Source organism: Mesoplodon bidens (genome assembly GCF_964165515.1).
Source record: "Mesoplodon bidens genome assembly, chromosome: 9".
Taxonomy (NCBI): Eukaryota; Metazoa; Chordata; class Mammalia; order Artiodactyla; family Ziphiidae; genus Mesoplodon; species Mesoplodon bidens.
The window spans coordinates 88,797,581-89,039,235 of NC_138166.1; the positions used below are offsets into that span (position 1 = coordinate 88,797,581).

General features: G+C 40.5%; 1 protein-coding gene and 2 long non-coding RNA genes across 13 annotated transcripts; 2 read left to right on the plus strand and 1 right to left on the minus strand.

Annotated features, from left to right (window-relative positions):
* Positions 1 to 1,412: 1,412 nt before the first annotated feature.
* LOC308622611 lies at positions 1,413 to 30,738 on the plus strand. Its single transcript, XR_014016658.1, has 3 exons — positions 1,413 to 1,629; positions 23,504 to 23,624; positions 30,566 to 30,738. It is a non-coding gene; the product is annotated as an uncharacterized lncRNA (long non-coding RNA).
* A 13,778-nt stretch (positions 30,739 to 44,516) lies between these two features.
* On the minus strand, positions 44,517 to 47,753 carry LOC308622612. The gene is made up of 2 exons (XR_014016659.1): positions 47,649 to 47,753; positions 44,517 to 46,513 (listed from the first exon to the last, which is right to left on the minus strand). It is a non-coding gene; the product is annotated as an uncharacterized lncRNA (long non-coding RNA).
* An 8,778-nt stretch (positions 47,754 to 56,531) lies between these two features.
* CALD1 (caldesmon 1) lies at positions 56,532 to 239,363 on the plus strand. Of its 11 annotated transcripts, none has more exons than XM_081243805.1 (15): positions 56,532 to 56,671; positions 123,156 to 123,247; positions 145,213 to 145,324; positions 203,015 to 203,161; positions 206,638 to 207,598; positions 208,900 to 208,977; positions 214,146 to 214,288; positions 218,565 to 218,823; positions 221,395 to 221,535; positions 226,162 to 226,205; positions 226,304 to 226,385; positions 228,211 to 228,348; positions 228,815 to 228,910; positions 234,309 to 234,389; positions 236,811 to 239,363. In XM_081243805.1, the coding sequence occupies exons 3-15, from the start codon at positions 145,254 to 145,256 to the stop codon at positions 236,817 to 236,819; spliced, it is 2,250 nt and encodes a 749-aa protein (XP_081099931.1). In that variant the 5' UTR covers positions 56,532 to 56,671; positions 123,156 to 123,247; positions 145,213 to 145,253; the 3' UTR covers positions 236,820 to 239,363. The 11 variants fall into 11 exon arrangements, with proteins under 11 accessions (XP_081099931.1, XP_081099932.1, XP_081099927.1 ...); XM_081243806.1 differs by having other exon boundaries at positions 236,814 to 239,363; XM_081243801.1 differs by lacking the exon at positions 236,811 to 239,363 and adding an exon at positions 236,555 to 236,683 and having other exon boundaries at positions 234,309 to 234,443.
* The last annotated feature ends 2,292 nt before the right edge of the window (positions 239,364 to 241,655 follow it).

Here is a 241,655-nt window from a genome sequence, read left to right on the forward strand (position 1 = left end):
TCCATGGGTCTCTTGCATTTCTGGATGTTCTATAAGAAGAGGCACTGACTTTCTTCTAGATGGTCTTTTCAATGATATTTGTGTAGTAAACAGCTTTGGAAGGTAGAGACGGCGTCACCTCCAGGAGCAAAGAGCAGGCATGATTTATGGACCTCTGTTATGGGTTCAGGTTCCCTTAGCTCAGGGTTCCTCTCCCGGAAAGCAACCCATTTTGTGTGCAGGTGTCACCTGGCCTTCTTCATGTTGCCCAATGGAGATCGTGTTTCAGGAATCTGGCACAAGAAAAATGCCAAAACACAACTACTGTTACTGTTGTGAATAACAAAGTCCTTTGTCTCTGAGCCAGTAGTCTTGTGTCTTCTGCCAGAACTTAAACAACTGCACCAGGTTAACTTGCTAGCTTATAAGAAGGGTAAAACCTCAGACTCTTCATAGTTCTTGACAACTGTATCTGGATTTTTTTTTTTTTTTTTTTTTTTTTTTTTGTGGTACGCGGGCCTCTCACTGTTGTGGCCTCTCCCGTTGCGGAGCACAGGCTCTGGACGCGCAGGCTCAGCGGCCATGGCTCATGGGCCCAGCCGCTCCGCGGCATGTGGGATCTTCCCGGACCGGGGCACGAACCCGTGTCCCCTGCATCGGCAGGTGGACTCTCAACCACCGCGCCACCAGGGAAGCCCTGGATTTTTTTACTTTCTGAAAATATCATCACCATTACCTAGATGTCATACCTAGATGAATAATACTTGCCAAATGAATCTTTGAGTTCAGTTGAATGAACGAATCACCTTTTAGTGAGACTCTACCAGGGGTTTTCTTCCATGCTAGCTTCACAGTTCTGTTTAGTGTAGACTATTATTCTCATTTTTCAAATGAGGAAACCTAGGTTTAGGAACATTAAGTACGTTCCCAATATCCTACATCTAGTAAATGTGAGCACTAAAGCCTTAAACTAGTCCAATGTTCTTTCTGTCACTATTGCCTCTTTTAATGTTTTAGCTATAGATGTGTTCATTTTCATACCAAATTACAAAAGCTACTGGGAAAGGAAAAATGATTGTTTAAAGAGAATATGTGAGCTTCAAACAAGAAGGAAAGGGAGAGGTGGAGAAAGAGTGAGGGTGAAAGAAAAAAAGAAAGAGGAGAGATGGAAAGGATGAAAAAATATGTCCAAATATTTTTAGAGGGTAAGTGTTGAACTGGGGTCCCTAAAACAAAGGTTGGAAGCAGGAGGAGGTTATGGGGCGGATTAAGGGGACTTGGTGCAGATCAGTGGAAAATCCCAAGCACAGTGCCCAGGTAAAGCCTGCAGGGAGCCAAAAAGTCAAGTAGCAAGAGTCCAAGAAAATGGGGCAGTCATCAGAGTCCCATAGAAAAAGTGAGAGAAGGGGATCAAGGGAGAGGTCTTGGTAGTTGGAGAGGGCAACGAGGAGTGATTGCTTGACGCCCTGGAATATTATAAAGTGGGGACAGTCTTTTGCCATTATTGTGTTTATCTCCTTTGTTTTCTTTAGACATCAGTGGTCTTTCCTGTGTGCAGAAGGGAACTGTTAAGGACCCCATCTGGTTTGGACAGAGAGACGATAACCACCATTTACCTCGGGTGGCCCTTAGGAGAATGAACACTATAAGGTACTTGTTTAAAAGCTAAAATGTTTGGGCTCAGTCTCCAAAGATCTCACCTGCAGTGAGTTTTTGTGTCCTTATTTTTATCTTTAGTTCAATTCAGTTGTACTCTGAGCTCTGCAGAGCCTTGAAAATAATAAAGGTTGCTGTTACTACCCCCACTCTGGGTAGTAACTAAACAGTGTGGCTTTAACATGTAGCCTTGTAAGCATTGCCCACCATAGTTTATTTTGTTCAGACTCACACTTTGTTCACTGATAGTCTGCAAACATTCATCAGTGATGATGGCAGCATCCTGGTGAGCCCCCCGGTTCTTTGTTTCCTGGTAGAGCATGGTTGAAATAAATTGGGACAGTTTCTCTTCTTGGGGGGCTGGGAAAGAATGATGAATGGGTCCCTTGTTCTGATGCATCATACTGTTTCCTACAAGGGAGAAAACAGACAGCTGCTCACCTCTGTATTGTCAAGAACCACACCTTGCGCTCTAATAAGATCACTCACTGTTGTGCGGTGGAGGTGAAGGAGAGTTTCGGATTATTCATTACGCCTGAGTCCTCATTAGTAACTTCTTTACAAAATAAACACTTGGCTCTGCAGAAACAGGGAACAAGAGCCCACTTCATCCAAAGTACAGTGATAAATGTCTCCTGTGGCCCTAGATTCCAACTCTGAACATCTGTGATCTCCCCATCTCCATGGCAACATAAAGTAAATAATAAAAATAGTCCAAATCCAGGAAAAGCACAGCAGGGAATGTCTGTCCTGAAAGAAAACAAGCGCTTCACATGCATTCACATACCAGCAAGAGGACCCAGGCGAAACTTAAGAGTTGATCGATAGGAAAACAACAGTGAGTGGATAATGCAGAGTGTGAAAGCAAAGAGGCAAAAAATGTCAGATTGTTTGAAGAAGTATTGTCGGCTTTCAATAGGAGGCCCAAAGGGAACATTGCTTCTTGTATTCATGGGCTTGTAGAGTACGTCTTTTACATTTTGTACAAATGTGTTTTGAATTATAAGCCTGTTATGTTACACGATATTTAAAGGGAACCATAGATTATAAAAGTAATAGTATCAAGCAGGGAGCTGGGAACTGCTGATTTTGTTTTTGCCGCAGAGCTGTGGTCTGCCAAGAGACCTCAGGGCTCCTCCCACCCTGCACAGCAGCAACCCCAGGGGCTGCTCCTACTGTAGCCCCACCCACCCTGCAGAGACACAAGATGGTGCATTTGGGAGGCTCCAGAGCGCCCACAGTTGGTGTGAGAGCAGCAAAGCAGCCCTCTGGGAGAGAAGAAATGTGCCCTCAGGGGCACAAGAAAACTCTCAGGAATAGGATATTTTTAAAGAATGGGGAATTCAACTTAATTTTCTAGTTAGCTGTAGTGCCTTTGGACCTTTCAATTCACTGAGCCTGGTATGGCTCATCTGCAAAAAACGAGAGGGGGACTTCATGACCTGGTGTCCCTGCCAGCCCTGGAATTCTACAATTCTATGAATTGAGCACAAAGCATGATTTTGTTTCAGCCTTTGTGGATAAAAATTTCTGAGTTTACTGGTCTACTCTAGCAAAAACTGTGCATTGACTGTAACCAGATGGCAGTGTTGCGGGGAGGGGAAGTTGGAAGGGGGAGGGATAGACCCAGCTTAGGAGGAAGACTGAGGGGTCTAGAGCCAACCCCAGTGACTAGCTGTGTGACCTTGGGCAAGTTACTCAACCTTTCTTGGCCACTATGTCTTTGTCCCTGTCAATGGGGATGATGGTCCTCACCTTACAGCATTGCTGTAGGAATAACTGTAAGTGATCAATAAATGGTAACTATTATATATTTATGGATTTTGAGTCAGTGGTTTGAAGATTATTTTGATCATGTAAGTAGGATTTTATAGTAGTGGGGCCACTTGTCTGGTGTGGTTTATGGAAAGCAACCTCAATACTTTGTGATGGGGATTCCTTTTGCACTACTTACGGGTGAATCTATACTGAAGATCCACCATGGCGTTTTTCTTTGAATCCCTAACAGTAGCTTTTTACTCTGTGTGCATCTTTCTCCTAAAATTAGAGTATAGCTAAACCCTTCTGGCTAATTTAATAATCTAGAAAGGTCGGGTTCTAATAAGTGGAAGTTTTTACTATATGAGTTGTGCACAGACATCTTGCCATTTATTCACAGGTAAATGCTCAAATTAAAAGCTAACCATTTTCATGGCAGCATTATTCATAATAGCCTAGATATGGAAACAACCTAAGTGTTCATCGATGGATGAGTGCACAAAGATGTGGTGGATATATACAATGGAATACTACACTGCCTGAAAAAGGATGAGATCTCGCCATTTGCAACAACATGGATAGACCTTGAGGGTATTACATAAGTGAAATAAGTCAGACTGAGAAAGACAAATGCAGTATGATCTCATTTTTATGTGGAATCTAAAAGAAGAAAACAAACCAAAACAAACAATCAAAACAGAAACTCACAGATACGGAAAGACAGATTGGTGGTTACCAGAGGGGAAGAGGGTCGGGGGTGGGGAGGTGAAATGCGTGAAGGGGGTCCATTGTATGGTGATGGCTGGTTACTAGATTCTTGCTGGTAATCACTTTATAATGTATACAGGTGTCGAATTATAATGGTGTACACCTGAAATTTATATAATGTTATATACCAATTTTATCTCAATTAAAAAATAATCACATGAAACTAACACAATATTGTAAATCAACTACACTTCAGTTGAAGGGAAAAAAAAAAAAAAAGCTAACCAGAAATCAACAGTCAAGAAGATGGCTTTGGGCTTCCCTGGTGGCACAGTGGTTGAGAGTCTGCCTGTCAATGCAGGGGACACGGGTTCGTGCCCCGGTCTGGGATGATCCCACATGCCACGGAGCAGCTGGGCCCATGAACCATGGCCGCTGAGCCTGTGCATCCGGAGCCTGTGCTCCACAACGGGAGAGACCACAATAGTGAGAGGCCTGCGTACCGCGAAAAAAAAAAAAAAAAAAAAAAAAAGAAGATGGCTTTGGGGCAGATTCTCTTTATAATATTCCTTTCTTCTGGCTCAGTTTCTCTCATCTCTTTCTTTCCCATCTTTTGACCACTCTCCCTCTCTTTGCTTTCCTTCTCCTAATCTTCTGATTTTAGTGTTCCCCTCTGTCCAGTTTTGTGTTGTGTAGTCTTCAGTATTTTGCGCTCCTTACTGCATTACCACTTCTTATTCCATCCCTGCCTTCCTTTCCTTTTTATTGTCTAAAGTTTTACTTCCATTGATCCACAGTACCTTCTGGAGGGGCGGGGCTTTTTCAATAAGATAAGTACGAGAAGGGCAGATGGACTTCTCTGTGAATGTAGGAAATGGGACTTGCAGTTAACTCCTAGGACTGAATTTCCAGAGGATGGCTCATGTCAGAGAACCTAGCTGCTCTGGATGTAGAGACATCAGGCCGAGAACTAGCAACTGTCTGGGGTCGTAGTGACTCCAGGGGCACTAGATGCTAACCAATCAAGGGAAGAGGGAGTCAGAGTGACTGCGGTTAGAAGAGTAAGGCGTTGTGTTTGATCCAAAAGACAAATCCAGCATCTGGGCTGCCTGACCCGAAAGGATGGGAAAAATCACTAAATTAGAAAAGCCAAATTGACCTCTGTCCCAATATTACAATAAGAGTAACCCAAACAATATGGTTAAAAGAATTGATGTGTTCAAATCCTTGGCCAAACATGAGCACTCGTTGATCTCTAATATTAACTATCATCCCGTCCAGCTCTGAGTATTAAGCCCCTCCCTGCCAGTTGTCAGCTGACTGACCTTGGATAAATTACTTAACCTTTTCGAGTTTTGGTTCCCTCTAAAAGAGATATGACACCTATATCTTTTTTTTTTTTTTTGGTTTTGTTTTTTTTTTGCGTTACACGGGCCTCTCACTGTTGTGGCCTCTCCCGTTGCGGAGCACAGGCTCCGGACTCACAGGCTCAGCGGCCATGGCTCATGGGCCCAGCCGCTCTGTGGCATGTGGGATCTTCCCGGACCGGGGCACGAACCCACGTCCCCTGCATCGGCAGGTGGACTCTCAACCACTGCGCCACCAGGGAAGCCCGACACCTATATCTTTTATTACTAACAGGGATTAAATGAGATCTCAGGTGAAGTGCATTCAGGGTACATTGAAGTTCCTATGCAGTTTCTGTATCTTGGCCTGGGATTTTAATAGTTCAGAAAAGCTTTGTTCATCTAATGTGTAGTTAAGGGTCCGTTTGGTTCAGTGCCCTACCCTGGTCCTCTTGTCCTGACATTAAGTGAGTTAGAAATAAGATGGTGAACATCTCTGTAGTATGCTATGTGCCACTGTTCTCAACACCCTTAAATTCATTCATACTTGGCATCCCCCCCAAATTCCCATTTGGCTCACTAATGACTTGAGGTGTCCAGTGCGGAAGGAAGGGTTAAAAACCAGAGTCTTAAGACCCATTTTAAATGTCATACCAGGTCTGTTAGAGCAGTGGTTCCCGGGGGGGGGTGATTTTAACTCTCCGGGGACATTTGACAATGTCTGGAGACATGTTTGATTGTCACAACTTGGGAGGACAGGATGGGGCCGTGTTACTGGCAGGTAATAGGTAGAGGCCAGGGATGCTGCTGAACGTTCCACAGTGCCAAGAAAAAGCCTTATCCAAAATTTCAATAGTGCTGAGGTTGAAAGACCCTAGTTTAGAAGTAGCCAGTTGGACAAATCATTTTTGTAAATAGGGGGACCCTTTTTAGCTTTAGCCTCTTACTATTTATTAAGTTTGAGAAATGTCTGGATAGAGGAGGCATTCGAAGGGATTAGAAGACCTTTAAGACTGAGCTACTGTTATGAATTCAGAGAAACATGTTTGCCTTTTGGACAAAAAGATCTGTAGCCTTGTGCGTGCCAAAACAATTTGCTCAGGGTTTGCTATGCAGCAGCAGGAGAATCTGTCCATAAAAGGGATGGACTTTGCTGCTCAGAGGGATTCCCTTCAAGGGTTTCCCTTGCGAGCTCAAAACAATCACTGGGAAAGGCAAGGCTGGCCAGCCTTCTGAGTTCCAGCCCCTCACCAAGGAGTGTTTATATTTCCCTGGAAGTGAGAGTGAAGAGGTTGTGGGGAAGAACAGCACTCTAGCCCTAAAAAGGGGTTGTTTGGGAACCATCTTATTTCTTAGATGTGAAGATGAACCAGCTTAACTGGGAAAGGCCTTTTAAAGGGGAACCTGGGTTTTACTCTTGCAGGAAGCTGAGAGGAAATCGTCACCGAGGGCAGGATGCCTGGGGTTCCAGATCCGGAAGACCAGGGTATCGACCCCAGCTCCTGTAGCTGCTTACTGGCCCTGTGACCTTGGACGAAGAAAAGAATTACTAAAATTACCGCACACTACCACATGCCAGACTTAATGCTAGTCTTGCACATGCAATATGATTTCACTTTATTTTTACATAAACACTTCAAAGTAGCTTGGTTACATAATATAGTCAATAGCTGGCTAACTCACCTAGGTTTGTTTGACTCCAAAGCCTATGATTTTTCCACTATGCCCCATTGTCTCCCCAAATTCTTAGCCTTTTTAATCTCAGTTTCCTTGCTTAAATGGACACAGTTAGACCACCTCAAAGGAGTGTTGTTAAGGTCAGCTCCAAACAACCCTGGATGCCTCTGGTCTGCAGTTGGCTGTGGCCTCCAGGGGGCGCTCAACACTCCTCCTGTCTACCCCGCCTTCTCCTCCCCCGCACCCCTCCGCCCCCAGCCGTGGTTGGTCAGCTTTAAGGACATTTATCAACCTTTGTGCCTGTGGGGGACATCAGTGAGCTGAGATAAAGGCCCCGTGCCTGTCCAGGAATCTGGCTCCGCCGCCTCTTTCTCTCTTCTGAAGCTGCAGTTAGCTCCTTTTGACTAAGGAGTCTCAGAGGTGGAGGCAGTCAACTCCCTCTGCCATCTGAGGATGATGAGGTTAGGTGGTCCACATCTTGCTCCTCAGAACTGGGAAGACCTGTCATCTCTTCCTCACTCCTCAGACACCCTCCTCCAAGGCCACTGGCCTGACCCGGTCACCTGTGTGGAGACCCCAAGCCAGCTCCTCTCTAAGCCTCAAAGCAAATCTTGCTTCTGCTGGGTGGAGCCTTCCCTCAATCCAGTATTTTTGACCCTTGATGCAGAGATTGACAGATACACCTCCTCAGGCCTCTCTTCCATGGAACAAAAGAAGGATTCCCTGGGTTCAGCCTGGCTCCCTGGATCCTACATTGCATATGGGATCCAAACTCTGCTGAGAACATATTGCTTTATCTGGTTTCGTAATCAGTACTCCTATCTCTCTCAGGGAGGTCTTCAAAAGTGGGAGATTTAGGATAATATTCCACTATTCCTCCGTTTCCTGACCACAGGATATTAACGTCACCCTTTGAGTTGGCCGTGTTCCTATAACTAACAGTTAGTGCTTGACAAATGTTACTTCTCCCTTAGACATGAACAGAGCCTGAGAGATCATACAGTTTAGGGGTTTTTAACTTAGAATCCTACTAGAATCAGTAATAAAGTGAGCATTCCCTCTCTCATTAGTCAACAGTTCTCTGAAACATTTGACCCGTGGAATAAAGCATGAGACAGAAGAAAGATCCTTCTCTATGTCAAAGAGAGAGGCACATATATCATTACAGTATGGTTGCATTGTTGGTCAATTTGAATTCTGAAGATTTGAAATAATCCAATACACAATTTATAAACAAAATTAAAAAAAAATATGAATCTCCTTTTTCTTTCTGGAGGTAGGCGTGAGAGGACACCTCAAGAATAGTCTAATTCCAACTCTGGTGGGCTGAGTGAGTAGAAAACCTTGGTTAGGCTGTGCACTCTGCTCCATGGTGACTTGAAATGCCTGGGGAACAGCAGTGCCCAACAGCGATTGACGGTGATGTGTGGACGCACTATTGTTTACATGCCCCAGAACTGTGAGTGAACCTGTGCCTATTATTTGCTGTTGCTCTACATGACGATCCTCTTTATATCACATACCAATGCCATCCGAATGCCTATTAAGCGGTAGAGCTAAAGCTTAAAAAAGTGTTCTTTGGACTAAAATAGGGGTCAGGATACTTTCTCGGCAAGGGCCATATAGTATATACCTTAGCCTTTGCTGGCCACACAGTCTTGGTCACCACTACTCAACTCTGCCACTGAAGCATAAAAGCCACTGTAGACAAGTATAAATGAATGAGCGTGCCTGTGTTCTAACACAACTTTATATATGGACACTGAAATGTGAACTTCATAGAATTTTCACATGTCAAAAAAATCTTTTGATTTTTTCTACTATTTAAAAAAATGTAAAAAACATTCTTAGCTTGTGGGTTGTACAAAACCAACTGAAGGGCCAGATTTAGGCCACAGGTCATAGTTTCATGGCACCTAGACTAGAAGTTAGATGTCATAATGCTATTAAGTGTTATTTATTGTGCTCAGAAACTTTGTTAAAAGAAAAATAAGTTACAGTGTCTGTTGATCTATGCAACACACACATGCACACACACAAAGGTACACACACATGCATATGCACTAATTCCCATTAGAAATTATTTTTGAATTGTTGAGGAGGGTTTATCTGTAGATTGCTGTTGTGGCCCAGAGGATCATTTTTCAAGTCTCTCAGCCAGAAAGGACAAAAAGAGATGATACTACGATGTTTTGTAAATAATTCTATTAATTGGGTACCAGTTAAGCCAGAGAAACAGAGAGATCTAAAAGCACAATGGTTTGAACAAGATAAAAATGTATCTCTCTGTATGTAAGAGTCTGGGCAGGCAGTGCAGGGCTGTACCTCATAGTCCAAGATGGCTGCTCCACCTCCCACCATCATACCCATATTCCAGTGAGCAAGAAAGCAGAAAGGGGAAGGGGAGGGCACACTTGGTCATGAATATTATTTTTAAAAAACAGTGCTTTCTCCTTCCAGCCAAGATGGGGTAACAGGGACTGGTTTTATCCTCTTAACTCCAAACAACAACAAGACAAAACACGAGACAATGGTTTTCAAGATGTAGGACATCAGGCAACAAAGGACAACAATCCTTGAGAGAAAGTAAACAAATGAGGTGAGCCCTGAAGGTGTCCCAGAGTGTGGTGCAAGATGGGGAAATCCAGAGCTGAGGGAGTGGGGCTGGGAGTCCCAGGAATCCCAGGTAGTTAGGGTTTGCAGGGTAGAGTACCAGGAAAGAGAATGCTTCACAGAGAGAACTCTGGAGATATGCAGAGTCCTCCTAACCCTACCCTCGGGTGTCATCTGGGCATTGTTCACTGCATGTGTGTGAAGAAACTAGCCAAGGCCTGGGAAAGCATCACCTGAGAGTACTAGAAAGAAAATTCTCTAGCGCTCACACAGAGGCAAGAAGAGCTCCTCTTCCACTAGCCAGAGTAGAAAACCTCCTAATTCATGGGATGTCAAGTAGAATTCTCAGAGGGTTCTGCCTCAGTAGTGGGGCAAAATGAATTCTAGCTTAAACACTACTCTGGTCCCACCTAACAGAGCTTAAAACAAGACATAAGGTCTTCCCTGGTGGCGCAGTGGTTGAGAGTCCGCCTGCCGATGCAGGGGACACGGGTTCGTGCCCCGGTCCGAGAAGATCCCACATGCCACGGAGTGGCTGGGCCCGTGAGCCATGGCCGCTGAGCCTGTGCGTCCAGAGCCTGTGCTCCGCAACAGGAGAGGCCACAACAGTGAGAGGCCTGCGTACTGCACAAAAAAAAAAAAAAGAAAAAAAAAAGACATAAGAAGATTAAATTGTTTCCAAGTGTGATGGGATGAACTGTGGCCCAAAGATAAAAGTCGTAATCCCTGGAACTTATAAATGTTACCTGATTTGAAAAAAAGGATTTTTACAGATGTGACTATGTTAGGGATCTTGAGATGAAGAGGTCATCCTGGATTATCCAGGTGGGCCCCAAATGCCATCACAAGTGTCCTTGTAAGAAGGAGGCAGAGGCAAAGCAGACCCACAGAGAGGAGAAGGCACTGGGAAAATAACTGGCAGAGATTGGAGTGATGTAGTCAAGGGATGCTGGGTGCCACCAGAAGCTGGAAGAGGCAAGAAATGGATTTTTCCCTGGAGCCTCTGGAGATACCCTGCTGACATCTTCTGGCCTAAAGAATAAATTTCTATTGTTTCGAGGCACTACATTTGAGGTAATTTGTTACAGCAGCCTCGGGAGACTAATACACCAAGTAGCTTAATCGCATTCCATAACAAAACTCAAGTATGTTTACAGGAATAAAAAATTATTCAGCACCTAACAAGGTAAAATTCATAGTGTTTAACATCCAACAAAAAAATTACCAGGCATGCAAAAAAGCTGGAAAATACAACACATAATGAGGGGGAAAAATCAATCAATTGAACTGACCCAGAAAAGACACAGATGATAGAATTAGCATACACCCTTTCTTTTTAAGATCAGGACCCGATGCTGCTGTGGATGAAGCTAAAATCTGGAGTTCTACTACCAAAAGATGAAAGGGAGAAAATTGTCAGATGGCTGGCAGTCCCAGCCATCATAGTAAAAACTTGTCTCACCAACTGTATTAGCCAGGGTTTTATAGTTGCAAACAACTGAAAGAGATGTGGTTGATTTAAGTGAGAAAAAAATTTAATAAAAGGATATTGTGTCTTTCACAGACTTCAGAACCAGGCTTAGAAACTGAGCAGGAACAAATGAGGCATGGCAGCAGCCAGGACCACAGCCAAAATCTTGCTCCAGAGCTCATCTAGTGAGGGTAACATTTGCTGGATGGACATCACAACTTGCCCTCTGAAGTCACCTGGCACATGTGCAGCTGGGGCTCCCCCAGCCACTGCTGCTGCTAGAAAGTCCCCATTGTTGACACTGCTGTAGCCAACTGCCAACAGGTCTCCTCCTTGCCTTTGCTTCCTTGTACCACTAGCTAAAGGCTACAATGGGTGCATCGGACAGCAGAGCCTCAGTCATAGTCTGAGTCCCAGCGGCTAGGAAGACTGGGAGAGGGAGTTTTCAGCTTCTGCCCCGGAAAACATCAAGAGGAAAAGAAATCTTCAAAACTGGAAAAGCGTGCAGAAACTGAACAGCCAAATAATCATGATAGTAGTAATAATAATAGTAATCACTGACAAAGTCCATTTTATGAGTTCAGATTCTACTGATGTTGGTGAGCCATGAGTGCAGGGCAAAGGGGAGAGCTTAACATTAGTGACTCAGCTTCTACTCCTCAGAACCCAGCTTTCACCCATCTAAGCCTGCCTTCGCTTTTTATTCCTAATGAATAAATGTTAGTCATATTTAGACATAGTTGAGATGTGTGAGGGATCACTCGGAAGTAAATCATCTAAGTCAGTGTGATTAACGTCCCATTTTTTGTGATTTTCTTTACTAACATTTGTTACTTTATGGACATCCTATTGGCTACCAACCTTTGCATCGAGGATGGGAAAAATAAAATCTACAAATAGAATGGCAGGTAGTTAAATGCACTGTTCTTTCCTTTGTACTCTGGTATTTACTGTAGAGAATGACTGTGACCCTGGTTTAGCTCTGACCAACTTGCTTCCTGGATTAATTAAGTCTTTAATCTGTGATGATCCTTAAGCAGCCCTACCCCCCAACCCGCCAGCCTCCATTCTCCTTGCTTAAAAGGAAGTATCAATAGTAGGGAATATGGGACCGGAAGGACCAATGCTTTGGACAGCTGCATTAGTATGATTTAAGAGTGATGGGAGGATCTCTACCTTGTCCCTAGTGTTCTGTCCTTTAAAGTTAATTCCTTGGACCCTTTCCATAAGGCTCTCATTAAAATACAAAAACAAACAAACAAAAAACAAACAAAAACACAGACGGGGGCTTCCCTGGTGGCGCAGTGGTTGGGAATCCACCTGCCAGTGCAGGCGGCGCAGGTTCGGGCCCTGGTCTGGGAGGATCCCACATGCCGCGGAGCAGCTGGGCCCGTGAGCCACAACTACTGAGCCCATGAGCCGCAACTACTGAGCCTGCACTCTGGAGCCCGTGCTCCGCAACGGGAGAGGCCACCGCACTGAGAGGCCCACGCACTGCAATGAAGAGTGGCCCCCGCTCTCAGCAACTAGAGAAAGACCGCGTACAGCAACGAAGACCCAATGCAGCCAAAAATAAATTAATTAATTTTAAAAAAATAGAAGGGACAACACGTAAAAAAATGACCACTTTTAACACCTTGAAGGTGTAAGTTTTTCAGGCACTAACACACATTTGGCACTACAGAGTGCTTCATGTGCAATTTAAGTCACTATTCTTCATAAAACCCTATTCATAGGGGTAATATTACTGCTTTTCCACAGATGAAGAAAGGGGCAGAGAAGTCACATAACTTGCCCAAGGTCACTCAGCCAGTGAATGGCAGAGCTGTGATTCAAATCCCCAGAGTTGCTCTGTAACTGCCACCTGTCTAGCCTCTGTCCTTGGGTGCTTCTCACCTAAGAGAGTGGTGACAGGAGCAGGACACGGGGCAGGTAAATGCTGCTAAAGGGAGAAGGGAGCCCAGGTCCAGGGCACAGCACATGGCCCATGCAGGGCAGTCCTGAGTCCAGGTGGGGACTCTGAAGGGCACACGTGAGAAAGATCTGGAGGGCTGGCACAGCACAAATCACCCCTTGGCCAAGGGTCTGCCTTCTTTTTGGCTGGGCACCCTTAGTGCTCTTGTGCAAATGGCTCTGACTTCAAGGCTCTGCCTTCTGAAGAACTCCCCAGTTACTTTCATACCTGATAAAACTGGCAGACTCTGTCTGCCACCTCGAGGTCCAAGGACAAAGTTGGGGAGGGGGGATATTAAGCGGAGCTATGAGTGATGCTTAAGGAGATACGGAAAATGATTTGCTGCCTACTGGAAGCAAAGTCAGCAACATGCATAACAGTAAGGCGAGTTGCTGACGAGAGAAATGAAAGCTGCTGGGGCCATAATTAAATCGAGACATCTGAATGGAGAGTCCGACAGGAGACTTATGACCAGGATGGCAGGCTCTGTGGACTCTCCAGCATTTTCACTGGACAGATTCACAAAGCACCACATAAGCAGAAATATTCACAGACGTGAAGCCATGAAGTCGCTGTTGTTGTTTCTGCTGGGGACTTTACTACCCTTAAAGTAAAGAGTGAGTTTTAGTTCTGGGGGACTGTCCCTTTCACAGAAAAGCCCAGAATCCAAACCCCATTCAAATCCCATCATGATTCTCTCTTAGTCTCTTGGTCTCTTTCTCCCTCTGCATCCACCCCAGCATCCAAAGTGTCTGATTCTAAATATAAATCACACAACCAGACACATCAGAAGATAAGTAAAGAGAACTAAAGCAAAAGAGCATCAAGCAATCCTTCATTTTTCCCAACCAGGCCAGGCAATGGTGGAAAAAAACAGAAAAGCTTCTGCCAAAACCATCCTGCAATAACTCCAACTTCCCAGTTCTTTCCTCATCAGCAGGAAAGTCAGGTACTGTCAGCAGAAATAGGCTTTACAAGTAGCAGCGCGAGCACCGCACCATGATTTAAGCTTCTCAAAAGACCCAGACTTTGGGCACTTAGACTGATAACAGATTATATCTCAAAAACGTCTTCTATCTGGCAAACTTTCTTTTGAGGAAGCACAGAAACTAGCAATGCAGATTAGTCTATTTATATATATTTTGGACTTATCCATCTTTTAGAATTTAAAAAATGTTACAACATTGACTGGTTAATACCATAATTAAGAACAACACAAGTTACAAAGTAGCAATGTAGAAGGTAATTTTAGGATTAAGTTAGACATTTGGCTTTCATGATTCATAGGATTTTTTTTTTTTTTTTTTTTTTTTTTGCGGTACGCGGGCCTCTCACTGTTGTGGCCTCTCCCGTTGCGGAGCACAGGGTCCGGACGTGCAGGCTCAGCGGCCATGGCTCATGGGCCCAGCTGCTCCGCGGCATGTGGGATCTTCCCAGACCGGGGCACGAACCCACGTCCCCTGCATCGGCAGGCGGACTCCCAACCACTGCGCCACCAGGGAAACCCTCGATTCATAGGATTTTATATGTCAGACAGGCTGGCATTTATGTGGGGGAGGGACTGAGGGGGGTAGAGTGGGGAGATTTCCAGATGTAGATAGACCCAAAGGAAACCTGCTCTTACCCACTCCCCGCCCGCCTATCCTACCCCCTCGGTCCCACTGCACTGTCGATCCACTGTCACCTCCAGCATCTGGTCTAGTTCCCTGGTCTCCCCATCGTTCCATCTGTCCACCCTAGACTTCCCTGGTTCTGATGCTACCTCTCCAGCTCCTACCTGCCCCTTTGGCAGCCTCCTTCTAGGCTGACCTGCCATCGTAGTTTCTTGACTGGAGCTCCTCCACCTGCCCTAAAGCTTTGCCCTGTTTCCCATGCTGTCTCTCTTACTTTCCTCTCTTTGGCTCTGCCACTGGATCTTGCTCCCTGACTGTAATCACATTCAAGTTTCTCCTGTCCAAAATCAGCCAACCAACCAAAAAACACATAAACAAATAAATAAAAAGAAAAAAGAAAAAACCAACCCCACAAACATAAAACCACTGGCCCTCCAGTCTGCTGCCCACCCCTCTGGGGCAAGTGCCTTCACTCTCTCTGCAACATAAAACTTCTTTAAAAAGTCATCTTTGGGGCTTCCCTGGTGGCGCAGTGGTTGGGAGTCCGCCTGCCGATGCAGGGGACAAGGGTTCGTGCCCCGGTCTGGGAGGATCCCACGTGCCGCGGAGCGGCTGGGTCCGTGAGCCATGGCCGCTGAGCCTGCGCGTCCGGAGCCTGTGCTCCGCAACGGGAGAGGCCACAGCAGTGAGAGGCCCGCGTAAGGCAAAAAATAAATAAATAAATAAAAGTCATCTTTGTCGACTGCTTCATTCTGATACCACCAGCTCCCTTGTAAATCCTTGCAATTAGGCTTCAGCTCTTATCCCTCCATAATAATTTGTTAAAGGTCAATAGTCAGCCGGTTACCAAATGCAGTGTTTTTTATTTTCATTTTGCTTAGTCACTTTATATGATTGGCCCTGTTCCCCCACCCCCAAATGTGTTCCCATGCCTGGGCAATTCTTACCTTTATACTTTTCTTATCCCCCTTTTATCCCTGTGTCTCCTCCACTTCCTCTTCTTTTCCAGCTCCAAAGATAAGTTTTCCCTAAAAATCTGCCCTTGATCCTCTCCTGCATCCTCTCTTCTATATGTCCTCTTGGAAAACTCATTCAGTCTCATGGCTTTAACTCTACTGTCCTTATGACTCATTTCTGAAGCCTCCTCTCTCACCCTGACAACTCTCAGGTTCCCATCTGGATTCACCAACTCCTGGCTGGAAGTTTCCACCCGTATGTTCTCCCAGTGTGTTGATCTTAATAGGTTCAAATATGAATTTTTTCTTTTCCCTCCTGAACATTTACTTCTCCCTATTTCTGTTAATCAAGTGTTTTCTAATCGCACCAGCTCAAAATGTTGGTAGAATCTTTAATTCTTCCCTCTTTTTTGTCCCACATTTGATTAGCAGTCAGATTGTCAATTTTGTTGAAAACATGTATCTTTTGTGTTTCTTCTTTCCTTTTTATACACACTGATACCCTCTAGTTCAAGATCTGACTTCCTCCCTCATTATTTAATGCCATAATCTCCTAATAGTTTTCCCTACTTCCAATCTCACCTCACTGAATAGCACCTGATATTCTGACACAGCACTACCGCATTAATCTTCCTGAAGCACACATCAAAGCTGGTTATTTTCCTGTTCAGGCACTTTTAATGACTGCCCAATGCCTAAAGCATAAATACCCAAACACACACAATACATTTAGGATCCTTTGCCTCTATCCCCAAACTATATCTCTAGTTTTATTTCCCATCAGTTTTTTTTTTTTCTCCACCAGCTCTTTACTCTGGTGACCACCACACAATCATAGGCTAAATTTTTACAGCCAGTGGCAAGAAACAAAAAACTCTAACTCAATTTATTTATGTATAGATTTAGTTATTGATAATGAAATTTATTGATTAAATTATGTGCTATATATATAAAATTACAACAAGAAGTTCTGAAGCAGGAGGCCCCTGGCATGGATGTTCCCGCTCTGAATCTGATTCTTTGCAATCCTCTTGACAGAAGTGACTGTTCTTTTGCTAAGGACCTCCTCCAAGTTGGAACTCACACTGCACTGATCACAGTGTGCTTTGTATTATAATTACCTGTTGCCAGTCTTACCCTTGTTGAGATTGAAGGCGGCCCCAAGAAATTACACCCTTCTCCTCTCCACCTGAGTTCTGAACCGAAGGAGAGAGAGGAGAGAGTGGCAGATAAGATCAAAACAACATTTTATTACTAATAAAACTGGTTCTGAAGAAAGGTGCTTTGCTGTGCTGCAACAACAGTCTTCCTAATACATGAAACCCCAGAATGTGACAGACTCCTCTCCAGTCCCAGGCAGGGTTAGAAGACACAGGGCTTCTGAGTGGGCAAGAAGTAAGCGGCCCGTCCCAGCCAGGGCTCTGTAAATTACATCGGGTAACTCACTCCTCTACAGGGAGGAATAAGGGATAGGACAAGAACCAAGTGGTGTTTAGGGGAAAACATCTCTCTCAGAAACCATAGAAGAACTCAAAATACTCTCTCTGATAAAACTGTAGACTTCTTGAAGTCAAGGACTAGATTTTGTACATCTTTTAAGGAGATACATATACTGGGTGCTTAATAATGTCTGCTACATAATATTAAATTATATGACATAATTATTACATGTAAGTGACAGTAATTATATAATACTTTACATTACATAATTTATATATTATAAATTTGGTAGATTATAATATTATAAAATATCATATATAGAACATATTATATAAAATTATTTATTTTAAATTGTTAAAATTTAAAGGGCTACTAATACGCAACGGTGACATTACCAGAGACTTACAGAAGCAAAGCTGGTTATTACACAGGGAAACAAATTATTCTTTTTTTTTTTTAAATTAATTAATTAATTAATTAATTTATTTATTTATTTTTGCTGTGTTGGGTCTTCGTTTCTGTGCTAGGGCTTTCTCTAGTTGTGGCAAGCGGGGGCCACTCTTCATCGCAGTGCGCGGGCCTCTTACTGTCGCGGCCTCTCTTGTTGCGGAGCACAGGCTCCAGACGCGCAGGCTCAGTCGTTGTGGCTCACGGGCCTAGTTGCTCCGCGGCATGTGGGATCCTCCCAGCCCAGGGCTCGAACCCGTGTCCCCTGCATTAGCAGGCAGATTCTCAACCACTGCGCCACCAGGGAAGCCCCACAAATTATTCTTGAGCCTGCATAGCATGAGGGGAGGCTCACAGAGAAAATGGACACACATACTTTCTGTGTTCAAAGGTAATCATCAGATAAAATAATGTCTCCTTTCATAGGAGTTATTTCTTAAAATCCTATCAAAGTGGCCAGATTTTTATTTCTTTCCAAAATTCATGAGGAAACTTACTCGTTTTATTTTTTAAGAGTGAATCATTTTGTACCACCCAGACACTTCATATAATGCCAACCATCTGGATATGAAGAAAATTAGTGTTTGAGATTCACTGTTTTCAATTTTCATTAAGATATTTGGTGTCAAATAGATGCAGCACAAATGCGTCTCTTTGAAGTGCCTTAATATTGATATGTCACCTCGTCACAGCACATAATTCAAAATTTAGACACATTAGTCTATTTGGAGAGTCTTGATGGAAAAACTCATTGCACATTAACAAACACCATTCAGTATATTTGAATAACTGAGTTCAGAGGGGTGAAATATTGAAGTAAACCTTAGAACTTAAACTTGGGTGGTAATACCATATATGCATATAATCTGGTGAGTGTGTGCATATCATGTAGCTCGCTTATTTAAATAACAGTCAAACAGTCTAAAGGAATGGCTTCTCTCTCTCTTTCTCCTCTCTCTCTCTCTCTCTCTCTCTGTATGTGTGTGTGTGTGTGTGTGTGTGTGGTGTGTCTAGGCGGAACTTGATTCTCTTAGCAGAAACAAGTTTATATACTTATTCCAAGTACTAGGGGGTCCCTAGGATTGCTCCTGGGACTTCATTTACACAACATCCTATTGCCATAAGGGGCTTTAAAGTTGAATTTAAAACTTTTTGTAAAATTTCACGGCTGCTTGAGGTTGAGCACTGCTGGCAGGTAGGGATATATAACAAGCCCCTCAGAGGAACCCACTGAATAATAGGGAAATGTCACTTGAGATAAGACAGTGTTCTTGGGCATTGTGCTGCTTCCCTGGTCGGGGGAGTGTGGTACCCAGGGGAGAGTGAGCTTCTAGGTTGGGGGAGTGCTGCGTGTAAACCTGGAAGCTCTGTACAGTTCTCTGCAACCTGGCTCCTGAGAGCACAGCTGGGGTCCAGGTTATGAGGGGTCTGATGGAGTCCTTGAGCAGTAGCCTATGGAGAAATATTTTGGGGACACTGATGAGTGCCATCTGGGAAACTCATGACAGTACCACTAAAAGGAGGGAAAAAAAAATCCAGCAGAACACTGATCAGGAATCTACAAGAGCTACTCATCCTCAAAACCCCAGAATGGAGAGGAATGACCAGATGTGGTGTCATACTGTTACCGACACTTTCAGGTTGAGCCCCAACAAGGGTCCTCCTGTCCTGTGTCCTTGGAGCCAACAGAACGAGGCAGAGTTCGGTTCAGAAGCAAAGGAAAGCTTTATTCTTTGATCAAAGAACGGAGAGGTGCGAGCTCACGCTCTAGAGCACACCCTCTCGGGACAGGCTGTGGGCGGGGCCGCTTTACAGGGATCTCGCCCGCCGGGGGAGGGGTGGAGCTCTCGGGGCTGGCACAGCTGCACTGCTCACCTCCAGATTGCAGCGTCTGTGCCGCGTCTCTGCGCACAGCCCGCCGCCGCCGCCATCTTGAATTGCAGTGTGGAGCAGCAGAGCTTCGGTTCGCGGCCCGTGAGCTGAGGTGTCCGAGCGGTCATTTTGCACTGGGAGTTCTGGTCTGAAGTGCCGGGTGTGAGGTCTCTGTACGAGGCACCCTATGAGCAAGTGAAGCTAGACAAAGCACAAAGGAAAAGAAAGGAAAAAAAACGGTCAGACTCAATTACAAAGATTCTATTTTTACTTCCCGGGGAATTGTTAATGGCGTGTGTCGGTGATAGTACTTTTTAAAAAGTCCCTTTTCAGGGGGTTTTGGCCCTTGATTCTTCCTGCATATGGTGGCGCCTGCCATGGGAAATGGTAACGTAAAGCCTTCTCCTTGACGTGCCTATTAAAGGAAAAGGAGTGAAGGCAGAGGTCACTTTCTGCTTTATAAACCATCACCACCAACATAAAAACCCAAACCAGGGCTTCCCTGGTGGCGCAGTGGTTGAGAGACCGCCTGCCGATGCAGGGGACACGGGTTCGTGGCCCGGTCCGGGAAGATCCCACATGCCGCGGAGCGGCTGGGCCCGTGAGCCATGGCCGCTGAGCCTGCGTGTCCGGAGCCTGTGCTCCACAACGGAAGAGACCACAGCAGTGAGAGGCCCGCGTACCGCAAAAAAAAACAAAAACAAACAAAAAAAAAACCCAAACCAAACGTCTCCCTTAAATGCAGAGAATAATAACTGAATTATATCTGAACAGATAGGATGAAGTCCAAAAATCTCTTAATGGAGGTTTAAGATCAGTGAAAGCCTGTGAAAAGAATCTCAAATTCCAGTTTAGGATGTGATCCAGCAAAGAGGACAGCACATTTATGTATTTAAAACTCATTGTGGGATGAATTGGGAGATTGGGATTGACATATATACACTAATATGTATAAAATAGATAACTAATAAGAACCTGCTGTATAAAAAATAAATAAAATAAAATTCAAAAAAACCCCACCTCACTGTATATATATGTACGTGAGAGTGTAGAGCTACAGAAAATTGCACACGCGTAGAGGTGCACCCCGCCCCTGTCTACTCCCCTCGGGCTGCTCCTCGTGCTACACGCTCCCAGACTGATCCTGGAAAGTGGAGGTTCTGAGCAGCAGGACCCCTCCCTTTCCTTTTATGTCTCAGACACTTCAAAGAGAAATCATGTGTTTCGTACAGGGAGGCAAAATGAGTGCCATTATCCATTCCTCAAAGAACAAAGCTAAACAATACGTCCTCTGGCCAAGGCCATCTGATTTGGCTACTGACAGCTCTGTCCAGATGGCCTTAAGTCCCCAGAGAACACTCACTGATGGTGCTTGATGGTAGGTAGGGTACATCACAAAGATGATGTCCTTGGCAAATTGTTATATGTGCTGCTTCACTTTGAGGATTCATGTTTTTTATCAAATAAGAAAATTCTCACTATTACCTTTTCCAGTGTTACCTTGGCTCCATTCTCTCTTCTTTTCTAGAAATCCTTTTAGACTTAATTGAACTTTCTCATGTTTGCTACCTTTTCTATCTTAATTTCCCTTCCAAATTTTCTATCTCATTGTTTCCCTGGGCTGCATTCTGGTATGTTGCTTTAGCGTGGTCTTCTTGTTAGTAATTCTTCTTAAGGTATGTCTAATCTACTGTCCATCCATTGAGTTTTTAATTTCAATAACTATGTATTTTGTTTCTAGACTTTCTACTTGATTCTTTAAATCTGTCTTTTTTTCCTTCCCTCCTCCCTCCCTCCCTTCCTTCCTTCCTGCCTTCCTGCCTTTCTTTCCTTCTTTCTTTCTTTCTTCCATAGATTTCTTTCCTTTTGTAATGTCCATAATCATTCTAAACAGGCTTATTTTATATTCTCTTTCAGATTGTTGTTTTAGTAGCTCAGTTCCTTGGGAAGTGGGAGGTGATGGAGGTGAATTCTGTTGTCTGTAATTTCTGTTGACTCTTGCCCATGACGGATTTGTCCCTCCAGTGTCTTGTAATTTCTTTTATTGTGAGCTCATCTCGTGTGGGGATTGCTTATTTTTGTTAAACTACCTGTATTCTGGATTGTGGAATGTTTCTCTAGAGTGTTTTTGTAATTGCTTTTGCCAGACACTCCCAAAATATTACTAGTCAGGGACCAGTTTTTACATTAATTTCTTGGCTTGGAAGTTTCTGGGCCATTCCAGTAGGGCAATTTAAAAAAACAAATTCATGTGTAGACCAGGTCCAGGGTTTCAAATTCTCAGGAAGGACTTTTTTCCACAAAGAGAGACAAATGAATTTTCATGTAATCTTGCTGTCCTGGTTAGGAATTTTTTTTCTGGTCAATATTCTCCCGGATGGTTCAGGTCTACAAGGGTCTTGGCTTCCTGTGGGAGTCTCATTTCCACCCCGTCTTGTGCAGGTTTATCTCCTGTGGTCTTTAAGACCCAAGTTCCAAGGGTTATGAAGATTTGTGACTCCAGTTCTGAGGGCAAATAGAGCATCAGTTCATATGCTAACTTATTTGGTTTTATTCTTCCTCCTCTGTGATTTCCCCTTCTTTCCTATGATCTTAAGTTTGCTTTTAAAATTGTTTTTGTTATATTTTATCCTGAAATCCTATGTATACCTGAAGGAAGAGTTTTCAAGTTATGTTAGCCTGCCATATTATCATAATCAGAAGTCCTTTCATCTATGCTTCATTATTTCTTTTCCATACTCTTAAGTCCTCATGCTAAGATTGATGCAGTAGCCCTCTAATGCATTTCCCTCCAAGTGGTGTAAGAAACCATCTCTCAGATGCAACTTTCTAAAACACCACTTTGACCATGTGATTTCCTGGCTTAACAACAGTCAATGGCCTTTATGAGACCTGTTGCATAAAGTTTAATTCCCTTGTCCTTGCATATAAGATCATCTGTAATCTGGCCTCCAATTAAATATAATTTCTACTGATTTCAGTGAAGTTTTTCATTTTTCTCTGTTGAACATTCTTATTAATTAGGCAAGTACTCTCTGGTATATACAACTGTCAGATGGATCCCCAACTATAGGACTGGTGTTTTTATCTATTTTAGTATGGGTTGTATTAGTCCTTGTGTTATCCCAAATCTTAGCACATGTCCTTGACCAACAGGAATTCAATGCCTCCTTCTTAACTTTAATTAGAGAAGGGACATGGATGATTGGACTTCAAGTCATAGGAGTGACTGGAGAAATGTAAGTGGGCAGAGCTTTAGCTTAAATGGTTTTTTGAGCTTGTCTACTTTCTACCATGTACAATAAGAGAAAACAATGCAGAGAAGGTCAGTCCATGGAATATGGCACAAATGGCAGTCTTAATATGAGTAATAGTTATACTCTATATTTTTACAGTGTCTTGGTTTTTAAAGCATTTTTACAGCTACGGTACATTTGTTCTTTATGAAAACCGATAAGGTAGGTAGAGCAAATTTAGAAATAAGGAAAAGAGTCCAGAAAGGTTACTCATTAATTTACTCAACAATTGAACAAATCTTTATTGCACCAACTACATGCTACGCACTGGGCTAGGGGTGGCGGTACAGCAATGGATAAAATGAGCTAAGACTGTGCTCTCATGGACCCAGAAATCTTACAGTTCTGTGTCTTGTCCAAGTCTATATTTGCCCAATAAATGGTAGACTTGGTGTTAGAACCCAGTTCTTATAACTCTTGATTCATCAAACTCCTCTACTGGCAGGTTTAGCCCCATACTTGATCTGGAATAATATGTGGGTCCCACCTAAATTATGTTTGCTGTCTGTTTTAGAGTTGGATTTACTGTTCATCTCACTCATTTCCTCTTTTTGGTGGGCACATAGTTAGACTGCATTTCCCAACTTCCCATGCAGGTAGAGGTGGTCATGTGACTGAATTCTAACCAGTGATATACGCAGAGGTTATGTGCACTACTTCCCAGCCTGGACCACAGAAACACGGCACCTGTCATAATCTCTCCTTTTTCTCCATTAGCTGCTGAATGCAGAGGACTCCAAAGACCAAGAAAAGGGTGAAGCCATAAGATGGAAGAAACATTTCCTGAATGACACATGGAAAGCAGCCTGTCAACCAGGAACACGTAGTATGACTTCTTGTGAGTGAGAGATAAATTTCTATTGTCTTAAGTCACTGGGATTTGGGAGACATTTTTGTTTTGTTTTGTTTACAGTAGATAGCATACCCTAACAAATGCACCCTTCAAATTAAAGCCTAAAATGGGACTACAAGAGTGATAATTAAATGGCATAAATTTATTCTTAATCTGTTGAACTATATCCCATGTTCTTTTTTGATAATCTGGATATAGACATGATTATTCTCATCAAATTCAAAGGAGATAGCGGCACTTCAGGGAAGTTTAAAATGATATTCAACAATAGTGTAGACCCAGTGTGTCTTGATATCAACAAGGCATTTTGAATAAAATGGTGAAATAGGGATACCACTCAATGAGTTCAAAGCTGCTTAATCAATCATACCCCAAGTGATTAGTGGACACATTTAAGTATGCAGGGGGTTCTGCAATTGAAATATTGGACTATTCTCTTAGCCTTGTTTTGGTCAGCATTTTTATCAGTGTCTTGCATGAGGATGTAGTAGGTATGCTGGTCAAATGTGCTAGTGACACAAGTCTGGAGGGGATAGAAATAAGACATAAGATAGTTGACAGAATCAAGATTCATTATCTTGATGTGCTGCAGTGCTGGGCCAAAACCAGCAACATGAAATGTAATAAGGATAAATGCAAGGTCTTGTTTTTAGGTCCAAAAATGAATTATAAGAATACAGGATGGAGAACATGTAACTTGGCAGCAGTTGATGTAAAAAGGCTCTGGGGGTCTTATTTAACCAAAAGCTCAATTTGAGCCAACAGTGTGATATGGCTTCACAAACTGAGCTGCTTTAATGGAAGAATTGTGTGACCATCATGAGACACATTAGGCTCTGTGCTCCTCAGATGAAATCTGGGTTATTATTTTTAATAATAACTTTAAAATTCTGTGTATGTTGGAACAGTGACAAACTAGAGATTCCATGGAGGAGGTGATGAGGATGGTGAATAAAGATGTCTCCTGCCTCTGCACCCATAGCATACCACTGGTGACCTATTTAGTGCTTGTGTCATTTCTCCAGCTTTGCACTATAGTCTGTCTCATGCACTAGACAAGCTCCATTAACAAAGGGATCTTAATAATTATAGCACCAACAATGGTTACAGGTAACATTGATTGAGTTTTTCCCATGTGCAGGGCATTTCTCTAAATGTTTTACATATATTATCTTATGCAACCTTCATGGCAGCCCTATGAAATGGATCCTACTAGTGACTCCCCTTTATGGATGAACTAAGACATAGTAGGGTTAAGTTCCTTAGTAAATGATGCAATCAGGGCACAATTTCAGGCAATTTGACTCCAGGACTGCTACTCTTCACCCATATGCTATCTATCTGATCAGGCTCTGAAACTCTCCAACCTTAAGCACTCATGATCAATAATTTTAATGAGAGAGAGGAGAGTGGTACATAGAAACCAAGTTGTAGAAAGAACCAAGAGGGGCAGAGCTTTTCTCTGATAACTGCTGGGAATTTGTCTAGTGCCCACTGCATATAAGAAGAGAAATACACTCATGAGGTTGGGTTTTTTTTTTAATCAATTAATTATTTATTTATTTTTGGCTGCGTTGGGTCTTCATTGCTGTGCATGGACTTTCTCTAGTTGCGGCAAGCGGGGGCTACTCTTCGTTGTGGTGCGTGGGCTTCTCATTGCAGTGGCTTCTCTTGTGGCGGAGCACAGGCTCTAGGGACACGGGCTTCAGTAGTTGTGGCTCGTGAGCTCTAGAGCACAGGCTCAGAAGTTGTGGCATACAGGCTTAGTTGCTCCATGGCATGTGGAATCTTCCTGGACCAGGGCTCAAACCCATGTCCCCTGCATTTGCAGGCAGATTCTTAACCACTGTGCCACCAGGGAAGTCCATTCATGAGGTTTTGATATACCTGGAAACCTATTCTAGTAGCCTCATGAATAATCTATATATTTTTAGTTTTCAAAAACATTTTAATTTTTTATTGAGGTATAATTGACATACAACATTACATTAGTTTCAGGTGTCAAAAGCATTTTGAGAACACTTGATGTTATTTAATCCTACAAATTGCTTTGTAAATTAACCATGGCAAGTTTAAGGAAACAAGCCCAGAAAGACTACATTTGTTCATCCATCCATGTATTTATCAACAAACACTTATTATCTATTACATGCCAGGCAATAACCACAAAATCATAAGAGCTTTGTAAAGCAGGTGTTATCTCCATTTCATAGATAAGGAAATGGAAGTCCTGAAGACTGCATCAACACTAGCACTATGAGATACACACACACACACACACACACACACACACACGATAATACGTGTGAAATATGTCTGGGCCCCACATTACATGTTCTTCTTTCAGAGGTTGGAATTGGAGGGGTCATTCTTCCTCATTGTTAAATTTCACAGCCCTGTGTGTTGGAAAGGGGTTTCCGTATCTAATTAGTAGTTGAGCTCTTGGTTTCCAATATGATGTTCTTACCGTGAGATAGGTTACGTGAAAAAATCAAAGTGACATTCGTGCAAAAGAGAGCAGAGTCCTCGCCATCATAGGGATGAACATTTTGAAATAAACACCTGTTAGAACATGAGATCACCCTTGGAAGGTGCTTTGGGATCTTTGGGCAAGTGTGGTTGGCGTGGGGACGCATGCTGGGACACCTCCCGCCTGTGGGTTCCAGACCTCCCAGGCTCCCAGCCTCCCAGCTGTGGAATGTCCTGGAATGTGCTCCAGTCGGCGTGGGCCTGGAGCCTGGGAGCTGTAGGGCTGTGCTAGCAGGGGCTGGTCTGGACCCACCTGGGATCTCTGGTGTGGTTCAGCAGCCCCCAGGGCTGGGAGGTGAAGAAACTAATAGGAAATGCAGAACTTGTCACTGCAGGCCTCCCTGCAAGCAGAGGTCAGCTGGAGCTGAAGGAAGATAGGGGTTCCTCTATCGCTTCTTACCAATATCCACCATGTCAGCGTGATTTCCAACAGAGTTTATCCAAATGCCTCTCTCGCCCCTGTGTCCACGGAGAGTTAGAAATTCTGTATCACCTACTCTTCTTCCTTGTAAATGAGCAGTCTTCTTTAAGGTTAGGACTGAAGAGAAACTGTGGACCCAGGTAGCGAAGGGTAAGTAGTATTGGTAGTGAAAAGAGAGGCAAAGTATTTGGTCCTTCAGCCCTGGAAGTTCCTGGGAACTCTCCTGCCTCACCTCTGCCTGTTGGTGCAGACACAAAGGGCAGACCCTCTGCAGCAGCCTTTTAAAGTCCTGTCAATAAAAGATCTTTCAAGGAGAGTTGGAATGCTCACCAGGGGAAAGGTTTCTTTTTCTCTCCTAGAAGGCCTTAGAGACTTCTACATTTTCCATGACTTCCAAGAAGAGAGTCAGGGGGAAGGAAAATTACTGCTTAGACTGCAGTTGGCAGTGGCTTGGGGATCAGCCCCCTAGGCCCTGGCTTTGTGCCTCTATGGAGAAGCATCTTTAACTTTCATTGCCCAAGGGTGTTTTTCTTCTAGTGAGTGGAGGAGGAGATAGGAGAGGAAATAAAAGCACAAAAATGAAAAACAAAGAATTCCTGAAGGTCTGATAAGCTGTTCAACTATGCACCAAAACATAAATATTTGGCCAAATTAGCTACTCCAAATGCTTCATATTTCTAAAATTGAGCCACAGTTTGTTATACTTTGAAGTTCCTCAGCTCTTGACAATCCTGTGCAAATCTAAGGGGAGTGAGGATTGGAGTTCATTTCCCTCCCTGAGATCTCAGCAAATACTTAACTTCTTTTCTTTGATGCCTGGTAAAATGATTTTGTTGTTTTGTTGTTCATCTCTTTCCAAAGGGACATGTTCTGTGCTTGTGCAATCATTCAAGTCAGCATTTTATCAATGAACAAGCAACAAACATGTGCTGGAAAATATTAACTTGGAACTGATCAGAAAGCTCTAATGGTTATTAAAATATCTACATCCTAATATAATCTGCAACAGTGCTGTAGCCTAATTTCTGCTTACCTTTTGTTGAATTCACCTTTTGAGATTTGCATGACTTTAGTCATACAGCATCTCACAAATATAGGATTCAAATCTAATTTACTTATGCTATGGCATGGCAGAAATCACTGTTCCCTTGGGCAGAAGAATGAACACCCATAAACTGAGTGTTTATATGATCCTCAAGCAGTTGGTTAGTTTCCTCAGTGCAGTCCTGTTACCTGAAAACTGGGCTCAACCTCTTGGTGGGTGTCGAGCCAAAAGATACAACCAAGCCAAAAATCGGGAGAAGAAAGGATTTCTTATTACCTGCAGCAAGTAAGAAGAACACCAGGGATCTTTCCTAAAGCTGTGTTTCCCCAAATAGCAAAACCGGGGAAGTTTAAGCTAAGGGTACACGCATATTCATGAAAGGGCTTGGGTGGTAGGCAGAGTCCAAGCTTTAGTTGATTGAAGTCAGGAGGGTCCGAAAAGGTCAACACCATCATCCCTTAGGTTGCAGTTGATCTGGTGGCTGAGCGCTTCAGGCTAGTCTTTACCACTGAAACAGAACTGGGAGTCTTTACACGTGATATATTATCTTTTCTAGTGTTACCTCTCTTGCCTTAACAGTCTTTGTTTCTGCATTCTTTTGTTCCCTTGAGATCATTAATTACTGAGACTTGGGCATGGCCAGGCTTAGATCACAAAATGGCTTAGGCCAAAAATGGCTTCACTTATGTCAAGAAAGCTATGCCTGGCTTTCTTTCTCTGGGGACCCCTTCCTTATCTGCTTACAGTCCTCTAATAAATTTAATGAAAAATAGGCAATCAGATCAGTTGTTTGCTATCATTTTAAAAAGCAGTAGGATGTTCTAAGGTCTAGAAAACAATGGGCCCCTCTTTTCCTGCAGCACCCATGTTTGAGGGAGTTAATTAAACAAGAAGTCTGTTAGACTGAGGTGGCTTTAATGCCTTAGTAGCCTAACCTAACACAAACCTAAGCAAACCCAAACCTAAACCTGTAGACACCTCAAGGTTAAGAAATCAAATGTAAGGAGAAACCATCACAAATAACCAAGTAAACTTTCCCAAATAAGGCAACTACTATAGCCAGTCAGATAATTTCCTTGCTTTGCTTCTGCCTTTTCTCTATCAAGTCTCTACCCAAGCTTCTATAAGTGGTGAAGCACTCCTAACCACATCTGGTTTGGTGCTGCCCAATTCAAATCGATTTTGCTCAAATAAACTCTTAAAAATGTGATATGCCTCAGTTTATCTTTTAACAAGGAGAAGATCAAGACAGAAAGATGAAAGAACAAAGCCCCATGGTTAAGCCCTTGGCCAATGGGAAACTTTTTCTCTAGCAGCAGTTCATTATACTTCATAGTAATGAGAAGTATTTTTATTAAAGCAGACAAGGGTGGTGTTACCCAGAACTGCCACTTTTAGGCGAAGGAAAGTGCTGAAGAAGTATCAAGCCTGCTCTCAGGCCCAAAATCTTTTGACCTCATTCCCAGGAAGCAAGACCAGGGACCTCCAGATGTTTCTGATGAGAATGAGTGTGTAGCTCAGAGTTCAGGTCAGTTATTTAATGGAGAAAATTAGAGGCCTTGCCTCTTTAGAGTTGGCTTTAAGTATTCTATTCTCTTCTAACAGGACATAGTTGTATTTGGGGATGGGGAGGTATGAGAGGGCGAGAGCAAGACTGACTGCATACTTTTTTATAAGAAATTCTGGAGATATTGAAAGCACAGGAAGTTCACCTATACCTGCAGACACTGACTGAATTACTCTGAAATAAGGCAAAATCAAAGTAAGCCAATCCCAGTAAGCTTTGCCAGAGCAAGACTCTTCCGAAGACATTATCTCTGCATCTTCCTGGTCACTGTCACTTCATTTCCCCAGAGAAGCCCCTCCCTTCCCCTGACAAGCCCCTCAGTTCCCGCCCTTCCTAACCCTTGGAGGGCCCTTCTCTCTTTGCTCTTGAAAGGGCAGTTGAAACGCCTCTTCCTCCAGGAAGACTGTCTTGGAGAAAAGAAGTGACTCGCCCTTCTCTGGACTCTCGCAGAACTTTAATTGCACCTCTTCATGGCACTTATTGTCATTGTGCCACATCATAGCAATGTATGTTCACATCTTATCCCTTCTTACCTCACCTGATTTGTAAGCTCCTGGATGGCAAGATCTCTGATATATAGACAGTCCCCGACTTATGATGGTTCAACTTGCGATTTTTCGACTTTACGATGGTATGGAAGCAACACGCATTCAGTAGAAACCATACGTCGAATTTTGAATTTTGAACTTTTCCTAAGCTAGTGATATACGGTCTAGTACTCTTTCCTGATGCTGGGCAGTGGCAGCGAGCACAGCTCCCAGTCAGCCATGCGATCATGAGGGTAAACAATGGATACATTCTCAACCATTCTGTACCCACACAACCATTCTGTTTTTCACTCTCAGTACAGTATTCAATAAATTACATGAGATATTCAACACCTTATTATAAAAGAGGCTTTATGTTAGATGATTTTGCCCAACTGTAAGTTAATGTAAGTGTTCTGAGCGCATTTAACATAGGCTGTTTGGTAGGTTAGGTGTATTAAACGCATTTTCAGCTTACGATATCTGGACGTAACCCCGTGGTAAGTCAAGGAAGATCTGCATCATACTTTGTGTCTTCACACTATTTAGCACAGTACCTCATACTTAAAAGGCACACAGTAAGTGTGTGTTTAGCAATAAGATAAATGCATCCAAAGCCAGCTCTACTGCACAGCAGTAACACAGCTGCAACCTAAATATTCTTACAAGTGAGGATAAAGAAAGTCAAATCTCCACTTTCTAAGTTTCAAATAAATGCTTCCCTTATTTTCTCTAACTCAGTATCAAGCTTCTTAAATTTGGTCAGAATCAGTTGAGCAGTTTAGAGTGTAATAGTTTAAGTAAACATTTTTCTTTTTCTTTCTTCCTTGGGAACAGATGACACTTTGCTGGACAAAAAGGAAAAATATCTGGGTGGGAGAGACTGTGGGGGGCCCGTTAAGCCCGCATTCTGCTACTGGATTTAGTCGAAAATACCAAGCTGTTTTCAAGAAGTCTGGATTAAACTGACTCCCTCACACTGTACTCAGGGATGCCTTACTTGAAGAATTGAAAGCAGAAAGATTTGGGAGTTCAGAGTTAAGCTGAACAAAAGGTAATTATTTTAAATCAAAACATATGCATGAAGCGTGAACTTAAGCTAAATTCCAAGGGGCAATTGCCACTTAGCTTTCACTCCTCAGACCTATCTTCTCTGATAAATTTTCCCTGGTTATATATTTTTTTTAAAGGGGGGTAGGGTGGGGTGTTGCTTTGCCATTCCTTAAAATAGCACTTTTTAAATTTTTTTAATTAATTAATTTTTATTTCTGGCTGCGTTGGGTCTTTGTTGCTGCGCGCCAGCTTTCTCTAGTTGCGGCGAGCGGGGGCTACTCTTCGTTGCGGTGTGCGGGCTTCTGATTGGGTGGCTTCTCTTGTTGCGGAGCACGGGCTCTAGGCACTCGGGCTTTAGTAGTTGTGGGTCACGGGCTCAGTAGTTGTGGGTCGCGGGCTCTAGAGCGCAGGCTCAGTAGTTGTGGCGCACAGGCTTAGTTGCTCCGTGGCATGTGGGATCTTCCCGGACCAGGGCTCGAACCTGTGTCCCCTGCATTGGCAGGCGGATTCCTAACCACTGTGCCACCAGGGAAGCCCAGCACTTTTAAATATACTGTCTCCTATTAGTTTCCTAGTGCCTTTCATCTCCTAATTGTTCTATGTAATACCTGGTGTGATGTGTTCTTAATATGTAAGTAATGAGAAGATGAGGAGCAAGTGGTAGAATTATATGAAGAAAAAAAGAAAGTAGGTAAGATAATTCCTGTCCTTTTTCTCAGTGTCCAAGAGTTTTGGGAGACTTGGGAAGCCTTTTGGTGTGGTGATGGTGGAATTTGTTTTTCAGTTTGTAACGTAGTGTTATCTGTCATGGTTGTGTGGATTTGATGAAGTAACTGCTCTTAGTTTGGGAGGACTGGAGAGATTCTGTGGGCAGTCCATGCAAAGAGCCTAACTGGGCTGGAATCTCTAGCAATGGAACTTTTGGGGCTCAGAGCTTAGGTTCTGTATATTTGGACTTTGGGGAAGGAAGAAGCTGTTGATGAATAATATCTGAGGAATCGGAGATTAGTCTAATGAGGCCAGAGAAATGAAAAAATAGGCTTGTTTATTTTTCTTCACAAATGCAGAGAAATGCCTGTCAGCCCTGGCACCAACCATGGAAGTGACACAAGAGTGCAGAGCAAGGAGTGGGACTTTCAAGGACAAGGACAAAAGAGTGAGATAACGGGTAGATGTGGGGTGGATCTAGCCTCGGGGGGCTTCTGGATGCAGAAGGGCATGATGCACCCACAGCCAGGGACCTAGGTGGTCATTCCAGCTTTATGAAGGGCTTCTGTTTAGCCAACCCCAGAGGGGGTGCTTTTCAAAGTTCCAGAAGACAGCAGAAGTTTGAGTAGTGCCGAGGAAATACACAGATTTCTGAGGTGCCAGAGGTGCAAGAGTGGGTAACATTTCTGGAGTTTAATTTAGAGAACACATAGATTTCTAGAGCTCAGGGTTAGACCAAAGAAGTTCTTGATCTCACAGAAAGAGCAGATTCTCGGACCTCTTTAGGGAACGCAATTCATAGTAAAGAATAGCACTCTAGAAGGGAACCAGTGGGTCCAGGTCTCCCAGAACTAGAAAAGTAAGAGGAAGAAATAGAGAATGATCCCTTCAGAAACCCTGAGGCACTGTTCTGATCATGTGAGAACACTGGGAGCTCTGGGTCGGGATGGGTACTGCCTCTCAGAATCCTGAGACCCAACAGTCCTCTGAGTGGACACTTCTCCGATTGATGACTTCCTCTGGCACATTCCTGCCCATTGATGATCCACAGCCTAAGTTCTAAATCCTCCAATAAAATGACACCAACCACTTTACCATCCTCTCCAAACATCTGGCCTTCCTTTGATCTTCCTCTTGATCAGGAAATTCCTTTTAAAAACCCCATTGGTTGCCGTGAATATTTTTTTGCTATTTTCTGCTCACTTAGGGCTTTGATATTCCCAATGCTTTCTCTACCAGCTAGGGTCCATGCAGGGGACAAAACCGCTACTAGTTAGTTGAACAAAGAGAATTTAATATATTTTTTTAAGCCTGTTAATGAGATATAGCGTTGTTAGCAAGGTGACTCAAAGGGTAAATAAGGTATCAGGGAAGAAGCAACAGCAGGAAGCACTCCTAAAATAGAAAGAACAGAGAGAGGAGGTTGGGTTCTTAAAATTTGGAAACTAAAGGGAGGGCTTCCACAGAGATGAAATTCAGATTTCTGAGGAGAAGAGGCTGCTTGGCTGGTGTTGGTATCTCTGAACTTGGAGGAGAGGAGGCTTCAGGAAATCTAGATTTCTGAGGAGGAAGTACGGATCAGATGTCTTGGGGGGACTGGGTGGAGGGTTGACATGGCCAGTGTTTGGAGAAACTGCAAATCAGATTCAACTGCCGCTTCAGGGAGAAACTGCTATTGCTGGGGTGACCTAAAGACCTGCTAGCATACAGGAACAGGCAACGCCCTCCCTTCCTCCGTTCAGCCCTGTAGCCTCCCTGTGGCGCCCCCTATGGGCAGAGCCCAACAGGGCGCCTGCTGTCAAAGCAGCAATGTGCAGAGTCCCAGCGTCACAAAGCAGAATGGAGGAGGGCGGATCTGGAGGTGAGAGGTAGCACCTTAATAACTGGCAACACTCTCCTCATAGATCCTCGGGAAAACACCTGCTTCTTTCCTATGATAATCATGTATTATTAATTACTCTGGACTCATATTTGAGGCCTTTCCAAGTACCTTTTCTTGGAAGGGAGAACCACGCCTTTCTTCCCTAGACTTAAAAAAATTCTGTCTTCCTAAAGTCTAAGGCATATGCTTGATTATGCTTATTCTTTTACTCCTAGCAATTAAAAGTAAAAAAAAAACCAAAAAAAATTACTTCCACTTTCTTCTGAAAGGTGAAGACAAGTCAAGAATGGGTCTACCACCATATACATAATATATATTCAGTGATCAATTCTAGATCTCACTCCTATACTACTAGTTCTTTTTTTTTTTTTTTTTTTCTTTTTGCCACATGGCGTGCTTGGGGGATCTTAGTTCCTCAAGTTCCCCAACCAGGGATCGAAACTGGGCCCTCGGCTGTGAAAGCGCACAGTCCTAACCACGGAACCACCAGGGAATCCCCACTCCTATACTAGTTTTATCTGTCAGAAATGTGTAATTAATTTTCTCCTCCTGACCAGGTGGCCCATAACATAGTTCCAGAACAAGCCATATCTTTCCTTCTCTAACTCATCCTCGCTCTACAGTGTTTCCATTCATAGGTTATTCGTGTGAATAGCTCCTTGACATATAGTACCATTCAGTCTCCCCTTATTAGAGGCCTATCGTTCAGGAATAGGACTTGCTCTTCCATCAGTGCATTTCAATATGGAATCTCTTTCCACCATGTCTCAAAAATCACAGTATGGTATAATCTCAAGCTCAGTTTGCTTGCACTATACACTTGGAAGGTTAGGGAGACAGTATGATGTAGTGTGGGCTCTCGACCAGATTGCCCATGTCTAAATCCTCCTTTTCCCACAAGAACCAGCTGTGCATGTCCCTGTGAACATGGCTTCTTAAGCGTCTATAAGTTTAGCTCCTATAAGCTTTATTTTCTCCATCTGTAGAATGGAAGTAATAATGGTAACTTACTTTATAGGATCGTTCCTAAGTTTAATAGTGATATGAAGATAGTAAATAATCAGTGACAGATATTATCAGTATAAAGATGTTGAGGCTATAGTTATTATTTCCTTCTTCCATTTCCTCTCTAATATTTTGGGGGTACAAAACACCAAGTCCCATACTCTTATTCATCTTCTCATCTTATCCTTGTTGTCCTCAATAGGTACCACTTTCATAGGCTTATCAAAGCGACTGTCTCCCTCTCCTTCTTTATTTAATTTAGTTTTTCAATCAGGTCAGACTCCAGTTATATATACTTCCCTGGCCAATTCATCCCAATACCTAAGGCCATAGTTTTGTCTTTTACATCTCATTTCTCATTATCTTCTCTTTATTGGGACATTCAACTTCCACATCTTCCTTTCTATTCCAAGCCTTTACTGTTGGTAGAGAAAATTATAAGCCCATCATCTAAGCCAGCGGTCCCCTACCTTTTTGGCACCAGGGACCAGTTTTGTGGAAGACAATTTTTCCATGGTGGTGGGGGGATGGTTCAGGCAGTGATTCGAGAAATGTGGATCAATGGGGAGCGATAGTGAGCGGCAGATGAAGCTTCGCTTCTTTGCCTCCTGCTCACCTGCTGCCGTGCAGCCTGGTTCCTAACAGGCCGCAGACCAGTAATGGCCCACGGCCCAGGGGTTGGGGCCTCCTGATCTATGCTGTAGAGTCCTTTGATTCCTTGTCCAAGGCCTCGTAGTTTCTTTTCAGTTAATGTCATGTATGCAGCATTTTAAACTTAAGATGTGCCGGGAGGAGATTTCCAGGAGCAAGTTAATAGGAATCTTCAAGTGGCAGAGGAATCATGAGAGCAGACCTAAGAGCTTAAGGAAGTAGATTTCAAGAACTTGGTGATCCATCTTAGGTATTCAACTTGGACAGAATGCTTATTTCATACAGGTTAAGTAGGGCATCTTGAGACTGTCAGAAAATGAGTCTATCTGCATAATGCCAAAGAAATCTGTTATCTAGTCAAAACAACCAAATAATTTCCATGTTAATTTATTTTTCATTTTGTGTTTGTATTTGTACATCCAGCCCAAAACTCTCAAAGGAATAAATTATTACTTCAGCATATAAAGGTTTAGTTACTTCTCTTGGCTACCACAAACCATCCAAATTATAAAAGTAAAACTATGTATTGTACAGTGATACCTTCATAAATCTACTTCCAAGAGCCAGAGAGGAGGCATCAGGAGTGGAGAATTTCATATGTGTCTGTGCATGTACAGAGTTCAGGCTCTAGAAATAAATGTGTCAAGTATGTGTAACTGCTGCCGAGTAATTATGCAACTTACATTTCTGCCAATAAATTTTGAGCCTGACATGCAAGACTGGACTATAAATCCAACCTTTGCACCAATTATCAAAAATACACTTTGCAATCTTGAATATATTATTTTCAGAGAGAAAATAAAGAATGGAACGTTATGTTGAGTCCATGATGCAAACTCTGCTGGAGGTTGGGGTTGGGTGTGGAGTGTGTCCAGAGGAGCCTCAGCTCTGAAAAGAGAACTTTTAGTCTTAGGATCTCAAAATTATGATGACGTTATGAACCTTGGGCCTGAACTCTCATGTGAGAAAATAATGAGAGAAGGCATCTTAATGCTTCCACCAAAAAATGGGTGTATCATCTCATTTACTAAAGTAATGAAATAATTGTTCTGTAGGGAATGGATTCCCAGGAATCTCCACCCTCACCTGTGCCAGATGCCACCAATTACCCACTCCAAGTTTGTAGGGCCTGGACATTGCATCTCAGTCCTGCAGAATCACCTGGAGAGATTTGAAAACTGCTGATGTCTGACTCTACCCAAGAAATGTTAATGCAGCCCAGGCATTGCTAGTTTTTGTTGTTGTTGTTGTTGTTTAAAGCAAACCAGGTGAGAAGCATTGGCTCAGGTCAACTGCCCAGAGTGCCTCCTACCTCATGAGAACTACGGCATAGTCCGCTGGCAACGATGTGAACTAGGGCCATCGTGGGAGGCTCTTCTCCATTGTTGCTGCCTTGTTTCCTCTCACACTCTTTATTCTCTTGCCTTGTAGCATTAGCCCCTGACTATAAATTGTCTTGAATCTATTGCCTCTAATTTCATGCTTCTAATTGCCAAGTGCCTGCTAGTCTCTCCCCAGCCTATTTTGACTCTAGAAATTTGTATTTTCCTTCTGAGTGCTTATCCCCTCTATTGCAAACTCTAGCCTCCTGACTTCCCAGCTGCCCTTGCAAGCTCCTCTAGCTGCACTGACTTGAGGCAGGCGTCTGACTTAGCTTTCTCAGTTGGGACAGGAGGCTGGGACCTCTCCACAGGTATTAAGTCCTGAATAAATTTGTTCAGCCTGTGACTTCTGTGGGATGGGATGAGATGAGGTCAAGCCTATCCATGTAGATAGTAGTCTTCTTGTTGTAGGTGACATCAGTGGTGCAATTGTGAATCAGACCAGCTTGGATTTGAATCCTGGCCAGGAAAGTCACAACAAAGGGAGCGGGAACCCCAGGTGGCCAGGAGCCAGGTTCCTGAGTGAGGGCCTGAGATGTGGTAAGGAGGAACATTGTAAAGGGAAGAGGGGAAGGAAAATGAATGACAGGTAATACAGTCTTCTTTAGGTAAATCTGGGAGTGCACAGGAAATGTTAGTGTTGGTTACTCTAGCTTGTATAACTGCCATTGTCATTTTTTAAGTACTGCCACGCGTCTTGTTTCATGACTTCTTAATAGTACCATTGTCTCAAGATACAAGCACAGAATGGAAGTGTAAATTTTTTATTTTAATTTTTTGTTCTTGTTTTGCATTCTTTACTAGTATACTTTTTACATTTATAAACATTAGTATCAGTCACAGATGTTGCTGGGTAGGATATTATGATAACCTTTGCTAAAATGTCACCAATAAAGGCATCACTGTTAATTCCTCCTGACTTCTCTCCATCTATTCAGGTTACCCCACTAAAGTACATTTGTTATCTTCTATTTTTGATATATATCCTTACTCAGTGTTGGTCTCACAACTTGTTGGAGAACATGAGGCAATTACTCAAACTTTGTTGGAAGTGTAAATTTTTTAAAATGTCAATAAAATAACACATATATCCTCCTTTTCAACAATTCAAACATTAAAAGTAAACTAAAACCCACTATTGACTTCCATGCCTAATCCCAGTTGGCTCCCAGAAGTACCTCTGTTAACTGAGGTATAGTCCTTCTAGTGCATTCACATACAAAAACATCTGTATATATTATATAATACATATAATTATACAATACACATAATTATACAATATAATATTATAAGGTTGATTAATGTGTGTAGGTAAGAGTGAGTTTTATATATCTGGTATCATACCATATGTATCACTATGAAAATTACTTCTTTTCACCCAACAGTGTATAATGGAGATCTTTGATTTCACTGCATATAGATCTATCTCATTCTACTCAACTGTTAAACTCTATCTGCATACAAATGAGATGTTTCTAATTTATGTGATTACAAAAAATTCTGCAGTGAATAGCTTGTGTGTGTGAGTGAAGCTTTCTTTAGATCAGAAGTAAAATTGTTAGGTCATAGAGTATATGCATTTTTAATTTAAATGGGTATCGTCACATTCATACTTCACATTCATACTAGGAATGCAAGAGAATACCGTTTCACTATGTCCTAGCCAACAATGATATTTTAAATCTTGTCAATCTGAAATGGTATTTCTTTATTGGTGTGAAATGTTTTTTCATTATTGATACGGTGAAAATATGCTTCATTATTGTTCCAATTTACGTTTCTTTGACTGCAAGGGAGATTTAACATCTTTGTATATGTTTACTATTACTTGTATTTCTTCTACTATGAATTCACTTTTCATATCCTTTGCCCACGTTTCCATTGGTTGACTTATTGATCTTTTCTTCTTATTGATAAAGAGTGCTTTAAATATTATGGATTTTGATCAAGGCAACTTCAGGGACACCACTCACATTGTAGTCTACATGAATGGCTTCCCCTGGTGGTGTGCAGTGTACAGCTTACACAGTCATACTTGGCAGTTCTTAGTCTTTTGTTTGTGATGAATTATGTAAACATTTTATCCTTAATCTGTCTCCTGTCTTTTAAAATTGTTTGTGTTATTTTTCATAGTAGCAAATTTATTTTTTTAGTCATATCTATCAGTCTTTTCCTTTGTGTTGTTTGTCTTCTCAGTTTTGTTTAAAATGCTCTTTCCTACCAAAGGTTATAAAACATTTTCCTGTATTTCCTCTGATTGTTTTCATAGCTTTTTATGCTTGTATCTTTAATGTATCTGAAAATTATTAGTAAGTGGCATGAAATAGGGACCTAAACGTTATTTCTTCCTAATGGATAACCATAACCAATAGTCCCAACAAATTATTGATAGTTATCCTTTCCCCTTATCTAAACTACTACCTTTATTATATACTAGTTTTTTCCTATACTCCTGAGTCCACCTCGGGGCTCTGCATTCTGTTCTTATGATTAAAATAATATTTGGAGAAAGTATTCATTTAGCTACACTAGGGTTATCACTATCTATTCATAACTGAAAAGTTGAGATTAAAATAAAAATCCACTCAGTACTGGCTTGAATTCATAGTATACAACTTGATGTTATAGTAAACTATGTATTATAAATTATATGGATTTCTCACTTCTGAAAAGAGGGTCAATCAATCTCAATAATTTGTTTGTCATCTTTATAAAGCCCCTACATTGAAGACCCCTGTCTAGATACGCTTATAAATATAGAGTTAGAACTGGTGGATCTTACATGATGCTTATACACAAGATCCTGGTGCCCAGCTAAGCAGCCAAGCTCTTTTTTTCTTCCTGAATACTGTGCTTGACTGGAAAACTCTTAACTTGATTTAACCACATACATAGTAAATTAATAAAAATGAATAAATATATCTTTTAACTTTAAATGAATTGATCACTTGGGACACAAGTGCAAAGATAAAAACATTTGAGTTTTCCATGGGGCTGTGAGAACCTTAAATGCAGGATGCATCTGATAGCACAGTCTGACAAATAGTACATTTGCAGGATGAATGAAGCTAATACCAGGCTTAACTTGAAAAAGCATTATTATGATTACTTTTTTCCAGGCACTTTACTGATTTGCTTCATTCAGAGTTGCCGTTTTGCTCTCATTACTTTACAATGTATGCTATTAGAACTTGGCTTGAATCTGGCTTTCTTAGCCAGAAAACTTTGAATCAATTCAATTCTTTTCTTTGGGATTTATTTAAATCCAAGACTTAGTTATTTGGTTATTTGTTAAAAGAATAAACAACCTGAAGTATAAATCTTATTGTCCATATTTGCTTTCCATATGGACCAATGGAATGAAAGCTGTACTTAGTCTCCCTTCTCTCCAGATAGCACTATCTACATGAAATAGAGTGGGGATGACTCCCTCTCTAGTTGTGCAGTACACAGTACTGTCCTCCTTCCACCCCAACCCCCATGCTCTTATAGTTTTCTAATTAGAAAGAGCTGCTTGGCTCTGACTACCTTGCTATCTGCTATATACTGACTAGTAGATGCCTAGACTCTGCAGCTCTGTGGCCCTTGAAGACCTGTTCCCACATACTGCAAACGTTATTCATTAAATTAGTCTAGAGACTTCTAGCAGTTTCCAGATCTGAGTTCTTACCAGGACTTTTCTTAAAAGGGTTCAAATAGTCTCCTTTGTAACTATTTTTAAAATATGGAGTAGAGTTAAAACTGTTTTAGAAAGGCCATATACGATGAGAGCCTGCTCACTCACACAAGGCTTAGGACTGTTGGCAATGTATGATCATCTTCTACTTGATGACAATGGAAAGTTCGCTTCTGGAGTCAAACTTGTGGCACAGAGATTCTGTTCAGTGTGCAAGCATAGCCTACATTTACCCAACCAGAAACTGCCCTACGGGCTATTGCATATGCTGTTGTGTTGGAGTGATACTGACTTATTCAGACTTGTCATGTGCAACTCTGTTCTTCTTTCTTAAAGCATGTGTAAGATAATGCAAGGTCAAGGTCAAAAATCCTAGATTCATAGATTCTTAGAACTGAAAATGCCTTGAGATCTTCTAGTCTAACCATCTCATTTTAGAACTGGGGTGACTGCCGTATTGACGTGGCTTGATTTTATATATATATATATACAAATGAATATATATAAATGAAAATTAACATAAATTTAAACTTTAAATGAACTGATCATTTGGGATAAGAGTCCAAATATATTTATAAACACATGAAGTTAGCTCTCCTTTCTTTGAAATATCCATAGCACCTATTGAGTGTGTGTGCGTGTGTGTATGTGTATGTGCAGCTGTAAGAATGTGAGGGTGGAAAGGTTACTGATTGCCACCCATTAGACTGACAGGAATGGTTAAAATGTGGAACAATTTCCAGCTACGTGTGGAATTCTGGCTGGCTGCTTTTTTACTTCAAAGTCTGTTTTATTTTGTGAAACAGTTTCTTATCACATTTATTTATTATTTCTCAAAGGGATGCTGGGAAGGATTCTGCCTTTATTGCTATTCTCGTGTTGACATGTGAGAAAATCGAGTTCACATAGAGCTTGGCATTCTCTTCCTGGAAATATATACTTAAAATAACCCACAAGACAGTCAGCTATCTGTCACTCAGCTCAGCACCCTCTTCTAGTCCCTTCTCTTCCAGCCTGAGGGCCTTTCACACAGATGAAACTGATGTTAATGGAAATTCCCCAAATCAAGGGTTGCTTAAAAATCCCCATGGGACACTGGATTAGGCATATCCCCATGTGGCTGGAAATACGTGCACACAAAATGATACTTATAAACTTTGGAAGAAGGCATGTAATACAAAAAATGCACAATTAACAGAAGAGGATGGTTGCCTTCAGTGGGGAGAAGTGAAATGATAGGATGTTGTGAGAACAACACCAACTTTTATTTTTGCTTCTCCTCACCCCCACCCCTCTCCCCAACCCAGTTTTCCAAAAGATATCTTATTCCGACATTTAAGAAAACCTTTAGTGTTTTTCTCTCTGCACACAGTGGAATTTCACCAATTTCTTTGGAATGACAAGTATCAGAAAAAGTTCTGCGGCTGCTAAAATCACTGTTCCATAGTCTATCACGAGTCAAGATCTCATAGGAAGAAAATTTGCAGTAGATTAACTCAAAGTTCAAAAAAAATAAAACTGACAACCAGGAGGCCACTTGGGTTTTAATCTCAGTTTTGTGCTGATAATGATAATCACTCATAGCTAAGTACTTCTTTAACAGTTTATAAAGCATGTTCACATTTATTAATCTATTTGATCTTCATATTAACTCTTCAAGACAACTATTTTACAAATGAGAAAACTAAAACTCAGCTTAAATGCCTTATTAAGATTGCTTAACTTGTGATTTGTACTCTTTCTGTATTCAGAGGGCAGGTTCTTAACCTGTCTTTGCTTCCCATAAGTAAATATAACATTTGCCAATTAGCTTTGTGGGGATGTATAAAAGTGATGATAACATGGGTGGAATGGTTATTTGGAATAAAAGTGCTAAATAAATTAATACGGAATAATAAATAATTTGTTTTATAAATTAATATATTTAATGTATTAAAATGTCTTTAATTATAATATTCAAGCATTAAATATATTAACACATAATAGATGTGTTAAATTGAGTAATATAATATTGTATTAAATTAGTACATACATTATATGTAAATAAATTAATACATTATTTATGTGTAAATAAATTAATACATAATATATGTTTATATATAGATAGATACAGATAGTTACCATTGTTTGTATCTTTGGTTTATTATTACTTTTGAAATATTTGCAACTAGGTCTTTGCAGCTTATACACTATCTTAAAGGGATGGTATTTAGCAGGTGCCTGGGAACACCGAAACTGGACCCCCACCATCAGGCAGCCATCTCTTTGAGTTTCTCAAAGGAAATGATGTACAGAATCCAGGGCCGGGTGAAGTATCATTTCACCTATTAGCTGGAGACCTGGCCCCAAATTCAGGATAACTGCCAAGTGAGATTGGCTGGATTACAATTGAATCTTGTATTTTATCACTCCATTGAGAAAAAAAGGCTAGCCCGAAGCCCACCAACCAGAAAAATGGAGAGGAAGGTATGTAAAGAGGGAGTAGAGGTGGTGAATGGCTGGGTGTTCTCCTGAGGACAGCCTCAGCTCTCCTTAATATTCCGGTCTGGAAAAGCCGGAGCATCTGACCCCAAATAGATACACTCTAAGGCTTTAGCTCCTGGTGCCTAGAAGATTAGCCCAGTCAGTCTCCTTGAACTTGACCAATCCCTAACGTGGCTTTTCTTCAAGGGAAGGGAAGAGTGTTAGAGTGCTGGCTTGGGAGAGTTGCTGAAATCTCTCCTAGCTAACAGTTTCCAAAGTAAGAAGCATCCCCAAAATTGGGAATGATAATAGGAAGTTGAATTCTCTAAAATTTATTCATTCATTCCATAACATTTTGTGTTAGGTATTATACTATGTACTGGGATACAGAGATGAGCACTTGCTTGTGTATGTGTATATAAATATATATGTATATAGAGAGAGAGAGACAGAGACAGATAAAGAGAAAGAGAAGGAGACAGACTGTGAATAATCAATTTAAATGAAAACTTTCCAGAAATTATCCATTCAACAGAGTGATTAACAGATATAGAGGTGGTCCTTTTCTGGAGATAATTTCTAAGAACATAGATTCCTATAGAATATGAGGAGATAGTCAATTAAAAATAATACATAAACTTGAGATCTATAAGTTGAAAGAATGCAATGTAGATGGTAGGACAGGCAAAGAGAAGCCTGGTGTTTTAGAGCTTTGGAAAGAAGAATATGCCAGTATTCCTCCAGTACTGTTTTAGAAGAAGTTCTCCCAGCAATGGGGTCTTATCCTGCAGACAGAAATACTCCTCTTTAGGAATATTTATCAGCCACCAGAGATGAAGTGAGATCATCCCTCCAAATTGGCCAGCCTCTGGGCTTTGGGTCAAAACTTTCCCTAATACCTCCCTTCTGTGTCCTGAGGTGAGCTGCCCATTGGAAAGGAGCCTTGGTTCAAGTGGCCACCTCAGTTTTCTGCCTCAGGATATATTTTAACTTGAAGATAGTAAGTTGGTACTCTAGTTTCTAAATCAACTCTAGTCATATGCATTTGTCTGTAATTTTTATTATGACTATTACTTCCCTGCCTTCCAGAAGAACCATGAGAACCAAGTGTCCCCAAAGTTCTGTACATGGATAGTTCTGTTTGAGGTGTGCCTGGTACTCATGTACCTGTGGGAGTTCCCCTCCCCCAGCCACCTGCTCCTCTTAATCAGGATTGCCCCAACAAGACTCCAGGGTTCCTGGCCTGGACCCAGCCACACTCACCGCGCCCCAAGCACTGACTTGAATTCTCAGTTTTGATCCTGAGTTTGTATACAGTTGAACATAAATAGTTTTTGTCAAAATATCTTACTATTTGGTTTGCTTTTACTTCCAAATTCTGGCCCCCAAAGTCAGCATGGGGGGGGGGGATAAAAATGAGCATAATATATGGCCCATACTTTTACATATGGCCCCTGTTTTTAAAGGTTCTGTGCCTTGTTTACCACTACATCACTAGGACCTAATAGAGTTGACAAGGCATAGCAGGCACTCGAGAAATATTTGTTCATTATTAATTAATTATTAATTAAATAACTAATTGATTAATCAGTCATTAACTAGTTAATATAGGATGTAAAAATCCAAATCAAATCAAATCAGTCAGTAGTGGATAAACAGAAAATGAGTGGGTCTGACGGCAGGTTCTGTAGTTCATTTAAGGAGGGCTATTGAATGAGGGCTGAGATTTTAGGGATGGCTTTCTGGTGGGTCTGGGGCTCAGGTAAGTGTGAAGGAGGAGAAGCAAGGTGACTGAAGTCCTTGAGACAGGAGGTGCAGGTCAGACTGGGCGGGGGAGTGGTTTGTGAGGCAAGAAGAGGGTGATTATGGATCACTGTAAAATGCCAAGCCAAGTTTTGACTTTATCCTTTTAGTGGTGAGATGATATTGAAGATTTCTGAGCAAGGAAATTCATGATGAAAGCAAAAGTTCAGGGCTAAATATGTATTTTTATTTTTCACATCAGAAGAGGTAATTGTTGAAAACATGAGAACAAGTGAGATTAAAAAAAAATAAAAAACCACTAAGATGAAAATGACCTCTCCCTCTCTGGTAGCTCAGTGTGACCCTCACTGTACAGAATTTTTTTGACAATACCTGCCCACTTTACTTTGTTTCTTTGAGAACCTGTGTCTGCCAGCAAAAGGCAAACCCCTTTATGGGAAGAGGCTCTACAGTGCCTTATACAGGACTGAGAAAAGTTTCAGTATGGGGAAGGTACTTCATGAATAGATAAATGAGCATTTAGTTCACAAAGCAACTTCATAGACATTTAATCTCATTTAATTCTTACATCTGCCCTGTGAAGTAGATATTATTATTCTCTAAGAGAGAGATCAGGCCTGGGTATGTCCACACTGTAGGAAAAGAAAGACCAAGTGGGAAAATCAGAGAGGCCGGAGACACCAGTCAGGACACCAGTGGCAGGGGCTATCAAAGACAGAGCCAAGAGGGCTCGGGGGCTGAGGGGCGGACTGTGCAGGATTCAGCTCCTCAGGGATCACAGACAGGACTGCTCAGAAGAGGGGGGCCTGAAGTCAAAATGTCCAGGGGCCAAGAAGAAGGGAAGTCATGGAAGAAGAGTCGGGGTGGAGGGCGACTGCATCATAAATTGATTATTTGGAGAAATTTGACATCGAAAGAAAAGAGAGGAGTGAAGCTGAAAGAAACAAGACCCAAAGGTGATTTTCCCCCAAGGCTTGGACATGTTTTTAGACCGAGGGCACTGACCAGTGGAGAAAGGGGAGAGCACGAGAGAGCATGAGGTGAGGTGCGGCTGGACAGCCTGTGTGAAGGAGACGTGGGAGGCTGCAAAGACATCTCAGGTCTCACACATGCTCTCTCGGTGGTACAGTGAGATCAAACCGCAGCAGAGCTTGATCAGTGATTAGATGCATCTAAGTTACGTAGCTAGTTTGCTTGTTCCAAACAGCCATCTTTCCCCATGTAGTACCAGACTCAACTATCTCTTTGAAAATATGTTTTCTCTTTTTTTTGAACCTTAAAAATAGTCTGCCCCCCAAGAGAAATCACTGCCTCTCAGATGACATTCTGTCAGGCCAAAGCTACAAAACCTCACCCAAAATAGATCAAATATTTTAAATATTTTCTTATTTGCACCCCTCACAAGTATGTCTGCAATGCAAAGCCAGTTATGAGATTGGCTTTTATTTTTTTCCTGAAATGAGAGAAGACATGTTTTCTGGTTAAAAGGGGACACCAGGTCTCACCACACAGTGTCGGTTGGATTTCAGACAGTCTTCGGTAAGCCTGGGACAGGAAGAGGAAACACATACAGCTGAATAAACACATGCGGAGCAAGGGGGTCTCTCTTAGAACTTGCCATCTGGGAGTCCATCTCGTGTACTTGTCTGAGCTTCCCCATCAGAACGGTGGTTCTTCAGAGGCCGTTGCAGGGTTTTTACAAGACTATAGAAGGCACAGAACATAACACTAAGCCTTGCAGGTAATAGGTGTGCAGGAGTTGGTTGAATGAATGAATGAAGCACTATCTGAGAAGAATCCAGTTACAGCTCTGAGTGACAGGAGGAATCTCTCTTGAATGTAACCTTTTTGCTTTCTTTGAGGGTAGAGCAAATCCAATAGAAATGACTGAGGGAAGAGTGGAAACCATAGAGCCATCGGTTATCCTCCCTAGCTCAAGAAATAGGGAGACAGAGGTTTCTTGCGGGCGACTGAGGGAATTGTCCAGTCCTGTTGGGTAGAGGTAGGGAAAGATAACATTTGTCTCAGATGGTCCTTCTTCCATCCACACTGGATCTTCTCTGATCACACGCTTTCCATTTTGTCAGGTCCTCACCCTTATCCCAGACAACCATGCCCCTCTTCTTCCACCTGGTGCCCCGAGAGACCAGCGCGTCTTTCTTCTTTGCCCCAGCACTGCAGGCTCTCACTTCAGCCACACCCTATTCATAAAAAAATCGGCATTAAGGCACTAAGGCAGGCTATGGCTTAAGGTGTTAGCCTTTAAGGGTAACTATTGCTTCTATAGTGTCAAAGCCTTAATACAAATGTGTGACTAAGTTGAGGACTTCACATTCAGGGCAGGTCCCCTCTCCCTGCTAATCAGGCTGACCCTGGTAAAGGGCACCACTGGTCTGAGGACAAAGAGGGGCAGTAACCTTTCCCAGTGTCCCATAGGTGACCAGACACTAGTGCCCTAGGGAGAGAGTTCTCATCTGTACAGCAGTTTCTTAAAAAAAAAAAAAAAAGTTTAAGGATAGTACAAAAGCTGTGTACATGCTTTGCAGAATTAACAAATGTAATAATTTTGTCATAATTGCTTCAGATCTTCTTTTATATGTTGTCAATAAATTTCAAGTTCTTTATTTTGTGGCTAGTACCATTTTCTCTCCCTTCTTATGGGCAACCACTATGTTGAATTTGGTGTGGTTCTAGTCCACCATTACATGTATTCATAAATAATTCATATGAATAGAATCATTCCAACTGCAACTTGCTTTTTTTTCATACAATTTGTTTTTGAGATCAAATACACCTAGTTCATTCATGTTAGCTGCTCTGTAGTATTCCACTCTACACTATAGTTTATGTAGCCTCTCCCCCACTAATTGCTGCTGGGATTTTTGCCAATGATATTACTATTACAGACAATACTGTATAAAGAGCTGCCTTTTATGTGTCTCCTTGCTAGATAATATGAAAGCTTCCCAAGAGGATATACCTAAAAATGGAATTGCTAGGCAGGGAATGCATATGCTAAACATCACTAGATATTGCCAAATCACTCTGTAAAGTGAATGTACCAATTTACTTTCTTATCCAAATGTATACACATTATCAACATTTAGTTTTTCAAAATTAAATGTCTTTTTCTTTACCAATTTGCTGGCTGTAAACTGGTGTCAAAGTTTTAATTTTCCTGGTTTCTAATGAGTTTGAGCATTGTTTCACGGTTTTTGGCCTTTGCATTTTTTCTTCTGTGGATTGTTATATCCTATTCCCATTTTTCACTGGGTTTCTGTGTGTGTGTGTGTGTGTCTGTGTGTGTTGCTTTCTCTCTCTCCCTTCCACACCCACCTCCATTGATTTTCAGGCATTCTTTGATATTCTAGATTCTAATCCTTTGTTTTACACATTGCACATCTTCTCTTGGCTTGTCTTTGTACTTTGTATATGGTGGCTTTTTTTTTTTTTCTTTTTTTTTTTTTTTTTTTTTTTTTTTTTGCGGTATGCGGGCCTCTCACTGTTGTGGCCTCTCCCGTTGCGGAGCACAGGCTCCGGATGCGCAGGTCCAGTGGCCATGGCTCACGGGCCCAGCCGCTCCGCGGCATATGGGATCCTCCCAGACCGGGGCACGAACCCGTATCCCCTGCATCGGCAGGCGGACTCTCAACCACTGCGCCACCAGGGAGGCCCGTATATGGTGGTTTTTGTTGAACAGAAATTTTTACATCTTGAAGTGACCAAATATTCTTTAGCTTAAATTTCTTTAGTTTAATTCTTACTCTATAGAAATATTACTTAGCTTTTTCTTGGTAAAAAAAAAAAAATGCTCCAAAATCTCAGTGGCTTATAACAAATGTTTATTTTTTACTCCTTGGTCAGTAGCAACTCTGCTGGTCCTGGCTGGGCTCACTGGCCCAACATAGCTCTTTGTGTCTCCTCTTCTGGGACTCAAGCTAAAGAGCAGCCACGATCTGGGCTGTATTGGATTCCTACGCTGCTGTAACAAATTACCACAAACTGGGTGGCTTAAAACAACAGAAATTTATTCTTTCACAGTTCTGGAGGCCAGGAGTCCAAAATCAAGGTGTTGACAGGGTTGTTGGCTTTTTCTGGAGGTGCTGAGGGAGAATCTGTTCCATGCCTCTCTCCTAGCTCCTGGTGGTCACTGGCAATCCTTAGCATTCCTTGGCTTGTACATGTATCACTCCAGTCTCTGCCTCTGCTTTCACAGCCCCTTTTCTTTTGTCACTTGTACATCTCAAATCTTCCTCTGCCTTTTTCTTATAAGGCACTTGCCATTGGATCTAGGACCCACCTAGATAATCCAGTATGATTTCATCAAGAGATTCTTAACTTAATTGCATCTGCAAAGATCCCATTTCCAAATAAGGTGACATTTCCAGGTTCTGGATGAACATATCTTTGGGAGGAGGGTGGACACCATTCAACCCATTCCATGGGACCTATTGTTATCATGGCAGAGGGCAGACACTCAAGGGTAAAAGCAGAATGTGATGCCTCTTAAAGCCTCCACTTGGGATGGACCCATCATCACTTTCAGCCACATCCCATGGTTCACAGCAAATCCCAGGTCAAGTCCTCCTACTGAGAGCACTGCAACAACACAAGGCAAAGGACATGAGTATTTAATCCCAGTCAAAGAGGAAGTGAATACTTGGCTACAACAATCCAATCTATTACAAACTACATTATTTTTGAACTCAAATAATACATGTGACTTTTAACAAAAAGCAGTCATCATCCACCTCATGCACTCCTGCAACTGATCCTCCCACTAAGCAATGAGTCTCGATGACTCCTTCTCAGTCTCCTTTTCTGGGCTTTAAATGGGGTGTCAGTTTCCACACCTCTTCTCTTCACTGTTTGCATCATTTTTTCAGGTTAACTTATTCCTGGTTTAAAAATACTATTTATAAACGGATGACTCTCAGGGGTATATCTCAAGCCTCATCCTCTCCCCTAAACACCAGATTTGTACATCCCACGACCTATCTGTACTTCCACTTGGAAGCCTCTGTTCATCTTAATATGCCTAACATATGTCTAGTATGATTCCCACCCCTCCTTGAAATTTATAACTCCCTCTCAGTGGTCCCCATTTCATTAAACAACACTACCACTCAGTTATTCAGACCATGAAAGGAGATATCCTTGATTTCTCTCTTTTTCTCACATCCCTCATCCAAACCATCCGTGAGTCCTGATGTGTCCAAAATTCAGTGCGTTCTCAGTCCCCCGACCACAGCTCCCCTAGTCCAAGGAAACACCTCTTGCCTATGAGGAGGCAACAACTCCCTCTTGCTTCTGCCCTTGCAGTCTCTCTGCCTAGTCTGCACAGGGCAGCCAGAGTGACTTTTTTCTGTCTGCTCAACATCTTCCAATAGCTTTCCATCTGACTTAGAGCAAAACCCAAAGTCCTTACCGTGGCTATAAGGCTCTGGGTGATCTGATCTGCTATTGGTGGTCACTTCTCCCCAGTTACTCTGAAATCTTTCTTATTTCTTTAGTATGCACCTGCTATGCTTGCAGTTGGGCATGCCCTTCCTTCATATATTCTCACTGCTTGCTCCTTCATTTTATTCACCTCTCTATTGAAAAACTTCTTCAAAGAGGACCTCCTGATTTCCTCTCTTCCTCTACACTTTCTTATTTTTCCTGTACAGCACTTTGCACCTCCTGATATTTATGTATTAGCTAGTGCATTTATCTGTCTCCCTTTATCAAAATGTATTTTGTTCACAATGAATGCCTAGAACATGCCCTGGCATGTGGGTGACACTCAATAACTATTTGTTCAGTGAATGAATGAACTATTGTGGGGGGAGTTGGTATTTACTTTCATATTCCTAACAATATACTAATTCTACTATTTATTAAAATTTCAATAGTAGACATTTATTATTGATTTCCTGCTAAACAAAATGAAGATTTAGCTCTCTTGTCTACCATCATCCATCCTACGAACATGTTCTTGCTCATTCTCCTCTGAAACTAATTACATCATCGTTGTTTTGGTGAAATCAATATGCAGTGTTTACATAATTATGACTATGTAAATTTTTTCTCACAGTTGAACTATATAGTATACAATAACCACTTTTCCTTTCTCATACAAATATTTTATTTTTCCTGAAATTATAATGACCTCAATCTTATATTTACTTATTTCCTATGTACCTATTATAAATGCTTTCCCCAAGAATATATCAGGTAATCTATCTACTTGTCTTTTTCTTAAAATATCCTTCCTGGAGTCCACTGTTCCAACCTCTACTGATTGTTTTCTTGACCAGCTATTGTCCTGGAATTTTCTTTCACCATCCTCATGGGACCACTTTCCCCTGTGTCATGGGTTTGCATCCTCTATTTTCTGATCCTTGTCTTCGAAGCTTCTTGGTTTCTAGTTTCAACCCCAACTTTTTTCCCCCTTTGCAGCATATAATCTCAAGAACTTAATAACTTCAGAATGAAATATGTTTTCATTCATTGTACTGGATGCCCAGTGGGCCCTTTGAATCTGGAAACTTTTGCCCTTCAGTTTGAGGAAATTTTAACATATTATTTCTTTTGTAGTGTCATTCCTACAATTTTCTGCAACACTCAGATGTTGGATATTTGATTGATTCTCTAATGTTCTTATCTTTTCTCTCCTTTTTTCCATCTTGTCTTTTTCTTCTACTTTTCTGCAAGATTATTCTAAACTTTATCCTCCATTTCTGGAATTGAATTTTTATAAATTTCTGTCATAGTATTTTTCATTTACAACAGTTCTTTCCTGTTCCCTGCAAATACCTTTTTACAGCACATTTCTCTTGTTTCGTTTCTACAGCATCTTCTCTTATCTCTCTGAGAATGGTAATTATAGTTTTCTTGAAGTTATATGGTAATTATAGTTTTCTTGAAGTTTTTTTTCCGTTCCTCACCCTGCCTCTTTTTCCTCTGAGTTTCTTTTTTCTGTTGTCCTAATCTCTCTTTCAGAGCCTTTCCTTAACTTGATGTTCAGTATTTAAGAGTGAGATGCTAAACAGCCAGTTGAAAGTTCCTGTGCACAGTTCACAAAAGGGCCTTGGGTGTTAAGACAGACATTTCCGGAGTTCCTCAGATGTTGTGCCTTTAGATTTTTTTCCGTGAGCATGCCAGTTTCCCTGGAGTGGAATCCCCCAGTTTCCTTTCTGTGGAGTACAAACCTGACTGTGAGAGTCCTGGAGCCCCGCAGAGTGAGGGGTCGGGGCTCAGTGTTCCTTGAGCAGACATTCATTTCAAAGTCTGTTTTCAGCACATGGCATCTTTTCTGTCCACTGCTTTGCCTGACATTCTGAGGCCAGCCTTTCTCTTCAGAAAATAAACTTCCAGTTTCTGTCTGGCTGAGGGAGGGGTGTGCATCTGGCTGGGGGGGTGGGGAGAGGAGTATCTGGGTTTCTAACTGTCCCTTACTCAGATTTTTAACCAAACCTGTTTTCTGCTCCATCCCTCACCCTCAGAGTTTCCCAGAGCTTCCAAATCCTGAGTTATTCCTGGTTTTGAGGCTTGAATCGGCTTCTTTCTTGTCCATCGGCCTTCCGCTCTACAGGGCCAGAGTTCAGTTTCTCATCTCTGGTAAGTCAATTATCAACCATCCATCCATTTTCCATATTTCAGAATTTGGCTGACATCGGATTATGTTGATTCCTTTCCAGCACTCTGCCCTGTAGGATTTATTTATGACTTTTTCTTTCTTTATTATTATTTTGATGAGGTTTGGGAAAGAGGCAGAAATAAATGAAGGTTGTGCATTTGATCTGAGGAGTTTAAAAGTATCCTCAAAATTTTTCAGTCTTTTCATTTGTACATTTTGTTTTTTATGATTTAAGAATCCTGCCATACTCTATCTTAAAAATATTCTCCTACAATTTTTCCTAACCATTTTCAAGTTTTGTTTTTCACATAGTCTAGTTTCTTTGGGTGTGGGTGGGAATTCTGAATCTAATTTTATTATTTTCACGTAATCAATTGTAACCTTACCATGGATAGAATAGTCCACCATTTTCCCCCTGATCTGTAATGCCTTCACTGTTATTTTTTAAAGTTTCCATAAATGCTTGGGACTGTTTTTAGGCTTTCTACTTTATTCTATTGGTCTGTTTGTCTTATGTTAATTAGAATTGCCCCATAAATATATTAGTCCTTTTTTTTAGACCTTTACTTTTCCATATGACTTTTAGGATTGTTTTGTCAAGTTCTACAAAATATATCATTTAGGGATTTTAGTTGGAATAATAAATGCATGGGTTAATTTGAGGAGAGTTTACATCTTTATGGTTTTTAGGTTTGCCATTTATAAAAGTGATATATTTCACCATTTAGGCAGGCCTTTTATGTCCTTAAATCCAGGAAATAAAAATTTTGTAATTTTCTTGCACATGTTTTGTTACATTTATTCCCAGCTAGTGTACACTTTTGTTAGTAATATGAATAACATATTTCCCCACTATATTTTAAAATGAAAGATGGCTGGTTACAGGAACTCTGGAGTTTTGCATACTGAACTTGATTCCAATAATCTTGCGAAATTCTTTTATTAGTTCTAATATATTTGATGATTCTCTTGAAATTTCTACATAGATAATCATGTCATAGAAAACAAAGACATTTGTTTTTCTTTCTAATTCCAATAGCTCCTATTTCTTTTTTTTCTATTTCTTTGTCTTGGTTAGGACTTCCAGCCCATTTTTTAATTGTAAAAGAGATAGTATTCCTTCTTGTCTTTTCATTGATTGTACCGGGAATACTTTTAAATATCATCATTAAGTGTGATGTTTGCTCTATATTTCTGGTAAATGTCTGTCATTATGTTTATAAAGATTCTATTGCTAGTTTTTTAAGAGCTTTTTTTTCTATAAGTGATTACTAATTTTACCAAGTATTATTTTTTATCTATTGAGATGATCTTTCTCTTTTCTTTTTTCTATTTTTTTAAAACTTTTAAACTGCTAGTAGTGTATAATATGTCAGTAGATTTTCAGATTTTGACCATCACAGCATTGGCCTTGTCTTCTTTTTCTTTGCACAGTTAGATTCAATGTGCTAATTCTTTCATCTATGTTCGTAAGTACACTTAGTCTAATTTTCTTTTCTTTTTTTTTTTTTTTACTGTTTTTGTTGTCCAATTTTGGTATCAACAGTCTACCAGTCTGATCTGAGTGTTTTATAAACTTGAGTCTCTGGACATACTTCATTTGAGGAACAGAAGGTGTGTGGGTTGGTTGTGGGAGCGTTGTTCTACTGTCTTTTAAAATGTTTGAAATATCTGTTCAATTCAATAAAGTAGATATTTTAAGCTGGAAGAATGTATATTTTTCATGGAACTCAATGAAGTGATTTTAATTTTGAATGAAAAAAGTATGGCCTGCTTTTACTTTCCCAAATTGACACACTAGCAAAATAAAATTGCTTACTACAGATCTACATGATTGCAAATACTCAGTTGGAACTGAAAAAAATACAGTGAATCATCCAGATGTTTCCAAATGTCTTTTTAGATTTGTTATGGTTTGATCAGGTAGATATATCCTACGCTAGGCAAGCTGTTCTTTATCTGGGATGATCCAAGTGGGAAATAAATTCCACAGAAATTTCCTATATAAATCCTGTATTTTTAGTGTCATTTACAAATGACTTCTGGAAAAAGTGACTACTATTCAAGTAAAGTTTCCCATGGCAGAGATTGGCAACGTATATCTCTTTTCTCTCTTTTTATTCCCTTTCATTTCTTTTTTATTCCTGCTTATTTTTTGAAAAGTAAAAGTAAAAAAAAAAATGAAAAAAGAATTTTTCTGTATCATGGTGTATATTACATGCAGTTTGTTAAATTATTCTTCCAACTATAGAGTTCCTGTACAATAAGTCTATTTTCAAATACACAAAATAGGCTGAATGCTCATCCACAAAACACTGTATTCAGAATTTATCTAGGGAAACATATGTCTCTTTTCTAAAGACATAATCCAAAAATATTTAGCCATTTATCTCCTAAAAACCATGCAAAATGCATGTCCTTTCCATGTTTCCTGCTGATAATATTTTCCCCATTCATAGCACAACTTTTCTTTCCTCTGGAAAGCTGGTACTTATTTTATTCATCAATGGCAAATTATGCCCTGATGCTGCTCAACCAAAGGGTATTACTCAAACAAGCAGGGAGAATTCTGCTTAGGATATAATCAGCAGTGGCCATGGAAAGCAGCACATTAAAACAGGCCTCATTGAGTTACGGTCCATACTGCCTGGAGATCATAGGCGCCAAACATCTCTGGACACAGGTCATATCTTCACACAGATTTCACCAGTTGAGTTGTTTTCAGAACTCACTGATGTCTGCCCTACAACGTCTTCAAGCTCAGCAGTTTACCAGACTACGAAGTGTTATTCTATCTTTACAACCTGTCCCCAGCAGCCCAAATGGGTTGTGTTCCCGAAGTTTATTCCCAAATCATTTATTTGGGATCAGAAAACATTTTCCCATAGGAACAATTTTATAAACAGTGGTGTTCCACACATGCCTGGTTGAACCACAGCATACTTGAAATGTAGCATTGACTGTCCTATACCCACAAGCCATTCTTTATTCTGCTTCCCTGGGAAAGTGCATTCTGAGTTTTAACTTGGGATGCCTGAAGTTCACCTCTCCCTCTGCCTGGCAGCCTTTGCTGTAGCTTTTTTTAGGCTGTGCTGCAGCAGCAGTTGGGAAGAGGGGATAGAGTAGCCTTCCCCCGGCAAAGATGAGTGTAGGTTGACATAGATGTCTCTGGGTAACTTGTTAGTACTTTAGGGCTGAGGAAGGAAGCCACCATAGGGATCAATCACTTCCCAAGCCTTCTGAGTGAGGCACAAAGGGCAGGGACTTTTTCCTAAGTAGAGGTCATTTCTAATTTGGATCTTCATAAATAGGGAAAGGCTTATACGGCAAAACCTAAGATTTTTGAAGACCATGCTTCTGGACTTGTAATTAGCCAGGGAAAATATTTTAACTCCTCTTAGCCAGTGATGAAACAGTCTCCAAACGCAGAGCAATACTGAACGAGGCAGAGTACCTAGAGCACCCAGACCCAGGCCTGACAAATAGGAAGCGCTCATAGTCTCTTGCTGTTGAATTAAGCACTGATCGACTAATTGCATGAATTCTATATTGAGAAGTATAAGACCACAGAGTATATGTACACATGGGCTAGTTAATTTCATTTCCATTCAGCATCTCCTAATTCTGAGCCTCTCATAGCACACATCCTACCCAAGGAAGAGTTGGTTGGAGTCCTTTCAAGAAGTCACTATAACATCAGGGTCATCTCTGTGGGCATATGCATCCGTCTACACCAGCTCCAAAGCAGGTGCTGGGTTCCTTCATACCCTCTCTGTTGTGCTTAGTTTCTAGCAATATCTCTCTGTTGCCAAATCTGAATAAACAAAGAGGAGGGGGAGGGAGAGAGAAAGGTGTTGTGGAAAACCAATGAGGATAGCCAAGCCCATAGGATCCTGCCTAGCTGAGTTTCTGGCAGCACACTCGTTCTGGCAAACATTACCTACTAAAAAAGACCTAAGTTTTTTTTTTTATTAGTTGTTTTTATAACACACGTAGACATATTTTAGGAGGCTGTGCCTCTTTCAGGTTGAAATCTAGCCTGTACATCAGACCTGAGTCCTAGCCATTTCAGGCTTTAAAATTACATACACAATTTAACTTCATTTTGTATGTATGACTACTTTTAAAAGAAATATGCTATCAAGGATCCCTCAATTAAAAAGCCTTCCCCACCTCCACCGCAGTAAACTTACGGACTGTTAAGTTTCATGGACCGTGCTTTCTTTTTTAAAGTTCCATTTGTGTTCTACAAGACAGCCTCTTTCTCCAAGATTAACATTTCTTATGATTGTTCCTGACAATGGATTCACTTCCAGAGGCCCTGCTAAGGATAACCAAAAAAGGGCATGTAGCAGGCTGGTTTTGGCAGCCTGCACGCAGCTTCAGAGCTTTTTAGGTCTTGGTTTTTCTGATGAGTGATTTCCTGAGCATGCCTAGGGAATGACAGGCATCTCCACAGGCAGGCTGCATCCACCTCGGCTGGGGTGTCGTCATTGGCTGCCTATTAGAAAAACTACAGGACAATGCATACCACCGATGCCGACTGTAAACATAGGGGATATGTGTTCACTTAGCATGGACTTCTGGGAGGGGCTAAGGAAGGGCGGTCTGGAGTTTTATTGAATAGAGCAGTGTGTATTAGGCTGCCTGCCTGCCTGCCCTCTTGCTGTGCTTCTGCTTAAAGAAATCAGTCCTTCCTTTCCGACTTAGTCCCTGGGAAGAAGTTTCAGCCTGAGAGGTAAGGCACAGAGGGCTTTCTTATAATCTCCTCCCGAGAGTATGGGGACTTTCTCCGGGTTTCAGTCAACATTCCTGGCCAAGGTAGCTGGAGATGCAAGATTGTAAACGCCAATAAACCATGCAAATTCTCAGAGCCAGACCGGGCTTTGCTGCCCTGCAGATGTTCCCGGAAGACAAACAGGATGAGATCTCAAGTTTTGTTCTTAGAGTTGGGACGAGAGGAGCGATTATATAGAGACTTATATTCAGGGACCACTGGCAACTTTGATAAGATAGCCTTTTGTTCAGGAGTGTCATGGGGGTTATACCTGATAGCCATAGGTCAGTGTCAGTAGCCGTTCTGTGCCTGTCTGCTCACACCAGCAGTCTCTCCTGCATCTTTTATTATCAGAGATTTAAAGAGGTTTTGCTTTAAAAAGAACAATCACTTTTTAGGTTGATGAGAAGCCAAAAAGTGATAATTTTTAACCAAAGTCATTTACATTTTATTCTGCTACCAGTGTTTTAAGACTAGACTTCTAGAGCGGCAAGGAAATAAGGTCAGAGCGGGGAAGAGCACTGGCATGTAGCACCGGCTGGGTTAATGTAACTGATCTGATATTTGCTGAGACAGAAGATGCCTCCCATGATCTGTTTCCTATAAAACCTAATAATGAGAGAATGCATGTGCTAGAGGGTGTGTTTTTAGAAATCGCATTTAACATCCGACCAAACTATTTCTTAAGAGATCTTATTTTCTGTTTGAAAGCATGCCTGAGTGTCACTAGAGAATTTGAAAAAGGTGTAGGTTGCAAGTGTGTTCTGAAAAGGGAGGAAACAGCCTTTCCTTTCAAGATAGTCCGACATATTGGGGCATCTTAAACAGTAGTACAAGGCAGCTAGTTGGTAGTAGCCTGGAATTACTTTTAGAGAGAGCTGATTGTAAAGGGTGGGGGAATTTTAGTGCTGTAGCAACGCATGGTCAAAAAAATGGGTGAGAACAAAGTACTTGGTATTCATGGATCCCTTCGATTAATAGGGCTATGCAGATGGACTTGTAAACTGAAATAGTAAAATCCTTCTGATGTGTTTGGCAAAACCAGACATGGATGTCTAGAACTTAAGTGAAGACTAGGTGGTATGTAGCAAGAAGGGCAAATCTGATCTTTTTAAAAAAATAAACCTGGATGTTAAAGGTTTCCAGCTCCAAATGACTGACTCAGTTTGATTTTATTCCATGGATAGAGGTGGTTTTGTGTTGCGATTCATTAATCTTCTCTCTTTGTATTTAAAAGTTTGGGGATAATTTTCTTGAGAATGCCTCCCTCTCCTTCTAGAAGTGATATATGAGTACAGAATTCCCTATGAATTTCTTTTCCTGGAACAGTTCTGAGTAAGTGTGAAAGAAAGGCTGCAGGCAAAAGCTATAGTTTGATTATTGTCCTTCCCTCAAAGAGATCAAGTTCCAAACTATTTTCACAGTGTTTTTAACGTCAATCAAAATATGGAGAGCCAGTTCTTTTTCAACTGTTCTCTAAGCCGTGTAGGGAATGCAATTTGGAAGGAAATCTATAATCTTGGGATTTGAGGATAAATTCCATTTTGAAACCAACATCTCCGAATCCCTGAGAGTTCAAACGTTGCTACCACCGCTCTCTCCCGTCCTCCTCGTGTGCTCTCTCACCCCCAACAACCAGAAAAACACATTTTTTCGAAATAATGCTTTAAATGTTCTACTCTACATAGTGATGGAACAAGGGGATTTGGATATTTTACTTTATGTAGGACTTTAGGCCACTCTTTGTGCTACTTTCCTCTTGTTGAATATTAGCTAGGACACATCTCCCCAAATAGGGAGGTAAACGGAGCACAGTGAAACCACGGTGCAAAAATTTTCATTTCATTAAAGTCATTCAATAAAGAGAAATACAATGGCAAAAGGCTGGAATAAAAAGTCACTAATAAAAAGTTGATCTTAGCACACACAAGGAATGTACTATGAATTGATCCATAGGTAACAGGCTGGGTTGTTTCCATTGTTCAAAACCAGAAGAATGCACAATTTAAATAATTAGGATCAAAAGATTGCTTTAAATAAATACACAATTCTTACATTAAAGTTAAGAGAAGGTTCAAACTGAAGTTTAAAGGATTTAAGTGAGATACATATAAGTATGCCCTGACAGTGAGGCTATTAGCAATTCTAACTGGCTCCTATGATTGGCCTGAGGATCTCCTGCTCTGGGGCAGATGGTATAGGGTGGTCCTGTGTTCAGCCATGGAAAGTTCCAGAGTCCAGCCTACATATTTTCTGTACTGATAAGTAAAATGTACCTTAGTAGGCCTTTTCTTAGAAACACATGTAGTTGTCTCCATTTGTCATTTTCATGGTAGGATGGTTACTAGTTAGTCATTCTTTAGCAAGACAAAAAAGCGACTTAGCCGTGGGCATGAGGAGGGATTAGCTGGTTGCCCACCTGCCTGCAGTCTATCACATGTCTCAGAAACGTGGTAGGGTGAGGCCCCGGTGGGAGACAGGGGAAAATGCTGACAAAGTGGTATGCAAATAGCATGATAGGACTAAGGAGGAGGTTAGAAAGATGCTGCCAAAGAATTTTCAGACTTTAAAAAAGAGTTTTCTGGGTAAATTCTCTCAAAGCCCCAAAATAGAACCATTTGCTCCTTACTGAAAGTCCTTCATCCATCAAGTTAATCCAGGTTTATTATTGGAGAGAGGCTTATAGGTTCTGAGTAGTTGGTTAATTTAAAGAGATACTTGTAGCTCTGGCTTCACTCAAGAGAGGTCAGTCCCAGTACTGGTTCCCCTATTTAAAAGGCCCAAACCTTTGAGGGGAGTCATCAACTCTTTGACCTCATCTGTAGAATGGGCATTCTAATGTTTCTCGCACCTCCCACAGTGGTTAAGATGTGTGAATGAGAGGAAGCTGCTCACCCCCTCTTCTCTATAGGCTATATACTCCACTGCCTGCAGTTTGAGTCCTCTGGACGTTATGCTCATTTTGGCTGGTATCTCCACTTCTTATCTATTTTCCCTAATTATCTGCTCCTTCCTTCCTCATATTTGAGGACCCTTGAGTGACACCTTTTAGATCCTACTTCTTTCTAAAACCCTGAACCCAGAGTTAGGGAATACTGGTCCACCCCAATGTTGTCTAAATTTTGGCTTTGGTAATCCGAGACCAGGAGGACACAGGTATCAGGAGGCCAATAAGACGGGTCGTCAATGGTGTAAGGCCGTATCCAGGAACCTGAAGATCTAGTTGAATGGAAGACCAGTGACAAGGTGCTGACAACAGAAAGGCCTTAGTAAATGAGGCAGCTTCTCTGCCTCCAGCCAAAAGCATGGAACTAATCCCAGCATGTCAGGCCTGGGCCTTGTAAGGAGGCTGAGGTAATCAGGAGCACCTGGCTGTGGTTCCTGTTGGTATTGAGACCAGACTGCTCCCTGGATCTGCCCTCTCGCCTCTGTTTGCCTCAGTCTTTAGTACCCCCACCTGGGTCCCCTGTAATTGACCCTGGGTGGCATCCCTCACTTCCCTCCCCCAGGCCTCCGCCTCTACCAGATTCTCTAGTTCTTCCACCCCCAGTCCAAACCGGGGGTTTTCCTGACCCAACACTGACAGCTTGCAGTGGCCTGGCTCTAGGATGAAGTCCAGACAAAAGCAGAAGGGTCAAGCCCGGATATGTTCGAGGCAGGGGAACGCCTCGTCACATTTTTAGGCCAAGGGAGAAAGGTTAGAGCGGACAGAGGAGATGGTAGAGCCTTTTCCGTGGTAAAGAGCCACTCTGCTTCTCACCCCCAACTCACAGCTGGCTGGTGGTGGGTGAGTGTTGTGAGCGGAGGGGAGAAGGAAAGGGTGACGGGGGGCTGTGAGGCAGAGGTGACGGGGCTGCCCGGTCAGCTGTTCTTCCCTGTGTTGTTGTTTTCCTCCTGGACATCTTCGAGAACCTGATAAAAACTCTAAGCCCTCAAGGTCCTTTGCGAACCCGCCTTTCTGACCGACCTGTGAGAAACCCTTGAGCCGGGGGAGGTCGGGGGTGGGGAGTGAGGTAAAGTCTTGATCCCCAGTGGAGACAAGGGTGGATGGGACCAAAACATGAGAGGAGGTGTCCTTTCTTGTTTCCCAGATTCTTTGGAAGGAAGACAGGAAGGTGTAAATACACACAAATATAGAAGGAGATTACCTCATATGGCCTCCATTTCAAAGAAAAGGAGATCATCTCTAGAGAAGCAGTTTTCTGTGGGGAGCTTAGGGACTGGAGAATTCAGGAATGGCTGCTGTTAAGTGTATGCTAAGAGCTTAATAAAAGGATTGCTAAACAGCAGTGAGGGAATGGCTGAAGGAAAATGAGTATTTGGGGGAATATTTTAGGTGAATAGGGTGTTCTTATTAAGCACTCATTTTAGTATATGGCTTTCCTTTTAAAAAATATATATGTACCAACAATGGCTAACTTGACGATAAATTACTTTTTAATCATTTCCTGAGGCTTCTAGCATTGTTTTGTGAATACGTGGATGAAAGCACTTGACTGTAAGGAAGTCATCTCACTTGGAGAAAGACATAGTAAGTAGGAACGTGTAATTAGTTCCTTTTACACCCACATGTAACATTCCCTCTCCCTTGTCTCAAGCTGGGGAACTAGGCAGATTTCACCTGAGTGCTAAAGAGGGGCAGGACCAGAGCAAGCCTGGAACCCCCAGCCAGGGACCCAAGGGCCAGAAATATCAAGGACTTTAGTTCCACTTGTGTCAGGAGGGTCTAAGCCAGAATGGACATAAAATACACCCATGGGCTAACATGTGAATCATAGCCAGGTAAGAAAAAGAGAAACAGCAAAAATCAGAAGTCAGGAGGTTAAAAGCCAAGAGCTTGCTTAGCAAGGTAGTGTACAGACAGGTATGGTGACATATGTGAAAGCTCTTGACACTGTGTTCGGAACAAATAGACCCTTCTATTAGTAAGCTTCAGTAGTTTGAGTAATGGCGCAGAACTATAAGATACATGTGGAATAATAAAGGGATGGAATCACAAGGAAATCCAAGAATAGAAGCCAAGATAGGACCAAAGTCCAAAGAGAATGGGGCTGGAATCAAGGTGGGTCAAAAAATCTCAGCAGAGGTCTCTGTGTTGCCATTAATGTAACTCAGCTGCAGCACATGTGGCTGCTGCTTTTTGTCGTTCTGCAGACTGGAAAATTCCTTCTGTGCTTCCTGGTTAAATTCTGAGAGAGGAAATCTGATTGGTTCAGCTAATAACTATTGTCTTTGGCAAATCCCTCAGCGGAGGGAGCATCAAGGGTTACTGGCATGCCTATGGATGAATTACCAGTGTGTCTGTCTGCAGTAGTCACCCCTGGGGGAAAAAAAGCCCAGTGGGCAATTCTAGTTAGAAGAGAAAGTTAGGCATGGAAAGCAAATTAGCTGAAATATCCGACAGCTATCAATAAATATCATTTGAATTTTTATGTGACTGAATTCCTAGAGAGGCAAACACCCACTGTCAGGGTCATACAGTTCCTGATTATCACTTTGGCATGGCCTGATGAACCGATCTTGAAGGCGTTGGCCTGGAAACTTGTACCACCGATAATTGAAAAGATAAGAATTACCCATTTTAGAAAGATTCTAAAGAAAAACACTTGAGTATTTTCATATGAGTCATAGGTGTGATATGGCTTCCCACAAAGTAAGGCAATCTTTAAAATTAAATATGTAATGACTTAATAATGTTAATAAATGAAAAGAACTACATCTCAATGTAAATCACAGTACTTAATAAGTTTAATGCATAAAAGCTAGGATACTCTCAATCAAGGACATTTCAGTTCTCGGCAACGTTTGCAATGTAATCTTTCAGTCACTGAACACATGTCTCAATGTCTATCAAGGGGAGTGAGAGAAGTTCTGGGCTGTTCTCCAGGGAAGTATTGACAAATATGCAAACGGGGGCGAGCATCAAAGGCCAGAGGTGGTCGAGAGAACAGAATATGAGGAACAGATAAGGGATCTGGAGCTGTTTATCCCAAAGGAAAGAAAATGTAGGGGCCACACGGATGTCTTTCAAACATTTGAAGAACTTTTACGTAGAGAGGGGAGAAGGCATTTGTGTTTCTCAAGACAGCAGAACTGAATACATAAGATTCATAGATTTTTTAAAGCTGTGCAGGGCCTTAGGAGTCATTTAGCCCAGGGAGTGCCAATAATTTTTCCTCTGTTTGCCAGCTTTAAACAATTGGTAGTGACCATCTGGAATACTGTGTTGAGAAGGATTCTGAGGCTGAGTTTAAACTCGCTGTGGGCAAAAAACGCTGTCATTGATAGTGACGTCTGTTGTGGAAGAAAAGGGCCATTGCTACTCAAGTACCATGTTTCATGTGATTGATAATGGTCTGTAGGTTCCTAACCTCTGCACCTTGGATCCCTGGGAGGCCACTAAATTATTGCAATAGGTAAACAAGTCCATATATGCAGCAAATGATTTTGACAAACTGAGTAAACAATGTGTGCTACTGTTTTTCTAATTATATAGATGCGTTACGATGACACAAATGTCAATTTATTTTAAATAGTTATTGAATTAATAGTAGCTTTTGGTATTGTGTTTTCTCAATCAGTGGACCTAAAACATGTAATTATATTGTGTGGGGGAAGTTTGGGGCAAGAAATTTGGGATCCTGAGAAGAAATTCTTAAAAAGAAAATGAACCGGTAATCTATTTTTCATTTTCCAGATGAGAAACTAAAGCTTAGCCACATCGAGTAAAATTATATACGTATTTGTAGGTTTCTTTGATTCATGTCAGTAAGATTCGTAAGGGCAGGAAACATTTATTTTTTTCATTAATATATACCTAGTGTCTGGCACATCACAGAAGCCCAGTAAATATCTGTTGAATGAAAGAACAAACCAAGTGACTTGCCCAAGGTCGCCCAGTTAATTAGTGGCAAAGGTGGTTCCAGAACACACATCTCCTGAGTCCCACACTGTTAACCTTTCAGTACACCAGATTGTTTCTCCTGATAGCACGAATGTGCCATTTTAACAGTTTACGGATTTGGATTGTACAATGCAGCCTGATTTGCTTATGATCCCGGAGATCTTAACCAGTGTCTTAATTGGAGTCAACTGTAGGGTTTTCTGAAAACATACATCCCTGAGACCCATCCACTGGGGTCCAGTTTGTGAAAACTCCCTGATGATTCTGCTAAAACATCCTGACTGAGAAACAGTTCTGTACATCTATGCTTAAAATAACTTATAGTAGGTGCAGGAGTCACTTATTCCTCAGAAGCCTAGTTGTTTAGTTTCAAATAATTTCTTTCTAAAAGTTACAGCTGTCTAGTCCAAATAATCAGTTTTGATGAAGAGTCCCTCCAGAAGCGCTAGAATATTTATCTGAAAATTCCTCCAGCTTCCAGTACTCTTGGTTTGGCTGCAAAGTTATCAACCCGGCAAGGTCAAGTTTTCTGATGAGATTTCCAGTGTTTGCTTTTGTAAAGCATTGAAAATGTGGCAAGAATAAAATTTCTCATGGTATTTCCACTTCCTGTTCCAGCCACCATTACTAAGTGAAATTTAGGCTTTGGGGGAGGGGTAAATTGAGGAAAAATTGTCTCTTTAAGTATTCCTGTCCTTAGGATGTTTTGAAGATTGGTTACTTTAGATATTTAACTTACCAAGAAAAACAGAAAATGTTTTTCTGTCTTCTCCACTTTGTGGTAAGGAATGTACAAATCCTTAGTGGGAACAGGGGAGAAGCTTCCTCCACTCCCACCGTTCATCTCCTCTGAGGCTGGGGCCTTAGGTGCTTCCCTGGGTGGCCCTTTCAGAAGCCTGTGAGCCCTAAGAGACAAGAGGCCTCAGGTTCATGGAAAGGGGGAATAATTTGCTTTTGCAGGACAGAAAATCCATCTCTAGGGTCTTCCTTTACTCAACAGTCAGGAGTTACATCCTCTGTATTGCGCAGAAGAATCTACCATATTCAGAGCACCGAGTACATAAATTATATTCACTAAGGATTGTAGGGCTAAAACTGTCTCTGCATGAGCAAACTGGTCCAATAAGAATGCCAGAATTCTTGCTATATTTGTACCGACGGTATTTGGTTTACAGAGCAGCGCTTCCACTGTGTACAGGAAAGCAGAGCTTTCTGGAAAAGAGCAGCTAAAAAGGAGTTAGATTAGGACCCACATCTGCATAATGACACAACAGTGACTCAGTCTCCTTTTCCCCTGAACTGTCTCCCTCTCCATGCTCCCTAAACAGTGGTGTGTGGAGCCAGCTCACACTAGCTCCCAAAAGCCAACTGTTACATTTTTAAGATTTTGAGAACTAGTTGTTACACACTGTCATTATTAAAAATTAAATTATATAGACTTTTGGTTAAATAAATTGTATCAAAACCATGGTAATAAATACTCAAAACTCATCCCTTCCTAATTATTTTACGTTTTACTATTATCTGTGCTCTCAAGGTTAGTTACATCTATTGTGTCCATATGATGCAAATACTACCAAATGCTGTGCAAGAGAACTTCTTCTCCCAGTTCTTCATTCACGGATGTCATGTTGGGAGCTTGAGATCAACCACGATGGAAGTATTGACACCCTGGAAATTAGCAAATGCTACAAATCAGACTCTCCTCACCTGCCAACCCCCAAGGCTTGTTATCAAACATTTACTAGCACACCCCTGACCCTAAGGTAGCAAGTCAGTAAAATTAGCCTCTACCCTGAAGAGCCAATCAGGATACCTTTGTTGTTTAGTTACATGCATATTCATAACGTATGCTTATGAATGCCTATTTATTTCTTCACTTGTTTATTATTTCCTATGCTCCTAGAACATAAGCACCATGAAATCAGAGACTTTGTCTGCGTTTTTCTGGTGCTGTGACTTGAGCCTAAAAAAGTGCCTTGACCCACATATAGTGGGTGTTTCATATGTGAGTTAAATGAGTAAAGGAATAAATGTCCATAATTTCTTCTTGATAAGAAAGCTGAAGCCAATATTCATGTTTGAATTCATTGATTCCTCTCTAATTGTATCAGTACTGAGTGCTTACAGCAGCGCCTGACACAGGCCAAGTAGCAAATCAAATAAATAATCTTCATAACAATCAGATTTACAGATGAGGAAACTGAGTTATAATCAGGCTAAGTAACACATCTAACGTCACACAGCTAGTAAGTGGCAGAGTCAGGATTCAAACCCAGATAATCTGGCTCCATAGTCCACGTACTCAACCACCGCACCGTGCTGCCTAATTACTCCATTTGATTTTGTGCGAGGCTCTGGGGGTATGACTTATTTGAGAACACACTTTGAAATCAGGAAGACTTGAGTTTGAATCTCAAATTTACCATTTTCTAGCCTGTTTCTCCACCTATAAAAAGGAGATAATTGTTCCTCCATTTTGTAGTTGTTATAAGGACTATAAATAGTACCCCTAAACTGCTTTGCACATGATAGGCACTAAGTTAAAAATCGTCAGCTATCAGCCGTGGCTTCCTGTGGGGGCTGTCTGTAGGCATGGGGCTCATTTTAGTCCCCATGCCCTTAGTCACCCAGTCTCCCCAGTTGCCTACTCTACCGCCATCATGTAGATGGAGCAAAAGGAGCCCCATGACATGAAGTCATGTCAAGTTCTCTAATGTCAGGTTCTCCGGGAAGTAGAACTAGGACCAATAGATACAGTTACAGGAAACCCTGTTTCAGGTCAGCATAAGCACTTTCTAAACTAGATCAGTCTCTGGAACTTGGACAACCCTGCTCTGCAGAGGCAGACAACCTCCACCATCCCTTTCAACCACAGAGTTTTCTCCCCTACCCTTATCATTGGATCTGTGCTGCTTTTATTATTTTTAGTAAATTTATTTGTTTATTTATTTATTTTTGGCTGCGTTGGGTCTTCATTGCTGAGCGCGGGCATTTTCTAGTTGTGGTGAGTGGGGGCTACTCTTCGTTGTGGTGCGCGAGCTTCTCATTGCGGTGGCTTCTCTTGTTGCAGAGCACGGGCTCTAGGTGCGCTGGCTTCAGTAGTTGTGGCACGAGGGCTCAGTAGTTGTGGCTCACGGGCTCTAGAGCGCAGGCTCAGTAGTTGTGGCACATGGGCTTAGTTGCTCCACAGCATGTGGGATCTTCCCGGCCCAGGGCTCCAACCCGTGTCCCCTGCATTGGCAGGTGGATTCTTAACCACTGCGCCACCAGGGAAGTCCCTGTGCTGCTTTTAATATTCCAAATCATCTTTATCTAGTATGGCTAAAGGGTTTTATTATTCCCGAGGCTGGGTTGTTTTATAGGTTTTCAGTATTTTAGACATGGAGTGAGAGAGGGAGAGAGGAAAGAAGAGAGAATGAGAGAGGGGAGAAGACTGAGACTTATCTAGGGAAAAACGTACTGAACTTAGGAGGGAGAGCAAATAGAAATGATTGATAGTTATCCCAAGCCTTTTAGGTTAGAGATGGTTGGGAAGGTAAGCTAACTCATTCAACTACCTTGCTGGCATACTTGTTAGATGACAAGCACTGTTCTGGTTGAAGGTAACTACCTCAGGGCAGTAAAGTAAATTATATAAGTTGCCCAAGGTCACACAACTGGCAAAGAACAGAGCTAAATTCAACACTGTTCCCTGACTCCAACCCTTTCCATTTCCCTACAGCTGTCTGTTCTGTGTCTGTCCTGGGGAGAGCGATGGAAACCAGAGCAGGAGGTTTCCATAACCAGTCATTATAATTTGTCAGAGAGCCACTCTGCAGTTCAAGTAGACAAGCACATTGTCTTTCCCTGCCGTATAAGGAAGTGGGGCTAAACACCATTGCTTTCACTACTGACTCAAGAGGTTATTCAAGTGGGGGTTCGACAGAATGAGAACCTAGGCCTATAGCAGCTTTTAAAAAGAAGAAAAGAAAAGAAACGTGCAGAAATATTTTTGTGTTTTCTTTTTCTGGGAGCAGAGATCGTTTAACAAGCAGGTTACACCCTTTTCTCTAACTCAGCTCAAGGAGAGATAGTCTGGAACTACGTACTGAAGGATTAAACCCTTTGTCCGAATACGGCAAGCCGTTTTGGTGTTTGATTATGTCAAATTTAGGTACTCAAAAGGCCAAGACAGAGCTGATTCTATGAGGATCATGTGGGAAGTCCTCCACTTCAGTGACTGACTAAAGAAGTTAGGATCTACTTCCGTGCCAGCCATTCTCAGGGTACTTATTAATAAGGCTCCACAGTTTAAGTTTGATCTTCCTGCCCCAAACTCAGAATATTTCCGTGATCACCCTTTGCCATACCAATCAGTCCTAGTGGAAATTTCAGACCACAGGCCCTATAACCAACTCCATGGAGGGAGAAACTGAGGCATGAGCGGTAGAAATTATTTCCTCAGGATCGTCCAGTCCCATTTTGCCTTAGGGAGTGCACATTCTTTCAGATACACCAAAGAAACATTACTTAGTCTTCTTAGGGAAGTGGAAAAGCTGTAATTAGTCTGGTCAGCTTCTTGTAACTCCCATCTGTGAGCAGACTGCATCTGGGATATTAGTTTCCTAGGACAGACTGCTGTAACAAAGTACCACAAACTAGGTGGCTTAAACAACGGAAACCTATTGTCTCACAGTTCTGGGGACTGGAAGTCCAACATCAAGGTGTCAGCAGGGTTGGTTCCTCCTGAGGTCTGTGAGGGAAGGATCTGTTCCAGGCCTCTCCCCTTGGCTTATAGATGGCCGTCTTCATGTTTACATACAGTCCTCTCTGTATGCAAATTTCTTCTTCTTATAAAGATACCAGTTGTATTGAATTAGGGCTCGCCCTAATGACCTCACTGTAAGTTGATTGCCTCTGTGAAGACCCTATTTCCAAAAAAGGTCACGTTCTGAGGTACTAGGAGTTAGGACTTCAACATAAGAATTTTGAGGGAGACAAGATTCAACCCCTAATATATATGCCCCAATTCAAAGTGGTGGTAGAAATCTATAAGACGTATTTTCTGAAACTCTAAGTGCGAAAGACCCGCTTGCTGGTGGTAGTCCATCTTCCCTCTGGGTGTAGGGAATGCTTAGCTAGAAATCACTTGCCCTTTTGAACTTGCCCTTGACATTTACTTTCTGCCTTTCGCAATACAAAATTCTGATCCAGGAAAAAGTCAAAAGAGGTCTCTGAAATGACGCAGTGAAATGCAGCTTCACATACTGTGGCCTATCTGTGGAAGCCTGTGAAACCACAGTGGCAGACAGTCTGGTATGCGGCCATCAGAAGTGGGGGAGGGGGATTGGTGGGAAGGCTTGGTCGAAGCAGCCTGCAAGGCTCAGAGGCAGAGTGCTAGGAGGAGGTGAGCAGCTTTGGAGCAGCAGGCTGGGAGGCAGCAACAGATGGGACTTTGTGTGTGCCTACGCTGGGTGGAAAGCCAGGATCATAACCTCTAATCCCCCAATACAGGGGAAAATATAGGAGCCTACACATATTTGTGTTCTGAATCATGTGTCTTTTGCCTTTGTTTTCTTCTATCTTTTCCCCATCCATCCTTAGGTTTTTATACACTTTTTCCTCTAAATGACCTTTCTAACTTTAACTGTGTTTGGCATAATTGCTTACAAATTGTCCACATATTATACCTGGTCTCCTTTCTTCCTTTTCTCTTTAGCCATTGTTTCCCTTTACCCCTTCCTTAAAGCTCTTCTTGGTGTCCATTTCCCAGCTTTAGTCCCGCTTACAGCTACTCTCTGTCTTAGGCCAGATGTGGTCTAGAGAGAGGGTGATTCTATCATTTATTATCTAAACCAGGACACTTTTGAGAGGGAAAGGAGGAGCTATTAATAATTTTCCTAAAAAAGCGGTTCTAAATGGAGACTATCAGGGTAATTTGGGATGGACAGTTATCCTCCCCATGGCTGTTTTCTGTCTCCCATAGATCCTACTTCACCTAGCAACAACTCCCTCTGTTTCTGGATCTTAAAGAGATAGCAACACCATTGATGTTCCGATTCTTCTTTTTATTTCCACCCCAAGAACCTTTTTGTATTTTTGTCATTGTGCGTTTCAGTTTTCCCTTATCCCCTTCTCACCTCTTCTCTTTCCTCCACTGTACTCCAGGTATTGTCTCACCACTTGAGTTCCTCTTCTTCCCTTTGTTTTGGTACAATCTTGACTGCATCTCAGGGAGGCCACACTTGTCTGCCGTAATACATGCAGGACAGATTGCCTGCATATTTGAAAACACACACACACACGCACAACCACCACCACCATTATCAAATGTTGCACAACCACCACGACCATCACATGGGTCTCAAATGAGCCCTTTATTGGACTGTCCACCAATTCAGCACCTCTGCTCAGAGACTAGAACAATCTCTATACTACCTAAGCAGCCATACCTAGAACTATCACATAGACATGTTCTGTATATGTGTCTGGGATCTTAACAGGACACGTTTTCAATGTGTGTACCTGTATACCCTTTTAGAGTTGAAAATACATAGCCTGAAAAAAAAAATTAGTCAAAGCTGACTGTGCGTTGCCTTCATTATGACTTCAGTAATCTGGATTATTTTAGCCTCTAAAGTAATATATACCAAAAGCCTAGTAATGGCTGCTGTAGGCTTAACATATGTAGAAATAAACTTTGAAGTAACAAGATAGAATAAACATTGACTTAGATCCCTTTCAAATGTAGTTCTTTTTATGATTCAGTCATAATTTATGGTTCATTCTGAAAAATCGCTTCAGTTATCAGTCAGGGTCATGCAAGGAAGCTCCTTGTCAACTCTAAAATGAGAAAGACAGAATAGTTTCCTCTTGCGAATTACTGGAAACCAAGCTCTAGATGTCTGAAATACTTGACGGTATAGCACTGTGTCAGCTGGAAAAAGCCGTTCTCGTCCTTTTATTTATTTACTTATTTTAGAGTTTTGATCGTAATTTTCTCTCCTTCTTTTAAGTACTCTAAAAATTAATAAATGAGGGGAAAAACGGTGAAAGAAGATACTTTACTGAAGTGTCTGCTTCCCTCCTTTCTCCTCCCACTCCTAGTCCTCCTTCCCTTTTCCCCTCCCCCCTCCTTCTTCTATTTTTTTTTTTCTCTTTTGAAGATGATAGGGAGTAACTCATTCGAAAATGAGATTTCATTATAGCAAAAGTAGAGCATTTCCACTAAATCCTTCTGGTTTGATTTTGGAGTCTATGGGAAAGGCTGACTCAGGATGAACTGTTACATCCTTCACTTGTTTTGAGGTGTAATGTACACACAGTTGTAATATACATACAATGAAGTGCCCTAATCTTAAGGGTACAGCTGGAAGAATTTTTACATATGTATACACCCATATAACTATTCCCCAGATCAAGACAGAGATGAATTTCGTCCACAAGGCTCCCTGGAGCCCCTCTCCCCATTGCTGTACCCAGGCCTAGGGAACCACTGCTCTGGCCTCTGTCGCCTCCATCACTTATTCCTGGACTTCATGAAGTGGCACCCTGTGTGTCTGTGAAAGATCCCCCGTTCACCCATGACCCTGGCTGCCGTGTCGTTCGATCTTTCCCTTGCTTTGCTGACAGTCCATTGAACGATTGTATGCCAGTTTGCCTGTTGGTGAACAATTCAGGTCATTTCTGGCTTTTGGCGATTATGAGTAGAGCGGCTAGTCATGTAGTCGCACTTCTCCTGGTGGATCACAGCGTGGGCTACACCTTCAGCACTCAATTCTGCGGCTTTTTCCGCGGGAAACGGAAGCGCGAGCACAACACCGACAAGGCAGCGCTCAGCCCCTCTCTGATTTCCTTCTTTTATTTTTCGTTGTTGTTGTTGTTTCTTCTCCCATTGAGATTTATTCAGTTGGAAATGTTCTATTGCCGTTGGGTAGCCATATGCTTTAGCCATGATGTTGTTATGTCTCTCTTGCTTAGATATATCTTCTTTAAAAGATTGATGATAAAAAAAGGAAAAATAAAATTTTCAAGCACACACTGCAGGATAAGTATATAGTTATGGCAATGAGGGAATGGAAATATCTACCAAGGAGCTCTCTAGTGCCCCCAAATTGCATAGAGTGATTATATCAGCCAGCCTGGAGCTGCTGACCCACCTGTGTTTGAGGAAATAGGAAATGAGAAGTATAGGAGTTTGAGAATTTAAAAAAATTGTTAATGCCTTTCCATATTTCTGCTCTTAGATATGCTGTTAAAACAAAACAATTACTCTTTCCACTGGGAGTAGTTTCTAGCTTGCTAATTCTTTTTCCTGAGAGCATTTGCAATGAGGTTTAAGTTTTTGATATCTTGGTTCTTATATTTTGTGGGTACCTCAGATTACAGGTGGGTGGTCTAATAGAAAAGTGGCCCCAGTTCCTGCTTCATGTCTACCGCTGATAACCTGTGTGACTTTGAACAGACTTCTGTGCCTCAGGCTTCTTAATTAGAAACAGACAATAGCCTTTTTCCTTCTCTATAACACCCAGGTAGGGAGCAATGAGATCTTAAATATAAAGGCTCTTAAGGTGGTAAAGTATCTTTAACATAGTTTTCTTTTATTTTTCCTTTGAAATATGAAGACTTTTGCTGGTTGGTTTTCTGAGAAGATGTTAAGTCATACCTTCATAAAGGGAACTCTCTAGATTCAAAGTTCAGAATTTGAAGTTTTCCAAAAATTATTCTGTGCTGGACAGCTTCAGCTTACTCCTTCTTCTGGAGAAGCTGCCCCAACCCGTTTCAGCCTTTTCTTCTTTTCCCTTTTTTTTTTTTTTTTTTTTTAAGGCTTCTGGGACAAGCACATTCCTTTACCCTTGCCTTTAAAAGCAATATTGACAATCATCTTGTTTGGAGACACTCTGAAACCCCAAGGTGCTGAAAAAGGATGGTTAAGACAAATTAACATCCAGTTTGAGCCTTTTGTCTACTGTAATCAGAAAAGTTTTTTACAAGCTTTTCTGAAACCAAAGCACATAGTGAAAAATTGCAATCTTAGAATCTTGTCACCCTCAGATTCACTAAAATTGTCTTCATCAGCATTTCAATTTCTAACACATGAGATCACATATGTGAAAGTGCTGTGCTTTATAATGTCTGTGATTATAATATCGATAGCCAAATATGTTAAAGTTTAAAAATGCTCCAGGAACCTAAGGGGAAGGGTAGAGGAAGAGCATGTTTGATCCTAGCAAGTGTGCTTGGGCCAAGCTTGTACAAGCAATCATATGGGTGGGTCAAACTGTTTATTTTTATTATTTTTAAAAGAAAATTTTATTTTAGAATAATAATTTTAAATTTACAGAAGAGTTGCAAGAACATTACAGAGTTCTCATATACTCATACCCCCATTTCCTCTGTCATTAACATTGCTATGCACATTTTTCACAACAGATGAAACATTGTCTATAACATTATTATTAATAAAACTCCATACTTTATTTGTATCACCTTAGGTTTTGCCTAATGTCCTTTACTTATTTTTTAAGCCCCTTAAAACAATAATGTTTTATATAGTGAAACTTTTATATGTACATAATTAGAGATATTGATGGAACTCTATTGTATGTGTGAAGACTGTTATTCCCTGAGGACTTTCCACCTGAAATACCCAAGGCCTCCTCTGGTCTCTGGTTTGTTTCCCTTGAGGCTGGTAGCAGATTCCTCAGCCTGCTCCACCCTGATGCCAGGTGCTGGAACCCTATCTCTGCTTCACTGAGATTGGTCATCCCAAACAAATGGTAACATCCAGCAGCACCTCCCACTCCCACTTTACAGTTTTAAGCAGAAGCATTAGAGTGAAAGGATTTACCTGGCTGTTCAGCTCCTGACTCTGCTCTTTAGCTGTGTCGTATCACAGTTATTTGTAAGAGCTTTGACACTAACAAAGGAAAAAAAGACCTGATCCAAGATCCCCGAAATCTTGAAATCTATAGGTTTTGGCCAGTTTAAAAACACCACAATTGGGGCTTCCCTGGTGGCACAGTGGTTGAGAGTCCGCCTGCCGATGCAGGGTTTGTGCCCCAGGCCGGGAGGATCCCACATGCCACAGAGCGGCTGGGCCGGTGAGCCATGGCCGCTGAGCCTGTGCGTCCGGAGCCTGTGCTCCGCAACGGGAGAGGCCACAACAGTGAGAGGCCCGCGTACCGCAAACAAACACAAAACACAAAACACCACAATTTATGAAAAATACCTATTACTAAAACATAAATTATGGAGGATCTTGCTTTGTGGAATTTATCCCAATAACAGTCTCCAAACTCTCTCTGAAATATGAGTTAGCAGCAGATAATAGCAGAAAAAATCTGTTTAATTCAGCTTCTGCCTTTGAGCCACTTGATGATGTCAGGCAGGGAACTTAACCTTTTGGGGCATCAATTCTTGTAATGAAGGGGTTGGACTAGATGTGTTCTCTCCCAGCTCTAACGTTGTTTAGATCTTTGGCTTTATAACTTCCCTTCATAAGGCTTGTTGTTGTCCTTTCTATCAAGGTTACTTCTTTAATGTTGTTATACTTTTACTGGCAAATCACTTTAAAGGGGGAATAAAAGCTAAATTTAGGTCAAACACTAATTACAAATGAGTTGATTTCAAGGTAACCAGTTTTTTGATTTATAACATTTGGTTTGTCTTTTAAAGTTGATTTTGTGTGGAGATATAACACTTACATGCAATGGAAACAATTAAAATGAAAATATATAGGGACTTCCCTGGCTGTCCAGTGGTTAAGATTTTGCCTTCCAATGCAGGGGGTGCAGGTACAATCCCTGGTTGGGGAGTTAAGATCCCATATGCCTCATGGCCAAAAAAACCAAAACATAAAACAGAAGCAATATTGTAACAAATTCAAAAAAAACTTTAAAAATGGTCCACATCAAAAAAATCTTTAAAAAAAACTTTAAAAAAGATAATGATGAGGAAATGTAGGTATCTTCTTGTTATCTTCATATCAGAAAATTAATTGAAGGAATCTACTTATCAGTGAGTGAAACTAATATTCTTGACTCAGAGGTAGCCCTTAAAACTTCTTAATAGCAACATTATCAGCACACTGTGAGTTTGTTGTCTACGTATAAATAAAGCTGGTAGGAGACACCCTCCATAAAAGGAATGATTGAACTGACTCTCAAATAGGAAGACATCAAAATCAAGGAAGAGAGTAAGAGCTCAAGCCATGGGGTGGAAATGGTTACTGGGTTTAGCCATCTGCTTTGTTCTTTCCTGTTCCACATGTAGCTATATAGTTTACATAAAAGTATCTCTCCAGAGGATCAGAAAGAACAGATTTATGGAGCCAGATGTGAGTTAGCATTTCTACAGGTGTGGCTCTGCAGCTGAAAGAACATGTTGTACCAGGGATGGAGTTTCTTATTATGTAATCAATATAAATTACCACTAGACTTTTACAGAGGTTGATAAAGCAAACATGCATCATTTGGATTGGCCTTCTGGTATATAAAGAGAACCTGCTTCACTTGGGGCACAACGTGAAAAAATGCACCATTTAGTATTTATAAAAGACTTGGTAGCAAATACCATCACAGTGATCAGGCAAAGTCATTCCAGTTTGCACACAGAGGGAATAGCTGGTGAATAGATGGAAATGGTGTATATGTGTTTTTCTTCATCAGGAAAGACAAGGAACAGGTCATAAATATTTGTAAAGCTTTCAGCATCTGATAGGAAAGGGCCAAAGGACGAAAATGATGAGAAGACTGGGAAAAAAAATAGAACACAAGAGAACTGATGAAAATGAGTAGAGTTAGTTAAACTAAAGAGGCAAATATCCTATTTAAATGGTACAGAAAGTCAGAGCTATTAAAAAAAACATTAATTTGGTAAATTGCAGAGCCCTTTAATAATTACACACAAAAAGAGGATTTGAAAATTCTAGACAGCGAGAGTGAAAATGTTGCTGGTTAGTTAACTTTGTGTCAATAGATTAGCACAAATGTTTTGATTTTTTAAAAAACTGGGTGCTTTTATGCTAGATTATCGAATGAAGCTAAAATGAACACTCTAACACTTCTCATATGCTTAAAGCTTTTTTGATTGAGTTTAACTGTATTTTTCAACTATCTTATATCTTATTAATTTTTTAAAGTTTCTTAATCTATTAATTACCAAGAGAGCTGTGATTGTGAATTTGTCTACTTCTACTTGTAAAATTTGTCATTTTTATTGTTCATATGTTTTAAGGCTGTGTTATTTGATACCTATACAGTCATAATTTTAAAATCTTCCTGATGGAGTATTCCTTTCATTAATTCACCTTAAATTCTATTTTGCCTGCTATTAATATTGCTATAATGTCTTTCTTTCTATGGTTATTTACTTATTACCTAAGTTTTAAACCTTTCATTTTTCAATATTCCTGTGTAATTATTTTAAAGTGGATCTTTCATAAATAGCATACAGATAAATTTCTAAATATAGTCAGAGATTTTTATCATTTGATGTATGAGATAAATCCATTGTATTTGTTATTATTGATGATCTATAGGATGTTTGAAAATTCTGAAAACATAGGACAAACTTAATTTTAAATAATAAATTAGATACATTTTAAAGTAATTTTCTCAATATGTTTTTCTTCAAGCTTCAGACAACGTTTCAAGTGAAGTATCTCTAGATTTAAAGTAATGGGTCCGATTATTAATCTTAAAAAAGCACAGTATATACATTATTTTCCTTGGGTTTCCAGAATTTTTAGACCCTATGTGGTGTATTTATTATATAAGATATATTGCACATATTATTTGAAAATGTGACTAACCTGCAGTATAAACATGTTAAATCCTTATCTCCTATAGTAGAAAGTTAGCAAGTACTGTCTAACATTAATAAAGCCACCATAATCAAAACAGTATGGTATTGGTGTAAGAATAAACAAATAGATCTATGAGACACAAGAGAAACTACAGAAGTAGACATCATATTCCCCATCTTTCCAATATTACTGTTATATAAATATTGCTCCTACCTGATGGTATATACTATGATTACTTTTTATTTCATATACTAGTACCTTTCTTCCCCCACTCCTCATAATTTAATAATTACTCTATTTCTTTTACCTGATTAGTTTTCTATCATTAAAGCAAACATCAAACTCTTTTCAATACAGTCAAATACATCAGGCAATTTGTCAATTTTTTTTTCTTTAAAGGTATCCTTCTTGGAAACTGCTTGGAATTTTCTAGGTTTGTTGCACAGCTAGCTGTTCTAAATCTTCACTTCACAGTCACCTTAGGAATTTCCTTCCTAGGATTGAAAGGAATTTCCTTTGCATGTGGGTTGAAATTTGAATCCTGTTTCCTACATCCCATTCTTCCTCTTTCTTTATACCCATATTTTGATGAAGAAGATCATCTAGGATCTTCCTGAACATGGATGCAGAAGAGACAAAAATTTTTTAGTGTCTTTCGTTTATCTCATACTTGGTTGATTATTTGACTGGACATAGAATTCTAGGCTGGAAATCATTTTCCCTAAAACTTCTCACAGTGTGCCTGCATTATCTTCTAGATTCCAATATTGATTTTTTACATCTGATGCCATTTTGAATCCCGAATATTTGTATGTTGCCTGATTTATTTCCTCTGTGGAAGTACTTAAGATTTTCTTTTTATCTTTAATATTCTGAAATTTTATGACAATGTGCCCTGGTATTTATTATTTGGTTTTTTATTTATTCTGTTGACTACTTAGTGGGCCTGTTCAATCTAGAAAACACATCTTTTAGCTTTGGGAAATTTTCTTATATCATTTTGGTGATAATTTCCTTCTCATCATTTTCCATGTTCTCTCTCTCTCCTGGATATCTTACACTGATCCTCTGATTTTATATTTTCCCAAATATTTTCTACTTCTCTGTATCTTATTCTAATATCTGGGAGGCTTCCTTAATTTTGGCTTTATATTCCTTGTTTTTAACCATGATACTTGGTGAATTTCCAAGAGTTCTTTTGTTGTTGTTTTGGATGTTCCTTTCTATAACATCCTGATCTTTTTTCAGAGATACACTAGTTCTTCTATCTCCTTGGAAATATCATTTATACTTTTAAGTGCTTTTCTATTCCTATCTCATCTATGTTTCCTCTGTGTTCCTATTTTTTTGTTGTTTGTGCTGGTCTCTGTCTTTAATTCTTTCCTAAAAACACTGGTGATCCTTGGCTGGTTGTCCATATATAGGAGTGAGACAATAAAAAACTGATTGGAAGCTCTGAGTACAGGGGCACTGATGGGCCCACTGGCAGATAATGGACCAGTTTTTTTCAATGGGCAATCATCAAATGCCAATATCTCTAGATCTTTTTTTTTTTTTTTTTTTAAAGAAGATGTTGGGGGTAGGAGTTTATTAATTTATTTATTTATTTTTGCTGTGTTGCGTCTTCGTTTCAGTGCGAGGGCTTTCTCTAGTTGTGGCAAGCGGGGGCCACTCTTCATCGTGGTGCACAGGCCTCTCACTATCGCGGCCTCTCGTTGCGGAGCACAGGCTCCAGGCGCGCAGGCTCAGTAGTTGTGGCTCACGGGCCTAGTTGCTCCGCGGCATGTGGGATCCTCCCAGACCAGGGCTCGAACCCATGTCCCCTGCATTAGCAGGCAGATTCTCAACCACGGCACCACCAGGGAAGCCCTAGATCTTTCTCTTGAAAAAGTTTATCCAAAAAAGACTTTCACAATCTCCTCCTGGTAGTTGTAAGCACAGCTCCAGCATTTTGAGAAGTTTTAGGGCATTGACTGGATCATGGAGGCATCTGCATGGGATAGTTTCCCATTTGCCTTCACTGGTCCCTGTCAGTTTCACTGGTTTTAGATCATGTTTCACTTCAGTTTCTTGGCCGGAAGTTTTAAGCAGGTAGTTCAGGTTTGGATCCCATTCCTTCACACAGAAAGGGGTCTTACCCCTTTCAGTCCAGGGTTTGCCTCTTGCTGATAGATTGCTTCCCCACTAGTAGGTTACCATGGCTAGAGTATTCCTATTCCTGTTCATAGATGGAGCACCATCTTCCTAGTTCTTGGCTTTCTCCAGGAGCTTTGTTATAGTTTTTCTGTCATGTTAGCAATAAAATCTGTCACACCTTCAGTCCAGGCTAACCTCTTTGTCTTTGAATTCCCTCTACTGGCTCCCAAACAGTAGATCTGATAGATGAAACTGAATGCTTTGGAATATCTTAATAATCATTGTCACTTTTTTTTTTTTTTTTAATTATTTATTTATTTATTTATTTATTTATGGCTGTGTTGGGTCTTCATTTCTGTGCGAGAGCTTTCTCTAGTTGCGGCGAGCGGCGGCCACTCTTCATCGCGGTGCGCGGGCCTCTCACTGTCGCGGCCTCTCCTGTTGCGGAGCGCAGGCTCCAGATGCGCAGGCTCAGTAGTTGTGACGCACGGGCTTAGTTGCTCCGCGGCATGTAGGATCTTCCCAGACCAGGGCTCGAACCCGTGTCCCCTGCATTGGCAGGCAGATTCTTAACCACTGCGCCACCAGGGAAGCCCTGTCACTTTTTTTTAACTTTCAAATTTTCACCTATTTCTTCATTCAGTCTGCATTATTAATTGAGTAAAATTAAATTAACCTATTGGAGATTTAGCCTTGAATATATTTTAAAAGGAAATTTGTTACCTCCTCTGAGATAGCTATGATGGGAGGGAGATACTTAGAATGGCAACATTCCGTGTTTGTGTGCAGGTAGAGAACAGTCATGATGGTTAGAAGAGCTAGTCCCTACTCTTTATTTCTGTTTTTCCATGCTCAACCTCTTAAACAGAGGTGATTCTCCTAAAGGGAGAAATATAAATCTTGCACCTAGAGGATTATGAGGAATATGAAATCTGGAGACGTTAAACTGTACATACATTAAAGCATTAGCCCAACTATACAAAATTCTTTTCGTGATAGAATGACTGGTTTATTAAAAAGTCTCAAATCATTGCAGGTATAAAGACAATATGGTTTTATGGTTTTTTCTACTAGTACCCCTAACTGTTCTGTTTCAGGCTTCCTTTTATCACAGAGTAGAGGGGTCCCTTAAATACATCTCTGCCCAGCATCCAAACTCAAGAAAGATAAATGTTTATTTTAAAATTTAAATCTCATTTCGTATCTGATTCAAAGCTCTGCTCCCACCTCTACTCCCAGGATAGAGTCTAGTGGCTTAGAGTCGTATGGCTGAGGCTCTTGAACAACTTCCCCTCCTTCATCCTGGTGAATAACTCTGGAATACTGGCGGGTGGGGAGATGAGAGAAGGAGGAAGAGGTCTCTACTGGACTTGCCACAATAACTGGTGGTTGTAAAAAGACCCAAGTTAATTTGCCTGGCTCTTTATGGTTAATGTCAGTAGTCTCCAATTATTAGATGTAGGCACTGCTTGCTCCCAGATAACCTCCCAGTTAACCAGGTATGTTACAATGGAAACAAGTCCCAGAGACTAAATTCTGCACACATGCAAACATTCATTAGACAGTAGGCATAAAAACAGTTACAGAATCTGTTCTGCAGACTTGGAGAAGTTCTCTTTCTGTCCTCTTAGTTGCTCTGACAAGCACCTTATACAAAAGGTTTACTCCCCGGCAAATGTTACAACAGTCTGATGACAGGATCAGTTTCCTTTCTTGCCAGGCCCAAGTCTTTAAATGTGCACAAGCCTGAACAGAATCCTAAATTTATGGCACTTCTGCAAACGCAGGGCTCGCCAGATTCCTAATACCTGTGCACACTAGGATGAGATCCCTGTCTAAGGCTTTCTCTGCAACCCAATCACATGTTATTGAACACCCACTCATTTGCCAAATGAAAAACTATGTTTATTCAATACTTACTTTATGCTAGTTTACAGGCCTTTAGGTATGAATTTAGATAGTGGTATTTAAAACATCAGTCTTATATGCTTTCTGGTGTGTACACTCCTGACTAGGGTCATTCATATACTAACAAACAACAGTTCCTAGGGTACAGGTTAGAGTTAACTTCCACACACATGTATAGATTACACTGTATACACTGAAGTATTTAAATATAAAATTTTAACAATGGAATATTGGTCATAACTCTGAGCAAACTCTTTGAAAATGAGTGATTAAAGACTCATTCCCAAGGGATGAAAAAAAAGTACTTAAAGAGTTTAGGATGGTAAGAAAATAGTACAACTATGGGAAAGACTAACTTATAGAAAATCTATGTTTACTAAGGAAATGATATTAAGGCTAAAATCCATAAGGATAATATATTCCTCCAAGCCCCTACTTTCAAGCTAAAATTACCAATACAATATATGTATAATATTGGGGGTGCAAATAATACAGCTGATACCAGTCTTGCTCCTGGCCTTTGACTGACATTGCTAATTAAACCTAGCATTCTTACTCATGGCTTCAGAATTCTTTTCAATGCAGTATTCTAGGCAGCTGAAGCTGATAGATTAGAATTGACAGACAAGAGAGAACCTGGTGTAGTACAAAAGGCATGGGGTCTGTACTAGCTGTAAAACCTATAGGTAAAATTTTGAACCCTTTCAGGCTTTCATTTACTCATCTGTAAAAAGGCAGGGCTGGGAGTTATGAGAACTAAATGAAATAATATAAATAATGTAGCACAGAGCCTGTAGAGGTTCAATAAATATTAGTTCCCTCCTCTTATAGCCATGATTTTTTTTTTTTACCAAGCTGATATATGTTACTTTCAGCTCATGTCTTTTCTATGAGAACAACACTTCATCTAGAACAAAATGTACATTCAGCATGGTACAGTTGTCTATATTTTGACTGTCAGTTTTAGTCATGTCTGTCATTTTTTATTTTCCAACATGAAAAGAGAGTTTTAGGGTAGTCACATTGGAAAACAAAGACAATAAGATTAAAATTCCCTCAAATCAACTTTGGAGCCATGAAAACACTAATGCCTTGACAGCTTACTCACAATTCCAAGAGGCTGTGAGCCAACATCTTGCTTTGTATTGTAGAGGTGATGAGAACATATTTTCATTGCTAGAAAAAAATTAAGCTATACAGACAGAAATGGGACATGGGAGCCAAATTCCACAAGAACACCCTTAAGTTTAAAGATTTTTCCCCATCTCTTGACAATATTTAGAAAACCAAAGGCTATAAACTTTTAAAAGGAATCTTGGATAGCTTACAGACATAGTAAGGTCACCAAAACACTTAGCAGATATGGAATTTTTATAAAAGTATTTAAATTGATTAATATTATTCTCAGAAGTAGCATAAACTTAAGAATCAGAAATGCTTACTAAAAGTGAACATATTGTGACTAATTGCCAACTGCTATATAATCAACTAAATTGACCTAATCCTACATTTTCAGCAAATAGACAGATCCTGCCCTTATGAAGTGAATCAAATGGTTGGAGATGGCAAATCATCCAATGGGTTATCCTCAGCTGTCTTAATCAGTGTTTTCTAGATTTTTCCAGTTTCTGATACATCTTTGAACTGCCATTTTATGCCTGGTGAGGGTCTATTCTCCTTCTCTCCAGTTGGTTGTAATTATACCGTGATTTATTTATAAGAATATGTACTATGAACACACTATTGGTAGGATATTTGCATGTTGTTTTTCCAGTAGTCAGTATATTCTTGGCCAGCACTGTGGGTCAAAACTGTGCCCCCTGCAATGGCTCCATGGGGTGAGAGCTACAGTCTGCAAGCATTGAATTGGCCATTGAGAGGATCAAACCACTGACTTCTTCATTCTTGTTCCTCTTTGTGGTGGCAGAAGGCCTTCTCTTTCCCTGCACCCAAGTGTGTGCCAGTTTTTGAATTGAGTAGCAGTTTAATGAAAGCCAAAGCTTATCTGTGAGGTTTGCTCAGGCCTTCATTCTGTTCTCATCCTTTGCATTCTGTCTGAGAATACCTCCTATCCCCCTTCAGCTGACAGTGCAGTTGCTAGCTGTGTGTGGGCAAGCCTCCTGGCAGCTCCTGGGCCAAAGAGGAACGACTAACCACCCAGGTTACATACAGAATTTTTCAGGAACATGTCTATCAACACAAGCCATCAGCTAAGAAGAATGTTTCCTTGGTCCTTGGGTGCTTTTCCATTTGCTGTCTACTGATTGAAAGTCAATCCATAATCCAAAGTTGAACTCCTATACCACCACCTCCTTCTTGCCCCAGTCAGAGTGGGTGGAGAAGGTTCCCACGACTTAAACCACTGTGTATTATATCTGACCAAAAGAGTTTACTGTTCTTTTCTCTCTACTTCACCAACAGGCAGGAACAATTTTCATTGATCTTTGTATATCCTACCCTCAATTCCACTGCAAATCACAACTTCAAGCCCAAAGTAGAGGATCAACAAATGCTGAATTGAATTCAGTTAATTGAAGACAGGAATGTTCACTGACACTATTAATACTTCTGATATTATCCTGTCTCCCTAGGGACTCATAACTGGGGAGAGGGGTTGCCAAGTACAATTAGAATTGGCTGGAGAGTTTTTTCAAACTACATAGGCTGATAGTGTGGATTGTTCTGCTACTCAGGACATTCTGAAATTATCCTTGCCCATTCCTCGCCAACCCTCATCCTGGTTGAGAACCTTCAAAGAACCTTTCCGTCTAAGATACACCATTCAGAACTTTCTATTTACTCGTACTCATTTTAATGAAAACCTCATAAAACTAGCCATGGATGTGTTTTCATCATATTCGAAGTTTAATTGACTGATGGCTTGGGCACGATGGAAATGCTTAGATAGATTATCTTAAGTTACATTTAAACAAAACTATTTACAAAAAATCTACTTCTTGGATGGGCTATTTTTAATGTTTCCTAAACAAGTTATTGTAGGTGGGCCAATTTTCCCTCTTTGCTTGTCATTTTAGAAACCCATTTGGACATGTTCTATCCCTGATCTAATTCTCTCACCCCACTGGCTACAGAGTAGTGCGTTCTTGTTTGAAAGGGTCAAAAGATTCAGAATCTGACATCCAAAATATGTGCTCTTTTCCCTTTTTTTTTTTTTTCTGGAGTCAAAACCCCTGAAGTATAAATCCTTTTTAAATGAAGAAAACAGTGCCAAAAGGAATGAAACATTTTTGGTCCTTCTCCAAAATGGAGAGATAGCACTGAAACAGGAAGTGGATGATTTAAATATCCACTCGGCATCTTGGCAACATATTTATGTTTAAGGGACTTAAGGTTAAAAGGTTTTAGTCTGGCCTGGGAACACTCTATCTTCCCCTAGGGTTTGGAGCTTTGGGGAAAACTTTTAAGCACTTATCAAATATTTGCAATTAGCCATTTTTCTGAGACCAGACTGTTACTGGGAGTGTCACAGGACGGCGTTCCTGGTAAGTAGCATGCCACCATTACTCTCCTGCTTCTTATGATTATCTCTTTAGCAATCTAAGTTGGTATAGTAGAAAGTTGTTTTATTTTCTATTAAAAAAAAGAATGCAGTCTCCAGTTCTGCTTCTCCCAAATCTGGAGCTACACAGAATGACTGAACAAGCAGAATGCAAAATCGGGGCTCAATTACTTGTGCATCCCAGGTGCCACTTAAGGGCTCCATCCTCCAGGAAAATTTACCTCACCCCTATCTAAGTTATGTACCTCTCTGCTCTCACAGCACCACCTGTTCATACCACTATCATTTATTTTCTTTTTCTTTCTTTCTTCCTTTCCTTCCTTCCTTTCTTCTACCTCTCTTCCATTCTTCTTCTTTCTTCCATTTTTTCCCCCATTCTTTCAGGTAGTGCCTTGTAGGCCATTTGTTGAAATTTGGATTTTATTCTGTATAAAACAGGAAGCAATTAGAAAGTTGTAATCAAAAGAGTGATGTGGGGGGCTTCCCTGGTGGCGCAGTGGTTGAGAGTCCGCCTGCCGATGCAGGGGACACGGGTTCGTGCCCCGGTCCGGGAAGATCCCACATGCCGCGGAGCAGCTGGGCCTGTGAGCCATGGCCGCTGAGCCTGCGCGTCCGGAGCCTGTTCTCCGCAACGGGAGAGGCCACAACAGTGAGAGGCCCATGTACCGCAAAAAAAAAAAAAAAAAGAGTGATGTGAACTGACTTAGAGTTTACATCTGACTCCTGTGTTGAGAACAGAATGGCATGGAGAGAGTGGGGCAATGGGGAAGCTGATGTAGCTGAAAGATAATGATGGCTTGAGCTAGAGTGGCAGTGATGGAGATAGTGAAAAGTGATCAGCTTCTAGATATTTATTTTGAATGTAGAGCCATCAGGATTTGCTAATGAATTTGAGAGTGAAAGAGAAACAGGCAGTGGTATTCTGGAGCCAGCTCATTAGAGCTCATGAGAACCAATGCTAAATTTTTAGGAGTTTTGTAAGACAGTTATTAAATACAAGCCATGTAACAAATTAATTATATAGACTTCTAATTAAATGTTATATTAAAATAAAAGTAATGAATACTAAAAAACTAATCATTTCCTAATTATCTTATTACATTTTACAATTACCTATGCTCTTGAAGTTATTTATATATTTCGTGTCTATATGGTGGAAACACTACATAATGGAGAGCCACTATACATCGCCTACCAACTTAGTATTCAATGATGTGACATTTGTAGCTAGAAATGGATAATGATGGGAGTATTTATACAGAGAAGTTGGACCTTCCTGTACCTCCCACTCTTCAGAGCTGAGAACCTGCTGTTACATGTTTACCAGCAAATCACTGGAAAAAAGGAGTCAAAATGAGCTTAAGGTTTTTGGTTTAAGAAACTGGAAGAATGGAATTTCATTTACCAAGTTCAGGAAAGATGTAGAAGGAGTTGTGAGGGTGGAAATCAGTAGTTCGGTTTTGAACATTTTGAATTTGACATAACAGTTATGCATCTGATTGGAACTGTTAAATAAGCCGTTGGATATACAAGTCTGGGTTTTAGGGAGGAGGTCCTGGGTGAAGATATGTATTTGAGAGCCATCAACATTTGCACGATATTCAATGCCAAGAAGCAAGATGAGATCAAGGCAGTGAGTTCGATAGAGGAACACAGTCTTAGGACAATTTCTGGGGTCCTCCGACAATTAAAGATCAGAGTGAAGACCAGGAGCCATCCAAGGAGAATAAGAAGAATGGCTAATGGGAGTAGAAAGAGAACCAGGAGGGTGTGATGTGCTAGAAGCCAAGTGAAGAAAGAACTTCCAAAGGGAGGAAGTGATTGTGTCAAATGCTAATATACTAAGTAAGACAATGACTGAGACCTGATCAATGAATTTAGCAATGTAGAAGTATTGATGACCCTGAAAAAAAAAATGCAGAAGTCTGATCGGCATGGATTCAAGAGAGGATGGGAGGAAAAGAAGTAGGAACAGTGAGCAGAGGCAACTCCTTTCAGAGTTTTTGTTGAAAGAGGGGCAGAGGATTGGAATAGTTACTGAAGAAACATGTGAGTTTAATAAAGATTCTCTTTTCTTAATTTAAGATGAGATATATTTAGGCATGTTTGATGATGGAAATAATCCAGTGGAGAAAGAAATATTGATGATGCAGAAGAGAAGTAACAGTTGCTAGAAAAATGCTCTTGGGTAGGTGAAAAAAGGTGGAACCCAGAGTGCAAGTGGAAGGTTTGGCCTTAGATAGGAACATGGACAGATAAGGCATCATTGCAGGAGGAAAGGTAGACTCTCTGGATTCAGCTATAGGTAGATTGGGGAATGTGGTGGGAGCCTGTGAAGTTTCCATCTGATTACCTCCATTTTTTCAGTGAAATAGGAAGCAAGTTTATCAGCTAAGCATTAGAAAGGCAGAGGAGATTTGAGGGGTTCTAATAGAAGAGAGGATGTTTAGACTTGGGAAACATAGTAGAACTGCCAGGTAGCACTAAGGATCCACTCCACATTAGTAGTAATCAATTTTAAGTAAAACCAGTCAGCTTAGCTGTGAGTTTCCTCCAGCTGGGTTCAGCTGCCTGCCTGCTAAATGGAAAGTAGCGTTTAGAGTGATGAATCAGGGGGTGTCATCTGTGAAAGGAGGTGGGAGACTGAGATATGTTGGAGGAAAAGACCGTTGGAGGAGAGGATCTCAAGGAACTAAGAGGCCAGGGTATTAGAAGGATCACATACATGAAATTTGAAATTTCTGAGAATTATGGCAGGCGTCATATTGAAAAGAGTTACAACCAGGAGCTAAAATCTTCTAGAAATAGAGGGGAGTAATGCAGAAATCAGTAGATGACTGCAACAAGGAGGGGTAGTGGGTAGTATTTTTAGGGGAAAATGAGGCAAAAATGGCAAAGAGGAGTAAGGAGGACACCTCCTTCACCTCCAGGCTCTGTGATACGAGGGTATGGATGTCAGAAGGACTGTAAATTGTAAGGAGATATATGAAGCATGACGTTGGAGGGAATAATCAAAGAGTTTTCAATATAGAGTCTTGGTTGATGACTGATCCTGAGTTCTAGAGAAATCAGGTAGGGGGATGATAGGGGATCCGAACAGGAGATGTACAGAGCCAGCTGGGCATGGGATATGGGTCATGTAGGAGGATCTGAAAGTCTTGGGAGCCTTGAAGAATGTAGGGCATGATACAATCAGTCCTGATGGCCTCATATTCAGACTATAATAGTAAGTCTGGGACTGTTGCTGAGGAGCGAGGGGTCTCTTTCCAGGAACATGCAGAATTCTGGGGCTTCTTTTTCAATCCAACTGAGAGTTCAGTGGAGGCTTGTGGAGGGGTTGTTTACTAGGAGCACACAAAGCTCTAGAGCCCACGTTGACTCCTGCATAATATCTGTTCCTTCTTTTCAGCCCTTAGCTCACCAAGGTTTAAATTACTTCACAGTCTTCTGCAAACTTGAACTTGACCTTGCTCATGTCTGTGTCCCTAGTCCTAGCATTCTCCTGTAATAAGCTCAGGAATATGAACAAATGAATGAATGAATGAGGGTTTGAGTGAATGATAATTCTTTAAAGATTTAGCATTGGAAAAAATAAACAAGCAAACAAAGTGAGAAGCAGCTTCTGCTCCCACCCAAGATCTTTCCTCAACTGACTTCTCCCTCCTGAGTCTTGAACTCACTAGACTCTTGACTCTCACTTGCAATCTTAGCCCAGCCCTTCATGCGCCATCTTTCTGACTGGACTTCATCATCATCTATAACTGGGTATAACTCCAGTACATGAATAGAGTGACCAAGCCCCAACTCTCCTGACCGACCTCACTGCTTGCCAAATTCTGAGAGAGCACTTTGACTGAGCACAAGTTTTGACCCTTCTCTGGTGTGTATAGGATGACCTGGTAAGCTACCTGGTCTAACTTTAGTGGCCCTCAAAAACAGTATCCAGCTGCATCCCCTCAACCCAAATCAATCATTATTCATGGTTGCTCTTGGTCCTTCAGTATACTTAGTTAATGGTGCCATCTTGTTTTGTAAGGAAATAGTAATTCTAATCAGCTTCAGGAGGCTTCAACTTGAGACCTCTTTAGGGAATAAGATGGGTGGGTTAGGGAATTTGATGTGTCTGAGATTTGCTTATAAGATTCAAAATCTCCATTTAGAATTGTCTGTCTTTCTAAGAATGATATTTATTTTCAATTAACCATATTTCTTGTCACACTGTGGTGAGCCCTAAGAAGATTACAGAGAAGGGTAAAGTCAGGGACTTTGACATTGTTAGAACCTGGGTAAAAGCTGAATGATCACACGTAAAACCACAGAGAACAGGATAAAATGGTATGTAGTTAAATGATAGAAAGTAGAGGTCAGACCCCAGCCAGAGAAGGAGAGGTTCAATGGAAGTCGTAATGATCTAGTAAGATTTCTTGGAGGAGATGGGGTTTCAACTGGGCCTTGAAGATTAAGTAGGATTAAGACAGAGAAAAAAATATGTCATATGGAGGTATTTATATTAAAATACAACAATACAGACAGTATTGTAAGACTTTATGGAGAATGTACTGACCTGATGATAGTGGACAGTGAATGTATAGGAATAATGAAAGGTAAAGTTGAGTCCACAGCAGTGGCTATGAAATGGCCTCTCAGCTCTTCTACTGTTGGGAGTATAATTGCCCAATGCCTCAGCAGCTGCACTTTAAAATCTGTGTTCTCGCTGAAGCCACAGTTCCCATGGAGCTTGACAGGGATATTAAAGTAGGCTTGTTCCTGGGAGATGTGGGACTCCTCTGATGGACAACTTTGTTCTGAGGATTCCCCTGGGTCTTGCCTGACTTTCTTAGAACTGCGCTCTAGTATAAAACTCTTCTTACCTGCCTTCTCTCCCTCCTTCAAGAAGGCCAGCCCTGCATTCCACTCCATGGTTCTCCTAGCTTCTCCTGGCTCTTCATGATCACCAGCAGTGTTCCTCTAGTCAGCTGCTGTGATATCTTCACTAGCTCCTTCAGGGTCATCAGTGTTGTATGCTAATCATTGGATTGGAGGGGTGACCCTCACCATTTTTTATGGTTTTTAAGGTTGAGGGAATGTTTAGGACTTTGAGATCCCAGTCCAGGGTTTTATTTTAGCTTCTAGAAGCTGACAGGGTCTAGGGTTTTGACTAGGCTGAGCAACTTTAGTGAACTAGTTGGACTGAGAAATCTGGTGTTTGGGGCTTCCCTGGTGGCGCAGTGGTTAAGAATCCACCTGCCAATCCAGGGGACATGGGTTTGAGCCCTGGTCCGGGAAGATCCCACGTGCTGTGTAACAACTAAGCCTGTGCGCCACAAGTACTGAGCCTGAGCTCTAGAGCCCGTGAGCCACAACTACTGAAGCCCGCGCTGCTAGAGTCCGTGCTCCGCAACAAGAGAAGCCACTGCAATGAGAAGCCCGTCCACCGCAAGGAAGAGTAACCCCCTTTCGCCGCAACTAGAGAAAGCCCACGCGCAGCAACGAACACCCAATGCAGCCAAAAATAAATTAATTAATTAATTTTTCAAAAAAATTATATCATGTTTAAAAAAAAAGAAATCTGGTGTTTGAACCAAATGTGTAGAAAGAATGAAAGAGAGAGAGAATACTTAATATGATTAACATATGACATTCTCAAAAGAACTTTTTATCAAATAAAACATTTAAAAACTATTTTCCTCTAAAAAACAAAGTCTATTAATATTTTTTTAAACCTCTCTAATTGGAGTATATTCCTTTTGTGAAATATTAGTTGCTTAAGAATCTGCCTTTTAATTGTAATTGTGCTAACCACGGTCATTCAGCTGTGAATTCATCTAGTCTTCTCTTGACCAGATCTAGAATACTAGTTTTGCCTAGTGCTGTCCATTTTTCTCCCAGCCTAGCTAAGGGTTTGATCATTTTGTTCAGATAGATAATTTCCTTCCAGTGACAATCTTCTTTCAGTCCTAATATTTAATTTTTCTGGAAAAGTGCAAAAGCTTATGTGCACAAACATAAACTGTAGAGTTTTAAAGTAAAACAAAATGTTCTCTCAAGTCCGATGTAGCAGCATCTGGTTATATGTGTACGTCAGATCTGCAGTTGTGTTTCTAGCACAGCTAGATGAGGTTGAGGAACAGGAGGATCCTGCCATCGCCTTCGCTCAAAAGTCTCACAGTTTATCACAGTTAACAGCCATTTATTGAAGGAAATTACTGGAGTTCCTGCATTTTCCACTTAGTAATTTTCATATACTAGGGAAAGTGGAACTTGATTAATTATATTTAATTTGCATTTGAAAAGCTACTCCAAAATATTTAAAACCGTTCAGGATGTCATTCTTAGATCATGTGTATATTCGCAGCAACAAAACCATTCCTGAACTCTCTATTCAGCCAGTTTAAGCTAGCTGTGGGCTGTTTTGTATATACAACATCAATGAGGTTGGAAGATTTATGTTTATGTTGCTGCTTTGAAATGAACTGTGCAGTCATATGATCAATGTTTTCTGCCAAATACAGGAGAATATAATTCCAGTTGTTCCAATGCAAGTCACATTTCATTGACAATCCCATGGCTTTAGTAGGTGAGGTTTTGCTGAGTCAGAAGGTAGAACAATGAACTTAAGTTTCCTTACACTTCCCTGATGAAATCTGTTTTCTTCCTGGCTTTTTTTTTTTTTTGCGGTACGCAGGCCTCTCACCGCTGTGGCCTCTCCCGTTGCAGAGCACAGGCTCCGGACGCGCAGGCCCAGCAGCCATGGCTCACGGGCCATGCCGCGGAGGCATGAACCCGCGTCCCCTGCATCAGCAGGCGGACCCTCAACCACTGCACCACCAGGAGGCCCCTTCCTGGCTTTAAAAATAGTCATTTACCTTTTGTTTTGAAAGAATGGCTGTTAGAGGAGTAGAAACAGGATTCAACGAGTTGGATTATTTGTTGTAGAGAATGTTAATGTTATAACCAGAGCAATGAAGTGCTGTTTACATTTGCTAGGAAACTGTGATTGTTTCAGTTTTATTTTTATTTTCATTTTTTATCACTAGTCTTATGTAGGGTCAAAATTGTCGAGAGTGTACCTTTAGAGGAGTACAAGGTAGACAAGTTTGCTGGAGGACTCCTACAGGACTATGTCAAAGGAAGGGTTCCATTTAACAAACAGTTGTTGTCTCACAGACACGTACCTGGCTAGTAAGGACAATTTCCTTTGTTTGCTCTTTTGACCACTGACATTTATTTTCATTTTTTAACTTTCTATTTTGAGATGATTATAGATTAGCAGGAAGTTACAAAAATAGTGCAGGAAGGTCCTAAGAACCCTTCACTCAGTTTTCCCCAGTGGTAACATCTTACATAACTACAGTATAATATCAAAATCCAGGAAATCGACATTGGTACAACCCACAGACTTTATGCATGTAGGAAGGACTTTTTAAAGCAAGAAATAATTCAGAGCAACCACAGTCTTCCTCTAGAACCTGACCTTCTTACTGGGAAGTACCAGAGTGTTGTTTATTGAGCACTTCTCCACACTTTTCAGGGCAAACTCACCTGGAACTGAGCTTTTTTTTTAAAAAAATAATAAATTTATGGGGCTTCCCTGGTGGCGCAGTGTTTGGGGGTCCACCTGCCGATGCAGGGGACACGGGTTCGTGCCCCAGTCCGGGAGGATCCCACATGCCACGGAGCGGCTAGGCCCGTGAGCCATGGCCGCTGAGCCTGCCTGTCCAGAGCCTGTGCTCCACAACGGGAGAGGCCACAGCAGTGAGAGGCCCGCGTACTGCAAAAAATAAATAAGTAAATAAATTTATTTATTTATTTATTTATTTATTTATTTATTTTTGGCTGTGTTGGGTCTTTGTTGCTGCGCGTGGGCTTTCTCTAGTTGCAGAGAGTGGGAGCTACTCTTCGTTGTGGTGCATGGGCTTCTCATTGTGGTGGCTTCTCTTGTTGCGGGAGCACAGGCTCTAGGCATGAGGGCTTCAGTAGTTGTGGCTCACGGTCTCTAGAGCGCAGGCTCAGTAGTTGTGGTGCATGGGCTTAGTTGCTCCGCGGCATGTGGGATCTTCCCGGACCAGGGCTCAGACCCGTGTCCCCTGCATTGGCAGACGGATTCTTAACCACTGTACCACCAGGGAAACCCAAAGCGAGCTCTTTTTAAAAATTACATTTCTTCTAAAAGATTATCTTCATAGAGTCCAACCTGTTAAGGACAGAACAAAGTTATTGTTTCATTTTATGAAGTATACAAAAACTAAATGGTAAAACCATATGGGAAGGCAGAACTCAGTTGGCACAAATTATTTAGAAAGCTCAGTGAGGCAGGAGTTCTCTTACTCATTTCATTATTTAAGAGGCCTTTTAAGACAGAAGATATTGTTTTTTATTTCCTCATATAAGATTTGCCTGAAAAGTCACAGGTATGTGGCAGCAAGACTAGAATTTTCAAACCATGTTTTTCCTCAGAGTAACCTTCAACCCATTGAGCTATAACCTCATCTTAATGCAGCCACTGGAGTTTTCCCTTTTCCCCTTTTCCTGGTTAACTGTTTTCAAGTTGTACATATATGGATCACAATTTTTGTAGAAGGAGGCAAGACACACACACACACTTACATGAATTGTTTTGCTTTGTTTTTTTCTCACAGTGTACTTATGCTATTTTGAGTGTAAAGACCAAAATATTCTTTTTTAAAAAATTTATTGATTTTTGGCTGCTTTGGGTCTTCCTTGCTGCGCACGGGCTTTCTCTAGTTGCGGTGAGCGGGGGCTACTCTTCGTTGCGGTGCGTGGGCTTCTCATCGCGGTAGCTTCTCTTGTTGTGAAGCACGGGCTCTAGGTACAGAGACATGGAACCTTCCTCTGAAGTAGACCATACATTCCAAAATATCTCTGGCAGAGTCCGGGGTCTGCTTCTGATTAGATAATTGATATAAACCTCCCTCCAATAAACACTGACTCCTTCAAAAACAGAGGAACCCAAGAATAAAACGTATCTACGTTTTGAGTAGAAAGCCTTCTGTGATAATTAGTTATCAGAAAGCAGTTTACTTTTCCTTTTATCAACCATCATTAAGACCTAAGAAGCAAAAAGTATGCTGGATGAAATTCTAGTTGAAACTTCAGATCAGTCTTGGATCTATTCTAGACAGTATCGGGTTTACTATTAACCTTAAGGTAGTACTTCCACATTTATGGTGTTCCATCCTTATCCCACAAAGCTAAATTCATTGCTAATTATAAGTAATATAATTATAAGTAATACTTATAAGTAATATAAGTATTTACTTATCTTCCAATTGTAAGATAAGTAAATACTAGGGATATAACATAGCTAACATAGTTCTAGGCCCCCAGGCTTCAGTAGTTGTGGCGTGTGGGCTCAGTAGTTGTGGCTTGAGGGCTCTAGAGCACAGGCTCAGTAGTTGTGGCCCACGGGCTTAGTTGCTCTGTATGTGTCCCCTGCATTGGCAGGTGGATTGTTAACCACTGCCCCTCCAGGGAAGTCCCAAGACCAAAATATTCTGAGGTGAAAACAATGCTTTACTTTCCAAAATTTATATTTTATTAGCAACAAGAAATTATTGAGATATAAGTGACCTACAACTCTGTATAAGTTTAAGGCGTACAGCACGATGGTTTCATTTACATATGTATATTGTGAAATGATTACCACAGTAGGTTCAGCTAACATCCATCTTCTCTTATAGATACAATAAAAAGAAAAGAAAGAAGAAAAGAATAAAGGGAAAAAGATTTTCTCCTTGTGATGAGAACTTATAGGATTTACTCTCTTAACCTCCCTATATATCATACAGCAGCGTTAGCTATGTTATATCCCTAGTATTTACTTATCTTACAACTGGAAGATAAGTAAATACTTATATTACTTATAAGTATTACTTATAATTATAAGTATATTATAATTAGCAATGAATTTAGCTTTGTGGGATAAGGATGGAACACCATAAATGTGGAAGTACTACCTTAAGGTTAATAGTAATCCCGATACTGTCTAGAATAGATCCAAGACTGATCTGAAGTTTCAACTAGAATTTCATCCAGCATACTTTTTGCTTCTTAGGTCTTAATGCTAGTTGTTAAAAGGAAAAGTAAACTGCTTTCTGATAACTAATTATCACAGAAGACTTTCTACTCAAAACGTAGATACGTTTTATTCTTGGGTTCCTCTGTTTTTGAAGGAGTCAGTGTTTATTGGAGGGAGGTTTATATCAATTATTCTAATCAGAAGCAGACCCCGGACTCTGCCAGAGATATTTTGGAATGTATGGTCTACTTCAGAGGAAGGTTCCATGTCTCTGTACCCAGATGAACCCAGTTTTTCATAGTGAAGAGCAAAGTAATTAGATTTTCTTTTTCGGAGCAAAAATTATTTTTAGGCTGAATCTAATGGGTCATATTTCTCCACTCAGTAAATCTTGCAATTATCACTCCTCTCTGGAAAATGTAACTGAATGATCCACCACTGTGCCAGAGCTTCTGTGGGTCACCACAGAAGCAGGTCAGATCACAGCCATGCTCCAGGAGGCTGCTGGATGCAATGAGAAGTTGGTGTCTGTGACACACTCCAAGATCGAAACCAAGCAGTCAACCAGTGGCAGTAGCCCACATGCCAACATTTTTGTTTATTTGTAACGGAAAACTTTAGGAGGGAAAAACAGGAGACTGGGTGCCAGAGGTATGTGGTAGGGATTTCCATCATGTTCAATCACTGAGGAAAATCTGAACTGGCCACTCTAAAGAGGGCTTTTCTTTGAAAGGAAAGGCAGTAAATCCAGATCCAAGACACATGTCTTCTTCTCCTCTCTCCTCTGTGAGCTCTCCTGATGTTGCTAAAAGAAAGAGGAACCGAGGACAAGGACTCTGACCAGAGCGAGGAGTGACCCCAGATGAGGCCCAGGAGAAAGAACCAAGGGCCTAGCATGGAGAACACATTTGAGGCGTAAATGGCTCTCTCTGGGAAATTAAGGAGGATTCTCCACGACATTCTGTGCCCTCTCACTCCACTACCTTAAGTCTCAGCTTAGATGTCACTTCCTCAGGAAAGCTTAACAGATTCAAGTTTGGCTAATAACCTCTTTCTGTGCTATGACAATGCCCGATTCTCTAGAGCAAGATTATCACACTGCCTTGTGATATTTGATTTTCATATCCCTACTAGACTACAAACTTAATAGGACTGGGACAATGTCTCTCATGTTTATAATTTTATTCTCTTTACTTAGCACTGTGTCTAGCACATAGTGAATACTATAAATGTGTTGTTTTGAGCTGGTGTCATGAGGCCCAAATGGTATCCACACGCTTAGTGTTTGGGATACTACAGATTGCTTAACAAAAGTGTTTACCTTCAGAACCTCAGCACAGCCCACTAGTGTTGAAATCATCTCTGTCAAGTTTTGTAAAATTCATTTAACAGCTAAGAAGCTATTGTGTAGAATCATTGTAGAACCCCACAATGACTACACATAAAACACATGCTTTTAAAGAAAAGATTAAGATAGCCATGAAAATATACCCTAAAAGAGAACAGGAACTGAAATAATGGATCTAGTGAAAATTAGACATGGTCTTATAATTTTGTTAATGTGCTTATGTTTCACCCTTATACTCAGTTCAGTTTGATTTTCATGAGAATTTGGATCTAAAAAGGGAATTTTGAGTCCATGTCTGTATATATGGTAACCAGAAACTTCTAAGACATAGTCTAAGTGTAACTTCAGTCCATACTGATAGGGGTGGTCTGTCTACAGTAAGGTTAAACTGACTGATCTGATGATTTCAACACTGTGCAGATGGACAGTAATCTGAAAGCTATGAATAGAGCTGCCCTTTTAGCCATTTTACTCCCAAGTCTGTTGGTTTCCACAGGAAAATATTCAGTTCTGTTTTTTGCGGGGGGGCTGTGTTGGGTCTTCATTGCTTCCTACAGGCTCTCTCTAGTTTCAGTGAGTGAGGGTGTGTGGGCTTCTCATTGCGGTGGCTTCTCTTGCTGCGGAGCATGGGCTCTAGGTACGCGGGCTTCAGTAGTTGTGGCACGTGGGCTCAGTAGTTGTGGTGCACAGGCTTAGTTGCTCCATGGCATGTGGGATCTTCTGGACCAGGGCTCGAACCCGTGTCCCCTCCATTGGCAGGCAGATTCTTAACCACTGCGCCACCAGGGAAGTCCTCAGTTCTGTTTTTGTAAAGAAGAGCAATAAAATCTAGGAGAAATCTGTCACAGGTAAAAATAGGTAGAGCACATTTAATCTTCAAGATAAAATACCTCTGGGACTAAAAGACTGCTGAAAGATATATGAAAGTCTAGATGTTGGATGATCCTATTCAGTTACCATTATGGGATATACAGAATATTGGAGGAAATGTTATATAGTACAAAGTATATAGAAAGTAGTATATAGTCTAGAGAAAAATCATCTTCTCAGCTACTGGAAGAAGACTTTTTGACCGTATTATCCATTAGAAATGTTTAGATGATCTGAAGGTCTACCTTGTACCTTTAGTGATTAATATAATTTAAAATGAGATTCTCTATAAATACTAGATGTCCACAGTTGCCCAATTAAAAAAAAATCTATGTGTTACTTTGAAATATTGGCCAAATATTTTTTTCCTGGAAGGTGGGGTAGGAAGAAGCAGGGGGTGGTGGAGAACTGTAGAAGTTTTGACTTTAAAATATATGTGAGCATACCCATTATTTTGAAAAATTTAAAAGAAGACTAATAATGTAACATGTTGTTTTACATTAATCTTAGACTACATTTATAATTAATTTAAATATAAAACTAAGGCTAAACAACTGTCAGTATTATGATTAAAAATTATACCTTAACAACTAAAAATAATAATGATATTATTTTAAAATAGGGAAAGGAGGGACAGTTAAAAAAAAGTGTTAAGTGTACAAATTTCCCTATGTCTTATAGCAGAGAGTCAGGTAATGTCTAAAGATGACATCTGTAGTTCAAACAACAACAATTATAACCCCAGTCTGTCTGTCTATCCATCCATCCATCCATCCATCCATCCATCCATCCATCCATCACTTCCTTGTTTCCTTCAAAGATTTAACAAGTAATTCTTATAAAAATGGGTAAACTACAGCACACCAAATTCTCCTATTGGCCAGACACTTATATTAAAGGGGAAAGTCCTAAACTATCAACAAAACAGTTAAGACTAAAATCACAAAACAACTGACAGCTTTGTGACTTTTCACCAAATTCTTGCTCAGGATGGCTCCCATCCTTGGGCAACTCTGTATTATTTTAGGTAGAGTACTGCTTGCCAAGTTGAAGTTATACTTTGAAGGGAAATCAGAAATGTTCATTTTTAGAATTTTCTGTTTAATGGGATGCCAATAGCTATCTTTTACTATGCTAATGTCTGGGCCCAAACTGAGGTTTGCCAGGTATGTGGGAAAATGTTATACCTCCTTGCTTTGTTCTGACAATTTGTCTGGTGAATGACAATGGGTAAATGGAATGAAGAGAGACTTTCTAGTATTTCTAGAATCACGTGTCTAAACAGGACATGAGGTTGATCAGTTCACTTGTCAAACTTGTTCCCCAGCATGGTACAAACAAGACATTTAGTAGACTGATGGAGATTTTATTCTTCAGTTGAATGTCATAATGTGGTGATTTTCATAAGAAATTTGACAAAATTTAATGTTATCATTTTTTAAAAGAAAAATACTAACTAGCATACTCTTGTAATGTTGTAGGTGTTCGATAATTGTCATATGAATGAAAGCTAACACTATAAATAATTTATGACATTGATACCTCCTTGTATAAAAGTATTTCAAATTTCTAAAACAGGGCCTCTTACCATCACTTTTTCAAACATCCTCCCCAGACCTTAAAACAACTTGTGCTACTTCATTTGAAGAGAATTAGTTATATTTTATTGCATTTTTTATACTCAGCTTTCTATTTTATGATACAGTTGGTTGTGTCTATCTCCCTGACAAGATTGTAAGTACTTTGAAGGCAAAAACTATGCCTTCATTTACCTTTGTTTCCCTCCCTCTCCACTGTGACTAGTACAGTATTTTACACATGGAGGCTCTGGATTCAGGTCAATAATTGTTGAGTTGCCTTGAGATGAAATTGTTGGATAGATTTATAGAAAACTTCCTGTGTAGAAGGCTTGTGATAAGGATCAAATGTGATCATGACAGTGAAAGTTTTGACACTATAAAGTTTTAAACTGGTGTTAGTGTTTATTATCGCACCCATCCATAGGTTGAAAATTTTAACTTGGAGCCCTTAAGCAAAAATTCTAGAGTCTCCATTTATCTCATTTACCCATTATCTTTCACCAAATAAACTAATCTCCTCTGTGGATCATCCTACCCACCCCAACTGTCTCCTCATCTATGTTCCTTGAAATGCCAGAGTTGCTGAAGGCTTGGGGAAAATTTATTTTTCACATTATCCTCCTATGTATACACTGACATAATCTCAAAAGAAAAATTTGCATAATTTTTACATAAAAGGTGTTTGTGAGGAAAAAATCAAACAAGTAACTAAGGCCTTAAGCACTCAATAGAATTAATACAGTACCTAGATATTTGCATGGTTCACTGTTTACAGGGCAGCAAACATCTGCATGAAAAGTGAAAAATTCAGCCCCTTAGATAACTGATTCCAAATTGCCAAACATTAGGTATCTTGTCATCCACATCTGGTTGATAGAATGTGAATTTTTCCCCTTTTTTGCCAGAAGGCTTCAGCCTCAGATAAAGCATGGACTTTTCCACATTTTACATGGTACTTGGTGTTGTAGAATTCAGCTTTTGTGCTGTTCTTTTTTCCCTTTCTTGCTATTGCCTGGATCTCATTAGAAACCATTAGTGATGTAATACTAAACCTATGGAATCTTAAACATGCTTTTAAAATCCTGTGGAATAAAGATGTCTCCTACCAAACCAAAAATGCAGTGGGAATAGACAAAGTTACATTTCTTTAAGAAAAAATGACTCATTTCATAGTTTCCAAACTGTTTTGACTGAAGCTTCTCAAAATAAACTTTCTGCAATATGCAGCCTTTGATGTCTGACTTTGAAAAAAGAAATCATTTCTCAAAGATACAATTCAATCCTTTTTGGGTGTTCATGTATTTTTGCAGATTAACCTACTTTTATTTCAACCAGTGAATGACACAATATTAAATAGCCATCAGAATAAAAATGAAAAGTATGTTTGAAGTGGTCTTAACTCCTACATAAACCAAATATAAAGAACATGCCATATGATTTTTTAAATTACCACAAAAATAGAATTTCCAGAACATTACCAGAAAGGGGATTCGGTCCATTAAGAATAACAAAACAGTTTAGATGTCATGAAAGCGGAAGATTAGGAGTGCAGTTAAGCTTAGTAATGATATTTTTGATTCATATGCTATTTCCTAAGCTAGGCAACATTTTTAATTTTTCACAGTCCTGAACTTTAATCCTTGAAGGGTAATTCAAGTTTCAGAGCTTACATGCTGCAATTTGTTTGGGGTGGCAAATTGCCATTGATTTGCCTCCGGGTTCTTTTGTACTCTTCCAGCTGGGGGACTCAAAGGTGGTCATTTATTAAGTCCAGGTCTACATATGGCCACTGAAACAACTGGTTTTCAATCAAATCTTTAAAAAAATCCAAACAACCTGTTTTTGTGCAGCTGATCAGATTGATTTAAGACATCAATTGCTTCTGTTCAGACAACAGTGAATGAAATAACTGGGTAACTGAACAACCTTTTCTTTCTTTCCTTCTTCTTTCGAGTGTTTCCCTTTGGAGTGGTAGCAAGAGGCTAGATTAAGATGTGCATTCTAGTTCCAACTCTTCCACCTCTATCTGATGCTTGGCAAGTTCCTTAACCTCTCAAGCCTGTATTTTCTCATCTATAAATGGAGAGAAAAAACACTCTCCTCATGGGTTTGTTTGAAACATTAAAAAAGAGATGTGTGGCATTTATATAATAAATATAAATTTCTTCCCAGTTGTCATTCAGTTGCTCACATGGAGTCTTTTGCTTTTTCCATTTTCCCTTGTAATGATAACTTCTCAACAAAAAAATGAAGAGACTGTTTGATATACAAGTCATTAGACTATTATAAGTATTAGAATCTAAGATATATCTCACTTAGTCAAATTTGAATTCTAGAGCCCAATGTCTCTGATGATGGCAAGAAGGGACCATTGTTGGAATTTATACCTTGAAAGTTTTAAAACCTCTAGAACTTAATTTTATCGTAAAGCCTTCTTTTCCTTTCCTTTCCTTCAGAGGCCCTTTTAAGTCTATTATCCGATAATGTCTCTAAACTCTTCTTGAACCTATATTCCCAGTACGAGCATGGCAAATAATGTTTTCTGAGTGTTTACTACCCATAATGTCAAGAGATTCTTCTATTATTTGTCCTGAAACTGTCATTTCAAAGCATCAAGATTGAGATAAAGCAGGGAATGGGAGATGGGAAAAGGACAAGGCAACTAACATTTGTAAGATGAGAGCAAAGTTGAGTAGAAAAATGAATGGCGTCAAGACTTCCCTGGTGGTGCAGTGCTTAAGAATCCTCCTGCCAATGCAGGGGACACGGTTCAAACCCTGGTCCAGGAGGATCCCACATGCCGCAGAGCAACTAGGCCTGTGTGCCACAACTGCTGAGCCTGCACTCTAGAGCTTGCAAGCCACAACTACTGAGCCCGTGTGCTGCAACTACTGAAGCCCATGTGCCTAGAGCCCGTGCTCCCGCAACAAGAGAAGCCACCTCAGTGAGAAGCCTGCACACCACAACGAAGAGTAGCCCCCACTCGCCGCAACTAGAGAAAGCCCACGCACAGCAATGAAGACCCAATGCAGCCAAGAAAGAAAGAAAGGAAGAAAGAAAGAAAGAAAAAGAAAATGAATGGGGTCATACGTTCTGGTAGACTTGGACTTCGATTCCAGCTGTCTCATTCTAGTTCATAGAGCTGTTAAGAGGATGTTGTGTACCCAGCTAAAGCACATCTGCTTTGCCAAATTTGTTAATGCTACTAGAAAATTAATTTTGGATTTATTCCTTTAAATCATTTATTTTAATGAGTAATTAGGATAGTTCAAGGTCTTTAAATTGCTATAAAATATCTAAGTATTGGGCTTCCCTGGTGGCGCAGTGGTTGAGGGTCCGCCTGCCGATGCAGGGGACACGGGTTTGTGCCCCGGTCCGGGAGGATCCCACATGCCGCGGAACAGCTAGGCCTGTGAGCCATGGCCGCTGAACCTGCGCGTCCGGAGCCTGTGCTCCGCAACGGGAGAGGCCACAACAGTGAGAGGCCCGTGTACTGCAAAAAAAAAAAAAAAAAATCTAAGTATTAAAGAGGGAGATAAATTAGTACATTTTTTCTCTGTGTAAGGATAATTTCATAATCTAACTTTCAGATTTGTAGAGGTCTTATAATATGTATATTCTTGTTTTTTTTCCCTGTAGCTTTTACTTATTGCTAACCATTTTTATTGCTGAGGGCACCTGCTATACTACTTTAACATAGTGAGTCTCAAACTTTAGCATTGGAATCATCAGGGGAACTTGTAAAACACAGATTGCCAGGCCCCTTCCCCTGTCTCTAATTCAGTAGTTATGGGAAGGGGCCCCAAAGTTTCACAATTTCTAATAAATTTCTATATGACACTGATGCTGCTGGTCTGGGAACTACATCTTGAGGACCACTAGGGTGGCATGACATTCTAGATAAACATCAAACCCCAAGAGCTAGGTTTCAAGTTGTGCACAAGTGATGTAAACCTTCCCATGTCAAAGAAAAGGGAAAGGTGATTGGGAGCATCAAGGTTTTCTACATTGCAGGGCTTCCTCAGGGTGAAATTTCTCATTCTTTCTGAGCTAACCTCTTGCTTTTAGCTGGATTTCAAGAAAAATGTAAGAAGCAGGAAATGAATCTTTATAAGACAGAGGCAGGCCTAAGTTTGCTTAGTGTATAATATGTATATTCTTTCAGAATAATATGGAGATTTCTCCTTTAGTGAAGTCAATTGGAGTTGATTGTTGGTTTGTGAGACTTACAAAATTATATTCAGTTATACAATTAATGCAAAGACCTCTACTTGCAAAATAACCCAAGGTCATTTTATACTTACAACAAAAAGTGATCTTGGCCCTTCCTGTAGGTTAATCTCCCAAATGATTTATGAGTCATTAATAGCTCAGTACTTAGACCCAGGGGTCAGAGTTAAGTGTTGCCTCTGAGAGGGGATACCTCTACAGACTAACCAGAGGAGATGAGACATGTTGGGGGAAACAAATGCATATTTCTCAATTCTTCATTGACTGTCTTTTCCTCTATAGTTTCATAATCACCATTTTAATTCAGGTTTCAAGAATCTCCAAACTTATTTCCATACTAGCTGGTCCCCTCAATCTTCCCAAACTATCATTTATATAAAAAATCCTAACCCGTACTGTCTACTCCAAAGAATAAAGTGTGAAATGGACATCCAAGGACATAATCAACACAACCCACTTCCCCAAACCCTCCCAGCCAGGCTTTTGAACATGCTCACTCATGAATTCAACTTGTGTGTTTCTGCTCAAACGACTTTGCTCTTTCCCTGAGCAAGAGAGAAATGTCCTCACTCCTTTCTTTTGCTAGTTATCTGAATATTAACTCTTCTCTAAGAGCCAGTCTTCTCTGTGAAGCCTTTCCTGAGTACTGCAGCCCATCTAATCCACAAATAACAGAGCTCTTCCAGTCCACCCTTCATCCTTTTACCCTTGAGGAGACTGAGGTCTGCAGAATTCGTGATTTGCCCAAAGTCACAAGGCTAGTTAGGAGTGTCACCAGAACCTAAAATTGAGGTCTTTTAACATCTAACCAGTACTTTTCATTATGCAGCAACAGTTGTCTGAATTACTTAAACTAATCATGATAACAGACATGTTACTTATAATTTTTTTTGGATTGTTGATTAATTGTTCATAAGTATGTAACCTGCAAATAACAAAGTTCTTCCTGGGTTACTCTTTCCTTTCCAAGTAAAATTATTAGGGCCTCCATCTCCATATTTCTGGGAATCCCCAAGAAAGAGACAGAGTGGTGGGAATGCCTATGTTTTTCCGTCACCTCCTGCTCCAAATTCCTGTCACCCTCTTACAGCTTTCCATCCCTTCCTGTCTTTCTCGGCTTCACCCTGAGCATGGAAAAATTCCTTTTCCCCTCATTCCTCAAAGCTATGTTGTTTAAAACAGACTCTGATGAATGGTTTGAAGTGGTAGAGGGACCTTACAGTATAGTCCAGACTGGATCACAGTTTAAAATGAAATATTTTAAATGAGAAGTTACATGAGACTGGTATATGAGAAAGAAATCAGCTTTTTAGCTCTTTGCCTTAATTCTCTCCCAAGCAACTTAGGGGTGGAGGTGTTGTTCACCTTTTACAGAAACAAAGAAAGGTCAAAGTACTTACATAAACAAAACAAAACAGTTTACAAGCAGCTCATGCAGCTCAATATCAAAAAAAAAAAAAACATAACCCAATCCAAAAATGGGCAGAAGACCTAAATAGACATTTCTCCAAAGAAGATATACAGATTGCCAACAGACACATGAAAGAATGCTCAACATCATTAATCATTAGAGAAATACAAATCAAAATTACAATGAGGTATCACCTCACACCAGTCAGAATGGCCATCATCAAAAAATCTACAAACAATAAATGCTGGAGAGGGTGTGGAGAAAAGGGAACCCTCCTGCACTGTTGGTGGCAATGTAAATTGATACAGCCACTATGGAGAACAGTATGGAGGTTCCTTAAAATGCTAAAAGTAGAGCTACCATATGACTGAGCAGTCCCACTACTGGACATATACCCTGAGAAAACCATAATTCAAAGAGTCGTGTACCACAATATTCATTGCAGCTTTATTTACAATAGCCAGGACATGGAAGCAACCTAAGTGTCCATAGACAGATGAATGGATAAAGAAGATGTGGCACATATCTGCAATGGAATATTACTCAGCCATAAAAAGAAACGAAATTGAGTTATTTGTAGTGAGGTGGATGGACCTAGAGTCTGCTATACAGAGTGAAGTAAATCAGAAAGAGAAAAACAAATACCATATGCTAACACATATATATGGAATCTAAAAAGAAAAAAAGGTCATGAAGAGCCTAGGGGCAAGACGGGAATAAAGATGCAGACCTACTAGAGAATGGACTTGAGGACATGGGCAGGAGGAAGGGTAAGCTGGGACAAAGTGAGAGAGTGGCATGGACATATATACACTACCAAACGTAAAATAGATAGCTAGTGGGAAGCAGCCACATAGCACAGGGAGATCAGCTAGGTGCTTTGTGACCACCTAGAGGGGTGGGATAGGGAGGGTGGGAGGGAGATGCAAGAGAGAGAGGATATGGGGATGTATGTATATGTATTTGATTCACTTTGTTATAAAGCAGAAACTAACACACCATTGTAAAGCAATTATACTCCAATAAAGATGTTAAAAAAAGGTTTGTAAGAGGGAAAGGGATGAGGGTGTCCTGTTAGCTGCAGGGTTTTTGTAAAAAACAAACAAACAAACAAACAAACAAAAACCAGTCATCTGCCCTAGGCTTATGCGCCTAGTAACTCTAAGGCACAACAAACATTTTGACATTAGTTTTTCTTTAACTTGGTCCAGATTGAATATTTAGGCAGTGCTCCCTTCCTCAATGACCAAGGCACATTTCAGGGGTCAATGGGTATATTTTTCACCTTCAATTTCTGCATACATAGTTAGGAAAATAATCCAGCACTAGTATACAGAATGCAATGAGATTAGGAAGAGGATAGAAGCAGAACATGGGAGTTTTCTGACATTTACTGAGTGTTTTCTTTATGTCAGGTGCCATACTACTGCACGGTACCTCATTTAATTCCCACAACAGCTGTGCAAAGTAGATGCTTTCCATTTTAACAGAGAAATTAAACAATCTGCAAAAGTCATCCAGCAAATAAGTGGCAGATCTGAAATTCAGACCCAGATCTGTCTGACTTTATACATTTGCTCACACCTCAAAACAACTGAAGAAATTGCAGTGCCTGGCCAGATGACAATAGTAACGGTCTAGGCACAAAAGTATATGAATGAAGAAAACAATAGTGGGAATGGAAGCAAGGAAGCCCTCAAGACTGAAAACAGCCCAAGTAGAATCCTCAGATTTGATGACTATTCATTGTATTTGTGTTGAGAGAAGGGGTGAAATTTAAGATAATATTGATATCTATATCTGAGTACCAGAAGTAAGAAGAAGCAAGAATGTCAGTCAGAGATATTATTTGAGGAAGATGTTGGTAAATCCATGATAGGAGACGGTGGAGGTGAATTTTCTTTCATCCTTTTTTCTGTTTGAAGCTACTTGATTTTACACAAACTCAGAGGACCTCCTGCAGAATCTGAATTGGGTGTACCCAGTCACTGGGCCGTTATAACCCAAGAAGGGCAACGTGTTCAATATACTATCATCCAGAGCCTTTTGGGGCAGCTTTTTTTCATTCATTTTGCCTGCGAGTGGGCAAAAGGGGCAGGTATCTGATTTTTGTTACTGCATAAAAGTTGTTACAGTTTTGTTGATGTGAATGGATAAGCATTAGCATCTGAACGGCAACTACACGATGTCTAAACAGAGGACTCTGTGGCAATTTTCTTACTAAAAAGTAGTTTAGTTTGGCAGTCCTCACTCTGTTCCAGTCAAACATTTTCTTAGCCATATTAGGTTATATGGAAATAAGCCAATATCACAGCTGGTGTATGAGTAGGTTTCTGTACCAAGACAGTTTTCTTGGGAGCCTTTTCTCACTGGTTTAAAAGGAATAGAGACAAATGTGGCTCAGAGTATATTTTGAAATATGACTGGAAGGGAAAATAAAATCTTGCCAATCTCAAAATTATTAGGAATAGCAGTTGAGACCAAAATCAGATTTTTAAGCTGGAAGACTTGGGAAGATTTGGGTATTTATTTGTTTCTTATTGAAAGTCTGTATCAATTTATTAAAAGCCCAACCAAACTTATCACCGATGCAGAGGAGGATGTCAGAACAAAATCACATTAGCTATCTCATGATTTTCCACTCTTGCGCTTATTACTCAGTCTCTAGGGTTAGGAATTCAGTTTGGGGCTTCTCTGGTGGCGCAGTGGTTAAGAATCTGCCTGCCAATGCAGGTGACACGGGTTCGATCCCTGGTCTGGGAAGATGCCACATGCCGTGGAGCAACTAAGCCTGTGTGCCACAACTACTGAGCCCACATGCCACACCTACTGAGCCCATGTGCCACAACTACTGAAGCCCATGCACCTAGAGCCCGTGCTCTGCAACAAGAGAAGCCACCGCAATGAGAAGCCTATGCACCACAACGAAGAGTAGCCCCCGCTCGCTGCAACTAGAGAAAGTCTGCGCACAGCAATGAAGACCCAATGCAGCCAAAAAATAAATAAATAAATTTAAAAAAAAGAAAAGAAATTCAGTGTTTGAGTTCTGGACCCACTGCATTACGAGTAATCGTAGACATTGGACTTAATTTCATTTTTGTCAAATGGAGATGATATACTCTCTATCTCACAGCGTTCTTATGAGAATCAAATAAGATAATGCATGATTCAACTATTATGATGGGAAGCATATTTGTGTGCTTTCCATGCTTTCTCTTTCAAACTACTTTTAGAGGAAAGTGGTAGCAGCAGGTTATTTAACTGGTTGCTTTGGTGTAGGTATCTGCCTTTCATTCAGAACTTACCATATTCTGCTTGACAGCTAATAAAAATTCACCCATATATTCTTTCATGTATTCAGTTAATTGAGCAGTTAGCCAATGACAAGCTCTTGATGAATATCCTCTCTGCAAATAGGTGATAAACGTGTAAAGTTTCCCTGACTGTCTTGTCACTAGATATTCCTTTGAAATATTTTGACTGTTTCTTGTCCATTTGTTCATTTTATATATATTTGTTGAGTGATTACTATATCTTAGGTAATTGCAAAGTGCTAGGGGATCAGTGGTTTAAAAAATAAAGGCAGGGCTTCCCTGGTGGCGCAGTGGTTGAGAGTCCGCCTGCCGATGCAGGGGACACGGGTTCGTGCCCCGGTCCGGGAAGATCCCACATGCCGCGGAGCGGCTGGGCGCGTGAGCTATGGCCGCTGAGCCTGCGCGTCCAGAGCCTGTGCTCCGCAACGGGAGAGGCCACAACAGTGAGAGGCCCGCGTACCGCAAAAATAAATAAATAAATAAATAAAATAAAGGCAGAAATGCGTTTGTGGAGCTTTCAACCTGGTAGGAAAGACAAACGTTAAATAAACAGATATCCAAACATAAATGTCATTACAAATTGTAATTGTACATGAAGATAAATAACAGAGCCATGAAAGAGAATAACACAAAGGAAAACAATCTTAAAAATCTGTATATCTGGGCTTCCCTGGTGGCGCAGTGGTTGAGCGTCCGCCTGCCGATGCAGGGGACACGGGTTCGTGCCCCGGTCCAGGAAGATCCCACATGCCGCAGAGCGGCTGGGCCCGTGAGCCATGGCCGCTGAGCCTGCGTGTCCAGAGCCTGTGCTTTGCAGCGGGAGAGGCCACAAAAAAAAAAAAAAAAAAAAAAAAAAAAATCTGTATATCTAATACAATAATTTTAATTTGCTATATCTTGGCAATAAATGGATAGGATACTTAAAGCTTTTAACATGTATCTTGTGCTTGTGCTATAACACAAAAATCAGCGTTTTGTGAGTATTGCAAGACCTTTGACTTTGAGGGTTTAAGGAAAACTAAGGATTATCCAAGTGAGAAATGTGCTGGTATTACTAAGGAAGGGTAAGGGAATCATTTTAGTCTTAGAAAACAGCATGACCCAAGGCTCTATGGCCTGCAAGATTTGGATCCATGCAAGATATTGAAAGAAAGCTAGTGTGACCAGATCACAAAAATTGTGGTACCAGAGGAAACTGGAGATGTGTGTTGGGCCAGATCACAAACAAAAGTGTGGGTTGTGATAAATAATTGAATATATAATCTAACTGCACTATGAAGAGATAGAGGTATTTTAAGCAGGGCAGTTATCTGATCAGATTAACGTTTTTAAAAAGATCATTATTTGAAGAAGGCCACAAGATTCGAATAAAGAGACCAGTAAGGCATCTCCTGAATGGCCCAGATGAGATAAAGTGGCTTGGATTAGAGTGGTAGCAACAATGGTGAAGATGAATGGACTGTTTCTAGTAAATATTCTGGAGGGAGGATCACTAGACTTAGTAATTTATTGCATGGGGAGGGGCAGAGAATAGATGGTGAGGAAGAAATGTCTGGAGAGGCTCCCAAGTCAGGGCTCAAGCGGCCCGGTGAATGCTGGTGCCGTTTGTGAAGATGGGAACAATCCAGGGATTATCGACTATATTCAATTATATTCTTTTTGCCAAAAGAAAAAGGAGCAGTTCTTGAATATTTTGTGAGTTGTAGAGAGGAAACAAAAGTGTAAAGTATAAACCCCACCTTCAGAGTACTTGCACCCTAAGCATTAAGCCCACTATTGACACTTCCTTACCAGACCTTCTCAAACCACCAGTGGCTCTCCTATGATGCTATGGGTTACCTCACTACTAGGACTTATTCCTTCTCTTCCCTTCCACTGTGTGTATCTACATCTAATGTGTTTGTTATAATAGTTTAATTTGCTACACTTTTGAATTTTCTCATTTCTCAAGGCCCAAATTGGTTAATCTTGAAAATTAGGTTCTTAAAGACAACTTTTGGGGGAGATTTTCTATAATCTTGGCAGAGAATGGATGATACCAGAGGCCTTTACAATTTTGTCTTGCTATATTATTTGCTGTAACTCATCTACAAATATTTTGGTGACATTGTAATTACTGTCCCAACTTCTCCAGTTGGTTATTTGAAAACAAGAATTCACATAAAGAAAATGTGATCAATTTGATCCCTTGGAATCACCCTCTACATTACTTAGTAGTTAAAAACCAAGTGATCGAGATTTAGGGATAAAGATTTATGTACAAGAATGTCCATTACAGCATTACTTATAATAGCCCAAACTTGAAATATATGTCCAGCGGTAGGGGAATGATTATATAAACCATGACATTATTAATCATGTTAAATGAATGGTGTAGGAAAATATGTAAAAGTGAAAAAACTGAACACATAACATAATAAATTTGTTTTTAAAATAGGATCATATGTGTTAGTGAAGAAAACCAGAAGGAGATATATTTAAACTTTAAAGTAATCTTAGGGTGGGAGGGATTAAGAGACTTTAAGATTGTTTTCTACATATATTTCTATATTTTCTAAATTTTCTATAATATAATGAAATTCATATTTGTATATTCTCCATAATAAGATGTATAACTATACAGCTTTCAGAGATAGGTCTGACTTTACAGATTTAATGATCTGGAACCTTTTGCAATAGAGTAGAATAGAAACAAAAGTAGTCTTGAAAAGCATCAGTACTTCAGCCTGCCAATAAATAATTGATGAGTACTGCATGAGTTGCTATGGGGCTGTAAATGGTATAAAAATGTGATTGCTCACTCGGGGGTCTTATGATCAAGTGCCTGCACTCCTGGATTTCCCTCCTTTGGATTCAAATAGCCTAAAAACATAATAAGGACAGTTTTTATTTTCATCTCTGAGCTTTTCCTTTTGAGGCACATCAGGAAATGAAAGGGCTCAGAGAGAGAGAGAGAGAAGAAAAAAAACACTGCCCAAACAATCTAAGTATCTGTGCAGCCTTGATACCATTTAAATTCTGGCTAAATTTAATGTTTTCCTCTCTCACACTTGTAGTATATTTCACATAATGTATTTATAGTTCTATCCAAGATTCTAGGATGGCATTTGTATATAAGCTTAGTTGTTTTGAGTTACAGTCGTTATTTGCTTTTCATTCTTTAGCAGTGATTTGTCACAATCACATTTTATGTTCCAAACATGTAAGGATTGTTGTCTTGTCTCTGAAAAGTACATTTTCCTATGTTTTACAGTTATATATATGTCAGCTCTATTCAGCTTATATGTGCCTTTGTAATGCCAGAATTGCCATTTCAGAAGACAGAGAGCTGCCCAATATGAAATTATTTGGTGGCAGTTGCCCAAAAGGTTTTGTTGAACTAATTTATCTTTTTCATTTAATTCAATCAACTCAGCTATAAATGTTGTCCCTGATGAGGCTTCTGTTGGTATTTTTGTTGGCATATGAATAAAGACAGATGCTATGTTTAAAAAATGCTGTTCTTTAACGATAAATTTATTGTAGGATGTTAAATTTGAAATATTGTATTAATGTGAAAATGGGTTTTATTGATCCATCTGTATCTTCACTCCATGCTCTGTTTGTTTAACCACACACAGTTTTTTAAAAGATAGCAGCCTGGGTTTAAGTTTGTGGCTATAACAGATTGACGCTGGGATACTGTCCACATTACCATCAACCATCTAATATAATTGCCAATAAAATTGTTAGTACCAGGCTTCAGCAAGATTCTGATTGCCCTCTTTGTATCCACTTTCAATCTGGTCCCAGAAAGAATGACACTGGATAATGAATCAAGATTTAGAAATGGAAAAGTTTGAACATCTGGAGACTTCATTTATTTATTCACTAACACGTATTTACCGAGAAGCTAATAGGTACTCAGAATTGCTCAAGGCACTGGGGATACAGAAGTAAAGAAGATGTTAAGAGAGTAGATCACATGTTAACAGTTCTTACCACAAAAAAAATTTTTTTAAAAAGAGCTCAAGCCAAGAAACAACAAAAAAGTAAATAAGATATAAATAGTTTAATATTTATTAATTTTCTCACTAGGGAGTTAGCTCTGTGAGGGCAGAGATCTTGTCGCTCTCTGTCTCTGCTACATCCTTAGCAACTTCCATTTCTTAACTGGGAATAGAATCTCAAACTGGGCCTGATGTTTTGTCTCATGATATAGAAATAGAAGAAGAGCAGATCTTGAAATTTTTTTCTCCACGTGTCATGTCTGCGGAATGATATTCACATGGAAGCCTCACTCATGGGAACACACATAGGAAAGGCTTTTCTTCCACTCAAGAAAGATTCCAGGAATAAAGCTGAGTGAGAGGCAAGTTTATAGAGAAGCTAAATCCTTCCTAATGTTTTTAAAAAGAGTAAATCACATGAAACCTCAAATTTCTGATGGTACACTTCACAGGTAATGACGCTGTGATCGAGACTTCACGTGGAAAGCCACTGTGATGGGCCACCATTCCTTGACAGAGCTATTTTGATGTTCAAATGCTTTGGGGTTAGGATGGTTACTTGAAGGATTTATCAGTTGTAACACTCCCCCCACTATGTCATTACTGCAAAGACAGTGCAACTTGCAAGGGTCACAAAGAATCAGTTCTCAGGATTGTCATTTTGAAAATTTTTATCCCATGATAGCAGTTGGGAATCAAATCAGTGGATTCATCTGTCTTCTAAAAATAAATATAGTGATTGATTTGTCTTAAAATAAAAAATAACCAGCTCCTGCTGAATGAACTTGGTTGTTAAGTAACCAATGAGAGGCAGAATGGTGTTCTGCAAAGCGAACAGATTTGGGGACCTGGATCTACTCACCACTAGCTGAGAGGCCTTGGGTAAACCATTTAACCTCTCCAGGACTCTCTAGGTCCCATTTATAAAATGTTGCCAATAATATTTGTCTTACTGATCTCCAGGCTTGACATGAAAATCATTTGGGAAAAGGATTGTGAAAGCTCTGTTTACTGTAAAATTGCTATCATTTGTATTCTTAACCCACTGGTGATACCACTAGTCACTTGGAAATCAGTCCACAAATGGTTGATCTCATTGATGATAGTAGCATAATTGCCCTGTGACCAACCCACTTCATCCCTACCAAGCATTCCAGACATTTCAGTGCAGAAACAAGGTCTCTGGGAAAAAGTCAAAAGGAGACTGATCAGAGGAATTCCACTGGCCCTTCCCAGGGCCCTGTGCACAAAATGGTCCCCTGTGCATTGTTATTTTGCTGTGTTTGCCGATGTCCAGTTTCCAAGACCACAAACATTCTGATAACTGGGTGATGATGAACAGAGACAGAGTGAGTGTGACGTTTTACCAGTTTTCTAGTGTAAAGGCCTCTGTATCTCATCCATGGGATTACAGCCTTCACTGGCTACTCTTTGAGTTAAATGTGCAAATAAATTATGCAGAGACTGATTTTTTTTTAATGCTGAGGAACGACATCAACCAGCAAATTTTTTTCAGGGCTACACACATTGATGGTTTTGCCTTTGTTACATGGGTAAGACAAGGTGATTCTAGGTTCTGACCTGAGCCCACAGCCCTACCACTGTTCAGATTCCGGGTCAGAGTTTTGTGCTTCACAGTGACTGGATTAGGTCTCGGCACACAGCCCTGGAATGGAAGAGAAAGTTGGGCAGTGCTAGCTGATTAGAAGGTAGAGAAGAGGAACAGGATCATTCCACTTTCAGTGTTATTTTGCTTTGTGTTTTTGCTCATCTTAAGCAACTGGCCATAAAAAAAGTATAATATACAGCCCTGTTCTCAGGTACTTAAATTTTAATCAGTAGTCAAAGCTAACACTAGAAAAAGTTTTAAGAATACTTTAAACAAAGTACATATTATATAACAGAAACAAGAAAATCAATTCACTAAATCAATAAAGTGTGCTCAAATTTTCCACTGAGTTGACTGAACTGAATAAATAATCCAATTGCTTTGATTACCTGTAGTCTCAACCAGAAAGTACTGAATTAGGACATTGCTTCTTTGTGAATATCCAAAACTCCTGAGTACTGAGATTGTTAATAAACCGAGAGCCTATTGGAACTAATGGGTTCAATTTATTTAAACTTACAATTATCAAACTTATTCTATATGCCTGAAGTTTACTGCACAGGAGATATATTTATAAGTTATTCCTCTTGCATAGCAAGGATGTAGGAAAATCAGAGTCCTCATACACTGCTGGTGGGAATATAAAATGGTGCACCCACTTTGGAAAAATGTCTCATAGTCCCTCAAACAATTAAACGTAGAATAATTACCATATGACCCTGCAATTCCACTCCCAGCTATATACCGAAGAGAAATGAGAACATATGTCTGCACAAAAACTTGTACAGAAATGTTTATAGCAGCATTATTCACAATAGCCAAAAGATGGAAACAACCCAAATGCCCATCAACAAACGAAATGGATAAACAAATTGTGATATATCCATACAATGGAATATTATTTGGCCATAAAAAGGAATGAAATACTGATACGTGCTACCATATGGATGAACCTTGAAAACATTGTTCTAAGTGAAAGAACTGTCACAAAAGACCACATATTATATGATTCTGTTCATATGAAATGTCCACAACAGGGAACTCTATAGAAATAAAATATAGATTTGTAGTTGCTTAGGGCTAGGAGATATAGGGGCTCTTTCAGCAGTGGGGGGAGGTGGCTAAAGGGTATAGGGATTTTTGGGGGGTGATGGAAAATGTTCTAAGATTGTGGTCATGATTGCACAACTCTGAATATACTAAAAAATATTGAATTACACACTTAAATAGATGAATTGTGTAGTATGTGAACTATATCTTAATAACACTGTTATTTAAAAATAAAATAATACATGGTAAATAATATATATTCAGTTAAAAAATAAAGAAGCCATACATAGCCACATAGGCAGAAGAGTGCCATGAAGACTATATTCTTTGGAAAATTTAATATACATTAATTGTACCACTTATTATCACTCATTGGAACCCTAGCATTTAACACAGTGCCTTACAAATAATACAAACAAACATCAGTGCTTGTTGATAATGATAATGATGGTGATGGTGGTGATGCTGATATTCATGATGATGATGATGGTGACAGAGACAATTACGACTGCGTCTCCACAAGCTTCGGACATTTAAAAATATCTACATTAGGTTTTTCCTGATGTGAGGCAGTTAAACCAAATTCCAGCTGCAGGCACACCGTGGTTCTGTAAAGAGAAATGTTACATTTTTCTTAGGAGTCAATGGCTTGTATGTTTGTAGCCACAGGAAGCTTATCAAACATTGAGGTCAGCCACTTTCCCATGAGAAGTCCAGAAATTTCATAATACCGTAAATTACTTTCACTTTCTGACTTGCTTTAGAGAAGTAGAGAACTTTTCATACAGCTTAAAAATAAACTTCTGACCCTCACCCTGCCATGGACACATTCTTAATGCTTCTCTGATCAGAAAATATCTTACCTCTAAAAATCTATTCTGATTCTTTTATTAACAATTGAAAAATCTTGGCCAATGCAAACGGCATCATGGATTATTCTTAATTCAAAAACTGTCCAAGAATAAATAGGAAAGGCTGCAGCAAATAGGCACTGTTTTAAGATATCAAAGCCCTTCTTTTGTACTATTATGTGATCTTGTTCTGTTCTAATAAGAATGTTTTTTCATCTTCATACTTGTGCAAAATTGGCTCCTCTGTGAACAAAAATATAAACTATATCCTTGGCTTCCCATGAAATTTTAAGGGGAATTCAGAAAAATTTCCTTGGCTACTTTTGCTAGTCCTGGCCACCTAATAGAAATAAACTAAGGGTTGATTCATTCTACTTTCCAGATAGAGAATAATAAAGGAGGAGAAAAAGAGGGGAGTAATGTTAATTGGGGGCCTATAGCATTCTAGGTTATATGTTATCTCATTTATTCATTCATTCACTCACCAATAAACTTTTTTCCTTTAAATTTTATTTATTTATTTATTTATGGCTGTGTTGGCTCTTCGTTTCTGTGCGAGGGCTTTCTCTAGTTGTGGCAAGTGGGGGCCACTCCTCATCGCGGTGCGCAGGCCTCTCACTATCGCGGCCTCTCTTGTTGCAGAGCACAGGCTCCAGACGCGCAGGCTCAGTAATTGTGGCTCACGGGGCTAGTTGCTCCGCGGCATGTGGGGTCTTCCCAGACCAGGGCTCGAACCCATGTCCCCTGCATTGGCAGGCAGATTCTCAACCACTGCGCCACCAGGGAAGCCCACCAATAAACTTTTATGGAGCGTATTATATGTCATGGAATTTGCTAAATGCTTGGGATAGAATTATGGGTAAGACCATGTCCTTGCCATCAACAAGCCCATGCTCATACAATGACAACCGGCTGTGGCAATGCCTCCATAGAGGCATTAACAAAAAACTACCTAGGCACAGAGGAGTAAAAACGCTTCAAGGCAGTTATTATTATCCTCATTTTTAAATGAGTAACTGACATCCCACAAAGAAATTCCCTAAGGTCATACCTCTGTTACGACCCCACAGCCTGTCTTCTTTCACAATTCCATGCTGCTTTCAAGGGAAAGACCTATGTCCAACCCAACTGAATAGTGTAAAGCTTTGTTAGCAATCCAGTGAATCTGTTTGTTGCAGAATGCCGAGAGAATTCTTACTTTCATTGGATAATTGACTTTTTCTTGAATTATAAGAGCAGTTTCCTTAGTCTCTAGCTTTATTTAGTCTGCCTGGTAGCTAAATTCCTAACATAGTATCCTATTAATATACCTTGTCTCTCTTATCTACTAGTTTATACAAATATCTGTGTATGGCCGTATGCATAATTCCATGATAATATGAAAAAAATGCATCCTATGAAAATCAAAAGATTCTCCCACAGATGTAAAAATTCACACTGAAATACAAGCAAACTATAGACAAGTGTTGCTCAAGATACACAGGCAAAAGCTTAAATGGAAACATACAATTGAAACAAGTGAAGAGGAAACTTTGTGCAGTGCAAGCACTTAATGCACATGTGAGGCACTGGAGATAGATTTGGGAAGAGTGGTGTTTGAAAGTGAAGAGGGGAAACTGTGGTTAGTAAGCAAGGGGCTGAATGCACTGCGAGGTTTCACAACATCTTAAGATGATAAGTAGTCCCTGTATTTGAATAGCTTTGGTATGGGCCACTTGCAAAAACATTCAATATTTCCCTTCTAAGATATAGTAAGCCAAAATATATATGTGGAAAGTTCACTAAGTCATTGGTAAATAATCCAGTGTTGACTTTTAATTTAGAAATAACTGGCCAAATTGATCCCAGCCTTCCCGACTACAATTTTCTCCCTGCAGAGTACATTCATTTGTATTACCTTTTTGTTTTCTCTCATTGTTTGTCTTTCTTTTTATTATTTCATTTTCCTACTAGTGTAATATATGACTGGGAATATTGAATTTTCATGATTTTATGTATTTTGAGCCCATAAATTCCCTTTTGTTGTCATCTTTCCAGATTGAGGCTTCATCTTTTTCTATTCACATTATTAAAATAATCGTTTTATTGATGTGTAACATACAGAAAAGTGCACAAATCCCAACTGTACAGCATGATGAATTTTCACAAAATGACCACAGTGATGTAGTCAGCACCCAGATCAAGAAACAGAACATTACTTAGCACCCCAGGAGCCCCCCTCGTGCCCCTTTCCACAGTCATGCCTCCTCCCCGCCACCCCTGGCCACTGCCCCAGGAGAACCATCATTCTGATTTCTAACACCAAGTATTAGTTTTGTCTGTTTTTGAATTTAATATTAATGTAATCTTATAGAATTTTTTTTTGGTGTCCGACTTTTGTTGTTTAAAATTGTGTTTCTGAGATTCATTGCCTGAGTGATACTTAGATTATTCTAATTTGCAATACAGTATTTCATCGTTTTCCTACCACAATTTATCCATTTTACTATTGATAGACACTGAGTTGATTTCCAGTTTGTGGCTGTGGTGAATAGTTCTGATATGAGCATTCTAGTTCACATCTTCTGATGAATATATGCATGGATCTTTGCCGTGTATACACCTAGGAGTAAGATTTTGAGGTCTCCAGATCTACAAATATTCAGCTTTAGCAAATACTGCCAAATACCGATATTTTACCTAAGTGATTGTACCAATTTACATTCCCACAGCAGTGCATAAGATTATAGTTTCTCATCAAAACGTTGAATTGTCAGTCTTTTAAATTTTAGTTATTCTAGTGGTGTGTAATTTGAATTTGAATTTTTCTAATGATTAATGAGATTGATTACTTTTTCATGTCTGTTTGGCCATTTTAATATCCTCTTTTCTGAAGTGCCTATTAAAGTCTTTATTTATTTTCCTGTTGAGTCATCTATCTTTTTTATTGATTTGTGGGAATTCTTTGTATATTGGATACAAATCCTTTGTCAGATATATGTTTTACTAATATATATTTTCTCAGTCTGTGATTTGCCTTTTCACTCTCTTTATGGTCCTTAACTTTAATGCAGTACAGTTTATCAATTTTATTCCTTTATGGTTAATAATTTATACATCTTGTTTACAAAATCTTTGCGTATCCCAAGATCATGGAGGTAACTTCTTTTTTCTGAGAGCTTTAATGTGTAAGTTTTCACATTTAGATCTACAGTCAATCTGGAATTGGGGGAGGGGAACATATGATGTTAAATAAAAGTCAAGATTTGGTTTTCTGTTTGTCCATGTGGATATCCAACTGAGGTGCTAGGTGACGTTACTTTCCTCCATTGATTTACTCTATCTTCTGGTAGTTTGATAGAGTTGGGGAAGTTCACTTTCGTTGAATTAGGGCTGAGGTGATTTGAAACTCATCTGCCATTTTGTACAACCCCATTGACCTCTACTTTGCCCCTTCTCCACGGATGAACTCTACAAAGGTCTAACTGAGACTGTATCCTAAGACCCTTTCCTCTTTTTTTTCCTTGCTTCCATTTTTTATCAAAGTGTAATTTATATACAGTAAAATTTACTCTTTTTAGTGTACAGTTCTGTAAGTTTTGACACTACAGATAGTTGTGTAAATTCCATCACAATTAAGATATTGATATATCAACTCCAGAATGGTTCTTCCTTCTTGAAATTTGAGTTTTTCCTACTTAGCTCCATGAGACTGCAGAAAATTCTGCTGTGCTTTTCAGAAACATTCTGCTTAGTTTCTTATTCTCTTACATACTCTTGTCCTTTCTACTCCAAGTGTTCAGTCATGGAAAGAGCTTTGGAGTCAAACAAATCTGGGCTGCGATGTCAACTCTGCTACTTGTTAACTATGTGACAGTGAGTCTGAATCTGTCTCCTTACTTTCAAATAGGACACTAAGAACAACTATTTTCACAGTTTTTCATTAGATAACAGATATCAAGTACCTTGCACATAGTAGGTGTTCAACAGATTTTAGATATTATTATGTGATACATTATCCTTTCTCTCAGAGCTATAAAATATACTCATCTCTTAGAAATAATGGAGAAAGGGTAGGGTAGGTGGTCCCTGGAAAGCAATACCTTTCTCTGGGAAACCCATTACATGCTGAAAAGGGTGAACGTGATTGAACTTATTTTATTCACAACCATAACAAGGTCATTCACAGATACTGAGACGTATACAATACATTTTTTCCCTTAAAAGGCTATAGAATTCTACATAAACCATCTGAATTAGAGGGATCTTAAAAATCTATTCCAAATGCCTCGTGTTACAGATGAAAAAATTGAGGGGCCAAGAGTGCTTAAATGACTTGGTCAAGGTCAATTCACTCATTAGTATTTACTTAAATGACCCAGATTCCCTGAGATCACATATTTATTCCTTTCTAAAATACTCCTAGCTCCCATATTCAGCTATAAATGCAAAACAGAGACAGTTCACAAGAGACAATTATTAAAGTTTTATTGTTACTGACACATTTTGACTAAAACCCATAGATCTATTTTTAAATATTTTATTTCAATTATCCCTACACAAGTTATGTGACTTCCTGCTGAAATAGCTTCTTACCATTCCTTTCGCATTCCAAGGATTATATCCTGTAGTGTTTCATTCTTCTATTATTAAGAAATATTCTGCCTTATCCTCCAATGCACAAGACTGAAAGGAACTCATGTAAACCCACAGAAGGCAGCTCTCTTCAGGTTTACCAAGTGAACAGGAGCACAGGGGGACCTCTACTGTTCTGGACACTGGACGCACAGGTGACCATGTGTATCCCTGGCACTCTCCCCTAGGGGTAGGGACAGATTACCAGCACCTCCACCACCCTCATGCTTTCTGGCAAAGGTGGTACTTTGAGAATAATTTTTTGGTAAGTCCCTTTGTTCAGCACATCTTTCAGCATTGCGTGTTCTGCTAATACACAGATAAGCTCGAATCCCATATGGACTGAACAACTTGGAAGAGTTCCATGATCGCAGAGCACACGGTCATCTCATAAAACCCTCTACCTCACACCAGGGTTCTCAAGGGCTCCTCCAGGAACACTCTTCACATGAGTGGCTCTTTCTTAGAAATATATTTTCAGCCTAGATATCTCCTCTTCAGAGAGACCATCCCTCACCATCCAGTGGCCCTCTATGATCATCACGCTCTTTTATTTACTCACTATTGGAAACATGTATGCTGTCTGTACTCCACCAAAATGTAAGCTCCATGAAAGCAGAGTCCTTGCTCCTCCCTGTGTGTCCCATCCTGGCTTAGAGAACTCACTCAATGAATAAATGAATGTGGACGTGTATCCTTCCCATACACCCATCAGGCTGGGTCAGCCCCTGGATTTGAATACTGGCTTCATTACTTACTAGCTGGGTGCATTTAGGCAAAAGTCTTAAACACAACAAATTTCTCAGTGCTTCTCCTAAGTTAAGGACATGTATCTCACTAGGTTGTTGTAGTGATAAATGAGATAGATGTGTGCAAGGAGCTTAGCACAGGGCCTGGCACTAAAAGGCCTTATTACACAGTAGTTATTAATATCTCCATAATGAGAGCAGGGGATGTTATAAAAGAGTCATGGGGGATTTTTTTAGTATAAATATTCATGTTCAAATCAAAGGATCCTAGCTCGACTGTACAAGGCAAAATTATAAATTAATGAAAACCTGGTTCTTGCTGACTCCATAAAGTTATTCATTTTTATAAAGGATCCCTAATTTAACCTTCACAATAACTCCCTGTTATAATAAGTTATCATTTGAGACCCTCCCCTTTATCCAACGCCTTGGTGTCCCTTTGAAAAATGGCATCTTTCTGTGAACTCTTGTGGTAGGAATTTTTTTTTTTTTTTTTTTTTTTTGCGGTACGCGGGCCTCTCACTGTTGTGGCCCCTCCCGCCGCGGAGCACAGGCTCCGGACGCGCAGGCTCAGCGGCCATGGCTCACGGGCCCAGCCGCTCTGCAGCATGTGGGATCTTCCGGGACCGGGGCACGAACCCGTGTCCCCTGCATCGGCAGGCGGACTCTCAACCACCGCGCCACCAGGGAAGCCCTGGTAGGAATTTTAAAGTAGAATTGTCACCACTTTTTTCAAGTATGTACTGTCAATGTTTTTCCATTTGTGTAACCTAGGAAGGGGCTAGTTTCTGTTTGTCATGCTACTGAATGGCTTTAGGTAGACGTTTCCTAAGGGTTTTAGGAAAATCCCTCCTCTTGGAGGACTAGAAAGCTTATTGAAAGGAGAGAAATTCCTCCTTCCTTTTTTATTACACCTTGATTCTCCCATAGTGAATGCTTTCATATAAAACCCAAATTTCCCCACATGCCTGCGCAGACAGTTCAATCAAAGGAGCAATAAATAGCACCTGGCTGTTTGCCACTGGCTGGGAAGGGGACTGCGGTAGGGAAACGGGCTCATTTACCTCACACCGTCCAGCTCTCTCTCCCAGCCCCTCTTCCTTCATCTCGGGTCGTTCCTTTCCTAACTATGTCTGGTCTAGACTTAGCTTTGCCTGCAGAGAATTTCAGCAACTGCCCCTGAGCCAGGTCAGTCAGAATCTATGTGCTGGGCACTGAATAAAAAGCTTAAAGGGATCCAGTGAGTAATGGTTCACCCAGGCATCTATTTGAAGTTGCAAGGTAGCTGACAGTAGAGAAAAATCTTAAAACAAGGCGTGAGAGCTTCATCAACCTTCTGTCCTTCCATCGTAAATCTGAAAATAGAAAGTATATCCGAAGACAAATGCTACATTTAGTCACTTTGCTATTTATGGTTTCTCTCAAAAGCCTTTTTGTCTTTTTCTCACTAACAAGGTAGTTCATAAACATATGCAGAGACTCTACAGACCAAACAAAAAAATTTTCCCCTGATCCCTGATTTCTTTATTTTTTCTTTATTCATTCCCAATTTTAAAAATAAAAAAACGGAGGGAATTGGGACCAGGGAAAGAGAAACCAGGCAAATAAACACTGACTCTGCCAGAGGGTTTGGGGAAGGTACTGTGGATTTTTTTCCCTGCAAGTTTAAATCTCTTGGTTTGTTCGTTTACAATCTAGGCAAGTAACTCCTTGCTTTCTTCTTGTCTATGCCTTAGTTGAAGCCTGAGAGTCAAGAATGGGAGGCCTATGTGGGATGGGTACTATAATCTACATCAGCAACTGAATGTAGGGAACTTCTTTTAAGGTGCAAATTCCTGGGCACCTCTCTGGAGGTCATGTCATATTTTTTAAAACAGCTTTCCCAGAAGATTTTGATAGGTGGCCAGCCTAAGAACCTCTGTTCTAGGGGGACAGTACACCATAAGTGCCATGAAGCCAGGTACAATGGTTATTTGTTCACTGGCATATCCCCAATATGTTCCTGGCACATCGAGAGGAGCAGGGCTTGGAGCGGAGCCCTCTCACTTGACCACCACATGTGCCCAGGGCTCAGTGATTTGGAAGAGAATGCTGCATCTTTATCTCAGTGACTCTCACCCTGGCAGCACTGTAGATTCACCGGGGACAGTTGAGAAACACATATGCCTGGGTCCCAGCCCCCCAAATCCTGATTAGGTTGAGCTAGGTACTCTAGATGCATGACAGTACAACAGTTGTTTAGACGAGTGCATTTGGGACAAGTTGGAAGAGGTGGTTGAGGTTGATGGAGGGCAGCTGAAGATAGCCTGAGTGAGTGCTCAGGAATAAGGAAATGGATGGCACCTTGTCTTGCTGAGCAATTTACAAGCCTCTCAAGGTTCCCCAATCCCTAGTTTGCAAACCAGCCTTCGTCAGATGGATGCAAACCATAGATAACATGCTAGGCAGGTTTTTGTTTTGTTTTTTACCTGTGAAAACTGAAATGAGAATCTAGGAATCCAGGATCAATTTCCAGCAGTGTGATTCCAAGCCAGCCCCTTAAACTCTATGAACTTCTATTTTCTTCCAATGAGAAATGGCAAAGGGTGGGGTGGGGGAAAGCAAGGTATGTTCTTAAGGTCCACTTGAGCCCATTATTCTACTAAATGAAAGGCAAACGTTAAAACCCAGAGTTGCATTTTCCATATTCATACCCATTAGCATACCTTGTTACATCGTGTTGGGGCAGGTTTAGGGGTGTGATGGTGATTTACTGTCCCAGGTAATTATTTCTTTGGCCCTTCTTCTTTTTTTTTTTTTTTTTTGCGGTATGTGGGCCTCTCACTGTTGTGGCCCCTCCCGTTGCGGAGCACAGGCTCCGGACGCGCAGGCCCAACGGCCATGGCTCACAGGCCCAGCCGCTCCGCGGCATGTGGGATCCTCCCAGACCGGGGCATGAACCCGTGTCCCCTGCATCAGCAGGCGGACTCTCAATCACTGCGCCACCAGGGAAGCCCCGGCCCTTCTTATATTTAATATTTATTGCTGTGTTTCAAGTGCAAGAGAGTTAACTCTAGATTATCTACCAATACTTTAATATAATTATTTGTAATCCTCCAGAGCCTCCTCTTCTACCTGTTAGCCAAGTTCCTGACCATCAACAGCAGAAAACTTTGGACAAAGGTTCCAGAAAGACTTTGAGAGTCTGAGGCTTAGAAGGTTTTGAGCATGAGCTTAGAGAAGGCAGTGTCTCTGACTATGTTCTGAAGCCTGTTGTCTTTGATTGTTGGCATTGGTAGTACTCACTGCTTTGTACTAACTATACCACCTTCTCCCCTCCATTATTTAGAAGAATTCAGGGATTGACTCTGTAATAATTGTATTTGTTTTCTTTAAAATGCAATTGCACAATATCTATTTATATCTGTGCTTTATCTCCCCTTTATGGTCCTAACCAACAACAGTACCCGAGGAAGAAATTGTATTTTAAAATATGTAGTTCCACGTTAACTAAAATTTATTCCACTTACGTTTCCATCCTCCTTTTATACCAGGTATCATTAAAAAGTTTCAAGATCATCCAATTGAATTCTTAGGGATTGGTGATCAACCAGAGGTTCACAAGTGGACATCTGATTGCTTAGCTGTGAGTAGCGTTTATGTGATTTTCCTGGGGAGGGCCTCTGATCTTAGCAGTTACATAGCCTCTCTGCCGGATTTTCTAAATTCTTGCACCTAAAGATGCATGTGTGGAACCAAGCTTTCTGCTATGCTCCTCAGAGTTTACTTACCAAGTAATCTAACAAGTTTGGAAGGAATTGTTTTCCAGCTTTGTAATCTGATTTTTTGCTTTATTTTTAATTTTTTCCTGCATATATAATGTCTTAAGCAAAACTGTCCCCAATCAATAATGAAGTTCTCACTTCCCAAGAAGAATGTTGCTGACTTGAGGGAATAGAGAGATGATGAGTCAGTCTTCAGGGTGAGGAAGCTCACCTTTGAACAGACACTGATGATTTCAGGAGGAAATACCCCTCATTCTCAGCAAATCCTCCTCCCCTGGGAGAACTTCCACCAGCAGAAGGTCTACCTGGGGAACAGAAAGAGGGGATTTCAGAAGGTAGATGGAGAAGCTAAAGGAAACTTCACTCATTCACAATTTTTCTGAGGTTGGCTCTAGTAGGGAGAAAAGTTTTGCTCTGGCTGCCATAGCAAAATACCACAGACTGGGTACATAGCAGATTTATTTTCTCACAGTTCTGGAGACTGGAAGTTCAAGATCAAGGTGTCAGCAAGTTTGGTTTCCTCTAAGGCCTCTCTTCTTGGTTATCTTTTCCTGTGTCTTCACATGGCCATCCCACTGCCAGCACACATGTTTGGTGTCTCTCTCTCTCTCTTCAACATTTCCTCTTCTTAGAAGGGCAACAGTCATATCAGACTAAGACCTACCCTAATGACTTCATCTTAACTTAATCACCTCTTTAATGATCTGATCTTCAAATTTAGTTATATTCTAAGGTACTAGGGGTTAGGACTTCAACATATGCATTGGGGGGGAATACAACTCAGTCCATAATACCCCATCATCTTTTTTTCTCAGTATGCTGATTTTTAGTTTGTTGCATATGGACTGTTCTCTGATTCTCCTCTCCTGAACTCCCTTAGCATTTATATCACTCTTAGAATATCTGGTTTTCCTACAGTGTGTTGTAGTCCTTTGTACACATCCCTCATTTCCCTATTACATTATGTAATTTTTGAAGTTGAAGAGTGTGCCTTTTACATCTCTGGCAGCACTAGAGGAGGTTTTGTAAATGGTAAGCATTTAATAGTACTTATTAAATGACTGAATGAATACATGAATGGATAGATGAGAAGATGCAGTCTCTGAATCTATAATTTATTTGCTTTAAGACTACCTCCAAATGATGATTATTAGTGGTGCGTTCTCCTCACTTGCTGCCTGCCCCCCGGCCCCCCAGAGGTGGAAATAAGTCAAAGCTGGAAAGAGGGACTGAAAGAAAGATATGGTTAACTGATGGCAGGAGACTTACCTCACTCCTCAGAGAGTTAGGAGACAGTAAATAGCATGAACCTGCTCCAGATACAGTCACCCTTCTGTGAGAACACTGTTTGGGGAGCCAAGAGGGAAGGACAATGAGTTTAGATTGGGACTTGCTAATTTAAGGGCCTGTGGGACAGCCAAGGGTGTGTGTCTAGAAAACAAGGGATATGCAGGTCTGAAGCCCAGGTGAGACCTAGAGATAGAGATTTTCACAGTCCTAACCTATACATAGGAATTAAAACCGTGAGAGTGGATGACGCCACCCAGAAAGATTGTGGAGGGAGAGGAGCAGTGGTTTAAAAATGCCACCAGAAATTGCATGTAGAAAGTTTTCCTGCTAAATAACAGGAGGAGGACCCTCTCAAGGGGAAGAAATCTAAATGCGACTTCTAATGAGGGTTTGTAAGAACATGTGTATTAGCTAATGTGGATATCTATCTATTTCTCTCTCCACTTATTCCTTTGGTCCTATTTTATTCCTTCTTCTGTCCTCTCCTTTAGGGGCTATGCCCCAAACCATTCCTGTGGGGCTTGCCCTACCCAGCTTTGCTCCCCTCTAGCTAACTCCACACATGAGCATGTGTTTGACTCCCCAGCTGCATGCCCAGGGATGTCATACATCAACACTTTCCTTTAGGACCATTTTCTTCATCACAATCAGAGCTGATCAGACTGCACAGTGGGGGAACCCCAGGATTAGACTCCTTAATGTCCAAAGAGACAGAAGGCGGGTCCTTTTTAGGGTCAGGAGGCTGGGACTCCGTTGCCATGGAACATCATCTTGTCCAGACAGTCAGTAAAGGACTTGGTCGGGGGGAGTGTACCTCCTTTGCACTGAACCCCCTCCTTAGTCCATTGTTCCCTGCTGGTCACCCCATACCTCCTGGGCCCTCAAGAAGGCATTGGTGGTATTTTCATGTTTCATGCCCAGGCCAGAATGGGGGCTAATGAGGCATGGAGAGGCCAGTCCATGAGTTGTGGTGGCCATAACAAGCTTCTCCTCTCTGGGCCCCACTATCAAATGTCATTTCTAATCGGGCCATGTTTACCCCAGCACTGAACTTCCCAATTTTTTCCTGCTTAGTGTGATGCAAACTGAAGGGGGAAAGCTATTCATTCCTCTTTTATTTTCTAAAGTGTCATTTCTTTTTCTTGCTTTTTTTCTTTCTCCATTCGTTCTCTTTCTTTAGCAGAAACCCTTGATCTTTCTTTGGATTGTCTGATTATTAGCGGAAGAGGCTATCAGAGGTCTGCAAGTTTCCTCCTCCTCTGCATACTCCCTTCCATTTCTTAAAAATGAACTTTGAGAGATCAGAGTTTTTCAAGTACCCCTCACTTCCATCCTTTCCTCTTGATATTCTTCAAGTTGCCAGGGAAAAGATGCCATTTTTCGCTCAGTTACCTAAAATGCCAATGACACCTGTGTCAGTGATTTCTACATAAATTGCTATTTGTATAAAATGAGAAAGGAGAAATTCTGAAGTCAAGATAAAACAGCGCTGCAATCCATGAATGGCCTAGTGGGGTGTTTCAAATGCATGGTGGCCAGTGGCCAGCAGAGGTGCCTCCCGGCTGTGTTTCATTAATTTCAGTCAGCCATAGAATTTGGAGAGAAAGATAATTTTCCTATGAGCATGTAAAAGAAGTGCTTTGAGTCGTAAGCACCTAGCAGGCTTTGCCCTGTTTTAGAACAGCATAAATGGGTGTTTTTATAACCACTGTGGGCCAATATTTTTGGAGTCAGTGGAAGCTCCAGATGGAATGGAAAGAGAAGGGGTTTTCCCCTTCCTCTCTTCTTGAGTTTTGCAGAACAATCCTCCCTGGACACCCTTGACAAAGTGTTCAGTCTCCTGTTTAGTTCAATGTGCCCATACTTGCTATAGCAGGATCTGAAGGGGTCTTTCTTACACTAATAGTCTTTTCTACAGATTTCTGGTAGTGACTGTAGGATGAGGCTCATATGTGAAAAGATCTTGAATCCGCCTCATCTCACCCTGAGAAAACTGCTCTCAGGTCCTTGTCCTGGGGTATAAAGAGGAAAATACACCGTGAGCCCAAGTGTGGTTAGGAATTGAGGGGACACAAGGAACATGGATTCTCATGGTCTTCCCAATTCTGGAAACTTTCATGATAAGGAAGGTAAGAGGACATTCCAGCATCACCATGTATTTTGTAATTTTGGCCAAGTGATGGTGTTTCCTTGGCCAGGGAATTGCACCTGGCCTTAAGAGGTACCTCCATGGAGAACACCTTCCTGCCTAGCACAGCTGTTGATGGAAAGAGGTTGTGTCAGGGCGGGCAAGCCAAGATCAGGGCACAGATAGCAGGGAGAAAAACAAACAATGGTGCCAGGAGTTCTTGTCTAGAACTCCTTTCCAGACTTTTATTCCAAAAAGCATGAGTGAGTATGCAGTAAAGAGGAAAAAAAAATGATCCTGCTATTTAGCATTCAAACAAAACTCTCAAAAATCTGAGGTTCTAACTGTGACAGGATTTGTACAGTTCAAGGACACAGACTCAGCTACTTCCAAACTTTGCTTTGGGATGTTCAACAAAACAAAGTTGTAAACATCTTGCACTAGTCCACGCAACAGTCCTCCAATAGGATTCAAAGGCTCAATCTGGAGGGAAAAGACTGAGACATTTTCCTTCCTACTATTCTCTGTATCCCAAGTCCAACTTAATGCCAAATTAAATCTAGATATTTTTAAAATCGACTTTTACTGGAGGAAAAGGCAGAGCGGCATTCCCTGAAACAGATATTTTAAGGCCAAACTTATTATTTGGGGTTTTTTCTCCTTCGTTTTGCTAATTCAAAACAAAATGTCTATCATTCACGCTAACACCAGCCTTTAAGAGCTGGAGACAAATGGAGTCTGAATATTCACGCCAGCATGGTACAAATGAGCTGTAATTTCAGGATGCTGGCTGTTTCTCTGACAGGGGAAAAGAGTGGTTGACTAGTTTAATATCTTTGGCTGAAAACACTTTGTTAAAGAGGGATGGAGACGGCCAACATTAATATCGAGTCCTGTTATTTAATGACCAAGAATGACATACTGTGGAATGGGGCATCCTAAGTTTGGGGAAAAGTGTGTTTATCATACCCAGAGGATGCAGAGAGGGAGTGAATACAAACATATGGTGGGCCTGAAGGAAGGAGCTCTTCTAAAAGCATTTTCTCCAAGTTCTTCAAAGAATTCCTCCAATAAGTATATTATACCCATGATTGTGAATCTGATTCCATCACAGACTCACAAGATTTATAAAATAAAGACATTTGTTATAATGAGAGACTCTGGGGACATATCTACTGCCTCCCCCAGATTGCTGGCTAATGGTTTAGAAGGAAAACGTGCAGTTGTAAGTTGGGGTTGATGGGGGAGGCTTGTGACCACTTTAGCACCATCTGTCCTTTCGCTTGTTCCTCAAACATGCATATTCAGTCACTCATTAATTTATTCACTCTACAGCTATATATTGAATTGGAACTTCTCCATCCAGGACTGTATTAGATCTGGGCTGCATCAACAATTCTGGTGTTCCTCCATTCCTTCCTATAAAATGGACTCTTCTTCTTTTTTTTTTTATTCAATGCAGTGAAAATTTAGTGACTCAGATAATATATTCATTGATGTAAATTGTGATTTCTGTTACTTTATTTTTCATTGTCCTCATCTTGACAAAGAGTCATAATATTTTACATTTCTCTGCCCTCTCATCCACCTATCATTCTAATTATTGTGGTTTATAGGCAAAACACTGCAGTGCACTGGCTATATCTGTAATTCTACTTTTCTGAAAATCTCTTTGAAGAATGATGCTTAATCGCTCCCTTCCTTATTTGTTTCCTAAATTCTGGTTTTCATGAAGAATTTTTTAGGGGGTGAACATAACTGTAGTATCAAAATAATTGAAAATTAAGAGCAAAGTAAGGGTTTGTGGCATTTTTATTGGAATGCTCATAAGAATCAAAGGTGAGAGACCCAAGGAGATTCACCATGAAACCAGTGGCCCTTAAGCCACAGGGCCCCTCACTTGAACAGACCTTTGCCACACCCCTGCCTAATTTTTTACATTTAACTTTGTATTCTCCTTCTTAAAGGCCTCCCAAGTAATTTTCAGGTCCTGCAATATCTGAGTCTGCCCTAAGATTGACACAAACATATAATCTTGGGTGATTTTGCTTCCTGTCTAAAACTAATTAAATGAAAAAGCAAAGAAATAGTCAAAGTGTGAAGTGATGTAATTTATTTTTTTTAAGGTTTTAGGACAAATTCAGCTTATTTTCTAAAGTGAACCTCGCTTAAATGAAATAATAGATCAGTTTGCCAAAGCCCAAATGAATATAAACAGAAGATTGATTTTTATTTCACTAATAAACATCAAATATGGACTCACCCTAACATCAAGCAAGCCAAATCCTCCTGACAGGAAACAGCTTCTAGTCAGGGGCATTTGTAGAGGAGCATAGATCCTTCAGGCAATCACATGATCATTTCATCAACGGGGTTCTCGCCATAAGCTACCTCGTAAATATTGTGCATTTACAGGTCTTGTGAGACGTAGCATAGTGTTGTGATGAAAAGCACAGACTCTAGGGCTAGGCTGCCTGGATGTAAATCCTAGCTCTACTATTTGCTAGCTCTGTGACCTTAGGCAAATGACACACCTGCTCTGGGCCTTAGTCTTTCTATCTGTAAACTGGAGACAATAAGGATTGTTATAAAGATTTAAACTGATATTTATAAAGTTCTTAGAACTGTGCTGGGTCCATAGTGCGTGCTATATAACCGCTGGCTAACTAAATAACCTCTGTCTAGAGTGCACGCTAATATGAATCCCCTTGTAAGTTTATTCTTGTAAGTCCTCACAGTGCCTGGCCTGACACATGATAGCCATTAAGGAAGGACTGTATAAATCAAGGGTCACAAACCAGCAGCCTGAGGCCCACACTGACCTGCAAATGTGCTTCCTTTGCCCAGCATGGTTTTCTTAAAATTTTGAATTTGAATTCTTTTAGGGATACATGCATTCTCCATAGGCCACCAGTTCCCAAGTTTGTCATCCCTGGTGTAAATGAGTGAACACGTAATACATGAGCGCTCCTACAGTTAGCGACGGCTCTATGGCTCATTGCAGTAGGCAGATGGAACCAGTGAGCCATTTCCACTCCCTGAGGCCCTACCTGATTAGTCTACCCATTCCTATTTATATACTAGATGTCACAGAACAGAAATAGAAAATAGGACAATTTGAATAAGTACCTTCATGAAGCAGAGATATGCACTGCCTAATATCGCAAGATCATTTTCATCACAGAGTTAACAAAGGCAGTGTCAGCCATGGCCAGCTAGGTTATGCTGGGGTCAGGGACAACTCAAAATTTCAGTGACTTAAACAACAAAGGTTGGTCACTCATGCTTTCTCTCTAACCCTGGATAGGCTGGGGTCTCTGGTCCACATCATTGCCATCCTTACTTGGGGACCCCGGCTGAGAGCTACTATCTGGAAATATTGCTGGCTACCATGGCAGAGAGAAAAAAAACTCTGAAGGGTCTAATATCAACAATTAAATGGTCTGCCCCAGAAGTGACATAACACTTCTGCTCACAACTCATTGGCCAGAACTAGTCACTTGGCCCCAGCTGACCACAAGGAGGCCAAAAGTACAGTTCTAGAAGGTGCCCAGAAGAGGTAAAACAGGAACACAGGGCAAACAGTGCTAATCGCCAGAGCTGTGGAATTTTTGGAACTTGGGAGTTTTAGGCCAGAAGCTTTTCAATAAGTTCAACTCAGCAGCTATTCCCATGCATCTATAAAGGCAGAGCAAAACACCCAGCACTGTGAGGGGATATCAAAGGAGATGGCAGGCCCTGACATTAAGCAGCTTCACACTTGCTCAAGAGAAAGAGAGGTTATAAAGCATTTGAATAACAAAGTCATATAATATTGACCATCAAAAAGAACAGTGCTAACAATGCTGCAGAAGTTGAAAGTGAGGATGATTCTGGAATAAAGATAGGACTGAGCTACACTCTAGAAAAATATATGGGATTTGCAGAAGGAGCGGAGGGCACTTCAGGTTACAGGAGAGAGGAAACAGGGACAGAGGCCCAGAGGCAGAAATACCAGCTGGATTGTAGCAGAACTAAGGAGTTGGCCTGGCTGTGAGTTGTGTTTGCATGTGAGTGTGAGTCAGGAGAGGCATTGGGTACGGTGGAGCCATTCCACGGAGGGCCTCCGAGGCCGATAGGAAAACAGGATGGTGGCGTGGGGGGGAAGATCATCCCTCCTCACTAACCCCCTTCGTAACCTAGGCACCTAAACCTTCCAGGCATCAGCTTATGCCCCAAACCAAGAGTCATGGATGCGCAACCTTCCCAGATCCCCAGGGCAGTCATTGAATGAAGACAGTAGTAAACCTTGGGTCGCTCCTGTTTCCAGTTTCAGGCATATTTGATGGCTCATCCTGCGAACAAAGAATATTCAGGTTCAAGTGAAACAGCCTCTCATTGCTGGGGTCAGTTCACTCCTTTTGCTGTGGAACATCTGTTTTTGAAATTCGGCTGAGACCCTGACTTAAATCTGATTAACTTAAAAAGCAGCAAGAGAACATCTTGTTTTCATGAATGTCCAGGGGCTGTGTGTCAACAAATTAAAGGTCTGTTTGCGGTATTCAAAGTAGAAAAGCTGGTCGTGAGATATTCTGCCACTGGAGTAAATTTATTACGGGCTGTTCATTTCTTGGAATCATGAACCAAAATTTGAAAAAACAAAGTGGACCAGCTACATTTAAATCAGCAAATTTCTGCTTGATGGCGGGTGAGAAACATGCTTTTGTTGTCAGAAGGTCACTGAGCAGGATGATTTCTAGAAAGATGCCCTCCACTTTAGCCGTGTGAAGTTAATATCTTAAGTGGATTCCCTATGTCTATATCAATTCCAGCAGACAGTATCTCATAGGTCATTATTTGTACATTACTTACACAGGATCTGAGGTTGGAGAGAAAGGGTGAGAATAGTTCACCATCCCTCAAACCTGACTAGCTACTTTACTCTTCACTCCCTTCTTTAGGACAGAAAAGTAGAGAAGAGTTCGATTTATCAGCACCTAGAAGAGCATGTGCCTGGCACGTAATAGATATTGCTATATATTTAATAAATACAAACTCCAGTCTCATACATTTATGTTCCCTTTATGAATGCATGTCTGTAGTTATTAATATCATTCTTGTTTGAAAAAGCTATTACTGCTTATATCGTATTTTAACCCGAAGAAAACCATTCGTCACTCCTGTAGTTCTCTCATAGCAGTTTGTATTTTTCATTCCTAACCCTTGTCGCAGTTTGTATTTTATTTATTTATTGCCTGTCTCCACCATCAGACTATAAGCATGGTGAGGGCAGGATAGTTGCATTCACAACTTATTTGCTATACCCAGTAAGGTAGCAAATGGTACTTCATAAATATTTGTTGAATTTTTTATTGAAGTTATCATTGTGATGATGGTTGTAGAGCCTTTACCACTCTTGAATATATATGAATTTAAACACAGTGAAGAAGACATTAGGGCTTAAAATGCAGTTGAATGTGGAGAGGCTTTTTGTGTGATGACACACTCCCATTCATTTGGCCATACACTCTCTTTTTTTTTTAACATCTTTATGGGAGTGTAATTGCTTTACAATGGTGTGTTAATTTCTGCTGTATAACAAAGTGAATCAGCTATACATATACATATATCTCCTCCTTCTTGCGTCTCCCTCCCACCCTCCCTATCCCACCCCTCTAGGTGGTCACAAAGCACCGAGCTGATCTCCCTATGCTGGGCAGCTGCTTCCCACTAGCTATCTATTTTACATTTGGTAGTGTATATAGGTCCATGCCACTCTCTCACTTTGTCCCAGCTTACCCTTCCCCCTCCCCATGTCCTCAAGTCCATTCTCCAGTAGGTCTGCATCTTTATTCCCATCCCACCCCTAGGTTCTTCATGACCTTTTTTTTTTTTTTTTAGATTCCATATATATGTGTTAGCATACAATATTTGTTTTTCTCTTTCTGACTTACTTCACTCTGTGTGACAGACTCTAGGTCCCATACACTCTCTTGAAGGTCATGGTGGGATGGGTTGGTCTAACCATCTCTATGTTCTCAGCTGAAAGTTGTCAGCCCACATCTGCCATGTAGCTGGCCAAGATGAATGTCAAAGCACATGGCAATAGTTTAGGATTTTTTTTTCTCTCAAATAGTTAGCTCATTCCTGGTAGAATTAAACCTATGACATTAGCCTTATTAGTAATAAATTTTGATCCAGCAAGCTACGTGGTAGAGGCAGTACAAGATCTACAGTCAGGAAGATGTTTCAGGTGTCTGATGGGCATATAACTTAATGTGCTTGTCTGGTGGTCACTGTTGACCTTTCTGATGGTCAAGCAAAATACCAACACTTTAGCTTGAGTGGGAACAAAGTGGATTCACTTGCTCTATTTTACTTTGGCTGCCTGTGTAGACAGCGTTGAAATGGGACTGACTTGTGGGTTCTAAAGAATCTCGAGAGAAATGCTCATTCATTTACAAGAGGTGCAATTCCACATTACTCTCTTGCTTTGTATACTTGAAAACATTCCCAAAGAAACAAAGTTGGGTGCAGAAAAAATAATGGGAGAAAAGAAAAATAATACTCTGAATTCTGAACAATTCTACTTTAATAGGTTGATCTGTCTGCCAGCTGGCCTCAGTGTTGACTACTTGTAATATATACTTTTGGTAGGCCGCAAGTAGTTCTTGGAACTGTTTATATTAGATTGCAGAAACTTAATTATTCTAAAATTGGCAGGACTCGCTTCGGTTACTTAATACAAAGTTGCTTAGTCATCTTTATACATGGTGTGGACAGCATGTTTAAGTGTGAAAAATTGGGAAATGCAAATGTGCTCCAAAGAGATTACAGGTCAGGTAGAAAAATAAGAAGGTATAGTTGTTTCAAGATGCTTGGCAGGTGGTTGCCACATGTTTTAATTTGACAAGTTAGGTGACTGTTGAGTTGAAGTCCTTGATTACAAGTATTTTCCCATTTTCTTTGTGGATTTTGTCAGAAGTAAAAAGCTGCTGCTGCTGCTTGTTAGATCATATTCTAATCCTACATTTTGCAAAGTACATGTTTCCCAGCAAGAGTGTGAGGAACTCTAGAATCAACGATTGGAATAGCTTTTCTGTTTTCAGAAACAAACAAAGATGTCATTTCAAGCCGGTCATCACAAAGATCCTTCTTTTGAATCTTTTGATTTGAACACTTTTCTTACTGTACTTTAACTACTGCCTTCCAAGTGCAATACAGATTTATAGAGCTTCAGCAAGGAAAGAGGCAGGCAAAATGAGTTTCTTCCATGTATTTTAGAGTCTGAAGTGGCACCAGAGGTCTCCACTTTTCCCAGGAATGCCCATGGCAACCTCACACTCTTCCTGTGACCTGGGCAGGGGCTCCTAAGAGAGATGGTGAGAAAAGATAAAGGTCCTGTAGCCAATGGGTAGTGACACCAGGCCTGGGAGGGTAGGTTCCCAAGAAAACATCCAGAACAGTGCCTTATGTTTCTAATTACTGAGCATGGTTACAGAGTAAAATCAGGCAACACTTTTTTAGACTGATGGAAGCATTTAAATCAGCTCTGAATGTCAGTGTTTTCTAATTATGATGGAGGAGTGGCAAGGCATCTCCAAAGGCCTTGGAAATTTGGGGCGTTTCAGTGCAACCCTAATTCTCTTCTTTTCTTATCCAACATATGTCTTCTTTGTCCTTCTTTTTCTTTGAAGGTCCCAGAACAGACTGATTCCCTCAGTTACAAATGTCTAATACCTCTCTTTCCTGAAAACAGAATGTCTTTCTAAGACAAGTTTCTTTTCCACTAGAAAACAACTACAACTACAAATCACAATATAAAATAGAGCTTCCTAGTGAACCACCATCCCCAAGGTTACTAAGAGCTCACCTGGAGGCATGGCCTTTTGATCATGTCTTAGCCAAGTTCATCTGTTTACCAATGAAATCCAAGAATAAGCAATGCCCTGGAATCCATTTTAATTCAAGTGTGAACTTAGTGCTGACTATAAGAAAAAATAGTTAAGAACTTTGAGGGATCACAAAAATGAGTAATAACCTCAAGGAGATTATAATCTTCTAGGGAAGACAGATATATACTTAGTAATTAAAATACCAGCTCCAATAATGTAGGTATCAGTACAAACTCTTATCAGTGAGTACACGGTTCAGAGATCCTGTAGTCTCGTGCTAGTCTTAAGCAGGCCTGCACTATGAGCCATTTCTTATTTGAAGGAAAGTCCAGAAATTCCCAAACTAACAAATGGGTGAAACTACCATGTAAATGATTCATGTGAAAGGAAGGAGGAAGCAGTCTAGGCACTTTTCAATTTATTATTTAACTTCTTTGCAGATTTACATGTTTAAATTGTGTATCTATTATGTCCAAAGACATAAGGGATAATGTCCCTTGGTTTGGTTTCAAAGCTTTTCATCTGAGATTATAAACTCCCAGAAGATAGTTTCTAACTCGCTTCCGAATTCCAGAACACAATAAATGCATTTGATGATCATGATGAATAGATGTTTAATAACTTACTAGGGAATAAATGGTCCCTGATCGTAATAGCATGTCCTCCATGTGCAAAAATGTTGCCAGAAACAAAGTACCTCTAAGACATACCTTTGAATTTTTCCCAGCAGTGTAAATGGATTTGCATCCTGCCATCTAAACTCTGTCACCTTGCTAATGTCTTATATTAGCAGGATATCTGGCTAAGGCTCTGGATCTTCTTGTTGATCACTAAATTGGAAATATTAGATGAAAAACCAATCACAAAGAGCAGACTCATGGGTTGCTGATATTTTTATAGCCAGGTAGACCAGAAAGGCCAGAGTCATGCACAAGTACAACTATTGTTATGTAAAATATAATGACCTCTGTACCATGTCTATAACTGGTAAAGACCCGTGGCCTCTGATCTTTTGTTCCAAATAAGCCACTCTTAGGCCTTGTTATGCAATTTGAAGTGTGATCTCTCTTCAGACAGTATCTCAGCTTCTTTTGCATTCACTGAGCATTCATTTCACTTTCTCAGTTGCAAGCGTGCTCAGAACAGCAAGATTGCAAATCCAAAAGACCCTCCATAGGAGAACGAAGAAGTTACTAATGAGAGGATTAAAAGAGCACATCCGTGCTTTGAAAGGCTGACCCTACCATACCCCTCACTGTATTCCATCTTCTGTAGGAGATTGTAAGGTCTTTGAAGACAGACACCATGTCTTACACATCTTCATGTCTCTGAACTGCATAACATTACTTTCCGTGGTAAAGTCATTTTGTATTAGGAGTTGGAAGGCTTCACAGGGGGGCTGTCCAATAGAGCTTTCTGTGATGACAAAAATGTTCTCTGCATGGTCTTACATGGAAGCCACTAGACACATGTGGCCACAGAGCACTTGCAATGGGGCTGGTGAAGTGGAGGCACTGAATTTCTAATTTAATTTTGATTAATTTAAATTTAAACTGCCTCATGTGAGAACTGACAACCATATTGGGCCTTAGAATCTCAAAAAATATCTTTTCACTACAGCCCTAAACAGATGGCTATTTCACCTCTACCTGACTATTTCCAGTAATAGGGGTTCACATTTTCTCAGCAGCCCTACCCATTGTCGAATAGTTCCATTCGGGTCAGGATCCCACCCTGATGTGACATCAGAATTAACCTCTGTTATCAGGCATGCATTTAGAAAGCACATTTATGCATTCTTTAAGCATAGCTATGCATTTATTTTCTTACCTGGGTGTAAGAAATTTCTTACAGATTGGTGTAGAATTTCTGTCTCTGGTAGGATTCGCTCCCACGCCTTTTGATGCTTTTTCTCTTCCTTAGGAACCAAGAGAGCAGCAGTGACCACATGCCTTTTCTGATTTGATATGTTCTGTTCTGTGTCATTCGGCTTAATTCTCCTGGAATTTGCCAAAGAAAAGAATTTCAAACTCTCGAAAAGGGTGCCAAAGGAATTGTGTTCCAAATTTTCACTTCTCTTGCTCTTCTAAGAAAACTTTTCAGGTTGGCTTAGAGATTGGCCTAAATATCAGTCCTGGTTTTCCACTGATTGGTCATGGTTAAGGAACTGATACCAAAGCCCTATTTGTCTCAGTCTCCTTTCTTTAAATAGAGGTGAATCTACTTTTCTTACTTGGGAGGGTCAATGATAGCCATGGGGTTTTGAACAACTTAAAGTGTTCCAAATGGGTGGTAACACTTGGAGATGACACATAAAATCCCTAAGTGTGTGGTCTTCCCCAGTGTGGAAACCAGTGTAGACAAACACCATTCCTTCACAAATCTAACATGCCCAGTACCTGCTCCTCCTAAGGTGGAAGAGAGGCCACAAAGACATTGACTTTTGTTACATTAAGTCTTTCCATTCTCCTGTTTGGCAAATGGAGAAATACAAATAGTGAAAAAGTAATGATAAAAGACTGAGCAGGGGAGGAAAGAAAAAACAAGCCATAACCTGTTAACCTGCTCTTAGTAGGGCATTGAGTTCTAGATTCCAATGATGAGAGAAAAGAAGCAACTTGAGAAGGCAGAGCTCCTCAGGTTGACCCCATTCATTCTTATTTCTATGTTGCTGGTCTTGACACATATGTCTCGGTGATTGCATTTTTTTTAAGTAGCACAGATTTTTGGAACAAAGTGGTGAAGGTTGAGCTAAAGTTAAGTCCAAACAGTATGTTAGAATCCATGTGTTTATTTGGTTTTTGATTCCCAAATGAACAATTTAGCTGAGAAAAGAGCAACGCAGGTTGATAAATTGATTCTTTTTTGAAAAAGACAAAAGTTCATTTTCTATAGTCAGAAAGAAAACACTGCCAGATTTACTGCCACTACTGCAAATGTGGGTTTGTATAATTTTTGAGATTCATATATAGTCTATTACCAAGGTCTTTAATTAACTTTGTAAACACTGATCAGTCAGTAAAGTACAGAGATGAATCAGCTTGAGTTACATTTTCCACTCTCAGAATGGTAAAATCGAGAATAAAAATCCAACAGTTCAAATCAGCTGCAATTCCTGAGTGCCTGCTATGTCCCAAGAGTGAAAAGATTTTTTAAAAGACTGTGTCTATTCATAAGATACAGAATCTTAAGAATGAAAGCATGTGGAAAGTAAAATATAGGTAACATATTTAAGTAGTAGTTAGAACAACTAATAAGCAGTGGCAAGGCAGTAGATTATTAATTACCAAAATGAATGATGGATATTCAAGTAGTGAGATATCACTACCAAACTAGAGTCCTCAGGAAAGGCATGAAGGTAGTGAAATCTAAGCCAGAAATGCACAACTGAATAGAATATGGACGATGAAGAGGATAGGGGCTCTCACTCCAGACGGATGGAATGCTATGAATAAAGGAGCAGAGGTAGAAAATTATACGGCACATTTGAGAGGTAATAAAATATTTTTATCTAGGGCGCCATGGGATGATCAGCTTGAAAGGAAGGTTAATACTTTCTAAATCAGAAAATTAGAAGAGAATACACAGAGGTATCCAAACATTCAAATGTGCAAAGAAGGAAACATGTACATGCCATGTGTGATGCATCCATCTTTGCTGGATTGGAGAGCAGGTACAGAACCATAGTATTACATGGAGTAGGATGAAACCTTGGACATTATCTGTCCAACCATTCCATTTTACAGAGAGGAAAGGCTCAGAGAGGGTCATCCCATGTCTCCTAAGTCTGAATCCAGGTCACTGTTTGTGGAATGGGCAGATTAAGGATTGAGGTGAGTGAAGATAATTTGAAGAGCAAAGGTGGAGAATCTGCTGGCGTGTGTTATACCCAGAAATCACCCGGTACATACAGGATGAAGAGAGGCATCACTGAGTTGCAGTGATGGCCCAACTGAAGTTAACATAAACCTTTAGGATAGACGAAACATGGTCCCTGACTTTCTCCCACAAAGCCTTGAATCTCAAGAACAAAAACCAGAAAGCAAATGATGGGTGTGATCCAAGGTTGAAGATGGCTATGATCGGCCTGGGAGAAGTTTAAAAGAGCAAGAAAGTCTGAAATAAAAGTTCCTGGAAGGCAGGAACCTTTTCAGTCTTCTTCACCATTATATCTCCAGTGCCTAGAAGAGAACCTGGCACATAGTAAATGCTCAGTAAATGCTCATCAAAAATTGATGGTATAAATGTTTTTGTGGGGCTTCATGGAAGTAGTTGGACCATGTAATTTTACAGTGGGTATACAATGATAACTAGTCAAACAGGGATCTAATAACAGTTATCAGTGTTGAAAGACTAGAGTTCCTTGCAATAACAGAGAAATTCTTATGCTGGAGATGAAGGCACAGTGGATAAGAGGAGGAAAGTATAAAATGAAGAAGCACTAAAATTTCAAAGAAAAGTATGCAGTGAAGCGGTCCAGATATGATCATCCTAGTTTAAGAATCTTACCAAGAAGTAACAATAAAATAACAGAAGTTTAATACACATTTGCAAGGTTTAATTTAATTATCCCCTAGACATGATAATTCTCTGAACTAAACCAAATAGGTTTGAAATTGAAGAGGATTGAATAATTTTTTTTTTTTTTTTTTTTTTTTCTTTTTGCGGTATGCGGGCCTCTCACTGTTGTGGCCTCTCCCGTTGCGGAGCACAGGCTCCGGACGCGCAGGCCCAGCGGCCATGGCTCACGGGCCCAGCCGCTCCGCGGCATATGGGATCCTCCCAGACCGGGGCACGAACCCGTATCCCCTGCATCGGCAGGCGGACTCTCAACCACTGCGCCACCAGGGAGGCCCCAGGATTGAATAATTTTTAAGATCACTTCTTACCTGAGTTTAAATGATCCAATGAATTAAACTGGAGATCACTGACAGTAGTCTTCTCAGAATTTCTCAGTAGGAGGTGGGGGAGGGAGGCACCCTTACCTACTTCCTGAAAGGGAAAACAATTCCTAGAGGGGAATAGTGAGTTAGTTCAAGAATATTATTGTGGTTAAGAGCACACACTTTGAAATTCTTTAAAATGGGGATTATAATAGCTACCTCACAGGTTTATTATGTAGATAAAATAAGAACACATATTTTTAAATGGCCCAGCAGAGCTACCAAGCCACAAAATGACATGGAGGAAGCTTAAATGCATATTGCTAAGTGAAAGAAACCAGTCTGAAAAGACTACATGCTCTATGATTCCAACTACACAACATTCTGGAAAAAGCAGAGCTATAGAAACAGTTTTATAAAAGGCAATGGTTGCCAAGGGCTGGAGTAGGGGAGGGAGGGAAGGATGCATAGAAGGAGAACAGGGACTGTTTAGGGCAGTGAAACTATTCTGTCTGATGCTGTAATGGTGGATACATGACATTTTGCATTTAGCAAAACCCCTAGAATGTACAATACAAAGTGTGAAACTTAATGTGATCCATGGACTTTAATTAATAATGATGTATTGATATTGGTTCATAAGTTGTAACAAATGTACCACTGCAAGATTTTTTTTTTTTTTTTTTTTTTTTTTGCGGTACACGGGCCTCTCACTGTTGTGGCCTCTCCCGTTGCGGAGCACAGGCTCTGGACGCGCAGGCCCAGTGTCCATGGCTCACGGGCCCAGCCGCTCCGCGGCATGTGGGATCCTCCCGGACCGGGGCACGAACCCGTATCCCCCGCATCGGCAGGCGGACTCCCAACCACTGCGCCACCAGGGAAGCCCCACTGCAAGATTTTAATAATAGGCTGTATTAGTTTGCCAGGGCCGCTGTAACAAAGTACCACAAACTGGGTGGCTTAGAACAGAAACTTATTATCTCACAGTTCCAGAGGCTAGAAATCAAAGTGTCAGCAGGGTCCCTCTGAAGACCCCAGGGAAGGGTCTGTTCCACAACTCTCCCCCAGCTTCTGATAGCCTCGGGTGTTCCTGGCTCTCCATATTCTCATGGCATTCACCTTGTGTTTCCACATTATCTTCCCTTTGTGTATATCTGTCTCTATGTCCAAATTTCCCCTTTTTATAAGGGCACCAGTCATACAGGATTAGGGCTATCCAATAACCTCATCTTAACTTGACCATATTGCAAAGACCCTATTTCTAAATAAGGTAACATTCTGAGGTGCTGGGGGTTAGGGCTTCAACATAGCTTTTGGTGGGGAACACACATTTCAATGCAAACACAGAAAAAACTGGGCAGGGGTAAAGGAGAGGGAATATATGGGTACTCTGTACTTTATGTTCAATATTTCCTTAAACTTAAAACTAAGAAATAAACCCCATTAATTTTTTTAAATGGTTTAAAAAAATGCCTCAGCACATAGCACATACTCAATTAATGTTGGTTACTTTTGGAAGTTGCATTAACTTATTCAGGGTCCCTGACAGAATAGATTTTATTCTTGATGCATTCCAAGACCAATACTGGCACTGCCCTGAAATCCCAAGGACTTTCTCCAACCCATTCACCATTCAGTTTATGATGATTTGAAGATAGATAGAGCTTAGCTTTCTCTACAACTTTCTCCCCCCAATAACAGAGTACTGGCCTGCATGCCACCACTTCCTGCCTCGACTGTATTTACACCTGTGTGCATGTGCATGCCCACACATACATGCACATACACACAGGCACACACATACACACACACACACGCATGCACACCCACATACACATCTAAGAGGGCTTCTTACCTGCCACCAACCCTGTCCCAAACAAAAGCAGAAACAGTAGGTCTCCTTATAAAGTTGTCACAGAAAATAACTCTAGTGAGGGCCACATGCCCATGAAGGAAAAAGAAAAAAGCTTTGCAAATGTAAGACATAGTAATAGTTAGAATTCTTGATTGAAAGATGCACATCAGAAATTAAACTCAATTTTTTTTTAAGAATCCTAGATTGGATTTAATAAATAGACTTTAATTCCCAATAGAGGGAGGGAAAGGGAGAAGGAAAAAAAAAGTGTCAGAGAATGAGACAAATAAAAAGGGAAATGACAGAAGAAATATTGATAAATATCCTCCCCTTCCCCCAAAAGAAGTTGGGAGGGAAAAGTAGCAAGAAGGATAGGGAAGGGAGGAAGCTTCAGGATGTCCTGGCACGGAGGCGAGACCCAGGAGGTCCACTCGCGGCGCCATTCAGCTGGGCCACGGGCTTGGTGGTGTCATTACCCAAAGGAAGGGCCGCATGTTAAGTGATTTGAAGTCTCTAACATTGACTTATTACTTAATTGCAGTAGCATAGGCATGCCCTGTTTCAAGAAAATCTGGTATTGAGAACCCATATTGAAAAGACAGGTATATCAGAAGGTAATTGTTCAACCACCTTTGTAAAGCGCCTCTCTTCCTTTGACAAAAGGAGTCACATCAGGGTTCTTTCAATAGCATGACTACAATCACCCCAGCACAAAAATTTAGATTTTCATAAAACTTTTCAAGAGCCCATCTGTCACATTCATTGATACATACATCCCTTTGCCTGCGTTTCTCTTTCAGGCTACTCTGTCCACTTGTGACACTCGTGAGCTTTACTGTTTACGGAAGCTCTCTGCCTTGACATTTCATCACTTCGTTGATGGAGAGTTTGTTTCCTATCCCATGTTAATGGAGGGATTTCAGCATTGACTGGTGGTCGGGGAGGAAATGAGAGATTACTAGCTGAGGCCATGGAAGCTGCTGCTCCCAAAAGAGGGGGGGGGGGAAATCACTTACAATTCTCCCCAGACATGGCTTGCCTCACTTAGGAACAGTGCCAGAGAGGTTCAGAAAAGCTCTGTGATATAAGGGTGTGAGGATTAAGGAAGATCTCTGCTCCATCCTGGTGTGAGACCAGCAAAGAGCCATTTTCACAAGCACACACATCTTCCCACTCACAGACCCAACACACACACCCCAGCAGAGAGTCATCCCGCACCACACGGTGCACAGATGTGCTTTCTCTTCTCCCTCAGGTACACCCGCCACATGTCCACCAAGCAGAACCCAGAAAGGCACCATCTGTGTAGACGCTTCATGTAGCGCTCACTCCCTCTCTGCCTCCCCCATCCGTGCCTCACATACACACGCAGCAGCGTTCCATGAGTAGATAACTGGTTGGGTAGAGTTTCTTTCTTTCTTTTTTTTTTTTTGCGGTACGCGGGCCTCTCACTGTTTTGGCCTCTCCCGTTGTGGAGCACAGGCTCCGGACGCGCAGGCTCAGTGGCCATGGCTCACGGGCCCAGCCGCTCCGCGGCATGTGGGATCTTCCCGGACCGGGGCACGAACCCACGTCCCCTGCATCGGCAGGCGGACTCTCAACCACTGCGCCACCAGGGAAGCCTGGGTAGAGTTTCGTTATGGTTGAGGAAAAGAACACCCGAGTAAGTAATAAAAGCTGAGGAGTAGGAGGAGGGAACCGGGCGGCGGGGGGGGGGAGTTGCGTGGGTGGAGAGCCAGTGAGCGTGGCCGGCCACAGTGGCCACACGGTGTTAGTCAGCTTCACCTCCCCTGAGTGCTCCAGGGTGCTGCTGGGCTCGGCCAGCCGTGTGCATCTTCGGCCTGCTTGCGGATATTCGTTTCACTGCTCATTGGCACCTGCACCAGAGGTATAGGCTGAGCAACAGCTGCCACTGCTACCAAGCAGCCAGCATGACTCCTCTGCTTAATGAGGTTGGAGCGAGACCCAGAGGCTTAGAGGCTGCTCTTCAAGCTACTTGGATAAATTAAGAAAAGTGAAATTGTTTGCTTATAGACAGACCTCTTTCTCCCATTTCTGTTTGCTGTTGCTATAGTTATTCCAGAAGTGGTTTATATACAGCAAAAGACTTTACTGAAGAAAGGAATGAGAAGCCTTTGCTCTCACCACCCAGGGTTCAAGTCATCGAGGTTTGGTCCCACTGCCCCCAGGGCTGTCCTCATGCACCCTGCACTGCGCTCAGAACAGGAACCCACCCCAGGGAGACAAACAGCCTCTCAGGAGACCCTCAAATCACTCTTTTTTTTTCATTCTGATAACTATGGAGAGATCAGACTGGAAAATAGAGAGAAATTTTTTCAGGGTTGATGGAATAATTTTTAAAAAAGAAAAACTGATCCTTTCCTTCATAACTAACAAAGTACTTGGAAAGTACTCTTTCTAAGAGTTAGATAGAAAAACACTGTAAAATAAAAAAACCCCAAATAAACACCCAAATTTGAATTTGTAAAGGATTTATAAGCAGTATAAATAATACCCTAGGGAATAAGAAGGTGGGGAACATTCAAAAGTTGTATAATTCTGTTTTGGTTGGCTAAGATTTTATTTTTGTTTTTGTGGGTTTTTTAAGGGGAAAAATGCTTGAAAAATAAAAGAATCTGACAATTTAAGAAGGTTTCTTAACTAGGCTTCAAAGTCTAAGTTTTGCTTTTCACTCCCTCACACAAAGATGCCATTAGGGGATGGCTTCAGGTTTTGCACGTCTCCCTATTTTCTTACGCAGGGCAAATGGCTCGTCTCATGTGCACAGAAAGGGCTGGAAAATATTTTTTGTGATCTGAGTGCAGCAGAGAGTCTAGGATTCCAGAGGAAGTGGAGGCCTCCCGCTCCACACAGGAAACAATCTTCAAGCAGGCCTTAAATGCCAGATTCCAGGCCGAGTTTAACTAACCACTGACAGCTCTGTAAACAAAGCAAGGACAAAAAGAGCCCGCTTCCCCTTTTCTGGTAGTCATTTTGGGTTTGGGGGCTGCAGGGGAATTCTGGAATACTTGACTCCATGGCACAGAAACGCAGGAAAAGCGGAATCCTCAGTTGAAGAGCTGGAAAGGGAAGATCTTTCTGGGATTAAAACTATCACGGAGGAGGTAGGAAAGATAAAATGGTTGGGTTACAAAGAGCTGCTACTTTTGAGCTCTGAAAACAGTTTGATCATATGTAACTGCTTTTAAAAATGCGGCTGCGTTATGTTTATTCGTGGTATTATTGCTGTGGTCTTTATTATCATTCTGATATTAATATTCTTTTAGGATATGCAAATTGTGCCCGGATACTTATTTCTTTCTTTTACTTTTACTTTTCTTAGTTCCTACAAGTTCCTTTTCTTGCCACTTTTCTTTTTTTTTTTCACTCTTTTTCTCCTTTCCTCTTTCTTTGTTCACTTTTTTATAACTTTTGTCTGTAGTTCAGCAGGTTACAAAGAACAAAACCATTCAGTAGCTCTCAAGTGAACCCAGCAATATTTCAAGTCTTCAAGCCTCTCTGTCTCCCCCACCCCCCCTTTTTTTTTAAACTGTGATCCTGGAATTTTACTTATTTGTCTCTAATAGTTACATGAATGAGGCTGAATTTAACACATAAAGGACAAGGCTTGGCTTGGGAGGCAGAAATTGATCACTGGCTACCTCATTCATCTTCTAAGCTGTTTTTCTTAAGAGTAAAGAAAAAGGGGATGAAAAAATGGTAAGGGGCTGAGGCAACTCATGGGAGAGAATCCTCCAACTCATCTATGATATTGATTCTACTTCTTCCCCTTTAGATCCAGACATTATCTGGTCTCCCTAAATCTGAACCCATACCATGGATGATTTTGAACGTCGCAGAGAACTTAGGAGGCAAAAGCGGGAAGAGATGCGTCTGGAAGCAGAAAGGTAAGGATCTGGGTTCAAAGTTGTCTCTATTCTGTTATCCACAGTATTGGTTTCAGGCCTCAGAGATCATCAGCCTCAAGGGCCAGATGTATTGCACACTGAACTGTTTGCAAAAGCGGTTATAGAAAATGTTCCTAACTGTTAAGACTCTAAATTCTGCACAAACAAACATCAAGAAAAAGAGAGATTGGAGAAGAAACAAATAGTTGCACTGAATCATTGTCTTTCATATTAGAATTTTTAAATGACAAAAGCAATGTATGGGTAAAAGTTTTAAAAGCACTTACAATATTGAAATGACAGAAAAATGACAAATATTGAATGTTGAAACCATTCTGGAAATGGAAGTCTTCACTCTAAAAGAATAAAGGCAATAAGACCCAGATGGATCTTATGACAAATTTTTATTCTTATTAGAAAAGCCGCCAAATCCAGTAATTCACATATTATGGGTTAATAGCCAGTAGAGTGCGGTACTGTGGAGATTCTGAGTCTAGTTGGAAGCTTCTGTGTTGTGTGAGGCCTCTGTTGTGGTGACTTACAAGGGCAGGTTGGAGAAATAAAGCAGTAACATGTGGGGCAAGGGGTATAAATGCATATTTTAAAATTTTAGGCCTCAGAGCAAAAGACAGTGGCATTTAATGTGACTTAACTCAGATGTTCTTTTGAGAAAGCAGAGTAGGCACTCACAGGAAGAAAAATGTTAAACAATGATCTTAAAAGCAAATCAATTTTGCCTCAGTAATTCCAGTGCACAAGTGAAAAGATGGTAGTAAGATGACCACTTAGTGATCCTGTAGCAGAAAACTAGAAACTTACACTTACAGCAAAAAAGTATTTTTTTAAAAAATTTATTCATTTTATTAATTTATTTTTGGCTGCGTTGGGTCTTTGTTGCTGTGCGCGGGCTTTCTCTAGTTGTGGCGAGCGGGGGCTACTCTTCGTTGCGGTGTGCAGGCTTCTCATTGCAGTGGCTTCTCTTGTGGAGCATGGGCTCTAGGCACGGGCTTCAGTAGTTGCGGCACATGGGCTCAGTAGTTGTGGCGCATGGGCTTAGCTGCTCCACGGCATGTGGGATCTTCCCGGATGAGGGCTCGAAGCCACATATCCCCTGCATTGGCAGGTGGATTCTTAACCACTAAGCCACCAGGGAAGCCCAACAAAAAGTATTTGAAGCATAGGATCTACCTATATGTATGGAGAATTCAAAAGAAGAAGGTAAAATTACTGCCTTTGATTAACTTGGTCAGAGTAGGCTGCTATATGGCACATGGTACCCTGAACAGTACCTGGGCTCTGTAGGTTCAAATCCCAACTGTCACTTATGAGCTGTGTGGCCATGCACAAGTGACTTCTCGCTACGCCACAGCTGCCTTATTGTTAAAATAGGCATAATATCTATATGTAACTTCTGTGGTTGTTGTGAAGATTATTGAACTTCATAAACAGCCTAGCCTAGTACCTGACATAAATGGTATGCTACTATTTTTTTAACCATTATCATTAGCTAAACAAGTAAGAAACAACAGAGCAATATAGTCAGAACTAAAAATTAATACCAAGAAAAGAAAAGGCAGTTATCATCCTGTGATGAAACCAGTCAGGAAAAGCTCCCTGGAAGTGGAGAGCCATGGAGGGAGAAACAATGGTGATGACAAAGAGTAAAAGGTGAGCCATGTAGAGGAGGGAGTAACATCTGCAAAACTCAGAGGTGGAAATAAGAACCCCGGTGCAAGAAACCTGTTAAGTGCTTAAGGAAGAATGAGTTAGACTCGTACATCTTGGGTGTCTCTATTTCGTATAAAAGGCAACAGACAGAGACTTAGTCGGGGAGCTACGCATACTGGGGAACGTTATCTACAATGGGCTAGAGTGTGGGCGTACTGGAAGAGTTAGTATTGAACACACGGTGATGAGGACTGAATCAGGGCAGCAAATATGGAAATGAAGATCAAATATGAGCGTCTTTAGAGGGAGAATTAGCACATCTTTCAGGAGATGGAGAAACTCAGACTCTCCCACAGAATGTAAGTCTGAGGAGCTGGAAAGGGAAACTGTGAAGTATTCCATTCTTGGGTGGGCATGGGGAGAGTGTTCGATTTCAGGTAGAAACCACATCCAATCGGAGATTTCCTCCAGGCATTGGGAGATAGAAATTGTCAATCTGTGTTCAAAAGGGGAGAAAAATGATTATTAGAGAAGTCAGTTTCGGCACACTCAGTGTGGCAGTGGTAGCACAAAAGCAGAAAATGGATGGTAGTGATAGTGACCTGAAAGCAAGTAGAGAGAGAGAGAGAGAGAGAGAGAGAGGTCATTAAGACATAATGGAAACCGTCAAAGGAGACAAAAACTCAGCAAGTGGGGAGAACCAGGGAGAGTATGGGGCACCCATTCTTCTTTCTTTCTTTCTTTTTTTTTTTTTTTGTGGTACGCGGGCCTCTCACTGTTGTGGCCTCTCCCGTTGCGGAGCACAGGCTCCGGACGCGCAGGCTCAGCGGCCATGGCTCACGGGCCCAGCCACCCCACGGCATGTGGGATCTTCCCGGACCGGGGGCACAAACCCGTGTCCCCTGCATCGGCAGGCGGACTCTCAACCACTGTGCCACCAGGGAAGCCCAGGGGCACCCATTCTTGAGCGTACATTGAAGACTTGTAGGTGGTGTCCAGGCCCACTGGAGCATACCTCTTATCCTTTCCAATGATGTGTTATGTGACCTCAGTTTCTCCTGAAATTCTATAAAATACTGTTCCCAACAAATGTTTATTCGGCATCAGCGCTGTGCTAGGAACAGTGAAAAAAAGTGGGGAAATATAAATAGACATAGTTTCTGTCTTTATGTCCCTCATGGTGTGCTAGAAAACCAAAGTATAGCAGGATCAGAAAACAGACCAGGCCAGAGTGTAGGGGCAGGCCTAACAGAATTGGGGCTTGAGGGACTCAGGAATAGGGACAGGAAATTGGGCATCAGGCTAGATCAGTATCTTCAGCTTCTTCATTTGCTATGTGAATTGGGAAACAGGGACTCAACGTGAGAGGAATAATAGAACTAACTTACTGTGGTTATACCCATACTGTAATTACAGGGAATAAACTAGGTTCGTTTAGAACCAGGATTTTGCCTAAGAATTTTCCACACATCTACATGGTTCATTCCTTCCAGTTTTTTGTTTTGTGTGGAAGGATATGTCTCTCTTTAAAGTCAATCTTAAAAAAAAAATGTATCCAGTGAAGCTTAGTTAGGTACCCTTAATAACCTAAAATAAATTCACACAAATTTATAATATACTTGTATAACTTACATTTCTGTCTGTATTAATTCTTTGGGGATATTGTATTTCATTTGATTCCTTTTCTTTCTTTTCTTTTTTTTTTTTAAGAGAAATACTTAAGTACTTCCTTATATTTGTACTAAGTTTATCTTTTCATGTTTCAAGGTGAACACTTTAGTTCTGTTATTCTGGAATTTGTTAAGCAAGTCCACGTTCACCCTTTAGGATTTTGTAAAATCTGATCATTTATGGGAATAGTGAAGGTCAGGCTTTATGGTCCAGCCAACTTTGATGGGAAATTTCAGGGTGTGTACAGGAAACAGATGTCCAGAACCAGAAATTAAACGCCATCTAAAATTGTGGTTTTGATCTGAAGATAAAGGGCATATAAGACCCTGGGCAAGTCCCTCTTCCTTTAGAACGTGGCTTCTTCATCTGTGACAGGAGAGGGGGATTGGTGATAATTTTTATTTTCCTTTTGCTTTTAGTATTGTCTAATTTTTTACAGTGATCATGTATTACTTTATTTAAAAACAAATAAAACAATAAGGCAGATTTCCATTTTGAAAAATGAGATTCTGTGACCTTATGCATAATACCTGGGGCCAAAATGGGCTCTCCTTTGGATTTATGCAACTAAAAGAAAAAACTCAGCCTTGATCTGGAGTGGCCCCAAAGCTCAGAGCTGCAGGCTCATTCATTCAGTCACTCATTCAACAAAATTTTATTGGGCTTCTACTCTGCTTCAAACTTTATTTTGGGGCACCAAGGACAGGGAAGCAGAATGACAGAATTGGGAAAAGTGTGCTTAATGCTTTTCAACCTGTATAAAAGCAACTACACTGTATCAAGCAACTATACTTTTACATCCTTAAATGTAATATGTACTCTGATATTCACTGATAATTTTTAAAGATGGCTTATGCCCTTTGTATGTTGTACCCCTGCAGAGAGCATGGGGGAAATGGTAACACAGAGAAGAGACTGTTGACTTGTCCACTTCTTACCCACAAAGCCTTTCCAAATAAAAATACCCTGCTATTTTAATTAGTTGTTATTGAGTTTGATGAGCAGGTGCTGTTCTACTTTGCAATGACAAATAATTTAAAACCTGTACTCTCACCAGATGTTATAACCACAAATTAAAATAAACCAGATTCTTATGCATTTTATTCCTCAGAAATAGAACTTTTAAAAAGATTATTGAAAAAGCTAACTGTACTTTGGGGCCATGCTGGCTTTCCTGGGACTGACAATCATTCACTGCATCACAGCTGCCTTGAGACTCTTGTGCACACACCTCATTCTAAGAGTTTGCAGTCCAGTCCATTTCAAATCATCTAGCCTGCTGTAACCTAGACTGGGAACCTAGTTAACTCAAAAATATACTTCCCTTCTTTGTCCTGCTCCTCACCCTATGCATCTTTTATTCGGTCATCCAAAAAATATATTGAATAGGTACAAGATAGTAAACTGAACCATAGGGATGCGTTCTCACCAGTCCAGGCAGTGTCCCAATAGTCACAAAGCTTATATCATAGATGAATTAGTAACTTTAGAGCCAACTTGACAAAAAGGGGAAGAAAAAAATTTCAGCAGGCAGAATGGATGGAGCAGGTAACCAGTGAAAATCCTAAATGCTTTGTTTCTAGGCAAAAGATACTATTTGTACACATCTCAAATTAAACTGTATTTCTGAATCAATTACTTATTTGAACAAACAATTTGTTTTGCTGTCTATTATTCTTCACCTATCTCATGGGAATACAAAATGAATGGATATATTCAGCTTCCCTTTCTGTTTCTTTTATTTCAATGCCTTTCTACCTTTGTCTCTGTACTTCTTAGTGCATCTTAATGTGTTTTCCTCTGGTCCATGTGCATCTTCATCAACACTTGATCCACTTGTTTCCATTCCAATCTCCTCCTAATCATCTACCCTGGATTATGCATGCATATCCTTTTATATCATGGGGGAATACAACATTTTCAAAGGGAAAAATGTAGTGGAAAGGGATGCATTTTCAAAGAGGTCAAATTCAGCTCTCTTCCTTTTCAACAAGTACCCCAAAAATGCTTTCTTTCTACACTTCTCAGAGGATACAGGAACCTTAGGAAGGTGACCTTAGGAAGGTGAGAAGCAGGAATTTGCTGTTGAGTGAAGAGTTTTGAGGATGTGATTGGTAACAAGGTCTGAGGGAGGATCACACTGTCTCAGCAAGAAGAATTCACACCAATTCAAATTGAGCTCTTCTATTATATTTGGCCCAAAGGATTTTGAGCTTTGCTGAGAAACCTGCAGTGATGGTTTATCCATGAAGAGATCTTCAGTGAGACGTATTTTGCCCCACATTGGGCTTGTTTTCAGGAGCAGCTCTCTCACTTTTCAAGATGTGAACTCATTGCATTCCCAGCTCCTGCTTTCCACACCCAAATGTAAGTTCCTCTTTCTGATCAGAAGAAAGGACCCTATTGTACAGTTGTTATCAGATTCAGAGGCTCATAGACATAAATAAAGGGAATGAAAGCACTCTTGCTGTTGTCATCGTTCATACATTTTTACGGGCCTCTGAAATACACTGATGATTAGACATTTGAAAGTAAATATTTTTACTTCACTAAAAAAGCAAACAATTTTTTAAAGTCCTCTGAGTCTAAGTAGTTGCCTCCCAGGAGTCTATCACTGAAACATTTTACATGATTTAACAGCATGGCCAATCAACGATTACACAAAAACACTTTTGTTTAAAATGCTTAGCACTGTGACCTTGAAATTTCAAATCAAAATCTTTTCAGATGCAGTTTTTTGTTACTCTGTAATCAGAAAATTATTTTCCATTTGGAAGTTAAATAAAATATTCCTTGGAAACAGTCTAAATTATTAGAGGAGCTAAATTTGCTCAAAACTTCCCTTTAGGTCTCTCAGAAAATTCATCACTCCAGGGGGCAAAAAAAAAAAAAATTAGGATTTGTATCTACATTTCTACTTTTAAGTTAAAAGATTTTTTTCAAGTAATTCATTTGAAAGAGACTTAAAAATATTGCTGTAAGGTTTTTATGTTTATTTGATATTGTTTAGGGTCAGCCTAACTTGAACGGAGGGGCACTGAGAAAATGAGGTAGATAATTTTTTGTTAATAGTTTTTTTTTTTTTTTAGATGTTGGGGGTAGGAGTTTATTAATTAATTTATTTATTTTTGCTGTGTTGGGTCTTCGTTTCTGTGCGAGGGCTTTCTCTAGTTGTGGCAAACGGGGGCCCCTCTTCATCGCGGTGCGCGGGCCTCTCACTATCGCGGCCTCTCTTGTTGCGAAGCACAGGCTCCAGACGCGCAGGCTCAGTAGTTGTGGCTCACGGGCCTAGTTGCTCCGCGGCATATGGGATCCTCCCAGACCAGGGCTCGAACCTGTGTCCCCTGCATTAGCAGGCAGATTCTCAGCCACTGCGCCACCAGGGAAGCCCCACCTAAGAGATTTTTAATTATTTATTTGTGTCCAGCCACATGAAGAATCAATATATATATGCATATTCATATGCTCCCTCTCTTGTTCTCTCTCTCACTCACTCTAAATAGACATTATTTATTACCTCTGTCAATTTACAAACGGTCAAATTATAAACAGGGAAAATGGCATATTTGGACCAATTTCCACTTACCTAACAATTCCTCTGGTCCTAAAAGTATCCTACTTTATGATGATCAGTAGAACATCAAGAGTCCAGGATCTACCCAATGTGACACTTGTTCAATAAAAATTAAAAATCTAGATTCTTAAGGACCTCACATGCTGACCCATAACTTCATTCTTAGCTGGAAAAAATGTGGCATATATATGAGTCAATACACTTATAGTTTAAAATAGTGCTGAAATTTTTTTTACAGTCTGTATATGTGACTCATAATTTACCAGTCTTCACTCACCTGGGGAGAGGCAGGACAGTGTTGTAGTTAAGTATGTGGGTGATGAAGTGTGACAGACCTGAGTTCGAATCCTGGATTTGACAACTACCAGTTGGGTAACCTCATTACAAATTACTTAAACATCTTGTGCTTCAATTTCTTTATGTATAAAAATGGGCATAATTATTCTACCTCACAGAATCATTGTAAAAATTAAGCTAACTAACTGATGTAGGGAAATTAACACAACTACAGGCACACAGTATATACTCAATAAATGTTAGATGTTATTATTAAAATCATATTAATATTTTGGCAGGCCTTTGGTACAAAATAATATTTTACTGAATTTGAATTTTCATTCATCTGTCAGCTCAGTCATTACGATTTGTTGCATCCTTTCTGCAAAGCTTCTTTCCTATACTGATCTGAATATTTGCTAAGATGTTTCTATTAAAGTTGGGAAAGAAATAAAACTTGGAGTCACAAATAAGTCTACCACACAAATATAATTGCTATATGAGGATTTTAAAATCACATATTGTAGCTATGAAGTTAATTTTCTAATTCATTAATTATATGTCTTTATTTTAAATATAGATATAAAACATAGCTTAGAATTTTACCTGAGAAGTTCAATTCAGCAAAAGTAGTTCTCAAGTAGAAAAAAGTTTCAGCCAAATTTTTCATCCAGTGTTAGACAGGGAAAAGAACCATCATTTGTTTAGCATCAGCCAAGTGCCAGGCTAGGTGATGTACTTTATATACCTTATGTCATTTAATTATCAGAACAACCCTATGACCTTATCTTAGTCTGTTCATGCTGTTATAACAGAATACCATAGATTGGGTGGCTTATAAACAATAGAAATTTATTTCTCACAGTTCTGGAGGCTGAAAAGTCCAAGGTCAAGGCACCAGCAGATTCAGTATCTGGTGAGGGTCCACTTCCTGGTTCATAGACAGCTGTCTTCTTGCAGTGTCCTCACATGGCAGAAATGGTGAGGGAACCCTCTGGGTCTGTTTTCATTTTTTTTTTTTTTTTTTTTTTTTTTTTGCGGTACGCAGGCCTCTCACTGTTGTGGCCTCTCCCGTTGCGGAGCACGGGCTCCGGACACGCAGGCTGAGCGGCCATGGCTCACGGGCCCAGCCGCTCCGCGGCACGTGGGATCTTCCCGGCCCGGGGCACGAACCCGTGTCCTCTGCATCGGCAGGCGGACTCTCAACCACTGCACCACCAGGGAAGCCCTGGGTCTGTTTTAAAAAGGGCACTTATCTCATTCATTAGGGTTCCACCTTCACAACCTAATTACCTCCCAGTGTCCTCAACTCTAAATACCATCACATTGGGGATTAGGTTTCAACATATGAATTTAATGCGGGGGGCCCATTCAGTCTATAGCAGACCTGGATATTATTATCCCTATTTTGTAGTTGAGGAAACTGTAGGTCTGAAAAGTTAAGTGACATGCCCAACTTCATACAGCTGTGGAGTAAAATCCGGTTCTGCCTGCCCCAAATCTCAAAACCTTTTCACTGTAACAAATTGATCAATAGAATTTTTCACGTTTCAACTGGTTGTCTTGGCTGAAGGCCCATTGTCTCCACAATGCCAAAATAACTCCCTAAGATGGGGAGAAACCATTCAAAGCAGTTATGTGGCAACAGACAAAATGAGGCTATTGGGCTTAATTGAACTGTTCTTTATGCTTATTCAGGTAAACTGCTTACATGTGTAGACAAAGTCATTGTTTTGTTTGCCCTCAAAAAATCTCCCATGTTATTCCCATTTCACAGGAAAATAGAAACAGAGAAGATCAAGTTTTCTCCCTCAAGCCAAAGGCTGTTGGCATAACTCTTCTTGACTTTTCTCTGGATTTTTTTCAATAAGATTGTATTCACCATTAGAACAGGGACTTAGTCACATCATCACTCATGAAATCTTAAGGCTGTCACTAACTTTATAGATACTCTGCTGTAGTGGAATGTTACTTTGCCATTTTTGGACCACACACTACTTTGAGCCTCTGATGAAAGCTATAGACGCTCCTCCAAGAAAAATGTACATATGCACCCACAAAACTTGGCACTTCCTTTCAGTGGCGTCATGGACCTCCATCCACAGACCTCCATGGGGCCCATGAACACTGGGCCAAGAATCCCTGATTTGCTGAAGTTTAAAAGTTCATTTTACATATGACGAGACTTAAGTCTAGGGTTGCCGACCTCCTCAAGATCACCCTGCTAAGCTGAGGCAGAGCCTGCTGGCACAGTGTAGACCCCTGAATGAATGGAGTTGTCTGTAGAAAATGCCATGGCTATTGACTAGGAAAGTAGAGCATGTGTTTGGGAAAATAGTGTATACTGCACTGTATTGCATGCGGGGTGTTTTTTATTTAAAAAACATTTTATGGATACTATTACAAAATAAAAGGAGACTTGGTCAGATTACTTCATGGTGAGTAAGATGAAAAGCAAAGAAAGATAAGTAGATGTACAGAATGAAAACCATTAATTGTTAGGAACTAGCAATCGAACTTTGCCTTCTTAGTCAAGAAGGAAAAGAAAACTGTGGTGATTTTCCAAAGAGAACCCCATTTGCCATCAATTTTGGAAGTCTTTTATTTGGCATATGTTGTCTAGGCAAGATTTCTTTACACTAACCTTAATTATGATACTAAGTTACTATGTAGGATTTCTCCATCCTTACCAGTTTCATTTTAGCAATTCAGACTCATCAAAGGAGTTTCTTCTCTAAATATGAGAGAGATAGGAACTGATACGATTCCTTAAAGAGGATTTCATGTTTCACCTTTATAACTACTATCTTTTGGGAGAATGGGGAAGATTGGAGTGGGACAGAGACATGATGATATCTCCCAGAAAGCAGAATCACGCAGACTTGGGTGTGATTCCTGGCTGGGTTAGCAAGGATAACTCTACTTAGCCTCACTGAGCCCATTTCCTCATCAGGAAAATGGCCTCATAACAGTTCTGCCTCATAAGGTTCATATAGATTACAAAGTACTAGGTAGATAGATGACTGATGATAGATAGATAGATAGATAGATAGATGGTTAGATAGATAGATAGATGATAGATAGAATATATATATGACATATATGTATATATGACTACTGCATGGTGAATGTTCCCTGTCGTTGCTACTTTTCGGCTGGCTGGAGGACATGGTAAGGAAGGAGCTATCAGGAAAGCCCTTGCCGGAGTCATCTCCCAAAAAACTCGGCACCTCTTCAGCTGCCTTCTGGGGTTTCTGAATCATTGAGCATGTGCACAGTCCCCACATCTTCAGACAGTTTGGTGTTCAGTCTCCACTCCGTTTCAAATCTGTTTTAGCCATCACCTTGAAAGTGATGGGAGAATTATGGATATGAAGTCTCCATGCTGAAAAGAAAATCTACCTCCTTATTTTAAAGAGTCTTTTTTTTTAATCTTCCATACTGGTTTGAAATCAAGATAAAGATATAGGGTAGTCTGGTATCTAACATATCAAGGTTTTGATCTCAATAATTTATGTATATAATATTCAATTAATCATATATTCTAAATAGATTTTTTTTTGCCTTGTGGAATTACAGGGTTTTTTTCATATTACATAATTATGGTTTCAACACAAATAAAGAAGTAACCTAAAGCCTCTCAACAGCATACATAAAGACTGTACTAATAATATAAAGAAAGTTATGTGCCTACATTTTACAGAATAACTTCTAATCATTTTATTCTAAATCAGTGATTTTATTCATTTTAATTATGAAAAAGCCAATACACACAAAATAATATTATGTAATGTATATAGAGGTTATAAATCATTGTAATGCCTACACTATAAACTTATCACTCATCTTAAGACCTAGGACATTTCCAATATCACTGAAACTCCCGGCAGACCCCTCTCCTATCCCACCCCCTTGCTTCCCTATCCTCAGAGGTAACCAGAACTCTGAAAAATTCATTTATTTTTTAAAAAAATTCTAAATAAGATAATATGAGTTTAGGTGAGAGTTTTTCCAGGATTCTGTGATCCAAAGCTTTCCAAAGATTCCCTCCAGATTCAGGTGAAAGTGTTGAGAGCCCACTGTTCTCTGAGAGGGCAACAAATTTGCCTTTCTAAACATAAGGGACCAAATGAGTCCTTCTATGTCCACAGCTGGGAACCCTGGAGAATTATTCCAAACAAAGAATTCTCTACAAGCAAAGAATGCTCATCAAAATCAAATAAAGTGTAATGAAGTCTCTCAAATATGTATGTTGAGTATATCTATTCTGCCCGTTGGTTTTCTCACTGACCAGCCAAGTATAAGAGATCTGCATTTGTAGCTATCATTTGGCCAGGTGGGAATGCAGACAGGATTGATTACAGACTATTCCAAATTCTTATTCAAGGGGAATCTATCTCAATTGCTTTGAAGCCTTCTAGGGAAATAGTTAACTTTCATTATCCCAAAGGCTCTTAACATTGTTATGAGAAAGTACCACTGGACATGAAACATGAGCATGTTGGAACGATACAGTGGCTGTATAAATGGATTCTCTTTCATCCGTGAATGAGGTTAAAGAGGAATAATGTGCATACCTTATAATGTGAATAAAATCAGTTCTTTTCACTAGTTTGCCACGTAATAAGTAATGTTCATCAGGAGCTGGAAAATCAGTTTTTAGTCTGTCGTAAATCTTCATTAATTCACATTCTTCCATTTTTAAATCTTTATGAAACTATAGAAGAGTATAAATTTGAACTATTTATAAGTAAAGGATTTGATTATTATGTTAAATGTGCAAGCTACATTCCATGGCCTAGTTATTAAACATTTGAGAGCACAACTTTTTAAAACTTTTTAAAAAACTGGAAACATTCACCTGCATTTAAAAGCTTAATTTGCTAATTATAAATCATTTTTATTCATGCAATTTTAAAACAAGTTTCTAATTTTTTTAGTTTGATTGAAGTCACCAGATATACTTGAACATATTTTCGAAACTGAATTTCTTTAAAAATATTGCATAATTTGTAAAGACCTTCCTTTCAGTTAGTCTAGATTAGTGAGATTTGACATTACATTTGAGATTAGTACCAATTAACTAAGTTAAAATGTGAGGGTTTATTTTCCATTTTAATAACCCCCTACATCACATACAGTTCCTTCGGTGGAATATAAATCTTGGTAAAGTACACATCAACCACTATAAATAGCAGCCATTCAGGAGAGTCTCCAGAGAGTGTACTTTAAATTGCGTATTGTTTAGAATAGGAAATTCTTCCAACGTTCATATTTTCCATTATGGGTGAAATGGTCTACCCCGTGTCACATCTTCCCTGGCTTCCATCTTCCTGTACCATTTAGGGATCCAACTGTTAGATTCCAGAAGATTGCTCAATGTGTGCTTTTTATTTTCTTAAGTAACCTGGGTCTTATTGTCCAGCGGGAATTTTGCAAAATTAGGGGCTCTCCAAATGAAAACTAGATAACTTCCAGAGCTGGCCCCAGCAGCTAGGTAATGAAACAGTCCTTTATTTCTGGAGCTAGTAGCTCTACTGTGCCTGTTTAGCATAACAGAGTCAAACCATTTTTGATTCCCACAGAAAACCTTGCACTGTTGGCAGGTCTTTCTGGGGGAATCAAGAGACTAATATGGTAAATTACTGAGCAGGAAGTGAACAAACAGACAAGCATGATGAGAGGATGGGTTATCGTGCTGGTTCGAAGACCAGAAGCCTCAGCAGGTATAATTACACTCCATCTCTCCCAAGGCACTATCGGCAACTGCAGTAGATGTATACCTCTGCCCACTCTTTCCTTGAAGAGTCCTTCTGTTTCTCTAATCAAAACTGTTGTGTATATCTTGATTTTTTTTTAAGTGGGGGCCCATTTTGGAGATCTAACATTCCCTCACCTTTTCTCCTTCCTTGATGAAGAGGATGAGAAATTACTGTTAAGGGGACTTGGACAAAAATCGTGATATAGAAAGAGCTGATATCTGATGCCCTTCCTTCCTGATACTCCCCTTTTAAGAGCCTTTAACTCTTCCCACCTAATGAACCATGAAAGCAAAACATTCCAAATATATGTATGTTTCCTGAGCCAGCACCCTCAGAGTATATCCTGGCTACCCAGGGAGTATCATTGCTATGGAAGCTCCATGGCTTATGAGCTGAACAGAATGAAGCTTTTATAAAACTCAAGGCTGAGGCAGGATGGAAATTCCTAATCCTTTCATTTCTAAGTGCCTCACCTCAGAGGCGCATGAATATAAGTTCTATCTCATTGAAACATTTGTCAGAGCAATGGTAGAGTGAACCAGGGAGACATGCCCTTCAGAAAGGAGTTAGTCTTCCACAAGAACTCTGATTGAAATGTGGAATTACTGCTAGGAAACGTATCCTGGTATCCTATTGGGTTATGTGGTCAGAAATTAAGACTCTCTTCCCTGCATTCTCAGAAAAGAGTTTGGAAGTCCGAATCATTGGACCCAGCTTGCAGAGTTACATGTCCAAGGGCACATAGTCAGTGGCAGCATTAAATCTGGAAACTTTGTCATTTACTCCAGTTCTGGTGCTTTTCCCTCTGCATTATGCTGCGGCTAACCCCTACAACCGCCTCTAACTCCATGAAAGAAAGTACCTTTTAGATCAAGGATAAAAGAAAGAGGATACTGGATGAAAGTTTAGAAGATCTGGGCTTCCTCATCAGTAAAATAGAACTAACACTTTTCAGGGTGGCTGAGCAAATTAAATGAGATATGGACAAATGTCATCAAAAGTGTAAGGGAGCTGCATATGACAGATGCTTATCAGGTAGGGGTACCTGTATGATTCATTTAGATCGGATTCACTTCTATTTAACTCTATGTGTAGTGGCAAGTTTCATTCTGGTCATATACTGTGTTTCAAAAGACAGTTCACACTTCTCTCTCTGCTAATCTTATGCTATCTAACTGGCCCTCAGGCATTCTAGGCTTTCAAAAATCTGACTCAGAGAAAATCCTATAAAATGTTACCTCTCACTCTCCCCAGAGCCTGTCACCCCTGGAGAGGGCTTAGGACCTCAAATGCAGATTAGAAGCAGCCATTTTATCTTCCCTTTCCCCCAGTTGTGAATTGAAGAGAAAATTCAAAAGACTTTAAAATGATGTCTTTATCCCAATCAGAATTAAACCCTGCTGTTGGTCACTTACTTGTCTGGTTTTGCCTCTAAGTGAGCAAAAGTCCTCAGGCTTATAGGGATTCTATGCTGTTCCACACCACTGTCCTTACCTCCTGAAGCTCTTGTAAGTGGTATACTCTTACCTTGAAGGCCTATCTCAACAGTCATCCTTTGGAAAACACCTTCCTAGAGGTCCCCAATCAAGTGACTGATTTCCCACCTTGGGTTTCCCATAGCATTTGTTTGTACGTTAATTATCGTCACCCATTTTATTGTTTGTTTGTTTATATGTCTCTTTTCCCCACCAAATTGAAAGCAACTCTAAATCCAAAACTACCTCTTACTCACTTTTATTTCCCCAAAGGCCCATACTCAATGCTGAATAAGTGAATGAGCAAACAGGTACTTCAGATCATATCTGTGTACCAAGGCAGAACTTTACTCACTTCAATAAGCTATTTATGGGGAGGCAGAAACATTGGTGACCTTTGTGGTATTCTCCGAGTACTGACACCATCCATACCATACCTGGGGTTCCATCACTCTCCTGATGAGCCACTGGAATTTTGACTTCCTATCTTTGTCTCTAGAAATATGAAGAAACTCACCTCCTGTATTTCTCTGATTATTAAGGATAGTGGACTTCTACCCCCTGTAATTTTGACCATTATGCTTATTTAGTGGCATCATGGAGGCAAGTGATATTCATTTGGTAAGAGTAGATTCCCTTTAGTTGGCCTATTTGCTCTAGTACTCAAGCTCTTAGTGTTATTTGCTATTAACATTTGCATTATAAGACCAGATAATCATTGAATTACAGGGTTCATACCAAGCCCCAAAGAGTCCAACAGTGAACAAACTATATAATCAAAAATTTCTCTAATGAAAGATGAAGTGTGTGGTCTGGAGACATAAACAACCTCAGTTAATCCCAGGAGGATGGGCAGAAGTAGATTAGGGGTAGGGCCAACCTCAGACTAGTATTTACCAACACTCTTTCTGAAATAGAGAGTGTTTAACACACAAGTTGGGTCTAAAGTTTAGACTCTAAATAGTGCATTGTTTTCTAGTATTGGGATGAACCAAGAAAAAAAAAAAAGAAAGAAAGAAAAAAAAGGATAAAGAAAGATGTTAGAAAACCCAAGACTTTTAAACCAAGATACAGAGGGTTAACTTTATTTTTGGTGAAGTGGAGAATTTTTTGTTTTTATTAATAGTTCATATACCTCAAAAAGTACTGTTTGGAAGAAAGAGGAGAAGCATTTATAAATAGCTATTAGTCAAAACTCTAAGATTCAAATTAATTTAGTAAACATTGACTGATACAACACATTCTGCAGTAGGCATTGAGTTTCTTAATTACAAAAGTATACCCTTTGGTTAATTCATTATCACAAAATTTGTAATTAAAGTGAAGTTAATGAGCTGGAACACCCAGAACACATAGGCTTGGAAGCACTATAGAATATCTCAGAATTGTATCTTTTAATTTTTTATTTAATTTTTAATTCTTAGATCCACTAAAAAAGAGTCAAAAGGAAAGATAATTTGAAGTTATCCTAGAAAGACACTGAGTTCTAAAATACCTAGGGGAATCTCAGATTACCCCAGCTCTCTCTACTTTGCAGCATATTTTAGAAAACTGAATGCATATTTCAGGTCACTGGCTTTCAGATTTGAAGTGTACTGTATGCTACTTTTTGTGTAAGTATCATCCATTTTATTTTCTTTGTTGTCTTCATGAGGTCTTAAAATTAAAAAGCTTTCCAGATGGCTTTTGGCTTTTAAATAAGAAAAATGAATATGATTTTTTTAATTAAATGTTTTCACTAAAACCCCTTCCCTGTTCTATTCTACTCTATGAACTAATGAGTAAAAAGGATCTATATTGGTTTTTCCTGCCTTGGTCTTAATAATAGCTTGATTTCATTGCTCAATAACTTCAAAGTAAAATAATGTCCTAAAGCTGAAGAGCTTTCTCCTAGTCTATTTCTAACCTCTTGTCTCAAGCTGCCACCATAAAGGCGCCCAAAAAGTGTACAAAAGAACATTTCTAATAAATTCAACATGTGTCAAATTACATTAGGTCTCTCAGATATAAGCAAGTGGAGTCTAACTGTAATCTATTGTCTTAGTCAGTTTGGGCTACTATAACAGAATACCATAGACTGGGTGGCTTAAACGACAAACATTTATTTCTTACAGCTCTGGAGGCTGGGGAGTCTAAGACCAAGGTGCCGGCCGATCCGGTGTCTGATGAGGGACCCCTTCCTGGTTTGCAGTTGGTTGTCTTCTTGTTGTATCCTCACACAGTGGAGAGAGAGAAAAAGCAAGCTCTCTCATGTCTATTCTAATAAGAACACTAATCCCACTCATGAGGGCTCCACCCTCATGACCTAATTACCTCCCAAAGGCCTTACCTCCTAATACCATCACATGCAGGGTTAGGATTTCAATGTATGAATTTGGGGGGATACAAACATTCAGTCCACATCATTGATGGCCTTAGTAAGTCTGAAAAAAGAATGGGCCAGTAGAAGAGGTCCGCATGGATGCCAGGTCCAGGGTTGGCACTGGTCATCTAGGAATATCCAGATAAAACAGACCTTGAATTTCAGGGTTCGTTCAGTCTTGTGACATGATAAGTATTCTCTCCACTGAGGTAGGTGTTTCTGCACATCTCCGCTTGGCTTGGGTGAAATCTTCCTCATGATAATGTTCCCTCCCTTTGCTCTGACTCCACATCATGAAGCAGTCTCTGGTGACTGAGGCTTCCTGACATTCTGGCTTGGGGAATGGGGGTAACCTGGTTGGGAAGTGAGAGCTCCCCAGGCACTCAAGAGGGAGGTCATCCATTCTATCTTAATTAATTGGCACTAACTGGGATTCTGATGTATACATCAGTTTCTTGTGAGTCTGTGAGCCAATCAGTCTCTCTGAGACCTGTCCATTCTGAGAACTCCCAAGATCCAGTGGCTGGGGCAGCAGAGCTTCTAGAGCTTGTACCATGAGAAATACTCCAAAAAAGGCCACTCCATGGGAGTCTGGGAGGACCAGCCAACTGGCCTTCTTGATGCAGCATCTCTACTCCATTGCTGTCCCCCTTTAGCCCAGAGAGCAAATGATGAGTATTTATTGAGCACCTGCCATATGTCTAACACTATTTTAAGCTGTATCAGTTGCAAAAGAGGTATTAGGAATCATCCCTGCCAGAAAACAGGTGAGAAAAGGTATATACACATGAACAATGAATAAGTAAGACTCTGTGTATCCATCCATTTATTTCTATCTATAGATAGATATCATAATCATGTACTAATTCATGTGATCTGTTAATCACAAAATAGGACAGTACCTTAAAAAGTGTCATTTATGTAATATCAATAATAAACACTACATCCAAAGTATCCAAAACACACACTGGACTATTTCTCTAGCAATAGGAACAAATATAATCCAGGTCTGACCTCCTAAAAAAGAAATCAGTACTTTTTTAGACCTTATATGGTATCGCTGGAAAAAAATCTGGGTTTGATTCCAGCTATAAAAACCATGTGTAAATTTAATATCCAGATGCATAAAGTGGACACCAGAAAATAAATTTATGGTGTGGAAATATTTAGATACTTTGAACAAGAGTAATACACACTGAGAATTCTGTGGCTTATGAACTAACGTGCTTCCTTAGAAGATGCGACCTTTTGAAGATGTGACATTTTCCCTGCACCAGAATTACATCCTCAGAGTCCCCATGATAGTTTCTTAATTTCCTTTACAGTTTAATTGTATCTATGTACAAGAAATCTATATTCTAAAATTATCACCAAGGGCTAAATTCATTTTCCTATAGGCAGAAATCATATCTTTCGTGTACACACTTCCTTCTTAGAATTATATAAGGTATATACTATTATTTTCTGAGACCAGAACCAGGGTTTTATAGATGTGCACCAGCAATCATTCATTCAAGAAACTGTTGTTAGAACCCTACTATTTCCAAGCACTGTCTTATTGTTTTAAAGATGTGTTTCAACCTGGAGGGCAGAGGGGAGTTAGAAGCACAATCTTTTTAAGATAGAAACTTTTCTTTCCAGGAAAAGAAAATAGTCCAGCTGGCTAAAACCCCCAGATTTTAAAAAGAACTTAGAGACTAGACCTATATAATTGTTGCAGAAGAGTTTAAACAGAAATGGAGCCTCACAGCAAGTTAGCTGGAAGGGCTGAGTCACACGTGACAACATAACTATTTCTCAAATGCATGCAAACGAGTGGGTTCAAACTTTCTCATCTCTCCTCCTAAGATGATAAATTACAAAGAAATAAAGTCAAAACGAGGAAGACTTTATAGAGGTGGAGCCAGACACTGGTTCTTAAAGAACCACTAGAATTGAGAGAAGCAAAGGGAGTTTAAAAAGCCATTCTAGGGAAAAGGAGAAGGAATAGCTTTGTTGGGTAAAGGCAGAATGCTTCAGGAGATATCAGGAAAACGGTGGCAAATGCCAATAATCTTTTCACTGAACAAAAGTCCCCTTTATGATCAATGTTAGGGTGCATTGCACTGAAGACATGTGTTAGATTGCCAGGGGGGTACAACTGAGGGTCAGGATTTCTTAAGGGGAAGAATTAGCAACGTAATGCTGGGGCTCAAGGTTTGGCCTTGGGAAGGAAAGAATGTCCTCTTTTTAACTGAACGGTGGTATCATGACCAGAGGACCTGCATTTCACCATGAAAATACAGAAGCATCAAGACAGAGTGAAATGACATCTCACTCCCATGCACCCATCCTGTTTCATTGTAGAACCAAATACATACTAGGGTGGCATTGCTGGTGAGCCCTCTGGGGTGGGGCCAGCTGTGGAGGGAGGAGAGGAGGGGAGGGGAGGAATAGCTACCTCCAGGTGGAGAGGGAGAGAAGGCCATCCTAGGAGAGCGCATGGATTTTAGAATAAGATGTAATTTTAAAAATGTACAGAAACCTTATAACTGTCACCCATATATCCTCAATCAGAATCTGCCTATGGATGTCAACAGAATCACTTTACTAGTAATATAATTCTTAATGATCTCTGCTGATGCAGGACTACCACCCCACCATCAATTTTTTTAAAAAGTTCTTCTGTTTCTGGAAGTCTGTCTTATAAAACCTCATGAATGGTGTATTCACCCACCATGTGCAACCTCCCGTGGCTCCTTGCTGCTGGCCCCCTGCCCCAGTGAGGCCCTCGCCCCTCTCTCCCACTGCCCTGGGGTTCACTTGAGACCCTGGGCTTCCACGTCAAAGATACTGTCTCGTGCCCTTGATACAATCTTTCAAGGTTCCAAAGTGGCCCTGCGTTCGCTTCACTCTTCCGGAATTCCAAAACCATGCTGTGCTCATATAGAGGTAGTAAGGGGGACACTTTCCTCTGCTCTTCTTTGTCACCTGGCCACCAAAGCTTGGCCTACACTCAGCAAACACCTTGTGGAAGCAGCTTCCGCTTCTCTGCAGCCCACCCCTGTCCTCAGGACATAGACATATGGCAATGGGTCTCGGCTCAGGGACCAGTTCCAAGGCATGGGATAGCAGACAACTCTCCAAACCCCCATGCAAATCGGCTCCCTAGGCCTCCCTCACCACACCATCACACAAGCCCAGATGCATCTCAATTCCAGTGGTAGGCACAACTGAACTTGAGGCGGGGCCACCAATCAATTATCCTCCTATTTCAACTCAACGACAGAAAAAACAAATTAACTTGGTCAAGGCCATTATTTGCTCTTTATGAAGCCAGGTGCCCTAATTCACTTATGCAGCGCATATTACAGAAGGGCTGATCTCTGCCAGACATTGTGCTAACTGGGCTGAGAGGAGGAGCATGAAAGTGGGTAAGACATAGTGCCCCTCCTCAAGGAGCTCACAGCCTAGTAATGCGAGATAGAAATATATAAATACATTCTGAGTTCAGTCTAGGACCTTGAACTCTATGTTGCCTCAAATAGATCATTAGAATTCCCAGGTATTGAAATGCAGGTATATGCTTTCTGAAAGATCTTTTTCTCCTTTCATGAAATCAGATTTTGTGTTTTAAGCAGGAGGGCAAGAAAAATACTACAGAGAGTAACCTGAAAGAGTTGAAAAATGAGCCTCTGGAAAGAGTATGAAGTTCTTCATATTAAGGGTAATTAATAACAACAAAAATAGCTTAACAGATAAATGTTGGAGATAGACTGACTAAGCAACAAATCTGGAGAAGAAAAAAAAAACCACCCTGGATTTAGCACAAAAATTAATGAATGAACCCTATAAGAGATGCTATTATCAACGTGAAAACAATGTTAGGATGTGTTAACAGGAACGTGGCAGGCAGCACCGGGACTTCAGCCAGCCACATTCAGCCTTGGTCAAGCCTTTATTATGTCCAATTTTGGTTTCCCGTTTGAAGAGTTGTTATATTTCAAGCTGATATTAAAAGGATGGAAAATAGGCATTGGCATTTAGCCTAGAAAAGATGAGACTGAACGATGACTTAATACCTGTGGCCCTAACAGAGATAAGTGGATTTCTATTTCAGCCACAGGAAGTCTAGTTCAATCACAGAATAAATTGAGCATAAGGATGATTAAACACTGGGACCTTGATCGTAGGATGTCACCTTAGAAGTATAGTGCTTCAGCTCTGCTGCTTTCAGAATACTCTTCACTCCCCATCTTGCATTAATATTTTTCTGTGCATATCTTATCTCCCTTTGGGACTGCCCTTCTTATCTTTGGAGCCCTCCACAGCACTTAACTTCATGACTTGCTTGTAGTAAATATTCAAATAGTGTTAAGTAGGGGGAAGATGCTGGGACAGAAGCTATATGGCCAACATTGTAAGGCAGACAAGAGAGTATAGCAACTCAAGATGTGTTACAGGCCTGGAGTCAGACCAGAGAATAGTTCAGAGAATTGTGTCAGCAAAGGCCATAAAGATTCTCGTGACAAACGATGACTTTCTATAACAGTACATACACCTCTCCACCCCCCTCCTCCACCCAGCCCATCACACATTCCACAGTGGGAACTACGAAGACTTTATCAAAGGCACGATAGGGAAGGAGAGGTGAGGAAAAGACTTTATTGGATGGTAGAAAGCAGAGGAAAGAAAGAAGAGGAATCTGTAATTTCTGCAGAAGGAGATGGAAAAAGGGAGAAGTATTTCATTAGAAGATTTCTTAGGAAGATCCGTTAAAAAGCTGTATCACAGGAAAATACAAAGCAATATAGTTTAAGTGAACATGTTCAGTGCTTTTGGGGGTGGGGAGTGAGGAGGAGGGTGATGCCCTCAGGTGTGGAGGGAAGACTCTAAGTCACCAAGGGAAAGGAGGAAAGAGGTTCAGCCTACAAGTATGTAGTTAACCCCTTCATTTCCGTTCCTGTCCACCCCTTGGTGAGCCGTTGTCTAGGCAAGATCTTTTGCTTCATTCTAAATGGGTAGAGTCTATGAATTTCTTTGTAAGAAAAAATTTCTTCAAGATGTTTTAAACATCCCCTTTAAATTACTTGAACGGTTGCCTCTCATGTGAATAGATTTCCTTTGACTTTAAGTTGTGTTTCTGTAGGAGGTGAGTGGCTCTGTGTGTGTGTGTGCCTTAAGTGCATTAAGGCAGTACAAGGGGCACTTCCCACATACCTCTCTTTTCCCTAGGGAATTGCTCCAAGGTAAAAGCTATTCTTAAACAACCATTGCAGACCATAAAGTCTGGAAGAGATCATGGAGATCCTACCTCCATGAAGTAAAGTTATTTTTTTTTTTTTTTTTTTTTTTTTTTTTTTTTTTTTTTTTTTTTTTTTTTTTTGCTGTACGCGGGCCTCTCACTGCTGTGGCCTCTCCCGTTGCGGAGCACAGGCTCCGGACACACAGGCTCCGCGGCCATGGCTCGCGGGCCCAGCCGCTGCGCGGCATGTGGGATCTTCCGGGATAGGGGCACGAACCCGTGTCCCCTGCATCGGCAGGCGGACTCTCAACCACTGCGCCACCAGGGAAGCCCAAAAGTTATTTTTTTAATCATATTTTATTAATAAAAGACCACCCTGTGGTGGGAGCTATTTCATTCTATAGCACTGACCTCCTTCAAACCTTCCCAGCCCAGAATCTCTTTGATGAAAAATTAAGCAAAGTATCTAGAAATGAAGGGTGCTATCAGTAATTTGAGAGTGGCCCAGACTTCCGTCTCCCCTAGTAAAAGAGGCTGGAAATGTCCTATGTATGACACCTACTATCTTGCTGGCCCTGTTGTTCACAGTGCCAATGAATGATCATTACTTCAGTTCTCAGAGACACCAGTTCTGGAAGCTGGACTCTGAGTACCCGTGTCTGTGCTACACAGTGAAAGCACATGTGCCTGCTGGTCTCTGCAGAAACACTGTTCACAAATTACCTTCTGGTATGTTCTTCCTAATTCCTCTCACCTTGCCTCTCCAGCCCCAGGAAGCTGGACCACAGAAGGCTACCTGGGAGCCTTTGCCTACTCCAGCCCTGCTCTCATCTCATGATTCACTTATCTCCAAATGCATCCAATCTCCTTCTTATTGTCCTTTGTGCTCTCCCTGTTCCCTACTGGTGTCTGACCCAGGCCCAAAACTCACTCCTCTCTTCACTATTGTCATGTCAGTACCCTATTAGGTAGCAGGAGTTATGACATCCATTAGTTTTACAAACTGAAGACAGACAGCTACTTCCCAAACACATTACGTTAATAACAAGGGGCTGGGCTTCCCTGGTGGCGCAGTGGTTGGGAGTCCGCCTGCCGATGCAGGGGACACTGGTTCGTGCCCCGGTCCGGGAAGATCCCACGTGCCGCGGAGCGGCTGGGCCCGTGGGCCATGGCCGCTGAGCCTGCGCGTCCGGAGCCTGTGCTCCACAGCGGGAGGGGCCGCAACAGTGAGAGGCCCGCGTATCGCAAAAAAAATAAAAATAAAAAATAACAGGGGGCCAACTACAAGTGTGCATGATTTCCCTCTTTCTATCTTTACAACTAGGAAAATAACTTGGTGAATATCTTTTATACAGCTGGCCATTCACATACTTTCAGTGCATGAATGTCAGCATATTCGTGGAAGATTACTAAATTCTTGCTCTCCTGTGTGTGTGTGTGTGTGTGTGTGTGTGTGTGTGTGTGTGTGTGTGTTGAGAAAGAGAGAGAGAGAGTCTGGGCTGGCCTGGAAGAACCACTGAAGTTTTTCCAGGCTACTCCATTTTATGAACTTATTCCGAATATGCCAAAACTATACTTGCCACCTCAGAATTGGAGTGGGGGTGGGAAACGGGGGAAATCAGGAGGCGAAACGTATTCCCAAGGTCAGTTGAGTCCCATAAGCAAATGTATTAGTTTTCTATCACTGCTGTAACGAATAACCACAAACTTGGTGGCTTAAAACAGCACAAACCTATCTATTGTTCTAGAGGTTCAAAGTCCAACACAGGTCTCTCTAGGCTAAAATCAAAATATAGACAGGGCTGCATTGCTTTCTGGAGGCTCTATGGGAGAATCTATTTCCTTGCCTTTCCAGTTTCTAGAAGCTGCCACATTCCTGGACCCCATTCCTCTATCTTCAGCACCAGCAAAGTCATCTCTCTGGCCATTATTCTGTAGCCATATCTCCCTCTGACCTCAGCGGGAGAGGTTTATCTCACTTTAAACACCTGTGTGACTAAGATTGAGCACATCTGGATAATCCAGGGTAATCTCTCCACCTCAATGCCTTTAACTTAATCACATCTGGAAAATCCCTTTTGCCATGTAAAGTAACATATTCACAAGTTCTGGGCATTAGGACATGGATGTCTTTGGGAGGAATATTATTCTGCTTGCCACAGCAAATCACTGAATATTTTAAAAGGAAAAAAATTAAATGGGAAAAATGTGGCAGAAAGAGGAATAGCAAAATGCCTCAGTACATGTATCTATCACAGCTTTGGAGCAATAAACTCAAGTCTAGTCAGTGAGTATTTCATTAAAGCCTCTTGTGTGATCTCTATGAGTGTCTCATGCACTTTAAATAGTCAATATATGTTGAGTGATAACATATATAATCAAAGGGATATTTAAAGGTGTATATTCATCATGATATATAGAGATAATTAATTTTGAAGTTCATTAAACTATATTACTCTATAAACTATGACTTTGAGGACAGCATAGTACTTAAGCAATAAAACAACCAAAATTTTCTAGTTAGTTAAAATGAAGAGAGGGTTTAATCTAACTAAATTAAACCTCTTTCAGTTGAGCACAGGAATACTTGCGTTGGTTCCTCTCCATGACTTTGAAGTGCTCTGTGCGTCTGTGTCCGTGTTTGTGATGTGAAGCCATAGATCTCAAAGATGTTTTTCAGTGTATGAAGGATGTGAATCAATGTGTAAAGTTGATTGTTTCTCCTGCTATTTACCAAAAGAATCATCTTAACCCTACACTGTGGAGATCTGGGTTGTTCTACTTATTTAACAGAAAGCCAGTCCCATAAGTATCTTGGTGCCCCAGCAGCAATCTGTTCATTGCTTGTTAGCGATGAAGCAGCACATTCATAACTCAAGCTTAGATAGAGTGTCATCTCCAGATAGAATCAACACCACCCCCTCCACAGGGGTTGGAATCTGGTTGCTTTCCAAGCTGTTGCTGACCAGGCTCCCTTGCCTGGCCTGGCAGATGAGATCACCACACCAGAGTGCCACGAGGGCAGACTGGGCCCACTGTTGCAACATGTCCCTTCGTCAAGCTGTTGCCCTCATTTCGCCAAACACCCTGTATAACACAGCATATCACTGATCCTCTGGCTCTCTTCCCTTTGCCTTTGTATGCATTTTTATATCATGCATCTTCCCCTGAATAAAAGGAATAATAGGAGTTTCCCAGATTTGATTTCTCAGTGGGAACTGTTTGCTTTGGAAGCCACTGACACCAATGCTAATTGAGAACAGAGCTCAGAACAAGGGCCTGAGAACTGCACCCGGATGAACTTTTTGGTGGGCTGATTTCCGTTGATCTTTTCAGAATTGGATTGTGCATGCAAGTGATACCATGGTCGACTATTTTCCAAAGGGCTGAGCACGTGGATCAGTGTCTTTTCCTTTAACTAGTTCCCTGCCTTGGAAGAATTATTTGTAATTGATCATATAAAGTCTTCATCATGAAAGCTACTGGGGATCCTGGCCCCTACTGCTCAGTAATAACATCCTGGAAATCACGAAGCAATCTGGGCCGTTTACAATCTAAATCTAAACATGATGGGCCTCTATTAGAGAGATTACAGTAAAAAATAACAATCAGCTCTCTGATGATCCTATGCGAAGGGAAAGGGTGGGGAGGAGTAAATTTGGCAAAGGACAAGCCCAGACTTTCGTCACAGGGACAGACCAAAGTGTTAACACAAAGGGAGAGCCTGGGAGCATCCTGCACACTGCATTTCAGCCACAGATAACATGGCACCTCCGCGGGCCCGGTCCACGCCCTGACCGCTCAGAGGGTCTCAGCACCTCTGTGCCCGCAGCCCTTTTCCAGCTGCAGACATGCTCGGGGGATCCGGATCGCAGGGAAGACGCAGCCTGGCCGTGCTCTCCCAGTGAGTGCTTGCTTCACCTCTTCAGTTGTACTTCTTCTTCTTCTTCTTTCACATAAAGGAATCGTTGAAAAATAAAATAAAATAATCTTTTTTTTTTTAGTTGTGGGAGTGGGAGGCGAGAGGAGAAATCAGGAGGCAAAGGAAGGCAGTGAGTGTGTAAATATCAGACCTGTGTGGAACTTTTTGGTCTCAACTTGGTGGTGGCTCTGATTGGTTTTCCTCTGTTACTTTTTTTTTTTTTTTTGGTGGTTCGTCGACCATTTGGGGGTGTTTATACCAAAGGCACGGGTTTTCTTATTCCACATACCGATCCACAAAGCATCGTGTTTCTAAAGATCTGCTGTTAATTTAGACCTGAGCCCTCTGCTCGGAGTGATCCATCTGCAGGGCTCAGAGACTTTGGCTAAAGCACACATTGCCCAATCCTTAGAGTCAACAGCCCAAAGCCCTTAATACACTGACCATCTGACTGTGACAGAACAAGACCCAGAGCACATGCTATTGATCAGACAATTGTTCAGATAACAGGCTCCAAAGTTTAGGATCCTGGAATCCTGGAATGTTCAAGCTAGAGGGGCCCCTAGGGCTGTTTGCTGCAATGCTCTTCTTCTATAGACAGGGAAACGGAACCCAGAGGGGCAACTCCACTTAACCCAAAGCCAGACAACAGTCAGTAGCAGGGAAGCCAGTGTCTTTGTACTTGAAGGCAAGGGCCCTTTTCACGCTGGCATTTATGAGGTTTGGAAAACTCACTGGGTCTTGGGAAAAGGTAAGGCACAAGAGTAAGAACACCAGATGGCCTTTCAGTAAATCTGTCCTATTTTTGAGAGTTTTGGCATCGATTCAGCATGACAGTTGTTGTTGCATTTGTTCCAGCATTTGTGCAACAGCTCATCAAATAAACAGGAACTCAATGGGGTCCTAAAAATGAGACCCACATCCACTATATTAGCAGATCTCTTGGATAACCAGTTTCTCTAAGTGTGATCCCTCAAGTGTGAGAGCACAAAGGGGTGTTAGAGCTTATCTATATGTTCCTGTGGTTATCAGACTGGTCGGGGGGCTTTGTGGGTTTTTTTAGCAAATTTACTGTTACAAGGAATCCTGTTACATAAAGGAGATGTTCTGATTAAATAGGTGGTTTTGGATCTAGAGCGTCTCATCCCTGCTGCAGTCCCCAGTCACCCCCCCTTCCATTGCTCACGCCCACCCCACTCCCCATACCTCTCTACCCCACCCCACCCTACCCACTCCGCCAAAACTTCCTTGGAATCCTAGGTCTCCATGGAACTTCAGAAACCCCGATCTTATTTAATGCCACCATTTCAGATGAGGAAACTGAGGCACATGGGGTGAAGGGCTTGCCCAGTGTTCACAGCTGGTCAACACAGAGCCTGCAATGCAGGGCAAAGAGCCCAGTCTGCTCTGTGTGTGTGTGTGTGTGTGTGTGTGTGTGTGTGTGTGTGTGAATTCCTGGTTCTGAGTTTCTTCCTGCTCCATCATGCCCACAGTTCTATCAGTTTACTTTTTCCATGTCTCTCTCACTCTTCTCTAATCACTCTCTCATTTCCTGAATTTCAGCAGTTATCGCCCGCCACCTGGACAATTACAGTTGCCTCCTATCTGGTCCCGGCTTCAGTCTCTGTCACCTTTCTGATCCTGTCCCATCCCGTCCTCCCACCCCCACCTTTGAAGATAGACCCCACTCTCCTCTACGTGGCACTCAAAGTTCTCCACAGTCCGCCTTTAATATCCCTTCCCATTCTGACCTCCCCCTGCTCCGGCCAAATCAGATCACTCACTGGTCCCCAAACTCATCATGTACAAGCCACCTCCATTCCTTGGCTCACTATCTTTCCTACGTGGAGAACACTCTATGTGCCTCAGTTTCCCCTCTGAAATGGAGACATTAAAAAAGATGGGGGTTTCTGAAGTGTTCCATGGAGACCTAGGATTCCAAGGAAGTTTTGGTGGAGTGGGTAGGGTAAGGTGGGGTAGGGAAGAGATGGGGAGGGGTGGGGTAAGCAATGGAGGGTGATTGCGGAGTAGAGTAGGAATGAGGGGCTCTATCTCATTTGTTCCTGACTTCCTTCCTGTCCTTCAAGGCCCAAATCAAATACTGCCTTCCTCCACAAGGCTTCCTCAGCTCTGCTTTTCTCTCCATATCCTTTGTCCACCCTTCTATTATTAACCTTGAACTAAAGTTAGTGGTGAGCATGCCTGTTCCTTCCCTTCCCTTCCCTTCCCTTCCCTTCCCTCCCTTCCCTTCTTTCTTATTTTTTATCCATTAACAGCAGGTAATAATTTCACCCTTAACCAGATAAGAGGCCCAGTAAAGTCAATCATTTAAAGCCAATCTCTGAACCCAAAAGTGAGCAAAAGTGGCTAGTAGGATGCCAATGCAATATATGGTAATCCACTTGAGGGCAGGAACTATTTTGAAACTTTGAACCTTCAGCTTCCAGCACAGTGCCAATGCTCAAAAAAATATTATTTGGCTTTCCCATTACTGGATAATTCTAACTCAGTTCATCTAAGTTCACACTTTTCATTGGAGTCATTGGAACACACAAAACTTCTGTGCCTTCTGCTTTGGAAGAAGTTTTAGGTTAAATGCCAAAACAGATGCCCAACAAAGTGAGCTCTAAATTCCTTTGCATTTGCATCAGATAATTTATCTCAGTTTCATCACCTACAGAGCAAGATTGGCAGTGTTTCTTTTATGAGGTGCATTAAGATTCCTGAGTGCCAAGACCTATCCAGAGCCATGTTATTTTCAGGGGCAATTGTGATTGGCTGTTCAGTTCTTTAGATTTCAAGGTGCTGTTTAATTTGTTCCTGGTAAGATTACTGAGAGGTTCTGTCACTTGCAGTCTAATATTTTCACCACTTACTTTCTCGTTTTCCCAAAGCCCTGTGAAGTCTTCTTGAGTCAAGATTTTGGGTTTCTTATAAACAGCCATGCTTTTGTCACATTTTGTAACAAATGTGGAAGGGTATATAAATTTTTAAACCATGGAATCAAAGAAACATAGGAAATTATTTAGTTCATCCCACTGTTTTCTGAAGAAACTAAGTTAAAAACATGTCAGGGAAATCAATAATTGGCATAATTGTATAAGATACAGAAGATGTGCACCTAAAAATGTTCAAATTTGTAAAAAGTTTAGGAATAAATACCTGGTTTATTCAATCTTATTGGGGAATGTAGCATTACAATTTTCTAGCATGCTAAATTTAAAAAAAAATTGTAATGAAAACTATGTCTTTCCGTTCTTTAAAATAGATGTTACAATACATTTGAAACACTTCCCCATTGCTGCGAATTGTCACTACGAATATAGTTTATTTATTTTTTTTATTTTTTTGTGGTATGCGGGCCTCTCACTGTTGTGGCCTCTCCCGCTGCGGAGCACAGGCTCCAGACGCACAGGCTCAGCGGCCATGGCTCACGGGCCTAGGCGCTCCGCAGCATGTGCGATCTTCCCGGACCAGGGCACGAACCCGTGTCCCCTGCATCGGCAGGCGGACTCTCAACCACTGCTCCACCAGGGAAGCCCTGCATATAGTTTTTTAAATCATGCTGTGAAACAGTGGTATCTCAGTGGATACAACTCTCATCCAGAAATTGTCCAATTATTGTGTGCTGTCCTCTATCTTTTTATTTATTTTATCTCTCCTAATTGCTCTTAATGCATCCAACTCTCGTGGTTCCACTCTGTTTGGATGTAGCCAAGGCTATCAGGAAGCCCTATTTGTTGGAATTGTGTTCAAGGAAAAAGTCAACAGTCTGGGCAAGGAGCACTCAGGTGCCTTCTCTGTTACAAAGTAAAGGGCATGTACCTTTTGTGACTGTGGTTTGTATACCAAACTTGCCATTTTTTCCTCACTTTTGGGTTCAAAGATGGGCTTTAAATGATTGACTTTACTGGACCTCTTATCTGGTTAAGGGTGAAATGACTACTTACTGTTAATGGATAAAAAAAATAAGAAAGAATGGCAGAAAAACAGGCAATTGTACTTTGCACGTATGGGGCACTCTATAAATGATATTGCTGAATCTCTCCTGCAGTGGTGACTACACCAAACTTTATGGAGTTGGTCTCGACTTTTTTGCATGTGTCTTACTGGCCACCTGGCCACAAGCACATGGGCTGAGTGCCTGGTGGCCACAGGCCTGTCTTTCCTTCCTGGTTGAGGCAATTTGCATTGCTCACTCCTCTTTCCCTCTCCTGACCTTTGACCTATTTCTATCCCTGACATGAGCCCTCACTTCATACTGCTTCTCATGTCCCTCCCAGTCCCCCCAGAATGGCTTTGCAGAGGCAGGGCCAGCTGAGGCAAGAGGAATGGGGGGCTGGAGAGGTGCTCTTCTGCCATCTGGAGGCCAGTTGGCCCCTGGCATTCCTAGCTGGACCAGCGAGGATGCCTTTATCCCGTAGAAATGCAGCTTCCGTTCTCGCTACTAGCTTCAGATATATCCTGGGTTTTAAAAGGTAGCTGTGGGCTGGCCTAAGATCCCAGCTGCCATGTATAATAATGTTTGAAGTTCCAAAAACCAATTTGCAAATTAAGGTTTTGGAAACAAGCTTTTCATAAATGTAGGACTGCCTGAATTCATTTCCAAGCCTAATTGAATTTTTAAGAGGAGCCTTTAAAAATCTGTAAACCTTACTCATTTCCATGCATTCATTCAACAAATATTCATTGAGGATTTCCTGTGCCAGTTAGTGCTGCTGGACTAGGCACTAAGAACATAAAAAGGAACAAAACACAGACTCTGGCTTCAAGATTATCTAGTCTTTTAACCTCCCACCCACTGCGGGAATCTTTCTTCAGTCCTCGCACAGCCATCCGCCAACATACGCACATCCCCAGATCCATCAGGGCTGTGGCTGCCATCCGAGCAGTACAGCCACCCGATCAGCATTAGCCACATCAGTGCTTTCCTGTTTTCTCTTTTCCTCTGACCCTCTGAAAGAAATACCAGTTTCTTTTAATTTATACTTAAGTATAAACTTAAGTATAATAAACTTAAGTTTATTTTGTGACTCAGTATTTTACATATATATACATACACACACACAGATCCATTTGAAACAAATACTTCACACAACAGTGCTCACTCTTGCTGTGTACACCCTCTGATATTTTCTCCTTTTCAAGTTGTGCTGTAGATTTTTTTCAGCTTTATTAAGGTATAATTGACAAATAAAATCGTAGTATATTTAAAGTGCACAATGTGATGATCTGATACATCTGTACATTGTGAAAGGATCCCCATCATTAAGTTAATTAACAAATTCATCACCTCTCATACTTACCTTTTTTTTTCTGTTTTGGTAAGAACACTTAAGTTCTACTGTCTTACCATATTTCAGTTATACAATACTGTATTATCAACTATAGTCACTGTGTTATACATTAGATCCTAAGACTTTGTTCACCTTATAACTAAAAGTTTGTAGCCTTTGACCAGCCTCCCCCCATTTCCCCCATCTCCAACCCTTGGCAACCACCATTCCAGTTTAACTTTTTTTTTTTAATTCCACATGTAAGTGATACCATGCAGTATTCGTGTTTCTCTGTCTGGCTTATTTCACTTAGCACAAGGCCCTCCATATTCAGTCATGTTGTTGCAAACGGCAGAATTTCCTCCTTCTTTTTTTAGAATAATTTTTGTTGGTGTATAGTTGATTTACAGTGTTGTGTTAGTTTCAGGTGTCCTTTTTAAAGGCTGAATAATATTCCATATTATTCTGTATATATTATATATGTTATAATATTCCATATTATATATATATATATATATGTATATATATCTCCATTCATCCGTTGATGAACACTTAGTTTGCTTCCATACCTTGGCTATGGTGAGCAATGCTGCAATAACATGAGAGTACAAATATCTCTTTGATATAGTGATTTAGTTTCTTGCCCTCTGATTTTCTATATTTTATATATCATTAAAAAATGCTAGTTGGGCTTCCCTGGTGGCGCAGTGGTTGAGAGTCCGCCTGCCGATGCAGGGGACACGAGTTCGTGCCCCAGTCCAGGAAGATCCCACATGCCGCGGAGCGGCTGGGCCCGTGAGCCATGGCTGTTGAGCCTACGTGTCCGGAGCCTGTGCTCCGCAATGGGAGAGGCCACAACAGTGAGAGGCCCGCGTACTGCAAAAAATAAAAAAATAAAAATAAAAAAAGCTAGTCATAAACTACTAAGTAGATTTCAGAAGCTGCAAACTGAAGTTTGAAAATGACTGAACATATTACATAATCTTGGTAACCCTGACCACACTGGCTGCCTGCCTCAGGGATCAGCCTGGAAGTTTAAGGAGAGGCTTTTCAGGTGGCAATCAGAGGGTCTGGATTCTGGTCTAGCTCCTTCACTGATCAGCACTGGGATTTCCAGGAAGCCACTTCATCTCACGGCAACACAGCTGTAAGATGGAGATGCTCATGCCTGCTCGGTGTAACTTGCAGAGTGGTAAGACCATCCAGTACAGTGACGTGCATTAAAGTATACGGGGAAAAACTAAGTACATAACAAATGCAAATTATTATTAAATAGCCTTATTTTTCCCAATTAAAATTTAATATCAGAGGAACAACTTGGAGAGACCATTTGTTCTTTATAGAGTTGTGGAAAGATCCTTGCATGGGCTGTAATATTATGCAGCTTCACAAATGAAAATCTGAGTGGCATTTGTTTGTGATGTTGTAACTAGGTTTGTATTTAAGAAGCTCAGTCAGGTCATCCTCTTTCCTCTGCCCTTAAATACTTTTTCTGGTTGTAAAATCAAGGAAGCAACTAGGTGGTCGGTGGGTTTTTAACTCATGAGCCAATTTGTGAAGGAGTATGCTTTGCCTGATAGTATCTGCTCTAGCCCACTGGATTTATAAACACTCATTTCCACTGCTATTAAGACTGCTTTTTATTAAAAACAACTGACATTAAATAAAAGTAACCAGTAAAGGAGATAACTTTATTAAGAAGGGTTTAAAACAATAAACTTCTAGAGAAAATGTGGTACTTTCCTCACTGATCTTTCACTTTTTCTTTGTAACCTTATTGTAAACCTCATCTCATGCAGACATTGATTAGAATGCTTCTTTCAAGTCCCGATATTCCTATTTAGGGCCTGGTATTTTAGGCTGATATTTTCTATGCTGATTAGTTCCTATTTAGGGCCTAACCCACACTAGACATTTGCCTCTTCCAGGCTAGCTCTGCCTGCTGCATCAGCATTCCGTGTCTTTTATTTCCATGACTTCTTTCTGATATTTACAAGGAATGCCTACACTCACCTTTTCTAGAACTCGATTCTCCAAATCACTGTACCTTTCACTTTGTATGCAACTGAGATAATATAAAAACTAATATAATAAGGGCTTCCCTGGTGGCGCAGTGGTTGAGAGTCTGCCTGCCGATGCAGGGGACACGGGTTCGTGCCCTGGTCCGGGAAGATCCCACATGCTGCGGAGCGGCTAGGCCCGTGAGCCATGGCCGCTGAGCCTGTGAGTCCAGAGCCTGTGCTTAGCAACGGGAGAGGCCACAACAGTGAGAGGCCCGCGTACCGCAAAAAATAAAAAATAAAAAAATAATAATATAATAAAATAAGGACTATATTCACCCCAATAAGAAGAAAATAAATTTTGCCACGTTTCCTCTTTAAAGAGTGAAAACATTCTTTACACAGATCAGCAATCCCCCACCAAAGGCCATAGTTCATAACTACATTGCATAGTTTCCAGAGAAAAGTATATGAAATACATAAAATTTAAGTAATTTTTTCAACCTACCTTTAATATGATTTCATAGCTTTTGTGTAATTTCCATAGCTACTTAATGAATTATTCTGATATGTCTAAAAATTGAATTGAAAATAATGGTGTTCACACAACTTTTTAATGAGTAAATTAAGGTCCAAGGTGGCCTAGGTACACTGAACTTTTGGAACAGAAGAGATGGCTTTAAAGAGGAATTGATCGCTCACCTCTGCCATTTCTCCGGTAGTCTTTCTGGAGCTAAACAGCACTGTTGGCTGGGAAAAAGTGTCTCAATACTCTTTCTACTGACCAGACCCACCTTTCAAAGCACTAAATGGTCCCATTCTCGGCACATGAAAACTAGAGTCGGGTATCCTGACTCCCACATCTGTGTTTAGATCTCTATCATTGCTAAGTGTGTGACTTGAGCAGGTCTCTTAATTTCACTAGGCCTAAGTTTCTTCATATGTGGGGGGAAAAAATTATAGTATCTGTCTTGCAGGTTTGGTGAAAATTAAAAGAATTAGTTATGTGAAAGTGTGTAAACCACAGAGGATGTTTAATCAGTGTTAAATTTTCTACCTTCCCCTTCCCTCTGAGCACTCCCTTTCCTAAAAACCCCAGGAGAGAAATGGCTTGATATCTTACACCAACAAAGCAACTGATGCCGGGGCAAAAGGCAGATGAATTCAGTTTGTGATTGACATGTGTTCAAAAAATCCATCTACTCTAGAAAAATCAGAGGAGCTCTTCATCTCAGATATTCATTGCTCCATTTACTTCCTACCTAAAAATGATAACCTATACTGCTGTACTTTGGATAACTCTAAAGTTAAAAGAAATTTGCTAAAAATAGACTTGGGGCAAAATATAAAATTACTACTTTTCCAAATTGGCCTAAACCAGACACAATGGGAAGGAGGATGTAGTAAGAAGTAGGGGTTTGTTTGCCAAAGACTTCGATGCCACCAATCTTTAAGTAAGCTTGATAAGTAAGGAGAGTATAAATAAAGAATATTAACTTTGAAATCCAGATAAAGTTGGACCCAAATCCTAGTCGCATCATTTTATTAACTATGTGCCCTTTAGCTAATTACTTAATCTCACTGAGTTTCTTAGTTTATTTGTCTATAAAATGAGGAAAAGATATGTAAAGTAGTTAGCACAGTGCCTGGCACTTAGTAAGTGCTCAAAAAAATGTGTGTGTGGGTGAATAACAGTGATAATTATTGGCATTAACTGGGTGTCTAGGGGATGAATCTGAGGTAGCTTCCAGGTATTCACAAAAGCATGAGTGACTGTGATGAGTTGTATTAATCTCCTAGGGCTGCCATAACAAAGTACCACAAACTGGGTGGCTTAGAACAACAGAAACTCATTGTCTCTGTCTCACAGTTTTAGAGGATAGAAGCCTGACATCAAGGTGTCTGCAGGACCTGCTCCCTCTGAATCCTATAGGGGGAGGACTCTTCCTGGCCTTTTCTGGATTCTGGTGGCCCCAGCTGGGCCTTGGTTTGTGGCAGTAGAGTTCCAATGCTTCCATTACTTCACGTGACATTCTCCCTATTTCTCTTCACATCATCTTCCCTCTGTCTGCCTCTGTGTCCAAATTTCTCCTTTCTATAAGGATGCGAATCATTTTGGATTGGAGCTCACCCTCATGACCTTATCTTAACTTGATTACATCTTGATTCCAAATAAGGTCACATCCTGAGTGAGGTACTGTGGGTCAGGACTTCAACATATTTTTGGAGATGACACAATTTGACCCATTATATTAGTATACAGAGTTCCTAGAATTAAATGCAACAAACCTGGCCCTTACCTCTACATTTTAAAGTTTGCTGAGGTCTCCATAAGTTGAGCAAACCTTATGCATCCTGGAGAGGCATAATGTGGAAATGGTATTCTGATATGAGTTTGCTGAGCAGTGGATACTTCCTGATCACAAAAGGACAAAAGCTCCTCAGACTCAAGCATCACTGGGGCTTTCTTTTTAACCTCAGTGAGTGAAGGACACCCAGGAAGTATGTACAGTCTCTTCTTACCCCAAGGGAAACAGCCTTGAAGTCAGAGATTGAACCATCTCAGGCCTATGCTAGTTAGTATTATGGGAAAGACTTATTTTCCACTTACTCTCCCTCCCTGGTATACATTTTTAAATGTCTGACCTTACTCAAACATTCAGTTTGACCCAGGGAAGCATTACAAATCTGACTCTCTTAGATCTGAAGACTTGCAGGTTGGGAGGGAGACCCTGTAAAACATTCCCTCCACCTAGAAGCTTAAGAAGTCTAGTTTTATGAGCCCACCTAGAGCTACAGGTAAATCTCAAACCAAGATCCTCAGGTAACAGAGGAGCAAAAGGAACACAGCAAAGGTGAAACCTGAACATATGAGGGAGTAAAATTATAAGTTACAACAGAAGGCATCTCAATAAATCAGATGGGCTACTAGTTAAATTTAATGAACCACCGACCTAAATAAACAGTAAAAGGTGCTAATAATTGTCGAAAAAAATTATTAACAAAGTAGAACCATTCGATCCTTAAATTGAGTACTGTATTATTTTCCTAGGGCTGCTGTAACAACATACTACATACTGGGTGCCTTAAACTAACAGGCAGGGTTGTTTCCTTCTGAGGGCTGTAAGGGAGAATCTGTCCCAGGCCTCTCTCCTAATTTCTCTTAGTTTGACCATCCTTGGCATGCAGATCCATCACTCCAGTCATCTGTATTCACATGACATTGTCTCTGTGTTTCTTGACATAGTCTACCTTCCATGCATGTCTGTTTCTATGTCCAGATTTCCTCCTTTTTATAAGGACACCGGTCCTATTGGATGAGGGCCCACCCTAATGACCCATCATAACTTGATTACCTCTGTGAATGCCTTATTTCCAAATAAGAACACCTTCTGAGGTCCTGGGGATTAGGTGATCAACCAACCAATCATTTTTAGAGGACACACTTCAACCCATAACAAGTACTGAAAGATTTAAAATACTCTAATGTGACATTGCATAGTTTAATTCATAAGCAGTAAGTGGGATCATTTTCTAGTACAATTAAAATGCCAGCTGGCTGAAGGATATGGGGGCAGTGCCAGGCCATCTGTCTAAAGCCATTCCAGTGACACTCAGAACCAACCTCCATGCGTAGAGTTCTGAACCATCAATTCTCCACTAAGTTTGGGTGTTAAACCAGCCCCAAAGAAGAACAGAAAAGGGGATCATCCTCTTCCACTGGGACATGAGTGTTTTCTGGCATAGGAAGATAAAGCTGTCTGATGGTAAATTTCCATCCACATTTTAATGAAAAGTGACATGGACTAAGAGAGAGACAGAGAAAATGAGAGATAAAGGGCATTCCACTTATTGCACATTTATTGCACATTTTTAGCCACTACTCTTCCTCTCCACACTCCACTGCTCAAAAAAGAAAGACAGAGACAGGGTAGTCAGCAGAGGAGGAATAAGGGAATAACAACAAAAGAATTTTTTCCTATATTTGTTCTGCATGTCTCAGCCTTCTCTGGTGTTAATATTCTCAATGAAAATGAGTTTAAGATCCTCGAGTTAGAAAAATGTTTCTGCCCAGTTCTCGCCTTCAAGCTTGGAAACAGCAGCATACCTTAGAAGACATATAAGCGCAGAACCTATTTCCCATACGATGATGAGGAGGAAGAGAATAATAGTAGTAACAATAATAATAATAATAATAATAATAATGGTTAACACTCATACAGTACTTACAGTGTACCAAGCACTGTGCTAGTACTTTACAAATACGAGTTTATTTAATTCTTCAACAGCACTACAAGTTAAACACCATTGTCTCCATTTTACAGATGAGGAAAGTGAGGCCAGAGAGGTTGATTCGCTAGCCCACTTCCTCCCTGTGTGGGTGTGTAATGGCTGGCTCCTGGCGGCTCCCTTGCTTTCTCCAGCTGACACTTAACGGATGTTATTCCCGGCCTGTGCTTTCACAGCTCTAACCTCTGGTCTTTGAGTGGGAGCATCTGGCAGCAATTGTAATATGACATCAGATCCTGCTTGATGAGCGAGCTTCTCCTCCTGGTGGAGCAGGGCTGGACGGGGTGAGACGAGTGGTCTAGTGAGGGTCTTTGATCTTTCATGACTCTACCTTAAATAACCAGCCCAGGGGACTACATATTGCTTTAAGGGCCCTACAAAGAGGCAATGAGTGTACCTTTCCCCCATAGTGGAAGGGTATTTCCATAAAACTGGCAACTCCTCTCATTTCACTGGTATTAATAATCACATGGCTTTCTTATGCCAATTTAAAGAAATAAACTCTTTGAATAATTTTGAACTTCTCCATATCTTAACTTCTAAATCCTGCCCTGTCCAAGTTAGAGAACTGAGTCCTGGAAGGAAAGGAATGTACTATGTCGTTGTTGTGCCAAGAGCCCAGACTTTGGGGCCGGCCAGATGCAAGTTAAGATCCTATGTGTATGGTCCTGGACAAGTTACTCAACTTCTCTGTGCCCGGTTTGTTCCTCTAGACTGTAAAATAAGAACCATCGTGTCTATTCAGTGCTATTGTAAGGATTAGATGAAATGCATCCTGCCCATTGCCTGACACCTAGTCAGTAAAGGCAGGTCTCATTTTATTGTGCTTCGCTTTATTGAGCTTCACAGATACTGCATTTTTTACAAGTTGAAGGTTTGTGGCAACGCTGCATTGAGCAAGTCTATTCGTGCCATTTAATCAACAGCATTTGCTCACTTCTTATCTCTGTGTCACACTTTGGTAATTCTTGCAATATTTCAAACTTTTTCATTAGCACTATATTTGTTATAGAGATCTGTGATCAGTGATCTTTGATATTACTATTATAATTTTTTGGCATTGTTAGCAATAAGGCATTTTTAATTAAGGTACATAAATTGTTTTTTAGACATAATGCTATTGCACACTTAATAGACTACAATATAGTGTAAACATAACTTTTACGTGCACTGGGAAGCCACAAAATTTGTGTAAGCCCCCAAAGTTGGGTATCTCGTTTTCTTGTGGTATTTGCTGGATTTCGGTGGTCTGGAACTGAACCTGCAGTATCTCCGAGGTATGCCTGGACTGCACAAATGGGAGTTATCACCACTGAATAAGCTTCCTCATTTTTTTTTAAACAATCTGTATGTTTGCTTCACTCATTCAAAGTCAAGGCTGGCAGGTCTAGTACATTCCTCTTTTTTTGTCACCAGTGTTATTATTTCAAATGGACAATGGCTACTGTATTTAGATTATTAGTCTTAGAAATGTTAAACTTACAACTTTAACGCAGAGTCAAATTTAGCAGAGTTGGTTGTTAGCAGCAGCCCAACCCCAGAGGACAAAGTGATTCCTGGGGCCTCCTACAGTCTCCCAGGGGCCTAAACACCTTTTGTTTAAAGGTCCTTGGGGGAACTTGAAGACTTATTCTCTCTCTGGTAGGCTTCAGAGCTTCATCTGAGCAGAACACCACAATTCTATGACATCTCTGAGATGGAAGAGAGCATCAGTCAGAAAAGTCCAAAATTATAATGATGTCCTGACTCTGAATATAAGTCACTCAGCTTCTCTGAGCCTATTTCCTCAACTGCGAAACAGGAATGATAGTAGTGTCTGCCTCACTGGCGTTCTAAAGATAAAATTAGAGCATGTACATGATGGAAGTGTTTTATAAACTCTAGAAAGTTAGAATTGTGATTCAAATTATTGTTTGGATGGATCTGAGTTTCTGAGTTGGCTCTGAAAACAGCTTAGCCACTAAACAGGATGGGATTAACAGGACAGCCCTGCTGACACAGATCATAACAGGACGGCATCTCATTTTGACTTGGAAGCTGCCCCCAGTTGTACTAACATCATAGAAAAAAAGCTTGGTTTAAGCAGTGGAAGATTGTGAACAAAAGAAGAAGGTGGTTAGCTAGGTAGGACAAGGGTGAGAGCATGGAGAGGGGACCCCTGTAGACAGGTGAGAAGCAGAAAGACAGAAGGGGGGACAGGGCTTTTCTTTTGCTTCAGGTTCAAAATAAAAATTTAAAAAAAGCAAATGATATCTGTAGGTTCACGTGTATGCTTAGAACTGGGACAGACCATCCAAGCCCAGCCCTTCTTAAGGTTAAGACCAGATACTCACTGATTATACATATTCAACACCCTGGAAACATTCAACTTAAAATTTCTTGACTTCATTACTAAGTTTCAAAAATACCCTTCTGGGCATCCCTGGTGGCACAGTGGTTGAGAGTCCACCTGCCGATGCAGGAGACACGGGTTTGTGCCCCGGTCCGGGAAGATCCCACATGCCGCGGAGCGGCTGGGCCCGTGAGCCATGGCCGCTGAGCCTGCGCTCCGCAACGGGAGAGGCCACAACAGTGAGAGGCCCGCATACCACACACACACACACACAAAGATTAAAAAAATATATTAGGATTGTGTTTTTTTGGTTTGGCCTTAAAAAAAAATTTTTTTTTAATCCAAAACCATAATTGTGGCCTACCAAGATGGATTCTTCTCCCATACAGTGAGGATTTAATTTTTCCAGTCCCCTCCCTCGGTGCCTGTTACCCTCTGCTCATTTTTGATGAACTGCACATGTTGTAGAAGCCACTCCGGGCCTCAGACACGAGCAGTCTCCCTCGCCACTGCCAGTGTCCTAATAAGGGAATGAACAAGCTCCTACTGGTGAGGTAAAGAGGAGTCAGGCGGCGGATGGTATTTTTGCTGATCTAGGAGGATAAGGTGTGGTTTGGCAGGTACCTCGTTGGTTTGGCTGGCTCCCGAACTAGTTTTTTTTCTCTTTTTACAGTTCGAACTCTGTAAGACAGACACTAAGAATTGTTTTCTCGCTTAAAGCTTAGCTGAGCTTTAAGAGTATCATCTTGACACAGACCATCCATGATGGAGGAAAGATGGGAATGTGGAGTGAAGTGAAGTTCTCATCCTGAAAGGAGGTTGAGGGGCTGCCACCAGAAGGAAGGTGACCTCAGACTCAGTCACATTTGGTCATGGAGAGAACAAGGGGTAGACCATTCAGTGTATTTAACCAATGTTTGATAAGTTTAAAAATTTATCTGTACAATAATATCAACTTTCACTTTGTGCTTGCCAATATTGATGTACCCTAATTTTAAAAAATAAAAGAAACAAAAAGAATGTTTAGGATCCTAAGGACATGTGGCCTCATCTATTTCCACTCTGATCTATAAATACTTACCCATGACTCCTCTGTCCACTGTTTTCTGAATGACTCTATGCTGCCTTTTAACGTGACTGCATCTGGCCCGAACTGTTCCTCAGTCACTCATTATGAATCAGTATTTCTCAACCTGGCTGCAGACTGGAATCACTTGGGGAGCTTTAATGCCTGGATTATACCCCCAGCGGGTCTGATTTAATTGATCTGGGGCACAGCTTGGGCAAAAGGATTTTTAAAAGTTCCCCCAGATGATTCTACTGTGTAGCCAAGATTGAGAACTACTGCTCTGGCTGCACCCTCTATTGTATCATCCAGCTCCTGGTGGGCAGGGCCAGCCTCTTTCTCTTTCTGACGCTTTGAAACCTTTAAAGAAAATGCAATATGTATATGAAACGAGTTAGACAGGTTTCTTCTCAGGTTGGTAAATTCAGTTGTTTTAAACCTAACAGCAGAGAATTGTGCTTTCAACCAAAATCAACTTCTAGACACATGGGTATTATTTGAACTTTATTTTCCATGCATGTAAAGAGTGAAATTCTCTGCCAGCTAGTCAAAAAACAGTGATTCCATTTCAAAGGCATAAATAATGAAGTTAAATTTTTAATGTTTTCTCCGTGTTCATGCAAGCTATTCATCTCTTGATATTTAATTTAGTTAGTAAATGTTTCTTCATTTGACTTTTCTTTTAATATTAACCCAACTTCACATCCTGAAACTGTGAAATTGCTATCTGTAGCAAGGATAGGATGATATGACTGAGGAATTTTTTAAAAGTATTTTAAACCACCCTTCTTTGAAAATAAGAAGATCTGAGAGTGTAGTACCAACATGGGGAGAAGTTTTGAATTTTGGAAGAGTGATGGATTAATCAGATGCCCAGAATAACTTATTACTCTCAACTTCCTCACTGGAAATTTCATTACCAAAGAAGAAAGGTCATTTAGAAATTCAGGAGAACAGCCTGAGCTAGGAATATAAATTAGAAAATCATCACCTAAAAATTGACTAACAAGTAATAAACATAGATGGGATTACCCAAGGCAAGTATGCTGAGTAAGAAAAGACTAGCGCTGAGGAAGACACAAAGGAAACTACAGAATAAACGGTAGGCAGAGAATTTCACAAAGGAAGGTATGGTCAACAGTGTCAAAGACCTCTGTGAGGTCAAATAAAATGGGGTCTGAAAAGGGCCATTGGACACTTTGTTCCAAAGTGTAGCTCTAGAGAGCACAAGCCCATAATACAATGTTACTGGGGGTTATAGCTACGAACATTTGGATCAAAAATTGTCAACCTAGTGTTCTGAGACATTCAATAACCAAATTGAACTGTTATTTTTTGTTCACTTTTTGGAGATTTTTATCAGTTGGGCAAGTGGTTAAGATGTCTGGAGATAAAATAAAATCACTTCAGTAGACGCTTCTGGATACATCCCTAGGTGAGTTTAGGTTAGCTACAAAGTAGATTAAACTAATTTAGAAACCTAACTCTGAAACTAGAAGTAAAAATGATAAGACTGCCCCTGATACAGTGAAATTAGCTATTTTTGGTTCTCTTAATGATTTACCCCATGAATTACAGAATCTGTTTTGACTAGAGCACGTGAAAATATTTCTAAAGGACCAGCTAAGTCAGACTTGCTTGTACTGAATTATTTTTGCTTTCCACAGACATTGCAAAAGGCCAAAACCAATAATAGACTTGATAGTGAGAGTAGAGAGAATATAGAGGGATATAAGGACTTTATAAGGGTTGATGATACAAGAGGGAGTGATGGGGGGAAAGCCATGCACCAGAGTAACAGGAAAACAAAGAGTTTCTGCTCTGTTCATGAGCCACACCAAGGCCAATCATGTGACAGGAACAGAGACAGGCTGATGGCAGGTGTGCAAGTGCACTTACTCACACACACATAAGCTCTTGAAGCAGGCCAGGATCCACAAACAGACTAGAAAACACTGGTTGACTCAGTTTGACTTTAGTCCCTGATTATTGACTATATTCAAAAGTCAAATATCTTTCTTGTCCATAACCATTTGGTTCTTCTTACGCAGGAAAACATACATTTTCCAGCTCTAAACTCAAGGGGACTTTCTGTACGTAGCAGCAACATAATGCCATCTACAGAGAAAATAGCATTCAAATGAGAAACAAATTTACAATAAATGCATTAAAACTTTGGCATCTTTGGCCAGTGAGCTAAAGTTTCCAGGTATGTACCCACAGAGACACTGGCAAGATGGCTCTGACTAGTAGCTGTTTCCAACTTCTGATGGGAAGGAATTGAGAGAAATGTGAGGTATTGGAGTCCTACCTCCTGTATTTTTTGCTAACCCTCTTCTATCTCCAAGCATAGCATGGAAGCTGCCACTAGCACTCCCAGGTCAGATTAATATGACTCTGTTCCATCACTTCGTAGTGTTGAAGTTCAGACTTGAGAGGTCCTTTCTTCCCATGGTGAATGATCAGGCTTCAGCTACTGGAACTCATGGTCAGAGCAAGTCCCATGGCCAATGCAGTATGGCCGTGGGCACAGCCAGGTTTCCTGATTCATATTCACAAGCCAGTGTGGAGTGTCTGCCTTCTTGGAGACTCACAAAGCTTCTGAATGACTGTGTGTGTACACCGCACACATGCCTTTGGGACATCCTTTGGGGGTGGCTTCTCCCACTGACAATGCTCTAATAACTTTAAATGTCATTTTCTCAGTAAATACTCATGAGCCTAATATAGAATTGTTGGCCTTTCCCTATTCACTAAACTGAGTCACATTTCATTGATCTGTCCTTTAGGGAAGCATTGTTGTCCTATATTTGACACTAAGACTTTTTTTTTTTTGATTTATTTTTGGCTGCGTTGGGTCTTCGTTGCTGCACATGGGCTTTCTCTAGTTGCAGCAAGTGGGGTCTAGCCTTTGTTTTGGTGCATGGGCTTCTCATTGCAGTGGCTTCTCTTGCTGCAGAGCACGGGCTCTAGGCATGTGGGCTTCAGTAGTTGTGGCATGGGCTCAGTAGTTGTGGCTCGCGGGCTCTAGAGCACAGGCTCAGTAGCTGTGGTGCACGGGCTTCATTGCTCCGCGACACGTGGGATTTTCCCGGGCCAGGGCTCGAACCTGTGTTCCCCTGCACTGGCAGGCGGATTCTTAACCACTGCGCCACCAGGGAAGCCCCGACACTAAGACTTTTAAATGGCTTCATGTTGACCTGTTTGTCCTTTCCATATCTGTTTCAGTTAAATCCATATGAACTTAGGCAGTTCACTTCATATCCAGGGAACTGAATTAGCCTTCATCATTGTTAATTAGCCATTGCTCGGTGTCTTATGCCATATGCCTTTCCTGAATTCATTACTAAAAATACTTATCAAATACCTACAAACACATTGGGGAGGAGGGCTAAAAATATGTATAAAACATGACTCCTGATTTCAACAGACATGACATAGTATGAGAGATAGGATGATACACAAATAACAATAAGGCAATATTGACAAATACCTGGAACAACAGCAACGATTTCACAGGAGGGAAAGAGCTCCTTCCAGTTGACCGTCATTACGTCTGGTAAGACCTCACACAGGTTTGAGCTGGCCATGAGGGATAGAGAAGAGCCCTCTCTCTAGGTAAAAATGGAGAGCAGGGAAGAGCACGGTCAAAGAAAAGAAGGCAAGAGAGTATAAATGAAGTTAAACTAATTGGAAATGAAGCACTACTGATGCTTATTATGCTTTCTGGCCCTGGCACCTGCGCTAAGTCCATATTTCTAACCATGTGTGACTGGTCCTGAGGGAAGAGCAGGCGTTCCGCCCCCAGAGGGGAGGGCGGCCCCTGTCCTTTCACATCCTTGCAGTTTACTTGTAACTGGGTAAGTGCATATACCGATGGTATAGCTTATCTAGTTTAAAGTAAACTAAGCTTCATGAAATGGACTCAGGTTTCTGGACTTAAAAGGATTTCTGCAGAAACTGCCGGTTGAAGGGAACACTGACCACATGAGCCCAGGGAGACTCTGAGAACGTGGTGAAGCTGTCACTAATGCTGTGAGTGTGTATGAGCACTTAGCTTCTGAGCCATGCACTTCCCCTGTGCCTTTCAGCAAAGGAGAGCTGTCCACAAACAGCGGGGAATATAACTGCTTTTTAGAAGAAACTCATGCAGCAGAGAGATCTTTTGGGAAATGACCCCATTGCTTTGTGATTTTTTTTTTTTTTTTGTCCAAACATGTAACCTACCTAAGAGTATTGATCTTCACACCTCACCTTGGAACCAACATTTTCTTATCTATTTAAAAACCTCCCAAGTAAAACATCTCAGTTTAGATGTTTATTAAAAATGTAAAACTGCCTTTGGATGACTCTGAACGAACAACTAGTTGATATCAGGACAGGCATAAGTTTCCTAAAGTTTAGCGAAAACTGCATGGTTGGTGGGGCAGATTGACTGTATTAGTATCTTGCTTCAAATGCCAAGCCAGGGATGTGTTCTTTCCACTTGTCTCTACATATCTTTTAGGGGCTTTTTAAAAAAATTAAGTTATTACTGTCGTTTAAAACCAAATTTCAAAATAAATTGAACTTATAGCCAGATTTTCAAATTACTTATCTCAGTGTGTTAAACTAAGAGTTTTCACAAAAGATTTTATGGACATTAATAAATTAAACTTACTTTAAATATGTTCTGTTTTGTTGTCTTATCTTTTTCCTGTATTATAAATCTATAAACATTTAAACAGCACTACATGTATATAATTTATAAATAAGTTACTATATATGTGTATATGTGTGTATATATATACATATATATGCATATATGTGTGTGTATATATATATATATATACATATATATATGCTTAAATTTTTTAACTGATCTTACACTATAAAAAAATTTCAGGACCATTGGCTGAGATCAGGGATCAGCAAACTTTTTTTGTGAAGGGCTAGATGGTATATATTTTCAAATTTGTGGGAAATACACTCTCTGTCATAATTACTCAGCTCTGGCATTAAAGGGTGAAAGCAGCCATAGACAATCCGGGAATGACTATGTTCCAACAAAACTTTATTTACAACAACAGAATGTGGGCCAGATTCGGCTCTTGAGCCATAGTTTGCCAATCCCTGGCTTAGATGACTGGAGCTATTTGTTAATCTACAGAACACCCTAAGAAAGCTGATACAGTGTCATAGGTTAGAAAGGAAACAAGTATGGGATCTAAAGACCTGGGTCTAGTTCTGATTTTGTAGTTGCTTGAGTCACTTCACCTCTTCAACCCCAGGTTACCGTGTGTAGCATGGACTGAAAATAACCTCCAAAATTCCTACTAGTTTAATGATTCTGTTGTTTTACTATCTTGCCAGCTTGCCACAGTGGTGGATTGCCCCTGGGATCTGATTAACAAGCAGAATAAGTAAAAATTTGATTTACTCTATGTGGGCAAAGTGAGTACAAGACAGTGGAGAATAAAAAAGGATATGAATGCCACTCTGAAAAATTGGAAATCACAGCTTATTACTCTTGAAGGATCCTCCACAGTGCTTCTGCTCTAAATGATCGTAGGATTTGCTGAACTGAAGTCTCCTCTTGCAGCTAAGATTTATGGAGACCTTGATATTGGGTAGCTAGCCCTTTATTTCTCAGGGAAAGCTGCAGAGTGACATGAAACACCTGGAGTGGAGACTGAAGCTAGAAAATCCTCCCTGTGTGTTTCCGTAGGGCCACCGCAAAGGAAGGAGCACCCCTCTTAAGCTTTGTAAAATGGTTGGTTTACTCTTCCAGTTACTGGAAGCTGTCCTTCTGTATGTGCCAAGCACAACTAGAGCCTCACTAATACCTTTCATGTACTCCAAGCACCGGCCAGACTGGATTGTTTGCTTTCTCATGTCCATATTTCCTGACTCTGCAGCCTTGCTATTGGAGCTCTCTGTATGTGGAAAGATCCTCTTCTGTCCCCCCAGCCCCAATCCTAAAAGATCTAGCTCAGGTACCACTTTCTCCATGAAGCCTTCTCTGATCCCTTAGCTGGAATCGTCTTCTTCCTCCCCTAAACTTTAGATCACTTTATCAACATCTCATGATATTTACCGCATTCTATCTATTATTATGTTCTTACACCTTTCTTAGCTTCCCTACCAGATTATAAAGTCTTTTCAGGGTTTTCACCTTAGTTTCCACCCTCAGTGGCTTGAATAAATACTCAATAAATGTGTGTTGGATGAATGCATTAATTCCAGTCACCTAGGTGTCAATTTGCATGTTAGAGTAGTATTACCAACCAGCACCCCAATTCTGTAAGTTAAGAAGCCACATTCATATCTGGCACATCACCCACCAACACCTCCTCAGAGTCCAGCTGTTCAGAGCCCATCACTCTGATGTTCCACTTGAATTTAACTGTCCTCCCTTCAAAGTCTAGGTGCTACATGGATCAGTGGTTTGGTTGTAGAGAGGAATATACACAAGATCAGAAACCTATAAACCAACGCAATGCTGTAACTTTGTAATTTATAATTAGAAAAAAACATTTTTAGAGTAAAGTCAGTTATCTCCCCTACTGAAGCAGTGCCTCCTGTACTAGGTAACAATTTTATTAAAGAACTAGTGATTGTATTGGTTTATACTCTATTGTTGGGGTGTCGATCTGCTGTTGCAGGACAGGTACCTCAAGCAATTTAAGTGCCATCTAAGAATGTCTCTAATGCCCACGTTTCTCTCTCTCAGAGCCCCGGCTGTCTGATTCTTCAGCTGTCGGTGATCTAATTCAGTTAACACACACACAAATGTGGGAGCTTAGTTATTTAATATTACTTTATCTATTTAAATGTTCACATTTTTATGGGGGTCTTCTATTAACTTTAACTATGGAGGTCTTTATTTGGTTTGGTTTGGTTTGCTCAGGCTGGCTGTTTACCAAATCACAACAAATAGGTATCTGCTTTATTCCTTCCACATGGAGCAGGCCCCATCATAGGTGAGGTTTCTGTTGACTTAGGAAGATGATCTACCGAGTGCAGAGCAGAGTCCTTGACTTCTTTTCATAACAGTAGGGAGGTTGGACCCATTGACAGCCATTGGCTCCCAAGTCCCCTACAAGAATAAGTGTTCTTCACATAGGTCCAAACTTCAGGATTTGGCCTTTCATTTTTCCATTTCCTGTCTCTATTCAAGGTTTGTCTTTCTACTTGCTACCACTTGTAAACAAAACTCTGCAGTTCTAGCTATGAGCCAGCTGGATGTTAGGTAAGTTTGTGGAATACTGCTGGAGTTGGGGAGGTAGTAATCACCCCAAAATATGCTTTCTTGTTAGAATAACAGTCCCTTCACTCACCAGAGTTGCTGGAAACAATGCTCCAGTGTCATATCTATCAGTATATTTGAGCTTTCTGTTTCTGAAGGAGAGAGGAAGGACAAAAGCTTGTGTGTGGTGGGGGGAATGATGGGAGGCCATGCCACCCCAAGGGGAATGGAGCCAAAAGAGCACTGGGAAAGAGGAAATGAATACTAAATCTTTTTCCAATTAAGAAAAATGAGAGTGGAAGCAGGAAAGCTCCAGAGGGCACTTTTGGGAGAGGAGAAGATCATAAAAGGCCTGTTATGAAAATCCATTACCCATAAATTTCCCTGCATTAAGCACTGCCTGTGTAGAGAGGATGCTGAGAATCCTCTCAGCTGACACAGGACATGTGACTTCAGTTAGCAGTACCCACATGCCATGTACCATTTCCGTCAGCATGTCTGAAATACCGCTTTCCCTTACAGGAATTCCTTCTAATTAGTCACAGGTTCATAATCTCCACTTAAGGACATCTTGTTTTTGTTTTCCCGGTCACTTTGTTTCTTTTGTCCAGTGTTTAGCAATGTGATAGCAGTGCCATAATTCAAAGCCCCACCCCATGAAATTATGAACCTTTGTACTGCATCACACAAATATTTCAAATTTGGGGGTAATATTTTAATGTCTAGATCACACTAAGTATAAGACTCATCTAAAATAGTTCATTTTTTTTTACATTTGAAGATGGCAATGGAAGTTTCTGTTTCTAGGAGTTTGTCTTGGACTGTGTAAAGAATCTGCTTGTTTATATATCTGTGGTCAGATGCAGTTGCATCCAAGTCGGCCGTTGGACATGTGGAGATTTACCTGCACCCCACTCTAAGGCAGTGTTTTTCATCAGTTGTATATCCATGTTCAGACCTACATGCAAGAGAAAGAACTGGCAGAATGCAGCATTGCCAGTCATAGGCACCCAGGTCTGATGAATTGTTGTATCATGTTTTACTTGAAAATAAATTACCTAAGCCCAAGGTTTATTGTCCACATCTACTATGCACATTAAACCAAGGTTGTCCTTTAATAGATACAACAGTCAGAAAACAACCCCAAATCAGATTTTACTTTTGAATGACAACATTTTTAAAAGCCCAAGTTTATTAATGATAATACTTTATTTAAGATTCTTATTAGACAAAGAATCCTAGGTTGGGGATGAAGAAAAGGTAATGTTTATGAAAACCTAGGTAGTAATTGGGTTTATCCTGTATCAGCCACATTGTATACCAGTTGAATTTCAAATCAGAGTTAAAAGAGAGGAAAGTTTGGTTACTTTATTTTAATTATCTTACTAGCCACTTAAACATTTCTCTTACTCCTTGTCATTCATTTCAAATCAAAGCTTAACTTGACTTATCAAGTGAGGAGTAAAATATATCTTCTCCATCATCAATCTTCTCTATCCATACCTACACTTTCTAAACATTTATAAATTAAAAACTGAACTGTTTGTATCTGACCAAGCTTATCGTTTGAATAGGGTGGGATGGTGGGAGTGGTGCAAATTCAGTCCTGTTGGTGACAGAACAAATAGATTTTGGTTTATCTCAGGAAACTGCCATGGAATTATCCCTCCAGAATCTGTGTTTAGTAGATTTGACAGATGCATTATTCCTTTAAAAAATAAATGTGAAAAATAACAATTCAGTAAGAAATAACCCAGATTCTATTCATTTTATTTCTACTGAATATCTATGGACTTTAAGAAAGAACATGGCACCAGTTGAATAAAAAGTTAGACATTTATCTCATCCAAACTATAATCTCAAGAAATGTTTGGGAAATCCTATATCTCATCTGTCATTATAAACTATACCTATTCATATAAACATAGATGAATCCCAAAAGCATAATGTAGGGTGAAAGAAACTAATCACAGAATGCATAGAGTATGATTATATAAAGTTCGAGAAGGCAAAACTAAAAAATGAATTGTTTAGGAATGCATCCCTTGGGGGTAAAACTACAAAGAAAAGCAAGAGAACAATTAAAATTCAGGTTAGAGGTTATTTGGAGGCATTTAAAAAGAGATAGGAATGGGGTTGAGGAAGGGCACATAAGGATCTTCAAAGTGCTGGTGCTCTTTAAGCTGGGTAGTAGGTACATGGGTGTTTGGTTCATTATTCCTCTTTTAAGTGGTGGTGTACTATACACTCATTCATAGGTACACTATATTTCATGCTAAACGTCGTTTTAATTTAAAATATTGACCGGAAACAGTTAGATTCATCTTTTTAAATGTCCTGATACAAATGACTATCTGTATCAATTCAGCAATGAGTCTCTAAGCCTAGGGGTCTGCCTGTCCCAGAGCAGGCCCATTCTGAGAACTGTGTTCCCATAAGCCCTAGTTAGCCATACAACCCTGAGTCAGAATCAGAACTCACCCTACTCCCTGAGTTCCCTCTAACCATACATGATCAATCAGAGCTCATCTATTTGTTTGACAGGACATCACAGTCATAATAATACTAAGAGCCAGCCTCTACGAGAGTGTGTGGAGGCGAGGTGAAGAGGTTTTCCTTCCACTGCCTGATGTCGTTTCTTTCTACGCTGCTCCGCGACACGTTTCCCCACCATGGTCTGTGGTTATAGAAACTCATGGGATTATGGGATGTCACCATTATATAAAGCATATGGTAGGCTGCTGGTGATAACTTGTGGTGACAACATATATGAGAACACTGAAGTGTGCAAGCACACAGTGTCTTACTGTTGAGAACCAAAATTTATGGCTGGTTTGCAAACCTTAGTAATTCTCAAATGTGTGTGTGTGTACAGGGAGATGGGATGGGATATACCTCTCTTCCTGGGTAAATTCCTTCAGAGTAATGTATCCCCTTGCATGCTTGCACTGCCATAAAAGGCACACCCCTGACATAGCAATGAATCCTTCAGTGAAATTCAGCATATTTTTACCTTCCCTACCAGAAAAAAAAAATATATATATATATATATATACACATATATTCTAAATGAGGGGGGCTTTCTTTCATTCTATCCTATATTAATTACTAATAGACCGATTGGCTATTAGCTATTAATCCATTTCTAAACATATTTTGACCAGAAAATATTTTTATTTTCTTGATTTTTTCCTCCACTGTAATTTTTAATGCCTTTCTTTTAAGGAATCCAAGGGAAAAACATTCAGAATTGGACCTTATGTGCATTAAATGAAACCACAACATTTTACAGACACCACATATATATAAACAAAATCATATTTAAGAGCCTGGAATGTATCTATAAACCTCTTTTAACTTTCAAATATACAATAAATCTGCAGAGCAAATATGATTCATTTCAGCAGGTCAGGATTTTCCCTCCTGATCATAGCATTGCCTGAAATTTTACTGAGCATTTGAGCAATTCACAGGGCTAATTGGATATGTTTGGAGAATCGCTTGCATTTCATATTATGAAAGAAAATCACTGGGGTTTTTGGTACATGAAAAAGAATACTGAAAGTATGTATGAATCATTTTGCCTCCTAATAGCTGATGACCACATTTTCAACCTACATGAGGTTTTAACTCTAAGTTGGATCCCATATTAAGACCCAGGTTAAGACAATGACATTGGCAGAACCAAGAATGATGGAAATCAAAGAAATGTAATTGACTAAGAAGTCCTTTGCAGATGTGAACCCCAGTCAGTCTTCCTCCTGAGTCTGGCCTGCGTGGGGAACGTACAGCTGCAGAAAGCCGGGGGCAGGATGGTGTTTGGGATTGGGTGTCACAGTTACAACCTGGAATCTTTTTCAACCAGCACCAGCTTCTCTCGGATGACTCCTTGCACGAAAGAAGAGCTACAGGGGATGCAGGGAGATGAAAGCGGATCTTAGGGTTCAGCTAAGTGTCTGCTGGCCTATAAGTTACTGTGGATTCACAAATGATGAACTACTGGTAGGAGTCCTTCTTTCAGGTAGCGAATTTATTTGTTCTGTTGGAATTGTAGGTGCAACATTCTCTTTTTAAAATATAGGAATGTGGCAGAAATAATTAAGGAAAACAGAGAGACTTGGAAACTTTGATCTGAATGGGGATCTCTATAATAAGTCTTTTGTACACGGGCCTCATTTTAGTGCCTTGAGCCTTTTATTTTCTCCGAGGTTTTCCTCACTTAACCTGTGGGTTTGCGTGTGTGTCTGTATGTGTATGTGTGCTTACCAAGCAGAAGGAATGTTAAAGGATGCAAAAGAGCTTGAAGGGGACAAGTCAGAGTCTGTTCAGTGGCACTCTGGTAATCTCTTTCTATATACCAGTGGTTCTCTAGTGGTGAAGTTACTGGAAGAGATTCCTAAATTTATCTTCTGTAGTCTGATAAATAACAGTTTCAGGTATGAAACACTGCTCTGCAAATATGTATAAATGCAGTGGTTTATAAGATACAGATTCCTTTTTTATGCAGTGTTGAGTTTATAGACCTTATAAAACATTTTTAATAAATAACAAAACTATAAGCAACTGTCATGGTATTTTAATTTTTCTTGATATTTTAAAGAGATCCACATTCTTTAAATGTTAATAACCATTGCTGTAAGATATAGAAAATTAAATATTTTCTTTAGTGCTCTTAAACTTGTCATAAAATCAGCCCCCTCATAAAACTGGTTATTACTTGTTCTTGTTCTATTTTTAAACATGGTTTCCTGATAAGAGATCTTGTCTTGTTAATAAAATGTTATTGCCAGCATTTTTACTTGACAACTTTAAGGATCATGTACTGGAGTCTCAAATCAGGAAATAGCAAAATAAAAAGAAACAGACAAAATGAAAGGAAATGAGAGTAACATTCTTCACACTATGGAGAACACGGGGTTAAAAAACTCATTACTGTAGATGAAATTATAGTAAGAATTTTGCCAGTGTTGAGCAAGTCTTGAGAAATGTTTATTGGAGAAGATGGGGTGAGGGGGACATTGGGGCAAGGTGACAGCTAGTGCCTTGCTCCAGTGTCTTACTGTGGAAGCCTCTGCCACTTCCTCTTTATCTCATCTAGTGTACATTTAGACCCTGGCCCAGCCAAATGTAAAGACGCTGAGTCCTCAGTGGTTCCATTATTTGCCATGTCTGCAATACTTTTATTTATTTGAACTTTCTATCTAAAAGGCACAGCTTGTAACATGATTATAGTGTTACTTGAATACACTGAGGCAGTAGAGGTCTGGTGGTAAAGACTTAAAAAGTCTTTGGTGTGAAAGCCACAACATTCCAAGAGAGTTTTCCCATTGCATAGACCTGTTTTTTCTTATAATATAACACCAGGATATTTAGGCAGTGGTTCTGGGAATGGAAGAAAAGCCAGACCTTTCTGCTTTTTTCATACCACTGGCACAATCAAATAACATCATGTAATTATTATGGACTTCTGAGATTGTTCAGCACTTATTCACACACACACACACACACACACACACACACACACACACAAGATCATCTCTCTCCCGAATATTTGATGAGCCATTTTGCTGCCAGCAGCACTGGGCTTCCTGCAGTAAGATCAATCATACCTTTCTCCAAGTATGCTCTAAGAGATGAGCAAAGGCAATTACCCAGAAACAAAGCAGAATACTCCAAAGTAAACCTGCTGACACCCAGCCTGGGTGGGAAAGTCAATTGAACATTTTATTTAATAAAAGGTGCTTTACATATCATTTGGGATTACTCATTTTTTTTTAAGTAAAATGCATTTGATTAAAACTCTAATCAACATAGTTTAATCTTTCTCAGATGATTCAGAGGAACTTCAAACCCTCTGCTGCTTCTGAATCATCTGGGAACATCAGTTGTCTTTATAGTGTACAATACAGTAGACTGGTTACTGCCAGCATCTGCTGAAGTTTCACAGAAAGAACAAATGGATTGTTATGCTTTTATTACAACCCAGTGGGTGGTTAGGTATGATTTTTACTAGTCAGCAGGACTTCAAATACATTTAAATCTGGTGTGTGAAAAGTTAGAATGTTAACATTTTGTCTTTAACTGAAGCCGAAAGCAGAGTTGTTGTACTATCATGTGGACGTATTAAGGATGTGGTGTTCTCATCTGTCTTTTTGGATAAATTCTTGTTATAGTGAAATTAGCACTCATACGTTGCTGATGTTACATACCTTTCTGGAGGGCAATTTGTCAGTGTGTAACAAGAGCCTTTAAGTGAGCATATCTTAAACTCAGGAATTCTAAGTTTTGAGAATTTTTCCTGGATAAGTAATTGAACAAGTGGTAAAAGTATATCTATAGTGATGTCCTTTACAGCATTGTTTATAAGAACATAAATTTGGAAAAATCTTAACTGCCCATCAGTAGAAGTGTGGTTAAATAGATTATAGTACATCCATATACATACATCCACTACGTACATCTAGTCATAGAATACTGTGTTGCTGTTGGAAATTATATTTTGCTAATGTGTTAAAATAGTCATAAACAAGGTAAATTAAAGAAGCTGTTTCTAAAGTAGTATATATAACATGATCCCACTTTGTTAAAAATTAAAATATCTATGCATGCAAAGGAAAAGTTCTGGTAGAATACAATGAATGTTAATCATGTTCATATCTGAGTAGTGGATTAGGGAACTGGCTTTTACTTTCTCTTTTGTACATTTTTTAATGTCTGGTTTAAGAAAATAATAAGTGTATGTTACTTTTAGAATCAGAAAAAATTTAACAACTAAGGTTTTTCAATTTTGAAAGAAAAGTAATAAACCTCTGGTAGTAGTCTGAAGGGTAGTTGCCGTGGGAGAGGCCTGAAAGCTAAGCAACCACCGTGTGCTCTGCCCTCTGAGGACTAAAGCAGGGAGGCTCACATTCGAAGAATTTCTACACGTATCAAGTCATTTGGCATGGGCACAATTTCACTTACAAAGTCGACTGCTATGTTATCGAGCCAGCAGCCGGGCACATTCTGATTCAAAATGCCATGAAAACATTTTGGCTCCTTTTTTAACTATGAAAACAATTTTAACATGTTTCTTTATTAGTAGCAGTAAAAGGTCCTCAAAAATCTAGCTCTGGCGACTGTGTATCCTAGGTAAGAGTCTACCGATGCACAGTGATGATAAATTTTAAGCAGTATGAAGCAAGAAGAGTTAGCAGAGACAGGGGCAGTGATCCGGATGTGGAAGGCCACGCCTCTGATGAGAAACCTAAGATGAAGGAAGGTTGAGCGTGACCTGGCTGAGACAGATGGCATATCTAGGTCGTGTCAGAGCTAAAAGCCAACAGCATCCGCCGTGAAGCACATTGGGTGGGTGGGAGGAGGGAGAGTAACACCTCTGAGACGTTCAAGTATACTGGGAAATTAAGGGCTTCAAATGAGATTCCATTTAGGAGCAGGGAGGGTTTTGCTGTTGCCATAGGGTGCCCCATAGGGAGCTTTTATGTGTCTTGCTTGTCTTGGAAAAGGAAGGCCCCCAAGTAATAGCCAAGACCTCATGGCTGATCCAGAGACGTAGAAGGGCAAATTAAGCCTTTCTGTTTGATTAGCTTGGGAAGCAGTCATTAAGGACTCATTCTCCCTGCTGTGGTTAAAGCTGTCTACTGAGAAATAAGCCAAAGGAATATGAGGCCAAGAATCTGAAGACTGAAGCCAAACCCCTGGGAAGGGCTTTCAGCTGCAAACTACAATGTGATCGACTTAGAAGGAACATTCAGGTCATGTCATGCTCTCACCTCAACTTCAACACGTCTAAAATTGAGCTCATCTTTCCTCACGAGGCAGCTCCTCCACTGCAGTTTCCGAAGCACAACAAAATGCTACACTGGAGTATGCCTTACCCCAGTGCACCCATGATTTCATTTGACTGTCACCCACTTACAGACAACGCAGTTTAATGCAGGTTAATCAAAGGGCTGCAAGCTGGGGAGAGACCAGTTCCAGAAACTCGGTTTTCTGAGTATTAACCTAGTTACCCTTTAACTATATCACACAGCCCTTCTCTCCATATTTGTGGAAATAAACCAGTCCGCTTTACAGAATTGCTAAGTGACAGTTTATTTATATTGGCGTTTGAATATTGCACACTAGCACATTTTAGCAAGTATGAAGTCAGAGTTTCTTAAGTAGCAAAGAACAAACCAACCAACCTTCAGAACTGTTCATCTTGTTTTTGTAAGGTCAAAAACATTCATAGCATTTGTATTATTGAAGTCAAAAGATAGGTAAAGTAAAGTACGGGAACTAAAAATACCTAGTTTGTAAATCTGACATGAGCAAACCATCATCAGTCATATTAGGTTCGTTTCGTTGGTATAAATTAGGCGACTCTGCTGTTTTGTTTTCTTTCATTTGTCAATTGTTTTAGCTTAGTCATTATTGATAAGTATGAAACGTTTACGTACCTGGATTTCTATTTGTACATAGGTTAGTAACACTGTAAAAAAGCATGTTAACTCTCCAGTCTGCTGCACAATGCAGCTCCATTGCATCCCATGTATCCATCAGGCCAGCTTGTCCCTGGGCCAGCCAGCACTGCCCTGCCTTCCCAGCACGCTGTATGTCAGTACACAGTCCTCCTTCCAAAACAGCCAGGTTGACCACGCAGGCTATCTCCTCATGAGTCTGAGCATCTGGAGTTCCCCAGCTCCGATTCTTTACTTGGGAATAAATATTAGGGGAAACGTATCTAACTAGTGATATTGATTGTATAATTTCCCTAAGTAGTTCTTTGCTTCCAATAAACTAGGAAAGCTAAATACCATATATGCATGTGAAACCCTCTGCGCCTCTTCTACTGGCCTTAGCCCTTAGGTTTCTATCTAAATACACACCTGGGGGCTCCCAAGATGTGCTCAGCATGTGGGTAGTGGGACACTAAAGCAGTTTTAGAACCAAAGAGGCGGCCTTGGAGGGTGCTGCACTGACTGTGAAGCCTCCTATCAGTTGTCAGTAACACTTTTCTTCAGTGAAAGTGAACAAAAAGGAAGAAATTAAATCCAAGCAAAGAGGATATCCTGCTCTGGATTTTAGTTAGCTATTTGGCTTATTCATGCCAAAGTCCTGGTTTGGTAACATAACTTGATTCTTTTCTGACCTTTGTGACAACATATCCACAAATAATTCAGACAACACGCTGAATCTTTTCAATAAGTGTTTTCAGTACTTTCAGTTCAGCTCTTGGGATTTCTGCTTCTAAATCTTAACATGCTAATCATCAGCTGAGTAAAGAAATCTAAATATGCTAACCCACAGTCTCCAAAGGCAGTTGCTTTTGTGTAAACTTTTTGGTTTAAGCCGTTATTTGGTCATTGTAAATTATCCTCTGTAGCTATTGGACTAACGCTTTTCAGATACTTAAAAGTTTAAAAACTAGTCAGATCAGGTCTCTCAACTTAAGGAACAGAACCATCCTTTTAGAACTCTGTGGTTCAGTAAGTAGTCAAGCTCAGTGTCGATCCTTCCAAGAAGCTGGTGAAAATGGTGGGCAGTTGGCAAGCTCAAGAAGTTGTCTTTGTGATGTTACAGAATCGCCTACCAGCGGAACGACGATGATGAGGAAGAGGCCGCCCGGGAACGGCGCCGCCGTGCCCGGCAGGAAAGGCTGCGGCAGAAGCAAGAGGAAGAATCCTTGGGACAGGTGACTGACCAAGTGGAGGTCAATACCCAGAACAGGTACTGTCCTCTTCAGAAGGGAGAATTTTTCCACTTGCTTCTTAGCCTGTCTGATGAAAGGAATGTGTTGGGTAAAGCATCCCCTTCTCAGCCCAACTCAACTCTTTCCGTCTTTCTAGCTTGTTTAATTCTTCTGTGGACATTTTAGGCAACTAACCAGATTGGACAGTCAATCTGATTTAGACATTAGGACACCAGTACTCCTTTCTCCCCACCCCCACCCCCCGGCATCCCATCCCCTAAACACACCCCAGTTGAAGGATTTTATTTTCTTTTATAATCTAGTAAATCTTTTATTTACTAAAAATCGTGGGTTATACGCTTAAATAAGGAAAACTATTTACCTTCATTCTTTAGGATATTGTTATCTGTTTTGAACTGAAGATGTATTAGTTTAATAGTCCTCTGTACCTACCAGTAGCAGATAATACTTGAATTTTAGAAGTAGGCATGAATTGCAAATGTCTTATTTTTCCTGATATACACCCTAAACCAGTATTCTTTGATCTCTACAATATTCAACAAGGTGCAGAATCCTGTTTAATTTAATGTAATTATTCAAACAAGCTTATGAGTTTAGTACTACATTTTTTTCTATACCAGTCCCGGTAGAAATCAGGAAAGTCGAGAATACTTAATAAGTTCAACATTTTCCAAAAGGGGCTTTTACAAGTTCACACATACAAGGTCACACAGTGCATTATGCTAATAGTTAGTATATATCATTTATATGCCCCAAGGTATAGAAAAGATGGGGAGGGGGGATGGAGAAAAAAATAATTTTTATTTTTAAATTGTGGACTGGTTAAATATAATGAAATCACCATGTAAGATCTTTTGTGTGGCTTTGGTTTTAGATTCTTTCATTTTGTGTGTGTTGGGAGGGCACTGCATTTGATAATCCTCTTCATTCAATCTGTGTAGAAAATTCTGAAGGGAAAGAGTTCTGGCCTCTTTAATGTGAATTTGAGTGGGTACACAGAGGGTTTCTGAAGGCAGTAGTGAACATGCTGGCAGACAGGACGATTCAATCAGGAAGCTTCTTGGTTACGTGGAAAAACAGACTTTGTCCCTCGGTAAGTAGCTCCTGATTAGGGAGGGAGTATAGCAAAGAGGTTCTCTGGGGTTCACCACCTGGCTTAGAATCCCAGCTTGACCCTTTCTTCACTAACTGTATTTCTTCAATCCAATGGAAGTAAAAATCATACCTTTCTTTTAGGAATGTTGTTAAATTTAAATGAGATGATAATACCTGTAAAATGCACAGTGCTTGCACATAGTAATTTTGACCATTATTAGGAAGATGGTAGCAGAGTCTTACAGATCAGGGCTGCATAGTCTTCACTGCCTTTTCTATTTCTGAGTTGAAGGGGATGGGAAAGAAAGAGTTTAAAAATGACATTTTAAGGCCTTTTGTGAATCTGGTTATTAGTGAGTAATCAACAATGCCTTAAGAAATTACTAGTGCCTATAGTTTTCTAGCTTTTAAAATCTTGCTTCTACTTGTGTTTCTCTTCTTTTTTCACATTGTACTATTATTAGTTATTTCATGCATTGATTGAGTACAAAATTCCTTTTTTTAATAGCGCATATTCAGATCTGATAACATATGATTTACCTCTGACATACTAATTAGCCACAAGAAGAATAAGTATTCTTCTTGGGGCTAAACAACTGACTGGTACTCAACTTCTCCTGTTGATTGCTGTCCTGATTTATAAATAGCAAAGAAAGGTTCAGTAGAGTCTGTTGTTTCTTAACTCAAGAGTTCTTTAAGCCAGCTAGCATTGTGGAATTTGGGGTACCTCTTAAAAATTATTTGAATTCAGTTGATCCAAATGCCTTATGTATATAGATTTTCCCCCTTAAATTCTAAACTATTTGCATTTTCAGAGAAATTTAATCCTTATGTGTCTAATTCATGGAGACAGTGTCTTACAGCAACAGCTGAGGCCAAGAAAGTTTAGAATCTAGCCTTTAGTCTGCCATTTCTTGTTGTTAAATGTGAAATATGTTTTTCCAAAATTAAGTGAACTTGAACTTCGAAAGGGCCAAGGTTGGTATGAACCATGAAATTTGATGGAGTTTCTAAACATTGCAAGACATGTTCTTCCAACTCTGGTCACAGTCCTAGTATCACATGACCGGTTGTTTCCTGCAGTGAAGACCAACACCCCTGGCATGGGCAGTGTCCAGCATCCTGCAATAGTGAGCACAGTGGCGGACATGCTACAGTTTGGTTTTTAGAGATTTTTTCTTTTTTTATAAACATCAAATTTAACTGTCCTTTGTCTACTGCAGAAAAGAAGGGCAAGAGACCCTTTATTCATGGAAATCTTGACAAAGAATGGAGATGGTGTATTTATTAGTTAGGGCAACATCAGCTGCTTTAACAATGAGTCCCCAAATTTTAGTAGTTTGATGCAGTAACACGTACTAGTCCAGTGTGGGTATTTCTGACTGGTAGAACTGGTTCCCTATCTTCTTTCCTCCTGTGACTCTGTCAACTTCAAGGGCTTTGGGGTCCTCTGATCTAGCCAGTAGACAGAGATAGAAAGGGAAGAGAATGTACCTCTGCTTCTTACTTGTCCTGGTCTGGACATCTCACTTCTGCTCACATTTCTTTGGAATTATTGGTCATGGGGCCCCACCTAGTTGCGAGGAAGAGGGGAGGGTGGGAAATATAATCCTTGACAGGCAATCACTTCCCTGTGACTAAGGAAAGAGGAGCATAAATTGTGGTGGACAGTTAGATGTCTCCACCATGGGGGTCACTGGCCTGAGTATATAGCATCTCCGCACTATAACGAACACTCCCATCCTCTCAAAGTGCTTAGTGTTCCAGCAGTCCAGATCAGGAATTCCAGATGACTTGGCAACATGTGGGAACACTACTTGATACAAGAGGAATTCGTTTTTTCAGTTTGGTTCTTGTCTTAGTTTGAGTTCCCTGAAAGTCAGATTCTGAAACGAAGATTCGAGCAGAGTTTACTTGTAACATGATCCCAGGAAAAAGTGGTAGCAGTGTGGGGAAGTGAGACAGAGGAGGGAAGGCAACCAAATAAAGGTTTCATTACCAAGCAAATTACCACTGTGGGTATCAGGAGCTTAATTCCACCAGGGAACTCTAAGATCCACTGTGGTATAGGCACCTCAGCGCTATCTGATTCCAAAGGTAAGGGGAGCTGCGGTGTTTACACATTAATGCTCATCCGTTGTTGCTTGAGGCAAAATGCCCAGGTGGCATTAATACTCAGAGCACTTCTAGTATACAGAATAGATTCCCCATGGCCAGACAAAGACCATGGGCAAAGATTTGCATATGCTGCCAGTTGAAAGCCAGGCTGGAACGTACTAATATGGGGTTATATATGGGGAGATGTATATATCTGCTACAGCTCCCATGTGGCACAGCACATGAGTCCAGCTGACCGATTAATCAGCAAGCTGTCCTTGCTGTTGTTTCTATTGTCCAGTGTGCCCGACGAGGAGGTCAAGACGACCACCACAGACACTCAGGTGGAGGCTGACGACGAGGCTGCACTCCTGGAGCGCCTGGCCCGGCGGGAGGAAAGACGCCAGAAACGCCTTCAGGAAGCACTGGAGCGCCAGAAGGATTCTGACCCAACAATAGCAGATGCAAGTTTGTTGCTACCCAGCAGAAGAATGCAAAACAACACTGCAGAAAATGAAATGGCAGAGAAGGAAGAAAAAAGCGAAAGTCGCCGAGAAAGATACGAGATAGAGGAAACAGAAACAGTCACCAAGTCCCACCAGAAGAATGATTGGATGGATGCCGAAGAGAAAAAGGAAGAAGAAAAAGAAAGGGAGGAAGAAGAAGAAGAGAAGCCAAAGCAAGGGAGCATTGAAGAAAATCAGGTAGAGGTGGTGGCAGAAGAGAAAGCAGCAGAAACCCAGGAGGAAACAGTAATGTCATTGAAAAATGGGCAGATCGGTACAGAGGAGCCTAAGACAGAAGAGGAGAGGGAAAAAGGCTCACATGAGATTCCCCATAATGAAAAGATGGAACAGGAAGCAAGGGAAAGAGCTGAGGCAGCAAGGGCCAGGTTGGAAGCAGAAGAAAGAGAGAGAATTAAAGCCGAGCAAGAACAAAAGATAGCCAAGGAGAAAGCAAGAAAGGAAGCAGAAGAAAAAGCAGCTGCACAAGAGAGAGAAAGACGGGAGGCAAAGGAGAAGGAAAGGATTAAGGAGGAGGAGAGAAGGGCAGCAGAGGAGAGGCAGAGGGCAAAGGCAGAGGAAGAAGAGAGAGCTAAGGTAGAGGAGCAAAGACGTAAGAAGCAACTAGAAGAGAAGAAAAGGGAAACGCAGGAGAAAAAGATAAAAGGGGAAAAGGTAGAGGAGAAAACAGAAGGGAAGTGGGTCAATGCAAAGAAAGTACAAGAAGATAAACTTCAGACAGCTGTCCAAAAGAAACAGGTACAGTAAACATTTTGCACCAAATGTGTGATGCCTGCAACTTATGAGAAATGTAATGCACATCAAATTTGGGACTGAGCCCACATTCCTACAGCCCCACGTCCTTGATCATTTGGCAAGCTGCTCATTTTTTTAGGTCATAGCAATGTGCAAGCATAAAGCAATCAATTGATAGCTAACTATTTCCACCAACCAAATTTACTGGTACAACCAGAGAGAAGTGAATTGCTCTGTGCTTGGTTGCTATGAATACCAGAAAAAATGAATTAACCCAAAGATGACAAATGTGGTGGTGCTGCATTGACTTATGATTCTGCACTGCATCTAAACTCATTCCTTTTAACAACTTACCTCTATCCACAGGTCTACATGAGGCAGGGGGACCATAACTCCTCACTTTATCTGTGTGTTTGGCATTTAATAAAATATGCTAAAAGTTGGGGTGGGAAACTGACATGATGAATCATGGTCAGAAATATCATCTTAAGGAGGCAAAATAACCCCCTTGGAATTAACTGGTAATAAGGGAGGGAAAGGAGCCAGTTTGGACCTTTTATAAAAAGTGTCAAAACCCTGATTTGCCATCATGTAGACCTGAGCTTAATGTAAACTTGCAGAAAGCCATTCATCAGGGGTAGCATCAACTTAAAACTGACTGGCAATTAAGAGCACACATTTTGCGTCTTTTACCATCTGGGTGACACAAATTTATGTAGCACAAGGAATTGTGGAAATAGGGGGTGGGGGAATATTTGTAAGCTAAGAAATATTTTTTCGTCTGTCTGCAAGGCTGCATTAAGAGCACTATACCTAACCACCACCACCGTACCACCACCATCTACCCTGCAAAAAAAAAAAAAAAAAAAAAGGAAAAAGAAAAAAGAAATGCTTGTGTATCCACCTTTCCAGAGAGAACTCTCTATCGCTAAGTCTGCCTTGCACTGAAGTTGTCTTTCACTCCTGCTTCTTACAAGGGGCTCATAAACACAGCTTCCATTGAGATGATCAGGAACAAGAGGCACCAGACCACACACAAGATCTGTCAACACGTACTAGATGCACCACATCACGCTAGATTTCAGTGAGCACGATGGCAGGCTCATGAGAAAAGATTTTGGTGGGAGGAAACTATCCCACGTTGCTGTTTAGAACCACTGGCACGGGGGGAATGTGAGCACTGGGACAGCCAAAGAGAAGTCACTTCACGCCACATGCAGAGTGACCTGAGCACCCTCTCACTCTTGTAAACTAGCAAGGGCTTCTTTTAAATGAGTGACCTTACCATTCTTGAAAATAAAAAGGAAGAAGAAAGGGGGGCTAAAATGCAAGCTAAAAGAGGAAAGTCCCAAGAAGACAAGCCTACCTTCAAAAAAGAAGAGGTAAATATCATTGAGAAAGAACCTAGTCATAAAGCAACAGAGAGCAGTGTTCCATGACATTTCAGGTCTGATGAAAATTGTAACCTCTAATCTAGTGTTTTTCAAGCCATGACTCATGACCCATTGAATGATGAAATCAACTTAAAGCATCTCAGAATTAGCTAAATGCGTCAATCTGCATTTTTAAAATGAAATAGAATAGAAAATATCAGATGGCATCATGGCCAGTAAGTATTTCACTGTGATATAAATTGTCTTTATTTACTGTGGGTCACAGTCAGAAAGCTTGAAAAACACTCCTCTGATCAATCTTACCCACTTTCTACTCTCCCAAGTGCTATTTTTTTTTCCTTGAGCCATCCTACTTTCGTTTCAATCGTGAAATATTTCCAACTGGCTTTGATTAATGATTTAACTTTTCAAAGGAAAAATACTCCCACGCATCTCAGTAAAAAATTTGATGAACTGAAGATGATATTTGGTTTTCAAAAGAAAAGTTTGGCACAATGTTCTGCATTGCATTTCTGAGGCACACACAGGAGCTGGTGCCAGGGTGTTTGACTGTAGGTAAGTAAACAAGTCAGTGGACCAGAGCTGCAGAGAGAATGTCCTTATGCCCCCGACATAATTCAAATGCTACATCAGAAAGCCTGACCTTGTTTTAACCATCATGCTTATGTCAGTTCCAAGCAATCCTAAAAACTATGACAGTATTTAACAAGTTCAAAGTACTTAAACATGGTAAAATTAAAGTATCAAAGGTAAAAAGACTTGAATTACTCTGCCTGTGGGACTAAATTGTAGCTACTGAGCTCCAACTCAAATGGACTCTTGCTGCATTTCTCTGCCCATTATGGCATAGAGTAAGACACAGAAAGATCCATATTTAGCAAATAGATGAGATTAAGCAGGGGGATGGTTATTTTCTTAAACTTTTTTTCCTAAGATTCATGTAAAAAGTAAGAACTCCTAGTTCATGTTATGTTTATTTTGTTTACGGTATGTGTTCCTCCCTGTTTCTAATAGAACTTGTGGTGGCTTGGGAGTGAAAACTGAATATGAACACTGCCCAGTTAAAAGCAGCAGAAAGAGTAAATACTAATAACTAGAAAATTGAATTTGGCTCTAATGAAGCAGCTAAAGAAATTGTTAAACGTGTTGGGAAACATTGTCTCATTTTGTAACAGAAGAACACCTACAAATTCATCTCCAAAAAATGAAAATTACCTTGGGACTAAACTCAAACAGAAATATCCCACATGGGTTCATCTCTAAAGCTAGTGTTCTGTGGGGAGTATCTTTCAGTACAGAAGGAAGAGGGCATGAAATCATAACTCAGTGATTAAGTTTATGTGCAGCAGGAGAGGCTGAATAACTGTTTGAATTCATCCTGATTTAATTCAGTTCACTAAGGTGTGATTTGTTTTTAATGACTAAGGCATTCTGTGTTCATGTATTGTGTCCGTGAGCTAGAAGGGGCTCATCAGCAGTCATCCAATCATCCTTTTGCCTCTTTTCAGATAAGGCCCCCATTCAATAATGGCCATGGTATGATGATTTCAGACCTGCCTCTTTCCCTGTTTGCCCTCCAGCACATTCCAGTGTCCCAAAACTTGGCCTCTTTTTGACACGAGGACAGATTAGCTCCTCAACCCAAGCTTAAAAAAAAAAAAAAAAAAATCTGCTATTCCTGTTTTAACATTGCATACATAAATTACTAGTTGAATGACTAGATTTTCCCCCTCTCCAGCTATTTGTGTAGTTGCTTCATGTAGATACCTTTAAATCATATTTTACATGATTTAGCCATTTTAAACGCCCTCCTCCATCCCCGCCCTGCATCCCACCTTTTTGTTCCCCCCGCTCAAAAAAAGTCTTTCCTTTGAATTCAAGGAGCCACATAGGATAGGTAAACACAAACGTCAGGTGAGCAACATTTCCAGAAGTCACTCCAATACCTTACAAAAAACCTTCTTTCTCCCACTACAGTTTAACTCTTTGTGGTGATGGATCGCAGATGACCAGCAACCTTGAAACCTAATTTAGCTTTTTCTCTTCCCCAACTATAAAATGCCTCCTTTTAATTTAAAAAAAAATTTGTATTGAAGTATAGTTGAAGTGCAGTGTTGTGTGAATTTCTGCTGTACAGCAGCGTGATTCAGTTATACATATATATACATTCTTTTTTTGATATTCTTTTCCATTACAGTTTATCATAGGATACGGAATATAGTTCCCTGTGCTATAAAATGCCTCCTTTTAGTTCTTGACCCCAGAGCTCTTTTTTTGTTCTGGCCTCCAATAGGAAAACAGTTTCCAGCAGAGCTATTCATATAATATTGAAACATATTCATATCACGTAGGCCAAAGCCTCTCACTAAACATCAGTGTGCATGCTGATCACCTGGGAACTTGTGAAACTCAGACTCTGACTCAGTGGATCTGGGTAGAGCCTCAGCTCCCTGGTGAAATCCATGTTGTCCGTGGACCAGTAGCAAGTAGCAAGGATATCCATGTGGTAGACGTTGGACTTGGAAAAGGAATTGAGGCTTCTGAATCTAACAAAATTATATTCAACTTAGTCTGAAAAACTGTAACTTGCAACAGTTCTTAGCACTATTCTGGAATCAAATGATGCAAAGCGATACAGCACAGAGACTGGCGTCTCAGTCCTTTCAGACCTGCTCACAACCTTCTGAGTGTCTCTCTGGCACAAGAGCGTGTCACTGGAATTCCCACCCCCCCACACATACACCCATGTGTCATCCCACTGAATTTCCCAGATACCCATAGTGTTATCCCAATGATCACATTTGACCAGAGCCTTTCATATAAGCATGCTGGTGTTACCCATATAGGAAGCACTTTAGCTCCTTCAGGATACGTAACCCTGTATTAATCCATCAGCATAGATTCTCTTCATGGTAACATTTTGATCTAGAGGCTCTAATGCTTTTCCGAGTGGGCCCAGAATATCCCATTAGCTTAGGTTGAATCTGCTATAGAATCCAACCCACTGTGCTTCTTAAAGTGTTATGGAATTACTTTATTTATTCATTTCCCAGAAAGAAAAAACAATTTTCAGTCAGCATCATTATCATTATTTCATTGGGAATTTTTCTGAGAAAGTCTTCCAAAGAGAATATAAGCATACCATCTACCATAACTTTGCCAGTAAAGGCAGAGCTTGAAAAAGAGGGGTTTTTCTTCTGTTAGACATATATTGTTTTACAAATCTATTTTATACACATCTTTGGATGGTAAATTAGATAGTACATTTTGGGGAGGTATCTGGGAAATATCTCAGACTCCAAAATAAGAGAAACGAGTTAAAGGGAATTTCTCTTTGTATAGTGCTCCACAAACTAGGAGATTTGACTCACAATTTCTTTCATGGGTTCCCTGAAGTGGGACCCCCTCACCCTTAAACGTGTATTCCCAGATACTTCTTAACCAGGATATAAACTCCAGTCCATAGTTTCTGGAACTATACCCAACAATGGTAGGTCAAGATGAGAAGAGACTTGGCTTGCTCCTGCGTGTGCAATGAATACTGATTTACCAACAGGCAAGGATAGTCACCAAGGAGCCTTATTAAAGCTGTAGGACAGACTAGGAGCTTCCTTCTCTTCTCTGTCGCCTCTCAGGACAAATCTGGAGCCAAGAGGGAAATGACAGGATGAAAGATTAGGAAGGGATCGTCTAGTCCACCCCTTTCTTTTTATGTACATGGAGCCAGCATTCCAGAAAAGCTAGGTGACTTAAAGTAACAGCTAGTTTGTTGACAGCAATAGAACTAAAACTCGGATTACAAAGCTCTCAGAGAGAATGGCAAAATAACAGCCCCCCTCTTCAGCATGTCCAAGGGATGTCCTAGATATATGCCCCTTGGAGAATGATTAAAGTCTTAACTGATTAGGGCAACATGGTAGTGAATAGTCCATCGATAGTAATTTAATCAAATAATACTCAACAAAGGCAATCAGGGAAAGGACTACTGAAGGTTCATCAGTAAAGAGCAAAAAAATGTCCTCTGCTTAGTAAAACATGCACTTTGGCGGGGGGTAGGTATCTGAAGTATAACAGCTGCGAAGAGGTGAGTGATGAGGTAAGGGGAGACCATCCTGGGCAGTCCCTGAAGCCCTGAGTTCTTACGCCCAAACCCTCCTCCTTAGGTTTCTTTATAATGTTAGTGCTTTGTCACTGTTTGTCTTGAAATGAGAAATAATGAGCCTCACCTGTTTTCACACTCATTTTTTAAGAGTGGGTGAGATGATAAAGTAATTTGAACTCCTTTACCCCCAAAAAAGCTATGTAAATTCAGTATACTTTGAAATAATCTGTCTCACTTACTATGAGGAACTTGTAACACAAAACCCACACACAAAAAATTAAAGCTAACACCTGCTCTCCATGTATCACCTTCCTCTGTCTTCCACAACAATCATAAAGCCACTTCCAGAGACTAAATTATTACCTTCAATGGAAGTCAAAGTCAACCCTGGAATTTTTCCTGTTCCATTCTATCTTTAATGGTTGAGATGACTACAGACATGGCCCCACAGGTCTCTGAGTCATCCCACTAAAGGTAGGGTTATTATGTCTTCTATCCTGGGGACCCTAGTTATTCATTTGATTAAAATACTAGGATGGTCTTCCTCTGACATCTGCCAACATTGGCTTGACAGGTCTGGCTCAGTAGGTTTCTTATTCCCTCCTTGACACATCTGTGTCCTTCTCAAAGAAGTGCCCTTCATCCAAGAAGAAATCTGTCCAAGCAACCTGGCCATTCTCCCATCAAGGCCACACTAATAATTGCTCCTCCCAGTGGGAACTGAAAACAACCACTCTTATGTGGAGTTCCCAGAGCACAATAGTTTAAATGGTAACACCTCCACTACTTTTGAAAATAAAACCTCAGTGAAATAAGGGATGATCTTGACCTCCTAAAATTGTGGTCAAGGTCTTTGCTCAGAGGCTAGAGGACCACACCTTATGCTCTGAGAATTTCCTCTGATTCCAGCTCTACCACATCATTCTCCGGTAGTTTGTTTTACTTCTGAGTTTTCTGGCTTCCTAACGATGTTGGGTCTTATTTGGTGATACCAACCAAAACCTAATTAAGATTATTGTCATTATGTTTCTTCCTGATATGTACCGTTGGTTAGATCAAAGATGAGAAGACTAAAAAGGACAAAGAAAGCAAAGAAGTTAAGAGCTTCTTGGATGGAAAGAAGGGATTTACAGAAATGAAGTCGCAGAATGGAGAATTCATGACCCACAAACTTAAACACACTGAGAATACTTTCAGGTAAGAAGTTGTGGCTAGTTAACAGTGACTGTGTTCATATGTGAAAAAAAATAATAGTAATAATCAGTCTCCCTACCCTGTGCTTCCAGACAGAAATGTGCTAACAGGCAACATACTTTTGTTGTGAGGTCATTGGCCATTGTCTTACAGATACTCAGTCAGCAGGTCTGGCTTTCAATCACTAACAGGAGACCAGCAGGCATTGTTCAGACAAGGTTTGATCTGCTTTTCCCATTATTTGGCAAGGCAGATCATGCTTGGCAGCCATGTTTTTGTTCGCTGATCTAATATGTTCATGTAAGATCAGTTTATTAGAAAACATTATGACTGGAGTTGTCATTGACTCATTCTCTGTATGGTCCACCCAACTTCATAAGAGACCCTTCTCAGTGCCATTTTAAAGAATGTATTTTCTAAAGGTTGTAAATAAATTGCTGCGTAAAACTTAGATTTCCCTGTGGCCAAATACTTCGGAAACATTGGGTTAAACTAAATGAGTCAGATCTCTTTACCACTTTGAGAGCCCTTGATGTTAATTCACCTTGGGAATCTCTAAGAGGGAGGAAGAGGGCATGCAACTAATGCTCCAGTTTGGAAAACCCTCTTGCAGAGCTTCAGCTTCCCCCCCCTTATCCCCTCCCCCATTATGGCAATTGATTTTAGGACAGATAGACAAGTATATGCAGGCACATCCTCACTTCGAGGTACGTTGACTATGGAGAGTCCCCCATCAGCTTTGTAGAAGGACTCACGTTGCAGAAGCCTGCCATGGACACCTGGCTACCTAACTCTCTGTGCCCCATTCCTACACACACACTCCCTTCAACCACTAGTGCCAAATTCTAATCTCTGTTATGTCACTGGCTCCTGTGCCAGGTGTTCTGGAGAAGAGTCTTGGGTCCCTGTAACATGGATTCCCATGGGGTTGTTCTTTGGCAGCCGCCTTGCCTGTAGACCCTGTTTTCCAGAACACTTCAAAGAAGAAAGTTCCAAGTAGGTATTGTATGGAAGTCAGACTGCTCCTTACACCAAAGCCTGTGTAACATCCAGAAGCAAACGGAACTGCTAAGGATGGACATTTCCAGCCGCTCTAAGATGTTACGTAAATATAGTTGTTCCCAAACAATTTTACTACACAAAAATTTGAGCAGAAACCTAGCCACAATTATCCAAAAGAGAGCCGAAAGCACGTGGAAGAAAAGGTGTGCATTCAAAGACTAAAGTGTGAAGGAGTGAGAAGGGTAGAACCTATAGATGTTACTTGGGATTGGCAAGAAAGTAGATGTACAAATGAAGTTTATTAGGACTTCATAGAAAACCTAGAAATCAAGTTTGATTCAGGCTGATAAGCTGAGTGCACAGCTTGCTGCAGTGCCAGTAGTTTAATGAGTTAAAGCCCTAGAACAGTGTCAGGTTCATGAAAAGCGTTCAAAGAATATTACCTAATAATATTATTGTTTAATTACTTGATAGTTTAAAACATGTGTTGTAGATAAGAGTACAATTTTGTTAAGAGAAATAACATTAAAAAAATCTGTCGGGGGCTTCCCTGGTGGCGCAGTGGTTAAGAGTCCGCCTGCCGATGCAGGGGACACGGGTTCGTGCCCCGATCCCGGAAGATCCCACATGCCGCGGAGCGGCTGGGCCCGCGAGCCATGGCCGCGGAGCCTGTGTGTCCGGAGCCTGTGCTCCGCAACGGGAGAGGCCACAGCAGTGAGAGGCCCGCGTACAGCAAAAAAAAAAAAAAAAAAAAAAAAAAAAAAAATCTGTCAGTAGAAAGAAGTTTGGTTAACAATGGGCAAACTTGTCAACCAGCTTCAGTCAAAGCTCAAATTAATAATTAACATGTCCACTGTTTGAAAATCCAGGTAACTGGGTAACTGGGTAACTCAAAGAGAGAAGTCACAAGGGATGGCAACAGATTAAGCAGTGAGAACCCGTAAATGGGACTCTTGCTTTAATTTTTCTATGTCTGGGCAGAAAAAAAATGAAACAAGCTGCCACCATAGTGTTAGTTTTTGTTTAGCTGCCAACATACCTTAGTTTTAGTTTCAGTTAGAAGTTGATGCCGATAGAAGCAGAGACGCCTCGTTTTGCTCCATAGAGTAGTAAGATGAGGAGCCAGGAAGGGAGTAAGAGCCTCTATTTACCTTAGCTTAGTGCCTAATAGTCTAACTGAAAACAAGGTGTGTTCATGGTGAAAGGTCTGATGTTCATCTGAGCTTTCACCTAGCGAAGCCAAGGATAGAGGAAAGAACCTTCTGGAAGAAATTTCCATCTTGGTGCTACCCTAATGCTGAGGGCGTGCCTGCATATCTGAGCAGAGGTGATGTGGACAGAACTCTTGTTCCTGTTCTGAGCATAGCTCCTTTTGTTTGAGTTCATTACTGGTCCCTTTGACAGGCCCGTTTTCTTGTAGCTAAATTGTTTTCTCTAAAACGTGACATGAAAATCTCAATTCAAGGAGCAAGTTAAGTACCCATCACCCAAGGAAACCACCAGTAACATTTTTTTCCAGATGCTCTCTATGTATATACATTCGAAACACACACACACACATACATATAGAATGTGTATGTGTATATAACTATAAATCTCTATTTTAAAGTGATTCTTGCTTTGTGCATAGCAATGTATCTTAGCTCGCCTTCTATACCAGTGAATATAAGCCTACAGTTAGAGTGTCCCACTGGGTGGATGGGTCATGATTTATTTAACCCGTCCCTAATGATGGGCATTTGAATGCCCAATATAAAGACTGAGTGACACCTAGTGGAATCCAGAGAAGTTTCTCTAGGCATGTGTTTTTCAGTCCTACCAAACATTAACATGATGAACCCAAAGAGAGAGCAAACTCATCTCTGAAGATGGAGAGACTTTAACTGAAAGGGGAGAGTTCCTCTCTGGAGTCACAGGCCTATGGACTTTTAAGACTGAAAAAGCAATACCAAGTTTTAAGGGATGCTGTAACCTTGAATGAGTTAAAAATAAAAGTTCCTCTTTAACCATCAAGAACCTAGCACAATATTTTTTTAACTTTTTAACCTCAACTTCGAGTAAGAAATTTTACATCATAACCCATTACACATCTACATATATATTTATAACTGAAACAAGCACATCAATAAATGGTCTTGGGCTTCCCTGGTGGCGCAGTGGTTGAGAGTCCGCCTGCCGATGTAGGGGACACGGGTTCGTGCCCCGGTCCGGGAAGATCCCACATGCCGCGGAGCGGCTGGGCCCGTGAGCCATGGCCGCTGAGCCTGCGCGTCCGGAGCCTGTGCTCCGCAACGGGAGAGGCCACAACAGTGAGAGGCCCGCGTGCCGCCAAAAAAAAAAAAAGAAATGGTCTTTTCTCTTGTTCCATGCAATGCCCCCTGATGTTTTGTAGTTCATTTTTTAAATGCTAATTACAGTCCACTAAATAGATTTTCCAACCTGCAGCTTGAAAAGCATAGTCCCAAAGGACGTAGTTTATTCAGAGCTACCTCATTATTTTAAAAGCACGAGATGTACCTCATTATTTTAAAAGCATGAGACGTACACATAAGATTAATATTGTGTAATCTTGAACTCATTTTCTGTTTTATTCTTCTTGCTTCATAGCTAGAAACACTGTGCCATTCTCTACATGGAATAAATGATACTAGACCGTAGTAATTCATCTGTTACAAAAGTGTCAGAAATGGGCTACCTATGTTCAGATATAGTTAAGAATGCCCTCACTACTTGTTAATGAGTATTTAAACAAGATTTCTTCTTTTTGTGGCTGAATGATATTCCAGTGTATGTATTTTTACCACGTTTTCTTTATACATTCATCCATCAATGGACACCTGGGTTGATTCCATACCTTGGCTACTGTAAATTATGCTGCACGACCGTGGGGGTGCATGTATCTTTCTGAGTCACTGTTTTTATTTTCTTTGAATAAATACCCTGAAGTGGAATTGCTGGGTCATATGGCAGTTCTACTTTTAATTTTTTGAGGAGCCTCCACAGTGGCTGCATCCATTTACAATCCCACCAACAGTGCCTATTTGCCCCCATTGTACAGTCAAGGAAACCCAGGGTAAGTGGCAGGGCAGGGACTCAGATTCAGACCTGGAGATTCCAGGTGGACCCCAACTTACCCCTTGGACAGGTGTGAGGATCCACTGTCCAGTGAGGGCAGTGGAGATTTCGGTGTGGGATGCAAAGCCTGCAGACCGACATCCCCTCCCTAAGGCGGGAGGAGGGGGGCTGCAAGGCAGACGTGTGTCCAACTCCTTTGCAGCCGCCCTGGAGGGAGGGCCAGCGAGGCCAAGGAGGCTGAAGGTGCTTCCCAAGTGGAAGCCGGCAAGCGGCTGGAGGAGCTGCGCCGCCGCCGCGGGGAAACTGAAAGCGAGGAGTTCGAGAAGCTCAAGCAGAAGCAGCAGGAGGCGGCCTTGGAGCTGGAGGAGCTGAAGAAGAAGAGGGAGGAGCGAAGGAAGGTCCTGGAGGAGGAGGGGCAGAGGAGGAAGCAGGAGGAGGCCGAGCGGAGAGTCAGAGAGGAGGTAAGGCGGGTGCAGCGCGGCCCGTCAGGCGCCTTACGTTACCCGAGCCTCTGAGGACGCGTCTCGGGGGACCCTTCCAGCCCCGGAAATAGTTTCTTCCCAGGTGAACTGCGGCAGCTCTTTTGAACATGAATTCTTACAAATACATTTGAAGATTAATCAGCTTGCTGTGTGCTAGGCATGGTCCTAAAACTTTTATCCACGTTAGTTTATGCAATTCTAAGAACTCTCTGATATGGGGCGTCTTCTCATCCCCATTTTACAGATCAGGAAACTGAGGCACAGAGAGGTTTTTGTCATTTTCCCCAGGTCCCACTTGTCTTAATCCATGACCCTGTAATGTCCCTCAGTAAAGAGCAGTTAGCAGAGAAGGATGAAAAAGTCTGCAGATCGGTTACAAGAACCGAGTCACGTGGTCATGAGAGTTGTTTTTTGATATTTGAAGAGGTTTTATAGAGAAGATTCTCAAAAATAGTTTTTGGGGTGTTTTAAGTGGAAGAGTCAGTAACTAGATTTTCACAGGCAGTGACAGTATTGTTCGTCACTGTATACCCAGGACCCAGCCCAGCGCCAGGCATGTAGCAGCCACCCCGTAATTATGAACAGATGAATTTGTTCTGTCTTTTTAAACAGAACTGAAAACAACAGATAAAGTTACAAGAAGGCAAATTTTGAAAACTGAACAAGCGCTTAACCAACTACTGTAAGCGTTGCTACAGTTTACAAGGTGCATTTTTTCCTTTCATCCTGAGGTACATTATTCTCATTTTATAGACAAAGAAGTGGAAATCAAATAGTTTGAGTAACCTGTGTGAAGTTACTTGACTAATAAGTGATAGAATTGGTACTGAGACCCAGCTTCTCCAACTCAGCCTAGAGCTTTTCCCACAAATCTTTGGAGATAGTGATCTCCCATCATTAAAAAATATGTAAAAAGACTTTAGATGACTTTCCAACATGGATCCTATACAAACATTCCCTGAACTGTGGAAAGTCTAGATAAATTATTTCAAGGTCTCTGTCAACTCCAGCTCTTAATGAGCCAATGATCTTTGGTTAGGAAGTAATTGGGATGATAGAGCTTTAGAATCAGACACTCTGCCCCTGGCAAGCTGGGACCTTGGGAGAGTCACTGGACTACTCTGAGACCTCTTTTCCTTAACTGTGAAATATCTACTTTCAGGATTGTGGCGATGATTAAATCATTGTATTCAGGGTGCCTTGAACATAATAGGCACTCAGGAAGTCATAGTTATCATTATTGTTATTATTGTTATCTAGAGAAGCAGAATATCAATGAAAGCAGAAGGGAAACGTGAACTCTGAGAAGTGGACTGGACCTAGGAGATGATTTGGTCTAACCTCCTACCAAGCACAGTGTCTTAGTTCTGGCTGCTGTAACAAACTGCCATAGACTGGGTGGCTGATAAGCAATAGAAATTTATTTCTCATAGTTGTGAGGCTAGGAAGTCCAAGATCAAAGTCCAGCAAATTCTCTGTCTAGTGAGACCTCACTTCCCAGTTCACAGATGGCAGTCTTCTCACTGTGTCCTCACAGAGCAGAAGGGGTAAGAGAGCTCCCTGGGGCCTCTTTCACAAGGGCCCTATCCATTCATAAAGGTTCACTCTCATGACCTAATCACCTCCCCAAAGCCCCGCCTCCTAATACCATCACTTTGGGGGGTTAGGATTTCAACATACGGATTTTGGGGGGACACAAATATTCAGTCCATAACACACAGGATCTTTCTGCAACATCCTCTGGGAGATGAACATCCGGTCCCTGCTTGAGAACATCCAGTTTGAAAACTACAAAGACTACATAAATCTCTCAGAAAATTGTTCATAGAGGTTATGCAGCTTGATGAGAAGACAGGGGAGAGGATTTTAGGCCAGGAGTGAAGCACAGAGGGGTTCATGAGACAGACTGTAAACATCTGTGATTTCACCACTAGGGTGCAGTATCTACACCATTTCAGGTTTGTCAAACCATCTAAAATAATCTACTCAGCTGCAGTGGGGACAACCGTGAAATCGTCTCTTGTACAATTTAGTAAATATAGTAACATACACTTGTATAACTTTGCACGTAAATCATCTCATTTGTCTTTGCAACTCTCCTAGGAGGCAGGCAGAAGGGATACTTATTTTCCATGCACAGCGTGGAAGGTCAGTCTTAGATGGCTTGACAGGATGATGATGACAATGATGATCGTCATGCCGAGCCCTCGTCTAAGCATTTTACGTGGGCTTTCTCATTTGATCCTTGTTAAAGCCCCAGTCAGTGGATATTATTATTATCCCCATTTTACAGATGAGGAAACCTAGGCACAGAGCAGGTAAGTAACACGGCCAAGGTCGCACAGTTGAGAAGGGGCAGCCCAGAGTGCTTGTCGACAGTTAGACTCCCAAGCTCAGGCTTAACCTCTGGGGCCACCCTTGAGGAAGGGATAGCATCCTTTCTGGAACCTGGGTCTTTTTCCTCTGGGACTATGCTTTCCCCTACAGCACGCTTTCCTTTCGCCTTGAAGCTGATATTGATGCCCTTGTTATTTGTTCTTTCTCCCTTAGGAAGAGAAGAGGAGGCTAAAGGAAGAGATCGAAAGGCGACGGGCAGAAGCTGCTGAGAAACGCCAGAAGGTGCCAGAGGACGGCTTGTCAGACGGCAAGAAGCCCTTCAAGTGCTTCACGCCTAAAGGCTCATCTCTCAAGGTATTGTTTCCCCAGAAAACCTTCTTATCATATGTCCATTAAAATATAATAGAAATGCGATCTTAGCCCCTGATTTAGTTATTGATTATTCCAAGTTTTGCTTCATTTATCTTTGTGCTCCTTCTTTCAGCCATTTCACAGCTTCTTTTTGTTTTCAAGATATGGAAAGGAGAGAAAGTGGAGACATTTTTGTCTGTTGTTTATTAGATCTTTGGTATACATTAAAAAGACCTTTGGTGATTATCTCTGGATCTCACTGACCCACGCCCTCCACATGCCTTATTACTTTGAGCAAATAAAAATGGAAACATTTAAACTTTATAAAGTGGGCAAATATATTTTAAAGGTTTAAGCTGCTTTTCATGCTAATGTTCATTTTTTTTCCTTTGTCATTATTAAGAGCAGCACAGCTGGAAATGGTACATGTCAAATTTTAAAGCCATTATCATGGGAGGAGATGAAATGTGACTCAGATAGGCTCCTCTGCCAGGATGAGTTTGGTCCGACTGCTGCCTTCATAGAGTGTAATTCCTAGTGACTTGGAAGTGCTGCTGAAAGAAAAGAGAATGAGCAGGAAGGAGCCGACTCAGGGAGATAATGGGATGGTTGCCGTGGAGGAACAAGAGCGCAGACTCAAATACACGTTTTTGCTTATACAGTTAGCATGTTCTGAGTACCTGACACAGTGAAAATACTCAACAAGTAGTTATTGAATGAATGCATGAATGAATGAATCTTCAGGGATTGGAACTTTGAGCAGTTTTTAGTTTATCCTCATTTTCCATCAACCTAGGTAGGTTACAAAGCACTGACTACAGGTAAAGCCAGTATAGAATCATAGCCAGGCTCCAGCTGCTTAATGTGTGCATGTGTGTATCTGTCATTGTGTGTGAGGTCTAATGTCCACACTAAAATGATCAAAAGCCAGTTACTTACGTTTTACAGTTGTTACCTGTTTCACATGAAAAACAATATGTTTTATCCCTAGATAACTTCACTTAGTCTTTAGCATGGTCTGGGTCCCAGTCCACCATAGTTCTAACTCCTCCCAGATAAACTCCTTATACTTGAACCCTCGTCTTAAGAGCGGCTTCAGGGGGAATCCAAAGTAAACCACAGGGGGATTTTCTTATTTAATGTTTGATATTTATAACAAATCTAATGTGCGCTATGTGCTATGAAGGCGAGAAGCACAAAGCGAGGTCACCGCCCCTAGGGCACTAATATAATTGACTGCCTCAGGAGAATTCAAGAATTACAAAGGTAATAAAGTGCAGACTACCAGCTCAGTGAGGTCTCTAAGTGGGGCGCGAGGAGGAGAGAGAGGCTTTGTTGAGTAGGTGAGCCTCATTTATGGATCTGAAATTTGAATTTCATAAAATCTTCCTATGTCACAAAATATTCTTTTGATTTTTTTTTTCCAACCATTTAACAACGTAAAATGTTCTTAGCTTTTGGGTGGGTGGAGGACATGGGCAAATGGGCCATGGTTTGCGTACCCCTACTGTAGGAGAAAGAGCAGAAAGGCAAACCCTGCTCGGTTCAGACCATCTCTGTGCAGGCACCAGGTCCCTCCTCAGTCTGGGTCCTTTTATTCCTGGCTCATCAATAATTAAAGAAAACCATGTTCTCTCTCTTTCAACCTTCCTTCAAATGCCACTCAAGCTAAGCTTTCCTTGAACTGTCTTGGGAACATGAGGAAAGTAGTAGTCATCTAGACTTCGAATTTGTACCCTTTTTTTTCCCGAAGAAACTGCAACCCATCCTCCTCCAAACATCTCTCTACCTAGTTTCCAACTTAACTTCTCTAGTGTTTCCATCACCCAGACTCCTGGGTTCCCAGAAAGCCATTTGTCTACTCACTCTGGTAGAGGGGCACGTGTGAGCAACCAAAGTTGATATGTAAAAAAGAAAAAACACATTTTTAATTTCTGCGTAACAGAGACATGCTTTCAAGAACAGACAGTCTAGTGCTTTTCTCCATAATATGTGTGTTGAAGAACCTGCTGTGGCTCTTGTTTTAGAACGTAATTTCATGTCCTACAATTGAATTCCTGCAACTATTGATACTCTTGGCCCTGCAACTTTTATAAATGGTCACAAGCTAACATTGTCAAATGCCAGTGGGAGGAGAAACATTTGATATTTGACCTCAAGAGATTATCAACTGGTGTATTTTGTTAATTTCTCATGACTTATATTCCTTGTCTGAGAAGCTCAGAACCTGGTTTCTCATAGTTAAATTATGCTAGCAGTGAATGATTTTTCTTACATAAGACATGAAAAGAATAAGTTTTAAGTAAATTAAATTTAGAATTTTGTTTTCATTATTACTGTTTTCATATACTGGTGGTGGAAGGAGTGTGGGGTGAGGAGAGTGCCAGTGTGCTGAAATGTGTGGGGTTTTCCCCTAAGTTTTACTGGGACAACACTGCCACCTCTTGGTCTTCAGAAGAACCAATTTCCCCCTTTAAACTCCTTACGCAGGAGATTTAATTTACAAATTTAGTACAAATTGTTACATTACCCAGAGTCACTAAGGGCAGGAATTTTCTAACAAGAGTACATCAGTAATGGATGGTAAATCCTGATAAAATGTGATAATGAAGTCAAGCTGTATTGAATATTGTAGATACAAAAGGAGAAGGTAGAGTCTGAGAGCCTCTGTAATGTGAATAAATGTGATGGCCAAGGTTAAGAAGATGATCCCCGAGTCAGAACGATGCTAGAGGTGCTACAAAGCACAAGTCTCATCTCTACCTCCCCTCTCCACTGGCCTTCCCCCACGCTGAACCGTTCTCCATTCTTCAGTCCCACCACTCTACACGCCTCTTGGTTCCCCAAATCTTTGTATATGTGTTTGCTCTGCTAGAAATGTCCTCTCCCCTTTAACTCATGCACTCCCACCCTCACTTTCATGAACTCATTTATAAAGCTGTGTAAACTATAAACTACAAATCTCAGCTCAAACACCAGAACATCTGAAAAGCCTTCTCAAACTCCCCCATTTTCTTATCTTTAATATGGTACCTACCACTGAATTTAAAATTTTTCATTTATGTGTTCTACTAGTCTCCCCTACTGACTCCTTAAAGAATTGGAACCCTGTCTTATACATCGTTGGGTGTTCAACTTTATGTAATAGGTACTCACATATAATTTATTGGTTGGTTGGTTGTTTGACTGACAAGTTGGCCGGGTTAAATCAGGATGGATAGATGGGTGAATAATATTACAAGTGCCAGTGCATTGCGTGGTTCTAATGTGTTTTACCTCATTCAACTGGGAACTTTTTCTGCAGAAATGCACTTCTAAGTTTATGTTAAAATCAGAAAAATAAGATTTAAGACCCTTTACATCTCATAAACTCAGGGATACCTATAGCATTCTTTTGCATAAAGTTTTATGTTTAATGAGTTTGATTTTATCTTTGTAAGAGATCGTTGGAAAGGATGAAGTGCCCTAACTAATATCTTTAAAAGTATTATTTGACTGATATTAGGAGGGAAGCATGTTTTCCAAAAAGCTTAAGGGTATTTATTAATAATCCATGAGTCCCAGGCCAACAGTCCAGAAAAAGCCATGACATCTTAAAGATTGTAGGGGACAGTCAACCACACCAGCCTAGGGTAACTGTAGCCTAGTAGATTCCTTGGCTGCCCTGAACAGGGCAGAAAATGGACCTGTGTGCTTTGCACATGCAGTCATATGCAAAGAAGCTTTTCCTATTTGCTAATGATAGGTGATGCGTGGCAGAGGATATTTCTAGCCTGGAGTGGGTATCATGAGGAGTCCACAGATATTTGCTGACTTATAAAGAACATCTGGATTTGAGTGATGGAGTTTCAGTAAAATATAATGTTTGATTTAGCAGCTTTAGTTGTAGCAAAATTTCTGGCTTTTAAAAAAATAACTTATTAAAAATGACTAAACTGCCCATCGGTGTATATCCATAGCGGTTTCTCTGGGCTTATTTCCTTATTTTCCACTTGGACTAATAGGGCCTTCATGAGAGGCCTTAGCCATTCCTGATGAGCTGTGCCCCAGTTTCACTCATCCCCACCCCCATCTCCTATATTCAGGGCAAATTAAGTTCAGCAATAGGTTTGACAGCTATCAGATTAGAAAATCAGGCTAAGCAGTAAGTGAATAGTTCATAGTTCCTGGTTATCTTTCTTATATATATAAATATCAAATCGTTATGTTGTATACCTAAAACTAATGTAATGTAATATGTCATCTATACCTCAATAAAAAATAATGGAAAAAAATTTTAAGTACACCAGAAAGCAAAAAAAAATTGTTTTAGTCTCGAAATGTAATTATTTTGCCCTTGATTTATATTATTTCAGAGGCATTTTAATTCCACTTTGTCTAGTCTTTGTCTCCAGAACTTCATATTTCTCTATCTTCTGCCAGTCCTACCTTCGTCTCCCAAACCTCATTATCAAATACCTTGTACGTAGTTTTCCTCTCTAGCAAAGGTGCTGTGCAGAGCACCCTCATACTCTCAGACACTCTTTGGTACTTTTATTCCCCAGGTTCAGGGAATATAGTAGTATGGGCTGAGAAACACTGTTTATAAACTAAAAATATTAACTGGTTTTATTTTTTTCCAATTCCTAGATAGAAGAGCGAGCAGAATTTTTGAATAAGTCTGTGCAGAAAAGGTAATATGGTTGATTGTTGAATTGAGAATCATCAGCCATTACATGTACGAAAAAATTCTCTCATTTTCATGTATGTATGTGTGTGTTTATTTACTTAGCAGTGGTGTTAAATCAACTCATCAAGCAGCAGTAGTCTCCAAGATTGACAGCAGACTGGAGCAATACACCAGTGCAATTGAGGTGAGAGATGTCCTCAGAGTTATGGTCAAACAGAAATCAACTCTGATTATATAAATAATCATAGAAACACTTAGGACAATAATCAAGTCCAGTAGTGTTAGAAGGTTAATGATGTTTTATAACTAGTTAGAGAGAAAACAATAATAAAGACACATTATAGAAGAGTTTTAAATAAATTATTGTTTACTACTTTCCGCCTGTATTCTTTAGTGAGGGTGTTACTTTTTTTAATGAATGAGTTTATTGTTATTTAAATATATTATTTATGTGTTCACAAGTATATCTTCAATATTCTTAATTCCTTATAAAAGGTGTTCCCATATATAGTTTAAACAGGTCCCTTACACAACCATGATTAGTCCTCTTTTATCTATAAAAACTTTTATTAGCAAATAAATTGGTAGTATAAATTAATATAAAGATGATAGCCAGCTGGAATTTAATGAATTTCAAATTGATTGTTTTATATATGAAGGATCACATAGTTTTATGCTTCTGTCTAATCCAACATTTTTTCCACCCAGTTGACCTAGGGGTGTTACTCTATTCAGAAATAATGTACTATATTTCCAAGTACCAAAGCACTAAGAGGGTAGGGTGCCATTCATTGATCAAGATGTGATCCTGGTTTTTTTCTCCTTTGTGTAGACTTTAGTCAGTGGTGTTAGTTGCCTGCTATGAAGTAATTGGATCAGTTTGATTTGATTTCTCCTCTCCTTTGTACTGCAGAGTGGAGATACCTATAAAATAGTTCATAACAAATGATAAGAGGGAATAAGAAAGAGAGAGGTCTGGATGATTTATCAAGTGAATAATCAAGTCTTAACATTCAAGAGGAGATTTTCAGAAGATTAAATGGCCACTAAATTATAAGACAAATTGCAGATAGTTCTTTTCTGTGGTTGAATTGATCACAGCTCTAACAGGGTTAATGAAGCCAAAACGGTGGCTTCAGGCTTCACATAGTCCAGCAATGGTGCCACTCACCGTGGCTGCCCACCTTGATGACACATGCCACAGGCCCCAAAGCAGGACCAGGAGAGAAACTGCATGATTTGGGGTACGCCCATCGCTACTGCTGGAAAAGTATCTTGAATGCACACCTTTCTTTTTACACCCATTCATTCCTCCTTCCAGTCTCCATGCGGTGGTCTCTCAGTCTTTCAGTCTTTTAGCACACCCCCGTCTCTGGTCCTTGGCATGTACTGTTAGCTCTGCGTGGAACCGTGTTTTCTCCTTCCTTCACCAGCCTCTTTCAAGTCTTCCATCAGATCTGGGTCTGCATGCCACATCCTCAGAGTAGCCTTCTTTACCCCCCTAAACTAAGTACCATTGTCCTATCGTGTGCTCTCTTGGCACGCTTACGGCACCATACTCATCTTTCATAGCACTTACTGCAGTGTGAAATAATAGTGTATAACTAGTTACTGTCTCTCCTATTAATGTCAGTCCACTGCAGCTTACAGAGTGGACTGTCTTGCGTACCACCACGTCCCCAGAGCCTAGCACAGTGCCCTGCACACAGCAGGCACTCAAGAAGTGTCTGTTGTAGCAGTGAAGTAGCATATCACCTTAACAAGAAACGGAGTCCCAATGAAAAGCATATTTCACTTTCGAAAGATCCTCTGAAGTAGATATAATGGTTTTTTTGGAGGCAGAGATGTCATCAGAATGTATTTTCACAGCAGAAATTATGACTTATTTTTGGTGAAGGCATTTACACAGTGAATTTGTTAAGTGATAGTGTTGAAGAAGACAAGGTTACTACAGTTTTACGAGCGCAAACTTACCAGCACCAATCCTAAAAATAATTCACATACTTCAGGGAACAAAAACTGCAAAACCTACGAAGCCAGCAGCCTCGGACCTTCCTGTCCCTGCCGAAGGTGTCCGCAACATCAAGAGCATGTGGGAGAAAGGCAATGTATTCTCATCACCCACTGCATCAGGCACACCAAATAAGGTGAGCAGAGGATTGCCGTCTTTTAATTTTGGAGGTTGGGTTTTTCTTTTTTTGTTGTTTTTCTTTTTTTTTTTAGGAATCACATAGTTAATTACAAAAGCAGTGAAAAAGGTATAATTCTTACTTTCTTTTGCAATGGCCAAAAAGCAAGCTCAGGAAGAATGTGTTCCTGAGGCTAATAGACTACGCACTGTGTTCTGGCCACAGGCCTCTAAATACGGTACCCGGAGTTAATCACTGACCTTGGGGTTGGGGGTAGGAGAAGTGCAGGGGAAAGAACACCAGATAATGTACTCTTTAAATATCAGGTTTAAGGTTTATTTTTGTCAAAATATTCAATATAATGATCAATAATTGATCAGTGTTATGTGAAATAATACTGGATAATATTTTGAGGTTGCTTTGAAATTTTCTTTCCAGGTAGGTTTTTTTTTTTCTTTAATATTAGATGCTTGGCCTTTTGTAGGAAACAGCTGGCTTAAAGGTGGGGGTCTCCAGCCGCATCAATGAATGGCTAACCAAAACCCCAGATGGAAACAAGTCACCTGCTCCCAAACCTTCTGTAAGTAGCTCCAGGTTCTTCTGAATTTCTCTCATAGCTCAGCTTCCAGCAACAGAAGAAAACAGGCTGTTGGTCTGTTTGCCTGGGAAAAACAAGGCCCGTGTTCTTGGTCGTGACTGCTGAATAACAAACAAGGAGGGCTTCAGATTGAGAGAGAACAGTCACGAGCACTGTAATTACCCAGAAGGTAAAATGGGACCATCACCTCTCCACCCAGAACGTTGAGGCAGTTCAGATTTACACTCTTAACTGGTCTGCATGTTTAGCTTCTATTCTATAAATTACAGATAGGAATTTGAAAATGAAAATGTCAAATTATCTTGGCCATTTCTCTGTCAAGGGCACCCCTAGACTTACTCCCAAAAGAATATGTATGTTGGCGATTTGAACCCATGTTTTCTAATTTGCCTAATTTCTGTAACTTAACACAAAAATACAGTTACTGGGTAGTTGTTGAAATAATTGCTATAATTTTCTTGTCAACACCTCCAAAGGAAAGCCATTAAAAAAAAACAACCGTAAAAGTAGAAACTATAAAAACTGGTTATGAATGTTATTTTTGGAAATTTAAAATTTTCTTATTAAGTGTGGCTATCTTACTATAACAATATTCTTTTAACCTTTTCACTGAGTGTATTTGGTCATTGTCTTGCATTTATCGTTATAATCAAAAACCTTATTAAGCTCCCTACTGTATACTGGCGAACGTTCTCTGTTACGTTGGCTTTTATACCTTTGTTGGTGCCCAAGGCAGCAAAAGCTCAACTGTCACAACCGCCCCATTCCAGAGGTAGAAGAAAAGCTTTCCAAATCCTAGGCCTCTGCACTGTTGAGCATTTAGTTGCATCCCTTTGCTCTCTCTCTCTCTCTCTCTCTCTCTCTCTATATATATATATATATATATATTTTTTTTTTTTTTTTTTTTTTGTGGTACACGGGCCTCTCACTGTTGTGGCCTCTCCCGTTGCGGAGCACAGGCTCCGGACACGCAGGCTCAGTGGCCATGGCTCACAGGCCCAGCTGCTCCGTGGCATGTGGGATCTTCCCGGACCGGGGCACGAACCCGTGTCCCCTGCATCGGCAGGCGGACTCTCAACCACTGTGCCACCAGGGAAGCCCCCTTTGCTCTATATTTAGTCTCCAAATTCACTAAAGTTTTATCACTTTTCCAATTGAAGAAGAAAAGAATGGAAATATTTCCATACTTTTCTTGGGTACAATTCCTTGTAGTCAATTAATATTCAGCTTGAGATTCTCTGCATACGGGCCTCACAAGAGGTATAAAACTAATGTAAACCCAATTTACAATTGGACAGTCTTAATATATTGAAAAGAAAATCTTTTTCCTCTCCCAGTAGATATAGGAAAGGGGCCCTATAAAAGGAGACAGTCGAGGTGAGGGATCATACCCACAAAGTATGTGATCTTTAGTGCCTCAAGTTTCTCCAACACCCCAGGTGACATAAAGAGTGGAAATTATTTTTTAAATGGCAGTTTATATAAAGTTTTATGGTTCCAGATCAGTGATTATTAACCTTTTTGAATTCTGCATGCCTTTGAAAACCTAATGACATGTAAAGACCCTCTCCCCCCAAACACTGCATATAATACAAGTTCAGCAAGTTCATGGACACACTGAAGGTTTCTCATGACAGCAAAGATAAAGAGAAAAGGGTATATGTTTTTCTTCTTTGATGAGTATGGTACATTGCTAAAGGAGATGGTCACTTTTTCACATGTATTTGCAACCTGTTTCATTTCTATCCCAGATTATACTCATGTATTTGGTTCAGGACTTGACCCATACTCTTCTACCAACACTATAACCGATAAGTCTATCATCCAAGTCACCCTAATGGGAGGGTTAAAAAGATTTAATACAGTTATTATTATAATAGGTATAAATGAGTCAAGGTTTCCACAGAAAGCCCCATTTTCTGGAGTTACTGACGGCTTCCTAAAAATGGCAGGACAAAAAGGCATTACAGGAAAATTACAAAATCATTGCCTGCTTTATCTAATATTTAGCAAGTAATTTGCTAGACCGTCTGCTAGAGGATAGAGGAGAAAAGGCAAGAAGAATGTGGCAATTAGTATACATCATAATGATCTTTTTTTCCCCATGTCCCATTGGATTTGGTAGATTAGTGTGGCTTCCTGAATAAAGGCCAGGTTGAAACAAAGCAATGTGTAATTGATGTTGTAAATAAAAGGGCAGTTTGAGTAGATCGTACTTAATATATAACTTTGAGCTTTGTGCACATCCCAAGAGTAGTAGGCCCAGCAATGTGCCACATCATGAATAGCAGTATGGCAGTCTCTTTGGGGAAAGATATAACTTGGAATTTAGTAAGGCAGGAGAGTAACTCACAGACACTACGGATCCAGCAGAAAAGAAATGAAAATGTCCAAACTGCTGGAAAGGGCTGGACGGATCCTGCAGATACATAAAACTTGTCAGGCAAAAGGTTAAGTCCCGGAAGGCAGCTTAGAAAGACAGGTCAAGCAAAGATTTTTGTCTAGGTCTTGTCCAGGGGGGTCTCACACTGGTGGCCTGCAGCTAAGATCTGTGTAGTCAGGGCCACTGTGCTTTATATTCCTTCTTTTAAATTATAATTTGAACATGTTTTTAAGGTGTGGAGGCATGTAATCTTTAACTTGTTGATTCCTTCTTTTTTAAAATTTTCTTACACCAGCCTCTTCAGGCATGTGTTTCCAGCCCGGCCCTTCATATCAGGCATGTGAGTTTGACACCCTTGGGATTCTGGTCAGACTGACCCTTAACCCAGGATGTCACCTAAAGTGGTAAGACCATCCTGGTAAGACCCAGGATGTCTTACCTAAAGACAGCAGCAAATAGGAGGCTCCCAAAGGCTCCCTTCTAATTTGGGACCAGAGGTGATTTATTCTCAACCCCTTGTTTATATTCCTTGGTGTGTATGGGTGAAAGGGAAAGCCTGGGTTTGTGTTTGCAGATGTATGGCATGTGGCCATTAAGGAAAAATCAGAGAGATATTCTTTTACCAAAATAGTGCTCACCCAGTGAAACCTCAAGAACCAGGAAAAGAGTAATCCATGGGATTAGTGTCCAGTTCTAAAATTCACTGAAGAGAAAAACCACTCTCTGCTACTAGTTATACATTAATTTTCATATAATTAAAAGTGCTCAAAAGCTTGTCAAATCAATATTATTTGGGTCTCTGAAAACTAGTAACTTATTTAAACATTGATCTACACCTGATTCTTTACTGGGATGTCTATTGCTATTTGTGGGTAGAATTTATAGGACTTCAGTGTAACTTTGTAACTGGAATTCATTTCTAAGTATGTCTGTTGTATCTGGTTAGTCTGTTCTTTGTGTCTAAACTACATGTTATATACAGCAATTAAAATGCTAATTTGTCTTTCTTTTTGTTTTAAAAAAACCCAACATTGTCTTTCTCAGCTGAATTTTCTTCTTCATTCTTTGATCTCTGGTTGACTGGAAACCTGCTTCCCTGCCTTCATTTCTCCCTCTTCTTCTGGAGTGGGTCTTTCTCTAAAATGTAGGCTGGTCAGGTAATTTCATTTATACTTCCCATTTGATTTAAAATGCCAATTTACCACTCAGTTGTTAATATTTTCTTAAAATGGCCTCTTTAACTCTTTAAGTGATCCCAAATGATTCATAGGTAGGATTCAAGGAAAATACAATTCATTTTCTTTAGTAGAAGGGTATTCATGTGAAAGAAAAATATTTTTCTTATATGAATCAAATAAATAAAGTAGTAACAGCCACTTTCCAGAGCTTCCATTAGCATGTTCCTAATTATAGTTTCCAAATTTTTAAAACAGTCTTCCAGACAATTTGGCAGCTTCTACTTACATTGGCGTATGTGGTGGAATTCTTCAAAAACAATCTGATTTGTTGCTTACTGGTTCCAAGTTAAATAGGTGTAACTCTCTAATAGAATATCAGGAATCCATGTCACAGTGAAAATCCAGAAATTCAGTAAGATTAAGGCAAATCTGAACTGCTTCACATGGTAATGTTTTTAACCAGTGCGTTTCTAGTGCTGCAATCTCGATAGTATCTACTAAAAAAAATACATGTCCATTTAGACTGGTGTCCATGGATAAATGTAGTTGCTATTAGCTTTGCCTTCCTAATGAGAAAAGGGTTTTCCAAAATCAACATTACTATTTCAGTAAAATACATTTATTTTCTGCAAACTATCTTTGCCAAGTACTCATATAAGCAAACGCTGGAAGGAGTAAATGGAAACAGAAATTTGGATCCTTATCCAAACCAAATTAATTATGAGGTGGTGAATAAAGAATCAAAGATATATAGCTGTCATCGATCGTATTTTAGTGTTTTCTTCCCAAGATCTTTACATGTTCTCACATATGTCATCCACTGTCACTTTCTCTTATGGGTACACTTTGTAGTAAATGCTTAATTTCACAGGGCTAGGTGCTCCTGATACACTTCTGAATTACCCCTTGCTCCTCAGGAAACACAAAATGATTTTAATCTGAGGAAAGTGCAATTAGAAAAATGCCTTAGATTGGGCTGCCCAGAAGCAAACCCTAAAATAGTGGTTCGTGTGCAAGTAGTTTACTTGAGACGTGAAGAAAACACTACAGGAATGAGGCAGGAAAAGAAGTCAGCCAATAAAGAATGTTTATTAAGCAAGTCACTACGTGGGTTGTTAAACATAATCCTGCTGGGAAAGCCTGAAAGCCACCACAAAACACATGCTTCCGAGCTATCCTGCCTGAGGCGTGAGCGAGTCTGAGAAATATTCTTGCACCCAATCTCATGGGTGAGTGGCTGAAGACTGCCTCTGGGGGTGTTAACTCCCTGGATGTCCAGCCTGCCTCCTGGGAACAAAGTGGGCATCTGCAGCCAGAGGAAGTCCTCATGCAAAGAGATGCAGTGTTGGCCATTGAAGTCCAGCTGGTACACATTAAAGTCATAAGGGCTGGGGGCCATGGGCAAGGCACTAAAGAAAAGTTAATTGGCAAGGGGTGAGGTCCTTATCCAAACCCCTCAAAATTATTTAAAACTAACCTATGCTCGATTCACTTCTAAGGACATAGAAAGTTAAAAATTGGCTATCTCATTTTAAATATGCTTATATTCCCATTTTACTGGTCAATAAACAGTTAAGTCCTTGGTGAATGACAGGACCTAAATGCTGGATCGTTTCAGCCCATTCTCCTGTCACAGCACAGGTCAGGGTCCGTATAAAAACAAACAACGGCTAACAATCCTTTTGATTCAACCCATTTCAGATGACTAGGATAAAGTGTATTACACAAATAAACAAACAACACATGTGGTGATTTATTTAAACCTGGCCAGAAAATATAAAGAGCCACCCATCAATTTTTTCTGCTTTCTCTTCGTTAGGATTTGAGGCCAGGAGACGTATCTGGCAAGCGGAACCTCTGGGAAAAGCAATCTGTGGACAAGGTCACTTCCCCCACTAAGGTAATCTTCCAGAAGATTTGTTTTTCACAAGTTCTTTGCCTGCTGTATCCTGCAGTATCCTGTCCCAGGGTCAAAAAAGAAATAGTGCTGATCCACAGAGCCTTGTCTGGGTAACCATCAGTTTCTAAAGACTTGTATATGGTACAGTGAAAGGCAATGTCACGGAGCCTTCAGCATGGTAGGTTTGTCAGTCATACAAGGTAAACAGTCTAGATCCGTGGGATGGTTCCCAGTAAGACATTCTAGAAACACCATAGTGGTAGGGCTGTTGAAAACAGAAGGCTGTGTGGTATAACCATGGTCTACATTTCCTTACAAAGTCCAGGCTTGGAAATCAGAATTTGCAGATCGCCTAGGAAAGAATGTCTATCTCCTTGAGTAGTTTCAAAGCTGCTTTCTGGAACCATTCTAAGGGGTTACATTGCCAGCAGCCTAGGACTCAAGGCTGATACAGCAAAAAAATTGAAATAATATTCAAAAGTTAGCAAAATTTGCTACCCTATGAAAACTAATGGCTAAGAATGCTTGGATTTGTCTTTCTTTGGCCTTCTGCTCATCCTTCACAAAGTGGCCTCTGGTCAATATCTAAATGATGCACAAACTAAAAATAGGACCCCTTGTTGTACAAGGAGCTAATTCAACTCCTAATTCCCCATTCAAGTAATAATTCCAGTCTTCTCCCTTGGTAGAGGGAAAATTGAAAAGAGAAAAATCAGAGAGCAACAATAAGTAAGATTAGAACAGACTGCTCATGGGCTGATGTAGAACTCTATTCCCAGAAGCACTTTTTAAGCAAACTCAGGACTGAAGAACATCTCAAAGGCAACTGAAGAATCTCTACAACTCACCGAAGGGAGAGAATTGCTTCCTCTTTCCTACTTTCTACGACGTGCTGATAAGTCTGGTGCAGCTTCCTGAGTGTGTTACATCTTCTCTATTAGTTAAGTTTTCTAAATAACTGCTAAATATATTCAAAGTACCAGTAATAATTTTCACCATTACAAACCACTAACATGTAATGAGCATCCACCATATACCTTCTGAACCTACATTATCTCATTTGACTCTCCAATCACCATTATTATTACCCCCATTTAGAGTTAAGGAGAATGAGGCACAGAGAGATTAATTACCTTTCTCAAAGTCACACAGCAAATAAGGAGCAAAGGCTGGATTAAACTCAGGCAGTCTGTTCTGAGCCTGCATCCTTAACCATTATACATGCTGCTTTTTTTTAGGATTGCATGTTCAGCAGAAAATGTAAAGTTCTGAAGTTCCTTGTACAATTTTCTTCTGGTGGAATGGAGGGGAATCATATTTTAGTCTTTTTTTTTAAACAAAGAATGAACTTTTGTTGGCCTAAGCCATTATGACCCTTCTCGAAATGACCTTTCAGAAATGATAGTCTAAATGTTTATATAGTCTCCTTTCTGAGTAGGGGCTGTCAGCTTTCCATAGGCCATCATCACAGGTTTAATAGATCCCCTCTGGACAACATTCCTCTGAACCAGGGTTCTAGGAAGTAGAGTAAAGATATGATCTGGAATGGTAGGTCTCAGACAACACCACTCACATACAACATGAATGGTACTCCCTGGAATTATGCAATAATGTGTGTGGTACAAGGTGGGACAGTGACAGGGTGAGACTTCATACACATACATACTGCCCCCTCCTCCTTGGTCTATACCACACAACTCTTTCTACAGTAATAATAATAACATAACCAGCAGGCCCAGAGCTGAGTTTGTGAGGTAGCAAAGTAGGTAGCTCCTTTGGTCCAAAATGTCAAATTCACTAGTATCACGCAGTAATCCCTTTGAAATGAAACTATACAACACACTGGAAATTGCAGATTCATAACACTTTAACATTTGTGAATACCTCAGCAAGAATTTTTAGCAGCTAGCTGAGGGAAAGAAATGGTGTACAATAAGACCATTGGTCAGATAAGTTTCAAGGGTAGGGGCATAAGAATAGGAGGTAGGAAATGAAAAAATAGGAGAAAACTAAAGATAAGCATAGTCCAGTTTACCATCACGCCTTGATGTGGCTGAGACAGCCATTCAGTCATGCATGCCTGTCCTGGAACACACATTATAGAGTCCTGGCCCTTGTAGTAAGTAGTGTTTAAAGAAAACCTCCTTGACCCTGAATGCCATGAGCAAGGCTCAAGATCAAGATATGAAAAGGGGAATATAAAGAAGAAAGAAAGAGGAAAGCAAAAAAAAAAAAACAACAGAAGAAAGGATAGACTGAAAGAAGAGGAGCATATTTGAATAGAATGCCAAAAATAATCCTCCCTTTCATAGACATTTATTCCTGCCATATTATCATTGTTTTTTTTTTTTTTTTTAATTCTGACACAAAATGTCTGGCTGAAACACCATGGCCTGACGACTTAAAGTTCTCTTCTCTTAGCAGGTTTGAGACAGTTCAAGAAAGAACCCAAAGTAGCCGCTCAAGATGCTGGACCAGCTCAGTTGAAGAGGGCTAATTTGCTCTGTTTTATATTTATGTTGATTTACTAAATTGGGTTCATTTCCTTTTGTTTTGTTTTTCATTATCCCAGTAAACCCATGTATATTATCACTATATTTAATAATCACGGTCTAGAGATGTTCATGGTAAAAGTATTGCCTTTGCACAGGAGCCTGTTTCTAAAGAAACCCATGCTGTGAAATAGAGACTTTTCTACTGATCATCATAACTCTGTGTCTGAACAGTGATATCAACCACATCAGAAGTCAACAGAAGGAGATTCAAGTTGAAAATTGCCTGAGGAATGTGTGCAGTATCCAGAAAAATGAACCATAGTGGGTTTTTTGTTTTTTTGTTTTTTAAATACAGAAATCATATTGTTTCTGCACTTTAGAATAAAGCATGGAAGAAATTATCTTAGTAGGCAATTATAACACTTTGTGAAAGAAACCCATTTCAGATTTTAGATACTACAATAATGATTGTCTTTAAAAAAAAAAAAAGATGTACTGTTAAGGTATTACTTTTTTCATGCTGATGAATATCTAAATTGGATTTTGATGTTAGCTGACAGTGGTACTGATTTCTTTAGGTTGGTTGCTTTGTGGATTTCTTTGGTAGTGATAGTGAACCACATTTTAGATGACGTGATCATGTATGTATGTGCATACACATATACAAACACACTAATGGTAGAAAGCTTTTTTATGTGCTAGGCTATTATATTTAGCAGTATGTCCCTGTAACTAGCCAATATCACTGCTTTTTAAAAATTAAAAATCACAATATTATATTAATATTTCATATTTGCCAATAGAAACATGGCAGAATAGGTATCGATATGTTTCCAATGCCCAATAACCTATAAGAAAGAGATTAGAAGTGTCAAAATGAATTGACATTTTCTATAAAGCATAGTATTTAGTTTATAATTAAAAGCAGTCTTGAAGTCCAGTGTGAATTGTACTAAATCTCAAAGCTTGCTCCAAACTTCATTCTTAAGAATCAAGTTCATGGACTTCCCTGGTGGCGCAGTGGTTGAGAGTCTGCCTGCCGATGCAGGGAACACGGGTTCGTGCCCCGGTCTGGGAGGATCCCACATGTCGCGGAGCGGCTGGGCCCGTGAGCCACGGCCGCTGAGCCTGCGCGTCCGGAGCCTGTGCTCCGCAACTGGAGAGGCCACGGGAGAAGCCACAACAGTGAGAGGTCCGCGTACCACAAAAAAAAAAAAAAAAAAAAAAGAATCAAGTTCACAATCGGTTGGCTTAGATGATGTCTGAGGTCTCTTCCTTCTCTAAAATTTAAAGACGAGAATTTTAGTGACAAAGTTGTACAGATGGGAATTCCATGAATAGGCGTACTACGTCCAACTTTGGCTAACCGCTGGAAGCAGAAAAGTAAGCAAAAGCCAATATTTAGGAGTCAGGACAGTACTTCCATCTTTAACATACTGCAACATCTTTTTAGTTAAACTTTTCTACCTTTATTAGTCATTGGCACTTGCCATAAGTTGATAATGTGTTGAACTTTCAAAAAATATATGTAATTTTTATTAATTTTACCTTTTTCCCTAAGAGCCTATCAACTCATCATTTGTACACACACAATCCAGGTATCAGATCTTATTTTAGCTTATAAGCGTTCATCTATTCTTCACAATAGATGATAAAAGAGTACTCCAGTGTCTTGGCAATATGTTCTAGCATAGAGATATACATATAGTGTAGTTCTATAAACGTATACCTCATGACTTACCAAAATTGTCTTAGTCTCAATTCCTACCACAATGAGGGAGCCTCCCAAATGACTCTTTTCTAATCCACAGTGTTCCCCTGAGAGAGCTAGCCAGGGTAGGGCTGGCATGAGGAGTGACCAGTGCCTTCCAAAGTCCATTTTCCTCATAAATCAGTAGAGTTGTTGAATCCTCTAGCTTTTAGCACATCTGGGCCAAAGAAAGTAAAGCCAGCAATATTGCACAAGTCACCCATCCATGACAGAGTAGACATGAGTCTATGATAAGATGAACTATAATTCACATGCAGTGCCTGAGTTGGCATTGACTCCCAGCATTCGAGTGAAATGGATCAAAGTTTGAATTAAGGCCTATGGCGAGATAACATTTCTTTGTTGTACTTTTGAATAAGAGCTTCTCCTGATCACTATTATATATTTTTTTCTAGAAAGTCTAAATTTAAGAAGAGAATATATCGATCGATCCTGACTTTTATTCCAATACTTGGATGGAATAAGTTTTAGGGTAGAATTTTGTTCAGTTTGGATTTAATTTTTTGAAAAATAAATTCCTTGTTTACTTGTTTGATTACAATTCTCTCTGTTATCTTTTTAAGAAGTAAAACTGCAAGGTGACTATCATGTTCTGTGAATCTGCCATTCCTAAAAATTTTATAAACACGATATTTTTCACTGATAATTGATCGCTGCAATAAATATATATTGTGAAAATGCATCCACAATAAACGGAATTCCTCCAAATGTCTTTGCCTCACTTATTTTTATGTACTATATTGATTACAAGAGTTCTATCTGATGTAATAAAGATGATGGTATAGCAAAATGCATATTTCAGATTGAGTCTTGGTTTCATTCTTTAAAGAGGAAAGCCATTTCATATTTTTAAATACTTATTACAGGCAATTTTCCAACAAAATTTTAAAAATTGCTCTGGTAGGGACTTCCCTGGTGGCTCAGTGATTAAGAATCCGCCTGCCAATGCAGGGGACACGGGTTCAAGCCCTGGTCCGGGAAGATCCCACATGCCGCGGAGCAACTAAGCCCGTGTGCCACAGCTACTGAGTCTGCGCTCTAGAGCCCGTGAGCCACAACTACTGAGCCCATGCGCCACAACTACTGAAGCCCAGGCGCCTAGAGCCCGTGCTCCACAACAAGAGAAGCCACTGCAATGAGAAGCCCCTGCACCGCAACGAAGAGTAGCCCCTGTTTGCCGCAACTAGAGAAAGCCTGCGCGCAGCAGCAAAGACCCAACGCAACCAAAAATAAATAAATAAAATAAATAAGTTTATAAAAAAAAATTGCTCTGGTAGAGACAACTGACCAAACATATATAGAAAAGGTTGAAAAGAGGGATTGAAAACCTTCTTCTTCAAAAAAACATTATCAAATGTTCCTTTGTCCTCCTTCTCATTCCCAGTGTAGTCACATGTCACCCCTCTGGCACCTACGGTGGCAGTACTGTTTTCCCAAAGGCATTGTCTTTTACAGTAGAAATACCCATTTAATATATACTGTTTGTTTGTAGAATACTTACCATTTGCAAGGCACTGGCGATTACCTTTAAATCCAAAGATATTTTTTCATAGTAATTTTTTAAAAATATTTATTTATTTATTTGGCTGTGCCAGGTTTTAGATGTGGCATATGGGATCTTTAGTTGCGGCATGCAGGCTCTTTTACTTACAGCATGCGGGCTCTTAGTTGAGGCATGCGGGCTCTAGTTCCCTGACCAGGGATCAAACCCGGTCCCCCTGCCCTGGGAGTGTGGAGTGTTAGCCACTAGACCACCAGGGAAGTCCCCGTAATTTTATATATTTATGTAGCACTACTTGAAATCTGAGGCTTTTCTCACAATGGTTTTAAATTGTGAGTTGGGAGGCCCTGAACAGTCCTCTAAATCCTGTTCATAAGATTGATGAGTTAACAAAATTACGGTAACTTAAAAAATACTTCCGTAAGATGTTATGGAAAAACTGGAACGAACTTTTTGGCCAACCCGATAATTAATACTTTTGACTTCTACATTCTAACAAGAAGGGGTCTAAGTTTAGACAATGTTATCATCAAAGTCAATCACAAAATTAAGTAATGAAAAGAATACAATCTGTAGTGCTAATACCAAACTGATAGGATTAGGGCTGGATGAACATTAATCTTGTACATCTTCAGGGTTTGAGCTCAAAGATGTTAGTCTTCTGTGTGATGTAGAAACTGGTCTGTATTGTAGGGTTTTTTTCTACTCTTGCTTGAATGTGTGCTCCAAATGGAAGGATGGTTAAGAAATGAAAATCTCATGACCCTAAATATGTGTTCTTCCCCAGGAGTGAGGAGACGGCCTAACAAGGTCTTTATCTGAGTGCTGTGTCTATTTGTATTCAAGCTTATTAATCATGTTGTCCAAACATTCTATATCATTACTGGATTCTTTTTGTTCCTTTGTTCTAGCTGTTACTGAATTGGAAATGTGAAAATCTCCCTCTATAATTATGGATTTGTCTATTTCTCCTTGTAATTCTGTTAAATTTGCTTTCATATTTAAAGTCATGTTTTTGGTGCATACACAAATCTAGAATCATTTTATCTTCCAAGTGAATTGAATATTTTTAATATTATGAAGTGACCCTCTATTTGTAACAAAGATTTTTGCCTTAAAGTTTATTATTTTTTTTAGGGCTTCCCTGGTGGCGCAGTGGTTGAGAGTCCGCCTGCCGATGCAGGGGACACGGGTTCGTGCCCCGGTCTGGGAGGATCCCACATGCCGCGTAGCGGCTGGGCCCGTGAACCATGGCCGCTGAGCCTGCGCGTCCGGAGCCTGTGCTCCGCAGGGGGAGAGGCCACAACAGTGAGAGGCCCGCCTACCGCAAAAAAAAAAAAAAAAAAAAAAAAAAAGTTTATTTTTTTTGTTCTTAACATTGCTCCCATGGCTTTCTTTTGGTTAGCACTTGCATGATATAACGTTACTTTCCCCTTTTACTTTCAATCTATGTGTGTGTGTGTGTATTTGTATATATGATATAACTTTCTCCACCCCTT

Coding starts and splice junctions, on each gene's coding strand:
- CALD1 (XM_081243801.1), top strand. CDS start 145,254: ATGGATGATTTTGAACGTCGCAGAGAACTTAGGAGGCAAAAGCGGGAA. Junction 221,536..226,161: donor CTAAAGGCTCATCTCTCAAG/GTATTGTTTCCC, acceptor TCCAATTCCTAG/ATAGAAGAGCGAGCAGAATT. Junction 234,444..236,554: donor TTTGCCTGCTGTATCCTGCA/GTATCCTGTCCC, acceptor GAATGCCATGAG/CAAGGCTCAAGATCAAGATA.